Source organism: Pithys albifrons, chromosome 1, assembly GCF_047495875.1.
Source record: "Pithys albifrons albifrons isolate INPA30051 chromosome 1, PitAlb_v1, whole genome shotgun sequence".
Classification (NCBI taxonomy): Eukaryota; Metazoa; Chordata; class Aves; order Passeriformes; family Thamnophilidae; genus Pithys; species Pithys albifrons.
In genome coordinates, this window is record NC_092458.1 from 122,401,051 (window position 1) to 122,678,402 (window position 277,352).

General features: G+C 50.6%; 15 protein-coding genes across 15 annotated transcripts; 14 read left to right on the forward strand and 1 right to left on the reverse strand.

Moving 5' to 3' along the window:
* Positions 1 to 1,870: 1,870 nt before the first annotated feature.
* Positions 1,871 to 9,174, forward strand: LOC139678226 (trichohyalin-like). The gene is made up of 4 exons (XM_071568908.1): positions 1,871 to 3,964; positions 4,058 to 4,124; positions 6,799 to 7,517; positions 7,789 to 9,174. Exons 1-4 carry the CDS (start codon positions 1,871 to 1,873, stop codon positions 9,172 to 9,174), a joined length of 4,266 nt encoding a protein of 1,421 aa, XP_071425009.1.
* A 5,242-nt stretch (positions 9,175 to 14,416) lies between these two features.
* On the forward strand, positions 14,417 to 23,320 carry LOC139678232 (trichohyalin-like). The gene is made up of 5 exons (XM_071568923.1): positions 14,417 to 16,510; positions 16,604 to 16,948; positions 17,219 to 18,265; positions 22,401 to 22,517; positions 23,180 to 23,320. Exons 1-5 carry the CDS (start codon positions 14,417 to 14,419, stop codon positions 23,318 to 23,320), a joined length of 3,744 nt encoding a protein of 1,247 aa, XP_071425024.1.
* Positions 23,321 to 23,891: 571 nt separating this feature from the next.
* LOC139678239 (trichohyalin-like) lies at positions 23,892 to 32,795 on the forward strand. The gene is made up of 5 exons (XM_071568936.1): positions 23,892 to 25,985; positions 26,079 to 26,423; positions 26,694 to 27,740; positions 31,876 to 31,992; positions 32,655 to 32,795. The coding sequence occupies exons 1-5, from the start codon at positions 23,892 to 23,894 to the stop codon at positions 32,793 to 32,795; spliced, it is 3,744 nt and encodes a 1,247-aa protein (XP_071425037.1).
* A 571-nt stretch (positions 32,796 to 33,366) lies between these two features.
* On the forward strand, positions 33,367 to 42,309 carry LOC139678245 (trichohyalin-like). The gene is made up of 5 exons (XM_071568948.1): positions 33,367 to 35,502; positions 35,596 to 35,940; positions 36,211 to 37,257; positions 41,390 to 41,506; positions 42,169 to 42,309. Exons 1-5 carry the CDS (start codon positions 33,367 to 33,369, stop codon positions 42,307 to 42,309), a joined length of 3,786 nt encoding a protein of 1,261 aa, XP_071425049.1.
* Positions 42,310 to 42,880: 571 nt separating this feature from the next.
* Positions 42,881 to 51,781, forward strand: LOC139678252 (trichohyalin-like). Its single transcript, XM_071568961.1, has 5 exons — positions 42,881 to 44,974; positions 45,068 to 45,412; positions 45,683 to 46,729; positions 50,862 to 50,978; positions 51,641 to 51,781. The coding sequence occupies exons 1-5, from the start codon at positions 42,881 to 42,883 to the stop codon at positions 51,779 to 51,781; spliced, it is 3,744 nt and encodes a 1,247-aa protein (XP_071425062.1).
* Positions 51,782 to 52,352: 571 nt separating this feature from the next.
* On the forward strand, positions 52,353 to 61,253 carry LOC139678257 (trichohyalin-like). Its single transcript, XM_071568974.1, has 5 exons — positions 52,353 to 54,446; positions 54,540 to 54,884; positions 55,155 to 56,201; positions 60,334 to 60,450; positions 61,113 to 61,253. Exons 1-5 carry the CDS (start codon positions 52,353 to 52,355, stop codon positions 61,251 to 61,253), a joined length of 3,744 nt encoding a protein of 1,247 aa, XP_071425075.1.
* A 571-nt stretch (positions 61,254 to 61,824) lies between these two features.
* Positions 61,825 to 70,767, forward strand: LOC139678263 (trichohyalin-like). The gene is made up of 5 exons (XM_071568986.1): positions 61,825 to 63,960; positions 64,054 to 64,398; positions 64,669 to 65,715; positions 69,848 to 69,964; positions 70,627 to 70,767. Exons 1-5 carry the CDS (start codon positions 61,825 to 61,827, stop codon positions 70,765 to 70,767), a joined length of 3,786 nt encoding a protein of 1,261 aa, XP_071425087.1.
* A 14,187-nt stretch (positions 70,768 to 84,954) lies between these two features.
* Positions 84,955 to 99,128, forward strand: LOC139678267 (trichohyalin-like). The gene is made up of 8 exons (XM_071568998.1): positions 84,955 to 87,048; positions 89,948 to 90,205; positions 91,018 to 91,275; positions 92,088 to 92,345; positions 92,439 to 92,783; positions 93,054 to 94,100; positions 98,209 to 98,325; positions 98,988 to 99,128. Exons 1-8 carry the CDS (start codon positions 84,955 to 84,957, stop codon positions 99,126 to 99,128), a joined length of 4,518 nt encoding a protein of 1,505 aa, XP_071425099.1.
* Positions 99,129 to 109,131: 10,003 nt separating this feature from the next.
* On the forward strand, positions 109,132 to 118,042 carry LOC139678276 (trichohyalin-like). Its single transcript, XM_071569005.1, has 5 exons — positions 109,132 to 111,225; positions 111,319 to 111,663; positions 111,934 to 112,977; positions 117,123 to 117,239; positions 117,902 to 118,042. The coding sequence occupies exons 1-5, from the start codon at positions 109,132 to 109,134 to the stop codon at positions 118,040 to 118,042; spliced, it is 3,741 nt and encodes a 1,246-aa protein (XP_071425106.1).
* Positions 118,043 to 118,613: 571 nt separating this feature from the next.
* LOC139678292 (trichohyalin-like) lies at positions 118,614 to 127,528 on the forward strand. Its single transcript, XM_071569006.1, has 5 exons — positions 118,614 to 120,707; positions 120,801 to 121,145; positions 121,416 to 122,459; positions 126,609 to 126,725; positions 127,388 to 127,528. The coding sequence occupies exons 1-5, from the start codon at positions 118,614 to 118,616 to the stop codon at positions 127,526 to 127,528; spliced, it is 3,741 nt and encodes a 1,246-aa protein (XP_071425107.1).
* A 571-nt stretch (positions 127,529 to 128,099) lies between these two features.
* LOC139678308 (trichohyalin-like) lies at positions 128,100 to 135,477 on the forward strand. Its single transcript, XM_071569010.1, has 6 exons — positions 128,100 to 130,193; positions 131,006 to 131,263; positions 132,076 to 132,333; positions 133,146 to 133,403; positions 133,497 to 133,841; positions 134,113 to 135,477. Exons 1-6 carry the CDS (start codon positions 128,100 to 128,102, stop codon positions 135,475 to 135,477), a joined length of 4,578 nt encoding a protein of 1,525 aa, XP_071425111.1.
* A 5,239-nt stretch (positions 135,478 to 140,716) lies between these two features.
* On the forward strand, positions 140,717 to 153,442 carry LOC139678315 (trichohyalin-like). The gene is made up of 6 exons (XM_071569024.1): positions 140,717 to 142,810; positions 145,710 to 145,967; positions 146,891 to 147,037; positions 147,308 to 148,354; positions 152,523 to 152,639; positions 153,302 to 153,442. Exons 1-6 carry the CDS (start codon positions 140,717 to 140,719, stop codon positions 153,440 to 153,442), a joined length of 3,804 nt encoding a protein of 1,267 aa, XP_071425125.1.
* A 571-nt stretch (positions 153,443 to 154,013) lies between these two features.
* On the forward strand, positions 154,014 to 166,114 carry LOC139678318 (trichohyalin-like). Its single transcript, XM_071569037.1, has 6 exons — positions 154,014 to 156,107; positions 156,201 to 156,267; positions 158,942 to 159,660; positions 159,932 to 160,978; positions 165,195 to 165,311; positions 165,974 to 166,114. The coding sequence occupies exons 1-6, from the start codon at positions 154,014 to 154,016 to the stop codon at positions 166,112 to 166,114; spliced, it is 4,185 nt and encodes a 1,394-aa protein (XP_071425138.1).
* Positions 166,115 to 166,685: 571 nt separating this feature from the next.
* On the forward strand, positions 166,686 to 174,052 carry LOC139678322 (trichohyalin-like). The gene is made up of 5 exons (XM_071569052.1): positions 166,686 to 168,779; positions 171,679 to 171,936; positions 172,030 to 172,374; positions 172,646 to 173,670; positions 173,905 to 174,052. Exons 1-5 carry the CDS (start codon positions 166,686 to 166,688, stop codon positions 174,050 to 174,052), a joined length of 3,870 nt encoding a protein of 1,289 aa, XP_071425153.1.
* A 9,279-nt stretch (positions 174,053 to 183,331) lies between these two features.
* BACE2 (beta-secretase 2) lies at positions 183,332 to 235,635 on the reverse strand. Its single transcript, XM_071566612.1, has 9 exons — positions 235,231 to 235,635; positions 211,459 to 211,547; positions 205,144 to 205,360; positions 203,459 to 203,587; positions 202,134 to 202,268; positions 198,935 to 199,036; positions 195,745 to 195,894; positions 194,469 to 194,637; positions 183,332 to 188,724 (listed from the first exon to the last, which is right to left on the reverse strand). The coding sequence occupies exons 1-9, from the start codon at positions 235,540 to 235,542 to the stop codon at positions 188,471 to 188,473; spliced, it is 1,557 nt and encodes a 518-aa protein (XP_071422713.1). The 5' UTR covers positions 235,543 to 235,635; the 3' UTR covers positions 183,332 to 188,470.
* Between the last annotated feature and the right edge of the window lie 41,717 nt (positions 235,636 to 277,352).

Here is a 277,352-nt window from a genome sequence, read left to right on the forward strand (position 1 = left end):
GTTTCTGGGCAGCTGCACAGCAGGACCCTCTGCCTTCTCTTTCTCCCGGACAGCCTTCCCCTGTCGCAGGACACGGAGCTCTTCTCCCGCGGGATGGGAGGGAGGAGCTCAGCTTTGGGACCCCACGGGGGAGCTGCTGGCTCCTTTTCTACACCTGAATATCATCGACAGGGCCGGGGAGGGGCTCTTTGTGCCTGAAGGAAGGGAAAGGGAGCCAGAGGAGGATGATCCACCTTGCTGAGGCTGGGGGAGGACCCCAAGGCTGGGAGGCACCCAGGCCATCCTGCTGGGCATCCTCCTGCCAGCTGGGAGGATCCAGGGGCGCAGGAGGCAGCTCTGGCTGCTTCCTTCGCTCTCTCCCCCTCTTTCTTTGCTTTAGGAGCTCGGAGATCCCTTGGATCTGAGGCAGGAACTGAAGGAAATTCGTGGATATGTCAACAAGGTCCAAGATCCAGAAACTCAGCAAGATCATGAGAGATACTGTCTAGCACAGCCTGTTGGTGATTCCCAGGGAAGCCTGGCTGATGGAAGCAATAAAATTCTTCCTTCTGGAGTAGACAGTGTCAGGTGTTTTGATTTGGGCAACAGCTGTGAGGGAGGAAGATGCTGAAGCTGCAGCTGAGTTTGATGTAGCTCTCAGTGAACACTCCATGACACAGCCTGAAAACGTGTTTCACCCTGAGGGCACGTGAGCTTTGCTGGGAAGGCCATGGAGAGAACAGTGTGGGAGCTGAGACACGGGGTCAGTGCTGCCAGGCAGTGGCTCTGCCAGGCTCCAGGACAGACCCTGAGGGGAGGGGTGTTCTGCCGTGGCCCGAGGGAAAGGATGGGAGGAAATGGCCTGTACCAGGGCAGGTTGACCTCAGAGATTAGAAACAATTTTTTCCCTGCAGGAGTGGTCAGGCATTGGAATGAGTGTCCCAGGGAGGTGGGGCAGTCACTGTCTCTGGAAGTGTCCCAGAGGGGTCTGGAAGTGGCCCTTGGGGACATGGATTGGGGGTGATTGTGGTGGTGCTGGTGAGGCCGGGACTGGATGGTCCTGCAGGTCTCTGCCAGCCTTGATGTTTCCAGGACTCTGGGATTGTCCTGACCCAGGGGCAGGTTCTGCCACCTGGCCTTGTGGCACCTCCTGATGTTCTCGTGGTGCCACTTCTCCAGCTTGTCCAGGTGCCTCAGGATGGCCCCGTCCTTCCGTGGTGTCACCTGCCCCGCTCAGCTCCGGTCCCTGCCGACGTGCAGCGGGAGCGCTGGCCCTGCTGTGTGCCATCGACGCAGACCCTGCGGAGCCCGCGGGGCTGAGGCACAGCCCTGAGGGACCCCCCTCATCCCTCATCCATGAAGCCCCTGCCCACACCTCCCCGGCACGGCCATCCGGCCAAACCCTCTGGGCTCTGCCCTGCGCAGGTCGGGGTGTCGTGTGGAATATTTAAATATTATAAGTAGTTGTCATATATGGTATAGATTTCTATCAATATTATATATTGGAGTACATACTATCATTATTATAATATTTAGTTTCTTGTATTTTAGTTTTAAATAATTTTTTATTTTATAATGATTTATTATTTTTTGATGTAACTTTTATTTGTTTTGGAGTAATTGTGTGTGCCACAGTCCTGCAGGGAGGTGCTGGGAGCAAGATCTCCCGAAGGGAGATAGACAGAGAGAATGGAGGCTTAAATGGTGGCCCTTTGTGACATCCCAGGTGCCTTCCAGGGCCCTTTGTGACACGGGCCACGGTGATGCCCAGAGCCCCGCCCTGCCCAGGGCTATTTAAGGAGCGCAGAGCCCGGGGGTGCCCCAGCCAGGAGAGCAGCTCGGCCAGCGTGAAGCAGCTCCCTGGATCCTGCTAGAGCAGAGGACAACGCAGATGGAGAAGCAGAAGAGGAACCCCAAATCCAAGTCCCCCAGCCCCTTGCCCAGCTGGATGGAAGACCAGGCACTCAGCGGGCAGTGGGAGGGGGCAGTGGGCGAGTCAGACCTGCCACTGTCCCTGACTGAGGAGGGGACCTTTCTTGACATGGACAAAGACTGGAATGACGACAAGGATCAAGAGCTCTCCCGGTCTGGCGATGTCACCAGAAGCCAAGATGTGACACTCCAAGAGCTCTACCAATGGGAAGAAGAAGTGACAGTCCGAGAACGTTCCCAGCAGAGAGCCAGGAGACAGCGAGAGCTCTACCAGAGGGAAGAAAAGGTGACAGTCCGGGAACTCTCCCAGTGGCATGACAGGAGACAACCAGAGCTGCACCAACGGGAAGAAAAGGTGACAGTCCAGGAGCTGCACCAATGGGAAGAAGGTGGTGTGAGGTACACAGAGGTGACCCAATGGGAAGAAAGTGTGACAGTCCAAGAGCTGTCCCATTTGGAAGAAAAAAAGCCACCTCAATGGCTGTCCGAATGGGGAGAAGAACTGAGAGGCCAAGACCAGATCCTGAGGAGAGTTCAGAGACCCAGGGATCTTTCCTCATTGGAGGAAGATGTGAGAGGGACAGAGCTGACCTTGAGGAGAGTTCAGAGACCCAGGGAACTCCCCTCATGGGAAGAAGATGTAAGAGGAAAGGAGCTGTCCCAGAGCAGAGATGTAAGAGACCAAGACCCAATCCAAAACTACAGTGCCCAGAAGCTGCCCCAAAGGGAGAGAGATGTGAGGGAGAAAAAGCTGTCCCGATGGGGAGCTGATGTTGGTTGTACCACCTGGGACAAAGCTTTACACCCTGGGAATGCTGGGGACTCCCAGACTTGTCCCCAGGAGGGGCCCAGCTCTCCCAGCAGTGTGGGCACAGAGGTGGCAGGAGAGGCAGCCCCTGAGCTGCCCAGCTCAGCTCCTGCCCCGCTGAGTCCCACGGACACTGAACCAGCAGCTGCTGCCCCAGCCAGAGCTGCTGAGGAGGAGAAGGAGCCCCAGGGGCCTCTCAGTGCTGAGGAGGAAAAGGCAGAAGGTTCTCCAGCCTTTGGAGAGCAGGAGCCATCAGCAGGGACAGAGAGCGATGTCCCTGCCCCACAGAGCAATGCTCTGCTTGAGGTGCAGAGACTGAGCCAGGAGCTGGAGGAACAGAGAGAGCTGGAGCAGAGCAGGGCTGCAGAGATGGTGGGAACAGTTCCATCAGAAAGGGAAGAGAGCCCAGTTCCTGCCCCACAGAGCCCCTGCTCCCCCTCCAGCCCCTCGACTCCTGAGGTGCAAGGCCAAGCCCTCAGTGGGCAGCAGGAGGAGACAGAGGGGGAGTCACTGCTGGCAGTGCAAGAGACTGAGGAGGGGGCCTTGGCTGGGGAGGGGAAAGACTGGAAGTCTTGCATGGAGGAAGAGCTGTCCCGAGGGGAAGGCGAGACAAACCCAGAGCCGTGCCAAGGGACAGACTACAGTGTCCAGGAGCTGTCCCAAGGGGAAGGTGAGATGGGCCCAGAGCTGTCCCAGAGGAAAGAGGATGTCACCTGCAATGTCTGTGACAATGCCTTGGGCCCAGTGAACGAGGAGGACGCCCACACTGTTCCCCAGGAGGGGTCCAGCTCTCCCAGCAGTGTGGGCACAGAGGTGGCAGGAGAGGCAGCCCCTGAGCTGCCCAGCTCAGCTCCTGCACCGCTGAGTCCCACGGACACTACACCGGTCCCTGTCCCACAGAGCCCCTCAGAGGGCAGCCAGGCCCTGCTGGACGCAAACCAGGACATGTCCAGTGAGATCCTGAGCCAGGCTGAGCTTGAGCTCCAGGGATCCAGCCAGCAGGAGGAGGAAGAGAGAGAGCTGGAAGAAAGCCTGACTGCAGAGTCAGTGAGAACAGTTAGCCCAGAATTGCCACAGACCCCAGTCAATACTCTGGAGAGTATCTCAGATGGCATCCCGGCCCTGATGGAGGCAGAGCGTCAGATCTTCAGTGAGATGCTGGGCAATGCTCTGTTTGAGGTGCAGAGAGTGAGCCAGGAGCTGGAGGAAGAGAGAGATGTGGAGCAGAGCAGGGTTGCAGAGATGGTGAGAACAGTTCCATCAGAAAGGGAAGAGAGCCCAGTCCTTGCCCCACACAGCCCAGTCCCTGCCCCACAGGGCCCAGTTCCTGTCCCACAGGGCCGCTCAGAGGGCAGCCAGGCCCTGCTGGACGCAAACCAGGACATGTTGTTATGGGTTCACCCAGGTGGGCCTAGATTTGGGCTCTGAAGTGTGGACTAGGCCGGAGCTGTCAGCTGACTTGAGCTGGGCTGAGCTAACAGCTGACCTCTTCTAGCCAGTAAGTTTGTATTCCATACCACATTATGACATCATCTCCAGGGAAGCAGGAACCAGTGTGGGAGTGGTTAAGGCAGTCGCTTCTCAGCCCTCCTCTGGAGAGGACGCACGATGCTGTCCCAGGGGGGATGGAGAGGACCAGGCCCACCACTGGCTCACAGGGTACCTCAGGAAAGTAAAATGTGTTGTTCTGGGTCTCTCCTTTCTGCTTGGGTTTGTCTCCCTGGAGAATAAGCTTCTTCTTAAGTAATGTGTAGTTAAGACAGTAGAATTTGTGTGTTTGTTAAGAAGTTGACGTGGGGAACTTGTTGTTGTAGACTTGTGTGAGTGTATATTTGTACTCTCTTCTAATTGTCTCTTTCTTTCTGTGAAAAATATATGTAGATTTAGTATAAATGCAGTTTGAAGTGTTTTTTTTTCTTTCCCCTCTCTTTTCCTCCCTTTCCCTGGTGTTAGGAGGGAGGCTTTTCTCTCTGTGCTTGGGGGGGTTGGCAGTTGCTTATCTCAAACCAAGACAGTTACTGGTGCGTTGGCCGGGAAACTCGGGAGCGACGGAGGACCTTGGCGGGTGTCCCAGGATCTTGGCAGGCTTCCCGGGAGGATTGTTGTAGAAACATAGATTGATAAGTGCCTTATTTAAGTACATCCAGAACAGAAAATGTAAACAACTCTCCCTTGCTGTTGAATGCTCGTTTTCACTGTTTCACTGTCTTTGTGAGTTCAAACAGCTCGACTGGTGCCTGCTGTGAATGCAGCCACTGCAGAAAAGAGAGAGGGGCCCATGTAGCTGTTCGTGTGTGGCAAGACACAGCTGTTTGAGTTGAATCCCTGAGGACTCATCATGTGAATGCTGATGTGCCCAGGAGCTGATGAGGAGCATCTCACCTGGACTGGCATGGGGAGGAGGTGTTCCTGGCTCGATGGGCCCATCGTGCCTCAGGCCACCTGTAGGTGGATAAAGTCGAGGGGTGGATTTAACCGTGAACACTATTCTTAAGGTTATCCACAGTTGTGAAGCGTGCTTGCCATTGTGAGACCCCAGTGAACGAGGAAAAGAGGAGCTGCGGAACCCCCTGCAGAGAACCCAACAGATGCGGCGCCCGGAACCAGCGCCCGCAGTGCTGAGCGACCCGCAGGAGCCAGAGCTGTCGCTGGCGGGGCTGCCGCCAGGGCTGCGAGCGAGCCGGGGGAGGCTGCGAGCCGTGAGAGGCTGTGAGCTGTGAGAGGCCACGAGCCATGAGAGGCCACGAGCCGTGAGAGGCTGTGAGCCCTGAGCGGCTGCGAGCCGTGAGAGGCCGCGAGCCGTGAGAGGCTGCGAGCTGAGCCAGGGCTGCAAGCGAGTCAGGGCTGGCGAGCCGCCGGGGCTGCTTCTGCCTCTGCTGCTTGCTTGTGCTGCTGTCGGGGCTGCTTCCAAGGCTGCCAAAGCTGTTAGGACTGCTGCTAAGGGGGATGGGTCACATGGTGAACTGTAGTACTTCTGTGTGACCGAGGAGAAAGACATGAAGAGAAGCCTGCATAAGCTGTTGATGTGTAGTGGGACACTGCCGTTTGAGTTGAATCATTGAAAACCCATCGTGTGAGTGTTGATGTGCCCAAGAGCCGAGCCAATGAAGAACATCACACCCTGGACTGGCTGGGGGAGGGTTGTTCCTGGCTCAGTGGGCCTATGATGCCTCAGGCCACCTGTAGGTGGATGAGGCCAAGGGGTGGATCTGACTGTGAACACTAGTTTAACCCCAGTGGGAAACTAGAGACTCCTGAAGAGAGGATGGTAACCCTACTGAAAGACATGAACCATCAGATAAGATGACCTGAGTTGGCCTGCTTTTTTCCCATCTGAAATATCTACCCCATCCTAATGGACTCTTAGCCACATTATGGAGGGGTGGAAAACAGCCCTGGAAAAGCAAAGAGTGTTTAAGCATGAGAACCTAAGATATGAGTGACATAATATGGTATGGAATAAGGGGTGGAGAATGTTATGGGTTCACCCAGGTGGGCCTAGATTTGGGCTCTGAAGTGTGGACTAGGCCGGAGCTGTCAGCTGACTTGAGCTGGGCTGAGCTAACAGCTGACCTCTTCTAGCCAGTAAGTTTGTATTCCATACCACATTATGACATCATCTCCAGGGAAGCAGGAACCAGTGTGGGAGTGGTTAAGGCAGTCGCTTCTCAGCCCTCCTCTGGAGAGGACGCACGATGCTGTCCCAGGGGGGATGGAGAGGACCAGGCCCACCACTGGCTCACAGGGTACCTCAGGAAAGTAAAATGTGTTGTTCTGGGTCTCTCCTTTCTGCTTGGGTTTGTCTCCCTGGAGAATAAGCTTCTTCTTAAGTAATGTGTAGTTAAGACAGTAGAATTTGTGTGTTTGTTAAGAAGTTGACGTGGGGAACTTGTTGTTGTAGACTTGTGTGAGTGTATATTTGTACTCTCTTCTAATTGTCTCTTTCTTTCTGTGAAAAATATATGTAGATTTAGTATAAATGCAGTTTGAAGTGTTTTTTTTTCTTTCCCCTCTCTTTTCCTCCCTTTCCCTGGTGTTAGGAGGGAGGCTTTTCTCTCTGTGCTTGGGGGGGTTGGCAGTTGCTTATCTCAAACCAAGACACATGTCCAGTGAGATCCTGAGCCAGGCTGAGCTTGAGCTCCGGAGATCCGTCCAGCAGCTGCAGGCACAGGGACACCTGGAGCAAACCATGGCTGCAGAGGTGGTAACAACAGTTCCAGTAGAAAGGGAAGAGAGCCCAGTTCCTGCCCCACAGGGCCCCTCAGAGAGGAGCCATGCCCTGCTGGACTTTGCTGATCGCATCAGGACTGAGATCCTGAGCCAGGCTGAGCGTGAGCTCAGGAGATCCATCCAGCAGCTTCCGGCACAGAGAGAGCTGGAGCAGAGCAGGGCTGCAGAGATGGTAACAACAGTTCTAGTAGTTGGGGAGGAGAGCCCAGTCCCTGCCCCACAGGAACCCTCAGTGGGAAACCAAGCCCTGCTGGACTTTGCTGGGCTCATCAGCACTGAGATCCTGAGCCAGGCTGAGCTTGAGCTCCGGAGATCCGTCCAGCAGCTGCAGGCACAGGGACACCTGGAGCAAACCATGGCTGCAGAGGTGGTAACAACAGTTCCAGTAGAAAGGGAAGAGAGCCCAGTTCCTGCCCCACAGGGCCCCTCAGAGAGGAGCCACGCCCTGCTGGACTTTGCTGATCGCATCAGGACTGAGATCCTGAGCCAGGCTGAGCGTGAGCTCAGGAGATCCATCCAGCAGCTTCCGGCACAGAGAGAGCTGGAGCAGAGCAGGGCTGCAGAGATGGTAACAACAGTTCTAGTAGTTGGGGAGAATAGCCCAGTCTCTGCCCCACAGGGACCCTCAGAGGGCAGTCCAGGCCCTGCTGGACTTTGCTGGGCTCATCAGCACTGAGATCCTGAGCCAGGCTGAGCTTGAGCTCAGGAGATCCATCCAGCAGCTGCAGGCACAGGGACACCTGGAGCAGAGCAGGGCTGCAGAGGTGGTAACAACAGTTTCAGAAGAAAGGGAAGAGAGCCCAGTTCCTGCCCCAGAGAGCCCAGTCCCTGCCCCACAGAGCCTCTGCTCCCCCTCCAGCCCCTCGGCTCCTGAGCTGCGAACCCAGATCCTCAGTGAGCAGGAAGAAGACAAGGAGGCAGAGGGGGAATCAGTCCAGGCACTGCAAGAGACCCAGGAGGGGGCCCCGGCTGGGGAAGGGATACACTGGACATACCACGTTGACCAAGAGGCTTCCCAGTGGGAAGATGAGGAAGACCAGGAGCTGTCCCAAGAAAATAACACATGCCAACAAGTGTCCCAAGGGGAAGACCTCCCTGAGCAGGAGCTGTTCCCTGGGCAAGGCAAGGCCGACCAAAAACTGTCTGACTGGGAAGAATACACTGAGGAAGAGGAGCCCCAAGGAGAAGGGAAGAGCTACCAGGAAGTGTCTGACTGGGAGGAAAACATCAAGCAAGAGCTGTCCCAAGGAGAAGGAAGTAGCTCCAGCTGGGAAGAACATGGAGGCTCAGTGCTATGCCGGTGGGAAGATGAGAGGGACAGAGAGCTGGCACTGCAGTACTGGCAACAACACGTGACCGTCCACACCATTGAGGTCAAGCCCTTTCGGCGGCAGGATGAGTGTGAAGGAAACATCAAGGAAGAGCTGACCCAGAGAGAAGTGAGTGGCTCCCAAGGACTGAGCGACAAGGAGCACTCCAAACAGGAAGAGCAGTCAGAAGGAAAAGGAGGTCGCAGCCCACAGGTACGGTCCAGCTCTGAATCCTTCAGCCAGGAGGAGGAGGAGTCCCCTGGACATTTCAGTAGCTACCAGGACCTGCTGTCCAGCTGGGAGGACTCCCCTGGCAAAGAGTTTTCCCATGAGGACAGCTCCATGGGACAAGAGTTTTCCGACTGGGAAGAACACAGAGGCTCAGTGCCATCCCGGTGGGAAGATGACAGCGACAGAGAGCTGGAACTGCAGGACTGGCAACAACATGTGACTGTCCACACCATTGAGGTCAAGCCCTTTCGGCAGGAGGACGACGAGTGGGAAGAACTGAGTGTCCTGGAGCTGCCCCAAGCAGAAGAGAGAGAGGAAAGGCTGTCAGTGCCCGCCCCTCGCCAGGCATGGGCTGAGCTCCGTGTGAACCAACCATGCAGACGAGTGCCAGGCTGGGCCTCCCCTCCCCAGCTGCAGCCCCAGGCCCCCAGAGGGGATATGGCTGTCCCCAGAAGGGATGTGGCTGCCCCCAGAGGGGATGTGGCTGTCCCCAGAGGGGATATGGCTGCCCCCAGAGGGGATGTGGCTGCCCCCAGAGGGTATGTGGCTGTCCCCAGAGGGGATATGGCTGCCCCCAGAGGGGATGTGGCTGCCCCCAAGAAACGTCCCTCCCGCCTCAGGCGGGCACTGCGGGCTCTGGGCAGGCTCTTCCGCTCCTGCCTGGAGGGACAACCCGAGGATTAGGCCCTCCCCCAGGGCCAGGCCCGCCCCAGACATGGCAGGGCGGGCAGCATTTGCCAGGACAAACATCCCTGGTGCACTTCCCAGAGATCAGCACAAGACGGCACAGCACAAGGGCAGGAACGGGGCCAAGAAGTGGCCGTGGACTGGAGGGGCTCAAGAGCACCAGAGACCCCCAAACCTCAGACCTGTTTCAGGAATGACTGAAAGAAGAGAACTAATTGGGACAGAAGGGCAAAACCACCTTCAGGGGGGAACCCTGTCCATGGAAAGGGACCCCCAGCAAGCCCAGCACCCTGGACATGACTCAGCCGGACTGACACTCAACAAGGACTGACATCCCATCAGCTGGATTGACACTGGATTTGGACTGACATGACATGAACTGCATTGACACTGCAACTTCCTAAACCCGACTCAGTACTCACAGGATTTTGACACCACAAATGAATACAGGTATTTGAATTTATATTTCCTATCTAATGGTGTTGCCCACTCTGAAATACTTGATAAACCCTTCTGCTCTAAATAGGAAGAATGAAAGCTCATGGTTACTGCCCAGCCCTGATTTACATGCAACCAGCTCCTTCCATACCTTTACCTTGTGTACCCCCTGCTTGTTCCTCCCTGTTCCTCCTGCCCCCTGCACGTGTTGCCAGAGTTCCACTGACCCTTTCCTAACATCCCAGACCCTCCCCTTTGCATCCTTAGCAGTTACTGAATCCTGCTTTTCCAGCACTTTCTTGATAATGACTCAATGAGTGGGACTGACCTTGAGGTGGAGCTTGAGTGGCTCCAGTCAGACACACCTTTGGTACTAATTGTGGAACATCTTCTTGCTTTGCTCTCCAAGATACAGGCAATAAAGTCTGGAGTCTGTTCTGTCCTCTGTTCTGTGAGGAATCCTCCTGGAATAGATTCCGTGCATACCAACCACATTCCACCCAGGAAGAGGTAACTGAGAGATTGGAGTGGGTCATACACTTATTCTGTCACTGGAGTTTATAAAGGTTCTTGTTGTGCTAGAATTGGATTATTTCAGGTGGCCTTTTCAAATCATTTCCTTGTAGACTCACCAGGGGAGCCCTGGAAGAGAAGCTCAGTGATTCCTGGAATGACAGGAAAAGGAAGAAGGAGGAGGAAGATCCCTTGGCTCTGCCAGTTGAGGAGATGCAGTGAGTGCCAACCACCTCCTGTTGTTGTTGTTGTTTTTCACTCAGTCGTGGGAATGAGCCTTTCCTGTGCCAGGCCTGATGTTGTTTCCCCCCCAGGACACCCCAGCCCAGACGTGGCTCACGCCTGTCTGAGTGGCAGAAGCTCCCGGAGGGCATCGAGCACTTGCCCGAGAAGTGGTCCTGCTGCCTGAGCCCTGAGCCCAGTTCAGGTAATGCCACATTCCAGGGAATCCCCACCCCTGCTCCTGGGCCCCTGGTCACCCCTGGTGATGTCAAGCTCTTTCTGCTGGGGGGGTTTCTCTCCCTTCCCTCACTCAGGAATTGCAATTCCAGCTTTCCCTCAGGATTGTGCCACCAGCATCAGGCCTGGTGAAGAGGATCCAAAGTCCAGGTAAAAATGATGTCAATCTCCTTTAGATGAGCATTGCCCATTAACCCCCAAACTGACAACGATTCCAGCCAAAGCTACAGACAAGGCAGTGAGTTAAATGCTGGAGTAACAATGTCAGCATCGTGTGTTTGCCACATGAAAAAGCAGAATTTCCATCCTGCTTTGAGAAGGTGTCTTGTGCTTCTCCCAGCCTTGGAGTTGGCTGAGTCCTGAGCCATCTCCTACCCAGGAGAAAGAAGATTGTGCTCCACCTTGGACACACAAGCAGCTGCATCAAATATCCCTGGGTAAGAGGGTTGAATTTGGTTGCTAAATGCACAGAGTTGTTAGAAAAGCACTTATTTATAATAACACAAGTTGTAAGGGCTCCCCCTCAATAGAAAACAGTGGAATTTGGTGGCAGTCCCATCTCTGCAATAGTGTTTAACTACAGCTTTGGACTCAGACAATACTGAGCTGTGATCAGGTCTGAAGATGTAAAACAAGAGCTCCCTGATTGCTCCTGGCACAACCTGCAGAGAAATCAGCCCAGCACGGTCTGAGGGTGCTCACCCCCTTCTGCCTTCTTTGAGAACAATGGGAGAAGGTGGAACTCAGAGTGTGCCCTCAGGCCCTTGTTCCTCCAGGAAAGGCATTTCCTGGGGCTGCACATCCTCCAGTGCCCTGCAGGGGCACGTCCCTCCCTAGGGATGGAGTGGGAGTTTGATTGGGCCTTCAGAACCCCAAAGGGAACAGCTGAGCCAGACAGACACACGAGTCAGGGCTGTTCTTCCAACACTGACATCCTTCCAACCAACAAGTCAATCACTTCTCACTTTTGCTGCCTGTCTCAGGGCAGTTCTCACTCACAAGGCTGGGTGGCTTTTAGAACTTTTCCTTTGTCTTTCTTGCCAGATTGAACTGCTGCAACTGGGACATTGGAAGAAGAACATGGCATCTCTTTTTCCTCTCCCTTTCCCTCTCTCTCCCTCCTAAAGTCATCTCTTCCTTTCTCTCTTCCCTTTCACCCTTCCCTTTATCCCAAATCCACTAAGTCATTTAGACACTTCATGTGTATTAATTAATTGAGATTAGGAAAATAGGTTACTCTGTTTATAATACTATGAAATAGGCATAGAGAGGAACTAAGGAATACACATGTTAGGAACATTTCAGTATAATAGTAGTATAGTATATAGAATATATTATATCATATTATATTACATCACATTACATTACATTATAAAATATTGCATAGTAAGGGTGCACTCCATAGAGCTTTCCATAATGGATGCACTCACACTCACCCCCACACCTCCCCTACCCTCCAATCCCCCCCTCTCCCCTCTCCCCCTTCCCCTCTCATCTCCTCCCCTTCCCTCTCACCCGCTTACCCTCTCCCTCTCCTCTCCCCCCTCCCCTCCTCTCCATTTCCCTCTCAATCCTCCTTCCCTCCCCTCCTCTCCCCTGCCCTCTCTGCCCCTGCCCTCTCCTCTCTCAAGCTCTCTCAACCTCTCTAAACCTCTCCTCTCACCCACAGAAGCAGAGCCTGCCAATGGCGCCGCTTGCCAGGCATTGGCCACAGCAACTGCCATTCCCTCCTCAACGGATCTGCCTGGCCCAGAGCATGGAGTGGGAACCACTGGACAAGAAAGTCACACTTGGCCTGCCCATTCTCCTTCTGGCACTGCTTGCCTTGCACTCAGAAAGGCTTGGAACTAAGGGGGGCACAGTGCCAGCCTCTGCTGGGGGGGACAAGAACCTTTCCTGCCCAGCCCTGCCCGTGCTCCTGACACAGAGCAGGGCTGTGTGTGCAGCTTTAACTGGAATGTTTCTGGGCAGCTGCACAGCAGGACCCTCTGCCTTCTCTTTCTCCCGGACAGCCTTCCCCTGTCGCAGGACACGGAGCTCTTCTCCCGCGGGATGGGAGGGAGGAGCTCAGCTTTGGGACCCCACGGGGGAGCTGCTGGCTCCTTTTCTACACCTGAATATCATCGACAGGGCCGGGGAGGGGCTCTTTGTGCCTGAAGGAAGGGAAAGGGAGCCAGAGGAGGATGATCCACCTTGCTGAGGCTGGGGGAGGACCCCAAGGCTGGGAGGCACCCAGGCCATCCTGCTGGGCATCCTCCTGCCAGCTGGGAGGATCCAGGGGCGCAGGAGGCAGCTCTGGCTGCTTCCTTCGCTCTCTCCCCCTCTTTCTTTGCTTTAGGAGCTCGGAGATCCCTTGGATCTGAGGCAGGAACTGAAGGAAATTCGTGGATATGTCAACAAGGTCCAAGATCCAGAAACTCAGCAAGATCATGAGAGATACTGTCTAGCACAGCCTGTTGGTGATTCCCAGGGAAGCCTGGCTGATGGAAGCAATAAAATTCTTCCTTCTGGAGTAGACAGTGTCAGGTGTTTTGATTTGGGCAACAGCTGTGAGGGAGGAAGATGCTGAAGCTGCAGCTGAGTTTGATGTAGCTCTCAGTGAACACTCCATGACACAGCCTGAAAACGTGTTTCACCCTGAGGGCACGTGAGCTTTGCTGGGAAGGCCATGGAGAGAACAGTGTGGGAGCTGAGACACGGGGTCAGTGCTGCCAGGCAGTGGCTCTGCCAGGCTCCAGGACAGACCCTGAGGGGAGGGGTGTTCTGCCGTGGCCCGAGGGAAAGGATGGGAGGAAATGGCCTGTACCAGGGCAGGTTGACCTCAGAGATTAGAAACAATTTTTTCCCTGCAGGAGTGGTCAGGCATTGGAATGAGTGTCCCAGGGAGGTGGGGCAGTCACTGTCTCTGGAAGTGTCCCAGAGGGGTCTGGAAGTGGCCCTTGGGGACATGGATTGGGGGTGATTGTGGTGGTGCTGGTGAGGCCGGGACTGGATGGTCCTGCAGGTCTCTGCCAGCCTTGATGTTTCCAGGACTCTGGGATTGTCCTGACCCAGGGGCAGGTTCTGCCACCTGGCCTTGTGGCACCTCCTGATGTTCTCGTGGTGCCACTTCTCCAGCTTGTCCAGGTGCCTCAGGATGGCCCCGTCCTTCCGTGGTGTCACCTGCCCCGCTCAGCTCCGGTCCCTGCCGACGTGCAGCGGGAGCGCTGGCCCCGCTGTGTGCCATCGACGCAGACCCTGCGGAGCCCGCGGGGCTGAGGCACAGCCCTGAGGGACCCCCCTCATCCCTCATCCATGAAGCCCCTGCCCACACCTCCCCGGCACGGCCATCCGGCCAAACCCTCTGGGCTCTGCCCTGCGCAGGTCGGGGTGTCGTGTGGAATATTTAAATATTATAAGTAGTTGTCATATATGGTATAGATTTCTATCAATATTATATATTGGAGTACATACTATCATTATTATAATATTTAGTTTCTTGTATTTTAGTTTTAAATAATTTTTTATTTTATAATGATTTATTATTTTTTGATGTAACTTTTATTTGTTTTGGAGTAATTGTGTGTGCCACAGTCCTGCAGGGAGGTGCTGGGAGCAAGATCTCCCGAAGGGAGATAGACAGAGAGAATGGAGGCTTAAATGGTGGCCCTTTGTGACATCCCAGGTGCCTTCCAGGGCCCTTTGTGACACGGGCCACGGTGATGCCCAGAGCCCCGCCCTGCCCAGGGCTATTTAAGGAGCGCAGAGCCCGGGGGTGCCCCAGCCAGGAGAGCAGCTCGGCCAGCGTGAAGCAGCTCCCTGGATCCTGCTAGAGCAGAGGACAACGCAGATGGAGAAGCAGAAGAGGAACCCCAAATCCAAGTCCCCCAGCCCCTTGCCCAGCTGGATGGAAGACCAGGCACTCAGCGGGCAGTGGGAGGGGGCAGTGGGCGAGTCAGACCTGCCACTGTCCCTGACTGAGGAGGGGACCTTTCTTGACATGGACAAAGACTGGAATGACGACAAGGATCAAGAGCTCTCCCGGTCTGGCGATGTCACCAGAAGCCAAGATGTGACACTCCAAGAGCTCTACCAATGGGAAGAAGAAGTGACAGTCCGAGAACGTTCCCAGCGGAGAGCCAGGAGACAGCGAGAGCTCTACCAGAGGGAAGAAAAGGTGACAGTCCGGGAACTCTCCCAGTGGCATGACAGGAGACAACCAGAGCTGCACCAACGGGAAGAAAAGGTGACAGTCCAGGAGCTGCACCAATGGGAAGAAGGTGGTGTGAGGTACACAGAGGTGACCCAATGGGAAGCAAGTGTGACAGTCCAAGAGCTGTCCCATTTGGAAGAAAAAAAGCCACCTCAATGGCTGTCCGAATGGGGAGAAGAACTGAGAGGCCAAGACCAGATCCTGAGGAGAGTTCAGAGACCCAGGGATCTTTCCTCATTGGAGGAAGATGTGAGAGGGACAGAGCTGACCTTGAGGAGAGTTCAGAGACCCAGGGAACTCCCCTCATGGGAAGAAGATGTAAGAGGAAAGGAGGTGTCCCAGAGCAGAGATGTAAGAGACCAAGACCCAATCCAAAACTACAGTGCCCAGAAGCTGCCCCAAAGGGAGAGAGATGTGAGGGAGAAAAAGCTGTCCCAATGGGGAGCTGATGTTGGTTGCACCACCTGGGACAAAGCTTTACACCCTGGGAATGCTGGGGACTCCCAGACTTGTCCCCAGGAGGGGCCCAGCTCTCCCAGCAGTGTGGGCACAGAGGTGGCAGGAGAGGCAGCCCCTGAGCTGCCCAGCTCAGCTCCTGCCCCGCTGAGTCCCACGGACACTGAGCCAGCAGCTGCTGCCCCAGCCAGAGCTGCTGAGGAGGAGAAGGAGCCCCAGGGGCCTCTCAGTGCTGAGGAGGAAAAGGCAGAAGGTTCTCCAGCCTTTGGAGAGCAGGAGCCATCAGCAGGGACAGAGAGCGATGTCCCTGCCCCACAGAGCAATGCTCTGCTTGAGGTGCAGAGACTGAGCCAGGAGCTGGAGGAACAGAGAGAGCTGGAGCAGAGCAGGGCTGCAGAGATGGTGGGAACAGTTCCATCAGAAAGGGAAGAGAGCCCAGTTCCTGCCCCACAGAGCCCCTGCTCCCCCTCCAGCCCCTCGACTCCTGAGGTGCAAGGCCAAGCCCTCAGTGGGCAGCAGGAGGAGACAGAGGGGGAGTCACTGCTGGCAGTGCAAGAGACTGAGGAGGGGGCCTTGGCTGGGGAGGGGAAAGACTGGAAGTCTTGCATGGAGGAAGAGCTGTCCCGAGGGGAAGGCGAGACAAACCCAGAGCCGTGCCAAGGGACAGACTACAGTGTCCAGGAGCTGTCCCAAGGGGAAGGTGAGATGGGCCCAGAGCTGTCCCAGAGGAAAGAGGATGTCACCTGCAATGTCTGTGACAATGCCTTGGGCCCAGTGAACGAGGAGGACGCCCACACTGTTCCCCAGGAGGGGTCCAGCTCTCCCAGCAGTGTGGGCACAGAGGTGGCAGGGGAGGCAGCCCCTGAGCTGCCCAGCTCAGCTCCTGCACCGCTGAGTCCCACGGACACTACACCGGTCCCTGTCCCACAGAGCCCCTCAGAGGGCAGCCAGGCCCTGCTGGACGCAAACCAGGACATGTCCAGTGAGATCCTGAGCCAGGCTGAGCTTGAGCTCCAGGGATCCAGCCAGCAGGAGGAGGAAGAGAGAGAGCTGGAAGAAAGCCTGACTGCAGAGTCAGTGAGAACAGTTAGCCCAGAATTGCCACAGACCCCAGTCAATACTCTGGAGAGTATCTCAGATGGCATCCCGGCCCTGATGGAGGCAGAGCGTCAGATCTTCAGTGAGATGCTGGGCAATGCTCTGCTTGAGGTGCAGAGAGTGAGCCAGGAGCTGGAGGAAGAGAGAGATGTGGAGCAGAGCAGGGTTGCAGAGATGGTGAGAACAGTTCCATCAGAAAGGGAAGAGAGCCCAGTCCTTGCCCCACAGAGCCCAGTCCCTGCCCCACAGGGCCCAGTTCCTGCCCCACAGGGCCCCTCAGAGGGCAGCCAGGCCCTGCTGGACTTCGCTGAGCTCATCAGCACTGAGATCCTGAGCCAGGCTGAGCTTGAGCTCCGGAGATCCGTCCAGCAGCTGCAGGCACAGGGACACCTGGAGCAAACCATGGCTGCAGAGGTGGTAACAACAGTTCCAGTAGAAAGGGAAGAGAGCCCAGTTCCTGCCCCACAGGGCCCCTCAGAGAGGAGCCAGGCCCTGCTGGACTTTGCTGATCGCATCAGGACTGAGATCCTGAGCCAGGCTGAGCGTGAGCTCAGGAGATCCATCCAGCAGCTTCCGGCACAGAGAGAGCTGGAGCAGAGCAGGGCTGCAGAGATGGTAACAACAGTTCCAGTAGTTGGGGAGAATAGCCCAGTCTCTGCCCCACAGCGACCCTCAGAGGGCAGCCAGGCCCTGCTGGACTTTGCTGGGCTCATCAGCACTGAGATCCTGAGCCAGGCTGAGCTTGAGCTCAGGAGATCCATCCAGCAGCTGCAGGCACAGGGACACCTGGAGCAGAGCAGGGCTGCAGAGGTGGTAACAACAGTTTCAGAAGAAAGGGAAGAGAGCCCAGTTCCTGCCCCAGAGAGCCCAGTCCCTGCCCCACAGAGCCTCTGCTCCCCCTCCAGCCCCTCGGCTCCTGAGCTGCGAACCCAGATCCTCAGTGAGCAGGAAGAAGACAAGGAGGCAGAGGGGGAATCAGTCCAGGCACTGCAAGAGACCCAGGAGGGGGCCCCGGCTGGGGAAGGGATACACTGGACATACCACGTTGACCAAGAGGCTTCCCAGTGGGAAGATGAGGAAGACCAGGAGCTGTCCCAAGAAAATAACACATGCCAACAAGTGTCCCAAGGGGAAGACCTCCCTGAGCAGGAGCTGTTCCCTGGGCAAGGCAAGGCCGACCAAAAACTGTCTGACTGGGAAGAATACACTGAGGAAGAGGAGCCCCAAGGAGAAGGGAAGAGCTACCAGGAAGTGTCTGACTGGGAGGAAAACATCAAGCAAGAGCTGTCCCAAGGAGAAGGAAGTAGCTCCAGCTGGGAAGAACACGGAGGCTCAGTGCTATGCCGGTGGGAAGATGAGAGGGACAGAGAGCTGGCACTGCAGTACTGGCAACAACACGTGACCGTCCACACCATTGAGGTCAAGCCCTTTCGGCGGCAGGATGAGTGTGAAGGAAACATCAAGGAAGAGCTGACCCAGAGAGAAGTGAGTGGCTCCCAAGGACTGAGCGACAAGGAGCACTCCAAACAGGAAGAGCAGTCAGAAGGAAAAGGAGGTCGCAGCCCACAGGTACGGTCCAGCTCTGAATCCTTCAGCCAGGAGGAGGAGGAGTCCCCTGGACATTTCAGTAGCTACCAGGACCTGCTGTCCAGCTGGGAGGACTCCCCTGGCAAAGAGTTTTCCCATGAGGACAGCTCCATGGGACAAGAGTTTTCCGACTGGGAAGAACACAGAGGCTCAGTGCCATCCCGGTGGGAAGATGACAGCGACAGAGAGCTGGAACTGCAGGACTGGCAACAACATGTGACTGTCCACACCATTGAGGTCAAGCCCTTTCGGCAGGAGGACGACGAGTGGGAAGAACTGAGTGTCCTGGAGCTGCCCCAAGCAGAAGAGAGAGACGAAAGGCTGTCAGTGCCCGCCCCTCGCCAGGCATGGGCTGAGCTCCGTGTGAACCAACCATGCAGACGAGTGCCAGGCTGGGCCTCTCCTCCCCAGCTGCAGCCCCAGGCCGCCAGAGGGGATGTGGCTGCCCCCAGAGGGGATATGGCTGTCCCCAGAAGGGATGTGGCTGCCCCCAGAGGGGATGTGGCTGTCCCCAGAGGGGATATGGCTGCCCCCAGAGGGGATGTGGCTGCCCCCAGAGGGTATGTGGCTGTCCCCAGAGGGGATGTGGCTGCCCCCAGAGGGGATGTGGCTGCCCCCAGAGGGGATGTGGCTGCCCCCAAGAAACGTCCCTCCCGCCTCAGACGGGCACTGCGGGCTCTGGGCAGGCTCTTCCGCTCCTGCCTGGAGGGACAACCCGAGGATTAGGCCCTGCCCCAGGGCCAGGCCCTCCCCAGACATGGCAGGGCGGGCAGCATTTGCCAGGACAAACATCCCTGGTGCACTTCCCAGAGATCAGCACAAGACGGCACAGCACAAGGGCAGGAACGGGGCCAAGAAGTGGCCGTGGACTGGAGGGGCTCAAGAGCACCAGAGACCCCCAAACCTCAGACCTGTTTCAGGAATGACTGAAAGAAGAGAACTAATTGGGACAGAAGGGCAAAACCACCTTCAGGGGGGAACCCTGTCCATGGAAAGGGACCCCCAGCAAGCCCAGCACCCTGGACATGACTCAGCCGGACTGACACTCAACAAGGACTGACATCCCATCACCTGGACTGACACTGGATTTGGACTGACACGCCATGAACTGCATTGACACTGCAACTTCCTAAAGCCAACTCACTACTCACAAGATTATTGACTACAGAGATGAATACAGGTATTTTTTAATTTAGATTTCCTATCTAATGGTGTTGCCCACTCTGAAATACTTGATAAACCCTTCTGCTCTAAATAGGAAGAATGAAAGCTCATGGTTACTGCCCAGCCCTGATTTACATGCAACCAGCTCCTTCCATACCTTTACCTTGTGTACCCCCTGCTTGTTCCTCCCTGTTCCTCCTGCCCCCTGCACGTGTTGCCAGAGTTCCACTGACCCTTTCCTAATATCCCAGACCCTCCCCTTTGCATCCTTAGCAGTTACTGAATCCTGCTTTTCCAGCACTTTCTTGATAATGACTCAATGAGTGGGACTGACCTTGAGGTGGAGCTTGAGTGGCTCCAGTCAGACACACCTTTGGTACTAATTGTGGAACATCTTCTTGCTTTGCTCTCCAAGATACAGGCAATAAAGTCTGGAGTCTGTTCTGTCCTCTGTTCTGTGAGGAATCCTCCTGGAATAGATTCCGTGCATACCAACCACATTCCACCCAGGAAGAGGTAACTGAGAGATTGGAGTGGGTCATACACTTATTCTGTCACTGGAGTTTATAAAGGTTCTTGTTGTGCTAGAATTGGATTATTTCAGGTGGCCTTTTCAAATCATTTCCTTGTAGACTCACCAGGGGAGCCCTGGAAGAGAAGCTCAGTGATTCCTGGAATGACAGGAAAAGGAAGAAGGAGGAGGAAGATCCCTTGGCTCTGCCAGTTGAGGAGATGCAGTGAGTGCCAACCACCTCCTGTTGTTGTTGTTGTTTTTCACTCAGTCGTGGGAATGAGCCTTTCCTGTGCCAGGCCTGATGTTGTTTCCCCCCCAGGACACCCCAGCCCAGACGTGGCTCACGCCTGTCTGAGTGGCAGAAGCTCCCGGAGGGCATCGAGCACTTGCCCGAGAAGTGGTCCTGCTGCCTGAGCCCTGAGCCCAGTTCAGGTAATGCCACATTCCAGGGAATCCCCACCCCTGCTCCTGGGCCCCTGGTCACCCCTGGTGATGTCAAGCTCTTTCTGCTGGGGGGGTTTCTCTCCCTTCCCTCACTCAGGAATTGCAATTCCAGCTTTCTCTCAGGATTGTGCCACCAGCATCAGGCCTGGTGAAGAGGATCCAAAGTCCAGGTAAAAATGATGTCAATCTCCTTTAGATGAGCATTGCCCATTAACCCCCAAACTGACAACGATTCCAGCCAAAGCTACAGACAAGGCAGTGAGTTAAATGCTGGAGTAACAATGTCAGCATCGTGTGTTTGCCACATGAAAAAGCAGAATTTCCATCCTGCTTTGAGAAGGTGTCTTGTGCTTCTCCCAGCCTTGGAGTTGGCTGAGTCCTGAGCCATCTCCTACCCAGGAGAAAGAAGATTGTGCTCCACCTTGGACACACAAGCAGCTGCATCAAATATCCCTGGGTAAGAGGGTTGAATTTGGTTGCTAAATGCACAGAGTTGTTAGAAAAGCACTTATTTATAATAACACAAGTTGTAAGGGCTCCCCCTCAATAGAAAACAGTGGAATTTGGTGGCAGTCCCATCTCTGCAATAGTGTTTAACTACAGCTTTGGACTCAGACAATACTGAGCTGTGATCAGGTCTGAAGATGTAAAACAAGAGCTCCCTGATTGCTCCTGGCACAACCTGCAGAGAAATCAGCCCAGCACGGTCTGAGGGTGCTCACCCCCTTCTGCCTTCTTTGAGAACAATGGGAGAAGGTGGAACTCAGAGTGTGCCCTCAGGCCCTTGTTCCTCCAGGAAAGGCATTTCCTGGGGCTGCACATCCTCCAGTGCCCTGCAGGGGCACGTCCCTCCCTAGGGATGGAGTGGGAGTTTGATTGGGCCTTCAGAACCCCAAAGGGAACAGCTGAGCCAGACAGACACACGAGTCAGGGCTGTTCTTCCAACACTGACATCCTTCCAACCAACAAGTCAATCACTTCTCACTTTTGCTGCCTGTCTCAGGGCAGTTCTCACTCACAAGGCTGGGTGGCTTTTAGAACTTTTCCTTTGTCTTTCTTGCCAGATTGAACTGCTGCAACTGGGACATTGGAAGAAGAACTTGGCATCTCTTTTTCCTCTCCCTTTCCCTCTCTCTCCCTCGTAAAGTCATCTCTTCCTTTCTCTCTTCCCTTTCACCCTTCCCTTTATCCCAAATCCACTAAGTCATTTAGACACTTCATGTGTATTAATTAATTGAGATTAGGAAAATAGGTTACTCTGTTTATAATACTATGAAATAGGCATAGAGAGGAACTAAGGAATACACATATTAGGAACATTTCAGTATAATAGTAGTATAGTATATAGAATATATTATATCATATTATATTACATCACATTACATTACATTATAAAATATTGCATAGTAAGGGTGCACTCCATAGAGCTTTCCATAATGGATGCACTCACACTCACCCCCACACCTCCCCTACCCTCCAATCCCCCCCTTTCCCCTCTCCCCCTTCCCCTCTCATCTCCTCCCCTTCCCTCTCACCCGCTTACCCTCTCCCTCTCCTCTCCCCCCTCCCCTCCTCTCCATTTCCCTCTCAATCCTCCTTCCCTCCCCTCCTCTCCCCTGCCCTCTCTGCCCCTGCCCTCTCCTCTCTCAAGCTCTCTCAACCTCTCTAAACCTCTCCTCTCACCCACAGAAGCAGAGCCTGCCAATGGCGCCGCTTGCCAGGCATTGGCTACAGCAACTGCCATTCCCTCCTCAACGGATCTGCCTGGCCCAGAGCATGGAGTGGGAACCACTGGACAAGAAAGTCACACTTGGCCTGCCCATTCTCTTTCTGGCACTGCTTGCCTTGCACTCAGAAAGGCTTGGAACTAAGGGGGGCACAGTGCCAGCCTCTGCTGGGGGGGACAAGAACCTTTCCTGCCCAGCCCCGCCCGTGCTCCTGACACAGAGCAGGGCTGTGTGTGCAGCTTTAACTGGAGTGTTTCTGGGCAGCTGCACAGCAGGACCCTCTGCCTTCTCTTTCTCCCGGACAGCCTTCCCCTGTCGCAGGACACGGAGCTCTTCTCCCGCGGGATGGGAGGGAGGAGCTCAGCTTTGGGACCCCACGGGGGAGCTGCTGGCTCCTTTTCTACACCTGAATATCATCGACAGGGCCGGGGAGGGGCTCTTTGTGCCTGAAGGAAGGGAAAGGGAGCCAGAGGAGGATGATCCACCTTGCTGAGGCTGGGGGAGGACCCCAAGGCTGGGAGGCACCCAGGCCATCCTGCTGGGCATCCTCCTGCCAGCTGGGAGGATCCAGGGGCGCAGGAGGCAGCTCTGGCTGCTTCCTTCGCTCTCTCCCCCTCTTTCTTTGCTTTAGGAGCTCGGAGATCCCTTGGATCTGAGGCAGGAACTGAAGGAAATTCGTGGATATGTCAACAAGGTCCAAGATCCAGAAACTCAGCAAGATCATGAGAGATACTGTCTAGCACAGCCTGTTGGTGATTCCCAGGGAAGCCTGGCTGATGGAAGCAATAAAATTCTTCCTTCTGGAGTAGACAGTGTCAGGTGTTTTGATTTGGGCAACAGCTGTGAGGGAGGAAGATGCTGAAGCTGCAGCTGAGTTTGATGTAGCTCTCAGTGAACACTCCATGACACAGCCTGAAAACGTGTTTCACCCTGAGGGCACGTGAGCTTTGCTGGGAAGGCCATGGAGAGAACAGTGTGGGAGCTGAGACACGGGGTCAGTGCTGCCAGGCAGTGGCTCTGCCAGGCTCCAGGACAGACCCTGAGGGGAGGGGTGTTCTGCCGTGGCCCGAGGGAAAGGATGGGAGGAAATGGCCTGTACCAGGGCAGGTTGACCTCAGAGATTAGAAACAATTTTTTCCCTGCAGGAGTGGTCAGGCATTGGAATGAGTGTCCCAGGGAGGTGGGGCAGTCACTGTCTCTGGAAGTGTCCCAGAGGGGTCTGGAAGTGGCCCTTGGGGACATGGATTGGGGGTGATTGTGGTGGTGCTGGTGAGGCCAGGACTGGATGGTCCTGCAGGTCTCTGCCAGCCTTGATGTTTCCAGGACTCTGGGATTGTCCTGACCCAGGGGCAGGTTCTGCCACCTGGCCTTGTGGCACCTCCTGATGTTCTCGTGGTGCCACTTCTCCAGCTTGTCCAGGTGCCTCAGGATGGCCCCGTCCTTCCGTGGTGTCACCTGCCCCGCTCAGCTCCGGTCCCTGCCGACGTGCAGCGGGAGCGCTGGCCCCGCTGTGTGCCATCGACGCAGACCCTGCGGAGCCCGCGGGGCTGAGGCACAGCCCTGAGGGACCCCCCTCATCCCTCATCCATGAAGCCCCTGCCCACACCTCCCCGGCACGGCCATCCGGCCAAACCCTCTGGGCTCTGCCCTGCGCAGGTCGGGGTGTCGTGTGGAATATTTAAATATTATAAGTAGTTGTCATATATGGTATAGATTTCTATCAATATTATATATTGGAGTACATACTATCATTATTATAATATTTAGTTTCTTGTATTTTAGTTTTAAATAATTTTTTATTTTATAATGATTTATTATTTTTTGATGTAACTTTTATTTGTTTTGGAGTAATTGTGTGTGCCACAGTCCTGCAGGGAGGTGCTGGGAGCAAGATCTCCCGAAGGGAGATAGACAGAGAGAATGGAGGCTTAAATGGTGGCCCTTTGTGACATCCCAGGTGCCTTCCAGGGCCCTTTGTGACACGGGCCACGGTGATGCCCAGAGCCCCGCCCTGCCCAGGGCTATTTAAGGAGCGCAGAGCCCGGGGGTGCCCCAGCCAGGAGAGCAGCTCGGCCAGCGTGAAGCAGCTCCCTGGATCCTGCTAGAGCAGAGGACAACGCAGATGGAGAAGCAGAAGAGGAACCCCAAATCCAAGTCCCCCAGCCCCTTGCCCAGCTGGATGGAAGACCAGGCACTCAGCGGGCAGTGGGAGGGGGCAGTGGGCGAGTCAGACCTGCCACTGTCCCTGACTGAGGAGGGGACCTTTCTTGACATGGACAAAGACTGGAATGACGACAAGGATCAAGAGCTCTCCCGGTCTGGCGATGTCACCAGAAGCCAAGATGTGACACTCCAAGAGCTCTACCAATGGGAAGAAGAAGTGACAGTCCGAGAACGTTCCCAGCGGAGAGCCAGGAGACAGCGAGAGCTCTACCAGAGGGAAGAAAAGGTGACAGTCCGGGAACTCTCCCAGTGGCATGACAGGAGACAACCAGAGCTGCACCAACGGGAAGAAAAGGTGACAGTCCAGGAGCTGCACCAATGGGAAGAAGGTGGTGTGAGGTACACAGAGGTGACCCAATGGGAAGCAAGTGTGACAGTCCAAGAGCTGTCCCATTTGGAAGAAAAAAAGCCACCTCAATGGCTGTCCGAATGGGGAGAAGAACTGAGAGGCCAAGACCAGATCCTGAGGAGAGTTCAGAGACCCAGGGATCTTTCCTCATTGGAGGAAGATGTGAGAGGGACAGAGCTGACCTTGAGGAGAGTTCAGAGACCCAGGGAACTCCCCTCATGGGAAGAAGATGTAAGAGGAAAGGAGCTGTCCCAGAGCAGAGATGTAAGAGACCAAGACCCAATCCAAAACTACAGTGCCCAGAAGCTGCCCCAAAGGGAGAGAGATGTGAGGGAGAAAAAGCTGTCCCGATGGGGAGCTGATGTTGGTTGTACCACCTGGGACAAAGCTTTACACCCTGGGAATGCTGGGGACTCCCAGACTTGTCCCCAGGAGGGGCCCAGCTCTCCCAGCAGTGTGGGCACAGAGGTGGCAGGAGAGGCAGCCCCTGAGCTGCCCAGCTCAGCTCCTGCCCCGCTGAGTCCCACGGACACTGAGCCAGCAGCTGCTGCCCCAGCCAGAGCTGCTGAGGAGGAGAAGGAGCCCCAGGGGCCTCTCAGTGCTGAGGAGGAAAAGGCAGAAGGTTCTCCAGCCTTTGGAGAGCAGGAGCCATCAGCAGGGACAGAGAGCGATGTCCCTGCCCCACAGAGCAATGCTCTGCTTGAGGTGCAGAGACTGAGCCAGGAGCTGGAGGAACAGAGAGAGCTGGAGCAGAGCAGGGCTGCAGAGATGGTGGGAACAGTTCCATCAGAAAGGGAAGAGAGCCCAGTTCCTGCCCCACAGAGCCCCTGCTCCCCCTCCAGCCCCTCGACTCCTGAGGTGCAAGGCCAAGCCCTCAGTGGGCAGCAGGAGGAGACAGAGGGGGAGTCACTGCTGGCAGTGCAAGAGACTGAGGAGGGGGCCTTGGCTGGGGAGGGGAAAGACTGGAAGTCTTGCATGGAGGAAGAGCTGTCCCGAGGGGAAGGCGAGACAAACCCAGAGCCGTGCCAAGGGACAGACTACAGTGTCCAGGAGCTGTCCCAAGGGGAAGGTGAGATGGGCCCAGAGCTGTCCCAGAGGAAAGAGGATGTCACCTGCAATGTCTGTGACAATGCCTTGGGCCCAGTGAACGAGGAGGACGCCCACACTGTTCCCCAGGAGGGGTCCAGCTCTCCCAGCAGTGTGGGCACAGAGGTGGCAGGAGAGGCAGCCCCTGAGCTGCCCAGCTCAGCTCCTGCACCGCTGAGTCCCACGGACACTACACCGGTCCCTGTCCCACAGAGCCCCTCAGAGGGCAGCCAGGCCCTGCTGGACGCAAACCAGGACATGTCCAGTGAGATCCTGAGCCAGGCTGAGCTTGAGCTCCAGGGATCCAGCCAGCAGGAGGAGGAAGAGAGAGAGCTGGAAGAAAGCCTGACTGCAGAGTCAGTGAGAACAGTTAGCCCAGAATTGCCACAGACCCCAGTCAATACTCTGGAGAGTATCTCAGATGGCATCCCGGCCCTGATGGAGGCAGAGCGTCAGATCTTCAGTGAGATGCTGGGCAATGCTCTGTTTGAGGTGCAGAGACTGAGCCAGGAGCTGGAGGAAGAGAGAGATGTGGAGCAGAGCAGGGTTGCAGAGATGGTGAGAACAGTTCCATCAGAAAGGGAAGAGAGCCCAGTCCTTGCCCCACAGAGCCCAGTCCCTGCCCCACAGGGCCCAGTTCCTGCCCCACAGGGCCGCTCAGAGGGCAGCCAGGCCCTGCTGGACTTCGCTGAGCTCATCAGCACTGAGATCCTGAGCCAGGCTGAGCTTGAGCTCCGGAGATCCGTCCAGCAGCTGCAGGCACAGGGACACCTGGAGCAAACCATGGCTGCAGAGGTGGTAACAACAGTTCCAGTAGAAAGGGAAGAGAGCCCAGTTCCTGCCCCACAGGGCCCCTCAGAGAGGAGCCACGCCCTGCTGGACTTTGCTGATCGCATCAGGACTGAGATCCTGAGCCAGGCTGAGCGTGAGCTCAGGAGATCCATCCAGCAGCTTCCGGCACAGAGAGAGCTGGAGCAGAGCAGGGCTGCAGAGATGGTAACAACAGTTCTAGTAGTTGGGGAGAATAGCCCAGTCTCTGCCCCACAGCGACCCTCAGAGGGCAGCCAGGCCCTGCTGGACTTTGCTGGGCTCATCAGCACTGAGATCCTGAGCCAGGCTGAGCTTGAGCTCAGGAGATCCATCCAGCAGCTGCAGGCACAGGGACACCTGGAGCAGAGCAGGGCTGCAGAGGTGGTAACAACAGTTTCAGAAGAAAGGGAAGAGAGCCCAGTTCCTGCCCCAGAGAGCCCAGTCCCTGCCCCACAGAGCCTCTGCTCCCCCTCCAGCCCCTCGGCTCCTGAGCTGCGAACCCAGATCCTCAGTGAGCAGGAAGAAGACAAGGAGGCAGAGGGGGAATCAGTCCAGGCACTGCAAGAGACCCAGGAGGGGGCCCCGGCTGGGGAAGGGATACACTGGACATACCACGTTGACCAAGAGGCTTCCCAGTGGGAAGATGAGGAAGACCAGGAGCTGTCCCAAGAAAATAACACATGCCAACAAGTGTCCCAAGGGGAAGACCTCCCTGAGCAGGAGCTGTTCCCTGGGCAAGGCAAGGCCGACCAAAAACTGTCTGACTGGGAAGAATACACTGAGGAAGAGGAGCCCCAAGGAGAAGGGAAGAGCTACCAGGAAGTGTCTGACTGGGAGGAAAACATCAAGCAAGAGCTGTCCCAAGGAGAAGGAAGTAGCTCCAGCTGGGAAGAACACGGAGGCTCAGTGCTATGCCGGTGGGAAGATGAGAGGGACAGAGAGCTGGCACTGCAGTACTGGCAACAACACGTGACCGTCCACACCATTGAGGTCAAGCCCTTTCGGCGGCAGGATGAGTGTGAAGGAAACATCAAGGAAGAGCTGACCCAGAGAGAAGTGAGTGGCTCCCAAGGACTGAGCGACAAGGAGCACTCCAAACAGGAAGAGCAGTCAGAAGGAAAAGGAGGTCGCAGCCCACAGGTACGGTCCAGCTCTGAATCCTTCAGCCAGGAGGAGGAGGAGTCCCCTGGACATTTCAGTAGCTACCAGGACCTGCTGTCCAGCTGGGAGGACTCCCCTGGCAAAGAGTTTTCCCATGAGGACAGCTCCATGGGACAAGAGTTTTCCGACTGGGAAGAACACAGAGGCTCAGTGCCATCCCGGTGGGAAGATGACAGCGACAGAGAGCTGGAACTGCAGGACTGGCAACAACATGTGACTGTCCACACCATTGAGGTCAAGCCCTTTCGGCAGGAGGACGACGAGTGGGAAGAACTGAGTGTCCTGGAGCTGCCCCAAGCAGAAGAGAGAGACGAAAGGCTGTCAGTGCCCGCCCCTCGCCAGGCATGGGCTGAGCTCCATGTGAACCAACCATGCAGACGAGTGCCAGGCTGGGCCTCTCCTCCCCAGCTGCAGCCCCAGGCCGCCAGAGGGGATGTGGCTGCCCCCAGAGGGGATATGGCTGTCCCCAGAAGGGATGTGGCTGCCCCCAGAGGGGATGTGGCTGTCCCCAGAGGGGATATGGCTGCCCCCAGAGGGGATGTGGCTGCCCCCAGAGGGTATGTGGCTGTCCCCAGAGGGGATATGGCTGCCCCCAGAGGGGATGTGGCTGCCCCCAGAGGGGATGTGGCTGCCCCCAAGAAACGTCCCTCCCGCCTCAGACGGGCACTGCGGGCTCTGGGCAGGCTCTTCCGCTCCTGCCTGGAGGGACAACCCGAGGATTAGGCCCTGCCCCAGGGCCAGGCCCTCCCCAGACATGGCAGGGCGGGCAGCATTTGCCAGGACAAACATCCCTGGTGCACTTCCCAGAGATCAGCACAAGACGGCACAGCACAAGGGCAGGAACGGGGCCAAGAAGTGGCCGTGGACTGGAGGGGCTCAAGAGCACCAGAGACCCCCAAACCTCAGACCTGTTTCAGGAATGACTGAAAGAAGAGAACTAATTGGGACAGAAGGGCAAAACCACCTTCAGGGGGGAACCCTGTCCATGGAAAGGGACCCCCAGCAAGCCCAGCACCCTGGACATGACTCAGCCGGACTGACACTCAACAAGGACTGACATCCCATCACCTGGACTGACACTGGATTTGGACTGACACGCCATGAACTGCATTGACACTGCAACTTCCTAAAGCCAACTCACTACTCACAAGATTATTGACTACAGAGATGAATACAGGTATTTTTTAATTTAGATTTCCTATCTAATGGTGTTGCCCACTCTGAAATACTTGATAAACCCTTCTGCTCTAAATAGGAAGAATGAAAGCTCATGGTTACTGCCCAGCCCTGATTTACATGCAACCAGCTCCTTCCATACCTTTACCTTGTGTACCCCCTGCTTGTTCCTCCCTGTTCCTCCTGCCCCCTGCACGTGTTGCCAGAGTTCCACTGACCCTTTCCTAATATCCCAGACCCTCCCCTTTGCATCCTTAGCAGTTACTGAATCCTGCTTTTCCAGCACTTTCTTGATAATGACTCAATGAGTGGGACTGACCTTGAGGTGGAGCTTGAGTGGCTCCAGTCAGACACACCTTTGGTACTAATTGTGGAACATCTTCTTGCTTTGCTCTCCAAGATACAGGCAATAAAGTCTGGAGTCTGTTCTGTCCTCTGTTCTGTGAGGAATCCTCCTGGAATAGATTCCGTGCATACCAACCACATTCCACCCAGGAAGAGGTAACTGAGAGATTGGAGTGGGTCATACACTTATTCTGTCACTGGAGTTTATAAAGGTTCTTGTTGTGCTAGAATTGGATTATTTCAGGTGGCCTTTTCAAATCATTTCCTTGTAGACTCACCAGGGGAGCCCTGGAAGAGAAGCTCAGTGATTCCTGGAATGACAGGAAAAGGAAGAAGGAGGAGGAAGATCCCTTGGCTCTGCCAGTTGAGGAGATGCAGTGAGTGCCAACCACCTCCTGTTGTTGTTGTTGTTTTTCACTCAGTCGTGGGAATGAGCCTTTCCTGTGCCAGGCCTGATGTTGTTTCCCCCCCAGGACACCCCAGCCCAGACGTGGCTCACGCCTGTCTGAGTGGCAGAAGCTCCCGGAGGGCATCGAGCACTTGCCCGAGAAGTGGTCCTGCTGCCTGAGCCCTGAGCCCAGTTCAGGTAATGCCACATTCCAGGGAATCCCCACCCCTGCTCCTGGGCCCCTGGTCACCCCTGGTGATGTCAAGCTCTTTCTGCTGGGGGGGTTTCTCTCCCTTCCCTCACTCAGGAATTGCAATTCCAGCTTTCTCTCAGGATTGTGCCACCAGCATCAGGCCTGGTGAAGAGGATCCAAAGTCCAGGTAAAAATGATGTCAATCTCCTTTAGATGAGCATTGCCCATTAACCCCCAAACTGACAACGATTCCAGCCAAAGCTACAGACAAGGCAGTGAGTTAAATGCTGGAGTAACAATGTCAGCATCGTGTGTTTGCCACATGAAAAAGCAGAATTTCCATCCTGCTTTGAGAAGGTGTCTTGTGCTTCTCCCAGCCTTGGAGTTGGCTGAGTCCTGAGCCATCTCCTACCCAGGAGAAAGAAGATTGTGCTCCACCTTGGACACACAAGCAGCTGCATCAAATATCCCTGGGTAAGAGGGTTGAATTTGGTTGCTAAATGCACAGAGTTGTTAGAAAAGCACTTATTTATAATAACACAAGTTGTAAGGGCTCCCCCTCAATAGAAAACAGTGGAATTTGGTGGCAGTCCCATCTCTGCAATAGTGTTTAACTACAGCTTTGGACTCAGACAATACTGAGCTGTGATCAGGTCTGAAGATGTAAAACAAGAGCTCCCTGATTGCTCCTGGCACAACCTGCAGAGAAATCAGCCCAGCACGGTCTGAGGGTGCTCACCCCCTTCTGCCTTCTTTGAGAACAATGGGAGAAGGTGGAACTCAGAGTGTGCCCTCAGGCCCTTGTTCCTCCAGGAAAGGCATTTCCTGGGGCTGCACATCCTCCAGTGCCCTGCAGGGGCACGTCCCTCCCTAGGGATGGAGTGGGAGTTTGATTGGGCCTTCAGAACCCCAAAGGGAACAGCTGAGCCAGACAGACACACGAGTCAGGGCTGTTCTTCCAACACTGACATCCTTCCAACCAACAAGTCAATCACTTCTCACTTTTGCTGCCTGTCTCAGGGCAGTTCTCACTCACAAGGCTGGGTGGCTTTTAGAACTTTTCCTTTGTCTTTCTTGCCAGATTGAACTGCTGCAACTGGGACATTGGAAGAAGAACTTGGCATCTCTTTTTCCTCTCCCTTTCCCTCTCTCTCCCTCGTAAAGTCATCTCTTCCTTTCTCTCTTCCCTTTCACCCTTCCCTTTATCCCAAATCCACTAAGTCATTTAGACACTTCATGTGTATTAATTAATTGAGATTAGGAAAATAGGTTACTCTGTTTATAATACTATGAAATAGGCATAGAGAGGAACTAAGGAATACACATATTAGGAACATTTCAGTATAATAGTAGTATAGTATATAGAATATATTATATCATATTATATTACATCACATTACATTACATTATAAAATATTGCATAGTAAGGGTGCACTCCATAGAGCTTTCCATAATGGATGCACTCACACTCACCCCCACACCTCCCCTACCCTCCAATCCCCCCCTCTCCCCTCTCCCCCTTCCCCTCTCATCTCCTCCCCTTCCCTCTCACCCGCTTACCCTCTCCCTCTCCTCTCCCCCCTCCCCTCCTCTCCATTTCCCTCTCAATCCTCCTTCCCTCCCCTCCTCTCCCCTGCCCTCTCTGCCCCTGCCCTCTCCTCTCTCAAGCTCTCTCAACCTCTCTAAACCTCTCCTCTCACCCACAGAAGCAGAGCCTGCCAATGGCGCCGCTTGCCAGGCATTGGCCACAGCAACTGCCATTCCCTCCTCAACGGATCTGCCTGGCCCAGAGCATGGAGTGGGAACCACTGGACAAGAAAGTCACACTTGGCCTGCCCATTCTCCTTCTGGCACTGCTTGCCTTGCACTCAGAAAGGCTTGGAACTAAGGGGGGCACAGTGCCAGCCTCTGCTGGGGGGGACAAGAACCTTTCCTGCCCAGCCCCGCCCGTGCTCCTGACACAGAGCAGGGCTGTGTGTGCAGCTTTAACTGGAGTGTTTCTGGGCAGCTGCACAGCAGGACCCTCTGCCTTCTCTTTCTCCCGGACAGCCTTCCCCTGTCGCAGGACACGGAGCTCTTCTCCCGCGGGATGGGAGGGAGGAGCTCAGCTTTGGGACCCCACGGGGGAGCTGCTGGCTCCTTTTCTACACCTGAATATCATCGACAGGGCCGGGGAGGGGCTCTTTGTGCCTGAAGGAAGGGAAAGGGAGCCAGAGGAGGATGATCCACCTTGCTGAGGCTGGGGGAGGACCCCAAGGCTGGGAGGCACCCAGGCCATCCTGCTGGGCATCCTCCTGCCAGCTGGGAGGATCCAGGGGCGCAGGAGGCAGCTCTGGCTGCTTCCTTCGCTCTCTCCCCCTCTTTCTTTGCTTTAGGAGCTCGGAGATCCCTTGGATCTGAGGCAGGAACTGAAGGAAATTCGTGGATATGTCAACAAGGTCCAAGATCCAGAAACTCAGCAAGATCATGAGAGATACTGTCTAGCACAGCCTGTTGGTGATTCCCAGGGAAGCCTGGCTGATGGAAGCAATAAAATTCTTCCTTCTGGAGTAGACAGTGTCAGGTGTTTTGATTTGGGCAACAGCTGTGAGGGAGGAAGATGCTGAAGCTGCAGCTGAGTTTGATGTAGCTCTCAGTGAACACTCCATGACACAGCCTGAAAACGTGTTTCACCCTGAGGGCACGTGAGCTTTGCTGGGAAGGCCATGGAGAGAACAGTGTGGGAGCTGAGACACGGGGTCAGTGCTGCCAGGCAGTGGCTCTGCCAGGCTCCAGGACAGACCCTGAGGGGAGGGGTGTTCTGCCGTGGCCCGAGGGAAAGGATGGGAGGAAATGGCCTGTACCAGGGCAGGTTGACCTCAGAGATTAGAAACAATTTTTTCCCTGCAGGAGTGGTCAGGCATTGGAATGAGTGTCCCAGGGAGGTGGGGCAGTCACTGTCTCTGGAAGTGTCCCAGAGGGGTCTGGAAGTGGCCCTTGGGGACATGGATTGGGGGTGATTGTGGTGGTGCTGGTGAGGCCGGGACTGGATGGTCCTGCAGGTCTCTGCCAGCCTTGATGTTTCCAGGACTCTGGGATTGTCCTGACCCAGGGGCAGGTTCTGCCACCTGGCCTTGTGGCACCTCCTGATGTTCTCGTGGTGCCACTTCTCCAGCTTGTCCAGGTGCCTCAGGATGGCCCCGTCCTTCCGTGGTGTCACCTGCCCCGCTCAGCTCCGGTCCCTGCCGACGTGCAGCGGGAGCGCTGGCCCCGCTGTGTGCCATCGACGCAGACCCTGCGGAGCCCGCGGGGCTGAGGCACAGCCCTGAGGGACCCCCCTCATCCCTCATCCATGAAGCCCCTGCCCACACCTCCCCGGCACGGCCATCCGGCCAAACCCTCTGGGCTCTGCCCTGCGCAGGTCGGGGTGTCGTGTGGAATATTTAAATATTATAAGTAGTTGTCATATATGGTATAGATTTCTATCAATATTATATATTGGAGTACATACTATCATTATTATAATATTTAGTTTCTTGTATTTTAGTTTTAAATAATTTTTTATTTTATAATGATTTATTATTTTTTGATGTAACTTTTATTTGTTTTGGAGTAATTGTGTGTGCCACAGTCCTGCAGGGAGGTGCTGGGAGCAAGATCTCCCGAAGGGAGATAGACAGAGAGAATGGAGGCTTAAATGGTGGCCCTTTGTGACATCCCAGGTGCCTTCCAGGGCCCTTTGTGACACGGGCCACGGTGATGCCCAGAGCCCCGCCCTGCCCAGGGCTATTTAAGGAGCGCAGAGCCCGGGGGTGCCCCAGCCAGGAGAGCAGCTCGGCCAGCGTGAAGCAGCTCCCTGGATCCTGCTAGAGCAGAGGACAACGCAGATGGAGAAGCAGAAGAGGAACCCCAAATCCAAGTCCCCCAGCCCCTTGCCCAGCTGGATGGAAGACCAGGCACTCAGCGGGCAGTGGGAGGGGGCAGTGGGCGAGTCAGACCTGCCACTGTCCCTGACTGAGGAGGGGACCTTTCTTGACATGGACAAAGACTGGAATGACGACAAGGATCAAGAGCTCTCCCGGTCTGGCGATGTCACCAGAAGCCAAGATGTGACACTCCAAGAGCTCTACCAATGGGAAGAAGAAGTGACAGTCCGAGAACGTTCCCAGCGGAGAGCCAGGAGACAGCGAGAGCTCTACCAGAGGGAAGAAAAGGTGACAGTCCGGGAACTCTCCCAGTGGCATGACAGGAGACAACCAGAGCTGCACCAACGGGAAGAAAAGGTGACAGTCCAGGAGCTGCACCAATGGGAAGAAGGTGGTGTGAGGTACACAGAGGTGACCCAATGGGAAGAAAGTGTGACAGTCCAAGAGCTGTCCCATTTGGAAGAAAAAAAGCCACCTCAATGGCTGTCCGAATGGGGAGAAGAACTGAGAGGCCAAGACCAGATCCTGAGGAGAGTTCAGAGACCCAGGGATCTTTCCTCATTGGAGGAAGATGTGAGAGGGACAGAGCTGACCTTGAGGAGAGTTCAGAGACCCAGGGAACTCCCCTCATGGGAAGAAGATGTAAGAGGAAAGGAGCTGTCCCAGAGCAGAGATGTAAGAGACCAAGACCCAATCCAAAACTACAGTGCCCAGAAGCTGCCCCAAAGGGAGAGAGATGTGAGGGAGAAAAAGCTGTCCCGATGGGGAGCTGATGTTGGTTGTACCACCTGGGACAAAGCTTTACACCCTGGGAATGCTGGGGACTCCCAGACTTGTCCCCAGGAGGGGCCCAGCTCTCCCAGCAGTGTGGGCACAGAGGTGGCAGGAGAGGCAGCCCCTGAGCTGCCCAGCTCAGCTCCTGCCCCGCTGAGTCCCACGGACACTGAGCCAGCAGCTGCTGCCCCAGCCAGAGCTGCTGAGGAGGAGAAGGAGCCCCAGGGGCCTCTCAGTGCTGAGGAGGAAAAGGCAGAAGGTTCTCCAGCCTTTGGAGAGCAGGAGCCATCAGCAGGGACAGAGAGCGATGTCCCTGCCCCACAGAGCAATGCTCTGCTTGAGGTGCAGAGACTGAGCCAGGAGCTGGAGGAACAGAGAGAGCTGGAGCAGAGCAGGGCTGCAGAGATGGTGGGAACAGTTTCATCAGAAAGGGAAGAGAGCCCAGTCCCTGCCCCACAGAGCCCAGTTCCTGCCCCACAGAGCCCAGTTCCTGCCCCACAGAGCCCCTGCTCCCCCTCCAGCCCCTCGACTCCTGAGGTGCAAGGCCAAGCCCTCAGTGGGCAGCAGGAGGAGACAGAGGGGGAGTCACTGCTGGCAGTGCAAGAGACTGAGGAGGGGGCCTTGGCTGGGGAGGGGAAAGACTGGAAGTCTTGCATGGAGGAAGAGCTGTCCCGAGGGGAAGGCGAGACAAACCCAGAGCCGTGCCAAGGGACAGACTACAGTGTCCAGGAGCTGTCCCAAGGGGAAGGTGAGATGGGCCCAGAGCTGTCCCAGAGGAAAGAGGATGTCACCTGCAATGTCTGTGACAATGCCTTGGGCCCAGTGAACGAGGAGGACGCCCACACTGTTCCCCAGGAGGGGTCCAGCTCTCCCAGCAGTGTGGGCACAGAGGTGGCAGGAGAGGCAGCCCCTGAGCTGCCCAGCTCAGCTCCTGCACCGCTGAGTCCCACGGACACTACACCGGTCCCTGTCCCACAGAGCCCCTCAGAGGGCAGCCAGGCCCTGCTGGACGCAAACCAGGACATGTCCAGTGAGATCCTGAGCCAGGCTGAGCTTGAGCTCCAGGGATCCAGCCAGCAGGAGGAGGAAGAGAGAGAGCTGGAAGAAAGCCTGACTGCAGAGTCAGTGAGAACAGTTAGCCCAGAATTGCCACAGACCCCAGTCAATACTCTGGAGAGTATCTCAGATGGCATCCCGGCCCTGATGGAGGCAGAGCGTCAGATCTTCAGTGAGATGCTGGGCAATGCTCTGCTTGAGGTGCAGAGAGTGAGCCAGGAGCTGGAGGAAGAGAGAGATGTGGAGCAGAGCAGGGTTGCAGAGATGGTGAGAACAGTTCCATCAGAAAGGGAAGAGAGCCCAGTCCTTGCCCCACAGAGCCCAGTCCCTGCCCCACAGGGCCCAGTTCCTGCCCCACAGGGCCGCTCAGAGGGCAGCCAGGCCCTGCTGGACTTCGCTGAGCTCATCAGCACTGAGATCCTGAGCCAGGCTGAGCTTGAGCTCCGGAGATCCGTCCAGCAGCTGCAGGCACAGGGACACCTGGAGCAAACCATGGCTGCAGAGGTGGTAACAACAGTTCCAGTAGAAAGGGAAGAGAGCCCAGTTCCTGCCCCACAGGGCCCCTCAGAGAGGAGCCACGCCCTGCTGGACTTTGCTGATCGCATCAGGACTGAGATCCTGAGCCAGGCTGAGCGTGAGCTCAGGAGATCCATCCAGCAGCTTCCGGCACAGAGAGAGCTGGAGCAGAGCAGGGCTGCAGAGATGGTAACAACAGTTCTAGTAGTTGGGGAGAATAGCCCAGTCTCTGCCCCACAGCGACCCTCAGAGGGCAGCCAGGCCCTGCTGGACTTTGCTGGGCTCATCAGCACTGAGATCCTGAGCCAGGCTGAGCTTGAGCTCAGGAGATCCATCCAGCAGCTGCAGGCACAGGGACACCTGGAGCAGAGCAGGGCTGCAGAGGTGGTAACAACAGTTTCAGAAGAAAGGGAAGAGAGCCCAGTTCCTGCCCCAGAGAGCCCAGTCCCTGCCCCACAGAGCCTCTGCTCCCCCTCCAGCCCCTCGGCTCCTGAGCTGCGAACCCAGATCCTCAGTGAGCAGGAAGAAGACAAGGAGGCAGAGGGGGAATCAGTCCAGGCACTGCAAGAGACCCAGGAGGGGGCCCCGGCTGGGGAAGGGATACACTGGACATACCACGTTGACCAAGAGGCTTCCCAGTGGGAAGATGAGGAAGACCAGGAGCTGTCCCAAGAAAATAACACATGCCAACAAGTGTCCCAAGGGGAAGACCTCCCTGAGCAGGAGCTGTTCCCTGGGCAAGGCAAGGCCGACCAAAAACTGTCTGACTGGGAAGAATACACTGAGGAAGAGGAGCCCCAAGGAGAAGGGAAGAGCTACCAGGAAGTGTCTGACTGGGAGGAAAACATCAAGCAAGAGCTGTCCCAAGGAGAAGGAAGTAGCTCCAGCTGGGAAGAACACGGAGGCTCAGTGCTATGCCGGTGGGAAGATGAGAGGGACAGAGAGCTGGCACTGCAGTACTGGCAACAACACGTGACCGTCCACACCATTGAGGTCAAGCCCTTTCGGCGGCAGGATGAGTGTGAAGGAAACATCAAGGAAGAGCTGACCCAGAGAGAAGTGAGTGGCTCCCAAGGACTGAGCGACAAGGAGCACTCCAAACAGGAAGAGCAGTCAGAAGGAAAAGGAGGTCGCAGCCCACAGGTACGGTCCAGCTCTGAATCCTTCAGCCAGGAGGAGGAGGAGTCCCCTGGACATTTCAGTAGCTACCAGGACCTGCTGTCCAGCTGGGAGGACTCCCCTGGCAAAGAGTTTTCCCATGAGGACAGCTCCATGGGACAAGAGTTTTCCGACTGGGAAGAACACAGAGGCTCAGTGCCATCCCGGTGGGAAGATGACAGCGACAGAGAGCTGGAACTGCAGGACTGGCAACAACATGTGACTGTCCACACCATTGAGGTCAAGCCCTTTCGGCAGGAGGACGACGAGTGGGAAGAACTGAGTGTCCTGGAGCTGCCCCAAGCAGAAGAGAGAGAGGAAAGGCTGTCAGTGCCCGCCCCTCGCCAGGCATGGGCTGAGCTCCATGTGAACCAACCATGCAGACGAGTGCCAGGCTGGGCCTCTCCTCCCCAGCTGCAGCCCCAGGCCCCCAGAGGGGATGTGGCTGCCCCCAGAGGGGATATGGCTGTCCCCAGAAGGGATGTGGCTGCCCCCAGAGGGGATGTGGCTGTCCCCAGAGGGGATATGGCTGCCCCCAGAGGGGATGTGGCTGCCCCCAGAGGGTATGTGGCTGTCCCCAGAGGGGATATGGCTGCCCCCAGAGGGGATGTGGCTGCCCCCAGAGGGGATGTGGCTGCCCCCAAGAAACGTCCCTCCCGCCTCAGACGGGCACTGCGGGCTCTGGGCAGGCTCTTCCGCTCCTGCCTGGAGGGACAACCCGAGGATTAGGCCCTGCCCCAGGGCCAGGCCCTCCCCAGACATGGCAGGGCGGGCAGCATTTGCCAGGACAAACATCCCTGGTGCACTTCCCAGAGATCAGCACAAGACGGCACAGCACAAGGGCAGGAACGGGGCCAAGAAGTGGCCGTGGACTGGAGGGGCTCAAGAGCACCAGAGACCCCCAAACCTCAGACCTGTTTCAGGAATGACTGAAAGAAGAGAACTAATTGGGACAGAAGGGCAAAACCACCTTCAGGGGGGAACCCTGTCCATGGAAAGGGACCCCCAGCAAGCCCAGCACCCTGGACATGACTCAGCCGGACTGACACTCAACAAGGACTGACATCCCATCACCTGGACTGACACTGGATTTGGACTGACACGCCATGAACTGCATTGACACTGCAACTTCCTAAACCCGACTCAGTACTCACAGGATTTTGACACCACAAATGAATACAGGTATTTGAATTTATATTTCCTATCTAATGGTGTTGCCCACTCTGAAATACTTGATAAACCCTTCTGCTCTAAATAGGAAGAATGAAAGCTCATGGTTACTGCCCAGCCCTGATTTACATGCAACCAGCTCCTTCCATACCTTTACCTTGTGTACCCCCTGCTTGTTCCTCCCTGTTCCTCCTGCCCCCTGCACGTGTTGCCAGAGTTCCACTGACCCTTTCCTAACATCCCAGACCCTCCCCTTTGCATCCTTAGCAGTTACTGAATCCTGCTTTTCCAGCACTTTCTTGATAATGACTCAATGAGTGGGACTGACCTTGAGGTGGAGCTTGAGTGGCTCCAGTCAGACACACCTTTGGTACTAATTGTGGAACATCTTCTTGCTTTGCTCTCCAAGATACAGGCAATAAAGTCTGGAGTCTGTTCTGTCCTCTGTTCTGTGAGGAATCCTCCTGGAATAGATTCCGTGCATACCAACCACATTCCACCCAGGAAGAGGTAACTGAGAGATTGGAGTGGGTCATACACTTATTCTGTCACTGGAGTTTATAAAGGTTCTTGTTGTGCTAGAATTGGATTATTTCAGGTGGCCTTTTCAAATCATTTCCTTGTAGACTCACCAGGGGAGCCCTGGAAGAGAAGCTCAGTGATTCCTGGAATGACAGGAAAAGGAAGAAGGAGGAGGAAGATCCCTTGGCTCTGCCAGTTGAGGAGATGCAGTGAGTGCCAACCACCTCCTGTTGTTGTTGTTGTTTTTCACTCAGTCGTGGGAATGAGCCTTTCCTGTGCCAGGCCTGATGTTGTTTCCCCCCCAGGACACCCCAGCCCAGACGTGGCTCACGCCTGTCTGAGTGGCAGAAGCTCCCGGAGGGCATCGAGCACTTGCCCGAGAAGTGGTCCTGCTGCCTGAGCCCTGAGCCCAGTTCAGGTAATGCCACATTCCAGGGAATCCCCACCCCTGCTCCTGGGCCCCTGGTCACCCCTGGTGATGTCAAGCTCTTTCTGCTGGGGGGGTTTCTCTCCCTTCCCTCACTCAGGAATTGCAATTCCAGCTTTCCCTCAGGATTGTGCCACCAGCATCAGGCCTGGTGAAGAGGATCCAAAGTCCAGGTAAAAATGATGTCAATCTCCTTTAGATGAGCATTGCCCATTAACCCCCAAACTGACAACGATTCCAGCCAAAGCTACAGACAAGGCAGTGAGTTAAATGCTGGAGTAACAATGTCAGCATCGTGTGTTTGCCACATGAAAAAGCAGAATTTCCATCCTGCTTTGAGAAGGTGTCTTGTGCTTCTCCCAGCCTTGGAGTTGGCTGAGTCCTGAGCCATCTCCTACCCAGGAGAAAGAAGATTGTGCTCCACCTTGGACACACAAGCAGCTGCATCAAATATCCCTGGGTAAGATGGTTGAATTTGGTTGCTAAATGCACAGAGTTGTTAGAAAAGCACTTATTTATAATAACACAAGTTGTAAGGGCTCCCCCTCAATAGAAAACAGTGGAATTTGGTGGCAGTCCCATCTCTGCAATAGTGTTTAACTACAGCTTTGGACTCAGACAATACTGAGCTGTGATCAGGTCTGAAGATGTAAAACAAGAGCTCCCTGATTGCTCCTGGCACAACCTGCAGAGAAATCAGCCCAGCACGGTCTGAGGGTGCTCACCCCCTTCTGCCTTCTTTGAGAACAATGGGAGAAGGTGGAACTCAGAGTGTGCCCTCAGGCCCTTGTTCCTCCAGGAAAGGCATTTCCTGGGGCTGCACATCCTCCAGTGCCCTGCAGGGGCACGTCCCTCCCTAGGGATGGAGTGGGAGTTTGATTGGGCCTTCAGAACCCCAAAGGGAACAGCTGAGCCAGACAGACACACGAGTCAGGGCTGTTCTTCCAACACTGACATCCTTCCAACCAACAAGTCAATCACTTCTCACTTTTGCTGCCTGTCTCAGGGCAGTTCTCACTCACAAGGCTGGGTGGCTTTTAGAACTTTTCCTTTGTCTTTCTTGCCAGATTGAACTGCTGCAACTGGGACATTGGAAGAAGAACTTGGCATCTCTTTTTCCTCTCCCTTTCCCTCTCTCTCCCTCGTAAAGTCATCTCTTCCTTTCTCTCTTCCCTTTCACCCTTCCCTTTATCCCAAATCCACTAAGTCATTTAGACACTTCATGTGTATTAATTAATTGAGATTAGGAAAATAGGTTACTCTGTTTATAATACTATGAAATAGGCATAGAGAGGAACTAAGGAATACACATATTAGGAACATTTCAGTATAATAGTAGTATAGTATATAGAATATATTATATCATATTATATTACATCACATTACATTACATTATAAAATATTGCATAGTAAGGGTGCACTCCATAGAGCTTTCCATAATGGATGCACTCACACTCACCCCCACACCTCCCCTACCCTCCAATCCCCCCCTCTCCCCTCTCCCCCTTCCCCTCTCATCTCCTCCCCTTCCCTCTCACCCGCTTACCCTCTCCCTCTCCTCTCCCCCCTCCCCTCCTCTCCATTTCCCTCTCAATCCTCCTTCCCTCCCCTCCTCTCCCCTGCCCTCTCTGCCCCTGCCCTCTCCTCTCTCAAGCTCTCTCAACCTCTCTAAACCTCTCCTCTCACCCACAGAAGCAGAGCCTGCCAATGGCGCCGCTTGCCAGGCATTGGCCACAGCAACTGCCATTCCCTCCTCAACGGATCTGCCTGGCCCAGAGCATGGAGTGGGAACCACTGGACAAGAAAGTCACACTTGGCCTGCCCATTCTCCTTCTGGCACTGCTTGCCTTGCACTCAGAAAGGCTTGGAACTAAGGGGGGCACAGTGCCAGCCTCTGCTGGGGGGGACAAGAACCTTTCCTGCCCAGCCCTGCCCGTGCTCCTGACACAGAGCAGGGCTGTGTGTGCAGCTTTAACTGGAGTGTTTCTGGGCAGCTGCACAGCAGGACCCTCTGCCTTCTCTTTCTCCCGGACAGCCTTCCCCTGTCGCAGGACACGGAGCTCTTCTCCCGCGGGATGGGAGGGAGGAGCTCAGCTTTGGGACCCCACGGGGGAGCTGCTGGCTCCTTTTCTACACCTGAATATCATCGACAGGGCCGGGGAGGGGCTCTTTGTGCCTGAAGGAAGGGAAAGGGAGCCAGAGGAGGATGATCCACCTTGCTGAGGCTGGGGGAGGACCCCAAGGCTGGGAGGCACCCAGGCCATCCTGCTGGGCATCCTCCTGCCAGCTGGGAGGATCCAGGGGCGCAGGAGGCAGCTCTGGCTGCTTCCTTCGCTCTCTCCCCCTCTTTCTTTGCTTTAGGAGCTCGGAGATCCCTTGGATCTGAGGCAGGAACTGAAGGAAATTCGTGGATATGTCAACAAGGTCCAAGATCCAGAAACTCAGCAAGATCATGAGAGATACTGTCTAGCACAGCCTGTTGGTGATTCCCAGGGAAGCCTGGCTGATGGAAGCAATAAAATTCTTCCTTCTGGAGTAGACAGTGTCAGGTGTTTTGATTTGGGCAACAGCTGTGAGGGAGGAAGATGCTGAAGCTGCAGCTGAGTTTGATGTAGCTCTCAGTGAACACTCCATGACACAGCCTGAAAACGTGTTTCACCCTGAGGGCACGTGAGCTTTGCTGGGAAGGCCATGGAGAGAACAGTGTGGGAGCTGAGACACGGGGTCAGTGCTGCCAGGCAGTGGCTCTGCCAGGCTCCAGGACAGACCCTGAGGGGAGGGGTGTTCTGCCGTGGCCCGAGGGAAAGGATGGGAGGAAATGGCCTGTACCAGGGCAGGTTGACCTCAGAGATTAGAAACAATTTTTTCCCTGCAGGAGTGGTCAGGCATTGGAATGAGTGTCCCAGGGAGGTGGGGCAGTCACTGTCTCTGGAAGTGTCCCAGAGGGGTCTGGAAGTGGCCCTTGGGGACATGGATTGGGGGTGATTGTGGTGGTGCTGGTGAGGCCGGGACTGGATGGTCCTGCAGGTCTCTGCCAGCCTTGATGTTTCCAGGACTCTGGGATTGTCCTGACCCAGGGGCAGGTTCTGCCACCTGGCCTTGTGGCACCTCCTGATGTTCTCGTGGTGCCACTTCTCCAGCTTGTCCAGGTGCCTCAGGATGGCCCCGTCCTTCCGTGGTGTCACCTGCCCCGCTCAGCTCCGGTCCCTGCCGACGTGCAGCGGGAGCGCTGGCCCCGCTGTGTGCCATCGACGCAGACCCTGCGGAGCCCGCGGGGCTGAGGCACAGCCCTGAGGGACCCCCCTCATCCCTCATCCATGAAGCCCCTGCCCACACCTCCCCGGCACGGCCATCCGGCCAAACCCTCTGGGCTCTGCCCTGCGCAGGTCGGGGTGTCGTGTGGAATATTTAAATATTATAAGTAGTTGTCATATATGGTATAGATTTCTATCAATATTATATATTGGAGCACATACTATCATTATTATAATATTTAGTTTCTTGTATTTTAGTTTTAAATAATTTTTTATTTTATAATGATTTATTATTTTTTGATGTAACTTTTATTTGTTTTGGAGTAATTGTGTGTGCCACAGTCCTGCAGGGAGGTGCTGGGAGCAAGATCTCCCGAAGGGAGATAGACAGAGAGAATGGAGGCTTAAATGGTGGCCCTTTGTGACATCCCAGGTGCCTTCCAGGGCCCTTTGTGACACGGGCCACGGTGATGCCCAGAGCCCCGCCCTGCCCAGGGCTATTTAAGGAGCGCAGAGCCCGGGGGTGCCCCAGCCAGGAGAGCAGCTCGGCCAGCGTGAAGCAGCTCCCTGGATCCTGCTAGAGCAGAGGACAACGCAGATGGAGAAGCAGAAGAGGAACCCCAAATCCAAGTCCCCCAGCCCCTTGCCCAGCTGGATGGAAGACCAGGCACTCAGCGGGCAGTGGGAGGGGGCAGTGGGCGAGTCAGACCTGCCACTGTCCCTGACTGAGGAGGGGACCTTTCTTGACATGGACAAAGACTGGAATGACGACAAGGATCAAGAGCTCTCCCGGTCTGGCGATGTCACCAGAAGCCAAGATGTGACACTCCAAGAGCTCTACCAATGGGAAGAAGAAGTGACAGTCCGAGAACGTTCCCAGCGGAGAGCCAGGAGACAGCGAGAGCTCTACCAGAGGGAAGAAAAGGTGACAGTCCGGGAACTCTCCCAGTGGCATGACAGGAGACAACCAGAGCTGCACCAACGGGAAGAAAAGGTGACAGTCCAGGAGCTGCACCAATGGGAAGAAGGTGGTGTGAGGTACACAGAGGTGACCCAATGGGAAGCAAGTGTGACAGTCCAAGAGCTGTCCCATTTGGAAGAAAAAAAGCCACCTCAATGGCTGTCCGAATGGGGAGAAGAACTGAGAGGCCAAGACCAGATCCTGAGGAGAGTTCAGAGACCCAGGGATCTTTCCTCATTGGAGAAAGATGTGAGAGGGACAGAGCTGACCTTGAGGAGAGTTCAGAGACCCAGGGAACTCCCCTCATGGGAAGAAGATGTAAGAGGAAAGGAGCTGTCCCAGAGCAGAGATGTAAGAGACCAAGACCCAATCCAAAACTACAGTGCCCAGAAGCTGCCCCAAAGGGAGAGAGATGTGAGGGAGAAAAAGCTGTCCCGATGGGGAGCTGATGTTGGTTGTACCACCTGGGACAAAGCTTTACACCCTGGGAATGCTGGGGACTCCCAGACTTGTCCCCAGGAGGGGCCCAGCTCTCCCAGCAGTGTGGGCACAGAGGTGGCAGGAGAGGCAGCCCCTGAGCTGCCCAGCTCAGCTCCTGCCCCGCTGAGTCCCACGGACACTGAGCCAGCAGCTGCTGCCCCAGCCAGAGCTGCTGAGGAGGAGAAGGAGCCCCAGGGGCCTCTCAGTGCTGAGGAGGAAAAGGCAGAAGGTTCTCCAGCCTTTGGAGAGCAGGAGCCATCAGCAGGGACAGAGAGCGATGTCCCTGCCCCACAGAGCAATGCTCTGCTTGAGGTGCAGAGACTGAGCCAGGAGCTGGAGGAACAGAGAGAGCTGGAGCAGAGCAGGGCTGCAGAGATGGTGGGAACAGTTCCATCAGAAAGGGAAGAGAGCCCAGTTCCTGCCCCACAGAGCCCCTGCTCCCCCTCCAGCCCCTCGACTCCTGAGGTGCAAGGCCAAGCCCTCAGTGGGCAGCAGGAGGAGACAGAGGGGGAGTCACTGCTGGCAGTGCAAGAGACTGAGGAGGGGGCCTTGGCTGGGGAGGGGAAAGACTGGAAGTCTTGCATGGAGGAAGAGCTGTCCCGAGGGGAAGGCGAGACAAACCCAGAGCCGTGCCAAGGGACAGACTACAGTGTCCAGGAGCTGTCCCAAGGGGAAGGTGAGATGGGCCCAGAGCTGTCCCAGAGGAAAGAGGATGTCACCTGCAATGTCTGTGACAATGCCTTGGGCCCAGTGAACGAGGAGGACGCCCACACTGTTCCCCAGGAGGGGTCCAGCTCTCCCAGCAGTGTGGGCACAGAGGTGGCAGGAGAGGCAGCCCCTGAGCTGCCCAGCTCAGCTCCTGCACTGCTGAGTCCCACGGACACTACACCGGTCCCTGTCCCACAGAGCCCCTCAGAGGGCAGCCAGGCCCTGCTGGACGCAAACCAGGACATGTCCAGTGAGATCCTGAGCCAGGCTGAGCTTGAGCTCCAGGGATCCAGCCAGCAGGAGGAGGAAGAGAGAGAGCTGGAAGAAAGCCTGACTGCAGAGTCAGTGAGAACAGTTAGCCCAGAATTGCCACAGACCCCAGTCAATACTCTGGAGAGTATCTCAGATGGCATCCCGGCCCTGATGGAGGCAGAGCGTCAGATCTTCAGTGAGATGCTGGGCAATGCTCTGCTTGAGGTGAAGAGACTGAGCCAGGAGCTGGAGGAAGAGAGAGATGTGGAGCAGAGCAGGGTTGCAGAGATGGTAAGAACAGTTCCATCAGAAAGGGAAGAGAGCCCAGTCCTTGCCCCACAGAGCCCAGTCCCTGCCCCACAGGGCCCAGTTCCTGCCCCACAGGGCCCCTCAGAGGGCAGCCAGGCCCTGCTGGACTTCGCTGAGCTCATCAGCACTGAGATCCTGAGCCAGGCTGAGCTTGAGCTCCGGAGATCCGTCCAGCAGCTGCAGGCACAGGGACACCTGGAGCAAACCATGGCTGCAGAGGTGGTAACAACAGTTCCAGTAGAAAGGGAAGAGAGCCCAGTTCCTGCCCCACAGGGCCCCTCAGAGAGGAGCCACGCCCTGCTGGACTTTGCTGATCGCATCAGGACTGAGATCCTGAGCCAGGCTGAGCGTGAGCTCAGGAGATCCATCCAGCAGCTTCCGGCACAGAGAGAGCTGGAGCAGAGCAGGGCTGCAGAGATGGTAACAACAGTTCTAGTAGTTGGGGAGAATAGCCCAGTCTCTGCCCCACAGCGACCCTCAGAGGGCAGCCAGGCCCTGCTGGACTTTGCTGGGCTCATCAGCACTGAGATCCTGAGCCAGGCTGAGCTTGAGCTCAGGAGATCCATCCAGCAGCTGCAGGCACAGGGACACCTGGAGCAGAGCAGGGCTGCAGAGGTGGTAACAACAGTTTCAGAAGAAAGGGAAGAGAGCCCAGTTCCTGCCCCAGAGAGCCCAGTCCCTGCCCCACAGAGCCTCTGCTCCCCCTCCAGCCCCTCGGCTCCTGAGCTGCGAACCCAGATCCTCAGTGAGCAGGAAGAAGACAAGGAGGCAGAGGGGGAATCAGTCCAGGCACTGCAAGAGACCCAGGAGGGGGCCCCGGCTGGGGAAGGGATACACTGGACATACCACGTTGACCAAGAGGCTTCCCAGTGGGAAGATGAGGAAGACCAGGAGCTGTCCCAAGAAAATAACACATGCCAACAAGTGTCCCAAGGGGAAGACCTCCCTGAGCAGGAGCTGTTCCCTGGGCAAGGCAAGGCCGACCAAAAACTGTCTGACTGGGAAGAATACACTGAGGAAGAGGAGCCCCAAGGAGAAGGGAAGAGCTACCAGGAAGTGTCTGACTGGGAGGAAAACATCAAGCAAGAGCTGTCCCAAGGAGAAGGAAGTAGCTCCAGCTGGGAAGAACACGGAGGCTCAGTGCTATGCCGGTGGGAAGATGAGAGGGACAGAGAGCTGGCACTGCAGTACTGGCAACAACACGTGACCGTCCACACCATTGAGGTCAAGCCCTTTCGGCGGCAGGATGAGTGTGAAGGAAACATCAAGGAAGAGCTGACCCAGAGAGAAGTGAGTGGCTCCCAAGGACTGAGCGACAAGGAGCACTCCAAACAGGAAGAGCAGTCAGAAGGAAAAGGAGGTCGCAGCCCACAGGTACGGTCCAGCTCTGAATCCTTCAGCCAGGAGGAGGAGGAGTCCCCTGGACATTTCAGTAGCTACCAGGACCTGCTGTCCAGCTGGGAGGACTCCCCTGGCAAAGAGTTTTCCCATGAGGACAGCTCCATGGGACAAGAGTTTTCCGACTGGGAAGAACACAGAGGCTCAGTGCCATCCCGGTGGGAAGATGACAGCGACAGAGAGCTGGAACTGCAGGACTGGCAACAACATGTGACTGTCCACACCATTGAGGTCAAGCCCTTTCGGCAGGAGGACGACGAGTGGGAAGAACTGAGTGTCCTGGAGCTGCCCCAAGCAGAAGAGAGAGACGAAAGGCTGTCAGTGCCCGCCCCTCGCCAGGCATGGGCTGAGCTCCATGTGAACCAACCATGCAGACGAGTGCCAGGCTGGGCCTCTCCTCCCCAGCTGCAGCCCCAGGCCGCCAGAGGGGATGTGGCTGCCCCCAGAGGGGATATGGCTGTCCCCAGAAGGGATGTGGCTGCCCCCAGAGGGGATGTGGCTGTCCCCAGAGGGGATATGGCTGCCCCCAGAGGGGATGTGGCTGCCCCCAGAGGGTATGTGGCTGTCCCCAGAGGGGATATGGCTGCCCCCAGAGGGGATGTGGCTGCCCCCAGAGGGGATGTGGCTGCCCCCAAGAAACGTCCCTCCCGCCTCAGACGGGCACTGCGGGCTCTGGGCAGGCTCTTCCGCTCCTGCCTGGAGGGACAACCCGAGGATTAGGCCCTGCCCCAGGGCCAGGCCCTCCCCAGACATGGCAGGGCGGGCAGCATTTGCCAGGACAAACATCCCTGGTGCACTTCCCAGAGATCAGCACAAGACGGCACAGCACAAGGGCAGGAACGGGGCCAAGAAGTGGCCGTGGACTGGAGGGGCTCAAGAGCACCAGAGACCCCCAAACCTCAGACCTGTTTCAGGAATGACTGAAAGAAGAGAACTAATTGGGACAGAAGGGCAAAACCACCTTCAGGGGGGAACCCTGTCCATGGAAAGGGACCCCCAGCAAGCCCAGCACCCTGGACATGACTCAGCCGGACTGACACTCAACAAGGACTGACATCCCATCACCTGGACTGACACTGGATTTGGACTGACACGCCATGAACTGCATTGACACTGCAACTTCCTAAACCCGACTCAGTACTCACAGGATTTTGACACCACAAATGAATACAGGTATTTGAATTTATATTTCCTATCTAATGGTGTTGCCCACTCTGAAATACTTGATAAACCCTTCTGCTCTAAATAGGAAGAATGAAAGCTCATGGTTACTGCCCAGCCCTGATTTACATGCAACCAGCTCCTTCCATACCTTTACCTTGTGTACCCCCTGCTTGTTCCTCCCTGTTCCTCCTGCCCCCTGCACGTGTTGCCAGAGTTCCACTGACCCTTTCCTAACATCCCAGACCCTCCCCTTTGCATCCTTAGCAGTTACTGAATCCTGCTTTTCCAGCACTTTCTTGATAATGACTCAATGAGTGGGACTGACCTTGAGGTGGAGCTTGAGCGGCTCCAGTCAGACACACCTTTGGTACTAATTGTGGAACATCTTCTTGCTTTGCTCTCCAAGATACAGGCAATAAAGTCTGGAGTCTGTTCTGTCCTCTGTTCTGTGAGGAATCCTCCTGGAATAGATTCCGTGCATACCAACCACATTCCACCCAGGAAGAGGTAACTGAGAGATTGGAGTGGGTCATACACTTATTCTGTCACTGGAGTTTATAAAGGTTCTTGTTGTGCTAGAATTGGATTATTTCAGGTGGCCTTTTCAAATCATTTCCTTGTAGACTCACCAGGGGAGCCCTGGAAGAGAAGCTCAGTGATTCCTGGAATGACAGGAAAAGGAAGAAGGAGGAGGAAGATCCCTTGGCTCTGCCAGTTGAGGAGATGCAGTGAGTGCCAACCACCTCCTGTTGTTGTTGTTGTTTTTCACTCAGTCGTGGGAATGAGCCTTTCCTGTGCCAGGCCTGATGTTGTTTCCCCCCCAGGACACCCCAGCCCAGACGTGGCTCACGCCTGTCTGAGTGGCAGAAGCTCCCGGAGGGCATCGAGCACTTGCCCGAGAAGTGGTCCTGCTGCCTGAGCCCTGAGCCCAGTTCAGGTAATGCCACATTCCAGGGAATCCCCACCCCTGCTCCTGGGCCCCTGGTCACCCCTGGTGATGTCAAGCTCTTTCTGCTGGGGGGGTTTCTCTCCCTTCCCTCACTCAGGAATTGCAATTCCAGCTTTCTCTCAGGATTGTGCCACCAGCATCAGGCCTGGTGAAGAGGATCCAAAGTCCAGGTAAAAATGATGTCAATCTCCTTTAGATGAGCATTGCCCATTAACCCCCAAACTGACAACGATTCCAGCCAAAGCTACAGACAAGGCAGTGAGTTAAATGCTGGAGTAACAATGTCAGCATCGTGTGTTTGCCACATGAAAAAGCAGAATTTCCATCCTGCTTTGAGAAGGTGTCTTGTGCTTCTCCCAGCCTTGGAGTTGGCTGAGTCCTGAGCCATCTCCTACCCAGGAGAAAGAAGATTGTGCTCCACCTTGGACACACAAGCAGCTGCATCAAATATCCCTGGGTAAGATGGTTGAATTTGGTTGCTAAATGCACAGAGTTGTTAGAAAAGCACTTATTTATAATAACACAAGTTGTAAGGGCTCCCCCTCAATAGAAAACAGTGGAATTTGGTGGCAGTCCCATCTCTGCAATAGTGTTTAACTACAGCTTTGGACTCAGACAATACTGAGCTGTGATCAGGTCTGAAGATGTAAAACAAGAGCTCCCTGATTGCTCCTGGCACAACCTGCAGAGAAATCAGCCCAGCACGGTCTGAGGGTGCTCACCCCCTTCTGCCTTCTTTGAGAACAATGGGAGAAGGTGGAACTCAGAGTGTGCCCTCAGGCCCTTGTTCCTCCAGGAAAGGCATTTCCTGGGGCTGCACATCCTCCAGTGCCCTGCAGGGGCACGTCCCTCCCTAGGGATGGAGTGGGAGTTTGATTGGGCCTTCAGAACCCCAAAGGGAACAGCTGAGCCAGACAGACACACGAGTCAGGGCTGTTCTTCCAACACTGACATCCTTCCAACCAACAAGTCAATCACTTCTCACTTTTGCTGCCTGTCTCAGGGCAGTTCTCACTCACAAGGCTGGGTGGCTTTTAGAACTTTTCCTTTGTCTTTCTTGCCAGATTGAACTGCTGCAACTGGGACATTGGAAGAAGAACTTGGCATCTCTTTTTCCTCTCCCTTTCCCTCTCTCTCCCTCGTAAAGTCATCTCTTCCTTTCTCTCTTCCCTTTCACCCTTCCCTTTATCCCAAATCCACTAAGTCATTTAGACACTTCATGTGTATTAATTAATTGAGATTAGGAAAATAGGTTACTCTGTTTATAATACTATGAAATAGGCATAGAGAGGAACTAAGGAATACACATATTAGGAACATTTCAGTATAATAGTAGTATAGTATATAGAATATATTATATCATATTATATTACATCACATTACATTACATTATAAAATATTGCATAGTAAGGGTGCACTCCATAGAGCTTTCCATAATGGATGCACTCACACTCACCCCCACACCTCCCCTACCCTCCAATCCCCCCCTCTCCCCTCTCCCCCTTCCCCTCTCATCTCCTCCCCTTCCCTCTCACCCGCTTACCCTCTCCCTCTCCTCTCCCCCCTCCCCTCCTCTCCATTTCCCTCTCAATCCTCCTTCCCTCCCCTCCTCTCCCCTGCCCTCTCTGCCCCTGCCCTCTCCTCTCTCAAGCTCTCTCAACCTCTCTAAACCTCTCCTCTCACCCACAGAAGCAGAGCCTGCCAATGGCGCCGCTTGCCAGGCATTGGCCACAGCAACTGCCATTCCCTCCTCAACGGATCTGCCTGGCCCAGAGCATGGAGTGGGAACCACTGGACAAGAAAGTCACACTTGGCCTGCCCATTCTCCTTCTGGCACTGCTTGCCTTGCACTCAGAAAGGCTTGGAACTAAGGGGGGCACAGTGCCAGCCTCTGCTGGGGGGGACAAGAACCTTTCCTGCCCAGCCCCGTCCGTGCTCCTGACACAGAGCAGGGCTGTGTGTGCAGCTTTAACTGGAGTGTTTCTGGGCAGCTGCACAGCAGGACCCTCTGCCTTCTCTTTCTCCCGGACAGCCTTCCCCTGTCGCAGGACACGGAGCTCTTCTCCCGCGGGATGGGAGGGAGGAGCTCAGCTTTGGGACCCCACGGGGGAGCTGCTGGCTCCTTTTCTACACCTGAATATCATCGACAGGGCCGGGGAGGGGCTCTTTGTGCCTGAAGGAAGGGAAAGGGAGCCAGAGGAGGATGATCCACCTTGCTGAGGCTGGGGGAGGACCCCAAGGCTGGGAGGCACCCAGGCCATCCTGCTGGGCATCCTCCTGCCAGCTGGGAGGATCCAGGGGCGCAGGAGGCAGCTCTGGCTGCTTCCTTCGCTCTCTCCCCCTCTTTCTTTGCTTTAGGAGCTCGGAGATCCCTTGGATCTGAGGCAGGAACTGAAGGAAATTCGTGGATATGTCAACAAGGTCCAAGATCCAGAAACTCAGCAAGATCATGAGAGATACTGTCTAGCACAGCCTGTTGGTGATTCCCAGGGAAGCCTGGCTGATGGAAGCAATAAAATTCTTCCTTCTGGAGTAGACAGTGTCAGGTGTTTTGATTTGGGCAACAGCTGTGAGGGAGGAAGATGCTGAAGCTGCAGCTGAGTTTGATGTAGCTCTCAGTGAACACTCCATGACACAGCCTGAAAACGTGTTTCACCCTGAGGGCACGTGAGCTTTGCTGGGAAGGCCATGGAGAGAACAGTGTGGGAGCTGAGACACGGGGTCAGTGCTGCCAGGCAGTGGCTCTGCCAGGCTCCAGGACAGACCCTGAGGGGAGGGGTGTTCTGCCGTGGCCCGAGGGAAAGGATGGGAGGAAATGGCCTGTACCAGGGCAGGTTGACCTCAGAGATTAGAAACAATTTTTTCCCTGCAGGAGTGGTCAGGCATTGGAATGAGTGTCCCAGGGAGGTGGGGCAGTCACTGTCTCTGGAAGTGTCCCAGAGGGGTCTGGAAGTGGCCCTTGGGGACATGGATTGGGGGTGATTGTGGTGGTGCTGGTGAGGCCGGGACTGGATGGTCCTGCAGGTCTCTGCCAGCCTTGATGTTTCCAGGACTCTGGGATTGTCCTGACCCAGGGGCAGGTTCTGCCACCTGGCCTTGTGGCACCTCCTGATGTTCTCGTGGTGCCACTTCTCCAGCTTGTCCAGGTGCCTCAGGATGGCCCCGTCCTTCCGTGGTGTCACCTGCCCCGCTCAGCTCCGGTCCCTGCCGACGTGCAGCGGGAGCGCTGGCCCCGCTGTGTGCCATCGACGCAGACCCTGCGGAGCCCGCGGGGCTGAGGCACAGCCCTGAGGGACCCCCCTCATCCCTCATCCATGAAGCCCCTGCCCACACCTCCCCGGCACGGCCATCCGGCCAAACCCTCTGGGCTCTGCCCTGCGCAGGTCGGGGTGTCGTGTGGAATATTTAAATATTATAAGTAGTTGTCATATATGGTATAGATTTCTATCAATATTATATATTGGAGTACATACTATCATTATTATAATATTTAGTTTCTTGTATTTTAGTTTTAAATAATTTTTTATTTTATAATGATTTATTATTTTTTGATGTAACTTTTATTTGTTTTGGAGTAATTGTGTGTGCCACAGTCCTGCAGGGAGGTGCTGGGAGCAAGATCTCCCGAAGGGAGATAGACAGAGAGAATGGAGGCTTAAATGGTGGCCCTTTGTGACATCCCAGGTGCCTTCCAGGGCCCTTTGTGACACGGGCCACGGTGATGCCCAGAGCCCCGCCCTGCCCAGGGCTATTTAAGGAGCGCAGAGCCCGGGGGTGCCCCAGCCAGGAGAGCAGCTCGGCCAGCGTGAAGCAGCTCCCTGGATCCTGCTAGAGCAGAGGACAACGCAGATGGAGAAGCAGAAGAGGAACCCCAAATCCAAGTCCCCCAGCCCCTTGCCCAGCTGGATGGAAGACCAGGCACTCAGCAGGCAGTGGGAGGGGGCAGTGGGCGAGTCAGACCTGCCACTGTCCCTGACTGAGGAGGGGACCTTTCTTGACATGGACAAAGACTGGAATGACGACAAGGATCAAGAGCTCTCCCGGTCTGGCGATGTCACCAGAAGCCAAGATGTGACACTCCAAGAGCTCTACCAATGGGAAGAAGAAGTGACAGTCCGAGAACGTTCCCAGCGGAGAGCCAGGAGACAGCGAGAGCTCTACCAGAGGGAAGAAAAGGTGACAGTCCGGGAACTCTCCCAGTGGCATGACAGGAGACAACCAGAGCTGCACCAACGGGAAGAAAAGGTGACAGTCCAGGAGCTGCACCAATGGGAAGAAGGCGGTGTGAGGTACACAGAGGTGACCCAACGGGAAGAAAGTGTGACAGTCCAAGAGCTGTCCCATTTGGAAGAAAAAAAGCCACCTCAATGGCTGTCCGAATGGGGAGAAGAACTGAGAGGCCAAGACCAGATCCTGAGGAGAGTTCAGAGACCCAGGGATCTTTCCTCATTGGAGGAAGATGTGAGAGGGACAGAGCTGACCTTGAGGAGAGTTCAGAGACCCAGGGAACTCCCCTCATGGGAAGAAGATGTAAGAGGAAAGGAGCTGTCCCAGAGCAGAGATGTAAGAGACCAAGACCCAATCCAAAACTACAGTGCCCAGAAGCTGCCCCAAAGGGAGAGAGATGTGAGGGAGAAAAAGCTGTCCCGATGGGGAGCTGATGTTGGTTGTACCACCTGGGACAAAGCTTTACACCCTGGGAATGCTGGGGACTCCCAGACTTGTCCCCAGGAGGGGCCCAGCTCTCCCAGCAGTGTGGGCACAGAGGTGGCAGGAGAGGCAGCCCCTGAGCTGCCCAGCTCAGCTCCTGCCCCGCTGAGTCCCACGGACACTGAGCCAGCAGCTGCTGCCCCAGCCAGAGCTGCTGAGGAGGAGAAGGAGCCCCAGGGGCCTCTCAGTGCTGAGGAGGAAAAGGCAGAAGGTTCTCCAGCCTTTGGAGAGCAGGAGCCATCAGCAGGGACAGAGAGCGATGTCCCTGCCCCACAGAGCAATGCTCTGCTTGAGGTGCAGAGACTGAGCCAGGAGCTGGAGGAACAGAGAGAGCTGGAGCAGAGCAGGGCTGCAGAGATGGTGGGAACAGTTCCATCAGAAAGGGAAGAGAGCCCAGTTCCTGCCCCACAGAGCCCCTGCTCCCCCTCCAGCCCCTCAACTCCTGAGGTGCAAGGCCAAGCCCTCAGTGGGCAGCAGGAGGAGACAGAGGGGGAGTCACTGCTGGCAGTGCAAGAGACTGAGGAGGGGGCCTTGGCTGGGGAGGGGAAAGACTGGAAGTCTTGCATGGAGGAAGAGCTGTCCCGAGGGGAAGGCGAGACAAACCCAGAGCCGTGCCAAGGGACAGACTACAGTGTCCAGGAGCTGTCCCAAGGGGAAGGTGAGATGGGCCCAGAGCTGTCCCAGAGGAAAGAGGATGTCACCTGCAATGTCTGTGACAATGCCTTGGGCCCAGTGAACGAGGAGGACGCCCACACTGTTCCCCAGGAGGGGTCCAGCTCTCCCAGCAGTGTGGGCACAGAGGTGGCAGGAGAGGCAGCCCCTGAGCTGCCCAGCTCAGCTCCTGCACCGCTGAGTCCCACGGACACTACACCGGTCCCTGTCCCACAGAGCCCCTCAGAGGGCAGCCAGGCCCTGCTGGACGCAAACCAGGACATGTCCAGTGAGATCCTGAGCCAGGCTGAGCTTGAGCTCCAGGGATCCAGCCAGCAGGAGGAGGAAGAGAGAGAGCTGGAAGAAAGCCTGACTGCAGAGTCAGTGAGAACAGTTAGCCCAGAATTGCCACAGACCCCAGTCAATACTCTGGAGAGTATCTCAGATGGCATCCCGGCCCTGATGGAGGCAGAGCGTCAGATCTTCAGTGAGATGCTGGGCAATGCTCTGCTTGAGGTGCAGAGACTGAGCCAGGAGCTGGAGGAAGAGAGAGATGTGGAGCAGAGCAGGGTTGCAGAGATGGTGAGAACAGTTCCATCAGAAAGGGAAGAGAGCCCAGTCCTTGCCCCACACAGCCCAGTCCCTGCCCCACAGGGCCCAGTTCCTGCCCCACAGGGCCCCTCAGAGGGCAGCCAGGCCCTGCTGGACTTCGCTGAGCTCATCAGCACTGAGATCCTGAGCCAGGCTGAGCTTGAGCTCCGGAGATCCGTCCAGCAGCTGCAGGCACAGGGACACCTGGAGCAAACCATGGCTGCAGAGGTGGTAACAACAGTTCCAGTAGAAAGGGAAGACAGCCCAGTTCCTGCCCCACAGGGCCCCTCAGAGAGGAGCCACGCCCTGCTGGACTTTGCTGATCGCATCAGGACTGAGATCCTGAGCCAGGCTGAGCGTGAGCTCAGGAGATCCATCCAGCAGCTTCCGGCACAGAGAGAGCTGGAGCAGAGCAGGGCTGCAGAGATGGTAACAACAGTTCTAGTAGTTGGGGAGAATAGCCCAGTCTCTGCCCCACAGCGACCCTCAGAGGGCAGCCAGGCCCTGCTGGACTTTGCTGGGCTCATCAGCACTGAGATCCTGAGCCAGGCTGAGCTTGAGCTCAGGAGATCCATCCAGCAGCTGCAGGCACAGGGACACCTGGAGCAGAGCAGGGCTGCAGAGGTGGTAACAACAGTTTCAGAAGAAAGGGAAGAGAGCCCAGTTCCTGCCCCAGAGAGCCCAGTCCCTGCCCCACAGAGCCTCTGCTCCCCCTCCAGCCCCTCGGCTCCTGAGCTGCGAACCCAGATCCTCAGTGAGCAGGAAGAAGACAAGGAGGCAGAGGGGGAATCAGTCCAGGCACTGCAAGAGACCCAGGAGGGGGCCCCGGCTGGGGAAGGGATACACTGGACATACCACGTTGACCAAGAGGCTTCCCAGTGGGAAGATGAGGAAGACCAGGAGCTGTCCCAAGAAAATAACACATGCCAACAAGTGTCCCAAGGGGAAGACCTCCCTGAGCAGGAGCTGTTCCCTGGGCAAGGCAAGGCCGACCAAAAACTGTCTGACTGGGAAGAATACACTGAGGAAGAGGAGCCCCAAGGAGAAGGGAAGAGCTACCAGGAAGTGTCTGACTGGGAGGAAAACATCAAGCAAGAGCTGTCCCAAGGAGAAGGAAGTAGCTCCAGCTGGGAAGAACACGGAGGCTCAGTGCTATGCCGGTGGGAAGATGAGAGGGACAGAGAGCTGGCACTGCAGTACTGGCAACAACACGTGACCGTCCACACCATTGAGGTCAAGCCCTTTCGGCGGCAGGATGAGTGTGAAGGAAACATCAAGGAAGAGCTGACCCAGAGAGAAGTGAGTGGCTCCCAAGGACTGAGCGACAAGGAGCACTCCAAACAGGAAGAGCAGTCAGAAGGAAAAGGAGGTCGCAGCCCACAGGTACGGTCCAGCTCTGAATCCTTCAGCCAGGAGGAGGAGGAGTCCCCTGGACATTTCAGTAGCTACCAGGACCTGCTGTCCAGCTGGGAGGACTCCCCTGGCAAAGAGTTTTCCCATGAGGACAGCTCCATGGGACAAGAGTTTTCCGACTGGGAAGAACACAGAGGCTCAGTGCCATCCCGGTGGGAAGATGACAGCGACAGAGAGCTGGAACTGCAGGACTGGCAACAACATGTGACTGTCCACACCATTGAGGTCAAGCCCTTTCGGCAGGAGGACGACGAGTGGGAAGAACTGAGTGTCCTGGAGCTGCCCCAAGCAGAAGAGAGAGAGGAAAGGCTGTCAGTGCCCGCCCCTCGCCAGGCATGGGCTGAGCTCCATGTGAACCAACCATGCAGACGAGTGCCAGGCTGGGCCTCTCCTCCCCAGCTGCAGCCCCAGGCCGCCAGAGGGGATGTGGCTGCCCCCAGAGGGGATATGGCTGTCCCCAGAAGGGATGTGGCTGCCCCCAGAGGGGATGTGGCTGTCCCCAGAGGGGATATGGCTGCCCCCAGAGGGGATGTGGCTGCCCCCAGAGGGTATGTGGCTGTCCCCAGAGGGGATATGGCTGCCCCCAGAGGGGATGTGGCTGCCCCCAGAGGGGATGTGGCTGCCCCCAAGAAACGTCCCTCCCGCCTCAGACGGGCACTGCGGGCTCTGGGCAGGCTCTTCCGCTCCTGCCTGGAGGGACAACCCGAGGATTAGGCCCTGCCCCAGGGCCAGGCCCTCCCCAGACATGGCAGGGCGGGCAGCATTTGCCAGGACAAACATCCCTGGTGCACTTCCCAGAGATCAGCACAAGACGGCACAGCACAAGGGCAGGAACGGGGCCAAGAAGTGGCCGTGGACTGGAGGGGCTCAAGAGCACCAGAGACCCCCAAACCTCAGACCTGTTTCAGGAATGACTGAAAGAAGAGAACTAATTGGGACAGAAGGGCAAAACCACCTTCAGGGGGGAACCCTGTCCATGGAAAGGGACCCCCAGCAAGCCCAGCACCCTGGACATGACTCAGCCGGACTGACACTCAACAAGGACTGACATCCCATCACCTGGACTGACACTGGATTTGGACTGACACGCCATGAACTGCATTGACACTGCAACTTCCTAAACCCGACTCAGTACTCACAGGATTTTGACACCACAAATGAATACAGGTATTTGAATTTATATTTCCTATCTAATGGTGTTGCCCACTCTGAAATACTTGATAAACCCTTCTGCTCTAAATAGGAAGAATGAAAGCTCATGGTTACTGCCCAGCCCTGATTTACATGCAACCAGCTCCTTCCATACCTTTACCTTGTGTACCCCCTGCTTGTTCCTCCCTGTTCCTCCTGCCCCCTGCACGTGTTGCCAGAGTTCCACTGACCCTTTCCTAACATCCCAGACCCTCCCCTTTGCATCCTTAGCAGTTACTGAATCCTGCTTTTCCAGCACTTTCTTGATAATGACTCAATGAGTGGGACTGACCTTGAGGTGGAGCTTGAGCGGCTCCAGTCAGACACACCTTTGGTACTAATTGTGGAACATCTTCTTGCTTTGCTCTCCAAGATACAGGCAATAAAGTCTGGAGTCTGTTCTGTCCTCTGTTCTGTGAGGAATCCTCCTGGAATAGATTCCGTGCATACCAACCACATTCCACCCAGGAAGAGGTAACTGAGAGATTGGAGTGGGTCATACACTTATTCTGTCACTGGAGTTTATAAAGGTTCTTGTTGTGCTAGAATTGGATTATTTCAGGTGGCCTTTTCAAATCATTTCCTTGTAGACTCACCAGGGGAGCCCTGGAAGAGAAGCTCAGTGATTCCTGGAATGACAGGAAAAGGAAGAAGGAGGAGGAAGATCCCTTGGCTCTGCCAGTTGAGGAGATGCAGTGAGTGCCAACCACCTCCTGTTGTTGTTGTTGTTTTTCACTCAGTCGTGGGAATGAGCCTTTCCTGTGCCAGGCCTGATGTTGTTTCCCCCCCAGGACACCCCAGCCCAGACGTGGCTCACGCCTGTCTGAGTGGCAGAAGCTCCCGGAGGGCATCGAGCACTTGCCCGAGAAGTGGTCCTGCTGCCTGAGCCCTGAGCCCAGTTCAGGTAATGCCACATTCCAGGGAATCCCCACCCCTGCTCCTGGGCCCCTGGTCACCCCTGGTGATGTCAAGCTCTTTCTGCTGGGGGGGTTTCTCTCCCTTCCCTCACTCAGGAATTGCAATTCCAGCTTTCCCTCAGGATTGTGCCACCAGCATCAGGCCTGGTGAAGAGGATCCAAAGTCCAGGTAAAAATGATGTCAATCTCCTTTAGATGAGCATTGCCCATTAACCCCCAAACTGACAACGATTCCAGCCAAAGCTACAGACAAGGCAGTGAGTTAAATGCTGGAGTAACAATGTCAGCATCGTGTGTTTGCCACATGAAAAAGCAGAATTTCCATCCTGCTTTGAGAAGGTGTCTTGTGCTTCTCCCAGCCTTGGAGTTGGCTGAGTCCTGAGCCATCTCCTACCCAGGAGAAAGAAGATTGTGCTCCACCTTGGACACACAAGCAGCTGCATCAAATATCCCTGGGTAAGAGGGTTGAATTTGGTTGCTAAATGCACAGAGTTGTTAGAAAAGCACTTATTTATAATAACACAAGTTGTAAGGGCTCCCCCTCAATAGAAAACAGTGGAATGTGGTGGCAGTCCCATCTCTGCAATAGTGTTTAACTACAGCTTTGGACTCAGACAATACTGAGCTGTGATCAGGTCTGAAGATGTAAAACAAGAGCTCCCTGATTGCTCCTGGCACAACCTGCAGAGAAATCAGCCCAGCACGGTCTGAGGGTGCTCACCCCCTTCTGCCTTCTTTGAGAACAATGGGAGAAGGTGGAACTCAGAGTGTGCCCTCAGGCCCTTGTTCCTCCAGGAAAGGCATTTCCTGGGGCTGCACATCCTCCAGTGCCCTGCAGGGGCACGTCCCTCCCTAGGGATGGAGTGGGAGTTTGATTGGGCCTTCAGAACCCCAAAGGGAACAGCTGAGCCAGACAGACACACGAGTCAGGGCTGTTCTTCCAACACTGACATCCTTCCAACCAACAAGTCAATCACTTCTCACTTTTGCTGCCTGTCTCAGGGCAGTTCTCACTCACAAGGCTGGGTGGCTTTTAGAACTTTTCCTTTGTCTTTCTTGCCAGATTGAACTGCTGCAACTGGGACATTGGAAGAAGAACTTGGCATCTCTTTTTCCTCTCCCTTTCCCTCTCTCTCCCTCGTAAAGTCATCTCTTCCTTTCTCTCTTCCCTTTCACCCTTCCCTTTATCCCAAATCCACTAAGTCATTTAGACACTTCATGTGTATTAATTAATTGAGATTAGGAAAATAGGTTACTCTGTTTATAATACTATGAAATAGGCATAGAGAGGAACTAAGGAATACACATATTAGGAACATTTCAGTATAATAGTAGTATAGTATATAGAATATATTATATCATATTATATTACATCACATTACATTACATTATAAAATATTGCATAGTAAGGGTGCACTCCATAGAGCTTTCCATAATGGATGCACTCACACTCACCCCCACACCTCCCCTACCCTCCAATCCCCCCCTCTCCCCTCTCCCCCTTCCCCTCTCATCTCCTCCCCTTCCCTCTCACCCGCTTACCCTCTCCCTCTCCTCTCCCCCCTCCCCTCCTCTCCATTTCCCTCTCAATCCTCCTTCCCTCCCCTCCTCTCCCCTGCCCTCTCTGCCCCTGCCCTCTCCTCTCTCAAGCTCTCTCAACCTCTCTAAACCTCTCCTCTCACCCACAGAAGCAGAGCCTGCCAATGGCGCCGCTTGCCAGGCATTGGCCACAGCAACTGCCATTCCCTCCTCAACGGATCTGCCTGGCCCAGAGCATGGAGTGGGAACCACTGGACAAGAAAGTCACACTTGGCCTGCCCATTCTCCTTCTGGCACTGCTTGCCTTGCACTCAGAAAGGCTTGGAACTAAGGGGGGCACAGTGCCAGCCTCTGCTGGGGGGGACAAGAACCTTTCCTGCCCAGCCCTGCCCGTGCTCCTGACACAGAGCAGGGCTGTGTGTGCAGCTTTAACTGGAGTGTTTCTGGGCAGCTGCACAGCAGGACCCTCTGCCTTCTCTTTCTCCCGGACAGCCTTCCCCTGTCGCAGGACACGGAGCTCTTCTCCCGCGGGATGGGAGGGAGGAGCTCAGCTTTGGGACCCCACGGGGGAGCTGCTGGCTCCTTTTCTACACCTGAATATCATCGACAGGGCCGGGGAGGGGCTCTTTGTGCCTGAAGGAAGGGAAAGGGAGCCAGAGGAGGATGATCCACCTTGCTGAGGCTGGGGGAGGACCCCAAGGCTGGGAGGCACCCAGGCCATCCTGCTGGGCATCCTCCTGCCAGCTGGGAGGATCCAGGGGCGCAGGAGGCAGCTCTGGCTGCTTCCTTCGCTCTCTCCCCCTCTTTCTTTGCTTTAGGAGCTCGGAGATCCCTTGGATCTGAGGCAGGAACTGAAGGAAATTCGTGGATATGTCAACAAGGTCCAAGATCCAGAAACTCAGCAAGATCATGAGAGATACTGTCTAGCACAGCCTGTTGGTGATTCCCAGGGAAGCCTGGCTGATGGAAGCAATAAAATTCTTCCTTCTGGAGTAGACAGTGTCAGGTGTTTTGATTTGGGCAACAGCTGTGAGGGAGGAAGATGCTGAAGCTGCAGCTGAGTTTGATGTAGCTCTCAGTGAACACTCCATGACACAGCCTGAAAACGTGTTTCACCCTGAGGGCACGTGAGCTTTGCTGGGAAGGCCATGGAGAGAACAGTGTGGGAGCTGAGACACGAGGTCAGTGCTGCCAGGCAGTGGCTCTGCCAGGCTCCAGGACAGACCCTGAGGGGAGGGGTGTTCTGCCGTGGCCCGAGGGAAAGGATGGGAGGAAATGGCCTGTACCAGGGCAGGTTGACCTCAGAGATTAGAAACAATTTTTTCCCTGCAGGAGTGGTCAGGCATTGGAATGAGTGTCCCAGGGAGGTGGGGCAGTCACTGTCTCTGGAAGTGTCCCAGAGGGGTCTGGAAGTGGCCCTTGGGGACATGGATTGGGGGTGATTGTGGTGGTGCTGGTGAGGCCGGGACTGGATGGTCCTGCAGGTCTCTGCCAGCCTTGATGTTTCCAGGACTCTGGGATTGTCCTGACCCAGGGGCAGGTTCTGCCACCTGGCCTTGTGGCACCTCCTGATGTTCTCGTGGTGCCACTTCTCCAGCTTGTCCAGGTGCCTCAGGATGGCCCCGTCCTTCCGTGGTGTCACCTGCCCCGCTCAGCTCCGGTCCCTGCCGACGTGCAGCGGGAGCGCTGGCCCCGCTGTGTGCCATCGACGCAGACCCTGCGGAGCCCGCGGGGCTGAGGCACAGCCCTGAGGGACCCCCCTCATCCCTCATCCATGAAGCCCCTGCCCACACCTCCCTGGCACGGCCATCCGGCCAAACCCTCTGGGCTCTGCCCTGCGCAGGTCGGGGTGTCGTGTGGAATATTTAAATATTATAAGTAGTTGTCATATATGGTATAGATTTCTATCAATATTATATATTGGAGTACATACTATCATTATTATAATATTTAGTTTCTTGTATTTTAGTTTTAAATAATTTTTTATTTTATAATGATTTATTATTTTTTGATGTAACTTTTATTTGTTTTGGAGTAATTGTGTGTGCCACAGTCCTGCAGGGAGGTGCTGGGAGCAAGATCTCCCGAAGGGAGATAGACAGAGAGAATGGAGGCTTAAATGGTGGCCCTTTGTGACATCCCAGGTGCCTTCCAGGGCCCTTTGTGACACGGGCCACGGTGATGCCCAGAGCCCCGCCCTGCCCAGGGCTATTTAAGGAGCGCAGAGCCCGGGGGTGCCCCAGCCAGGAGAGCAGCTCGGCCAGCGTGAAGCAGCTCCCTGGATCCTGCTAGAGCAGAGGACAACGCAGATGGAGAAGCAGAAGAGGAACCCCAAATCCAAGTCCCCCAGCCCCTTGCCCAGCTGGATGGAAGACCAGGCACTCAGCAGGCAGTGGGAGGGGGCAGTGGGCGAGTCAGACCTGCCACTGTCCCTGACTGAGGAGGGGACCTTTCTTGACATGGACAAAGACTGGAATGACGACAAGGATCAAGAGCTCTCCCGGTCTGGCGATGTCACCAGAAGCCAAGATGTGACACTCCAAGAGCTCTACCAATGGGAAGAAGAAGTGACAGTCCGAGAACGTTCCCAGCGGAGAGCCAGGAGACAGCGAGAGCTCTACCAGAGGGAAGAAAAGGTGACAGTCCGGGAACTCTCCCAGTGGCATGACAGGAGACAACCAGAGCTGCACCAACGGGAAGAAAAGGTGACAGTCCAGGAGCTGCACCAATGGGAAGAAGGTGGTGTGAGGTACACAGAGGTGACCCAATGGGAAGAAAGTGTGACAGTCCAAGAGCTGTCCCATTTGGAAGAAAAAAAGCCACCTCAATGGCTGTCCGAATGGGGAGAAGAACTGAGAGGCCAAGACCAGATCCTGAGGAGAGTTCAGAGACCCAGGGATCTTTCCTCATTGGAGGAAGATGTGAGAGGGACAGAGCTGACCTTGAGGAGAGTTCAGAGACCCAGGGAACTCCCCTCATGGGAAGAAGATGTAAGAGGAAAGGAGCTGTCCCAGAGCAGAGATGTAAGAGACCAAGACCCAATCCAAAACTACAGTGCCCAGAAGCTGCCCCAAAGGGAGAGAGATGTGAGGGAGAAAAAGCTGTCCCGATGGGGAGCTGATGTTGGTTGTACCACCTGGGACAAAGCTTTACACCCTGGGAATGCTGGGGACTCCCAGACTTGTCCCCAGGAGGGGCCCAGCTCTCCCAGCAGTGTGGGCACAGAGGTGGCAGGAGAGGCAGCCCCTGAGCTGCCCAGCTCAGCTCCTGCCCCGCTGAGTCCCACGGACACTGAGCCAGCAGCTGCTGCCCCAGCCAGAGCTGCTGAGGAGGAGAAGGAGCCCCAGGGGCCTCTCAGTGCTGAGGAGGAAAAGGCAGAAGGTTCTCCAGCCTTTGGAGAGCAGGAGCCATCAGCAGGGACAGAGAGCGATGTCCCTGCCCCACAGAGCAATGCTCTGCTTGAGGTGCAGAGACTGAGCCAGGAGCTGGAGGAACAGAGAGAGCTGGAGCAGAGCAGGGCTGCAGAGATGGTGGGAACAGTTTCATCAGAAAGGGAAGAGAGCCCAGTCCCTGCCCCACAGAGCCCAGTTCCTGCCCCACAGAGCCCAGTTCCTGCCCCACAGAGCCCCTGCTCCCCCTCCAGCCCCTCGACTCCTGAGGTGCAAGGCCAAGCCCTCAGTGGGCAGCAGGAGGAGACAGAGGGGGAGTCACTGCTGGCAGTGCAAGAGACTGAGGAGGGGGCCTTGGCTGGGGAGGGGAAAGACTGGAAGTCTTGCATGGAGGAAGAGCTGTCCCGAGGGGAAGGCGAGACAAACCCAGAGCCGTGCCAAGGGACAGACTACAGTGTCCAGGAGCTGTCCCAAGGGGAAGGTGAGATGGGCCCAGAGCTGTCCCAGAGGAAAGAGGATGTCACCTGCAATGTCTGTGACAATGCCTTGGGCCCAGTGAACGAGGAGGACGCCCACACTGTTCCCCAGGAGGGGTCCAGCTCTCCCAGCAGTGTGGGCACAGAGGTGGCAGGAGAGGCAGCCCCTGAGCTGCCCAGCTCAGCTCCTGCACCGCTGAGTCCCACGGACACTACACCGGTCCCTGTCCCACAGAGCCCCTCAGAGGGCAGCCAGGCCCTGCTGGACGCAAACCAGGACATGTCCAGTGAGATCCTGAGCCAGGCTGAGCTTGAGCTCCAGGGATCCAGCCAGCAGGAGGAGGAAGAGAGAGAGCTGGAAGAAAGCCTGACTGCAGAGTCAGTGAGAACAGTTAGCCCAGAATTGCCACAGACCCCAGTCAATACTCTGGAGAGTATCTCAGATGGCATCCCGGCCCTGATGGAGGCAGAGCGTCAGATCTTCAGTGAGATGCTGGGCAATGCTCTGCTTGAGGTGCAGAGACTGAGCCAGGAGCTGGAGGAAGAGAGAGATGTGGAGCAGAGCAGGGTTGCAGAGATGGTGAGAACAGTTCCATCAGAAAGGGAAGAGAGCCCAGTCCTTGCCCCACAGAGCCCAGTCCCTGCCCCACAGGGCCCAGTTCCTGCCCCACAGGGCCCCTCAGAGGGCAGCCAGGCCCTGCTGGACTTCGCTGAGCTCATCAGCACTGAGATCCTGAGCCAGGCTGAGCTTGAGCTCCGGAGATCCGTCCAGCAGCTGCAGGCACAGGGACACCTGGAGCAAACCATGGCTGCAGAGGTGGTAACAACAGTTCCAGTAGAAAGGGAAGACAGCCCAGTTCCTGCCCCACAGGGCCCCTCAGAGAGGAGCCAGGCCCTGCTGGACTTTGCTGATCGCATCAGGACTGAGATCCTGAGCCAGGCTGAGCGTGAGCTCAGGAGATCCATCCAGCAGCTTCCGGCACAGAGAGAGCTGGAGCAGAGCAGGGCTGCAGAGATGGTAACAACAGTTCTAGTAGTTGGGGAGAATAGCCCAGTCTCTGCCCCACAGCGACCCTCAGAGGGCAGCCAGGCCCTGCTGGACTTTGCTGGGCTCATCAGCACTGAGATCCTGAGCCAGGCTGAGCTTGAGCTCAGGAGATCCATCCAGCAGCTGCAGGCACAGGGACACCTGGAGCAGAGCAGGGCTGCAGAGGTGGTAACAACAGTTTCAGAAGAAAGGGAAGAGAGCCCAGTTCCTGCCCCAGAGAGCCCAGTCCCTGCCCCACAGAGCCTCTGCTCCCCCTCCAGCCCCTCGGCTCCTGAGCTGCGAACCCAGATCCTCAGTGAGCAGGAAGAAGACAAGGAGGCAGAGGGGGAATCAGTCCAGGCACTGCAAGAGACCCAGGAGGGGGCCCCGGCTGGGGAAGGGATACACTGGACATACCACGTTGACCAAGAGGCTTCCCAGTGGGAAGATGAGGAAGACCAGGAGCTGTCCCAAGAAAATAACACATGCCAACAAGTGTCCCAAGGGGAAGACCTCCCTGAGCAGGAGCTGTTCCCTGGGCAAGGCAAGGCCGACCAAAAACTGTCTGACTGGGAAGAATACACTGAGGAAGAGGAGCCCCAAGGAGAAGGGAAGAGCTACCAGGAAGTGTCTGACTGGGAGGAAAACATCAAGCAAGAGCTGTCCCAAGGAGAAGGAAGTAGCTCCAGCTGGGAAGAACACGGAGGCTCAGTGCTATGCCGGTGGGAAGATGAGAGGGACAGAGAGCTGGCACTGCAGTACTGGCAACAACACGTGACCGTCCACACCATTGAGGTCAAGCCCTTTCGGCGGCAGGATGAGTGTGAAGGAAACATCAAGGAAGAGCTGACCCAGAGAGAAGTGAGTGGCTCCCAAGGACTGAGCGACAAGGAGCACTCCAAACAGGAAGAGCAGTCAGAAGGAAAAGGAGGTCGCAGCCCACAGGTACGGTCCAGCTCTGAATCCTTCAGCCAGGAGGAGGAGGAGTCCCCTGGACATTTCAGTAGCTACCAGGACCTGCTGTCCAGCTGGGAGGACTCCCCTGGCAAAGAGTTTTCCCATGAGGACAGCTCCATGGGACAAGAGTTTTCCGACTGGGAAGAACACAGAGGCTCAGTGCCATCCCGGTGGGAAGATGACAGCGACAGAGAGCTGGAACTGCAGGACTGGCAACAACATGTGACTGTCCACACCATTGAGGTCAAGCCCTTTCGGCAGGAGGACGACGAGTGGGAAGAACTGAGTGTCCTGGAGCTGCCCCAAGCAGAAGAGAGAGAGGAAAGGCTGTCAGTGCCCGCCCCTCGCCAGGCATGGGCTGAGCTCCATGTGAACCAACCATGCAGACGAGTGCCAGGCTGGGCCTCTCCTCCCCAGCTGCAGCCCCAGGCCGCCAGAGGGGATGTGGCTGCCCCCAGAGGGGATATGGCTGTCCCCAGAAGGGATGTGGCTGCCCCCAGAGGGGATGTGGCTGTCCCCAGAGGGGATATGGCTGCCCCCAGAGGGGATGTGGCTGCCCCCAGAGGGTATGTGGCTGTCCCCAGAGGGGATATGGCTGCCCCCAGAGGGGATGTGGCTGCCCCCAGAGGGGATGTGGCTGCCCCCAAGAAACGTCCCTCCCGCCTCAGACGGGCACTGCGGGCTCTGGGCAGGCTCTTCCGCTCCTGCCTGGAGGGACAACCCGAGGATTAGGCCCTGCCCCAGGGCCAGGCCCTCCCCAGACATGGCAGGGCGGGCAGCATTTGCCAGGACAAACATCCCTGGTGCACTTCCCAGAGATCAGCACAAGACGGCACAGCACAAGGGCAGGAACGGGGCCAAGAAGTGGCCGTGGACTGGAGGGGCTCAAGAGCACCAGAGACCCCCAAACCTCAGACCTGTTTCAGGAATGACTGAAAGAAGAGAACTAATTGGGACAGAAGGGCAAAACCACCTTCAGGGGGGAACCCTGTCCATGGAAAGGGACCCCCAGCAAGCCCAGCACCCTGGACATGACTCAGCCGGACTGACACTCAACAAGGACTGACATCCCATCACCTGGACTGACACTGGATTTGGACTGACACGCCATGAACTGCATTGACACTGCAACTTCCTAAACCCGACTCAGTACTCACAGGATTTTGACACCACAAATGAATACAGGTATTTGAATTTATATTTCCTATCTAATGGTGTTGCCCACTCTGAAATACTTGATAAACCCTTCTGCTCTAAATAGGAAGAATGAAAGCTCATGGTTACTGCCCAGCCCTGATTTACATGCAACCAGCTCCTTCCATACCTTTACCTTGTGTACCCCCTGCTTGTTCCTCCCTGTTCCTCCTGCCCCCTGCACGTGTTGCCAGAGTTCCACTGACCCTTTCCTAACATCCCAGACCCTCCCCTTTGCATCCTTAGCAGTTACTGAATCCTGCTTTTCCAGCACTTTCTTGATAATGACTCAATGAGTGGGACTGACCTTGAGGTGGAGCTTGAGCGGCTCCAGTCAGACACACCTTTGGTACTAATTGTGGAACATCTTCTTGCTTTGCTCTCCAAGATACAGGCAATAAAGTCTGGAGTCTGTTCTGTCCTCTGTTCTGTGAGGAATCCTCCTGGAATAGATTCCGTGCATACCAACCACATTCCACCCAGGAAGAGGTAACTGAGAGATTGGAGTGGGTCATACACTTATTCTGTCACTGGAGTTTATAAAGGTTCTTGTTGTGCTAGAATTGGATTATTTCAGGTGGCCTTTTCAAATCATTTCCTTGTAGACTCACCAGGGGAGCCCTGGAAGAGAAGCTCAGTGATTCCTGGAATGACAGGAAAAGGAAGAAGGAGGAGGAAGATCCCTTGGCTCTGCCAGTTGAGGAGATGCAGTGAGTGCCAACCACCTCCTGTTGTTGTTGTTGTTTTTCACTCAGTCGTGGGAATGAGCCTTTCCTGTGCCAGGCCTGATGTTGTTTCCCCCCCAGGACACCCCAGCCCAGACGTGGCTCACGCCTGTCTGAGTGGCAGAAGCTCCCGGAGGGCATCGAGCACTTGCCCGAGAAGTGGTCCTGCTGCCTGAGCCCTGAGCCCAGTTCAGGTAATGCCACATTCCAGGGAATCCCCACCCCTGCTCCTGGGCCCCTGGTCACCCCTGGTGATGTCAAGCTCTTTCTGCTGGGGGGGTTTCTCTCCCTTCCCTCACTCAGGAATTGCAATTCCAGCTTTCCCTCAGGATTGTGCCACCAGCATCAGGCCTGGTGAAGAGGATCCAAAGTCCAGGTAAAAATGATGTCAATCTCCTTTAGATGAGCATTGCCCATTAACCCCCAAACTGACAACGATTCCAGCCAAAGCTACAGACAAGGCAGTGAGTTAAATGCTGGAGTAACAATGTCAGCATCGTGTGTTTGCCACATGAAAAAGCAGAATTTCCATCCTGCTTTGAGAAGGTGTCTTGTGCTTCTCCCAGCCTTGGAGTTGGCTGAGTCCTGAGCCATCTCCTACCCAGGAGAAAGAAGATTGTGCTCCACCTTGGACACACAAGCAGCTGCATCAAATATCCCTGGGTAAGATGGTTGAATTTGGTTGCTAAATGCACAGAGTTGTTAGAAAAGCACTTATTTATAATAACACAAGTTGTAAGGGCTCCCCCTCAATAGAAAACAGTGGAATTTGGTGGCAGTCCCATCTCTGCAATAGTGTTTAACTACAGCTTTGGACTCAGACAATACTGAGCTGTGATCAGGTCTGAAGATGTAAAACAAGAGCTCCCTGATTGCTCCTGGCACAACCTGCAGAGAAATCAGCCCAGCACGGTCTGAGGGTGCTCACCCCCTTCTGCCTTCTTTGAGAACAATGGGAGAAGGTGGAACTCAGAGTGTGCCCTCAGGCCCTTGTTCCTCCAGGAAAGGCATTTCCTGGGGCTGCACATCCTCCAGTGCCCTGCAGGGGCACGTCCCTCCCTAGGGATGGAGTGGGAGTTTGATTGGGCCTTCAGAACCCCAAAGGGAACAGCTGAGCCAGACAGACACACGAGTCAGGGCTGTTCTTCCAACACTGACATCCTTCCAACCAACAAGTCAATCACTTCTCACTTTTGCTGCCTGTCTCAGGGCAGTTCTCACTCACAAGGCTGGGTGGCTTTTAGAACTTTTCCTTTGTCTTTCTTGCCAGATTGAACTGCTGCAACTGGGACATTGGAAGAAGAACTTGGCATCTCTTTTTCCTCTCCCTTTCCCTCTCTCTCCCTCGTAAAGTCATCTCTTCCTTTCTCTCTTCCCTTTCACCCTTCCCTTTATCCCAAATCCACTAAGTCATTTAGACACTTCATGTGTATTAATTAATTGAGATTAGGAAAATAGGTTACTCTGTTTATAATACTATGAAATAGGCATAGAGAGGAACTAAGGAATACACATATTAGGAACATTTCAGTATAATAGTAGTATAGTATATAGAATATATTATATCATATTATATTACATCACATTACATTACATTATAAAATATTGCATAGTAAGGGTGCACTCCATAGAGCTTTCCATAATGGATGCACTCACACTCACCCCCACACCTCCCCTACCCTCCAATCCCCCCCTCTCCCCTCTCCCCCTTCCCCTCTCATCTCCTCCCCTTCCCTCTCACCCGCTTACCCTCTCCCTCTCCTCTCCCCCCTCCCCTCCTCTCCATTTCCCTCTCAATCCTCCTTCCCTCCCCTCCTCTCCCCTGCCCTCTCTGCCCCTGCCCTCTCCTCTCTCAAGCTCTCTCAACCTCTCTAAACCTCTCCTCTCACCCACAGAAGCAGAGCCTGCCAATGGCGCCGCTTGCCAGGCATTGGCCACAGCAACTGCCATTCCCTCCTCAACGGATCTGCCTGGCCCAGAGCATGGAGTGGGAACCACTGGACAAGAAAGTCACACTTGGCCTGCCCATTCTCCTTCTGGCACTGCTTGCCTTGCACTCAGAAAGGCTTGGAACTAAGGGGGGCACAGTGCCAGCCTCTGCTGGGGGGGACAAGAACCTTTCCTGCCCAGCCCTGCCCGTGCTCCTGACACAGAGCAGGGCTGTGTGTGCAGCTTTAACTGGAGTGTTTCTGGGCAGCTGCACAGCAGGACCCTCTGCCTTCTCTTTCTCCCGGACAGCCTTCCCCTGTCGCAGGACACGGAGCTCTTCTCCCGCGGGATGGGAGGGAGGAGCTCAGCTTTGGGACCCCACGGGGGAGCTGCTGGCTCCTTTTCTACACCTGAATATCATCGACAGGGCCGGGGAGGGGCTCTTTGTGCCTGAAGGAAGGGAAAGGGAGCCAGAGGAGGATGATCCACCTTGCTGAGGCTGGGGGAGGACCCCAAGGCTGGGAGGCACCCAGGCCATCCTGCTGGGCATCCTCCTGCCAGCTGGGAGGATCCAGGGGCGCAGGAGGCAGCTCTGGCTGCTTCCTTCGCTCTCTCCCCCTCTTTCTTTGCTTTAGGAGCTCGGAGATCCCTTGGATCTGAGGCAGGAACTGAAGGAAATTCGTGGATATGTCAACAAGGTCCAAGATCCAGAAACTCAGCAAGATCATGAGAGATACTGTCTAGCACAGCCTGTTGGTGATTCCCAGGGAAGCCTGGCTGATGGAAGCAATAAAATTCTTCCTTCTGGAGTAGACAGTGTCAGGTGTTTTGATTTGGGCAACAGCTGTGAGGGAGGAAGATGCTGAAGCTGCAGCTGAGTTTGATGTAGCTCTCAGTGAACACTCCATGACACAGCCTGAAAACGTGTTTCACCCTGAGGGCACGTGAGCTTTGCTGGGAAGGCCATGGAGAGAACAGTGTGGGAGCTGAGACACGGGGTCAGTGCTGCCAGGCAGTGGCTCTGCCAGGCTCCAGGACAGACCCTGAGGGGAGGGGTGTTCTGCCGTGGCCCGAGGGAAAGGATGGGAGGAAATGGCCTGTACCAGGGCAGGTTGACCTCAGAGATTAGAAACAATTTTTTCCCTGCAGGAGTGGTCAGGCATTGGAATGAGTGTCCCAGGGAGGTGGGGCAGTCACTGTCTCTGGAAGTGTCCCAGAGGGGTCTGGAAGTGGCCCTTGGGGACATGGATTGGGGGTGATTGTGGTGGTGCTGGTGAGGCCGGGACTGGATGGTCCTGCAGGTCTCTGCCAGCCTTGATGTTTCCAGGACTCTGGGATTGTCCTGACCCAGGGGCAGGTTCTGCCACCTGGCCTTGTGGCACCTCCTGATGTTCTCGTGGTGCCACTTCTCCAGCTTGTCCAGGTGCCTCAGGATGGCCCCGTCCTTCCGTGGTGTCACCTGCCCCGCTCAGCTCCGGTCCCTGCCGACGTGCAGCGGGAGCGCTGGCCCCGCTGTGTGCCATCGACGCAGACCCTGCGGAGCCCGCGGGGCTGAGGCACAGCCCTGAGGGACCCCCCTCATCCCTCATCCATGAAGCCCCTGCCCACACCTCCCCGGCACGGCCATCCGGCCAAACCCTCTGGGCTCTGCCCTGCGCAGGTCGGGGTGTCGTGTGGAATATTTAAATATTATAAGTAGTTGTCATATATGGTATAGATTTCTATCAATATTATATATTGGAGTACATACTATCATTATTATAATATTTAGTTTCTTGTATTTTAGTTTTAAATAATTTTTTATTTTATAATGATTTATTATTTTTTGATGTAACTTTTATTTGTTTTGGAGTAATTGTGTGTGCCACAGTCCTGCAGGGAGGTGCTGGGAGCAAGATCTCCCGAAGGGAGATAGACAGAGAGAATGGAGGCTTAAATGGTGGCCCTTTGTGACATCCCAGGTGCCTTCCAGGGCCCTTTGTGACACGGGCCACGGTGATGCCCAGAGCCCCGCCCTGCCCAGGGCTATTTAAGGAGCGCAGAGCCCGGGGGTGCCCCAGCCAGGAGAGCAGCTCGGCCAGCGTGAAGCAGCTCCCTGGATCCTGCTAGAGCAGAGGACAACGCAGATGGAGAAGCAGAAGAGGAACCCCAAATCCAAGTCCCCCAGCCCCTTGCCCAGCTGGATGGAAGACCAGGCACTCAGCGGGCAGTGGGAGGGGGCAGTGGGCGAGTCAGACCTGCCACTGTCCCTGACTGAGGAGGGGACCTTTCTTGACATGGACAAAGACTGGAATGACGACAAGGATCAAGAGCTCTCCCGGTCTGGCGATGTCACCAGAAGCCAAGATGTGACACTCCAAGAGCTCTACCAATGGGAAGAAGAAGTGACAGTCCGAGAACGTTCCCAGCGGAGAGCCAGGAGACAGCGAGAGCTCTACCAGAGGGAAGAAAAGGTGACAGTCCGGGAACTCTCCCAGTGGCATGACAGGAGACAACCAGAGCTGCACCAACGGGAAGAAAAGGTGACAGTCCAGGAGCTGCACCAATGGGAAGAAGGCGGTGTGAGGTACACAGAGGTGACCCAATGGGAAGAAAGTGTGACAGTCCAAGAGCTGTCCCATTTGGAAGAAAAAAAGCCACCTCAATGGCTGTCCGAATGGGGAGAAGAACTGAGAGGCCAAGACCAGATCCTGAGGAGAGTTCAGAGACCCAGGGATCTTTCCTCATTGGAGGAAGATGTGAGAGGGACAGAGCTGACCTTGAGGAGAGTTCAGAGACCCAGGGAACTCCCCTCATGGGAAGAAGATGTAAGAGGAAAGGAGCTGTCCCAGAGCAGAGATGTAAGAGACCAAGACCCAATCCAAAACTACAGTGCCCAGAAGCTGCCCCAAAGGGAGAGAGATGTGAGGGAGAAAAAGCTGTCCCGATGGGGAGCTGATGTTGGTTGTACCACCTGGGACAAAGCTTTACACCCTGGGAATGCTGGGGACTCCCAGACTTGTCCCCAGGAGGGGCCCAGCTCTCCCAGCAGTGTGGGCACAGAGGTGGCAGGAGAGGCAGCCCCTGAGCTGCCCAGCTCAGCTCCTGCCCCGCTGAGTCCCACGGACACTGAACCAGCAGCTGCTGCCCCAGCCAGAGCTGCTGAGGAGGAGAAGGAGCCCCAGGGGCCTCTCAGTGCTGAGGAGGAAAAGGCAGAAGGTTCTCCAGCCTTTGGAGAGCAGGAGCCATCAGCAGGGACAGAGAGCGATGTCCCTGCCCCACAGAGCAATGCTCTGCTTGAGGTGCAGAGACTGAGCCAGGAGCTGGAGGAACAGAGAGAGCTGGAGCAGAGCAGGGCTGCAGAGATGGTGGGAACAGTTCCATCAGAAAGGGAAGAGAGCCCAGTTCCTGCCCCACAGAGCCCCTGCTCCCCCTCCAGCCCCTCGACTCCTGAGGTGCAAGGCCAAGCCCTCAGTGGGCAGCAGGAGGAGACAGAGGGGGAGTCACTGCTGGCAGTGCAAGAGACTGAGGAGGGGGCCTTGGCTGGGGAGGGGAAAGACTGGAAGTCTTGCATGGAGGAAGAGCTGTCCCGAGGGGAAGGCGAGACAAACCCAGAGCCGTGCCAAGGGACAGACTACAGTGTCCAGGAGCTGTCCCAAGGGGAAGGTGAGATGGGCCCAGAGCTGTCCCAGAGGAAAGAGGATGTCACCTGCAATGTCTGTGACAATGCCTTGGGCCCAGTGAACGAGGAGGACGCCCACACTGTTCCCCAGGAGGGGTCCAGCTCTCCCAGCAGTGTGGGCACAGAGGTGGCAGGGGAGGCAGCCCCTGAGCTGCCCAGCTCAGCTCCTGCACCGCTGAGTCCCACGGACACTACACCGGTCCCTGTCCCACAGAGCCCCTCAGAGGGCAGCCAGGCCCTGCTGGACGCAAACCAGGACATGTCCAGTGAGATCCTGAGCCAGGCTGAGCTTGAGCTCCAGGGATCCAGCCAGCAGGAGGAGGAAGAGAGAGAGCTGGAAGAAAGCCTGACTGCAGAGTCAGTGAGAACAGTTAGCCCAGAATTGCCACAGACCCCAGTCAATACTCTGGAGAGTATCTCAGATGGCATCCCGGCCCTGATGGAGGCAGAGCGTCAGATCTTCAGTGAGATGCTGGGCAATGCTCTGTTTGAGGTGCAGAGACTGAGCCAGGAGCTGGAGGAAGAGAGAGATGTGGAGCAGAGCAGGGTTGCAGAGATGGTGAGAACAGTTCCATCAGAAAGGGAAGAGAGCCCAGTCCTTGCCCCACACAGCCCAGTCCCTGCCCCACAGGGCCCAGTTCCTGTCCCACAGGGCCGCTCAGAGGGCAGCCAGGCCCTGCTGGACGCAAACCAGGACATGTTGTTATGGGTTCACCCAGGTGGGCCTAGATTTGGGCTCTGAAGTGTGGACTAGGCCGGAGCTGTCAGCTGACTTGAGCTGGGCTGAGCTAACAGCTGACCTCTTCTAGCCAGTAAGTTTGTATTCCATACCACATTATGACATCATCTCCAGGGAAGCAGGAACCAGTGTGGGAGTGGTTAAGGCAGTCGCTTCTCAGCCCTCCTCTGGAGAGGACGCACGATGCTGTCCCAGGGGGGATGGAGAGGACCAGGCCCACCACTGGCTCACAGGGTACCTCAGGAAAGTAAAATGTGTTGTTCTGGGTCTCTCCTTTCTGCTTGGGTTTGTCTCCCTGGAGAATAAGCTTCTTCTTAAGTAATGTGTAGTTAAGACAGTAGAATTTGTGTGTTTGTTAAGAAGTTGACGTGGGGAACTTGTTGTTGTAGACTTGTGTGAGTGTATATTTGTACTCTCTTCTAATTGTCTCTTTCTTTCTGTGAAAAATATATGTAGATTTAGTATAAATGCAGTTTGAAGTGTTTTTTTTTCTTTCCCCTCTCTTTTCCTCCCTTTCCCTGGTGTTAGGAGGGAGGCTTTTCTCTCTGTGCTTGGGGGGGTTGGCAGTTGCTTATCTCAAACCAAGACAGTTACTGGTGCGTTGGCCGGGAAACTCGGGAGCGACGGAGGACCTTGGCGGGTGTCCCAGGATCTTGGCAGGCTTCCCGGGAGGATTGTTGTAGAAACATAGATTGATAAGTGCCTTATTTAAGTACATCCAGAACAGAAAATGTAAACAACTCTCCCTTGCTGTTGAATGCTCGTTTTCACTGTTTCACTGTCTTTGTGAGTTCAAACAGCTCGACTGGTGCCTGCTGTGAATGCAGCCACTGCAGAAAAGAGAGAGGGGCCCATGTAGCTGTTCGTGTGTGGCAAGACACAGCTGTTTGAGTTGAATCCCTGAGGACTCATCATGTGAATGCTGATGTGCCCAGGAGCTGATGAGGAGCATCTCACCTGGACTGGCATGGGGAGGAGGTGTTCCTGGCTCGATGGGCCCATCGTGCCTCAGGCCACCTGTAGGTGGATAAAGTCGAGGGGTGGATTTAACCGTGAACACTATTCTTAAGGTTATCCACAGTTGTGAAGCGTGCTTGCCATTGTGAGACCCCAGTGAACGAGGAAAAGAGGAGCTGCGGAACCCCCTGCAGAGAACCCAACAGATGCGGCGCCCGGAACCAGCGCCCGCAGTGCTGAGCGACCCGCAGGAGCCAGAGCTGTCGCTGGCGGGGCTGCCGCCAGGGCTGCGAGCGAGCCGGGGGAGGCTGCGAGCCGTGAGAGGCTGTGAGCTGCGAGAGGCCACGAGCCCTGAGAGGCCACGAGCCGTGAGAGGCTGTGAGCCCTGAGCGGCTGCGAGCCGTGAGAGGCCGCGAGCCGTGAGAGGCTGCGAGCTGAGCCAGGGCTGCAAGCGAGTCAGGGCTGGCGAGCCGCCGGGGCTGCTTCTGCCTCTGCTGCTTGCTTGTGCTGCTGTCGGGGCTGCTTCCAAGGCTGCCAAAGCTGTTAGGACTGCTGCTAAGGGGGATGGGTCACATGGTGAACTGTAGTACTTCTGTGTGACCGAGGAGAAAGACATGAAGAGAAGCCTGCATAAGCTGTTGATGTGTAGTGGGACACTGCCGTTTGAGTTGAATCATTGAAAACCCATCGTGTGAGTGTTGATGTGCCCAAGAGCCGAGCCAATGAAGAACATCACACCCTGGACTGGCTGGGGGAGGGTTGTTCCTGGCTCAGTGGGCCTATGATGCCTCAGGCCACCTGTAGGTGGATGAGGCCAAGGGGTGGATCTGACTGTGAACACTAGTTTAACCCCAGTGGGAAACTAGAGACTCCTGAAGAGAGGATGGTAACCCTACTGAAAGACATGAACCATCAGATAAGATGACCTGAGTTGGCCTGCTTTTTTCCCATCTGAAATATCTACCCCATCCTAATGGACTCTTAGCCACATTATGGAGGGGTGGAAAACAGCCCTGGAAAAGCAAAGAGTGTTTAAGCATGAGAACCTAAGATATGAGTGACATAATATGGTATGGAATAAGGGGTGGAGAATGTTATGGGTTCACCCAGGTGGGCCTAGATTTGGGCTCTGAAGTGTGGACTAGGCCGGAGCTGTCAGCTGACTTGAGCTGGGCTGAGCTAACAGCTGACCTCTTCTAGCCAGTAAGTTTGTATTCCATACCACATTATGACATCATCTCCAGGGAAGCAGGAACCAGTGTGGGAGTGGTTAAGGCAGTCGCTTCTCAGCCCTCCTCTGGAGAGGACGCACGATGCTGTCCCAGGGGGGATGGAGAGGACCAGGCCCACCACTGGCTCACAGGGTACCTCAGGAAAGTAAAATGTGTTGTTCTGGGTCTCTCCTTTCTGCTTGGGTTTGTCTCCCTGGAGAATAAGCTTCTTCTTAAGTAATGTGTAGTTAAGACAGTAGAATTTGTGTGTTTGTTAAGAAGTTGACGTGGGGAACTTGTTGTTGTAGACTTGTGTGAGTGTATATTTGTACTCTCTTCTAATTGTCTCTTTCTTTCTGTGAAAAATATATGTAGATTTAGTATAAATGCAGTTTGAAGTGTTTTTTTTTCTTTCCCCTCTCTTTTCCTCCCTTTCCCTGGTGTTAGGAGGGAGGCTTTTCTCTCTGTGCTTGGGGGGGTTGGCAGTTGCTTATCTCAAACCAAGACACATGTCCAGTGAGATCCTGAGCCAGGCTGAGCTTGAGCTCCAGGGATCCAGCCAGCAGGAGGAGGAAGAGAGAGAGCTGGAAGAAAGCCTGACTGCAGAGTCAGTGAGAACAGTTAGCCCAGAATTGCCACAGACCCCAGTCAATACTCTGGAGAGTATCTCAGATGGCATCCCGGCCCTGATGGAGGCAGAGCGTCAGATCTTCAGTGAGATGCTGGGCAATGCTCTGCTTGAGGTGCAGAGACTGAGCCAGGAGCTGGAGGAAGAGAGAGATGTGGAGCAGAGCAGGGTTGCAGAGATGGTGAGAACAGTTCCATCAGAAAGGGAAGAGAGCCCAGTCCTTGCCCCACACAGCCCAGTCCCTGCCCCACAGGGCCCAGTTCCTGTCCCACAGGGCCGCTCAGAGGGCAGCCAGGCCCTGCTGGACGCAAACCAGGACATGTTGTTATGGGTTCACCCAGGTGGGCCTAGATTTGGGCTCTGAAGTGTGGACTAGGCCGGAGCTGTCAGCTGACTTGAGCTGGGCTGAGCTAACAGCTGACCTCTTCTAGCCAGTAAGTTTGTATTCCATACCACATTATGACATCATCTCCAGGGAAGCAGGAACCAGTGTGGGAGTGGTTAAGGCAGTCGCTTCTCAGCCCTCCTCTGGAGAGGACGCACGATGCTGTCCCAGGGGGGATGGAGAGGACCAGGCCCACCACTGGCTCACAGGGTACCTCAGGAAAGTAAAATGTGTTGTTCTGGGTCTCTCCTTTCTGCTTGGGTTTGTCTCCCTGGAGAATAAGCTTCTTCTTAAGTAATGTGTAGTTAAGACAGTAGAATTTGTGTGTTTGTTAAGAAGTTGACGTGGGGAACTTGTTGTTGTAGACTTGTGTGAGTGTATATTTGTACTCTCTTCTAATTGTCTCTTTCTTTCTGTGAAAAATATATGTAGATTTAGTATAAATGCAGTTTGAAGTGTTTTTTTTTCTTTCCCCTCTCTTTTCCTCCCTTTCCCTGGTGTTAGGAGGGAGGCTTTTCTCTCTGTGCTTGGGGGGGTTGGCAGTTGCTTATCTCAAACCAAGACACATGTCCAGTGAGATCCTGAGCCAGGCTGAGCTTGAGCTCCGGAGATCCGTCCAGCAGCTGCAGGCACAGGGACACCTGGAGCAAACCATGGCTGCAGAGGTGGTAACAACAGTTCCAGTAGAAAGGGAAGAGAGCCCAGTTCCTGCCCCACAGGGCCCCTCAGAGAGGAGCCACGCCCTGCTGGACTTTGCTGATCGCATCAGGACTGAGATCCTGAGCCAGGCTGAGCGTGAGCTCAGGAGATCCATCCAGCAGCTTCCGGCACAGAGAGAGCTGGAGCAGAGCAGGGCTGCAGAGATGGTAACAACAGTTCTAGTAGTTGGGGAGGAGAGCCCAGTCCCTGCCCCACAGGAACCCTCAGTGGGAAACCAAGCCCTGCTGGACTTTGCTGGGCTCATCAGCACTGAGATCCTGAGCCAGGCTGAGCTTGAGCTCCGGAGATCCGTCCAGCAGCTGCAGGCACAGGGACACCTGGAGCAAACCATGGCTGCAGAGGTGGTAACAACAGTTCCAGTAGAAAGGGAAGAGAGCCCAGTTCCTGCCCCACAGGGCCCCTCAGAGAGGAGCCACGCCCTGCTGGACTTTGCTGATCGCATCAGGACTGAGATCCTGAGCCAGGCTGAGCGTGAGCTCAGGAGATCCATCCAGCAGCTTCCGGCACAGAGAGAGCTGGAGCAGAGCAGGGCTGCAGAGATGGTAACAACAGTTCTAGTAGTTGGGGAGAATAGCCCAGTCTCTGCCCCACAGGGACCCTCAGAGGGCAGTCCAGGCCCTGCTGGACTTTGCTGGGCTCATCAGCACTGAGATCCTGAGCCAGGCTGAGCTTGAGCTCAGGAGATCCATCCAGCAGCTGCAGGCACAGGGACACCTGGAGCAGAGCAGGGCTGCAGAGGTGGTAACAACAGTTTCAGAAGAAAGGGAAGAGAGCCCAGTTCCTGCCCCAGAGAGCCCAGTCCCTGCCCCACAGAGCCTCTGCTCCCCCTCCAGCCCCTCGGCTCCTGAGCTGCGAACCCAGATCCTCAGTGAGCAGGAAGAAGACAAGGAGGCAGAGGGGGAATCAGTCCAGGCACTGCAAGAGACCCAGGAGGGGGCCCCGGCTGGGGAAGGGATACACTGGACATACCACGTTGACCAAGAGGCTTCCCAGTGGGAAGATGAGGAAGACCAGGAGCTGTCCCAAGAAAATAACACATGCCAACAAGTGTCCCAAGGGGAAGACCTCCCTGAGCAGGAGCTGTTCCCTGGGCAAGGCAAGGCCGACCAAAAACTGTCTGACTGGGAAGAATACACTGAGGAAGAGGAGCCCCAAGGAGAAGGGAAGAGCTACCAGGAAGTGTCTGACTGGGAGGAAAACATCAAGCAAGAGCTGTCCCAAGGAGAAGGAAGTAGCTCCAGCTGGGAAGAACATGGAGGCTCAGTGCTATGCCGGTGGGAAGATGAGAGGGACAGAGAGCTGGCACTGCAGTACTGGCAACAACACGTGACCGTCCACACCATTGAGGTCAAGCCCTTTCGGCGGCAGGATGAGTGTGAAGGAAACATCAAGGAAGAGCTGACCCAGAGAGAAGTGAGTGGCTCCCAAGGACTGAGCGACAAGGAGCACTCCAAACAGGAAGAGCAGTCAGAAGGAAAAGGAGGTCGCAGCCCACAGGTACGGTCCAGCTCTGAATCCTTCAGCCAGGAGGAGGAGGAGTCCCCTGGACATTTCAGTAGCTACCAGGACCTGCTGTCCAGCTGGGAGGACTCCCCTGGCAAAGAGTTTTCCCATGAGGACAGCTCCATGGGACAAGAGTTTTCCGACTGGGAAGAACACAGAGGCTCAGTGCCATCCCGGTGGGAAGATGACAGCGACAGAGAGCTGGAACTGCAGGACTGGCAACAACATGTGACTGTCCACACCATTGAGGTCAAGCCCTTTCGGCAGGAGGACGACGAGTGGGAAGAACTGAGTGTCCTGGAGCTGCCCCAAGCAGAAGAGAGAGAGGAAAGGCTGTCAGTGCCCGCCCCTCGCCAGGCATGGGCTGAGCTCCGTGTGAACCAACCATGCAGACGAGTGCCAGGCTGGGCCTCCCCTCCCCAGCTGCAGCCCCAGGCCCCCAGAGGGGATATGGCTGTCCCCAGAAGGGATGTGGCTGCCCCCAGAGGGGATGTGGCTGTCCCCAGAGGGGATATGGCTGCCCCCAGAGGGGATGTGGCTGCCCCCAGAGGGTATGTGGCTGTCCCCAGAGGGGATATGGCTGCCCCCAGAGGGGATGTGGCTGCCCCCAAGAAACGTCCCTCCCGCCTCAGACGGGCACTGCGGGCTCTGGGCAGGCTCTTCCGCTCCTGCCTGGAGGGACAACCCGAGGATTAGGCCCTCCCCCAGGGCCAGGCCCGCCCCAGACATGGCAGGGCGGGCAGCATTTGCCAGGACAAACATCCCTGGTGCACTTCCCAGAGATCAGCACAAGACGGCACAGCACAAGGGCAGGAACGGGGCCAAGAAGTGGCCGTGGACTGGAGGGGCTCAAGAGCACCAGAGACCCCCAAACCTCAGACCTGTTTCAGGAATGACTGAAAGAAGAGAACTAATTGGGACAGAAGGGCAAAACCACCTTCAGGGGGGAACCCTGTCCATGGAAAGGGACCCCCAGCAAGCCCAGCACCCTGGACATGACTCAGCCGGACTGACACTCAACAAGGACTGACATCCCATCAGCTGGATTGACACTGGATTTGGACTGACATGACATGAACTGCATTGACACTGCAACTTCCTAAACCCGACTCAGTACTCACAGGATTTTGACACCACAAATGAATACAGGTATTTGAATTTATATTTCCTATCTAATGGTGTTGCCCACTCTGAAATACTTGATAAACCCTTCTGCTCTAAATAGGAAGAATGAAAGCTCATGGTTACTGCCCAGCCCTGATTTACATGCAACCAGCTCCTTCCATACCTTTACCTTGTGTACCCCCTGCTTGTTCCTCCCTGTTCCTCCTGCCCCCTGCACGTGTTGCCAGAGTTCCACTGACCCTTTCCTAACATCCCAGACCCTCCCCTTTGCATCCTTAGCAGTTACTGAATCCTGCTTTTCCAGCACTTTCTTGATAATGACTCAATGAGTGGGACTGACCTTGAGGTGGAGCTTGAGCGGCTCCAGTCAGACACACCTTTGGTACTAATTGTGGAACATCTTCTTGCTTTGCTCTCCAAGATACAGGCAATAAAGTCTGGAGTCTGTTCTGTCCTCTGTTCTGTGAGGAATCCTCCTGGAATAGATTCCGTGCATACCAACCACATTCCACCCAGGAAGAGGTAACTGAGAGATTGGAGTGGGTCATACACTTATTCTGTCACTGGAGTTTATAAAGGTTCTTGTTGTGCTAGAATTGGATTATTTCAGGTGGCCTTTTCAAATCATTTCCTTGTAGACTCACCAGGGGAGCCCTGGAAGAGAAGCTCAGTGATTCCTGGAATGACAGGAAAAGGAAGAAGGAGGAGGAAGATCCCTTGGCTCTGCCAGTTGAGGAGATGCAGTGAGTGCCAACCACCTCCTGTTGTTGTTGTTGTTTTTCACTCAGTCGTGGGAATGAGCCTTTCCTGTGCCAGGCCTGATGTTGTTTCCCCCCCAGGACACCCCAGCCCAGACGTGGCTCACGCCTGTCTGAGTGGCAGAAGCTCCCGGAGGGCATCGAGCACTTGCCCGAGAAGTGGTCCTGCTGCCTGAGCCCTGAGCCCAGTTCAGGTAATGCCACATTCCAGGGAATCCCCACCCCTGCTCCTGGGCCCCTGGTCACCCCTGGTGATGTCAAGCTCTTTCTGCTGGGGGGGTTTCTCTCCCTTCCCTCACTCAGGAATTGCAATTCCAGCTTTCTCTCAGGATTGTGCCACCAGCATCAGGCCTGGTGAAGAGGATCCAAAGTCCAGGTAAAAATGATGTCAATCTCCTTTAGATGAGCATTGCCCATTAACCCCCAAACTGACAACGATTCCAGCCAAAGCTACAGACAAGGCAGTGAGTTAAATGCTGGAGTAACAATGTCAGCATCGTGTGTTTGCCACATGAAAAAGCAGAATTTCCATCCTGCTTTGAGAAGGTGTCTTGTGCTTCTCCCAGCCTTGGAGTTGGCTGAGTCCTGAGCCATCTCCTACCCAGGAGAAAGAAGATTGTGCTCCACCTTGGACACACAAGCAGCTGCATCAAATATCCCTGGGTAAGATGGTTGAATTTGGTTGCTAAATGCACAGAGTTGTTAGAAAAGCACTTATTTGTAATAACACAAGTTGTAAGGGCTCCCCCTCAATAGAAAACGGTGGAATGTGGTGGCAGTCCCATCTCTGCAATAGTGTTTAACTACAGCTTTGGACTCAGACAATACTGAGCTGTGATCAGGTCTGAAGATGTAAAACAAGAGCTCCCTGATTGCTCCTGGCACAACCTGCAGAGAAATCAGCCCAGCACGGTCTGAGGGTGCTCACCCCCTTCTGCCTTCTTTGAGAACAATGGGAGAAGGTGGAACTCAGAGTGTGCCCTCAGGCCCTTGTTCCTCCAGGAAAGGCATTTCCTGGGGCTGCACATCCTCCAGTGCCCTGCAGGGGCACGTCCCTCCCTAGGGATGGAGTGGGAGTTTGATTGGGCCTTCAGAACCCCAAAGGGAACAGCTGAGCCAGACAGACACACGAGTCAGGGCTGTTCTTCCAACACTGACATCCTTCCAACCAACAAGTCAATCACTTCTCACTTTTGCTGCCTGTCTCAGGGCAGTTCTCACTCACAAGGCTGGGTGGCTTTTAGAACTTTTCCTTTGTCTTTCTTGCCAGATTGAACTGCTGCAACTGGGACATTGGAAGAAGAACTTGGCATCTCTTTTTCCTCTCCCTTTCCCTCTCTCTCCCTCGTAAAGTCATCTCTTCCTTTCTCTCTTCCCTTTCACCCTTCCCTTTATCCCAAATCCACTAAGTCATTTAGACACTTCATGTGTATTAATTAATTGAGATTAGGAAAATAGGTTACTCTGTTTATAATACTATGAAATAGGCATAGAGAGGAACTAAGGAATACACATATTAGGAACATTTCAGTATAATAGTAGTATAGTATATAGAATATATTATATCATATTATATTACATCACATTACATTACATTATAAAATATTGCATAGTAAGGGTGCACTCCATAGAGCTTTCCATAATGGATGCACTCACACTCACCCCCACACCTCCCCTACCCTCCAATCCCCCCCTCTCCCCTCTCCCCCTTCCCCTCTCATCTCCTCCCCTTCCCTCTCACCCGCTCACCCTCTCCCTCTCCTCTCCCCCCTCCCCTCCTCTCCATTTCCCTCTCAATCCTCCTTCCCTCCCCTCCTCTCCCCTGCCCTCTCTGCCCCTGCCCTCTCCTCTCTCAAGCTCTCTCAACCTCTCTAAACCTCTCCTCTCACCCACAGAAGCAGAGCCTGCCAATGGCGCCGCTTGCCAGGCATTGGCCACAGCAACTGCCATTCCCTCCTCAACGGATCTGCCTGGCCCAGAGCATGGAGTGGGAACCACTGGACAAGAAAGTCACACTTGGCCTGCCCATTCTCCTTCTGGCACTGCTTGCCTTGCACTCAGAAAGGCTTGGAACTAAGGGGGGCACAGTGCCAGCCTCTGCTGGGGGGGACAAGAACCTTTCCTGCCCAGCCCCGCCCGTGCTCCTGACACAGAGCAGGGCTGTGTGTGCAGCTTTAACTGGAGTGTTTCTGGGCAGCTGCACAGCAGGACCCTCTGCCTTCTCTTTCTCCCGGACAGCCTTCCCCTGTCGCAGGACACGGAGCTCTTCTCCCGCGGGATGGGAGGGAGGAGCTCAGCTTTGGGACCCCACGGGGGAGCTGCTGGCTCCTTTTCTACACCTGAATATCATCGACAGGGCCGGGGAGGGGCTCTTTGTGCCTGAAGGAAGGGAAAGGGAGCCAGAGGAGGATGATCCACCTTGCTGAGGCTGGGGGAGGACCCCAAGGCTGGGAGGCACCCAGGCCATCCTGCTGGGCATCCTCCTGCCAGCTGGGAGGATCCAGGGGCGCAGGAGGCAGCTCTGGCTGCTTCCTTCGCTCTCTCCCCCTCTTTCTTTGCTTTAGGAGCTCGGAGATCCCTTGGATCTGAGGCAGGAACTGAAGGAAATTCGTGGATATGTCAACAAGGTCCAAGATCCAGAAACTCAGCAAGATCATGAGAGATACTGTCTAGCACAGCCTGTTGGTGATTCCCAGGGAAGCCTGGCTGATGGAAGCAATAAAATTCTTCCTTCTGGAGTAGACAGTGTCAGGTGTTTTGATTTGGGCAACAGCTGTGAGGGAGGAAGATGCTGAAGCTGCAGCTGAGTTTGATGTAGCTCTCAGTGAACACTCCATGACACAGCCTGAAAACGTGTTTCACCCTGAGGGCACGTGAGCTTTGCTGGGAAGGCCATGGAGAGAACAGTGTGGGAGCTGAGACACGGGGTCAGTGCTGCCAGGCAGTGGCTCTGCCAGGCTCCAGGACAGACCCTGAGGGGAGGGGTGTTCTGCCGTGGCCCGAGGGAAAGGATGGGAGGAAATGGCCTGTACCAGGGCAGGTTGACCTCAGAGATTAGAAACAATTTTTTCCCTGCAGGAGTGGTCAGGCATTGGAATGAGTGTCCCAGGGAGGTGGGGCAGTCACTGTCTCTGGAAGTGTCCCAGAGGGGTCTGGAAGTGGCCCTTGGGGACATGGATTGGGGGTGATTGTGGTGGTGCTGGTGAGGCCGGGACTGGATGGTCCTGCAGGTCTCTGCCAGCCTTGATGTTTCCAGGACTCTGGGATTGTCCTGACCCAGGGGCAGGTTCTGCCACCTGGCCTTGTGGCACCTCCTGATGTTCTCGTGGTGCCACTTCTCCAGCTTGTCCAGGTGCCTCAGGATGGCCCCGTCCTTCCGTGGTGTCACCTGCCCCGCTCAGCTCCGGTCCCTGCCGACGTGCAGCGGGAGCGCTGGCCCCGCTGTGTGCCATCGACGCAGACCCTGCGGAGCCCGCGGGGCTGAGGCACAGCCCTGAGGGACCCCCCTCATCCCTCATCCATGAAGCCCCTGCCCACACCTCCCCGGCACGGCCATCCGGCCAAACCCTCTGGGCTCTGCCCTGCGCAGGTCGGGGTGTCGTGTGGAATATTTAAATATTATAAGTAGTTGTCATATATGGTATAGATTTCTATCAATATTATATATTGGAGTACATACTATCATTATTATAATATTTAGTTTCTTGTATTTTAGTTTTAAATAATTTTTTATTTTATAATGATTTATTATTTTTTGATGTAACTTTTATTTGTTTTGGAGTAATTGTGTGTGCCACAGTCCTGCAGGGAGGTGCTGGGAGCAAGATCTCCCGAAGGGAGATAGACAGAGAGAATGGAGGCTTAAATGGTGGCCCTTTGTGACATCCCAGGTGCCTTCCAGGGCCCTTTGTGACACGGGCCACGGTGATGCCCAGAGCCCCGCCCTGCCCAGGGCTATTTAAGGAGCGCAGAGCCCGGGGGTGCCCCAGCCAGGAGAGCAGCTCGGCCAGCGTGAAGCAGCTCCCTGGATCCTGCTAGAGCAGAGGACAACGCAGATGGAGAAGCAGAAGAGGAACCCCAAATCCAAGTCCCCCAGCCCCTTGCCCAGCTGGATGGAAGACCAGGCACTCAGCGGGCAGTGGGAGGGGGCAGTGGGCGAGTCAGACCTGCCACTGTCCCTGACTGAGGAGGGGACCTTTCTTGACATGGACAAAGACTGGAATGACGACAAGGATCAAGAGCTCTCCCGGTCTGGCGATGTCACCAGAAGCCAAGATGTGACACTCCAAGAGCTCTACCAATGGGAAGAAGAAGTGACAGTCCGAGAACGTTCCCAGCGGAGAGCCAGGAGACAGCGAGAGCTCTACCAGAGGGAAGAAAAGGTGACAGTCCGGGAACTCTCCCAGTGGCATGACAGGAGACAACCAGAGCTGCACCAACGGGAAGAAAAGGTGACAGTCCAGGAGCTGCACCAATGGGAAGAAGGCGGTGTGAGGTACACAGAGGTGACCCAATGGGAAGAAAGTGTGACAGTCCAAGAGCTGTCCCATTTGGAAGAAAAAAAGCCACCTCAATGGCTGTCCGAATGGGGAGAAGAACTGAGAGGCCAAGACCAGATCCTGAGGAGAGTTCAGAGACCCAGGGATCTTTCCTCATTGGAGGAAGATGTGAGAGGGACAGAGCTGACCTTGAGGAGAGTTCAGAGACCCAGGGAACTCCCCTCATGGGAAGAAGATGTAAGAGGAAAGGAGCTGTCCCAGAGCAGAGATGTAAGAGACCAAGACCCAATCCAAAACTACAGTGCCCAGAAGCTGCCCCAAAGGGAGAGAGATGTGAGGGAGAAAAAGCTGTCCCGATGGGGAGCTGATGTTGGTTGTACCACCTGGGACAAAGCTTTACACCCTGGGAATGCTGGGGACTCCCAGACTTGTCCCCAGGAGGGGCCCAGCTCTCCCAGCAGTGTGGGCACAGAGGTGGCAGGAGAGGCAGCCCCTGAGCTGCCCAGCTCAGCTCCTGCCCCGCTGAGTCCCACGGACACTGAGCCAGCAGCTGCTGCCCCAGCCAGAGCTGCTGAGGAGGAGAAGGAGCCCCAGGGGCCTCTCAGTGCTGAGGAGGAAAAGGCAGAAGGTTCTCCAGCCTTTGGAGAGCAGGAGCCATCAGCAGGGACAGAGAGCGATGTCCCTGCCCCACAGAGCAATGCTCTGCTTGAGGTGCAGAGACTGAGCCAGGAGCTGGAGGAACAGAGAGAGCTGGAGCAGAGCAGGGCTGCAGAGATGGTGGGAACAGTTCCATCAGAAAGGGAAGAGAGCCCAGTTCCTGCCCCACAGAGCCCCTGCTCCCCCTCCAGCCCCTCGACTCCTGAGGTGCAAGGCCAAGCCCTCAGTGGGCAGCAGGAGGAGACAGAGGGGGAGTCACTGCTGGCAGTGCAAGAGACTGAGGAGGGGGCCTTGGCTGGGGAGGGGAAAGACTGGAAGTCTTGCATGGAGGAAGAGCTGTCCCGAGGGGAAGGTGAGACAAACCCAGAGCCGTGCCAAGGGACAGACTACAGTGTCCAGGAGCTGTCCCAAGGGGAAGGTGAGATGGGCCCAGAGCTGTCCCAGAGGAAAGAGGATGTCACCTGCAATGTCTGTGACAATGCCTTGGGCCCAGTGAACGAGGAGGACGCCCACACTGTTCCCCAGGAGGGGTCCAGCTCTCCCAGCAGTGTGGGCACAGAGGTGGCAGGAGAGGCAGCCCCTGAGCTGCCCAGCTCAGCTCCTGCACCGCTGAGTCCCACGGACACTACACCGGTCCCTGTCCCACAGAGCCCCTCAGAGGGCAGCCAGGCCCTGCTGGACGCAAACCAGGACATGTCCAGTGAGATCCTGAGCCAGGCTGAGCTTGAGCTCCAGGGATCCAGCCAGCAGGAGGAGGAAGAGAGAGAGCTGGAAGAAAGCCTGACTGCAGAGTCAGTGAGAACAGTTAGCCCAGAATTGCCACAGACCCCAGTCAATACTCTGGAGAGTATCTCAGATGGCATCCCGGCCCTGATGGAGGCAGAGCGTCAGATCTTCAGTGAGATGCTGGGCAATGCTCTGCTTGAGGTGCAGAGAGTGAGCCAGGAGCTGGAGGAAGAGAGAGATGTGGAGCAGAGCAGGGTTGCAGAGATGGTGAGAACAGTTCCATCAGAAAGGGAAGAGAGCCCAGTCCTTGCCCCACACAGCCCAGTCCCTGCCCCACAGGGCCCAGTTCCTGTCCCACAGGGCCGCTCAGAGGGCAGCCAGGCCCTGCTGGACGCAAACCAGGACATGTTGTTATGGGTTCACCCAGGTGGGCCTAGATTTGGGCTCTGAAGTGTGGACTAGGCCGGAGCTGTCAGCTGACTTGAGCTGGGCTGAGCTAACAGCTGACCTCTTCTAGCCAGTAAGTTTGTATTCCATACCACATTATGACATCATCTCCAGGGAAGCAGGAACCAGTGTGGGAGTGGTTAAGGCAGTCGCTTCTCAGCCCTCCTCTGGAGAGGACGCACGATGCTGTCCCAGGGGGGATGGAGAGGACCAGGCCCACCACTGGCTCACAGGGTACCTCAGGAAAGTAAAATGTGTTGTTCTGGGTCTCTCCTTTCTGCTTGGGTTTGTCTCCCTGGAGAATAAGCTTCTTCTTAAGTAATGTGTAGTTAAGACAGTAGAATTTGTGTGTTTGTTAAGAAGTTGACGTGGGGAACTTGTTGTTGTAGACTTGTGTGAGTGTATATTTGTACTCTCTTCTAATTGTCTCTTTCTTTCTGTGAAAAATATATGTAGATTTAGTATAAATGCAGTTTGAAGTGTTTTTTTTTCTTTCCCCTCTCTTTTCCTCCCTTTCCCTGGTGTTAGGAGGGAGGCTTTTCTCTCTGTGCTTGGGGGGGTTGGCAGTTGCTTATCTCAAACCAAGACAGTTACTGGTGCGTTGGCCGGGAAACTCGGGAGCGACGGAGGACCTTGGCGGGTGTCCCAGGATCTTGGCAGGCTTCCCGGGAGGATTGTTGTAGAAACATAGATTGATAAGTGCCTTGTTTAAGTACATCCAGAACAGAAAATGTAAACAACTCTCCCTTGCTGTTGAATGCTCGTTTTCACTGTTTCACTGTCTTTGTGAGTTCAAACAGCTCGACTGGTGCCTGCTGTGAATGCAGCCACTGCAGAAAAGAGAGAGGGGCCCATGTAGCTGTTCGTGTGTGGCAAGACACGGCTGTTTGAGTTGAATCCCTGAGGACTCATCATGTGAATGCTGATGTGCCCAGGAGCTGATGAGGAGCATCTCACCTGGACTGGCATGGGGAGGAGGTGTTCCTGGCTCGATGGGCCCATCGTGCCTCAGGCCACCTGTAGGTGGATAAAGTCGAGGGGTGGATTTAACCGTGAACACTATTCTTAAGGTTATCCACAGTTGTGAAGCGTGCTTGCCATTGTGAGACCCCAGTGAACGAGGAAAAGAGGAGCTGCGGAACCCCCTGCAGAGAACCCAACAGATGCGGCGCCCGGAACCAGCGCCCGCAGTGCTGAGCGACCCGCAGGAGCCAGAGCTGTCGCTGGCGGGGCTGCCGCCAGGGCTGCGAGCGAGCCGGGGGAGGCTGCGAGCCGTGAGAGGCTGTGAGCTGTGAGAGGCCACGAGCCCTGAGAGGCCACGAGCCGTGAGAGGCTGTGAGCCCTGAGAGGCTGCGAGCCATGAGAGGCCGCGAGCCGTGAGAGGCTGCGAGCTGAGCCAGGGCTGCAAGCGAGTCAGGGCTGGCGAGCCGCCGGGGCTGCTTCTGCCTCTGCTGCTTGCTTGTGCTGCTGTCGGGGCTGCTTCCAAGGCTGCCAAAGCTGTTAGGACTGCTGCTAAGGGGGATGGGTCACATGGTGAACTGTAGTACTTCTGTGTGACCGAGGAGAAAGACATGAAGAGAAGCCTGCATAAGCTGTTGATGTGTAGTGGGACACTGCCGTTTGAGTTGAATCATTGAAAACCCATCGTGTGAGTGTTGATGTGCCCAAGAGCCGAGCCAATGAAGAACATCACACCCTGGACTGGCTGGGGGAGGGTTGTTCCTGGCTCAGTGGGCCTATGATGCCTCAGGCCACCTGTAGGTGGATGAGGCCAAGGGGTGGATCTGACTGTGAACACTAGTTTAACCCCAGTGGGAAACTAGAGACTCCTGAAGAGAGGATGGTAACCCTACTGAAAGACATGAACCATCAGATAAGATGACCTGAGTTGGCCTGCTTTTTTCCCATCTGAAATATCTACCCCATCCTAATGGACTCTTAGCCACATTATGGAGGGGTGGAAAACAGCCCTGGAAAAGCAAAGAGTGTTTAAGCATGAGAACCTAAGATATGAGTGACATAATATGGTATGGAATAAGGGGTGGAGAATGTTATGGGTTCACCCAGGTGGGCCTAGATTTGGGCTCTGAAGTGTGGACTAGGCCGGAGCTGTCAGCTGACTTGAGCTGGGCTGAGCTAACAGCTGACCTCTTCTAGCCAGTAAGTTTGTATTCCATACCACATTATGACATCATCTCCAGGGAAGCAGGAACCAGTGTGGGAGTGGTTAAGGCAGTCGCTTCTCAGCCCTCCTCTGGAGAGGACGCACGATGCTGTCCCAGGGGGGATGGAGAGGACCAGGCCCACCACTGGCTCACAGGGTACCTCAGGAAAGTAAAATGTGTTGTTCTGGGTCTCTCCTTTCTGCTTGGGTTTGTCTCCCTGGAGAATAAGCTTCTTCTTAAGTAATGTGTAGTTAAGACAGTAGAATTTGTGTGTTTGTTAAGAAGTTGACGTGGGGAACTTGTTGTTGTAGACTTGTGTGAGTGTATATTTGTACTCTCTTCTAATTGTCTCTTTCTTTCTGTGAAAAATATATGTAGATTTAGTATAAATGCAGTTTGAAGTGTTTTTTTTTCTTTCCCCTCTCTTTTCCTCCCTTTCCCTGGTGTTAGGAGGGAGGCTTTTCTCTCTGTGCTTGGGGGGGTTGGCAGTTGCTTATCTCAAACCAAGACACATGTCCAGTGAGATCCTGAGCCAGGCTGAGCTTGAGCTCCAGGGATCCAGCCAGCAGGAGGAGGAAGAGAGAGAGCTGGAAGAAAGCCTGACTGCAGAGTCAGTGAGAACAGTTAGCCCAGAATTGCCACAGACCCCAGTCAATACTCTGGAGAGTATCTCAGATGGCATCCCGGCCCTGATGGAGGCAGAGCGTCAGATCTTCAGTGAGATGCTGGGCAATGCTCTGCTTGAGGTGCAGAGAGTGAGGCAGGAGCTGGAGGAAGAGAGAGATGTGGAGCAGAGCAGGGTTGCAGAGATGGTGAGAACAGTTCCATCAGAAAGGGAAGAGAGCCCAGTCCTTGCCCCACACAGCCCAGTCCCTGCCCCACAGGGCCCAGTTCCTGTCCCACAGGGCCGCTCAGAGGGCAGCCAGGCCCTGCTGGACGCAAACCAGGACATGTTGTTATGGGTTCACCCAGGTGGGCCTAGATTTGGGCTCTGAAGTGTGGACTAGGCCGGAGCTGTCAGCTGACTTGAGCTGGGCTGAGCTAACAGCTGACCTCTTCTAGCCAGTAAGTTTGTATTCCATACCACATTATGACATCATCTCCAGGGAAGCAGGAACCAGTGTGGGAGTGGTTAAGGCAGTCGCTTCTCAGCCCTCCTCTGGAGAGGACGCACGATGCTGTCCCAGGGGGGATGGAGAGGACCAGGCCCACCACTGGCTCACAGGGTACCTCAGGAAAGTAAAATGTGTTGTTCTGGGTCTCTCCTTTCTGCTTGGGTTTGTCTCCCTGGAGAATAAGCTTCTTCTTAAGTAATGTGTAGTTAAGACAGTAGAATTTGTGTGTTTGTTAAGAAGTTGACGTGGGGAACTTGTTGTTGTAGACTTGTGTGAGTGTATATTTGTACTCTCTTCTAATTGTCTCTTTCTTTCTGTGAAAAATATATGTAGATTTAGTATAAATGCAGTTTGAAGTGTTTTTTTTTCTTTCCCCTCTCTTTTCCTCCCTTTCCCTGGTGTTAGGAGGGAGGCTTTTCTCTCTGTGCTTGGGGGGGTTGGCAGTTGCTTATCTCAAACCAAGACACATGTCCAGTGAGATCCTGAGCCAGGCTGAGCTTGAGCTCCAGGGATCCAGCCAGCAGGAGGAGGAAGAGAGAGAGCTGGAAGAAAGCCTGACTGCAGAGTCAGTGAGAACAGTTAGCCCAGAATTGCCACAGACCCCAGTCAATACTCTGGAGAGTATCTCAGATGGCATCCCGGCCCTGATGGAGGCAGAGCGTCAGATCTTCAGTGAGATGCTGGGCAATGCTCTGCTTGAGGTGCAGAGAGTGAGGCAGGAGCTGGAGGAAGAGAGAGATGTGGAGCAGAGCAGGGTTGCAGAGATGGTGAGAACAGTTCCATCAGAAAGGGAAGAGAGCCCAGTCCTTGCCCCACACAGCCCAGTCCCTGCCCCACAGGGCCCAGTTCCTGTCCCACAGGGCCGCTCAGAGGGCAGCCAGGCCCTGCTGGACGCAAACCAGGACATGTTGTTATGGGTTCACCCAGGTGGGCCTAGATTTGGGCTCTGAAGTGTGGACTAGGCCGGAGCTGTCAGCTGACTTGAGCTGGGCTGAGCTAACAGCTGACCTCTTCTAGCCAGTAAGTTTGTATTCCATACCACATTATGACATCATCTCCAGGGAAGCAGGAACCAGTGTGGGAGTGGTTAAGGCAGTCGCTTCTCAGCCCTCCTCTGGAGAGGACGCACGATGCTGTCCCAGGGGGGATGGAGAGGACCAGGCCCACCACTGGCTCACAGGGTACCTCAGGAAAGTAAAATGTGTTGTTCTGGGTCTCTCCTTTCTGCTTGGGTTTGTCTCCCTGGAGAATAAGCTTCTTCTTAAGTAATGTGTAGTTAAGACAGTAGAATTTGTGTGTTTGTTAAGAAGTTGACGTGGGGAACTTGTTGTTGTAGACTTGTGTGAGTGTATATTTGTACTCTCTTCTAATTGTCTCTTTCTTTCTGTGAAAAATATATGTAGATTTAGTATAAATGCAGTTTGAAGTGTTTTTTTTTCTTTCCCCTCTCTTTTCCTCCCTTTCCCTGGTGTTAGGAGGGAGGCTTTTCTCTCTGTGCTTGGGGGGGTTGGCAGTTGCTTATCTCAAACCAAGACACATGTCCAGTGAGATCCTGAGCCAGGCTGAGCTTGAGCTCCAGGGATCCAGCCAGCAGGAGGAGGAAGAGAGAGAGCTGGAAGAAAGCCTGACTGCAGAGTCAGTGAGAACAGTTAGCCCAGAATTGCCACAGACCCCAGTCAATACTCTGGAGAGTATCTCAGATGGCATCCCGGCCCTGATGGAGGCAGAGCGTCAGATCTTCAGTGAGATGCTGGGCAATGCTCTGCTTGAGGTGCAGAGAGTGAGGCAGGAGCTGGAGGAAGAGAGAGATGTGGAGCAGAGCAGGGTTGCAGAGATGGTGAGAACAGTTCCATCAGAAAGGGAAGAGAGCCCAGTCCTTGCCCCACAGAGCCCAGTCCCTGCCCCACAGGGCCCAGTTCCTGCCCCACAGGGCCCCTCAGAGGGCAGCCAGGCCCTGCTGGACTTCGCTGAGCTCATCAGCACTGAGATCCTGAGCCAGGCTGAGCTTGAGCTCCGGAGATCCGTCCAGCAGCTGCAGGCACAGGGACACCTGGAGCAAACCATGGCTGCAGAGGTGGTAACAACAGTTCCAGTAGAAAGGGAAGACAGCCCAGTTCCTGCCCCACAGGGCCCCTCAGAGAGGAGCCACGCCCTGCTGGACTTTGCTGATCGCATCAGGACTGAGATCCTGAGCCAGGCTGAGCGTGAGCTCAGGAGATCCATCCAGCAGCTTCCGGCACAGAGAGAGCTGGAGCAGAGCAGGGCTGCAGAGATGGTAACAACAGTTCTAGTAGTTGGGGAGAATAGCCCAGTCTCTGCCCCACAGCGACCCTCAGAGGGCAGCCAGGCCCTGCTGGACTTTGCTGGGCTCATCAGCACTGAGATCCTGAGCCAGGCTGAGCTTGAGCTCAGGAGATCCATCCAGCAGCTGCAGGCACAGGGACACCTGGAGCAGAGCAGGGCTGCAGAGGTGGTAACAACAGTTTCAGAAGAAAGGGAAGAGAGCCCAGTTCCTGCCCCAGAGAGCCCAGTCCCTGCCCCACAGAGCCTCTGCTCCCCCTCCAGCCCCTCGGCTCCTGAGGTGCGAACCCAGATCCTCAGTGAGCAGGAAGAAGACAAGGAGGCAGAGGGGGAATCAGTCCAGGCACTGCAAGAGACCCAGGAGGGGGCCCCGGCTGGGGAAGGGATACACTGGACATACCACGTTGACCAAGAGGCTTCCCAGTGGGAAGATGAGGAAGACCAGGAGCTGTCCCAAGAAAATAACACATGCCAACAAGTGTCCCAAGGGGAAGACCTCCCTGAGCAGGAGCTGTTCCCTGGGCAAGGCAAGGCCGACCAAAAACTGTCTGACTGGGAAGAATACACTGAGGAAGAGGAGCCCCAAGGAGAAGGGAAGAGCTACCAGGAAGTGTCTGACTGGGAGGAAAACATCAAGCAAGAGCTGTCCCAAGGAGAAGGAAGTAGCTCCAGCTGGGAAGAACATGGAGGCTCAGTGCTATGCCGGTGGGAAGATGAGAGGGACAGAGAGCTGGCACTGCAGTACTGGCAACAACACGTGACCGTCCACACCATTGAGGTCAAGCCCTTTCGGCGGCAGGATGAGTGTGAAGGAAACATCAAGGAAGAGCTGACCCAGAGAGAAGTGAGTGGCTCCCAAGGACTGAGCGACAAGGAGCACTCCAAACAGGAAGAGCAGTCAGAAGGAAAAGGAGGTCGCAGCCCACAGGTACGGTCCAGCTCTGAATCCTTCAGCCAGGAGGAGGAGGAGTCCCCTGGACATTTCAGTAGCTACCAGGACCTGCTGTCCAGCTGGGAGGACTCCCCTGGCAAAGAGTTTTCCCATGAGGACAGCTCCATGGGACAAGAGTTTTCCGACTGGGAAGAACACAGAGGCTCAGTGCCATCCCGGTGGGAAGATGACAGCGACAGAGAGCTGGAACTGCAGGACTGGCAACAACATGTGACTGTCCACACCATTGAGGTCAAGCCCTTTCGGCAGGAGGACGACGAGTGGGAAGAACTGAGTGTCCTGGAGCTGCCCCAAGCAGAAGAGAGAGAGGAAAGGCTGTCAGTGCCCGCCCCTCGCCAGGCATGGGCTGAGCTCCGTGTGAACCAACCATGCAGACGAGTGCCAGGCTGGGCCTCCCCTCCCCAGCTGCAGCCCCAGGCCCCCAGAGGGGATATGGCTGTCCCCAGAAGGGATGTGGCTGTCCCCAGAGGGGATGTGGCTGTCCCCAGAGGGGATATGGCTGCCCCCAGAGGGGATGTGGCTGCCCCCAGAGGGTATGTGGCTGTCCCCAGAGGGGATATGGCTGCCCCCAGAGGGGATGTGGCTGCCCCCAGAGGGGATGTGGCTGCCCCCAAGAAACGTCCCTCCCGCCTCAGACGGGCACTGCGGGCTCTGGGCAGGCTCTTCCGCTCCTGCCTGGAGGGACAACCCGAGGATTAGGCCCTCCCCCAGGGCCAGGCCCGCCCCAGACATGGCAGGGCGGGCAGCATTTGCCAGGACAAACATCCCTGGTGCACTTCCCAGAGATCAGCACAAGACGGCACAGCACAAGGGCAGGAACGGGGCCAAGAAGTGGCCGTGGACTGGAGGGGCTCAAGAGCACCAGAGACCCCCAAACCTCAGACCTGTTTCAGGAATGACTGAAAGAAGAGAACTAATTGGGACAGAAGGGCAAAACCACCTTCAGGGGGGAACCCTGTCCATGGAAAGGGACCCCCAGCAAGCCCAGCACCCTGGACATGACTCAGCCGGACTGACACTCAACAAGGACTGACATCCCATCAGCTGGATTGACACTGGATTTGGACTGACATGACATGAAGTGCATTGACACTGCAACTTCCTAAACCCGACTCAGTACTCACAGGATTTTGACACCACAAATGAACACAGGTATTTGAATTTATATTTCCTATCTAATGGTGTTGCCCACTCTGAAATACTTGATAAACCCTTCTGCTCTAAATAGGAAGAATGAAAGCTCATGGTTACTGCCCAGCCCTGATTTACATGCAACCAGCTCCTTCCATACCTTTACCTTGTGTACCCCCTGCTTGTTCCTCCCTGTTCCTCCTGCCCCCTGCACGTGTTGCCAGAGTTCCACTGACCCTTTCCTAACATCCCAGACCCTCCCCTTTGCATCCTTAGCAGTTACTGAATCCTGCTTTTCCAGCACTTTCTTGATAATGACTCAATGAGTGGGACTGACCTTGAGGTGGAGCTTGAGCGGCTCCAGTCAGACACACCTTTGGTACTAATTGTGGAACATCTTCTTGCTTTGCTCTCCAAGATACAGGCAATAAAGTCTGGAGTCTGTTCTGTCCTCTGTTCTGTGAGGAATCCTCCTGGAATAGATTCCGTGCATACCAACCACATTCCACCCAGGAAGAGGTAACTGAGAGATTGAAGTGGGTCATACACTTATTCTGTCACTGGAGTTTATAAAGGTTCTTGTTGTGCTAGAATTGGATTATTTCAGGTGGCCTTTTCAAATCATTTCCTTGTAGACTCACCAGGGGAGCCCTGGAAGAGAAGCTCAGTGATTCCTGGAATGACAGGAAAAGGAAGAAGGAGGAGGAAGATCCCTTGGCTCTGCCAGTTGAGGAGATGCAGTGAGTGCCAACCACCTCCTGTTGTTGTTGTTTTTCACTCAGTCGTGGGAATGAGCCTTTCCTGTGCCAGGCCTGATGTTGTTTCCCCCCCAGGACACCCCAGCCCAGACGTGGCTCACGCCTGTCTGAGTGGCAGAAGCTCCCGGAGGGCATCGAGCACTTGCCCGAGAAGTGGTCCTGCTGCCTGAGCCCTGAGCCCAGTTCAGGTAATGCCACATTCCAGGGAATCCCCACCCCTGCTCCTGGGCCCCTGGTCACCCCTGGTGATGTCAAGCTCTTTCTGCTGGGGGGGTTTCTCTCCCTTCCCTCACTCAGGAATTGCAATTCCAGCTTTCCCTCAGGATTGTGCCACCAGCATCAGGCCTGGTGAAGAGGATCCAAAGTCCAGGTAAAAATGATGTCAATCTCCTTTAGATGAGCATTGCCCATTAACCCCCAAACTGACAACGATTCCAGCCAAAGCTACAGACAAGGCAGTGAGTTAAATGCTGGAGTAACAATGTCAGCATCGTGTGTTTGCCACATGAAAAAGCAGAATTTCCATCCTGCTTTGAGAAGGTGTCTTGTGCTTCTCCCAGCCTTGGAGTTGGCTGAGTCCTGAGCCATCTCCTACCCAGGAGAAAGAAGATTGTGCTCCACCTTGGACACACAAGCAGCTGCATCAAATATCCCTGGGTAAGAGGGTTGAATTTGGTTGCTAAATGCACAGAGTTGTTAGAAAAGCACTTATTTATAATAACACAAGTTGTAAGGGCTCCCCCTCAATAGAAAACAGTGGAATGTGGTGGCAGTCCCATCTCTGCAATAGTGTTTAACTACAGCTTTGGACTCAGACAATACTGAGCTGTGATCAGGTCTGAAGATGTAAAACAAGAGCTCCCTGATTGCTCCTGGCACAACCTGCAGAGAAATCAGCCCAGCACGGTCTGAGGGTGCTCACCCCCTTCTGCCTTCTTTGAGAACAATGGGAGAAGGTGGAACTCAGAGTGTGCCCTCAGGCCCTTGTTCCTCCAGGAAAGGCATTTCCTGGGGCTGCACATCCTCCAGTGCCCTGCAGGGGCACGTCCCTCCCTAGGGATGGAGTGGGAGTTTGATTGGGCCTTCAGAACCCCAAAGGGAACAGCTGAGCCAGACAGACACACGAGTCAGGGCTGTTCTTCCAACACTGACATCCTTCCAACCAACAAGTCAATCACTTCTCACTTTTGCTGCCTGTCTCAGGGCAGTTCTCACTCACAAGGCTGGGTGGCTTTTAGAACTTTTCCTTTGTCTTTCTTGCCAGATTGAACTGCTGCAACTGGGACATTGGAAGAAGAACTTGGCATCTCTTTTTCCTCTCCCTTTCCCTCTCTCTCCCTCGTAAAGTCATCTCTTCCTTTCTCTCTTCCCTTTCACCCTTCCCTTTATCCCAAATCCACTAAGTCATTTAGACACTTCATGTGTATTAATTAATTGAGATTAGGAAAATAGGTTACTCTGTTTATAATACTATGAAATAGGCATAGAGAGGAACTAAGGAATACACATATTAGGAACATTTCAGTATAATAGTAGTATAGTATATAGAATATATTATATCATATTATATTACATCACATTACATTACATTATAAAATATTGCATAGTAAGGGTGCACTCCATAGAGCTTTCCATAATGGATGCACTCACACTCACCCCCACACCTCCCCTACCCTCCAATCCCCCCCTCTCCCCTCTCCCCCTTCCCCTCTCATCTCCTCCCCTTCCCTCTCACCCGCTTACCCTCTCCCTCTCCTCTCCCCCCTCCCCTCCTCTCCATTTCCCTCTCAATCCTCCTTCCCTCCCCTCCTCTCCCCTGCCCTCTCTGCCCCTGCCCTCTCCTCTCTCAAGCTCTCTCAACCTCTCTAAACCTCTCCTCTCACCCACAGAAGCAGAGCCTGCCAATGGCGCCGCTTGCCAGGCATTGGCCACAGCAACTGCCATTCCCTCCTCAACGGATCTGCCTGGCCCAGAGCATGGAGTGGGAACCACTGGACAAGAAAGTCACACTTGGCCTGCCCATTCTCCTTCTGGCACTGCTTGCCTTGCACTCAGAAAGGCTTGGAACTAAGGGGGGCACAGTGCCAGCCTCTGCTGGGGGGGACAAGAACCTTTCCTGCCCAGCCCCGCCCGTGCTCCTGACACAGAGCAGGGCTGTGTGTGCAGCTTTAACTGGAGTGTTTCTGGGCAGCTGCACAGCAGGACCCTCTGCCTTCTCTTTCTCCCGGACAGCCTTCCCCTGTCGCAGGACACGGAGCTCTTCTCCCGCGGGATGGGAGGGAGGAGCTCAGCTTTGGGACCCCACGGGGGAGCTGCTGGCTCCTTTTCTACACCTGAATATCATCGACAGGGCCGGGGAGGGGCTCTTTGTGCCTGAAGGAAGGGAAAGGGAGCCAGAGGAGGATGATCCACCTTGCTGAGGCTGGGGGAGGACCCCAAGGCTGGGAGGCACCCAGGCCATCCTGCTGGGCATCCTCCTGCCAGCTGGGAGGATCCAGGGGCGCAGGAGGCAGCTCTGGCTGCTTCCTTCGCTCTCTCCCCCTCTTTCTTTGCTTTAGGAGCTCGGAGATCCCTTGGATCTGAGGCAGGAACTGAAGGAAATTCGTGGATATGTCAACAAGGTCCAAGATCCAGAAACTCAGCAAGATCATGAGAGATACTGTCTAGCACAGCCTGTTGGTGATTCCCAGGGAAGCCTGGCTGATGGAAGCAATAAAATTCTTCCTTCTGGAGTAGACAGTGTCAGGTGTTTTGATTTGGGCAACAGCTGTGAGGGAGGAAGATGCTGAAGCTGCAGCTGAGTTTGATGTAGCTCTCAGTGAACACTCCATGACACAGCCTGAAAACGTGTTTCACCCTGAGGGCACGTGAGCTTTGCTGGGAAGGCCATGGAGAGAACAGTGTGGGAGCTGAGACACGGGGTCAGTGCTGCCAGGCAGTGGCTCTGCCAGGCTCCAGGACAGACCCTGAGGGGAGGGGTGTTCTGCCGTGGCCCGAGGGAAAGGATGGGAGGAAATGGCCTGTACCAGGGCAGGTTGACCTCAGAGATTAGAAACAATTTTTTCCCTGCAGGAGTGGTCAGGCATTGGAATGAGTGTCCCAGGGAGGTGGGGCAGTCACTGTCTCTGGAAGTGTCCCAGAGGGGTCTGGAAGTGGCCCTTGGGGACATGGATTGGGGGTGATTGTGGTGGTGCTGGTGAGGCCGGGACTGGATGGTCCTGCAGGTCTCTGCCAGCCTTGATGTTTCCAGGACTCTGGGATTGTCCTGACCCAGGGGCAGGTTCTGCCACCTGGCCTTGTGGCACCTCCTGATGTTCTCGTGGTGCCACTTCTCCAGCTTGTCCAGGTGCCTCAGGATGGCCCCGTCCTTCCGTGGTGTCACCTGCCCCGCTCAGCTCCGGTCCCTGCCGACGTGCAGCGGGAGCGCTGGCCCCGCTGTGTGCCATCGACGCAGACCCTGCGGAGCCCGCGGGGCTGAGGCACAGCCCTGAGGGACCCCCCTCATCCCTCATCCATGAAGCCCCTGCCCACACCTCCCCGGCACGGCCATCCGGCCAAACCCTCTGGGCTCTGCCCTGCGCAGGTCGGGGTGTCGTGTGGAATATTTAAATATTATAAGTAGTTGTCATATATGGTATAGATTTCTATCAATATTATATATTGGAGTACATACTATCATTATTATAATATTTAGTTTCTTGTATTTTAGTTTTAAATAATTTTTTATTTTATAATGATTTATTATTTTTTGATGTAACTTTTATTTGTTTTGGAGTAATTGTGTGTGCCACAGTCCTGCAGGGAGGTGCTGGGAGCAAGATCTCCCGAAGGGAGATAGACAGAGAGAATGGAGGCTTAAATGGTGGCCCTTTGTGACATCCCAGGTGCCTTCCAGGGCCCTTTGTGACACGGGCCACGGTGATGCCCAGAGCCCCGCCCTGCCCAGGGCTATTTAAGGAGCGCAGAGCCCGGGGGTGCCCCAGCCAGGAGAGCAGCTCGGCCAGCGTGAAGCAGCTCCCTGGATCCTGCTAGAGCAGAGGACAACGCAGATGGAGAAGCAGAAGAGGAACCCCAAATCCAAGTCCCCCAGCCCCTTGCCCAGCTGGATGGAAGACCAGGCACTCAGCGGGCAGTGGGAGGGGGCAGTGGGCGAGTCAGACCTGCCACTGTCCCTGACTGAGGAGGGGACCTTTCTTGACATGGACAAAGACTGGAATGACGACAAGGATCAAGAGCTCTCCCGGTCTGGCGATGTCACCAGAAGCCAAGATGTGACACTCCAAGAGCTCTACCAATGGGAAGAAGAAGTGACAGTCCGAGAACGTTCCCAGCGGAGAGCCAGGAGACAGCGAGAGCTCTACCAGAGGGAAGAAAAGGTGACAGTCCGGGAACTCTCCCAGTGGCATGACAGGAGACAACCAGAGCTGCACCAACGGGAAGAAAAGGTGACAGTCCAGGAGCTGCACCAATGGGAAGAAGGCGGTGTGAGGTACACAGAGGTGATCCAATGGGAAGCAAGTGTGACAGTCCAAGAGCTGTCCCATTTGGAAGAAAAAAAGCCACCTCAATGGCTGTCCGAATGGGGAGAAGAACTGAGAGGCCAAGACCAGATCCTGAGGAGAGTTCAGAGACCCAGGGATCTTTCCTCATTGGAGGAAGATGTGAGAGGGACAGAGCTGACCTTGAGGAGAGTTCAGAGACCCAGGGAACTCCCCTCATGGGAAGAAGATGTAAGAGGAAAGGAGGTGTCCCAGAGCAGAGATGTAAGAGACCAAGACCCAATCCAAAACTACAGTGCCCAGAAGCTGCCCCAAAGGGAGAGAGATGTGAGGGAGAAAAAGCTGTCCCAATGGGGAGCTGATGTTGGTTGCACCACCTGGGACAAAGCTTTACACCCTGGGAATGCTGGGGACTCCCAGACTTGTCCCCAGGAGGGGCCCAGCTCTCCCAGCAGTGTGGGCACAGAGGTGGCAGGAGAGGCAGCCCCTGAGCTGCCCAGCTCAGCTCCTGCCCCGCTGAGTCCCACGGACACTGAGCCAGCAGCTGCTGCCCCAGCCAGAGCTGCTGAGGAGGAGAAGGAGCCCCAGGGGCCTCTCAGTGCTGAGGAGGAAAAGGCAGAAGGTTCTCCAGCCTTTGGAGAGCAGGAGCCATCAGCAGGGACAGAGAGCGATGTCCCTGCCCCACAGAGCAATGCTCTGCTTGAGGTGCAGAGACTGAGCCAGGAGCTGGAGGAACAGAGAGAGCTGGAGCAGAGCAGGGCTGCAGAGATGGTGGGAACAGTTCCATCAGAAAGGGAAGAGAGCCCAGTTCCTGCCCCACAGAGCCCCTGCTCCCCCTCCAGCCCCTCGACTCCTGAGGTGCAAGGCCAAGCCCTCAGTGGGCAGCAGGAGGAGACAGAGGGGGAGTCACTGCTGGCAGTGCAAGAGACTGAGGAGGGGGCCTTGGCTGGGGAGGGGAAAGACTGGAAGTCTTGCATGGAGGAAGAGCTGTCCCGAGGGGAAGGCGAGACAAACCCAGAGCCGTGCCAAGGGACAGACTACAGTGTCCAGGAGCTGTCCCAAGGGGAAGGTGAGATGGGCCCAGAGCTGTCCCAGAGGAAAGAGGATGTCACCTGCAATGTCTGTGACAATGCCTTGGGCCCAGTGAACGAGGAGGACGCCCACACTGTTCCCCAGGAGGGGTCCAGCTCTCCCAGCAGTGTGGGCACAGAGGTGGCAGGAGAGGCAGCCCCTGAGCTGCCCAGCTCAGCTCCTGCACCGCTGAGTCCCACGGACACTACACCGGTCCCTGTCCCACAGAGCCCCTCAGAGGGCAGCCAGGCCCTGCTGGACGCAAACCAGGACATGTCCAGTGAGATCCTGAGCCAGGCTGAGCTTGAGCTCCAGGGATCCAGCCAGCAGGAGGAGGAAGAGAGAGAGCTGGAAGAAAGCCTGACTGCAGAGTCAGTGAGAACAGTTAGCCCAGAATTGCCACAGACCCCAGTCAATACTCTGGAGAGTATCTCAGATGGCATCCCGGCCCTGATGGAGGCAGAGCGTCAGATCTTCAGTGAGATGCTGGGCAATGCTCTGCTTGAGGTGCAGAGACTGAGCCAGGAGCTGGAGGAAGAGAGAGATGTGGAGCAGAGCAGGGTTGCAGAGATGGTGAGAACAGTTCCATCAGAAAGGGAAGAGAGCCCAGTCCTTGCCCCACAGAGCCCAGTCTCTGCCCCACAGGGCCCAGTTCCTGCCCCACAGGGCCCCTCAGAGGGCAGCCAGGCCCTGCTGGACTTCGCTGAGCTCATCAGCACTGAGATCCTGAGCCAGGCTGAGCTTGAGCTCCGGAGATCCGTCCAGCAGCTGCAGGCACAAGGACACCTGGAGCAAACCATGGCTGCAGAGGTGGTAACAACAGTTCCAGTAGAAAGGGAAGACAGCCCAGTTCCTGCCCCACAGGGCCCCTCAGAGAGGAGCCACGCCCTGCTGGACTTTGCTGATCGCATCAGGACTGAGATCCTGAGCCAGGCTGAGCGTGAGCTCAGGAGATCCATCCAGCAGCTTCCGGCACAGAGAGAGCTGGAGCAGAGCAGGGCTGCAGAGATGGTAACAACAGTTCTAGTAGTTGGGGAGGAGAGCCCAGTCCCTGCCCCACAGGGACCCTCAGTGGGAAACCAAGCCCTGCTGGACTTTGCTGGGCTCATCAGCACTGAGATCCTGAGCCAGGCTGAGCTTGAGCTCAGGAGATCCATCCAGCAGCTGCAGGCACAGAGAGAGCTGGAGCAGAGCAGGGCTGCAGAGGTGGTAACAACAGTTTCAGAAGAAAGGGAAGAGAGCCCAGTTCCTGCCCCAGAGAGCCCAGTCCCTGCCCCACAGAGCCTCTGCTCCCCCTCCAGCCCCTCGGCTCCTGAGGTGCGAACCCAGATCCTCAGTGAGCAGGAAGAAGACAAGGAGGCAGAGGGGGAATCAGTCCAGGCACTGCAAGATACCCAGGAGGGGGCCCTGGCTGGGGAAGGGATACACTGGACATACCACGTTGACCAAGAGGCTTCCCAGTGGGAAGATGAGGAAGACCAGGAGCTGTCCCAAGAAAATAACACATGCCAACAAGTGTCCCAAGGGGAAGACCTCCCTGAGCAGGAGCTGTTCCCTGGGCAAGGCAAGGCCGACCAAAAACTGTCTGACTGGGAAGAATACACTGAGGAAGAGGAGCCCCAAGGAGAAGGGAAGAGCTACCAGGAAGTGTCTGACTGGGAGGAAAACATCAAGCAAGAGCTGTCCCAAGGAGAAGGAAGTAGCTCCAGCTGGGAAGAACACGGAGGCTCAGTGCTATGCCGGTGGGAAGATGAGAGGGACAGAGAGCTGGCACTGCAGTACTGGCAACAACACGTGACCGTCCACACCATTGAGGTCAAGCCCTTTCAGCAGCAGGATGAGTGTGAAGGAAACATCAAGGAAGAGCTGACCCAGAGAGAAGTGAGTGGCTCCCAAGGACTGAGCGACAAGGAGCACTCCAAACAGGAAGAGCAGTCAGAAGGAAAAGGAGGTCGCAGCCCACAGGTACGGTCCAGCTCTGAATCCTTCAGCCAGGAGGAGGAGGAGTCCCCTGGACATTTCAGTAGCTACCAGGACCTGCTGTCCAGCTGGGAGGACTCCCCTGGCAAAGAGTTTTCCCATGAGGACAGCTCCATGGGACAAGAGTTTTCCGACTGGGAAGAACACAGAGGCTCAGTGCCATCCCGGTGGGAAGATGACAGCGACAGAGAGCTGGAACTGCAGGACTGGCAACAACATGTGACTGTCCACACCATTGAGGTCAAGCCCTTTCGGCAGGAGGACGACGAGTGGGAAGAACTGAGTGTCCTGGAGCTGCCCCAAGCAGAAGAGAGAGAGGAAAGGCTGTCAGTGCCCGCCCCTCGCCAGGCATGGGCTGAGCTCCGTGTGAACCAACCATGCAGACGAGTGCCAGGCTGGGCCTCTCCTCCCCAGCTGCAGCCCCAGGCCCCCAGAGGGGATGTGGCTGCCCCCAGAGGGGATATGACTGTCCCCAGAGGGGATATGGCTGCCCCCAGAGGGGATGTGGCTGCCCCCAGAGGGTATGTGGCTGTCCCCAGAGGGGATATGGCTGCCCCCAGAGGGGATGTGGCTGCCCCCAGAGGGGATGTGGCTGCCCCCAAGAAACGTCCCTCCCGCCTCAGACGGGCACTGCGGGCTCTGGGCAGGCTCTTCCGCTCCTGCCTGGAGGGACAACCCGAGGATTAGGCCCTGCCCCAGGGCCAGGCCCTCCCCAGACATGGCAGGGCGGGCAGCATTTGCCAGGACAAACATCCCTGGTGCACTTCCCAGAGATCAGCACAAGACGGCACAGCACAAGGGCAGGAACGGGGCCAAGAAGTGGCCGTGGACTGGAGGGGCTCAAGAGCACCAGAGACCCCCAAACCTCAGACCTGTTTCAGGAATGACTGAAAGAAGAGAACTAATTGGGACAGAAGGGCAAACCACCTTCAGGGGGGAACCCTGTCCATGGAAAGGGACCCCCAGCAAGCCCAGCACCCTGGACATGACTCAGCCGGACTGACACTCAACAAGGACTGACATCCCATCACCTGGACTGACACTGGATTTGGACTGACACGCCATGAACTGCATTGACACTGCAACTTCCTAAAGCCAACTCACTACTCACAAGATTATTGACTACAGAGATGAATACAGGTATTTTTTAATTTAGATTTCCTATCTAATGGTGTTGCCCACTCTGAAATACTTGATAAACCCTTCTGCTCTAAATAGGAAGAATGAAAGCTCATGGTTACTGCCCAGCCCTGATTTACATGCAACCAGCTCCTTCCATACCTTTACCTTGTGTACCCCCTGCTTGTTCCTCCCTGTTCCTCCTGCCCCCTGCACGTGTTGCCAGAGTTCCACTGACCCTTTCCTAACATCCCAGACCCTCCCCTTTGCATCCTTAGCAGTTACTGAATCCTGCTTTTCCAGCACTTTCTTGATAATGACTCAATGAGTGGGACTGACTTTGAGGTGGAGCTTGAGTGGCTCCAGTCAGACACACCTTTGGTACTAATTGTGGAACATCTTCTTGCTTTGCTCTCCAAGATACAGGCAATAAAGTCTGGAGTCTGTTCTGTCCTCTGTTCTGTGAGGAATCCTCCTGGAATAGATTCCGTGCATACCAACCACATTCCACCCAGGAAGAGGTAACTGAGAGATTGGAGTGGGTCATACACTTATTCTGTCACTGGAGTTTATAAAGGTTCTTGTTGTGCTAGAATTGGATTATTTCAGGTGGCCTTTTCAAATCATTTCCTTGTAGACTCACCAGGGGAGCCCTGGAAGAGAAGCTCAGTGATTCCTGGAATGACAGGAAAAGGAAGAAGGAGGAGGAAGATCCCTTGGCTCTGCCAGTTGAGGAGATGCAGTGAGTGCCAACCACCTCCTGTTGTTGTTGTTGTTTTTCACTCAGTCGTGGGAATGAGCCTTTCCTGTGCCAGGCCTGATGTTGTTTCCCCCCCAGGACACCCCAGCCCAGACGTGGCTCACGCCTGTCTGAGTGGCAGAAGCTCCCGGAGGGCATCGAGCACTTGCCCGAGAAGTGGTCCTGCTGCCTGAGCCCTGAGCCCAGTTCAGGTAATGCCACATTCCAGGGAATCCCCACCCCTGCTCCTGGGCCCCTGGTCACCCCTGGTGATGTCAAGCTCTTTCTGCTGGGGGGGTTTCTCTCCCTTCCCTCACTCAGGAATTGCAATTCCAGCTTTCTCTCAGGATTGTGCCACCAGCATCAGGCCTGGTGAAGAGGATCCAAAGTCCAGGTAAAAATGATGTCAATCTCCTTTAGATGAGCATTGCCCATTAACCCCCAAACTGACAACGATTCCAGCCAAAGCTACAGACAAGGCAGTGAGTTAAATGCTGGAGTAACAATGTCAGCATCGTGTGTTTGCCACATGAAAAAGCAGAATTTCCATCCTGCTTTGAGAAGGTGTCTTGTGCTTCTCCCAGCCTTGGAGTTGGCTGAGTCCTGAGCCATCTCCTACCCAGGAGAAAGAAGATTGTGCTCCACCTTGGACACACAAGCAGCTGCATCAAATATCCCTGGGTAAGATGGTTGAATTTGGTTGCTAAATGCACAGAGTTGTTAGAAAAGCACTTATTTATAATAACACAAGTTGTAAGGGCTCCCCCTCAATAGAAAACGGTGGAATTTGGTGGCAGTCCCATCTCTGCAATAGTGTTTAACTACAGCTTTGGACTCAGACAATACTGAGCTGTGATCAGGTCTGAAGATGTAAAACAAGAGCTCCCTGATTGCTCCTGGCACAACCTGCAGAGAAATCAGCCCAGCACGGTCTGAGGGTGCTCACCCCCTTCTGCCTTCTTTGAGAACAATGGGAGAAGGTGGAACTCAGAGTGTGCCCTCAGGCCCTTGTTCCTCCAGGAAAGGCATTTCCTGGGGCTGCACATCCTCCAGTGCCCTGCAGGGGCACGTCCCTCCCTAGGGATGGAGTGGGAGTTTGATTGGGCCTTCAGAACCCCAAAGGGAACAGCTGAGCCAGACAGACACACGAGTCAGGGCTGTTCTTCCAACACTGACATCCTTCCAACCAACAAGTCAATCACTTCTCACTTTTGCTGCCTGTCTCAGGGCAGTTCTCACTCACAAGGCTGGGTGGCTTTTAGAACTTTTCCTTTGTCTTTCTTGCCAGATTGAACTGCTGCAACTGGGACATTGGAAGAAGAACTTGGCATCTCTTTTTCCTCTCCCTTTCCCTCTCTCTCCCTCCTAAAGTCATCTCTTCCTTTCTCTCTTCCCTTTCACCCTTCCCTTTATCCCAAATCCACTAAGTCATTTAGACACTTCATGTGTATTAATTAATTGAGATTAGGAAAATAGGTTACTCTGTTTATAATACTATGAAATAGGCATAGAGAGGAACTAAGGAATACACATATTAGGAACATTTCAGTATAATAGTAGTATAGTATATAGAATATATTATATCATATTATATTACATCACATTACATTACATTATAAAATATTGCATAGTAAGGGTGCACTCCATAGAGCTTTCCATAATGGATGCACTCACACTCACCCCCACACCTCCCCTACCCTCCAATCCCCCCCTCTCCCCTCTCCCCCTTCCCCTCTCATCTCCTCCCCTTCCCTCTCACCCGCTTACCCTCTCCCTCTCCTCTCCCCCCTCCCCTCCTCTCCATTTCCCTCTCAATCCTCCTTCCCTCCCCTCCTCTCCCCTGCCCTCTCTGCCCCTGCCCTCTCCTCTCTCAAGCTCTCTCAACCTCTCTAAACCTCTCCTCTCACCCACAGAAGCAGAGCCTGCCAATGGCGCCGCTTGCCAGGCATTGGCCACAGCAACTGCCATTCCCTCCTCAACGGATCTGCCTGGCCCAGAGCATGGAGTGGGAACCACTGGACAAGAAAGTCACACTTGGCCTGCCCATTCTCCTTCTGGCACTGCTTGCCTTGCACTCAGAAAGGCTTGGAACTAAGGGGGGCACAGTGCCAGCCTCTGCTGGGGGGGACAAGAACCTTTCCTGCCCAGCCCTGCCCGTGCTCCTGACACAGAGCAGGGCTGTGTGTGCAGCTTTAACTGGAGTGTTTCTGGGCAGCTGCACAGCAGGACCCTCTGCCTTCTCTTTCTCCCGGACAGCCTTCCCCTGTCGCAGGACACGGAGCTCTTCTCCCGCGGGATGGGAGGGAGGAGCTCAGCTTTGGGACCCCACGGGGGAGCTGCTGGCTCCTTTTCTACACCTGAATATCATCGACAGGGCCGGGGAGGGGCTCTTTGTGCCTGAAGGAAGGGAAAGGGAGCCAGAGGAGGATGATCCACCTTGCTGAGGCTGGGGGAGGACCCCAAGGCTGGGAGGCACCCAGGCCATCCTGCTGGGCATCCTCCTGCCAGCTGGGAGGATCCAGGGGCGCAGGAGGCAGCTCTGGCTGCTTCCTTCGCTCTCTCCCCCTCTTTCTTTGCTTTAGGAGCTCGGAGATCCCTTGGATCTGAGGCAGGAACTGAAGGAAATTCGTGGATATGTCAACAAGGTCCAAGATCCAGAAACTCAGCAAGATCATGAGAGATACTGTCTAGCACAGCCTGTTGGTGATTCCCAGGGAAGCCTGGCTGATGGAAGCAATAAAATTCTTCCTTCTGGAGTAGACAGTGTCAGGTGTTTTGATTTGGGCAACAGCTGTGAGGGAGGAAGATGCTGAAGCTGCAGCTGAGTTTGATGTAGCTCTCAGTGAACACTCCATGACACAGCCTGAAAACGTGTTTCACCCTGAGGGCACGTGAGCTTTGCTGGGAAGGCCATGGAGAGAACAGTGTGGGAGCTGAGACACGGGGTCAGTGCTGCCAGGCAGTGGCTCTGCCAGGCTCCAGGACAGACCCTGAGGGGAGGGGTGTTCTGCCGTGGCCCGAGGGAAAGGATGGGAGGAAATGGCCTGTACCAGGGCAGGTTGACCTCAGAGATTAGAAACAATTTTTTCCCTGCAGGAGTGGTCAGGCATTGGAATGAGTGTCCCAGGGAGGTGGGGCAGTCACTGTCTCTGGAAGTGTCCCAGAGGGGTCTGGAAGTGGCCCTTGGGGACATGGATTGGGGGTGATTGTGGTGGTGCTGGTGAGGCCGGGACTGGATGGTCCTGCAGGTCTCTGCCAGCCTTGATGTTTCCAGGACTCTGGGATTGTCCTGACCCAGGGGCAGGTTCTGCCACCTGGCCTTGTGGCACCTCCTGATGTTCTCGTGGTGCCACTTCTCCAGCTTGTCCAGGTGCCTCAGGATGGCCCCGTCCTTCCGTGGTGTCACCTGCCCCGCTCAGCTCCGGTCCCTGCCGACGTGCAGCGGGAGCGCTGGCCCCGCTGTGTGCCATCGACGCAGACCCTGCGGAGCCCGCGGGGCTGAGGCACAGCCCTGAGGGACCCCCCTCATCCCTCATCCATGAAGCCCCTGCCCACACCTCCCCGGCACGGCCATCCGGCCAAACCCTCTGGGCTCTGCCCTGCGCAGGTCGGGGTGTCGTGTGGAATATTTAAATATTATAAGTAGTTGTCATATATGGTATAGATTTCTATCAATATTATATATTGGAGTACATACTATCATTATTATAATATTTAGTTTCTTGTATTTTAGTTTTAAATAATTTTTTATTTTATAATGATTTATTATTTTTTGATGTAACTTTTATTTGTTTTGGAGTAATTGTGTGTGCCACAGTCCTGCAGGGAGGTGCTGGGAGCAAGATCTCCCGAAGGGAGATAGACAGAGAGAATGGAGGCTTAAATGGTGGCCCTTTGTGACATCCCAGGTGCCTTCCAGGGCCCTTTGTGACACGGGCCACGGTGATGCCCAGAGCCCCGCCCTGCCCAGGGCTATTTAAGGAGCGCAGAGCCCGGGGGTGCCCCAGCCAGGAGAGCAGCTCGGCCAGCGTGAAGCAGCTCCCTGGATCCTGCTAGAGCAGAGGACAACGCAGATGGAGAAGCAGAAGAGGAACCCCAAATCCAAGTCCCCCAGCCCCTTGCCCAGCTGGATGGAAGACCAGGCACTCAGCGGGCAGTGGGAGGGGGCAGTGGGCGAGTCAGACCTGCCACTGTCCCTGACTGAGGAGGGGACCTTTCTTGACATGGACAAAGACTGGAATGACGACAAGGATCAAGAGCTCTCCCGGTCTGGCGATGTCACCAGAAGCCAAGATGTGACACTCCAAGAGCTCTACCAATGGGAAGAAGAAGTGACAGTCCGAGAACGTTCCCAGCGGAGAGCCAGGAGACAGCGAGAGCTCTACCAGAGGGAAGAAAAGGTGACAGTCCGGGAACTCTCCCAGTGGCATGACAGGAGACAACCAGAGCTGCACCAACGGGAAGAAAAGGTGACAGTCCAGGAGCTGCACCAATGGGAAGAAGGCGGTGTGAGGTACACAGAGGTGACCCAATGGGAAGCAAGTGTGACAGTCCAAGAGCTGTCCCATTTGGAAGAAAAAAAGCCACCTCAATGGCTGTCCGAATGGGGAGAAGAACTGAGAGGCCAAGACCAGATCCTGAGGAGAGTTCAGAGACCCAGGGATCTTTCCTCATTGGAGGAAGATGTGAGAGGGACAGAGCTGACCTTGAGGAGAGTTCAGAGACCCAGGGAACTCCCCTCATGGGAAGAAGATGTAAGAGGAAAGGAGCTGTCCCAGAGCAGAGATGTAAGAGACCAAGACCCAATCCAAAACTACAGTGCCCAGAAGCTGCCCCAAAGGGAGAGAGATGTGAGGGAGAAAAAGCTGTCCCAATGGGGAGCTGATGTTGGTTGCACCACCTGGGACAAAGCTTTACACCCTGGGAATGCTGGGGGCTCCCAGACTTGTCCCCAGGAGGGGCCCAGCTCTCCCAGCAGTGTGGGCACAGAGGTGGCAGGAGAGGCAGCCCCTGAGCTGCCCAGCTCAGCTCCTGCCCCGCTGAGTCCCACGGACACTGAGCCAGCAGCTGCTGCCCCAGCCAGAGCTGCTGAGGAGGAGAAGGAGCCCCAGGGGCCTCTCAGTGCTGAGGAGGAAAAGGCAGAAGGTTCTCCAGCCTTTGGAGAGCAGGAGCCATCAGCAGGGACAGAGAGCGATGTCCCTGCCCCACAGAGCAATGCTCTGCTTGAGGTGCAGAGACTGAGCCAGGAGCTGGAGGAACAGAGAGAGCTGGAGCAGAGCAGGGCTGCAGAGATGGTGGGAACAGTTCCATCAGAAAGGGAAGAGAGCCCAGTTCCTGCCCCACAGAGCCCCTGCTCCCCCTCCAGCCCCTCGACTCCTGAGGTGCAAGGCCAAGCCCTCAGTGGGCAGCAGGAGGAGACAGAGGGGGAGTCACTGCTGGCAGTGCAAGAGACTGAGGAGGGGGCCTTGGCTGGGGAGGGGAAAGACTGGAAGTCTTGCATGGAGGAAGAGCTGTCCCGAGGGGAAGGCGAGACAAACCCAGAGCCGTGCCAAGGGACAGACTACAGTGTCCAGGAGCTGTCCCAAGGGGAAGGTGAGATGGGCCCAGAGCTGTCCCAGAGGAAAGAGGATGTCACCTGCAATGTCTGTGACAATGCCTTGGGCCCAGTGAACGAGGAGGACGCCCACACTGTTCCCCAGGAGGGGTCCAGCTCTCCCAGCAGTGTGGGCACAGAGGTGGCAGGAGAGGCAGCCCCTGAGCTGCCCAGCTCAGCTCCTGCACCGCTGAGTCCCACGGACACTACACCGGTCCCTGTCCCACAGAGCCCCTCAGAGGGCAGCCAGGCCCTGCTGGACGCAAACCAGGACATGTCCAGTGAGATCCTGAGCCAGGCTGAGCTTGAGCTCCAGGGATCCAGCCAGCAGGAGGAGGAAGAGAGAGAGCTGGAAGAAAGCCTGACTGCAGAGTCAGTGAGAACAGTTAGCCCAGAATTGCCACAGACCCCAGTCAATACTCTGGAGAGTATCTCAGATGGCATCCCGGCCCTGATGGAGGCAGAGCGTCAGATCTTCAGTGAGATGCTGGGCAATGCTCTGCTTGAGGTGCAGAGAGTGAGCCAGGAGCTGGAGGAAGAGAGAGATGTGGAGCAGAGCAGGGTTGCAGAGATGGTGAGAACAGTTCCATCAGAAAGGGAAGAGAGCCCAGTCCTTGCCCCACAGAGCCCAGTCCCTGCCCCACAGGGCCCAGTTCCTGCCCCACAGGGCCCCTCAGAGGGCAGCCAGGCCCTGCTGGACTTCGCTGAGCTCATCAGCACTGAGATCCTGAGCCAGGCTGAGCTTGAGCTCCGGAGATCCGTCCAGCAGCTGCAGGCACAGGGACACCTGGAGCAAACCATGGCTGCAGAGGTGGTAACAACAGTTCCAGTAGAAAGGGAAGACAGCCCAGTTCCTGCCCCACAGGGCCCCTCAGAGAGGAGCCAGGCCCTGCTGGACTTTGCTGATCGCATCAGGACTGAGATCCTGAGCCAGGCTGAGCGTGAGCTCAGGAGATCCATCCAGCAGCTTCCGGCACAGAGAGAGCTGGAGCAGAGCAGGGCTGCAGAGATGGTAACAACAGTTCTAGTAGTTGGGGAGGAGAGCCCAGTCCCTGCCCCACAGGAACCCTCAGTGGGAAACCAAGCCCTGCTGGACTTTGCTGGGCTCATCAGCACTGAGATCCTGAGCCAGGCTGAGCTTGAGCTCAGGAGATCCATCCAGCAGCTGCAGGCACAGAGAGAGCTGGAGCAGAGCAGGGCTGCAGAGGTGGTAACAACAGTTTCAGAAGAAAGGGAAGAGAGCCCAGTTCCTGCCCCAGAGAGCCCAGTCCCTGCCCCACAGAGCCTCTGCTCCCCCTCCAGCCCCTCGGCTCCTGAGCTGCGAACCCAGATCCTCAGTGAGCAGGAAGAAGACAAGGAGGCAGAGGGGGAATCAGTCCAGGCACTGCAAGAGACCCAGGAGGGGGCCCTGGCTGGGGAAGGGATACACTGGACATACCACGTTGACCAAGAGGCTTCCCAGTGGGAAGATGAGGAAGACCAGGAGCTGTCCCAAGAAAATAACACATGCCAACAAGTGTCCCAAGGGGAAGACCTCCCTGAGCAGGAGCTGTTCCCTGGGCAAGGCAAGGCCGACCAAAAACTGTCTGACTGGGAAGAATACACTGAGGAAGAGGAGCCCCAAGGAGAAGGGAAGAGCTACCAGGAAGTGTCTGACTGGGAGGAAAACATCAAGCAAGAGCTGTCCCAAGGAGAAGGAAGTAGCTCCAGCTGGGAAGAACACGGAGGCTCAGTGCTATGCCGGTGGGAAGATGAGAGGGACAGAGAGCTGGCACTGCAGTACTGGCAACAACACGTGACCGTCCACACCATTGAGGTCAAGCCCTTTCGGCGGCAGGATGAGTGTGAAGGAAACATCAAGGAAGAGCTGACCCAGAGAGAAGTGAGTGGCTCCCAAGGACTGAGCGACAAGGAGCACTCCAAACAGGAAGAGCAGTCAGAAGGAAAAGGAGGTCGCAGCCCACGGGTACGGTCCAGCTCTGAATCCTTCAGCCAGGAGGAGGAGTCCCCTGGACATTTCAGTAGCTACCAGGACCTGCTGTCCAGCTGGGAGGACTCCCCTGGCAAAGAGTTTTCCCATGAGGACAGCTCCATGGGACAAGAGTTTTCCGACTGGGAAGAACACAGAGGCTCAGTGCCATCCCGGTGGGAAGATGACAGCGACAGAGAGCTGGAACTGCAGGACTGGCAACAACATGTGACTGTCCACACCATTGAGGTCAAGCCCTTTCGGCAGGAGGACGACGAGTGGGAAGAACTGAGTGTCCTGGAGCTGCCCCAAGCAGAAGAGAGAGAGGAAAGGCTGTCAGTGCCCGCCCCTCGCCAGGCATGGGCTGAGCTCCATGTGAACCAACCATGCAGACGAGTGCCAGGCTGGGCCTCTCCTCCCCAGCTGCAGCCCCAGGCCCCCAGAGGGGATGTGGCTGCCCCCAGAGGGGATATGGCTGTCCCCAGAAGGGATGTGGCTGCCCCCAGAGGGGATGTGGCTGTCCCCAGAGGGGATGTGGCTGCCCCCAGAGGGGATGTGGCTGCCCCCAGAGGGTATGTGGCTGCCCCCAGAGGGGATATGGCTGCCCCCAGAGGGGATGTGGCTGCCCCCAGAGGGGATGTGGCTGCCCCCAAGAAACGTCCCTCCCGCCTCAGACGGGCACTGCGGGCTCTGGGCAGGCTCTTCCGCTCCTGCCTGGAGGGACAACCCGAGGATTAGGCCCTGCCCCAGGGCCAGGCCCTCCCCAGACATGGCAGGGCGGGCAGCATTTGCCAGGACAAACATCCCTGGTGCACTTCCCAGAGATCAGCACAAGACGGCACAGCACAAGGGCAGGAACGGGGCCAAGAAGTGGCCGTGGACTGGAGGGGCTCAAGAGCACCAGAGACCCCCAAACCTCAGACCTGTTTCAGGAATGACTGAAAGAAGAGAACTAATTGGGACAGAAGGGCAAAACCACCTTCAGGGGGGAACCCTGTCCATGGAAAGGGACCCCCAGCAAGCCCAGCACCCTGGACATGACTCAGCCGGACTGACACTCAACAAGGACTGACATCCCATCACCTGGACTGACACTGGATTTGGACTGACACGCCATGAACTGCATTGACACTGCAACTTCCTAAAGCCAACTCACTACTCACAAGATTATTGACTACAGAGATGAATACAGGTATTTTTTAATTTAGATTTCCTATCTAATGGTGTTGCCCACTCTGAAATACTTGATAAACCCTTCTGCTCTAAATAGGAAGAATGAAAGCTCATGGTTACTGCCCAGCCCTGATTTACATGCAACCAGCTCCTTCCATACCTTTACCTTGTGTACCCCCTGCTTGTTCCTCCCTGTTCCTCCTGCCCCCTGCACGTGTTGCCAGAGTTCCACTGACCCTTTCCTAACATCCCAGACCCTCCCCTTTGCATCCTTAGCAGTTACTGAATCCTGCTTTTCCAGCACTTTCTTGATAATGACTCAATGAGTGGGACTGACTTTGAGGTGGAGCTTGAGTGGCTCCAGTCAGACACACCTTTGGTACTAATTGTGGAACATCTTCTTGCTTTGCTCTCCAAGATACAGGCAATAAAGTCTGGAGTCTGTTCTGTCCTCTGTTCTGTGAGGAATCCTCCTGGAATAGATTCCGTGCATACCAACCACATTCCACCCAGGAAGAGGTAACTGAGAGATTGGAGTGGGTCATACACTTATTCTGTCACTGGAGTTTATAAAGGTTCTTGTTGTGCTAGAATTGGATTATTTCAGGTGGCCTTTTCAAATCATTTCCTTGTAGACTCACCAGGGGAGCCCTGGAAGAGAAGCTCAGTGATTCCTGGAATGACAGGAAAAGGAAGAAGGAGGAGGAAGATCCCTTGGCTCTGCCAGTTGAGGAGATGCAGTGAGTGCCAACCACCTCCTGTTGTTGTTGTTGTTTTTCACTCAGTCGTGGGAATGAGCCTTTCCTGTGCCAGGCCTGATGTTGTTTCCCCCCCAGGACACCCCAGCCCAGACGTGGCTCACGCCTGTCTGAGTGGCAGAAGCTCCCGGAGGGCATCGAGCACTTGCCCGAGAAGTGGTCCTGCTGCCTGAGCCCTGAGCCCAGTTCAGGTAATGCCACATTCCAGGGAATCCCCACCCCTGCTCCTGGGCCCCTGGTCACCCCTGGTGATGTCAAGCTCTTTCTGCTGGGGGGGTTTCTCTCCCTTCCCTCACTCAGGAATTGCAATTCCAGCTTTCTCTCAGGATTGTGCCACCAGCATCAGGCCTGGTGAAGAGGATCCAAAGTCCAGGTAAAAATGATGTCAATCTCCTTTAGATGAGCATTGCCCATTAACCCCCAAACTGACAACGATTCCAGCCAAAGCTACAGACAAGGCAGTGAGTTAAATGCTGGAGTAACAATGTCAGCATCGTGTGTTTGCCACATGAAAAAGCAGAATTTCCATCCTGCTTTGAGAAGGTGTCTTGTGCTTCTCCCAGCCTTGGAGTTGGCTGAGTCCTGAGCCATCTCCTACCCAGGAGAAAGAAGATTGTGCTCCACCTTGGACACACAAGCAGCTGCATCAAATATCCCTGGGTAAGATGGTTGAATTTGGTTGCTAAATGCACAGAGTTGTTAGAAAAGCACTTATTTGTAATAACACAAGTTGTAAGGGCTCCCCCTCAATAGAAAACAGTGGAATTTGGTGGCAGTCCCATCTCTGCAATAGTGTTTAACTACAGCTTTGGACTCAGACAATACTGAGCTGTGATCAGGTCTGAAGATGTAAAACAAGAGCTCCCTGATTGCTCCTGGCACAACCTGCAGAGAAATCAGCCCAGCACGGTCTGAGGGTGCTCACCCCCTTCTGCCTTCTTTGAGAACAATGGGAGAAGGTGGAACTCAGAGTGTGCCCTCAGGCCCTTGTTCCTCCAGGAAAGGCATTTCCTGGGGCTGCACATCCTCCAGTGCCCTGCAGGGGCACGTCCCTCCCTAGGGATGGAGTGGGAGTTTGATTGGGCCTTCAGAACCCCAAAGGGAACAGCTGAGCCAGACAGACACACGAGTCAGGGCTGTTCTTCCAACACTGACATCCTTCCAACCAACAAGTCAATCACTTCTCACTTTTGCTGCCTGTCTCAGGGCAGTTCTCACTCACAAGGCTGGGTGGCTTTTAGAACTTTTCCTTTTAGAACTTTTCCTTTGTCTTTCTTGCCAGATTGAACTGCTGCAACTGGGACATTGGAAGAAGAACTTGGCATCTCTTTTTCCTCTCCCTTTCCCTCTCTCTCCCTCGTAAAGTCATCTCTTCCTTTCTCTCTTCCCTTTCACCCTTCCCTTTATCCCAAATCCACTAAGTCATTTAGACACTTCATGTGTATTAATTAATTGAGATTAGGAAAATAGGTTACTCTGTTTATAATACTATGAAATAGGCATAGAGAGGAACTAAGGAATACACATATTAGGAACATTTCAGTATAATAGTAGTATAGTATATAGAATATATTATATCATATTATATTACATCACATTACATTACATTATAAAATATTGCATAGTAAGGGTGCACTCCATAGAGCTTTCCATAATGGATGCACTCACACTCACCCCCACACCTCCCCTACCCTCCAATCCCCCCCTCTCCCCTCTCCCCCTTCCCCTCTCATCTCCTCCCCTTCCCTCTCACCCGCTTACCCTCTCCCTCTCCTCTCCCCCCTCCCCTCCTCTCCATTTCCCTCTCAATCCTCCTTCCCTCCTCTCCCCTGCCCTCTCTGCCCCTGCCCTCTCCTCTCTCAAGCTCTCTCAACCTCTCTAAACCTCTCCTCTCACCCACAGAAGCAGAGCCTGCCAATGGCGCCGCTTGCCAGGCATTGGCCACAGCAACTGCCATTCCCTCCTCAACGGATCTGCCTGGCCCAGAGCATGGAGTGGGAACCACTGGACAAGAAAGTCACACTTGGCCTGCCCATTCTCCTTCTGGCACTGCTTGCCTTGCACTCAGAAAGGCTTGGAACTAAGGGGGGCACAGTGCCAGCCTCTGCTGGGGGGGACAAGAACCTTTCCTGCCCAGCCCTGCCCGTGCTCCTGACACAGAGCAGGGCTGTGTGTGCAGCTTTAACTGGAGTGTTTCTGGGCAGCTGCACAGCAGGACCCTCTGCCTTCTCTTTCTCCCGGACAGCCTTCCCCTGTCGCAGGACACGGAGCTCTTCTCCCGCGGGATGGGAGGGAGGAGCTCAGCTTTGGGACCCCACGGGGGAGCTGCTGGCTCCTTTTCTACACCTGAATATCATCGACAGGGCCGGGGAGGGGCTCTTTGTGCCTGAAGGAAGGGAAAGGGAGCCAGAGGAGGATGATCCACCTTGCTGAGGCTGGGGGAGGACCCCAAGGCTGGGAGGCACCCAGGCCATCCTGCTGGGCATCCTCCTGCCAGCTGGGAGGATCCAGGGGCGCAGGAGGCAGCTCTGGCTGCTTCCTTCGCTCTCTCCCCCTCTTTCTTTGCTTTAGGAGCTCGGAGATCCCTTGGATCTGAGGCAGGAACTGAAGGAAATTCGTGGATATGTCAACAAGGTCCAAGATCCAGAAACTCAGCAAGATCATGAGAGATACTGTCTAGCACAGCCTGTTGGTGATTCCCAGGGAAGCCTGGCTGATGGAAGCAATAAAATTCTTCCTTCTGGAGTAGACAGTGTCAGGTGTTTTGATTTGGGCAACAGCTGTGAGGGAGGAAGATGCTGAAGCTGCAGCTGAGTTTGATGTAGCTCTCAGTGAACACTCCATGACACAGCCTGAAAACGTGTTTCACCCTGAGGGCACGTGAGCTTTGCTGGGAAGGCCATGGAGAGAACAGTGTGGGAGCTGAGACACGGGGTCAGTGCTGCCAGGCAGTGGCTCTGCCAGGCTCCAGGACAGACCCTGAGGGGAGGGGTGTTCTGCCGTGGCCCGAGGGAAAGGATGGGAGGAAATGGCCTGTACCAGGGCAGGTTGACCTCAGAGATTAGAAACAATTTTTTCCCTGCAGGAGTGGTCAGGCATTGGAATGAGTGTCCCAGGGAGGTGGGGCAGTCACTGTCTCTGGAAGTGTCCCAGAGGGGTCTGGAAGTGGCCCTTGGGGACATGGATTGGGGGTGATTGTGGTGGTGCTGGTGAGGCCGGGACTGGATGGTCCTGCAGGTCTCTGCCAGCCTTGATGTTTCCAGGACTCTGGGATTGTCCTGACCCAGGGGCAGGTTCTGCCACCTGGCCTTGTGGCACCTCCTGATGTTCTCGTGGTGCCACTTCTCCAGCTTGTCCAGGTGCCTCAGGATGGCCCCGTCCTTCCGTGGTGTCACCTGCCCCGCTCAGCTCCGGTCCCTGCCGACGTGCAGCGGGAGCGCTGGCCCCGCTGTGTGCCATCGACGCAGACCCTGCGGAGCCCGCGGGGCTGAGGCACAGCCCTGAGGGACCCCCCTCATCCCTCATCCATGAAGCCCCTGCCCACACCTCCCCGGCACGGCCATCCGGCCAAACCCTCTGGGCTCTGCCCTGCGCAGGTCGGGGTGTCGTGTGGAATATTTAAATATTATAAGTAGTTGTCATATATGGTATAGATTTCTATCAATATTATATATTGGAGTACATACTATCATTATTATAATATTTAGTTTCTTGTATTTTAGTTTTAAATAATTTTTTATTTTATAATGATTTATTATTTTTTGATGTAACTTTTATTTGTTTTGGAGTAATTGTGTGTGCCACAGTCCTGCAGGGAGGTGCTGGGAGCAAGATCTCCCGAAGGGAGATAGACAGAGAGAATGGAGGCTTAAATGGTGGCCCTTTGTGACATCCCAGGTGCCTTCCAGGGCCCTTTGTGACACGGGCCACGGTGATGCCCAGAGCCCCGCCCTGCCCAGGGCTATTTAAGGAGCGCAGAGCCCGGGGGTGCCCCAGCCAGGAGAGCAGCTCGGCCAGCGTGAAGCAGCTCCCTGGATCCTGCTAGAGCAGAGGACAACGCAGATGGAGAAGCAGAAGAGGAACCCCAAATCCAAGTCCCCCAGCCCCTTGCCCAGCTGGATGGAAGACCAGGCACTCAGCGGGCAGTGGGAGGGGGCAGTGGGCGAGTCAGACCTGCCACTGTCCCTGACTGAGGAGGGGACCTTTCTTGACATGGACAAAGACTGGAATGACGACAAGGATCAAGAGCTCTCCCGGTCTGGCGATGTCACCAGAAGCCAAGATGTGACACTCCAAGAGCTCTACCAATGGGAAGAAGAAGTGACAGTCCGAGAACGTTCCCAGCGGAGAGCCAGGAGACAGCGAGAGCTCTACCAGAGGGAAGAAAAGGTGACAGTCCGGGAACTCTCCCAGTGGCATGACAGGAGACAACCAGAGCTGCACCAACGGGAAGAAAAGGTGACAGTCCAGGAGCTGCACCAATGGGAAGAAGGCGGTGTGAGGTACACAGAGGTGACCCAATGGGAAGCAAGTGTGACAGTCCAAGAGCTGTCCCATTTGGAAGAAAAAAAGCCACCTCAATGGCTGTCCGAATGGGGAGAAGAACTGAGAGGCCAAGACCAGATCCTGAGGAGAGTTCAGAGACCCAGGGATCTTTCCTCATTGGAGGAAGATGTGAGAGGGACAGAGCTGACCTTGAGGAGAGTTCAGAGACCCAGGGAACTCCCCTCATGGGAAGAAGATGTAAGAGGAAAGGAGCTGTCCCAGAGCAGAGATGTAAGAGACCAAGACCCAATCCAAAACTACAGTGCCCAGAAGCTGCCCCAAAGGGAGAGAGATGTGAGGGAGAAAAAGCTGTCCCAATGGGGAGCTGATGTTGGTTGCACCACCTGGGACAAAGCTTTACACCCTGGGAATGCTGGGGGCTCCCAGACTTGTCCCCAGGAGGGGCCCAGCTCTCCCAGCAGTGTGGGCACAGAGGTGGCAGGAGAGGCAGCCCCTGAGCTGCCCAGCTCAGCTCCTGCCCCGCTGAGTCCCACGGACACTGAGCCAGCAGCTGCTGCCCCAGCCAGAGCTGCTGAGGAGGAGAAGGAGCCCCAGGGGCCTCTCAGTGCTGAGGAGGAAAAGGCAGAAGGTTCTCCAGCCTTTGGAGAGCAGGAGCCATCAGCAGGGACAGAGAGCGATGTCCCTGCCCCACAGAGCAATGCTCTGCTTGAGGTGCAGAGACTGAGCCAGGAGCTGGAGGAACAGAGAGAGCTGGAGCAGAGCAGGGCTGCAGAGATGGTGGGAACAGTTCCATCAGAAAGGGAAGAGAGCCCAGTTCCTGCCCCACAGAGCCCCTGCTCCCCCTCCAGCCCCTCGACTCCTGAGGTGCAAGGCCAAGCCCTCAGTGGGCAGCAGGAGGAGACAGAGGGGGAGTCACTGCTGGCAGTGCAAGAGACTGAGGAGGGGGCCTTGGCTGGGGAGGGGAAAGACTGGAAGTCTTGCATGGAGGAAGAGCTGTCCCGAGGGGAAGGCGAGACAAACCCAGAGCCGTGCCAAGGGACAGACTACAGTGTCCAGGAGCTGTCCCAAGGGGAAGGTGAGATGGGCCCAGAGCTGTCCCAGAGGAAAGAGGATGTCACCTGCAATGTCTGTGACAATGCCTTGGGCCCAGTGAACGAGGAGGACGCCCACACTGTTCCCCAGGAGGGGTCCAGCTCTCCCAGCAGTGTGGGCACAGAGGTGGCAGGAGAGGCAGCCCCTGAGCTGCCCAGCTCAGCTCCTGCACCGCTGAGTCCCACGGACACTACACCGGTCCCTGTCCCACAGAGCCCCTCAGAGGGCAGCCAGGCCCTGCTGGACGCAAACCAGGACATGTCCAGTGAGATCCTGAGCCAGGCTGAGCTTGAGCTCCAGGGATCCAGCCAGCAGGAGGAGGAAGAGAGAGAGCTGGAAGAAAGCCTGACTGCAGAGTCAGTGAGAACAGTTAGCCCAGAATTGCCACAGACCCCAGTCAATACTCTGGAGAGTATCTCAGATGGCATCCCGGCCCTGATGGAGGCAGAGCGTCAGATCTTCAGTGAGATGCTGGGCAATGCTCTGCTTGAGGTGCAGAGAGTGAGCCAGGAGCTGGAGGAAGAGAGAGATGTGGAGCAGAGCAGGGTTGCAGAGATGGTGAGAACAGTTCCATCAGAAAGGGAAGAGAGCCCAGTCCTTGCCCCACAGAGCCCAGTCTCTGCCCCACAGGGCCCAGTTCCTGCCCCACAGGGCCCCTCAGAGGGCAGCCAGGCCCTGCTGGACTTCGCTGAGCTCATCAGCACTGAGATCCTGAGCCAGGCTGAGCTTGAGCTCCGGAGATCCGTCCAGCAGCTGCAGGCACAGGGACACCTGGAGCAAACCATGGCTGCAGAGGTGGTAACAACAGTTCCAGTAGAAAGGGAAGACAGCCCAGTTCCTGCCCCACAGGGCCCCTCAGAGAGGAGCCAGGCCCTGCTGGACTTTGCTGATCGCATCAGGACTGAGATCCTGAGCCAGGCTGAGCGTGAGCTCAGGAGATCCATCCAGCAGCTTCCGGCACAGAGAGAGCTGGAGCAGAGCAGGGCTGCAGAGATGGTAACAACAGTTCTAGTAGTTGGGGAGGAGAGCCCAGTCCCTGCCCCACAGGAACCCTCAGTGGGAAACCAAGCCCTGCTGGACTTTGCTGGGCTCATCAGCACTGAGATCCTGAGCCAGGCTGAGCTTGAGCTCAGGAGATCCATCCAGCAGCTGCAGGCACAGAGAGAGCTGGAGCAGAGCAGGGCTGCAGAGGTGGTAACAACAGTTTCAGAAGAAAGGGAAGAGAGCCCAGTTCCTGCCCCAGAGAGCCCAGTCCCTGCCCCACAGAGCCTCTGCTCCCCCTCCAGCCCCTCGGCTCCTGAGGTGCGAACCCAGATCCTCAGTGAGCAGGAAGAAGACAAGGAGGCAGAGGGGGAATCAGTCCAGGCACTGCAAGAGACCCAGGAGGGGGCCCTGGCTGGGGAAGGGATACACTGGACATACCACGTTGACCAAGAGGCTTCCCAGTGGGAAGATGAGGAAGACCAGGAGCTGTCCCAAGAAAATAACACATGCCAACAAGTGTCCCAAGGGGAAGACCTCCCTGAGCAGGAGCTGTTCCCTGGGCAAGGCAAGGCCGACCAAAAACTGTCTGACTGGGAAGAATACACTGAGGAAGAGGAGCCCCAAGGAGAAGGGAAGAGCTACCAGGAAGTGTCTGACTGGGAGGAAAACATCAAGCAAGAGCTGTCCCAAGGAGAAGGAAGTAGCTCCAGCTGGGAAGAACACGGAGGCTCAGTGCTATGCTGGTGGGAAGATGAGAGGGACAGAGAGCTGGCACTGCAGTACTGGCAACAACACGTGACCGTCCACACCATTGAGGTCAAGCCCTTTCGGCGGCAGGATGAGTGTGAAGGAAACATCAAGGAAGAGCTGACCCAGAGAGAAGTGAGTGGCTCCCAAGGACTGAGCGACAAGGAGCACTCCAAACAGGAAGAGCAGTCAGAAGGAAAAGGAGGTCGCAGCCCACGGGTACGGTCCAGCTCTGAATCCTTCAGCCAGGAGGAGGAGTCCCCTGGACATTTCAGTAGCTACCAGGACCTGCTGTCCAGCTGGGAGGACTCCCCTGGCAAAGAGTTTTCCCATGAGGACAGCTCCATGGGACAAGAGTTTTCCGACTGGGAAGAACACAGAGGCTCAGTGCCATCCCGGTGGGAAGATGACAGCGACAGAGAGCTGGAACTGCAGGACTGGCAACAACATGTGACTGTCCACACCATTGAGGTCAAGCCCTTTCGGCAGGAGGACGACGAGTGGGAAGAACTGAGTGTCCTGGAGCTGCCCCAAGCAGAAGAGAGAGAGGAAAGGCTGTCAGTGCCCGCCCCTCGCCAGGCATGGGCTGAGCTCCATGTGAACCAACCATGCAGACGAGTGCCAGGCTGGGCCTCTCCTCCCCAGCTGCAGCCCCAGGCCCCCAGAGGGGATGTGGCTGCCCCCAGAGGGGATATGGCTGTCCCCAGAAGGGATGTGGCTGCCCCCAGAGGGGATGTGGCTGTCCCCAGAGGGGATGTGGCTGCCCCCAGAGGGGATGTGGCTGCCCCCAGAGGGTATGTGGCTGCCCCCAGAGGGGATATGGCTGCCCCCAGAGGGGATGTGGCTGCCCCCAGAGGGGATGTGGCTGCCCCCAAGAAACGTCCCCCCGCCTCAGACGGGCACTGCGGGCTCTGGGCAGGCTCTTCCGCTCCTGCCTGGAGGGACAACCCGAGGATTAGGCCCTGCCCCAGGGCCAGGCCCTCCCCAGACATGGCAGGGCGGGCAGCATTTGCCAGGACAAACATCCCTGGTGCACTTCCCAGAGATCAGCACAAGACGGCACAGCACAAGGGCAGGAACGGGGCCAAGAAGTGGCCGTGGACTGGAGGGGCTCAAGAGCACCAGAGACCCCCAAACCTCAGACCTGTTTCAGGAATGACTGAAAGAAGAGAACTAATTGGGACAGAAGGGCAAAACCACCTTCAGGGGGGAACCCTGTCCATGGAAAGGGACCCCCAGCAAGCCCAGCACCCTGGACATGACTCAGCCGGACTGACACTCAACAAGGACTGACATCCCATCACCTGGACTGACACTGGATTTGGACTGACACGCCATGAACTGCATTGACACTGCAACTTCCTAAAGCCAACTCACTACTCACAAGATTATTGACTACAGAGATGAATACAGGTATTTTTTAATTTAGATTTCCTATCTAATGGTGTTGCCCACTCTGAAATACTTGATAAACCCTTCTGCTCTAAATAGGAAGAATGAAAGCTCATGGTTACTGCCCAGCCCTGATTTACATGCAACCAGCTCCTTCCATACCTTTACCTTGTGTACCCCCTGCTTGTTCCTCCCTGTTCCTCCTGCCCCCTGCACGTGTTGCCAGAGTTCCACTGACCCTTTCCTAATATCCCAGACCCTCCCCTTTGCATCCTTAGCAGTTACTGAATCCTGCTTTTCCAGCACTTTCTTGATAATGACTCAATGAGTGGGACTGACCTTGAGGTGGAGCTTGAGCGGCTCCAGTCAGACACACCTTTGGTACTAATTGTGGAACATCTTCTTGCTTTGCTCTCCAAGATACAGGCAATAAAGTCTGGAGTCTGTTCTGTCCTCTGTTCTGTGAGGAATCCTCCTGGAATAGATTCCGTGCATACCAACCACATTCCACCCAGGAAGAGGTAACTGAGAGATTGGAGTGGGTCATACACTTATTCTGTCACTGGAGTTTATAAAGGTTCTTGTTGTGCTAGAATTGGATTATTTCAGGTGGCCTTTTCAAATCATTTCCTTGTAGACTCACCAGGGGAGCCCTGGAAGAGAAGCTCAGTGATTCCTGGAATGACAGGAAAAGGAAGAAGGAGGAGGAAGATCCCTTGGCTCTGCCAGTTGAGGAGATGCAGTGAGTGCCAACCACCTCCTGTTGTTGTTGTTGTTTTTCACTCAGTCGTGGGAATGAGCCTTTCCTGTGCCAGGCCTGATGTTGTTTCCCCCCCAGGACACCCCAGCCCAGACGTGGCTCACGCCTGTCTGAGTGGCAGAAGCTCCCGGAGGGCATCGAGCACTTGCCCGAGAAGTGGTCCTGCTGCCTGAGCCCTGAGCCCAGTTCAGGTAATGCCACATTCCAGGGAATCCCCACCCCTGCTCCTGGGCCCCTGGTCACCCCTGGTGATGTCAAGCTCTTTCTGCTGGGGGGGTTTCTCTCCCTTCCCTAACTCAGGAATTGCAATTCCAGCTTTCCCTCAGGATTGTGCCACCAGCATCAGGCCTGGTGAAGAGGATCCAAAGTCCAGGTAAAAATGATGTCAATCTCCTTTAGATGAGCATTGCCCATTAACCCCCAAACTGACAACGATTCCAGCCAAAGCTACAGACAAGGCAGTGAGTTAAATGCTGGAGTAACAATGTCAGCATCGTGTGTTTGCCACATGAAAAAGCAGAATTTCCATCCTGCTTTGAGAAGGTGTCTTGTGCTTCTCCCAGCCTTGGAGTTGGCTGAGTCCTGAGCCATCTCCTACCCAGGAGAAAGAAGATTGTGCTCCACCTTGGACACACAAGCAGCTGCATCAAATATCCCTGGGTAAGATGGTTGAATTTGGTTGCTAAATGCACAGAGTTGTTAGAAAAGCACTTATTTATAATAACACAAGTTGTAAGGGCTCCCCCTCAATAGAAAACAGTGGAATTTGGTGGCAGTCCCATCTCTGCAATAGTGTTTAACTACAGCTTTGGACTCAGACAATACTGAGCTGTGATCAGGTCTGAAGATGTAAAACAAGAGCTCCCTGATTGCTCCTGGCACAACCTGCAGAGAAATCAGCCCAGCACGGTCTGAGGGTGCTCACCCCCTTCTGCCTTCTTTGAGAACAATGGGAGAAGGTGGAACTCAGAGTGTGCCCTCAGGCCCTTGTTCCTCCAGGAAAGGCATTTCCTGGGGCTGCACATCCTCCAGTGCCCTGCAGGGGCACGTCCCTCCCTAGGGATGGAGTGGGAGTTTGATTGGGCCTTCAGAACCCCAAAGGGAACAGCTGAGCCAGACAGACACACGAGTCAGGGCTGTTCTTCCAACACTGACATCCTTCCAACCAACAAGTCAATCACTTCTCACTTTTGCTGCCTGTCTCAGGGCAGTTCTCACTCACAAGGCTGGGTGGCTTTTAGAACTTTTCCTTTTAGAACTTTTCCTTTGTCTTTCTTGCCAGATTGAACTGCTGCAACTGGGACATTGGAAGAAGAACTTGGCATCTCTTTTTCCTCTCCCTTTCCCTCTCTCTCCCTCGTAAAGTCATCTCTTCCTTTCTCTCTTCCCTTTCACCCTTCCCTTTATCCCAAATCCACTAAGTCATTTAGACACTTCATGTGTATTAATTAATTGAGATTAGGAAAATAGGTTACTCTGTTTATAATACTATGAAATAGGCATAGAGAGGAACTAAGGAATACACATATTAGGAACATTTCAGTATAATAGTAGTATAGTATATAGAATATATTATATCATATTATATTACATCACATTACATTACATTATAAAATATTGCATAGTAAGGGTGCACTCCATAGAGCTTTCCATAATGGATGCACTCACACTCACCCCCACACCTCCCCTACCCTCCAATCCCCCCCTCTCCCCTCTCCCCCTTCCCCTCTCATCTCCTCCCCTTCCCTCTCACCCGCTTACCCTCTCCCTCTCCTCTCCCCCCTCCCCTCCTCTCCATTTCCCTCTCAATCCTCCTTCCCTCCCCTCCTCTCCCCTGCCCTCTCTGCCCCTGCCCTCTCCTCTCTCAAGCTCTCTCAACCTCTCTAAACCTCTCCTCTCACCCACAGAAGCAGAGCCTGCCAATGGCGCCGCTTGCCAGGCATTGGCCACAGCAACTGCCATTCCCTCCTCAACGGATCTGCCTGGCCCAGAGCATGGAGTGGGAACCACTGGACAAGAAAGTCACACTTGGCCTGCCCATTCTCCTTCTGGCACTGCTTGCCTTGCACTCAGAAAGGCTTGGAACTAAGGGGGGCACAGTGCCAGCCTCTGCTGGGGGGGACAAGAACCTTTCCTGCCCAGCCCCGCCCGTGCTCCTGACACAGAGCAGGGCTGTGTGTGCAGCTTTAACTGGAGTGTTTCTGGGCAGCTGCACAGCAGGACCCTCTGCCTTCTCTTTCTCCCGGACAGCCTTCCCCTGTCGCAGGACACGGAGCTCTTCTCCCGCGGGATGGGAGGGAGGAGCTCAGCTTTGGGACCCCACGGGGGAGCTGCTGGCTCCTTTTCTACACCTGAATATCATCGACAGGGCCGGGGAGGGGCTCTTTGTGCCTGAAGGAAGGGAAAGGGAGCCAGAGGAGGATGATCCACCTTGCTGAGGCTGGGGGAGGACCCCAAGGCTGGGAGGCACCCAGGCCATCCTGCTGGGCATCCTCCTGCCAGCTGGGAGGATCCAGGGGCGCAGGAGGCAGCTCTGGCTGCTTCCTTCGCTCTCTCCCCCTCTTTCTTTGCTTTAGGAGCTCGGAGATCCCTTGGATCTGAGGCAGGAACTGAAGGAAATTCGTGGATATGTCAACAAGGTCCAAGATCCAGAAACTCAGCAAGATCATGAGAGATACTGTCTAGCACAGCCTGTTGGTGATTCCCAGGGAAGCCTGGCTGATGGAAGCAATAAAATTCTTCCTTCTGGAGTAGACAGTGTCAGGTGTTTTGATTTGGGCAACAGCTGTGAGGGAGGAAGATGCTGAAGCTGCAGCTGAGTTTGATGTAGCTCTCAGTGAACACTCCATGACACAGCCTGAAAACGTGTTTCACCCTGAGGGCACGTGAGCTTTGCTGGGAAGGCCATGGAGAGAACAGTGTGGGAGCTGAGACACGGGGTCAGTGCTGCCAGGCAGTGGCTCTGCCAGGCTCCAGGACAGACCCTGAGGGGAGGGGTGTTCTGCCGTGGCCCGAGGGAAAGGATGGGAGGAAATGGCCTGTACCAGGGCAGGTTGACCTCAGAGATTAGAAACAATTTTTTCCCTGCAGGAGTGGTCAGGCATTGGAATGAGTGTCCCAGGGAGGTGGGGCAGTCACTGTCTCTGGAAGTGTCCCAGAGGGGTCTGGAAGTGGCCCTTGGGGACATGGATTGGGGGTGATTGTGGTGGTGCTGGTGAGGCCGGGACTGGATGGTCCTGCAGGTCTCTGCCAGCCTTGATGTTTCCAGGACTCTGGGATTGTCCTGACCCAGGGGCAGGTTCTGCCACCTGGCCTTGTGGCACCTCCTGATGTTCTCGTGGTGCCACTTCTCCAGCTTGTCCAGGTGCCTCAGGATGGCCCCGTCCTTCCGTGGTGTCACCTGCCCCGCTCAGCTCCGGTCCCTGCCGACGTGCGGCGGGAGCGCTGGCCCCGCTGTGTGCCATCGACGCAGACCCTGCGGAGCCCGCGGGGCTGAGGCACAGCCCTGAGGGACCCCCCTCATCCCTCATCCATGAAGCCCCTGCCCACACCTCCCCGGCACGGCCATCCGGCCAAACCCTCTGGGCTCTGCCCTGCGCAGGTCGGGGTGTCGTGTGGAATATTTAAATATTATAAGTAGTTGTCATATATGGTATAGATTTCTATCAATATTATATATTGGAGTACATACTATCATTATTATAATATTTAGTTTCTTGTATTTTAGTTTTAAATAATTTTTTATTTTATAATGATTTATTATTTTTTGATGTAACTTTTATTTGTTTTGGAGTAATTGTGTGTGCCACAGTCCTGCAGGGAGGTGCTGGGAGCAAGATCTCCCGAAGGGAGATAGACAGAGAGAATGGAGGCTTAAATGGTGGCCCTTTGTGACATCCCAGGTGCCTTCCAGGGCCCTTTGTGACACGGGCCACGGTGATGCCCAGAGCCCCGCCCTGCCCAGGGCTATTTAAGGAGCGCAGAGCCCGGGGGTGCCCCAGCCAGGAGAGCAGCTCGGCCAGCGTGAAGCAGCTCCCTGGATCCTGCTAGAGCAGAGGACAACGCAGATGGAGAAGCAGAAGAGGAACCCCAAATCCAAGTCCCCCAGCCCCTTGCCCAGCTGGATGGAAGACCAGGCACTCAGCGGGCAGTGGGAGGGGGCAGTGGGCGAGTCAGACCTGCCACTGTCCCTGACTGAGGAGGGGACCTTTCTTGACATGGACAAAGACTGGAATGACGACAAGGATCAAGAGCTCTCCCGGTCTGGCGATGTCACCAGAAGCCAAGATGTGACACTCCAAGAGCTCTACCAATGGGAAGAAGAAGTGACAGTCCGAGAACGTTCCCAGCGGAGAGCCAGGAGACAGCGAGAGCTCTACCAGAGGGAAGAAAAGGTGACAGTCCGGGAACTCTCCCAGTGGCATGACAGGAGACAACCAGAGCTGCACCAACGGGAAGAAAAGGTGACAGTCCAGGAGCTGCACCAATGGGAAGAAGGTGGTGTGAGGTACACAGAGGTGACCCAATGGGAAGAAAGTGTGACAGTCCAAGAGCTGTCCCATTTGGAAGAAAAAAAGCCACCTCAATGGCTGTCCGAATGGGGAGAAGAACTGAGAGGCCAAGACCAGATCGTGAGGAGAGTTCAGAGACCCAGGGATCTTTCCTCATTGGAGGAAGATGTGAGAGGGACAGAGCTGACCTTGAGGAGAGTTCAGAGACCCAGGGAACTCCCCTCATGGGAAGAAGATGTAAGAGGAAAGGAGCTGTCCCAGAGCAGAGATGTAAGAGACCAAGACCCAATCCAAAACTACAGTGCCCAGAAGCTGCCCCAAAGGGAGAGAGATGTGAGGGAGAAAAAGCTGTCCCGATGGGGAGCTGATGTTGGTTGTACCACCTGGGACAAAGCTTTACACCCTGGGAATGCTGGGGACTCCCAGACTTGTCCCCAGGAGGGGCCCAGCTCTCCCAGCAGTGTGGGCACAGAGGTGGCAGGAGAGGCAGCCCCTGAGCTGCCCAGCTCAGCTCCTGCCCCGCTGAGTCCCACGGACACTGAGCCAGCAGCTGCTGCCCCAGCCAGAGCTGCTGAGGAGGAGAAGGAGCCCCAGGGGCCTCTCAGTGCTGAGGAGGAAAAGGCAGAAGGTTCTCCAGCCTTTGGAGAGCAGGAGCCATCAGCAGGGACAGAGAGCGATGTCCCTGCCCCACAGAGCAATGCTCTGCTTGAGGTGCAGAGACTGAGCCAGGAGCTGGAGGAACAGAGAGAGCTGGAGCAGAGCAGGGCTGCAGAGATGGTGGGAACAGTTCCATCAGAAAGGGAAGAGAGCCCAGTTCCTGCCCCACAGAGCCCCTGCTCCCCCTCCAGCCCCTCGACTCCTGAGGTGCAAGGCCAAGCCCTCAGTGGGCAGCAGGAGGAGACAGAGGGGGAGTCACTGCTGGCAGTGCAAGAGACTGAGGAGGGGGCCTTGGCTGGGGAGGGGAAAGACTGGAAGTCTTGCATGGAGGAAGAGCTGTCCCGAGGGGAAGGCGAGACAAACCCAGAGCCGTGCCAAGGGACAGACTACAGTGTCCAGGAGCTGTCCCAAGGGGAAGGTGAGATGGGCCCAGAGCTGTCCCAGAGGAAAGAGGATGTCACCTGCAATGTCTGTGACAATGCCTTGGGCCCAGTGAACGAGGAGGACGCCCACACTGTTCCCCAGGAGGGGTCCAGCTCTCCCAGCAGTGTGGGCACAGAGGTGGCAGGAGAGGCAGCCCCTGAGCTGCCCAGCTCAGCTCCTGCACCGCTGAGTCCCACGGACACTACACCGGTCCCTGTCCCACAGAGCCCCTCAGAGGGCAGCCAGGCCCTGCTGGACGCAAACCAGGACATGTCCAGTGAGATCCTGAGCCAGGCTGAGCTTGAGCTCCAGGGATCCAGCCAGCAGGAGGAGGAAGAGAGAGAGCTGGAAGAAAGCCTGACTGCAGAGTCAGTGAGAACAGTTAGCCCAGAATTGCCACAGACCCCAGTCAATACTCTGGAGAGTATCTCAGATGGCATCCCGGCCCTGATGGAGGCAGAGCGTCAGATCTTCAGTGAGATGCTGGGCAATGCTCTGCTTGAGGTGCAGAGAGTGAGGCAGGAGCTGGAGGAAGAGAGAGATGTGGAGCAGAGCAGGGTTGCAGAGATGGTGAGAACAGTTCCATCAGAAAGGGAAGAGAGCCCAGTCCTTGCCCCACACAGCCCAGTCCCTGCCCCACAGGGCCCAGTTCCTGTCCCACAGGGCCGCTCAGAGGGCAGCCAGGCCCTGCTGGACGCAAACCAGGACATGTTGTTATGGGTTCACCCAGGTGGGCCTAGATTTGGGCTCTGAAGTGTGGACTAGGCCGGAGCTGTCAGCTGACTTGAGCTGGGCTGAGCTAACAGCTGACCTCTTCTAGCCAGTAAGTTTGTATTCCATACCACATTATGACATCATCTCCAGGGAAGCAGGAACCAGTGTGGGAGTGGTTAAGGCAGTCGCTTCTCAGCCCTCCTCTGGAGAGGACGCACGATGCTGTCCCAGGGGGGATGGAGAGGACCAGGCCCACCACTGGCTCACAGGGTACCTCAGGAAAGTAAAATGTGTTGTTCTGGGTCTCTCCTTTCTGCTTGGGTTTGTCTCCCTGGAGAATAAGCTTCTTCTTAAGTAATGTGTAGTTAAGACAGTAGAATTTGTGTGTTTGTTAAGAAGTTGACGTGGGGAACTTGTTGTTGTAGACTTGTGTGAGTGTATATTTGTACTCTCTTCTAATTGTCTCTTTCTTTCTGTGAAAAATATATGTAGATTTAGTATAAATGCAGTTTGAAGTGTTTTTTTTTCTTTCCCCTCTCTTTTCCTCCCTTTCCCTGGTGTTAGGAGGGAGGCTTTTCTCTCTGTGCTTGGGGGGGTTGGCAGTTGCTTATCTCAAACCAAGACACATGTCCAGTGAGATCCTGAGCCAGGCTGAGCTTGAGCTCCAGGGATCCAGCCAGCAGGAGGAGGAAGAGAGAGAGCTGGAAGAAAGCCTGACTGCAGAGTCAGTGAGAACAGTTAGCCCAGAATTGCCACAGACCCCAGTCAATACTCTGGAGAGTATCTCAGATGGCATCCCGGCCCTGATGGAGGCAGAGCGTCAGATCTTCAGTGAGATGCTGGGCAATGCTCTGCTTGAGGTGCAGAGAGTGAGGCAGGAGCTGGAGGAAGAGAGAGATGTGGAGCAGAGCAGGGTTGCAGAGATGGTGAGAACAGTTCCATCAGAAAGGGAAGAGAGCCCAGTCCTTGCCCCACACAGCCCAGTCCCTGCCCCACAGGGCCCAGTTCCTGTCCCACAGGGCCGCTCAGAGGGCAGCCAGGCCCTGCTGGACGCAAACCAGGACATGTTGTTATGGGTTCACCCAGGTGGGCCTAGATTTGGGCTCTGAAGTGTGGACTAGGCCGGAGCTGTCAGCTGACTTGAGCTGGGCTGAGCTAACAGCTGACCTCTTCTAGCCAGTAAGTTTGTATTCCATACCACATTATGACATCATCTCCAGGGAAGCAGGAACCAGTGTGGGAGTGGTTAAGGCAGTCGCTTCTCAGCCCTCCTCTGGAGAGGACGCACGATGCTGTCCCAGGGGGGATGGAGAGGACCAGGCCCACCACTGGCTCACAGGGTACCTCAGGAAAGTAAAATGTGTTGTTCTGGGTCTCTCCTTTCTGCTTGGGTTTGTCTCCCTGGAGAATAAGCTTCTTCTTAAGTAATGTGTAGTTAAGACAGTAGAATTTGTGTGTTTGTTAAGAAGTTGACGTGGGGAACTTGTTGTTGTAGACTTGTGTGAGTGTATATTTGTACTCTCTTCTAATTGTCTCTTTCTTTCTGTGAAAAATATATGTAGATTTAGTATAAATGCAGTTTGAAGTGTTTTTTTTTCTTTCCCCTCTCTTTTCCTCCCTTTCCCTGGTGTTAGGAGGGAGGCTTTTCTCTCTGTGCTTGGGGGGGTTGGCAGTTGCTTATCTCAAACCAAGACACATGTCCAGTGAGATCCTGAGCCAGGCTGAGCTTGAGCTCCAGGGATCCAGCCAGCAGGAGGAGGAAGAGAGAGAGCTGGAAGAAAGCCTGACTGCAGAGTCAGTGAGAACAGTTAGCCCAGAATTGCCACAGACCCCAGTCAATACTCTGGAGAGTATCTCAGATGGCATCCCGGCCCTGATGGAGGCAGAGCGTCAGATCTTCAGTGAGATGCTGGGCAATGCTCTGCTTGAGGTGCAGAGACTGAGCCAGGAGCTGGAGGAAGAGAGAGATGTGGAGCAGAGCAGGGTTGCAGAGATGGTGAGAACAGTTCCATCAGAAAGGGAAGAGAGCCCAGTCCTTGCCCCACACAGCCCAGTCCCTGCCCCACAGGGCCCAGTTCCTGTCCCACAGGGCCGCTCAGAGGGCAGCCAGGCCCTGCTGGACGCAAACCAGGACATGTTGTTATGGGTTCACCCAGGTGGGCCTAGATTTGGGCTCTGAAGTGTGGACTAGGCCGGAGCTGTCAGCTGACTTGAGCTGGGCTGAGCTAACAGCTGACCTCTTCTAGCCAGTAAGTTTGTATTCCATACCACATTATGACATCATCTCCAGGGAAGCAGGAACCAGTGTGGGAGTGGTTAAGGCAGTCGCTTCTCAGCCCTCCTCTGGAGAGGACGCACGATGCTGTCCCAGGGGGGATGGAGAGGACCAGGCCCACCACTGGCTCACAGGGTACCTCAGGAAAGTAAAATGTGTTGTTCTGGGTCTCTCCTTTCTGCTTGGGTTTGTCTCCCTGGAGAATAAGCTTCTTCTTAAGTAATGTGTAGTTAAGACAGTAGAATTTGTGTGTTTGTTAAGAAGTTGACGTGGGGAACTTGTTGTTGTAGACTTGTGTGAGTGTATATTTGTACTCTCTTCTAATTGTCTCTTTCTTTCTGTGAAAAATATATGTAGATTTAGTATAAATGCAGTTTGAAGTGTTTTTTTTTCTTTCCCCTCTCTTTTCCTCCCTTTCCCTGGTGTTAGGAGGGAGGCTTTTCTCTCTGTGCTTGGGGGGGTTGGCAGTTGCTTATCTCAAACTAAGACACATGTCCAGTGAGATCCTGAGCCAGGCTGAGCTTGAGCTCCAGGGATCCAGCCAGCAGGAGGAGGAAGAGAGAGAGCTGGAAGAAAGCCTGACTGCAGAGTCAGTGAGAACAGTTAGCCCAGAATTGCCACAGACCCCAGTCAATACTCTGGAGAGTATCTCAGATGGCATCCCGGCCCTGATGGAGGCAGAGCGTCAGATCTTCAGTGAGATGCTGGGCAATGCTCTGCTTGAGGTGCAGAGACTGAGCCAGGAGCTGGAGGAAGAGAGAGATGTGGAGCAGAGCAGGGTTGCAGAGATGGTGAGAACAGTTCCATCAGAAAGGGAAGAGAGCCCAGTCCTTGCCCCACAGAGCCCAGTCCCTGCCCCACAGGGCCCAGTTCCTGCCCCACAGGGCCCCTCAGAGGGCAGCCAGGCCCTGCTGGACTTCGCTGAGCTCATCAGCACTGAGATCCTGAGCCAGGCTGAGCTTGAGCTCCGGAGATCCGTCCAGCAGCTGCAGGCACAGGGACACCTGGAGCAAACCATGGCTGCAGAGGTGGTAACAACAGTTCCAGTAGAAAGGGAAGAGAGCCCAGTTCCTGCCCCACAGGGCCCCTCAGAGAGGAGCCACGCCCTGCTGGACTTTGCTGATCGCATCAGGACTGAGATCCTGAGCCAGGCTGAGCGTGAGCTCAGGAGATCCATCCAGCAGCTTCCGGCACAGAGAGAGCTGGAGCAGAGCAGGGCTGCAGAGATGGTAACAACAGTTCTAGTAGTTGGGGAGAATAGCCCAGTCTCTGCCCCACAGGGACCCTCAGAGGGCAGTCCAGGCCCTGCTGGACTTTGCTGGGCTCATCAGCACTGAGATCCTGAGCCAGGCTGAGCTTGAGCTCAGGAGATCCATCCAGCAGCTGCAGGCACAGGGACACCTGGAGCAGAGCAGGGCTGCAGAGGTGGTAACAACAGTTTCAGAAGAAAGGGAAGAGAGCCCAGTTCCTGCCCCAGAGAGCCCAGTCCCTGCCCCACAGAGCCTCTGCTCCCCCTCCAGCCCCTCGGCTCCTGAGGTGCGAACCCAGATCCTCAGTGAGCAGGAAGAAGACAAGGAGGCAGAGGGGGAATCAGTCCAGGCACTGCAAGAGACCCAGGAGGGGGCCCCGGCTGGGGAAGGGATACACTGGACATACCACGTTGACCAAGAGGCTTCCCAGTGGGAAGATGAGGAAGACCAGGAGCTGTCCCAAGAAAATAACACATGCCAACAAGTGTCCCAAGGGGAAGACCTCCCTGAGCAGGAGCTGTTCCCTGGGCAAGGCAAGGCCGACCAAAAACTGTCTGACTGGGAAGAATACACTGAGGAAGAGGAGCCCCAAGGAGAAGGGAAGAGCTACCAGGAAGTGTCTGACTGGGAGGAAAACATCAAGCAAGAGCTGTCCCAAGGAGAAGGAAGTAGCTCCAGCTGGGAAGAACATGGAGGCTCAGTGCTATGCCGGTGGGAAGATGAGAGGGACAGAGAGCTGGCACTGCAGTACTGGCAACAACACGTGACCGTCCACACCATTGAGGTCAAGCCCTTTCGGCGGCAGGATGAGTGTGAAGGAAACATCAAGGAAGAGCTGACCCAGAGAGAAGTGAGTGGCTCCCAAGGACTGAGCGACAAGGAGCACTCCAAACAGGAAGAGCAGTCAGAAGGAAAAGGAGGTCGCAGCCCACAGGTACGGTCCAGCTCTGAATCCTTCAGCCAGGAGGAGGAGGAGTCCCCTGGACATTTCAGTAGCTACCAGGACCTGCTGTCCAGCTGGGAGGACTCCCCTGGCAAAGAGTTTTCCCATGAGGACAGCTCCATGGGACAAGAGTTTTCCGACTGGGAAGAACACAGAGGCTCAGTGCCATCCCGGTGGGAAGATGACAGCGACAGAGAGCTGGAACTGCAGGACTGGCAACAACATGTGACTGTCCACACCATTGAGGTCAAGCCCTTTCGGCAGGAGGACGACGAGTGGGAAGAACTGAGTGTCCTGGAGCTGCCCCAAGCAGAAGAGAGAGAGGAAAGGCTGTCAGTGCCCGCCCCTCGCCAGGCATGGGCTGAGCTCCGTGTGAACCAACCATGCAGACGAGTGCCAGGCTGGGCCTCCCCTCCCCAGCTGCAGCCCCAGGCCCCCAGAGGGGATATGGCTGTCCCCAGAAGGGATGTGGCTGCCCCCAGAGGGGATGTGGCTGTCCCCAGAGGGGATATGGCTGCCCCCAGAGGGGATATGGCTGCCCCCAGAGGGTATGTGGCTGTCCCCAGAGGGGATATGGCTGCCCCCAAGAAACGTCCCTCCCGCCTCAGACGGGCACTGCGGGCTCTGGGCAGGCTCTTCCGCTCCTGCCTGGAGGGACAACCCGAGGATTAGGCCCTCCCCCAGGGCCAGGCCCGCCCCAGACATGGCAGGGCGGGCAGCATTTGCCAGGACAAACATCCCTGGTGCACTTCCCAGAGATCAGCACAAGACGGCACAGCACAAGGGCAGGAACGGGGCCAAGAAGTGGCCGTGGACTGGAGGGGCTCAAGAGCACCAGAGACCCCCAAACCTCAGACCTGTTTCAGGAATGACTGAAAGAAGAGAACTAATTGGGACAGAAGGGCAAAACCACCTTCAGGGGGGAACCCTGTCCATGGAAAGGGACCCCCAGCAAGCCCAGCACCCTGGACATGACTCAGCCGGACTGACACTCAACAAGGACTGACATCCCATCAGCTGGATTGACACTGGATTTGGACTGACATGACATGAACTGCATTGACACTGCAACTTCCTAAACCCGACTCAGTACTCACAGGATTTTGACACCACAAATGAATACAGGTATTTTTTAATTTATATTTCCTATCTAATGGTGTTGCCCACTCTGAAATACTTGATAAACCCTTCTGCTCTAAATAGGAAGAATGAAAGCTCATGGTTACTGCCCAGCCCTGATTTACATGCAACCAGCTCCTTCCATACCTTTACCTTGTGTACCCCCTGCTTGTTCCTCCCTGTTCCTCCTGCCCCCTGCACGTGTTGCCAGAGTTCCACTGACCCTTTCCTAATATCCCAGACCCTCCCCTTTGCATCCTTAGCAGTTACTGAATCCTGCTTTTCCAGCACTTTCTTGATAATGACTCAATGAGTGGGACTGACCTTGAGGTGGAGCTTGAGCGGCTCCAGTCAGACACACCTTTGGTACTAATTGTGGAACATCTTCTTGCTTTGCTCTCCAAGATACAGGCAATAAAGTCTGGAGTCTGTTCTGTCCTCTGTTCTGTGAGGAATCCTCCTGGAATAGATTCCGTGCATACCAACCACATTCCACCCAGGAAGAGGTAACTGAGAGATTGGAGTGGGTCATACACTTATTCTGTCACTGGAGTTTATAAAGGTTCTTGTTGTGCTAGAATTGGATTATTTCAGGTGGCCTTTTCAAATCATTTCCTTGTAGACTCACCAGGGGAGCCCTGGAAGAGAAGCTCAGTGATTCCTGGAATGACAGGAAAAGGAAGAAGGAGGAGGAAGATCCCTTGGCTCTGCCAGTTGAGGAGATGCAGTGAGTGCCAACCACCTCCTGTTGTTGTTGTTGTTTTTCACTCAGTCGTGGGAATGAGCCTTTCCTGTGCCAGGCCTGATGTTGTTTCCCCCCCAGGACACCCCAGCCCAGACGTGGCTCACGCCTGTCTGAGTGGCAGAAGCTCCCGGAGGGCATCGAGCACTTGCCCGAGAAGTGGTCCTGCTGCCTGAGCCCTGAGCCCAGTTCAGGTAATGCCACATTCCAGGGAATCCCCACCCCTGCTCCTGGGCCCCTGGTCACCCCTGGTGATGTCAAGCTCTTTCTGCTGGGGGGATTTCTCTCCCTTCCCTCACTCAGGAATTGCAATTCCAGCTTTCCCTCAGGATTGTGCCACCAGCATCAGGCCTGGTGAAGAGGATCCAAAGTCCAGGTAAAAATGATGTCAATCTCCTTTAGATGAGCATTGCCCATTAACCCCCAAACTGACAACGATTCCAGCCAAAGCTACAGACAAGGCAGTGAGTTAAATGCTGGAGTAACAATGTCAGCATCGTGTGTTTGCCACATGAAAAAGCAGAATTTCCATCCTGCTTTGAGAAGGTGTCTTGTGCTTCTCCCAGCCTTGGAGTTGGCTGAGTCCTGAGCCATCTCCTACCCAGGAGAAAGAAGATTGTGCTCCACCTTGGACACACAAGCAGCTGCATCAAATATCCCTGGGTAAGATGGTTGAATTTGGTTGCTAAATGCACAGAGTTGTTAGAAAAGCACTTATTTATAATAACACAAGTTGTAAGGGCTCCCCCTCAATAGAAAACAGTGGAATTTGGTGGCAGTCCCATCTCTGCAATAGTGTTTAACTACAGCTTTGGACTCAGACAATACTGAGCTATGATCAGGTCTGAAGATGTAAAACAAGAGCTCCCTGATTGCTCCTGGCACAACCTGCAGAGAAATCAGCCCAGCACGGTCTGAGGGTGCTCACCCCCTTCTGCCTTCTTTGAGAACAATGGGAGAAGGTGGAACTCAGAGTGTGCCCTCAGGCCCTTGTTCCTCCAGGAAAGGCATTTCCTGGGGCTGCACATCCTCCAGTGCCCTGCAGGGGCACGTCCCTCCCTAGGGATGGAGTGGGAGTTTGACTGGGGCTTCAGAACCCCAAAGGGAACAGCTGAGCCAGACAGACACACGAGTCAGGGCTGTTCTTCCAACACTGACATCCTTCCAACCAACAAGTCAATCCTTTCTCACTTTTGCTGCCTGTCTCAGGGCAGTTCTCACTCACAAGGCTGTGTGGCTTTTAGAACTTTTCCTTTGTCTTTCTTGCCAGATTGAACTGCTGCAACTGGGACATTGGAAGAAGAACTTGGCATCTCTTTTTCCTCTCCCTTTCCCTCTCTCTCCCTCCTAAAGTCATCTCTTCCTTTCTCTCTTCCCTTTCACCCTTCCCTTTATCCCAAATCCACTAAGTCATTTAGACACTTCATGTGTATTAATTAATTGAGATTAGGAAAATAGGTTACTCTGTTTATAATACTATGAAATAGGCATAGAGAGGAACTAAGGAATACACATATTAGGAACATTTCAGTATAATAGTAGTATAGTATATAGAATATATTATATCATATTATATTACATCACATTACATTACATTATAAAATATTGCATAGTAAGGGTGCACTCCATAGAGCTTTCCATAATGGATGCACTCACACTCACCCCCACACCTCCCCTACCCTCCAATCCCCCCCTCTCCCCTCTCCCCCTTCCCCTCTCATCTCCTCCCCTTCTCTCTCACCCGCTTACCCTCTCCCTCTCCTCTCCCCCCTCCCCTCCTCTCCATTTCCCTCTCAATCCTCCTTCCCTCCTCTCCCCTGCCCTCTCTGCCCCTGCCCTCTCCTCTCTCAAGCTCTCTCAACCTCTCTAAACCTCTCCTCTCACCCACAGAAGCAGAGCCTGCCAATGGCGCCGCTTGCCAGGCATTGGCCACAGCAACTGCCATTCCCTCCTCAACGGATCTGCCTGGCCCAGAGCATGGAGTGGGAACCACTGGACAAGAAAGTCACACTTGGCCTGCCCATTCTCCTTCTGGCACTGCTTGCCTTGCACTCAGAAAGGCTTGGAACTAAGGGGGGCACAGTGCCAGCCTCTGCTGGGGGGGACAAGAACCTTTCCTGCCCAGCCCTGCCCGTGCTCCTGACACAGAGCAGGGCTGTGTGTGCAGCTTTAACTGGAGTGTTTCTGGGCAGCTGCACAGCAGGACCCTCTGCCTTCTCTTTCTCCCGGACAGCCTTCCCCTGTCGCAGGACACGGAGCTCTTCTCCCGCGGGATGGGAGGGAGGAGCTCAGCTTTGGGACCCCACGGGGGAGCTGCTGGCTCCTTTTCTACACCTGAATATCATCGACAGGGCCGGGGAGGGGCTCTTTGTGCCTGAAGGAAGGGAAAGGGAGCCAGAGGAGGATGATCCACCTTGCTGAGGCTGGGGGAGGACCCCAAGGCTGGGAGGCACCCAGGCCATCCTGCTGGGCATCCTCCTGCCAGCTGGGAGGATCCAGGGGCGCAGGAGGCAGCTCTGGCTGCTTCCTTCGCTCTCTCCCCCTCTTTCTTTGCTTTAGGAGCTCGGAGATCCCTTGGATCTGAGGCAGGAACTGAAGGAAATTCGTGGATATGTCAACAAGGTCCAAGATCCAGAAACTCAGCAAGATCATGAGAGATACTGTCTAGCACAGCCTGTTGGTGATTCCCAGGGAAGCCTGGCTGATGGAAGCAATAAAATTCTTCCTTCTGGAGTAGACAGTGTCAGGTGTTTTGATTTGGGCAACAGCTGTGAGGGAGGAAGATGCTGAAGCTGCAGCTGAGTTTGATGTAGCTCTCAGTGAACACTCCATGACACAGCCTGAAAACGTGTTTCACCCTGAGGGCACGTGAGCTTTGCTGGGAAGGCCATGGAGAGAACAGTGTGGGAGCTGAGACACGGGGTCAGTGCTGCCAGGCAGTGGCTCTGCCAGGCTCCAGGACAGACCCTGAGGGGAGGGGTGTTCTGCCGTGGCCCGAGGGAAAGGATGGGAGGAAATGGCCTGTACCAGGGCAGGTTGACCTCAGAGATTAGAAACAATTTTTTCCCTGCAGGAGTGGTCAGGCATTGGAATGAGTGTCCCAGGGAGGTGGGGCAGTCACTGTCTCTGGAAGTGTCCCAGAGGGGTCTGGAAGTGGCCCTTGGGGACATGGATTGGGGGTGATTGTGGTGGTGCTGGTGAGGCCGGGACTGGATGGTCCTGCAGGTCTCTGCCAGCCTTGATGTTTCCAGGACTCTGGGATTGTCCTGACCCAGGGGCAGGTTCTGCCACCTGGCCTTGTGGCACCTCCTGATGTTCTCGTGGTGCCACTTCTCCAGCTTGTCCAGGTGCCTCAGGATGGCCCCGTCCTTCCGTGGTGTCACCTGCCCCGCTCAGCTCCGGTCCCTGCCGACGTGCAGCGGGAGCGCTGGCCCCGCTGTGTGCCATCGACGCAGACCCTGCGGAGCCCGCGGGGCTGAGGCACAGCCCTGAGGGACCCCCCTCATCCCTCATCCATGAAGCCCCTGCCCACACCTCCCCGGCACGGCCATCCGGCCAAACCCTCTGGGCTCTGCCCTGCGCAGGTCGGGGTGTCGTGTGGAATATTTAAATATTATAAGTAGTTGTCATATATGGTATAGATTTCTATCAATATTATATATTGGAGTACATACTATCATTATTATAATATTTAGTTTCTTGTATTTTAGTTTTAAATAATTTTTTATTTTATAATGATTTATTATTTTTTGATGTAACTTTTATTTGTTTTGGAGTAATTGTGTGTGCCACAGTCCTGCAGGGAGGTGCTGGGAGCAAGATCTCCCGAAGGGAGATAGACAGAGAGAATGGAGGCTTAAATGGTGGCCCTTTGTGACATCCCAGGTGCCTTCCAGGGCCCTTTGTGACACGGGCCACGGTGATGCCCAGAGCCCCGCCCTGCCCAGGGCTATTTAAGGAGCGCAGAGCCCGGGGGTGCCCCAGCCAGGAGAGCAGCTCGGCCAGCGTGAAGCAGCTCCCTGGATCCTGCTAGAGCAGAGGACAACGCAGATGGAGAAGCAGAAGAGGAACCCCAAATCCAAGTCCCCCAGCCCCTTGCCCAGCTGGATGGAAGACCAGGCACTCAGCGGGCAGTGGGAGGGGGCAGTGGGCGAGTCAGACCTGCCACTGTCCCTGACTGAGGAGGGGACCTTTCTTGACATGGACAAAGACTGGAATGACGACAAGGATCAAGAGCTCTCCCGGTCTGGCGATGTCACCAGAAGCCAAGATGTGACACTCCAAGAGCTCTACCAATGGGAAGAAGAAGTGACAGTCCGAGAACGTTCCCAGCGGAGAGCCAGGAGACAGCGAGAGCTCTACCAGAGGGAAGAAAAGGTGACAGTCCGGGAACTCTCCCAGTGGCATGACAGGAGACAACCAGAGCTGCACCAACGGGAAGAAAAGGTGACAGTCCAGGAGCTGCACCAATGGGAAGAAGGTGGTGTGAGGTACACAGAGGTGACCCAATGGGAAGAAAGTGTGACAGTCCAAGAGCTGTCCCATTTGGAAGAAAAAAAGCCACCTCAATGGCTGTCCGAATGGGGAGAAGAACTGAGAGGCCAAGACCAGATCGTGAGGAGAGTTCAGAGACCCAGGGATCTTTCCTCATTGGAGGAAGATGTGAGAGGGACAGAGCTGACCTTGAGGAGAGTTCAGAGACCCAGGGAACTCCCCTCATGGGAAGAAGATGTAAGAGGAAAGGAGCTGTCCCAGAGCAGAGATGTAAGAGACCAAGACCCAATCCAAAACTACAGTGCCCAGAAGCTGCCCCAAAGGGAGAGAGATGTGAGGGAGAAAAAGCTGTCCCGATGGGGAGCTGATGTTGGTTGTACCACCTGGGACAAAGCTTTACACCCTGGGAATGCTGGGGACTCCCAGACTTGTCCCCAGGAGGGGCCCAGCTCTCCCAGCAGTGTGGGCACAGAGGTGGCAGGAGAGGCAGCCCCTGAGCTGCCCAGCTCAGCTCCTGCTCCGCTGAGTCCCACGGACACTGAGCCAGCAGCTGCTGCCCCAGCCAGAGCTGCTGAGGAGGAGAAGGAGCCCCAGGGGCCTCTCAGTGCTGAGGAGGAAAAGGCAGAAGGTTCTCCAGCCTTTGGAGAGCAGGAGCCATCAGCAGGGACAGAGAGCGATGTCCCTGCCCCACAGAGCAATGCTCTGCTTGAGGTGCAGAGACTGAGCCAGGAGCTGGAGGAACAGAGAGAGCTGGAGCAGAGCAGGGCTGCAGAGATGGTGGGAACAGTTCCATCAGAAAGGGAAGAGAGCCCAGTTCCTGCCCCACAGAGCCCCTGCTCCCCCTCCAGCCCCTCGACTCCTGAGGTGCAAGGCCAAGCCCTCAGTGGGCAGCAGGAGGAGACAGAGGGGGAGTCACTGCTGGCAGTGCAAGAGACTGAGGAGGGGGCCTTGGCTGGGGAGGGGAAAGACTGGAAGTCTTGCATGGAGGAAGAGCTGTCCCGAGGGGAAGGCGAGACAAACCCAGAGCCGTGCCAAGGGACAGACTACAGTGTCCAGGAGCTGTCCCAAGGGGAAGGTGAGATGGGCCCAGAGCTGTCCCAGAGGAAAGAGGATGTCACCTGCAATGTCTGTGACAATGCCTTGGGCCCAGTGAACGAGGAGGACGCCCACACTGTTCCCCAGGAGGGGTCCAGCTCTCCCAGCAGTGTGGGCACAGAGGTGGCAGGAGAGGCAGCCCCTGAGCTGCCCAGCTCAGCTCCTGCACCGCTGAGTCCCACGGACACTACACCGGTCCCTGTCCCACAGAGCCCCTCAGAGGGCAGCCAGGCCCTGCTGGACGCAAACCAGGACATGTCCAGTGAGATCCTGAGCCAGGCTGAGCTTGAGCTCCAGGGATCCAGCCAGCAGGAGGAGGAAGAGAGAGAGCTGGAAGAAAGCCTGACTGCAGAGTCAGTGAGAACAGTTAGCCCAGAATTGCCACAGACCCCAGTCAATACTCTGGAGAGTATCTCAGATGGCATCCCGGCCCTGATGGAGGCAGAGCGTCAGATCTTCAGTGAGATGCTGGGCAATGCTCTGCTTGAGGTGCAGAGAGTGAGCCAGGAGCTGGAGGAAGAGAGAGATGTGGAGCAGAGCAGGGTTGCAGAGATGGTGAGAACAGTTCCATCAGAAAGGGAAGAGAGCCCAGTCCTTGCCCCACACAGCCCAGTCCCTGCCCCACAGGGCCCAGTTCCTGTCCCACAGGGCCGCTCAGAGGGCAGCCAGGCCCTGCTGGACGCAAACCAGGACATGTTGTTATGGGTTCACCCAGGTGGGCCTAGATTTGGGCTCTGAAGTGTGGACTAGGCCGGAGCTGTCAGCTGACTTGAGCTGGGCTGAGCTAACAGCTGACCTCTTCTAGCCAGTAAGTTTGTATTCCATACCACATTATGACATCATCTCCAGGGAAGCAGGAACCAGTGTGGGAGTGGTTAAGGCAGTCGCTTCTCAGCCCTCCTCTGGAGAGGACGCACGATGCTGTCCCAGGGGGGATGGAGAGGACCAGGCCCACCACTGGCTCACAGGGTACCTCAGGAAAGTAAAATGTGTTGTTCTGGGTCTCTCCTTTCTGCTTGGGTTTGTCTCCCTGGAGAATAAGCTTCTTCTTAAGTAATGTGTAGTTAAGACAGTAGAATTTGTGTGTTTGTTAAGAAGTTGACGTGGGGAACTTGTTGTTGTAGACTTGTGTGAGTGTATATTTGTACTCTCTTCTAATTGTCTCTTTCTTTCTGTGAAAAATATATGTAGATTTAGTATAAATGCAGTTTGAAGTGTTTTTTTTTCTTTCCCCTCTCTTTTCCTCCCTTTCCCTGGTGTTAGGAGGGAGGCTTTTCTCTCTGTGCTTGGGGGGGTTGGCAGTTGCTTATCTCAAACCAAGACAGTTACTGGTGCGTTGGCCGGGAAACTCGGGAGCGACGGAGGACCTTGGCGGGTGTCCCAGGATCTTGGCAGGCTTCCCGGGAGGATTGTTGTAGAAACATAGATTGATAAGTGCCTTGTTTAAGTACATCCAGAACAGAAAATGTAAACAACTCTCCCTTGCTGTTGAATGCTCGTTTTCACTGTTTCACTGTCTTTGTGAGTTCAAACAGCTCGACTGGTGCCTGCTGTGAATGCAGCCACTGCAGAAAAGAGAGAGGGGCCCATGTAGCTGTTCGTGTGTGGCAAGACACGGCTGTTTGAGTTGAATCCCTGAGGACTCATCATGTGAATGCTGATGTGCCCAGGAGCTGATGAGGAGCATCTCACCTGGACTGGCATGGGGAGGAGGTGTTCCTGGCTCGATGGGCCCATCGTGCCTCAGGCCACCTGTAGGTGGATAAAGTCGAGGGGTGGATTTAACCGTGAACACTATTCTTAAGGTTATCCACAGTTGTGAAGCGTGCTTGCCATTGTGAGACCCCAGTGAACGAGGAAAAGAGGAGCTGCGGAACCCCCTGCAGAGAACCCAACAGATGCGGCGCCCGGAACCAGCGCCCGCAGTGCTGAGCGACCCGCAGGAGCCAGAGCTGTCGCTGGCGGGGCTGCCGCCAGGGCTGCGAGCGAGCCGGGGGAGGCTGCGAGCCATGAGAGGCTGTGAGCTGTGAGAGGCCACGAGCCATGAGAGGCCACGAGCCGTGAGAGGCTGTGAGCCCTGAGAGGCTGCGAGCCATGAGAGGCCGCGAGCCGTGAGAGGCTGCGAGCTGAGCCAGGGCTGCAAGCGAGTCAGGGCTGGCGAGCCGCCGGGGCTGCTTCTGCCTCTGCTGCTTGCTTGTGCTGCTGTTGGGGCTGCTTCCAAGGCTGCCAAAGCTGTTAGGACTGCTGCTAAGGGGGATGGGTCACATGGTGAACTGTAGTACTTCTGTGTGACCGAGGAGAAAGACATGAAGAGAAGCCTGCATAAGCTGTTGATGTGTAGTGGGACACTGCCGTTTGAGTTGAATCATTGAAAACCCATCGTGTGAGTGTTGATGTGCCCAAGAGCCGAGCCAATGAAGAACATCACACCCTGGACTGGCTGGGGGAGGGTTGTTCCTGGCTCAGTGGGCCTATGATGCCTCAGGCCACCTGTAGGGGGATGAGGCCAAGGGGTGGATCTGACTGTGAACACTAGTTTAACCCCAGTGGGAAACTAGAGACTCCTGAAGAGAGGATGGTAACCCTACTGAAAGACATGAACCATCAGATAAGATGACCTGAGTTGGCCTGCTTTTTTCCCATCTGAAATATCTACCCCATCCTAATGGACTCTTAGCCACATTATGGAGGGGTGGAAAACAGCCCTGGAAAAGCAAAGAGTGTTTAAGCATGAGAACCTAAGATATGAGTGACATAATATGGTATGGAATAAGGGGTGGAGAATGTTATGGGTTCACCCAGGTGGGCCTAGATTTGGGCTCTGAAGTGTGGACTAGGCCGGAGCTGTCAGCTGACTTGAGCTGGGCTGAGCTAACAGCTGACCTCTTCTAGCCAGTAAGTTTGTATTCCATACCACATTATGACATCATCTCCAGGGAAGCAGGAACCAGTGTGGGAGTGGTTAAGGCAGTCGCTTCTCAGCCCTCCTCTGGAGAGGACGCACGATGCTGTCCCAGGGGGGATGGAGAGGACCAGGCCCACCACTGGCTCACAGGGTACCTCAGGAAAGTAAAATGTGTTGTTCTGGGTCTCTCCTTTCTGCTTGGGTTTGTCTCCCTGGAGAATAAGCTTCTTCTTAAGTAATGTGTAGTTAAGACAGTAGAATTTGTGTGTTTGTTAAGAAGTTGACGTGGGGAACTTGTTGTTGTAGACTTGTGTGAGTGTATATTTGTACTCTCTTCTAATTGTCTCTTTCTTTCTGTGAAAAATATATGTAGATTTAGTATAAATGCAGTTTGAAGTGTTTTTTTTTCTTTCCCCTCTCTTTTCCTCCCTTTCCCTGGTGTTAGGAGGGAGGCTTTTCTCTCTGTGCTTGGGGGGGTTGGCAGTTGCTTATCTCAAACCAAGACACATGTCCAGTGAGATCCTGAGCCAGGCTGAGCTTGAGCTCCAGGGATCCAGCCAGCAGGAGGAGGAAGAGAGAGAGCTGGAAGAAAGCCTGACTGCAGAGTCAGTGAGAACAGTTAGCCCAGAATTGCCACAGACCCCAGTCAATACTCTGGAGAGTATCTCAGATGGCATCCCGGCCCTGATGGAGGCAGAGCGTCAGATCTTCAGTGAGATGCTGGGCAATGCTCTGCTTGAGGTGCAGAGAGTGAGCCAGGAGCTGGAGGAAGAGAGAGATGTGGAGCAGAGCAGGGTTGCAGAGATGGTGAGAACAGTTCCATCAGAAAGGGAAGAGAGCCCAGTCCTTGCCCCACACAGCCCAGTCCCTGCCCCACAGGGCCCAGTTCCTGTCCCACAGGGCCGCTCAGAGGGCAGCCAGGCCCTGCTGGACGCAAACCAGGACATGTTGTTATGGGTTCACCCAGGTGGGCCTAGATTTGGGCTCTGAAGTGTGGACTAGGCCGGAGCTGTCAGCTGACTTGAGCTGGGCTGAGCTAACAGCTGACCTCTTCTAGCCAGTAAGTTTGTATTCCATACCACATTATGACATCATCTCCAGGGAAGCAGGAACCAGTGTGGGAGTGGTTAAGGCAGTCGCTTCTCAGCCCTCCTCTGGAGAGGACGCACGATGCTGTCCCAGGGGGGATGGAGAGGACCAGGCCCACCACTGGCTCACAGGGTACCTCAGGAAAGTAAAATGTGTTGTTCTGGGTCTCTCCTTTCTGCTTGGGTTTGTCTCCCTGGGGAATAAGCTTCTTCTTAAGTAATGTGTAGTTAAGACAGTAGAATTTGTGTGTTTGTTAAGAAGTTGACGTGGGGAACTTGTTGTTGTAGACTTGTGTGAGTGTATATTTGTACTCTCTTCTAATTGTCTCTTTCTTTCTGTGAAAAATATATGTAGATTTAGTATAAATGCAGTTTGAAGTGTTTTTTTTTCTTTCCCCTCTCTTTTCCTCCCTTTCCCTGATGTTAGGAGGGAGGCTTTTCTCTCTGTGCTTGGGGGGGTTGGCAGTTGCTTATCTCAAACCAAGACACATGTCCAGTGAGATCCTGAGCCAGGCTGAGCTTGAGCTCCGGAGATCCGTCCAGCAGCTGCAGGCACAGGGACACCTGGAGCAAACCATGGCTGCAGAGGTGGTAACAACAGTTCCAGTAGAAAGGGAAGAGAGCCCAGTTCCTGCCCCACAGGGCCCCTCAGAGAGGAGCCACGCCCTGCTGGACTTTGCTGATCGCATCAGGACTGAGATCCTGAGCCAGGCTGAGCGTGAGCTCAGGAGATCCATCCAGCAGCTTCCGGCACAGAGAGAGCTGGAGCAGAGCAGGGCTGCAGAGATGGTAACAACAGTTCTAGTAGTTGGGGAGAATAGCCCAGTCTCTGCCCCACAGCGACCCTCAGAGGGCAGCCAGGCCCTGCTGGACTTTGCTGGGCTCATCAGCACTGAGATCCTGAGCCAGGCTGAGCTTGAGCTCAGGAGATCCATCCAGCAGCTGCAGGCACAGGGACACCTGGAGCAGAGCAGGGCTGCAGAGGTGGTAACAACAGTTTCAGAAGAAAGGGAAGAGAGCCCAGTTCCTGCCCCAGAGAGCCCAGTCCCTGCCCCACAGAGCCTCTGCTCCCCCTCCAGCCCCTCGGCTCCTGAGCTGCGAACCCAGATCCTCAGTGAGCAGGAAGAAGACAAGGAGGCAGAGGGGGAATCAGTCCAGGCACTGCAAGAGACCCAGGAGGGGGCCCCGGCTGGGGAAGGGATACACTGGACATACCACGTTGACCAAGAGGCTTCCCAGTGGGAAGATGAGGAAGACCAGGAGCTGTCCCAAGAAAATAACACATGCCAACAAGTGTCCCAAGGGGAAGACCTCCCTGAGCAGGAGCTGTTCCCTGGGCAAGGCAAGGCCGACCAAAAACTGTCTGACTGGGAAGAATACACTGAGGAAGAGGAGCCCCAAGGAGAAGGGAAGAGCTACCAGGAAGTGTCTGACTGGGAGGAAAACATCAAGCAAGAGCTGTCCCAAGGAGAAGGAAGTAGCTCCAGCTGGGAGGAACACGGAGGCTCAGTGCTATGCCGGTGGGAAGATGAGAGGGACAGAGAGCTGGCACTGCAGTACTGGCAACAACACGTGACCGTCCACACCATTGAGGTCAAGCCCTTTCGGCGGCAGGATGAGTGTGAAGGAAACATCAAGGAAGAGCTGACCCAGAGAGAAGTGAGTGGCTCCCAAGGACTGAGCGACAAGGAGCACTCCAAACAGGAAGAGCAGTCAGAAGGAAAAGGAGGTCGCAGCCCACAGGTACGGTCCAGCTCTGAATCCTTCAGCCAGGAGGAGGAGGAGTCCCCTGGACATTTCAGTAGCTACCAGGACCTGCTGTCCAGCTGGGAGGACTCCCCTGGCAAAGAGTTTTCCCATGAGGACAGCTCCATGGGACAAGAGTTTTCCGACTGGGAAGAACACAGAGGCTCAGTGCCATCCCGGTGGGAAGATGACAGCGACAGAGAGCTGGAACTGCAGGACTGGCAACAACATGTGACTGTCCACACCATTGAGGTCAAGCCCTTTCGGCAGGAGGACGACGAGTGGGAAGAACTGAGTGTCCTGGAGCTGCCCCAAGCAGAAGAGAGAGAGGAAAGGCTGTCAGTGCCCGCCCCTCGCCAGGCATGGGCTGAGCTCCGTGTGAACCAACCATGCAGACGAGTGCCAGGCTGGGCCTCTCCTCCCCAGCTGCAGCCCCAGGCCCCCAGAGGGGATATGGCTGTCCCCAGAAGGGATGTGGCTGCCCCCAGAGGGGATGTGGCTGTCCCCAGAGGGGATATGGCTGCCCCCAGAGGGGATGTGGCTGCCCCCAGAGGGTATGTGGCTGCCCCCAGAGGGGATATGGCTGCCCCCAGAGGGTATGTGGCTGTCCCCAGAGGGGATATGGCTGCCCCCAGAGGGGATGTGGCTGCCCCCAGAGGGGATGTGGCTGCCCCCAAGAAACGTCCCTCCCGCCTCAGGCGGGCACTGCGGGCTCTGGGCAGGCTCTTCCGCTCCTGCCTGGAGGGACAACCCGAGGATTAGGCCCTCCCCCAGGGCCAGGCCCGCCCCAGACATGGCAGGGTGGGCAGCATTTGCCAGGACAAACATCCCTGGTGCACTTCCCAGAGATCAGCACAAGACGGCACAGCACAAGGGCAGGAACGGGGCCAAGAAGTGGCCGTGGACTGGAGGGGCTCAAGAGCACCAGAGACCCCCAAACCTCAGACCTGTTTCAGGAATGACTGAAAGAAGAGAACTAATTGGGACAGAAGGGCAAAACCACCTTCAGGGGGGAACCCTGTCCATGGAAAGGGACCCCCAGCAAGCCCAGCACCCTGGACATGACTCAGCCGGACTGACACTCAACAAGGACTGACATCCCATCAGCTGGATTGACACTGGATTTGGACTGACATGACATGAACTGCATTGACACTGCAACTTCCTAAACCCGACTCAGTACTCACAGGATTTTGACACCACAACTGAATACAGGTATTTGAATTTATATTTCCTATCTAATGGTGTTGCCCACTCTGAAATACTTGATAAACCCTTCTGCTCTAAATAGGAAGAATGAAAGCTCATGGTTACTGCCCAGCCCTGATTTACATGCAACCAGCTCCTTCCATACCTTTACCTTGTGTACCCCCTGCTTGTTCCTCCCTGTTCCTCCTGCCCCCTGCACGTGTTGCCAGAGTTCCACTGACCCTTTCCTAACATCCCAGACCCTCCCCTTTGCATCCTTAGCAGTTACTGAATCCTGCTTTTCCAGCACTTTCTTGATAATGACTCAATGAGTGGGACTGACCTTGAGGTGGAGCTTGAGTGGCTCCAGTCAGACACACCTTTGGTACTAATTGTGGAACATCTTCTTGCTTTGCTCTCCAAGATACAGGCAATAAAGTCTGGAGTCTGTTCTGTCCTCTGTTCTGTGAGGAATCCTCCTGGAATAGATTCCGTGCATACCAACCACATTCCACCCAGGAAGAGGTAACTGAGAGATTGGAGTGGGTCATACACTTATTCTGTCACTGGAGTTTATAAAGGTTCTTGTTGTGCTAGAATTGGATTATTTCAGGTGGCCTTTTCAAATCATTTCCTTGTAGACTCACCAGGGGAGCCCTGGAAGAGAAGCTCAGTGATTCCTGGAATGACAGGAAAAGGAAGAAGGAGGAGGAAGATCCCTTGGCTCTGCCAGTTGAGGAGATGCAGTGAGTGCCAACCACCTCCTGTTGTTGTTGTTGTTTTTCACTCAGTCGTGGGAATGAGCCTTTCCTGTGCCAGGCCTGATGTTGTTTCCCCCCCAGGACACCCCAGCCCAGACGTGGCTCACGCCTGTCTGAGTGGCAGAAGCTCCCGGAGGGCATCGAGCACTTGCCCGAGAAGTGGTCCTGCTGCCTGAGCCCTGAGCCCAGTTCAGGTAATGCCACATTCCAGGGAATCCCCACCCCTGCTCCTGGGCCCCTGGTCACCCCTGGTGATGTCAAGCTCTTTCTGCTGGGGGGGTTTCTCTCCCTTCCCTCACTCAGGAATTGCAATTCCAGCTTTCTCTCAGGATTGTGCCACCAGCATCAGGCCTGGTGAAGAGGATCCAAAGTCCAGGTAAAAATGATGTCAATCTCCTTTAGATGAGCATTGCCCATTAACCCCCAAACTGACAACGATTCCAGCCAAAGCTACAGACAAGGCAGTGAGTTAAATGCTGGAGTAACAATGTCAGCATCGTGTGTTTGCCACATGAAAAAGCAGAATTTCCATCCTGCTTTGAGAAGGTGTCTTGTGCTTCTCCCAGCCTTGGAGTTGGCTGAGTCCTGAGCCATCTCCTACCCAGGAGAAAGAAGATTGTGCTCCACCTTGGACACACAAGCAGCTGCATCAAATATCCCTGGGTAAGATGGTTGAATTTGGTTGCTAAATGCACAGAGTTGTTAGAAAAGCACTTATTTATAATAACACAAGTTGTAAGGGCTCCCCCTCAATAGAAAACAGTGGAATTTGGTGGCAGTCCCATCTCTGCAATAGTGTTTAACTACAGCTTTGGACTCAGACAATACTGAGCTGTGATCAGGTCTGAAGATGTAAAACAAGAGCTCCCTGATTGCTCCTGGCACAACCTGCAGAGAAATCAGCCCAGCACGGTCTGAGGGTGCTCACCCCCTTCTGCCTTCTTTGAGAACAATGGGAGAAGGTGGAACTCAGAGTGTGCCCTCAGGCCCTTGTTCCTCCAGGAAAGGCATTTCCTGGGGCTGCACATCCTCCAGTGCCCTGCAGGGGCACGTCCCTCCCTAGGGATGGAGTGGGAGTTTGATTGGGCCTTCAGAACCCCAAAGGGAACAGCTGAGCCAGACAGACACACGAGTCAGGGCTGTTCTTCCAACACTGACATCCTTCCAACCAACAAGTCAATCACTTCTCACTTTTGCTGCCTGTCTCAGGGCAGTTCTCACTCACAAGGCTGGGTGGCTTTTAGAACTTTTCCTTTTAGAACTTTTCCTTTGTCTTTCTTGCCAGATTGAACTGCTGCAACTGGGACATTGGAAGAAGAACTTGGCATCTCTTTTTCCTCTCCCTTTCCCTCTCTCTCCCTCGTAAAGTCATCTCTTCCTTTCTCTCTTCCCTTTCACCCTTCCCTTTATCCCAAATCCACTAAGTCATTTAGACACTTCATGTGTATTAATTAATTGAGATTAGGAAAATAGGTTACTCTGTTTATAATACTATGAAATAGGCATAGAGAGGAACTAAGGAATACACATATTAGGAACATTTCAGTATAATAGTAGTATAGTATATAGAATATATTATATCATATTATATTACATCACATTACATTACATTATAAAATATTGCATAGTAAGGGTGCACTCCATAGAGCTTTCCATAATGGATGCACTCACACTCACCCCCACACCTCCCCTACCCTCCAATCCCCCCCTCTCCCCTCTCCCCCTTCCCCTCTCATCTCCTCCCCTTCCCTCTCACCCGCTTACCCTCTCCCTCTCCTCTCCCCCCTCCCCTCCTCTCCATTTCCCTCTCAATCCTCCTTCCCTCCCCTCCTCTCCCCTGCCCTCTCTGCCCCTGCCCTCTCCTCTCTCAAGCTCTCTCAACCTCTCTAAACCTCTCCTCTCACCCACAGAAGCAGAGCCTGCCAATGGCGCCGCTTGCCAGGCATTGGCCACAGCAACTGCCATTCCCTCCTCAACGGATCTGCCTGGCCCAGAGCATGGAGTGGGAACCACTGGACAAGAAAGTCACACTTGGCCTGCCCATTCTCCTTCTGGCACTGCTTGCCTTGCACTCAGAAAGGCTTGGAACTAAGGGGGGCACAGTGCCAGCCTCTGCTGGGGGGGACAAGAACCTTTCCTGCCCAGCCCCGCCCGTGCTCCTGACACAGAGCAGGGCTGTGTGTGCAGCTTTAACTGGAGTGTTTCTGGGCAGCTGCACAGCAGGACCCTCTGCCTTCTCTTTCTCCCGGACAGCCTTCCCCTGTCGCAGGACACGGAGCTCTTCTCCCGCGGGATGGGAGGGAGGAGCTCAGCTTTGGGACCCCACGGGGGAGCTGCTGGCTCCTTTTCTACACCTGAATATCATCGACAGGGCCGGGGAGGGGCTCTTTGTGCCTGAAGGAAGGGAAAGGGAGCCAGAGGAGGATGATCCACCTTGCTGAGGCTGGGGGAGGACCCCAAGGCTGGGAGGCACCCAGGCCATCCTGCTGGGCATCCTCCTGCCAGCTGGGAGGATCCAGGGGCGCAGGAGGCAGCTCTGGCTGCTTCCTTCGCTCTCTCCCCCTCTTTCTTTGCTTTAGGAGCTCGGAGATCCCTTGGATCTGAGGCAGGAACTGAAGGAAATTCGTGGATATGTCAACAAGGTCCAAGATCCAGAAACTCAGCAAGATCATGAGAGATACTGTCTAGCACAGCCTGTTGGTGATTCCCAGGGAAGCCTGGCTGATGGAAGCAATAAAATTCTTCCTTCTGGAGTAGACAGTGTCAGGTGTTTTGATTTGGGCAACAGCTGTGAGGGAGGAAGATGCTGAAGCTGCAGCTGAGTTTGATGTAGCTCTCAGTGAACACTCCATGACACAGCCTGAAAACGTGTTTCACCCTGAGGGCACGTGAGCTTTGCTGGGAAGGCCATGGAGAGAACAGTGTGGGAGCTGAGACACGGGGTCAGTGCTGCCAGGCAGTGGCTCTGCCAGGCTCCAGGACAGACCCTGAGGGGAGGGGTGTTCTGCCGTGGCCCGAGGGAAAGGATGGGAGGAAATGGCCTGTACCAGGGCAGGTTGACCTCAGAGATTAGAAACAATTTTTTCCCTGCAGGAGTGGTCAGGCATTGGAATGAGTGTCCCAGGGAGGTGGGGCAGTCACTGTCTCTGGAAGTGTCCCAGAGGGGTCTGGAAGTGGCCCTTGGGGACATGGATTGGGGGTGATTGTGGTGGTGCTGGTGAGGCCGGGACTGGATGGTCCTGCAGGTCTCTGCCAGCCTTGATGTTTCCAGGACTCTGGGATTGTCCTGACCCAGGGGCAGGTTCTGCCACCTGGCCTTGTGGCACCTCCTGATGTTCTCGTGGTGCCACTTCTCCAGCTTGTCCAGGTGCCTCAGGATGGCCCCGTCCTTCCGTGGTGTCACCTGCCCCGCTCAGCTCCGGTCCCTGCCGACGTGCAGCGGGAGCGCTGGCCCCGCTGTGTGCCATCGACGCAGACCCTGCGGAGCCCGCGGGGCTGAGGCACAGCCCTGAGGGACCCCCCTCATCCCTCATCCATGAAGCCCCTGCCCACACCTCCCCGGCACGGCCATCCGGCCAAACCCTCTGGGCTCTGCCCTGCGCAGGTCGGGGTGTCGTGTGGAATATTTAAATATTATAAGTAGTTGTCATATATGGTATAGATTTCTATCAATATTATATATTGGAGTACATACTATCATTATTATAATATTTAGTTTCTTGTATTTTAGTTTTAAATAATTTTTTATTTTATAATGATTTATTATTTTTTGATGTAACTTTTATTTGTTTTGGAGTAATTGTGTGTGCCACAGTCCTGCAGGGAGGTGCTGGGAGCAAGATCTCCCGAAGGGAGATAGACAGAGAGAATGGAGGCTTAAATGGTGGCCCTTTGTGACATCCCAGGTGCCTTCCAGGGCCCTTTGTGACACGGGCCACGGTGATGCCCAGAGCCCCGCCCTGCCCAGGGCTATTTAAGGAGCGCAGAGCCCGGGGGTGCCCCAGCCAGGAGAGCAGCTCGGCCAGCGTGAAGCAGCTCCCTGGATCCTGCTAGAGCAGAGGACAACGCAGATGGAGAAGCAGAAGAGGAACCCCAAATCCAAGTCCCCCAGCCCCTTGCCCAGCTGGATGGAAGACCAGGCACTCAGCGGGCAGTGGGAGGGGGCAGTGGGCGAGTCAGACCTGCCACTGTCCCTGACTGAGGAGGGGACCTTTCTTGACATGGACAAAGACTGGAATGACGACAAGGATCAAGAGCTCTCCCGGTCTGGCGATGTCACCAGAAGCCAAGATGTGACACTCCAAGAGCTCTACCAATGGGAAGAAGAAGTGACAGTCCGAGAACGTTCCCAGCGGAGAGCCAGGAGACAGCGAGAGCTCTACCAGAGGGAAGAAAAGGTGACAGTCCGGGAACTCTCCCAGTGGCATGACAGGAGACAACCAGAGCTGCACCAACGGGAAGAAAAGGTGACAGTCCAGGAGCTGCACCAATGGGAAGAAGGTGGTGTGAGGTACACAGAGGTGACCCAATGGGAAGAAAGTGTGACAGTCCAAGAGCTGTCCCATTTGGAAGAAAAAAAGCCACCTCAATGGCTGTCCGAATGGGGAGAAGAACTGAGAGGCCAAGACCAGATCGTGAGGAGAGTTCAGAGACCCAGGGATCTTTCCTCATTGGAGGAAGATGTGAGAGGGACAGAGCTGACCTTGAGGAGAGTTCAGAGACCCAGGGAACTCCCCTCATGGGAAGAAGATGTAAGAGGAAAGGAGCTGTCCCAGAGCAGAGATGTAAGAGACCAAGACCCAATCCAAAACTACAGTGCCCAGAAGCTGCCCCAAAGGGAGAGAGATGTGAGGGAGAAAAAGCTGTCCCGATGGGGAGCTGATGTTGGTTGTACCACCTGGGACAAAGCTTTACACCCTGGGAATGCTGGGGACTCCCAGACTTGTCCCCAGGAGGGGCCCAGCTCTCCCAGCAGTGTGGGCACAGAGGTGGCAGGAGAGGCAGCCCCTGAGCTGCCCAGCTCAGCTCCTGCTCCGCTGAGTCCCACGGACACTGAGCCAGCAGCTGCTGCCCCAGCCAGAGCTGCTGAGGAGGAGAAGGAGCCCCAGGGGCCTCTCAGTGCTGAGGAGGAAAAGGCAGAAGGTTCTCCAGCCTTTGGAGAGCAGGAGCCATCAGCAGGGACAGAGAGCGATGTCCCTGCCCCACAGAGCAATGCTCTGCTTGAGGTGCAGAGACTGAGCCAGGAGCTGGAGGAACAGAGAGAGCTGGAGCAGAGCAGGGCTGCAGAGATGGTGGGAACAGTTCCATCAGAAAGGGAAGAGAGCCCAGTTCCTGCCCCACAGAGCCCCTGCTCCCCCTCCAGCCCCTCGACTCCTGAGGTGCAAGGCCAAGCCCTCAGTGGGCAGCAGGAGGAGACAGAGGGGGAGTCACTGCTGGCAGTGCAAGAGACTGAGGAGGGGGCCTTGGCTGGGGAGGGGAAAGACTGGAAGTCTTGCATGGAGGAAGAGCTGTCCCGAGGGGAAGGCGAGACAAACCCAGAGCCGTGCCAAGGGACAGACTACAGTGTCCAGGAGCTGTCCCAAGGGGAAGGTGAGATGGGCCCAGAGCTGTCCCAGAGGAAAGAGGATGTCACCTGCAATGTCTGTGACAATGCCTTGGGCCCAGTGAACGAGGAGGACGCCCACACTGTTCCCCAGGAGGGGTCCAGCTCTCCCAGCAGTGTGGGCACAGAGGTGGCAGGAGAGGCAGCCCCTGAGCTGCCCAGCTCAGCTCCTGCACCGCTGAGTCCCACGGACACTACACCGGTCCCTGTCCCACAGAGCCCCTCAGAGGGCAGCCAGGCCCTGCTGGACGCAAACCAGGACATGTCCAGTGAGATCCTGAGCCAGGCTGAGCTTGAGCTCCAGGGATCCAGCCAGCAGGAGGAGGAAGAGAGAGAGCTGGAAGAAAGCCTGACTGCAGAGTCAGTGAGAACAGTTAGCCCAGAATTGCCACAGACCCCAGTCAATACTCTGGAGAGTATCTCAGATGGCATCCCGGCCCTGATGGAGGCAGAGCGTCAGATCTTCAGTGAGATGCTGGGCAATGCTCTGCTTGAGGTGCAGAGAGTGAGCCAGGAGCTGGAGGAAGAGAGAGATGTGGAGCAGAGCAGGGTTGCAGAGATGGTGAGAACAGTTCCATCAGAAAGGGAAGAGAGCCCAGTCCTTGCCCCACACAGCCCAGTCCCTGCCCCACAGGGCCCAGTTCCTGTCCCACAGGGCCGCTCAGAGGGCAGCCAGGCCCTGCTGGACGCAAACCAGGACATGTTGTTATGGGTTCACCCAGGTGGGCCTAGATTTGGGCTCTGAAGTGTGGACTAGGCCGGAGCTGTCAGCTGACTTGAGCTGGGCTGAGCTAACAGCTGACCTCTTCTAGCCAGTAAGTTTGTATTCCATACCACATTATGACATCATCTCCAGGGAAGCAGGAACCAGTGTGGGAGTGGTTAAGGCAGTCGCTTCTCAGCCCTCCTCTGGAGAGGACGCACGATGCTGTCCCAGGGGGGATGGAGAGGACCAGGCCCACCACTGGCTCACAGGGTACCTCAGGAAAGTAAAATGTGTTGTTCTGGGTCTCTCCTTTCTGCTTGGGTTTGTCTCCCTGGAGAATAAGCTTCTTCTTAAGTAATGTGTAGTTAAGACAGTAGAATTTGTGTGTTTGTTAAGAAGTTGACGTGGGGAACTTGTTGTTGTAGACTTGTGTGAGTGTATATTTGTACTCTCTTCTAATTGTCTCTTTCTTTCTGTGAAAAATATATGTAGATTTAGTATAAATGCAGTTTGAAGTGTTTTTTTTTCTTTCCCCTCTCTTTTCCTCCCTTTCCCTGGTGTTAGGAGGGAGGCTTTTCTCTCTGTGCTTGGGGGGGTTGGCAGTTGCTTATCTCAAACCAAGACAGTTACTGGTGCGTTGGCCGGGAAACTCGGGAGCGACGGAGGACCTTGGCGGGTGTCCCAGGATCTTGGCAGGCTTCCCGGGAGGATTGTTGTAGAAACATAGATTGATAAGTGCCTTGTTTAAGTACATCCAGAACAGAAAATGTAAACAACTCTCCCTTGCTGTTGAATGCTCGTTTTCACTGTTTCACTGTCTTTGTGAGTTCAAACAGCTCGACTGGTGCCTGCTGTGAATGCAGCCACTGCAGAAAAGAGAGAGGGGCCCATGTAGCTGTTCGTGTGTGGCAAGACACGGCTGTTTGAGTTGAATCCCTGAGGACTCATCATGTGAATGCTGATGTGCCCAGGAGCTGATGAGGAGCATCTCACCTGGACTGGCATGGGGAGGAGGTGTTCCTGGCTCGATGGGCCCATCGTGCCTCAGGCCACCTGTAGGTGGATAAAGTCGAGGGGTGGATTTAACCGTGAACACTATTCTTAAGGTTATCCACAGTTGTGAAGCGTGCTTGCCATTGTGAGACCCCAGTGAACGAGGAAAAGAGGAGCTGCGGAACCCCCTGCAGAGAACCCAACAGATGCGGCGCCCGGAACCAGCGCCCGCAGTGCTGAGCGACCCGCAGGAGCCAGAGCTGTCGCTGGCGGGGCTGCCGCCAGGGCTGCGAGCGAGCCGGGGGAGGCTGCGAGCCATGAGAGGCTGTGAGCTGTGAGAGGCCACGAGCCATGAGAGGCCACGAGCCGTGAGAGGCTGTGAGCCCTGAGAGGCTGCGAGCCATGAGAGGCCGCGAGCCGTGAGAGGCTGCGAGCTGAGCCAGGGCTGCAAGCGAGTCAGGGCTGGCGAGCCGCCGGGGCTGCTTCTGCCTCTGCTGCTTGCTTGTGCTGCTGTTGGGGCTGCTTCCAAGGCTGCCAAAGCTGTTAGGACTGCTGCTAAGGGGGATGGGTCACATGGTGAACTGTAGTACTTCTGTGTGACCGAGGAGAAAGACATGAAGAGAAGCCTGCATAAGCTGTTGATGTGTAGTGGGACACTGCCGTTTGAGTTGAATCATTGAAAACCCATCGTGTGAGTGTTGATGTGCCCAAGAGCCGAGCCAATGAAGAACATCACACCCTGGACTGGCTGGGGGAGGGTTGTTCCTGGCTCAGTGGGCCTATGATGCCTCAGGCCACCTGTAGGGGGATGAGGCCAAGGGGTGGATCTGACTGTGAACACTAGTTTAACCCCAGTGGGAAACTAGAGACTCCTGAAGAGAGGATGGTAACCCTACTGAAAGACATGAACCATCAGATAAGATGACCTGAGTTGGCCTGCTTTTTTCCCATCTGAAATATCTACCCCATCCTAATGGACTCTTAGCCACATTATGGAGGGGTGGAAAACAGCCCTGGAAAAGCAAAGAGTGTTTAAGCATGAGAACCTAAGATATGAGTGACATAATATGGTATGGAATAAGGGGTGGAGAATGTTATGGGTTCACCCAGGTGGGCCTAGATTTGGGCTCTGAAGTGTGGACTAGGCCGGAGCTGTCAGCTGACTTGAGCTGGGCTGAGCTAACAGCTGACCTCTTCTAGCCAGTAAGTTTGTATTCCATACCACATTATGACATCATCTCCAGGGAAGCAGGAACCAGTGTGGGAGTGGTTAAGGCAGTCGCTTCTCAGCCCTCCTCTGGAGAGGACGCACGATGCTGTCCCAGGGGGGATGGAGAGGACCAGGCCCACCACTGGCTCACAGGGTACCTCAGGAAAGTAAAATGTGTTGTTCTGGGTCTCTCCTTTCTGCTTGGGTTTGTCTCCCTGGAGAATAAGCTTCTTCTTAAGTAATGTGTAGTTAAGACAGTAGAATTTGTGTGTTTGTTAAGAAGTTGACGTGGGGAACTTGTTGTTGTAGACTTGTGTGAGTGTATATTTGTACTCTCTTCTAATTGTCTCTTTCTTTCTGTGAAAAATATATGTAGATTTAGTATAAATGCAGTTTGAAGTGTTTTTTTTTCTTTCCCCTCTCTTTTCCTCCCTTTCCCTGGTGTTAGGAGGGAGGCTTTTCTCTCTGTGCTTGGGGGGGTTGGCAGTTGCTTATCTCAAACCAAGACACATGTCCAGTGAGATCCTGAGCCAGGCTGAGCTTGAGCTCCGGAGATCCGTCCAGCAGCTGCAGGCACAGGGACACCTGGAGCAAACCATGGCTGCAGAGGTGGTAACAACAGTTCCAGTAGAAAGGGAAGAGAGCCCAGTTCCTGCCCCACAGGGCCCCTCAGAGAGGAGCCACGCCCTGCTGGACTTTGCTGATCGCATCAGGACTGAGATCCTGAGCCAGGCTGAGCGTGAGCTCAGGAGATCCATCCAGCAGCTTCCGGCACAGAGAGAGCTGGAGCAGAGCAGGGCTGCAGAGATGGTAACAACAGTTCTAGTAGTTGGGGAGGAGAGCCCAGTCCCTGCCCCACAGGAACCCTCAGTGGGAAACCAAGCCCTGCTGGACTTTGCTGGGCTCATCAGCACTGAGATCCTGAGCCAGGCTGAGCTTGAGCTCCGGAGATCCGTCCAGCAGCTGCAGGCACAGGGACACCTGGAGCAAACCATGGCTGCAGAGGTGGTAACAACAGTTCCAGTAGAAAGGGAAGAGAGCCCAGTTCCTGCCCCACAGGGCCCCTCAGAGAGGAGCCACGCCCTGCTGGACTTTGCTGATCGCATCAGGACTGAGATCCTGAGCCAGGCTGAGCGTGAGCTCAGGAGATCCATCCAGCAGCTTCCGGCACAGAGAGAGCTGGAGCAGAGCAGGGCTGCAGAGATGGTAACAACAGTTCTAGTAGTTGGGGAGAATAGCCCAGTCTCTGCCCCACAGGGACCCTCAGAGGGCAGTCCAGGCCCTGCTGGACTTTGCTGGGCTCATCAGCACTGAGATCCTGAGCCAGGCTGAGCTTGAGCTCAGGAGATCCATCCAGCAGCTGCAGGCACAGGGACACCTGGAGCAGAGCAGGGCTGCAGAGGTGGTAACAACAGTTTCAGAAGAAAGGGAAGAGAGCCCAGTTCCTGCCCCAGAGAGCCCAGTCCCTGCCCCACAGAGCCTCTGCTCCCCCTCCAGCCCCTCGGCTCCTGAGGTGCGAACCCAGATCCTCAGTGAGCAGGAAGAAGACAAGGAGGCAGAGGGGGAATCAGTCCAGGCACTGCAAGAGACCCAGGAGGGGGCCCCGGCTGGGGAAGGGATACACTGGACATACCACGTTGACCAAGAGGCTTCCCAGTGGGAAGATGAGGAAGACCAGGAGCTGTCCCAAGAAAATAACACATGCCAACAAGTGTCCCAAGGGGAAGACCTCCCTGAGCAGGAGCTGTTCCCTGGGCAAGGCAAGGCCGACCAAAAACTGTCTGACTGGGAAGAATACACTGAGGAAGAGGAGCCCCAAGGAGAAGGGAAGAGCTACCAGGAAGTGTCTGACTGGGAGGAAAACATCAAGCAAGAGCTGTCCCAAGGAGAAGGAAGTAGCTCCAGCTGGGAAGAACACGGAGGCTCAGTGCTATGCTGGTGGGAAGATGAGAGGGACAGAGAGCTGGCACTGCAGTACTGGCAACAACACGTGACCGTCCACACCATTGAGGTCAAGCCCTTTCGGCGGCAGGATGAGTGTGAAGGAAACATCAAGGAAGAGCTGACCCAGAGAGAAGTGAGTGGCTCCCAAGGACTGAGCGACAAGGAGCACTCCAAACAGGAAGAGCAGTCAGAAGGAAAAGGAGGTCGCAGCCCACAGGTACGGTCCAGCTCTGAATCCTTCAGCCAGGAGGAGGAGGAGTCCCCTGGACATTTCAGTAGCTACCAGGACCTGCTGTCCAGCTGGGAGGACTCCCCTGGCAAAGAGTTTTCCCATGAGGACAGCTCCATGGGACAAGAGTTTTCCGACTGGGAAGAACACAGAGGCTCAGTGCCATCCCGGTGGGAAGATGACAGCGACAGAGAGCTGGAACTGCAGGACTGGCAACAACATGTGACTGTCCACACCATTGAGGTCAAGCCCTTTCGGCAGGAGGACGACGAGTGGGAAGAACTGAGTGTCCTGGAGCTGCCCCAAGCAGAAGAGAGAGAGGAAAGGCTGTCAGTGCCCGCCCCTCGCCAGGCATGGGCTGAGCTCCGTGTGAACCAACCATGCAGACGAGTGCCAGGCTGGGCCTCCCCTCCCCAGCTGCAGCCCCAGGCCCCCAGAGGGGATATGGCTGTCCCCAGAAGGGATGTGGCTGCCCCCAGAGGGGATGTGGCTGTCCCCAGAGGGGATATGGCTGCCCCCAGAGGGGATGTGGCTGCCCCCAGAGGGTATGTGGCTGTCCCCAGAGGGGATATGGCTGCCCCCAGAGGGGATGTGGCTGCCCCCAGAGGGGATGTGGCTGTCCCCAGAGGGGATATGGCTGTCCCCAGAGGGGATATGGCTGCCCCCAGAGGGGATGTGGCTGTCCCCAGAGGGGATATGGCTGCCCCCAGAGGGGATGTGGCTGCCCCCAAGAAACGTCCCTCCCGCCTCAGGCGGGCACTGCGGGCTCTGGGCAGGCTCTTCCGCTCCTGCCTGGAGGGACAACCCGAGGATTAGGCCCTCCCCCAGGGCCAGGCCCGCCCCAGACATGGCAGGGCGGGCAGCATTTGCCAGGACAAACATCCCTGGTGCACTTCCCAGAGATCAGCACAAGACGGCACAGCACAAGGGCAGGAACAGGGCCAAGAAGTGGCCGTGGACTGGAGGGGCTCAAGAGCACCAGAGACCCCCAAACCTCAGACCTGTTTCAGGAATGACTGAAAGAAGAGAACTAATTGGGACAGAAGGGCAAAACCACCTTCAGGGGGGAACCCTGTCCATGGAAAGGGACCCCCAGCAAGCCCAGCACCCTGGACATGACTCAGCCGGACTGACACTCAACAAGGACTGACATCCCATCAGCTGGATTGACACTGGATTTGGACTGACATGACATGAACTGCATTGACACTGCAACTTCCTAAACCCGACTCAGTACTCACAGGATTTTGACACCACAAATGAATACAGGTATTTGAATTTATATTTCCTATCTAATGGTGTTGCCCACTCTGAAATACTTGATAAACCCTTCTGCTCTAAATAGGAAGAATGAAAGCTCATGGTTACTGCCCAGCCCTGATTTACATGCAACCAGCTCCTTCCATACCTTTACCTTGTGTACCCCCTGCTTGTTCCTCCCTGTTCCTCCTGCCCCCTGCACGTGTTGCCAGAGTTCCACTGACCCTTTCCTAACATCCCAGACCCTCCCCTTTGCATCCTTAGCAGTTACTGAATCCTGCTTTTCCAGCACTTTCTTGATAATGACTCAATGAGTGGGACTGACCTTGAGGTGGAGCTTGAGTGGCTCCAGTCAGACACACCTTTGGTACTAATTGTGGAACATCTTCTTGCTTTGCTCTCCAAGATACAGGCAATAAAGTCTGGAGTCTGTTCTGTCCTCTGTTCTGTGAGGAATCCTCCTGGAATAGATTCCGTGCATACCAACCACATTCCACCCAGGAAGAGGTAACTGAGAGATTGGAGTGGGTCATACACTTATTCTGTCACTGGAGTTTATAAAGGTTCTTGTTGTGCTAGAATTGGATTATTTCAGGTGGCCTTTTCAAATCATTTCCTTGTAGACTCACCAGGGGAGCCCTGGAAGAGAAGCTCAGTGATTCCTGGAATGACAGGAAAAGGAAGAAGGAGGAGGAAGATCCCTTGGCTCTGCCAGTTGAGGAGATGCAGTGAGTGCCAACCACCTCCTGTTGTTGTTGTTGTTTTTCACTCAGTCGTGGGAATGAGCCTTTCCTGTGCCAGGCCTGATGTTGTTTCCCCCCCAGGACACCCCAGCCCAGACGTGGCTCACGCCTGTCTGAGTGGCAGAAGCTCCCGGAGGGCATCGAGCACTTGCCCGAGAAGTGGTCCTGCTGCCTGAGCCCTGAGCCCAGTTCAGGTAATGCCACATTCCAGGGAATCCCCACCCCTGCTCCTGGGCCCCTGGTCACCCCTGGTGATGTCAAGCTCTTTCTGCTGGGGGGGTTTCTCTCCCTTCCCTCACTCAGGAATTGCAATTCCAGCTTTCCCTCAGGATTGTGCCACCAGCATCAGGCCTGGTGAAGAGGATCCAAAGTCCAGGTAAAAATGATGTCAATCTCCTTTAGATGAGCATTGCCCATTAACCCCCAAACTGACAACGATTCCAGCCAAAGCTACAGACAAGGCAGTGAGTTAAATGCTGGAGTAACAATGTCAGCATCGTGTGTTTGCCACATGAAAAAGCAGAATTTCCATCCTGCTTTGAGAAGGTGTCTTGTGCTTCTCCCAGCCTTGGAGTTGGCTGAGTCCTGAGCCATCTCCTACCCAGGAGAAAGAAGATTGTGCTCCACCTTGGACACACAAGCAGCTGCATCAAATATCCCTGGGTAAGAGGGTTGAATTTGGTTGCTAAATGCACAGAGTTGTTAGAAAAGCACTTATTTATAATAACACAAGTTGTAAGGGCTCCCCCTCAATAGAAAACAGTGGAATTTGGTGGCAGTCCCATCTCTGCAATAGTGTTTAACTACAGCTTTGGACTCAGACAATACTGAGCTGTGATCAGGTCTGAAGATGTAAAACAAGAGCTCCCTGATTGCTCCTGGCACAACCTGCAGAGAAATCAGCCCAGCACGGTCTGAGGGTGCTCACCCCCTTCTGCCTTCTTTGAGAACAATGGGAGAAGGTGGAACTCAGAGTGTGCCCTCAGGCCCTTGTTCCTCCAGGAAAGGCATTTCCTGGGGCTGCACATCCTCCAGTGCCCTGCAGGGGCACGTCCCTCCCTAGGGATGGAGTGGGAGTTTGATTGGGCCTTCAGAACCCCAAAGGGAACAGCTGAGCCAGACAGACACACGAGTCAGGGCTGTTCTTCCAACACTGACATCCTTCCAACCAACAAGTCAATCACTTCTCACTTTTGCTGCCTGTCTCAGGGCAGTTCTCACTCACAATGCTGGGTGGCTTTTAGAACTTTTCCTTTGTCTTTCTTGCCAGATTGAACTGCTGCAACTGGGACATTGGAAGAAGAACTTGGCATCTCTTTTTCCTCTCCCTTTCCCTCTCTCTCCCTCGTAAAGTCATCTCTTCCTTTCTCTCTTCCCTTTCACCCTTCCCTTTATCCCAAATCCACTAAGTCATTTAGACACTTCATGTGTATTAATTAATTGAGATTAGGAAAATAGGTTACTCTGTTTATAATACTATGAAATAGGCATAGAGAGGAACTAAGGAATACACATATTAGGAACATTTCAGTATAATAGTAGTATAGTATATAGAATATATTATATCATATTATATTACATCACATTACATTACATTATAAAATATTGCATAGTAAGGGTGCACTCCATAGAGCTTTCCATAATGGATGCACTCACACTCACCCCCACACCTCCCCTACCCTCCAATCCCCCCCTCTCCCCTCTCCCCCTTCCCCTCTCATCTCCTCCCCTTCCCTCTCACCCGCTTACCCTCTCCCTCTCCTCTCCCCCCTCCCCTCCTCTCCATTTCCCTCTCAATCCTCCTTCCCTCCCCTCCTCTCCCCTGCCCTCTCTGCCCCTGCCCTCTCCTCTCTCAAGCTCTCTCAACCTCTCTAAACCTCTCCTCTCACCCACAGAAGCAGAGCCTGCCAATGGCGCCGCTTGCCAGGCATTGGCCACAGCAACTGCCATTCCCTCCTCAACGGATCTGCCTGGCCCAGAGCATGGAGTGGGAACCACTGGACAAGAAAGTCACACTTGGCCTGCCCATTCTCCTTCTGGCACTGCTTGCCTTGCACTCAGAAAGGCTTGGAACTAAGGGGGGCACAGTGCCAGCCTCTGCTGGGGGGGACAAGAACCTTTCCTGCCCAGCCCCGCCCGTGCTCCTGACACAGAGCAGGGCTGTGTGTGCAGCTTTAACTGGAGTGTTTCTGGGCAGCTGCACAGCAGGACCCTCTGCCTTCTCTTTCTCCCGGACAGCCTTCCCCTGTCGCAGGACACGGAGCTCTTCTCCCGCGGGATGGGAGGGAGGAGCTCAGCTTTGGGACCCCGCGGGGGAGCTGCTGGCTCCTTTTCTACACCTGAATATCATCGACAGGGCCGGGGAGGGGCTCTTTGTGCCTGAAGGAAGGGAAAGGGAGCCAGAGGAGGATGATCCACCTTGCTGAGGCTGGGGGAGGACCCCAAGGCTGGGAGGCACCCAGGCCATCCTGCTGGGCATCCTCCTGCCAGCTGGGAGGATCCAGGGGCGCAGGAGGCAGCTCTGGCTGCTTCCTTCGCTCTCTCCCCCTCTTTCTTTGCTTTAGGAGCTCGGAGATCCCTTGGATCTGAGGCAGGAACTGAAGGAAATTCGTGGATATGTCAACAAGGTCCAAGATCCAGAAACTCAGCAAGATCATGAGAGATACTGTCTAGCACAGCCTGTTGGTGATTCCCAGGGAAGCCTGGCTGATGGAAGCAATAAAATTCTTCCTTCTGGAGTAGACAGTGTCAGGTGTTTTGATTTGGGCAACAGCTGTGAGGGAGGAAGATGCTGAAGCTGCAGCTGAGTTTGATGTAGCTCTCAGTGAACACTCCATGACACAGCCTGAAAACGTGTTTCACCCTGAGGGCACGTGAGCTTTGCTGGGAAGGCCATGGAGAGAACAGTGTGGGAGCTGAGACACGGGGTCAGTGCTGCCAGGCAGTGGCTCTGCCAGGCTCCAGGACAGACCCTGAGGGGAGGGGTGTTCTGCCGTGGCCCGAGGGAAAGGATGGGAGGAAATGGCCTGTACCAGGGCAGGTTGACCTCAGAGATTAGAAACAATTTTTTCCCTGCAGGAGTGGTCAGGCATTGGAATGAGTGTCCCAGGGAGGTGGGGCAGTCACTGTCTCTGGAAGTGTCCCAGAGGGGTCTGGAAGTGGCCCTTGGGGACATGGATTGGGGGTGATTGTGGTGGTGCTGGTGAGGCCGGGACTGGATGGTCCTGCAGGTCTCTGCCAGCCTTGATGTTTCCAGGACTCTGGGATTGTCCTGACCCAGGGGCAGGTTCTGCCACCTGGCCTTGTGGCACCTCCTGATGTTCTCGTGGTGCCACTTCTCCAGCTTGTCCAGGTGCCTCAGGATGGCCCCGTCCTTCCGTGGTGTCACCTGCCCCGCTCAGCTCCGGTCCCTGCCGACGTGCAGCGGGAGCGCTGGCCCCGCTGTGTGCCATCGACGCAGACCCTGCGGAGCCCGCGGGGCTGAGGCACAGCCCTGAGGGACCCCCCTCATCCCTCATCCATGAAGCCCCTGCCCACACCTCCCCGGCACGGCCATCCGGCCAAACCCTCTGGGCTCTGCCCTGCGCAGGTCGGGGTGTCGTGTGGAATATTTAAATATTATAAGTAGTTGTCATATATGGTATAGATTTCTATCAATATTATATATTGGAGTACATACTATCATTATTATAATATTTAGTTTCTTGTATTTTAGTTTTAAATAATTTTTTATTTTATAATGATTTATTATTTTTTGATGTAACTTTTATTTGTTTTGGAGTAATTGTGTGTGCCACAGTCCTGCAGGGAGGTGCTGGGAGCAAGATCTCCCGAAGGGAGATAGACAGAGAGAATGGAGGCTTAAATGGTGGCCCTTTGTGACATCCCAGGTGCCTTCCAGGGCCCTTTGTGACACGGGCCACGGTGATGCCCAGAGCCCCGCCCTGCCCAGGGCTATTTAAGGAGCGCAGAGCCCGGGGGTGCCCCAGCCAGGAGAGCAGCTCGGCCAGCGTGAAGCAGCTCCCTGGATCCTGCTAGAGCAGAGGACAACGCAGATGGAGAAGCAGAAGAGGAACCCCAAATCCAAGTCCCCCAGCCCCTTGCCCAGCTGGATGGAAGACCAGGCACTCAGCGGGCAGTGGGAGGGGGCAGTGGGCGAGTCAGACCTGCCACTGTCCCTGACTGAGGAGGGGACCTTTCTTGACATGGACAAAGACTGGAATGACGACAAGGATCAAGAGCTCTCCCGGTCTGGCGATGTCACCAGAAGCCAAGATGTGACACTCCAAGAGCTCTACCAATGGGAAGAAGAAGTGACAGTCCGAGAACGTTCCCAGCGGAGAGCCAGGAGACAGCGAGAGCTCTACCAGAGGGAAGAAAAGGTGACAGTCCGGGAACTCTCCCAGTGGCATGACAGGAGACAACCAGAGCTGCACCAACGGGAAGAAAAGGTGACAGTCCAGGAGCTGCACCAATGGGAAGAAGGTGGTGTGAGGAACACAGAGGTGACCCAATGGGAAGAAAGTGTGACAGTCCAAGAGCTGTCCCATTTGGAAGAAAAAAAGCCACCTCAATGGCTGTCCGAATGGGGAGAAGAACTGAGAGGCCAAGACCAGATCGTGAGGAGAGTTCAGAGACCCAGGGATCTTTCCTCATTGGAGGAAGATGTGAGAGGGACAGAGCTGACCTTGAGGAGAGTTCAGAGACCCAGGGAACTCCCCTCATGGGAAGAAGATGTAAGAGGAAAGGAGCTGTCCCAGAGCAGAGATGTAAGAGACCAAGACCCAATCCAAAACTACAGTGCCCAGAAGCTGCCCCAAAGGGAGAGAGATGTGAGGGAGAAAAAGCTGTCCCGATGGGGAGCTGATGTTGGTTGTACCACCTGGGACAAAGCTTTACACCCTGGGAATGCTGGGGACTCCCAGACTTGTCCCCAGGAGGGGCCCAGCTCTCCCAGCAGTGTGGGCACAGAGGTGGCAGGAGAGGCAGCCCCTGAGCTGCCCAGCTCAGCTCCTGCCCCGCTGAGTCCCACGGACACTGAGCCAGCAGCTGCTGCCCCAGCCAGAGCTGCTGAGGAGGAGAAGGAGCCCCAGGGGCCTCTCAGTGCTGAGGAGGAAAAGGCAGAAGGTTCTCCAGCCTTTGGAGAGCAGGAGCCATCAGCAGGGACAGAGAGCGATGTCCCTGCCCCACAGAGCAATGCTCTGCTTGAGGTGCAGAGACTGAGCCAGGAGCTGGAGGAACAGAGAGAGCTGGAGCAGAGCAGGGCTGCAGAGATGGTGGGAACAGTTCCATCAGAAAGGGAAGAGAGCCCAGTTCCTGCCCCACAGAGCCCCTGCTCCCCCTCCAGCCCCTCGACTCCTGAGGTGCAAGGCCAAGCCCTCAGTGGGCAGCAGGAGGAGACAGAGGGGGAGTCACTGCTGGCAGTGCAAGAGACTGAGGAGGGGGCCTTGGCTGGGGAGGGGAAAGACTGGAAGTCTTGCATGGAGGAAGAGCTGTCCCGAGGGGAAGGCGAGACAAACCCAGAGCCGTGCCAAGGGACAGACTACAGTGTCCAGGAGCTGTCCCAAGGGGAAGGTGAGATGGGCCCAGAGCTGTCCCAGAGGAAAGAGGATGTCACCTGCAATGTCTGTGACAATGCCTTGGGCCCAGTGAACGAGGAGGACGCCCACACTGTTCCCCAGGAGGGGTCCAGCTCTCCCAGCAGTGTGGGCACAGAGGTGGCAGGAGAGGCAGCCCCTGAGCTGCCCAGCTCAGCTCCTGCACCGCTGAGTCCCACGGACACTACACCGGTCCCTGTCCCACAGAGCCCCTCAGAGGGCAGCCAGGCCCTGCTGGACGCAAACCAGGACATGTCCAGTGAGATCCTGAGCCAGGCTGAGCTTGAGCTCCAGGGATCCAGCCAGCAGGAGGAGGAAGAGAGAGAGCTGGAAGAAAGCCTGACTGCAGAGTCAGTGAGAACAGTTAGCCCAGAATTGCCACAGACCCCAGTCAATACTCTGGAGAGTATCTCAGATGGCATCCCGGCCCTGATGGAGGCAGAGCGTCAGATCTTCAGTGAGATGCTGGGCAATGCTCTGCTTGAGGTGCAGAGACTGAGCCAGGAGCTGGAGGAAGAGAGAGATGTGGAGCAGAGCAGGGCTGCAGAGATGGTGAGAACAGTTCCATCAGAAAGGGAAGAGAGCCCAGTCCTTGCCCCACACAGCCCAGTCCCTGCCCCACAGGGCCCAGTTCCTGTCCCACAGGGCCGCTCAGAGGGCAGCCAGGCCCTGCTGGACGCAAACCAGGACATGTTGTTATGGGTTCACCCAGGTGGGCCTAGATTTGGGCTCTGAAGTGTGGACTAGGCCGGAGCTGTCAGCTGACTTGAGCTGGGCTGAGCTAACAGCTGACCTCTTCTAGCCAGTAAGTTTGTATTCCATACCACATTATGACATCATCTCCAGGGAAGCAGGAACCAGTGTGGGAGTTGTTAAGGCAGTCGCTTCTCAGCCCTCCTCTGGAGAGGACGCACGATGCTGTCCCAGGGGGGATGGAGAGGACCAGGCCCACCACTGGCTCACAGGGTACCTCAGGAAAGTAAAATGTGTTGTTCTGGGTCTCTCCTTTCTGCTTGGGTTTGTCTCCCTGGAGAATAAGCTTCTTCTTAAGTAATGTGTAGTTAAGACAGTAGAATTTGTGTGTTTGTTAAGAAGTTGACGTGGGGAACTTGTTGTTGTAGACTTGTGTGAGTGTATATTTGTACTCTCTTCTAATTGTCTCTTTCTTTCTGTGAAAAATATATGTAGATTTAGTATAAATGCAGTTTGAAGTGTTTTTTTTTCTTTCCCCTCTCTTTTCCTCCCTTTCCCTGGTGTTAGGAGGGAGGCTTTTCTCTCTGTGCTTGGGGGGGTTGGCAGTTGCTTATCTCAAACCAAGACAGTTACTGGTGCGTTGGCCGGGAAACTCGGGAGCGACGGAGGACCTTGGCGGGTGTCTCAGGATCTTGGCAGGCTTCCCGGGAGGATTGTTGTAGAAACATAGATTGATAAGTGCCTTGTTTAAGTACATCCAGAACAGAAAATGTAAACAACTCTCCCTTGCTGTTGAATGCTCGTTTTCACTGTTTCACTGTCTTTGTGAGTTCAAACAGCTCGACTGGTGCCTGCTGTGAATGCAGCCACTGCAGAAAAGAGAGAGGGGCCCATGTAGCTGTTCGTGTGTGGCAAGACACGGCTGTTTGAGTTGAATCCCTGAGGACTCATCATGTGAATGCTGATGTGCCCAGGAGCTGATGAGGAGCATCTCACCTGGACTGGCATGGGGAGGAGGTGTTCCTGGCTCGATGGGCCCATCGTGCCTCAGGCCACCTGTAGGTGGATAAAGTCGAGGGGTGGATTTAACCGTGAACACTATTCTTAAGGTTATCCACAGTTGTGAAGCGTGCTTGCCATTGTGAGACCCCAGTGAACGAGGAAAAGAGGAGCTGCGGAACCCCCTGCAGAGAACCCAACAGATGCGGCGCCCGGAACCAGCGCCCGCAGTGCTGAGCGACCCGCAGGAGCCAGAGCTGTCGCTGGCGGGGCTGCCGCCAGGGCTGCGAGCGAGCCGGGGGAGGCTGCGAGCCGTGAGAGGCTGTGAGCTGTGAGAGGCCACGAGCCCTGAGAGGCCACGAGCCGTGAGAGGCTGTGAGCCCTGAGAGGCTGCGAGCCGTGAGAGGCCGCGAGCCGTGAGAGGCTGCGAGCTGAGCCAGGGCTGCAAGCGAGTCAGGGCTGGCGAGCCGCTGGGGCTGCTTCTGCCTCTGCTGCTTGCTTGTGCTGCTGTCGGGGCTGCTTCCAAGGCTGCCAAAGCTGTTAGGACTGCTGCTAAGGGGGATGGGTCACATGGTGAACTGTAGTACTTCTGTGTGACCGAGGAGAAAGACATGAAGAGAAGCCTGCATAAGCTGTTGATGTGTAGTGGGACACTGCCGTTTGAGTTGAATCATTGAAAACCCATCGTGTGAGTGTTGATGTGCCCAAGAGCCGAGCCAATGAAGAACATCACACCCTGGACTGGCTGGGGGAGGGTTGTTCCTGGCTCAGTGGGCCTATGATGCCTCAGGCCACCTGTAGGTGGATGAGGCCAAGGGGTGGATCTGACTGTGAACACTAGTTTAACCCCAGTGGGAAACTAGAGACTCCTGAAGAGAGGATGGTAACCCTACTGAAAGACATGAACCATCAGATAAGATGACCTGAGTTGGCCTGCTTTTTTCCCATCTGAAATATCTACCCCATCCTAATGGACTCTTAGCCACATTATGGAGGGGTGGAAAACAGCCCTGGAAAAGCAAAGAGTGTTTAAGCATGAGAACCTAAGATATGAGTGACATAATATGGTATGGAATAAGGGGTGGAGAATGTTATGGGTTCACCCAGGTGGGCCTAGATTTGGGCTCTGAAGTGTGGACTAGGCCGGAGCTGTCAGCTGACTTGAGCTGGGCTGAGCTAACAGCTGACCTCTTCTAGCCAGTAAGTTTGTATTCCATACCACATTATGACATCATCTCCAGGGAAGCAGGAACCAGTGTGGGAGTGGTTAAGGCAGTCGCTTCTCAGCCCTCCTCTGGAGAGGACGCACGATGCTGTCCCAGGGGGGATGGAGAGGACCAGGCCCACCACTGGCTCACAGGGTACCTCAGGAAAGTAAAATGTGTTGTTCTGGGTCTCTCCTTTCTGCTTGGGTTTGTCTCCCTGGAGAATAAGCTTCTTCTTAAGTAATGTGTAGTTAAGACAGTAGAATTTGTGTGTTTGTTAAGAAGTTGACGTGGGGAACTTGTTGTTGTAGACTTGTGTGAGTGTATATTTGTACTCTCTTCTAATTGTCTCTTTCTTTCTGTGAAAAATATATGTAGATTTAGTATAAATGCAGTTTGAAGTGTTTTTTTTTCTTTCCCCTCTCTTTTCCTCCCTTTCCCTGGTGTTAGGAGGGAGGCTTTTCTCTCTGTGCTTGGGGGGGTTGGCAGTTGCTTATCTCAAACCAAGACACATGTCCAGTGAGATCCTGAGCCAGGCTGAGCTTGAGCTCCAGGGATCCAGCCAGCAGGAGGAGGAAGAGAGAGAGCTGGAAGAAAGCCTGACTGCAGAGTCAGTGAGAACAGTTAGCCCAGAATTGCCACAGACCCCAGTCAATACTCTGGAGAGTATCTCAGATGGCATCCCGGCCCTGATGGAGGCAGAGCGTCAGATCTTCAGTGAGATGCTGGGCAATGCTCTGCTTGAGGTGCAGAGAGTGAGGCAGGAGCTGGAGGAAGAGAGAGATGTGGAGCAGAGCAGGGTTGCAGAGATGGTGAGAACAGTACCATCAGAAAGGGAAGAGAGCCCAGTCCTTGCCCCACAGAGCCCAGTCCCTGCCCCACAGGGCCCAGTTCCTGCCCCACAGGGCCCCTCAGAGGGCAGCCAGGCCCTGCTGGACTTCGCTGAGCTCATCAGCACTGAGATCCTGAGCCAGGCTGAGCTTGAGCTCCGGAGATCCGTCCAGCAGCTGCAGGCACAGGGACACCTGGAGCAAACCATGGCTGCAGAGGTGGTAACAACAGTTCCAGTAGAAAGGGAAGACAGCCCAGTTCCTGCCCCACAGGGCCCCTCAGAGAGGAGCCACGCCCTGCTGGACTTTGCTGATCGCATCAGGACTGAGATCCTGAGCCAGGCTGAGCGTGAGCTCAGGAGATCCATCCAGCAGCTTCCGGCACAGAGAGAGCTGGAGCAGAGCAGGGCTGCAGAGATGGTAACAACAGTTCTAGTAGTTGGGGAGAATAGCCCAGTCTCTGCCCCACAGGGACCCTCAGAGGGCAGTCCAGGCCCTGCTGGACTTTGCTGGGCTCATCAGCACTGAGATCCTGAGCCAGGCTGAGCTTGAGCTCAGGAGATCCATCCAGCAGCTGCAGGCACAGGGACACCTGGAGCAGAGCAGGGCTGCAGAGGTGGTAACAACAGTTTCAGAAGAAAGGGAAGAGAGCCCAGTTCCTGCCCCAGAGAGCCCAGTCCCTGCCCCACAGAGCCTCTGCTCCCCCTCCAGCCCCTCGGCTCCTGAGCTGCGAACCCAGATCCTCAGTGAGCAGGAAGAAGACAAGGAGGCAGAGGGGGAATCAGTCCAGGCACTGCAAGAGACCCAGGAGGGGGCCCCGGCTGGGGAAGGGATACACTGGACATACCACGTTGACCAAGAGGCTTCCCAGTGGGAAGATGAGGAAGACCAGGAGCTGTCCCAAGAAAATAACACATGCCAACAAGTGTCCCAAGGGGAAGACCTCCCTGAGCAGGAGCTGTTCCCTGGGCAAGGCAAGGCCGACCAAAAACTGTCTGACTGGGAAGAATACACTGAGGAAGAGGAGCCCCAAGGAGAAGGGAAGAGCTACCAGGAAGTGTCTGACTGGGAGGAAAACATCAAGCAAGAGCTGTCCCAAGGAGAAGGAAGTAGCTCCAGCTGGGAAGAACACGGAGGCTCAGTGCTATGCCGGTGGGAAGATGAGAGGGACAGAGAGCTGGCACTGCAGTACTGGCAACAACACGTGACCGTCCACACCATTGAGGTCAAGCCCTTTCGGCGGCAGGATGAGTGTGAAGGAAACATCAAGGAAGAGCTGACCCAGAGAGAAGTGAGTGGCTCCCAAGGACTGAGCGACAAGGAGCACTCCAAACAGGAAGAGCAGTCAGAAGGAAAAGGAGGTCGCAGCCCACAGGTACGGTCCAGCTCTGAATCCTTCAGCCAGGAGGAGGAGGAGTCCCCTGGACATTTCAGTAGCTACCAGGACCTGCTGTCCAGCTGGGAGGACTCCCCTGGCAAAGAGTTTTCCCATGAGGACAGCTCCATGGGACAAGAGTTTTCCGACTGGGAAGAACACAGAGGCTCAGTGCCATCCCGGTGGGAAGATGACAGCGACAGAGAGCTGGAACTGCAGGACTGGCAACAACATGTGACTGTCCACACCATTGAGGTCAAGCCCTTTCGGCAGGAGGACGACGAGTGGGAAGAACTGAGTGTCCTGGAGCTGCCCCAAGCAGAAGAGAGAGAGGAAAGGCTGTCAGTGCCCGCCCCTCGCCAGGCATGGGCTGAGCTCCGTGTGAACCAACCATGCAGACGAGTGCCAGGCTGGGCCTCCCCTCCCCAGCTGCAGCCCCAGGCCCCCAGAGGGGATATGGCTGTCCCCAGAAGGGATGTGGCTGCCCCCAGAGGGGATGTGGCTGTCCCCAGAGGGGATATGGCTGCCCCCAGAGGGGATGTGGCTGCCCCCAGAGGGTATGTGGCTGTCCCCAGAGGGGATATGGCTGCCCCCAGAGGGGATGTGGCTGCCCCCAGAGGGGATGTGGCTGCCCCCAAGAAACGTCCCTCCCGCCTCAGACGGGCACTGCGGGCTCTGGGCAGGCTCTTCCGCTCCTGCCTGGAGGGACAACCCGAGGATTAGGCCCTCCCCCAGGGCCAGGCCCGCCCCAGACATGGCAGGGCGGGCAGCATTTGCCAGGACAAACATCCCTGGTGCACTTCCCAGAGATCAGCACAAGACGGCACAGCACAAGGGCAGGAACGGGGCCAAGAAGTGGCCGTGGACTGGAGGGGCTCAAGAGCACCAGAGACCCCCAAACCTCAGACCTGTTTCAGGAATGACTGAAAGAAGAGAACTAATTGGGACAGAAGGGCAAAACCACCTTCAGGGGGGAACCCTGTCCATGGAAAGGGACCCCCAGCAAGCCCAGCACCCTGGACATGACTCAGCCGGACTGACACTCAACAAGGACTGACATCCCATCAGCTGGATTGACACTGGATTTGGACTGACATGACATGAACTGCATTGACACTGCAACTTCCTAAACCCGACTCAGTACTCACAGGATTTTGACACCACAAATGAATACAGGTATTTGAATTTATATTTCCTATCTAATGGTGTTGCCCACTCTGAAATACTTGATAAACCCTTCTGCTCTAAATAGGAAGAATGAAAGCTCATGGTTACTGCCCAGCCCTGATTTACATGCAACCAGCTCCTTCCATACCTTTACCTTGTGTACCCCCTGCTTGTTCCTCCCTGTTCCTCCTGCCCCCTGCACGTGTTGCCAGAGTTCCACTGACCCTTTCCTAACATCCCAGACCCTCCCCTTTGCATCCTTAGCAGTTACTGAATCCTGCTTTTCCAGCACTTTCTTGATAATGACTCAATGAGTGGGACTGACCTTGAGGTGGAGCTTGAGTGGCTCCAGTCAGACACACCTTTGGTACTAATTGTGGAACATCTTCTTGCTTTGCTCTCCAAGATACAGGCAATAAAGTCTGGAGTCTGTTCTGTCCTCTGTTCTGTGAGGAATCCTCCTGGAATAGATTCCGTGCATACCAACCACATTCCACCCAGGAAGAGGTAACTGAGAGACTGGAGTGGGTCATACACTTATTCTGTCACTGGAGTTTATAAAGGTTCTTGTTGTGCTAGAATTGGATTATTTCAGGTGGCCTTTTCAAATCATTTCCTTGTAGACTCACCAGGGGAGCCCTGGAAGAGAAGCTCAGTGATTCCTGGAATGACAGGAAAAGGAAGAAGGAGGAGGAAGATCCCTTGGCTCTGCCAGTTGAGGAGATGCAGTGAGTGCCAACCACCTCCTGTTGTTGTTGTTGTTTTTCACTCAGTCGTGGGAATGAGCCTTTCCTGTGCCAGGCCTGATGTTGTTTCCCCCCCAGGACACCCCAGCCCAGACGTGGCTCACGCCTGTCTGAGTGGCAGAAGCTCCCGGAGGGCATCGAGCACTTGCCCGAGAAGTGGTCCTGCTGCCTGAGCCCTGAGCCCAGTTCAGGTAATGCCACATTCCAGGGAATCCCCACCCCTGCTCCTGGGCCCCTGGTCACCCCTGGTGATGTCAAGCTCTTTCTGCTGGGGGGGTTTCTCTCCCTTCCCTCACTCAGGAATTGCAATTCCAGCTTTCTCTCAGGATTGTGCCACCAGCATCAGGCCTGGTGAAGAGGATCCAAAGTCCAGGTAAAAATGATGTCAATCTCCTTTAGATGAGCATTGCCCATTAACCCCCAAACTGACAACGATTCCAGCCAAAGCTACAGACAAGGCAGTGAGTTAAATGCTGGAGTAACAATGTCAGCATCGTGTGTTTGCCACATGAAAAAGCAGAATTTCCATCCTGCTTTGAGAAGGTGTCTTGTGCTTCTCCCAGCCTTGGAGTTGGCTGAGTCCTGAGCCATCTCCTACCCAGGAGAAAGAAGATTGTGCTCCACCTTGGACACACAAGCAGCTGCATCAAATATCCCTGGGTAAGAGGGTTGAATTTGGTTGCTAAATGCACAGAGTTGTTAGAAAAGCACTTATTTATAATAACACAAGTTGTAAGGGCTCCCCCTCAATAGAAAACAGTGGAATTTGGTGGCAGTCCCATCTCTGCAATAGTGTTTAACTACAGCTTTGGACTCAGACAATACTGAGCTGTGATCAGGTCTGAAGATGTAAAACAAGAGCTCCCTGATTGCTCCTGGCACAACCTGCAGAGAAATCAGCCCAGCACGGTCTGAGGGTGCTCACCCCCTTCTGCCTTCTTTGAGAACAATGGGAGAAGGTGGAACTCAGAGTGTGCCCTCAGGCCCTTGTTCCTCCAGGAAAGGCATTTCCTGGGGCTGCACATCCTCCAGTGCCCTGCAGGGGCACGTCCCTCCCTAGGGATGGAGTGGGAGTTTGATTGGGCCTTCAGAACCCCAAAGGGAACAGCTGAGCCAGACAGACACACGAGTCAGGGCTGTTCTTCCAACACTGACATCCTTCCAACCAACAAGTCAATCACTTCTCACTTTTGCTGCCTGTCTCAGGGCAGTTCTCACTCACAAGGCTGGGTGGCTTTTAGAACTTTTCCTTTGTCTTTCTTGCCAGATTGAACTGCTGCAACTGGGACATTGGAAGAAGAACTTGGCATCTCTTTTTCCTCTCCCTTTCTGTCTCTCTCCCTCTTTAAGTCATCTCTTCCTTTCTCTCTTCCCTTTCACTCTTCCCTTTATCCCAAACGCACTGCCCTGTCCTTTCAGAGCAGGCCCAGAACTGAGTCATTTCCAGACTTCATGTGTGAATTAAGATTGGGGAAATAGGTTACTCTGTCAATAATATTAATTCAGAAATAGCCATACAGAGGAACTAAGGAATACACATATCAAGGACATAATTTAAATAAAAATAATTTTATATTGCATTACACTTTAGGATAGTAATAGTATAGTATAGAATATAGTATATATTCTATTCTAATATATTGCATTATAGTATAGTGTAGTATAGTATACTACATAATGTTATTAATACTATATTATAGTATGTTAGAGCATAGAAAATTTAATCTCCTCTCCTCCCCTCTCCTTCCCTCTCCCTCTCCTCCATTCTCCTTCTCCATTCTCCTCCCTCTCCCTCTCCCTCTCCTTCTCCCTCTCCCTCTCCCTCTCCCTCTCCCTCTTCCTCTCCTCTCCCTCTCCTTCTCCCTCTCCTTCTCGCTCTCCTTCTCCCTCTCCTTCTCCCTCTCCTTCTCCCTCTCCCTCTTCCTCTCCTCTTCCTCTCCTCTCCTCTTCCTCTTCCTCTCCTCTCCTCTCCTCTCCTCTCCTCTCCTCTCCTCTCCTCTCCTCTCCTCTCCTCTCCTCTCCTCTCCTCTCCTCTCCTCTCCTCTCCTCTCCTCTCCTCTCCTCTCCTCTCCTCTCCTCTCCTCTCCTCTCCTCTCCTCTCCTCTCCTCTCCTCTCCTCTCCTCTCCTCCTTTACCCTCTCCCTTCACCCCCCTCCCTTTTAAAACTAAAAAAAATTTAATAAAAACTCTCAGTGTCTGTGACTTTACCCAATTTCCTGAGCTGGAAGGGACCCCCAGGCACCAGCCAGTGCCACCCAGGCCCTGCCCAGCACTCCCCAGCAGTCCCCCCTGGCCCTGTCCCATTGCCCAAAGGCTCCTGCAGCTCTGGCAGCCTCGGGGCCATGCCCACTGCCCTGGGGAGCCTGGGTAGAGTCCACCACCCTCTGGGGGAAGAGCCTTTGGCTGAGATCCCACCTGCCCCTGCCCTGGCACAGCTCCAGCCGTGCCCTGAGCCTGGCCCTGCTCACCCACAGAAGCAGAGCCTGCCAATGGCGCCGCTTGCCAGGCATTGGCCACAGCAACTCCCATTCCCTCCTGAATGCATCTGCCTGGCCCAGAGCATGGAGTGGGAACCACTGGACAAGAAAGTCACACTTGGCCTGCCCATTCTTCTTCTGGCACTGCTTGCCTTGCACTCAGAAAGGCTTGGAACTAAGGGGGGCACAGTGCCAGCCTCTGCTGGGGGGGACAAGAACCTTTCCTGCCCAGCCCCGCCCGTGCTCCTGACACAGAGCAGGGCTGTGTGTGCAGCTTTAATTGGAGTGTTTCTGGGCAGCTGCACAGCAGGACCCTCTGCCTTCTCTTTCTCCCGGACAGCCTTCCCCTGTCGCAGGACATGGAGCTCTTCTCCCGCGGGATGGGAGGGAGGAGCTCAGCTTTGGGACCCCACGGGGGAGCTGCTGGCTCCTTTTCTACACCTGAATATCATCGACAGGGCCAGGGAGGGGCTCTTTGTGCCTGAAGGAAGGGAAAGGGAGCCAGAGGAGGATGATCCACCTTGCTGAGGCTGGGGGAGGACCCCAAGGCTGGGAGGCACCCAGGCCATCCTGCTGGGCATCCTCCTGCCAGCTGGGAGGATCCAGGGGCACAGGAGGCAGCTCTGGCTGCTTCCTTCACTCTCTCCCCCTCATTCTTTGCTTCAGGAGCTCGGAGATCCCTTGGATCTGAAGCAGGAACTGAAGGAAGAACCTGGATCTTTCTGGAGGACTCCTCAGCCTTTTGTGTGGGCAAACAGTAGGGTCTGACATGGTAAGGAAAAAGAAGTCCAGGGATTCATCCCTCTCCACAGCCTTCCCTCTGCACCAGCTGTCTGTCCAGCAGTCTTTCCTTCCAGTCCCCTCTGTCCCTCTCTCCAGCCCTTCCCTTTCCACCAACTCTCTTTCCAGCTTTATTTCCTTCCACCTTTTGCTTTGCTTTGCAGGAAACATCCTCAGTGTGCTCACTGTGCTGTAGGATGGAAAAGGGGACTTTTCCCAAGGGCTGGAGGCACTGCCTCTGCTTTCCCTTTCTGCCCAGGGAGGGACCTGAATCCATTCTGTTTTAGAAACCTCCAGGGAATTGTGGAAATGGGGGAGGCAATTGCTTTTTAAAACACTTTGTTTTTTATGAATAGCCATTGTACCCCACTGGAGCTTTGCAGAGAAATGTGGGTGCCTCTGGGAGAGACACAGCACTTGGAACCCTTTCCTTCTAAATTCCCAGTGACTTCCAGCAGTTCTTTGTCAAACAGCGACAAAGGGAAGGACAAAGCCTGAAATATTGGATAGTTGCATGATGGAACATGTGCCTTTGCCCATAATTCAGGTAGAATTCCAGCATCCTGGTGGTGGTAGCATAAAGAGGAATGTGGAAAAATAGGGATGTAATTGTTTCTTGTGATACAATTACTGGTTTTTTGGTTTTGGTTTGGTTCTTTTTTCTGGTATACCCTGGATGTTTTTATGAAACCCAGGAGCAAACATTTACAACAAGGTGACAGCTTTTAGATACTTCTGTGGATATACTGAAATCACCTTCCTCAAGGTATACAAAAATGGATCATTTAACAAAGGGCAAAAAGGAAGCATTGATTACTTTCAGCTGATAAGCTACAAAATCTGTGAAGTTTGTAAGTCTAAGATCTCTGGCCTGTTAAACAACACAAAGGTGGGACTTATTTGTGGGGTTTTCTTATGCTTTGTTAATCCAGAGGAACAAGTAGAAAATATATTTAATTGCACTTCATTCAGTTAGAAGATACTGACCGAGAAAGTCTTCACACTATTAGCAGCAACAGCTGACAGATTATGGGCCCAGATCTCATCCCCCTTAATGCACAGCAACCCAAACTTCTCAGAGGAGGAAGGCAAGGGAGGGGAAAGGGCAAAATGAGAGGGAAGGGGAAATCCTTTTGTTAACTGCTGGGTATTTTTACATAGCTTTGCACAATCCTACAGGGTATTTGCTGTCTGCTCCCTTGAAATGCAGCTGTCAGCAAACTCATTAGGCCCACAGGTCCCTATTGGCACAAACCCTGGGCAGTCCTACAGGCAATTCTACAAGCCCACTCAGTCAAATGGAGATTTACCAGAGGGACCTGGAATAGTGAGGGCTCTTTTAACAATAATCCCAAAGCACTCAGAGCTTGATGACATCCTGTGATATGTCCTGGAGTCCTTCTCTGATCCATTCTGCCAACACCAGGTGTCTCAACAGGGACCAGGCTGATGCCAAGTCACTGGAAGGTGATGCTGCAGATCTAAAAAGACAAAACCTCACAATAAATCCACTTTTGAAGCCCAAACTGCACAGAGAGACAGATTTCTTCCTGTCCTCCAGAGTGGGAGAAGAGAGAAAAAGGTATCACTTTACCTGTGGACCAGGATGGCAACACACATGAGCAGCCACAGTGGGTTGATATTTCAGAACATTGTGGGAAAAGGGTGGGTATTAGTTCATTAATGGAAACAAAAAATATATCAGCACTTAAAAATCAGTATAAACCACCAGCCTAGAGTTTGTTCAAGATGCACAACAATTAAAAAAGCCCCAAACCCTCATACAGTAAGAAAACAGAAAGCTGAAGTTAGTGTTATACTATTAAAGAAACAAAGTAAATACTGTGTATAGTACTCTAGAACAATTCTGGGAGTATGAAAAGAATGAATTTGAAAAACCACGAGAGCTTGTTTAGTCATAAAGAGCAGTTTTATCTGGCTAACAACTATAAAAATCCAATGTGCAAATATTTTGTAGGTACTGGCAGCATAGATCCTTGTAGTCTTTACAACAATCTGTATTGCTTGGGAAATGCTATTCAGTTTCCTAGACAAACAAATGATGAGTCAGGGTACAGGCAGATGGTACTTGTAAGCCTCTAGAAGAAAAAACAAACAAACAAAAAAGAAACAATGAACCATTTCTTTTCAAAGACTTTGTTTTGGGGCAGAAAGGGAAGAACAGTTAATGTTCACTGTTTAAGTGGCCATCAGAATTACACATTGTCCTGAAAAGTTACATTGAGCACTTGAATTGTAAACTTTCACCTAGTTGTCTACACTGCACTGTCATTACCAAAAAAGCCACATTCTTGCAATAACTTCTTTTGTGTTTCACACACAAACTTACAAGTTGTTTTGTCTAAACAGGTCAGTTTAATGGGGAAAGATGAGCAAGAGGAGTAGGAATGAGCAGTTTTACAGTTTTTGAATTCAATGAGCCTGAAGCAGTGAGGGTGCTCTGAAAATGACAGCAATTTCCAGAGCAGTTTAAGCACAAGAGAAAGAATGAAAAATTACACAGTGGCCCTGTGAGCACAACTGTGTAATAATAGAATCAGAATGGAAGGGACCTTAAAAATAATTCAGTTCCATGTCCCTGACCTTCCACTAGCCCAGGATGCTCAGAGTCTCGTCCAGCCTGGCCTTGGACACTGCCAGGGATGGGGCAGCCACAGCTCCTCTGGACAACCTGTGCCAGTAATAGAGGGGCTTCACTGAAGAGCAGGACAGCAATAAGCAAACCCAGCCAGATTTCTGAAGGAAAAGTATGAAACAGTTGGGGCTACTCTGTTTTATTGGCCAATCCCCTAAATTTACCAACATGCATAATAGCTCGTTGCTACCTTAGAAAAGCTCACGGCTTAAAGATAATAGACTATTTTTAAAGAGGCTTTTTAGGTGGAGGGAAGAGGGAAATGATCAGAAGACCCTAAGCTAAGGACTTCTTAGGTAGGACATTTCAGAAAGAAAATGAAAGTGCTTTTAATGGAATTCAAACAAGAAACAGAAAATGCTGGGAAAGGGCTCAAAACTCGATTTGGAAAACACACCGTGGGCTCCACCTGGCGGGATCAGGGGCGCAGAGCAGGGTGGCTCCCGCCTTGGGGACAGGGACATCCACTTGTGTCCCCTCCTCAGCCACAGTGAAGCACACAGCGATGGTCCAAACCACCACTTGAATCCCTTCCAGATGATCAGAAGCTTCATCTTCTCATGTTTTCCGTGCCCGATTCTGTCCAACAGTGGAACGAACTGATGGAAAGTTGAAGCAGGAACATATTATTTGGGAATAGGCAGGAAAAAATCACTCTGGAATTAAACTTGCCTGCCTCCTCCTTGCAAGGCTCAGATGGGATCTAAAGCACTTCTGCTCTCCCTTCAGAGCTAAAGCCAGAAATTCCAATTGAAAGTCACAGGAAGAATTTGGACGGATGTAATTTATCAGCTTTGAAGTTCATCTTGACAGGCTTTAAAAAGACACACAGAATAGGTTGAAAGAATTAATCATTTATTTTAAGCAGCATAAAATTTGATTCTTTACATAGTGTTTATCTGAAAATGGCAAGACCTGAAAGTACAAAGTATCAGTTTTTTGAAAATTGAGTAATGAGGCTTGAGAGTAAGTGGGATAGACATCCTAACATCACCTGACAACTGAAGTAGAGAGACTATACCACTTTTTTGAAGTTTTGATCCCATCTTCCTTTCAGACAGTGTTAAAAACATTGTATAATAAAAAACAAAAAAATCAAACAAACAAAAAAACTAGGTGAAGAAATGCCTCAACAAGATGAAATAATTTCCTTAATGGTGAAATCCTTTCCACGTTTCTGAAATAATTATGAAATACCAGCTGATGTAGTATGAAAGTTTTAAAAGATCTCTGCATCTCCATATAAAATTTTCAATAAAAAATGTGAACTGCCTGTTTCAGACTAAGTCTTATTTAATCACTCAACTTTGTATACTTTATGAACACATTGGCTATCAAAGCAATTCTGTCCAGGACATACTGCAGTAACTTATGCCTTCGTGCTATCAAGAAATTGTCAGTTGTCTTTTTGGTACCACTTCAACATTCTCAAGCGTGTTTTTCTCCCCCCTAGAATTTTCCAAAGGACAGCTATGTTGCAAATGCAGCCATTTAAACATTCAGCTCCATAATCCCTCTCTGAAAGCACAGGAATAAACGTGCCCTTTGCAGGTTTCACTTGGCTCTCTGAAGATTTCCCCTGTCAAGGGAATGGTGATGAGAGGATTGTTGCAAACAATGTTTTGAGTGTTTTGCCTAAGAACACATTGCTGGAAAATCAGAGCAGGTTGAGATGCTCAGCTGGAAGGAGCAGAAGTATCTCTGCCACCAGAAAGAGCCAACAGACCATAAAGGTCCAGTGTTGGTACAAAAAACATCAAGGCCTTGAAGAAAGGAATTGTCACCTGCTTGAGGAGGGGCATCCACAGCTCCTTGTGGTCCTTTTCTCCGCCCCTGCATTTTCTAAGGAGAATTTACAAACAGGACCAGTGAGGAAGACCAAGTGGTTGAGTATTTCCAAGTGGGAAACAAAAGGTTTAGGAAACACAGATGAAATGCACAAAGGAGTTCTTTGCACACAGAAAAATTCAGGGACCATTGGAATAGATGAAGTTTTGGCTCTAATTTTTCTCTTAACACTACTGCAAGTATTTTCAACTCAAGAGTTACTTTCTAAAGCCTTAGAAACGACTTTAAAACAGGTCTATGAATGGCAACAAAACACCTTTTGTTAGAATGCTGATTTTTGGATAAGGAAACATTCAGCTTTTGTGAAGGATTTTTTTTTTTGGGGGGGGGGGGGGGAGGGATATGCAAGGAGTGAGTGGGGCAGAAACCAATCAGAAAAATCAGATTTACAACCAGAGAATTAGCAGGACAGCAATTACACTAACATTCATTTATTTTAGTTGATTATCATGAATTAAAGAGAGAACACTACTGAGGGTTACTTCCATTTAAATGCTGAAAATTACCTTTTGTGCTTTACTTTTTGGCCAGCTTAAAAGAAAACTCTGTGTGTGCCTTTGCAGTCTAATCTAAAATTCCCAGTATTTCAAAGACTACCCGACCACAAATATTCAACCAAAGCAAACAGAAAACATTACTACTGCTGTGCAGTCATCGATGTCAGTATGTTTTATAACCCATCTTGTTGCTTACGGACACCGATGGGGGTGAGACACAGCATTGTGTGCTTTGTTATACAGACAGGGGAATGTTCAGCAACTGGGCAATGATTCTGCTTAAAGATGATTGTGCCCCTTATTCAGCTGTGAGTGGTAATTCCCAGTAGCACCAACAGGCACCTTGGAATGCTGGTTTTCAAAGTATTCACACAAGTGAAGCCTTGCCAAAGAAGCTGGGAACTGACTGGTGTTACTCCTACAGCAGCTCAGCAGCCACTGATGCTGCTCTCCCATTTGGCTCTTCCAAGGAGCTTCAGCCTTTACCTGGAAGCCTGGTAGAAGACTCAGTTATTTAACCTCTCCACATGCCACACTTTTCCCACCACCAGCCACCTTCAGCTCAGCACAGCCCCTTGCTCAAGTGCAAGTCATAGCAGTGGCTTTTGTGGTACGGCTCCATCTCATCCAGGCATTCCACTGAAACCAACAACTTGATTTCTGTTAACATTCCCGAGGAGCTATTACCAGGATGCTGGACTACTCACAAACCTGGATTAACACCTAATTAGGCCTCAGAAGCCAGAAAAAATAACTGGCTCAGAAGATTGCTCATATCCCATTACCAATCTGTCTTTGCTTCTCTGAACAGCAGCAAGAACTACAGCAGCCAGAAATGAACAATTTATCAATCAGAGAGTCAAGTTTGACAGGAACTAATGTCTTGGTAAATTGTGCAGCCCTTTCTTAAAAGGATCAATCTGTTATGCTCTTACAATTTTCAATGAAGTTAAAGGTGGCTTACTTAGGTTTCTTTCCATGATTTCCTTTACTTGCACCTCCATAGGTCACTGTACCAGCACCTTTCATTACACAGCTCACATTGCTACTTATATATAGGATATCACACCCAACCAACCAACCTAGTTATTGGAATGCCCTACAGAAATTAAAGAAGTTTCCAGCAGTACAATCATTCTGGTTTGTTAGAAACTTTCAGGAGCTCTCTCTCTGAAAATGTGCTGTGTTAAGCAACTCTTGCAATATTTAATATTTTAAATGCTTAAAAGGAAAAGGTTAGAAGACAAATGGCTCATCCTTCAGTGAAACCAGCCAAAACACAAAAAGGAACAGGGTAGGATGCTCAGAGGTTGCTTTTAGCTGTTAAATGTAGCTGTTGTTGAGCACGTGGAATGTTAAATCAGAGACACCAAACCCCACAGTTCTGTGATCACAAGTTGACCTGCACAGCCTCAGAGCTGGGAACTGGAATGCTACACTGCCCTGACATATTGCCTTGCAAAGCCTAAATACAAGCCCTTTCACCTTAACAATGGAACAATCCCCTCTACCTAACAACTTCTTTTACAGAATCTGAACAAAAGGCTTATTAAAATGCTTCACCTGTTTTCTTCAGCATTTAAATTGAGCCAAAAAGGCCACAGTAACATTTCTAAAACTTGTGAAGGCGGGGGGATAGAACAAACATATTCCCCTGGCTGAACTCAGGTTTAACCAGTCAGACTCAAATCACACTCCTTCAAATCCCTCGTGATTCCACTGATTGTATCAATCACCTAAGGCTGCATCCAATGAAACAGCATTCTGGCCTCCCATGGCACATGATATTACATCCACATCAGAGGAATGCTGGTTCAGCAAGAAATATTGATACCTGCACAAGGAATGATTTGCAGTGCTGTGGTTTGGAGCATCCTGCCTTCCACAATAAATACAGGATATTTTCCAGTACCATCTTTACTCAACGCTCTGGGATTTTTGTTCCCTCACCCCCCTTATTTTTAAGGGGTGGTTTAATCTTATATCAGAAGTTAGGAACAGGAACATAAAATACCCCACAGCAGTTTCTTTGTTTTTAAATATATCAGGGAAAAGATCACCAGTGACACACACTTGGTAATACTGCAGTCTGCCTCTGTATTTCATCTTCCATACAAAAATGCTCAAGAGCATTATTTTTCTTAATGTGCTGTAGGTTAAAAATGAACCCTCAAGGGTTTCTGTTGCTCTTCTTGTTGCCAGAGCAACAAAGCAATACTCACCTGAATATCTGCCAGTGTAAGTATCAATTTACAAGCCAAGATGAAGTTTGTGCTGCTAGCAGATGTCAGTAACAGCATTTTTACTATAAGCCAAATGTTAGTGGCAGGGAATGCCATGAAAACTCAAGAATATATTAGTAATTCCTTTGTGCTACTTGATTATTGCTCCTATAATTCAAATGTTTCTATTAAAGTATCTTGACCAATGACATTCCAAGTGAAAGGGTAAAACTGAAAGGCTTTTATATGTAACCCAGTGCACTAAAAAAGACTTTTGTTAACCAACTCAGAAGAAATCTCAGTTGGCACTAAAAATCATCCTTGGAACCTTTCCCAATAAATTCCTTCCTAAAACTCTTTGTGGTAAGGAGACAGGAGGGGCTCGGGTGAGGGAAGTGAGGAAACTTCTTAAGAGCACACAAATGTTATTACTTTCTGAATTGGAAGGGGGTTTATGGTTTAACACTGTATCAATCCAAAATTCAAACTGTGTTTCTGTTTGAAACAACTGACAGAAGTATTACTTCTATTGCCATACTGTAGAAAAAGAAGGAATACAACTTTGAAATTATTTATGTGTAAAGTCAAACCCAGGACGATGATAAGGAACTCAAAGTTTCAGTTATGAGATATTCTGAGATACGGAAAATGGAACACTCCCAAACAGATGAGCTCTATGGTTTCTGAAACTTCTTGTAGTCCACAATTTTTCTCCTCTTAAAAACTAAGAGGCAGAGGAAGAAGGAGACAAACTCAAAAATTCCTGTTTGTTTCCAACTCCAAATTCCAAGAGAAATAATTATCAGACCTTGGATCGCAACATGAATTATTTCACTCTGGTGAGCCAAGCAATCTGAAAGTGCAAGAATTAAAAGGGAAAGAAAACCACAGGCACTTCCAGTTATGATGTGAATTACACAAATTAGTTAAAAAAAAAAGGGTTTTATTTTCATACACATGACGTGCACTCCAGAAATGCATCATTACTAAAAAAAAGCAAAAAACAAAACAAGAGAAAGAAGAAATCTTCCCTCATTCCTTGTAGAGTCAGATGCAGAGGCAGTGTGAATCAGAGAGCTCTGTGAAGAAATTATAGGTAGAAAATTGTCTAGGCAAGGCATGTGGAAAGTCAGAGCTATGCTGCCTTTTTTTGTTTTCTTCTCCCCTTGTTTTTCCACATGGAAACTGCTCTGGTACCAAAATGCGAAGCAGTATCTTTTTTTTTTTTTTAACACTCCAAGTTAACTAATCAGTGAAATCCTCACTCTTGCCTTGTTTATCTTTCAAATCCAAACACTAGGCCAGTGTTACAGGGAGGCCATTGGAGGTCCTGCAATGCTCTGACTAGAGACAAGAAAAACTGTCCTATCTGCAAAGGAAATACCACATTCTGACCTGAGCATTAAGATCTGCACTTGCAGAAGGGAAGCCTGGCCAAAGGTACTCCTCCCTGCTCTCTCCCACTATTGTTTTCAGTCTCACCATATGTTTGTTTTCAGCCAGTCAATCCACACACACTTTTCTTTTGATTGACACAGCAGTGAAGCTGAACTGAACACCTTGAGCTGCTGGAAAACAAACCAGCATTAACACTTTCACTTCACAGCCTGTCCATAAAGAGAGTCACTTCTCTTTTGAACTTACAGTTGCTGAGCTCAGCAAAAAAAAACAACAAAAAAAAGGTTGTCTTTCTTATTTTGTTGTTTCCTTTCTGTAAGATGCTCACTAGAAATACCAAAAGACATCACAGAACACAGACCTTTGCTTTATTGCCTGCCATACATATGCAGATCAGCCTTTTCTAAATATCAGTCACCCTCAACTCAAGAAAGACCAACAAACTCTCACACGAGGGGGAAAACTGAAAGGCTTTTTTTTTTTGTTTGTGCACCAAAGTGGAAAATCATGAAGTGTTAATTTTTATAAAATCCCAAAAATTCAAAGCCAAGCAGTTCCATTTGGTTGTATGTAGCATCTTGTGCTTCAAGACCAGTTCTAAGCCACATGCTCACCAGTGGTAGCATCCTTGTATATTAAGAGGTAGTCTTGTTTTATGCTAAGGCTGAACAAGTTTGTTTTCCAGTTTTCACCACCTCGAGCTATTTTGTAACGACACTCAGGGAGGGTGACCCTCTCAAGTGGCAGCAGTGATCTTGAGGAAAAGAAACCACAAACCAACATTTCTTCTTGACCTCACTTGCTTTTCTCTGCTGCTTAAATCTGACTTTTCTCCCTCCCCCGCACCATAAGCACAGTTTCAAAATAAATTGGTGTAAACAGAAAGCAAGATTCATTTAATGCAATTAATAAGAAAGATTATGAAAGTTTTTTCTCTTTTTCTACAGTCAGAGCTTGATTAGTTAGAAAATACTGACAGGTCCTTTTCTGTGAAAAGAGATGGGCAATTTTGTTCAGACAGTGGAGGAACATGATGGAGTGGTTTTTTATCTTTTTTATCATCTTTTTAAATTTTTTTTTAAAAGAAGTTATTATTGTTGAGACCATAAAGGCTCATTGTACTGCAGTAGCAAATCCAGTACCGTAGCACTTCAGAGGTGGTTAACAGTGCTTTGGTTCAGAATCAGTGTTAGAAAATAAAGCTCTAAAAGTTACGATGCAGGATATTTGGTGGGATTTCAACAGCAATTTGTAATGAACACAGAAAGGACTGAGGCATTGGCTTCTTCCTCGTGGCAAAGTTCTTTGCTCTTGGTTCTATTCAAGTCCCAGGTTTCAGGATGGAGTTTCTCACTTCCACCGATGCCGCACTAAGGAGGACTCGTCGTTGACCACATCATTGTCCGTGTAGCTGTGCTGGCAGCGGGGTGGGATGAGCAGCAGGATGATGAGCACCAGCAGGATAACTCCACACAGGCTCATGAGAGCATAGGAGGCAATCCACAGCATGGGTTCATGGAAGGAAACGCTGGAAACACAGTTGCTCGCGACATCTGCTGTCGTGAAAGGGCCTTCAATCTCAGAGACTGGAGAGCCATCAGCTTCTGAGAAATTGCAAAAAGAATACAATTAAGTCTACAGACACCATTTAAAAGCAAATAACAAGAGATCTGGCCTAAATACCTGCAGATCCCTTTCCCTCTCTCATCACAAATCTTACATGTTTTATTGTATTTCTCATTGCAACAAAAATGCTGCGATCCATGTTCAGAAAAAGGGAATCTGAAGCATAAGGAGACCGTGACACTCCCACATCTACACAGGCTGTCTGTGAGAAAACTGACATTTAAAAATCAGGTCTCCCACAGCCAAAGTCGAAGCCCAAACCACTGGATCCCTTTATTCTCTCCGGACTAACCTTTCAGAAATGTCTATCTGAATATCCTACAATACCTGCACTGGTGGAGATCAGAGCCAGGGCAGTTTTTGTTTGTTTCTGCCATTTCCAACAACTAGAATAGTGCCAAAGTTGACTCTTGTGTCTTCTGTCTTGGCTGTTTCCCAAGGTCTTAGGGAGCAGCATGCAGGTTCATAGGCCTCACAGACACCTTAAAGGACTGTATCATAAACACAAGGTGCAGGGTGGAAAGTAGCACAGACGCTTTTGTGGGTGGAGGTGAAAATTTAGAAGGAAAGGGAGGCAAGGCAAGAGAGCTGGGTGACAGCTGTCCCAAAAAGGGGAATAGTGCAGAGGAAGGTGTGAGGAGTGAGGAGCTGGAACATCGAGTGGCAGTGCTGTTGGGCAGGCAGGGAGAACTAACCAAGCACCCCAAAAAATGACAACAAAATTAAGGCCAGAAGAATGATGGGGTGCCTTGGCAGCTCCATTTTTGAACAGCCATCCACCTCAGCAACATCACAGTCCGTGTGACTTGTTCCACCACCATCACAACCCCCTAGCTGTTAAACCAGGATGTGCTAAAAAACCTTATGCTGCCCATGGTTGTCACAGTAACTGTGGCAGGTGCAGCAAAGTTCCCCTGAGCTGTGGACAGGGCTGAGGGTGCTGCAGTGGCAGAGCAAGTGAGTTGCCTGGGGCAACAAAATATTTCGAGCATTTTGTACCTGCAGGTGTGGCTGGGGAGGGATGGACACCTTTTAGACTGCCTGGGGCAAGGAGGAGTCTGCATTAGTACTGTCTGCACATTTTAACAAGTCTTCCAAACAGCTGTAATTCAATTCTCTAGGCAGATACGTCAAGACACATTTGAGTATTATTTTATAAAAGCCTTGATTCTAACTGTCCTGCTTGACTTCCTTTTTATTTTATATACAGACACACTCTTGCCCAATTGTAAGTGATCCCACCTACTGAAAACAGTATTTCTTACTTACACATAGCTCAGTCATGACTGCTGAAATCATGCTTAAAGAGATTAGGATAAAATACCCTTTGGGAGGAAGGGTTTTGCAAAGGGAGGAAGGTGGCTTTAAGGTACTTTGTGGACAAAAAAATGCAGAATAGGTTGGCTGCTTTATCTGCATAAATTTCAGATGGTAGTCAGTTCCTGGCCTCACAACACCTTGTATTATTTTAAGATTTAGGTCTTGTTAGACTTAATTGTTAGCCCTGCTCGCCCTCACTCCTTCCCCTCCCAGCCCCTTTTGTGTTGGTGCTAGGAAATGGCAGGCTGCAACTCACGGATCAGATGGAAAACCAACCTATTGTAACAAAAAAGTGCCCAAACAAGGAATTTTCTGTAGGCTCACCCAACAGAACCAACCCCTTCTCCAGCTGTAAGTGTGGGAAGATTCCTTCAGCAGCAATAAATACACTGTTAGAGTGACTGTGGCTGCACCCACAGCACCCTGGACCCTGGTGAATACCAAACATGTACTGTCTAAACTCATGAGATGGTAAAAGGCTGCCTGGAAGGTCTGTGGCAGAAATCCTTTTTGTTCAGAGTCCCAGGATTGTGCTTTGTCTGCTGTGCAATTGTTTCTTCTGGACATCTCACGCTCTCACACCCTTTCACTTGTCTCTGTGAAGTTCTGCAGCAATACCAAACTAAACATTTAATACTAATGTGAAATACAAGGCTAGTTGCAAGGTATTACTATTCAGTAGTATTTTGAAGAACTGGGGGGAAAAAAGCAGTACTATTTTCCACCTTGGAGATAGCTTTGAAAATAAACAGTCTCTAATTACTCATTATTTGGCTTGAGTGCCATAATTACCCCTATTAAAAAAGACAATACAAAATTGTTGCCACAGTGGCTTTAAATTACATTTTGAGAACGTCTGATAGCAGCACAGCTTCTGCTTTCTTCCCTCCAAAAATAAAAAGTTTTCCCTCACACCCTTCCACCCCCAGAGAAATAGAGAGGAAATTTGCCTAAATTCTTCAAACAAGACCTGAAAATAAACTAACAATCACACACACTTAGCATATTACCCATTACCTGAAGTAGGATATTTTGGTGTATTTTCTTCTGGTGGCAGCTACCTACAATTTTATCACCTTAAATAAATGAGATTTTCTTAATTATTGATGATTATAGGACAAAAAAGGCACATCTGGGAAAACATTATTTTCTAACATTCCTGTAAGACTTTCACACACTCACAACCCACTCGGCAACTCATGTGGTTTGCAAAGAAGTAAATCTGGAATTAGATCAAATTTATCATAAAATTATAAAGTGCATCTTGGAAGGGGCCCCTGGAAATCACTGAAAGTAACTCCTTGATCTGAACATCCTGTCTGAAGAAGGGACCTGATTCAAAAACCTTTCCTAGTGTAGTAGTTTTGGCTTTAGTCAGCATAGGTCCCCATGTAGGCCTCAGTTTTTAGCAGGCCTCAAAGGTTGTGACACAGATTAGAGGGGACAGGTATCATCTGACTTAAGCAGCCATAGAGGTATTTCATATCATCTGACATCATCAGGAAGTGTCGGGGAGTATAACAAGCAAGGTGGGAGGAGTCTCGGCTCTCTTTGGTCCCTGCTTCTGACCAGGACGGTTCCCGCTCCCTGACTGCTGATATCAGGCCCTCCTGCCGGTCGGCACGTCTGTTTAGCCAGGGACGTGAGCATATTCCTGTTAATTCCTCTTTCCCTCTTGCTGGGAGGTTTCCTCTGGGGAGGGGGTTTGGTTGGTTCGGAGTTTCACCTGTTAGCTGGGGCGACCTCGGTGAGCCTGTTGTTGTTTCCTGTCACCATGTGCTATTTCATATTCTGTGTTAAGCTCTCCTCTTCTCTGTATAAATATAAAAACCTCACTGTGTTTAAAGCCTTGTTTCTGCTGTTTTCCCTCACTCTCCTGCTCTGGGAGTGGACTTTTTGACTGGGTACCAGGCAGTTGGCATTTTGCCAGCCCAAACTATAACACCTAGTCATCCTATAAACAGTAGGTTATCAACAGTCAACTTGAAATTATTTCCCTGAATAAGCCTTAAAGGGTTTCACATACTGAGGAAAAAGCAAATTTTTTTTCTGCTACAATGGAATAGCTTTGTGCAGCCACCTATCCAAACTTCCTCACTCCTGGCACATCCTGGAGAATGAAAATGGCCCAAGGAGTGTTGTGGGATAAGCCAGTTCTCATTTCTAGCCAAGCCTCAACAGTACCTCGAGAGTTCAATGAAAGTAAGGTTTTTAATCCTGTTCCCATAATTTTTGTATTAGGCACATACCAGTTTAACACCTTATACAAACAATGATTTAATTGAATGTTAACACTAAGAAAGCACAGGTCATTGCAAAGCCACACCAAAAGGCGTTTTGTATTTCTCTGTTTCTGAACATTTATGCCCCCAGCAATTCCAGTCTAATTTATGCCCATGAACAGCCTAAAAAGCTCCAAATAAATGACATTAATATAGTTGCTATGGAAGACAAGGCTGGGATCCACAGGAAGCCAGTCAGGCAGCTTAATCCCCTGCACTGACGCTCAGCACTCACAGTTGTGGTTTTCTGATGAAAGTGGTGTTAAATACGGAAACCACAAGCTGTGAAGAAGCGAATTCAGAATAACTGGCACATCCAGCAAAAATGTCATCTGCCCCATGTGAGTGGAATGTGACAAATCAGAATATCTTGCCTCAGTCAGTCAGCTGATTCCTCAAGAAGCTCAGTTCCTGTGATGCTTGGTTAGACATATGCGTGAAACGTGGACAGAGAGACAAGGAGGAAATGTCTCCGAGCACCAGCTGGGTATATAATCATGTGCCCAAGCTCATGTAAATTCCAACTGCACTTCTATACAGCAGTTCTTCCTCTCTAGAACTATGTGAAGTGGCCAAACTATGCTTCTAGGTAGCAATATTACCACCAAGGTGCTACTATGGTGCCCTGATTATGTCTCAACAAAGGAGTGCTGTCAAAGCATTCTCATGCCCACCAGCTGGCTCCTGTCCCTGCTGACCATCACACCTTGGTCAATGTGTTCTGTCAAAATGCTCCACTAATGGCTGCAAAGTGACAGGGACAGAAAGAAGCACCACAACTTGCTAAAAGTGCAACAAGGAGGCACAAGGAGGAGTGAAAGGCAGGCAAACCTGGCCTGCAGTATTTGCCTCATCACAATCTTCTGCCAGATGCATTCAAAATGTGTCTTTCATCACTGCATGGTCCCTCCATTGAGTAACCCACATCAATGTTCAGGTTTTCTTTCATAGCAAGGCTCAACACCGACAATTCTGAACTCATTAACAATGGAGAGATTAAAAAAAAATAAAGAAAGAGAAAAAGCTTTAAAAATACCCTAGAGCTACAACTACTATCTGTCTTTTCCCCTTCTATTCCCTGGCTGTACAAAGCACTCAAATCCTGACTGCCCTTACCCTCTCCAACACAAATACTGGAGATTAAAGCAGCACTGTCAGTCCTAGTCCTTCTCTCATCAAAGCTCAGGTGACACAAGGTTTTCAGGGCATTGACCACTCCTGTTTGGGACTGAGACTTGCACACGGGTGAAAATCCTTTCCCTCCTCTCCCACTTGTATGTTCTTGTGATGCCAAAGCAATGTCTGAACAACAAGGGGAGGAAACCCCAAAACCTTTGTTTTCAGCTACCTTTGGGAGATAAGATAAATCATGAAAGAGCAACCAAATTAACTAGCACAGTAAAATCAGCCAAAATTTATCACAGAACCACAGAGTATGCTGAGTCAGAAGGGACCCACGAGGATCGCTGAGTCCACCTCTCAGCCCTGCATGGGACCATCCCCAAGAGTCACAAGCTCTTTCACATCTCAGCAACTAATTAAAGAATTTATGGTTTTCTACTTACACTGAGAGAACTATTTGTTTAGAACCAACACAAACACAAAAGTCTTAACGGGAGCCCCATTTTCATCTCACCTCTTTCTTTTGTGCATTTCCAGAGGTTGAAGAGGCTTAGTTTACATTAAGAGTAGATAGAGCATGAGGAAGGTCCTTCCCTGCACACTGCAGAAATTAGTTGAAGAATCCATTTACCCAAAATTTAGAACATGAACTTCACAAAAATGAAGCTGCCTTAGAAACAGGGACTTGTCTGATGTAACTGTTGGGAAAACTGCACATACAGACAGATGTCTTGGGAAGATCATCTCTGTGAGAAAGAACACAGTGAAGATACCCAGAGCTGAGACTGATTCACTTCATGCCAGAAGACTGCTGCAACATAGATTTTTATTTTTTTCCTTCTTTTGAAGTGTGAATAGCTTGGAATTGCTCAAAAATATACCCTTCACACTTCATGAGTAACCACACTTTCTTCCCCTATCAGATAAGTGGCAAAGGTGTTTCTCTGACACAGCAGGGCTTTCCATGCTCACCATGTCCTCAGTAATATTTCTCTTACCTGCACAGGGACTCACTGCAAAGCCCACTCTCCTCTGGGCTCTGTCAAATATCACATAGAAGCCTTCCATGACTGTAGCACCAATAACCAGAGCATTTGTGGAGGAAGAGATGCCAAATCGGTAGCACTGCAAATTCTCTCCTATTCCAAGGATGGGCTGAATGTAAAGCTATTAAAACAAATAAACAAAAGATCCAGAGTGTAAGAAGCCACACCATACAGTAGTTAGAAGTTCAGTCCTCTTAAGTTTTATAGTCACGCACTCAAACTCCACTGGAAATACAGAATGAATGGGGCAAACAGATTTCTGAACATGATTTGAAACTGGTCAAAGCTCTCATGCAGGTGAGAGGTAAAGCTCTTGGATTCTAAGCTTAAATTTGAACCCAGTGAGTCACTATGTGAAGGTCAACAGCAAATTCATGAGAGTCTCTTTTTCCTGTATTTTCCATATGGGAAGGATGGCTGAGAAAGAACTTGGGGTATGAACTCAAATTAGAGAATCGTTTTATTAATAAAAAAATTATCAGGATGGAGTCGATTCAGAGAGCATTCAGTGTCAGCTTCAAGGCTCTAGATTTATAAATTCAAATCACATTTTACCCCTTGTCTCCTCAGGGAAGATGAATGACTGCCAAGCTACATGATCAATACAAAAAAAGCTTATCATAAAGCTTTACTATATTTTAAGTTAAAATGTACTTAATAGGTTCATTCTCTCCTTTGCTCCTGCCTGTCCCCCGAGGTAAAAGATTGTATTAGTAATGTTAGAGGATACCAGTCTGCATTGCAAACCATACTGGGAGGGGAAGCCAGGGAGGAAAAACAGAAGTAGCACATGATATTCTAAAAGCCTGGGTGGACTATTAATAAAAAAAAAAAAAAAGAAAACAACAAAGTTACAGAAATCGCTGAGGAGCTCACAAAGGGTCATTGCCAAGATTTTCATATTCAGAAGAAGGGCTCCAATTCAAAATGCCATGAAAAACAGATCAATTTTTTTCCCAAAATGAGAAGATCAAAATAAGCAGAGACATTCTGTATTGACATCTGATGTGGCTAAAGCTCATGCAAACAAAACAAAGACTTGCCTGTTTTTCCTGAAAAATTGAAAAAATCATTCCCAACCACATGGACTACACTGAGAGGGAAATTGGGGTTTTCTTTTTTGGTTTCAGGTATGACAAGTTTGTTATTTTCCCTATTTAAAATTTTGAGCATGTGCTTTATAATAGTAAGAATTAATGCATAGTGAACGAACAAAAAAGATAGAGACCTGTGGTAGGATAGAGATCCGAAACGACCTACTGGAGTTTTCATCCCTCAGGTAAATGGAGAGTTTGGGAAATAAGGCCCAGGGTCTTTCAGCTTTATCCCAGCATGCAAGCTGGGAACCAGTCCAGAAACCGGAAGAGAATTCTTGTATCTATTAGAAAAAAAAAAAGATACATACAGATTACACTTCATAAAAAACACAAACCAAAACACAAGCCACATGAGTATGTAACCATGTCCCTTTGTCATGTACCTCCAGCTTCTTACTCAGCTTTTGGTGTTTTGAAGCCAAGGGCTAAGCCAAAAGTCTCCTGGCATTTAAGGGAATCAAGGTTTGCTAGAGTCACCGAGAAGAAACATGTTCCTCTGTCTCTTTTGCTGCCCTGTCCCTCACTATCAGTACAACCTGACATGCTTTCAAAATAAGGTTGATTAACAGTACCTTGTAATAAATCCATGGAACTAACAAAGCAAAAAGCAAACCCCTACAGAGCTTGTTTGGCTAAGACAAACACCTTGCCTAATGCTTCCTGTGGCTCCCTGAAGCTGACCTGCTGCCAGATCAGATCAAAATCCTTCCTTGTTTCACTGCACTACTTTGTGCTGGTTTTTATTTCCCCATGAAGCAGCATTCAAGGTAGTATCTTGTTCTGAGGTTGCACAGCCAATGCTTTACATTTGGGTGAAAAAGAAAGATGGAATCCAAGCTCTCCACTCTCCTCATTTGTAATTATCTGTAATACTGATTATTTTGTAAACACCAGCTCATGAATTAGTTACATGGCATTGTACAGGTGACAAGTATTCACCCCTCCCCACACACCTCTCAATGAAATGTATGTTAGGACTGCATAGAGACTTCATACTTTGAAGAGCTCATCTTTGTTCTTGGGTCATCAAGCACAGACTCATATAAACAAGGGGATTTACAGTCACAAACAGGCTGCTTTTACCCTTAACTCTCAATACAAGCTTAAATACATCCCTTTGCACAGGACAGAACACTCTGCCCCTCACAACTCAGTCCCAGGCCAGACCTGCTGTGCAATACAGTTCTCCCCTCTTCCATTTCATCTTGGAAAGCAGAGCTTGTGATCTGAGAAAAATAGCAAGACGACACTTAGATTGGACAGACCAAGTGTATAAAGTGCTCTGTTTTAAGTGCCTGCTTTAATTTCCCAGAAAGATTGCTTATTGCATTGCATTTCTTTGCCTTACTTTTGTATGCTGAAGCAAAGCACGGGGGAGATTTGAGTGTGTGATACCTGAAGGGCTATTAAAATAAAGTTTTTAGGTTTATCGGAACCCTCTTTTCTTCAGCTTAATAACTTAGTATTGTATTAATGCTGTGAGTAGACACACTGTTCTGACTTCAGCTCAGTGAGTGTAGCAGGGGCCACCCCTCTGTGAAAACCACCACCCTTCAAACCTACAAAGATCAAACTGCAGCTACAGCTGCTCCCTAAAAGACTTCAATCCAAATAAGCAAGGTTTAAAAAACCACCTGCACCACTAAGCAGCACAAAGCTCACAGCCTTGTTTTTTAATGGAGCTGAATAAAGGAATGTGTCACACACAGCTATCCCAGCATACCTGAGGGGAAAATAACATCTGGCTGGGAAGACCATAACAAAATAGTAGAAGCAAGGACTTGTTTACGTGGTTCACCTGTGGTCAGAGAGGTATATCTGACTACAGCAGATGATTTTATATTTCAGTGATACATATCCTGCCAGAGGCACAGAGTGCTAAGAGTACTCTGTGATGCTGCAGTACAATTGCTGAAAATACCTGTTTTTCTGACACTGTTACTACACAGATGGAATCTGATCCTTACATCCTACAACTGTTTTCTAATTTAGTAGACAATTTCCTTTGCTTAGAGCTGTGAAAGTAAATTTTGGGGTGTGTTGAGGGAAAGGGGTACAGCAGTGAGGTCCTTTGGATTAAAAAGAAACCCTGAAAATGAAGAGTTAGTTTAGGCATTTTTAACAGGAAGAGCAAAAACCACTGAGTAGAGTGAGTGAGTGGTTCCCCTCTAATACCTTATTGATCAGTCCACAATTTACTTGTCATGTGGAAGGCCCTAATTCAAATGTCCTGACCAGCATCAGAGAGGAGTGTGGACTGCTGTGACCCACTTCACAGGAGGATGCCCCATCCACAAGGTGCCATTACAAGAGCTCTTGGGGTGCCTTTTTTCAATTCCCCCACTGACTGAATTTGTTCCAGTCAATACTTAAGTGCTTTGCAAAGAGAAGAACTTGTAACTGGTACATTTATTTTAGATACTGGACATCTGCAGGCAGTGAAGAACACTTCATGCCAAATCTCTGCTTTCCATCAGGTAGGAAAAGGATCTCAATCTTGAATTATCAGCATAAAGGAAAATATTCTGTCTTTTGGGAAGCTGGTTACTGTATTTCCTGTGGCTTGCTACTGTCTCATTGTGAATCCATGACAAAAATATCTAAATTGTTCACACTGAAATACCTGAGATTTATTCTTCCTCTTTAACCTTGTTGTTCTCTTCCTTGTATTGAACGAAAATTTATGAACAGTTTTTATTAACCAGAAGATGCTGCTTCAGCTACTCTACACGCAGAGAACTCCACCATCCCCATGCCCTACTTATAAAGCCCACTCTATTTCTAAAGAAAGACGTTTTTGAACATAAATAATTCAATAATGAAGGTCAAAAGCAGCTTTATTGATAGGAATAATCCTAATGAATGGCATTTATTCTAGACAGCAATAAGCATTATACTTGGAAAGGAACTGCTTGCAGCAGCAGGTTCCTCTACTTTATAAACACTGTTTTGAATGAAAGGACTGATTTTTGCACTCTTAATACTTTGAATCAGAGCAACAGGGATTATGCCTATGTTTCCGAAATGCTTAGAAAAAAATACTCTGTCTCTGCCCTATTTCTGATACATTTCCATACACAAGCTTTTGTCTGTGCTTGGACCCCCCTTTTACCTCCTCCCTTTCCCTTTTCTCTTTCCATCAAAGACTACCAGTCATTTCTCACTTATTAAGAGGAGAAGACCAGGTAAGACTCTGCTCCCCTCAGGTTAAAAAGCTATGACTTACAAGGCAGGCAGCAAAGATGACACTTTTTTTCAAAGACCATGCAATAATTAAATAGGAGTTTCACATTTGGGGCAGATTCAATGCCACTGGCTTACCAGGGATGTGCGAGCTATTGCCTGCACCACGGCACCGAAGACTTTCTCTGGCAGACGAAGGAGGGTGGTTCCACTGTCTACTATTGCCTTATCAGCATTGTACTGGGGAGGGGAGAGAAAAGGGAGACAGGTTGCACACTGTAGTAACTGTAATGCAGATTCCACTGTTTCATAACCATAACAAAGCTGTTCCTTTCCTTTTTGGCAGCTGGCTTCCCAGACCTGCATGTCATCCCTGTCAGCAGCTCTCTCCAGCTGATAGCTGGAATTCAAATGAAGTCTGAGAGCAAAAGCAAGATACCATCAGCTCAGACACAAGAGTGAGTTTATCTGCACCACTCAGGAAATTGCTGGGTGCCACCACAGCTGGTGCAAATGGCCAAACTGCTGGAAAAAGAGGTAAAAAGCCCAGCCCTTCTCCTAGGGGGCAAAAGCACTTTCATGTTCAGTACAGACAGGTGCCAAGCACACATGTCAAAGCTCTCAATCAAGGTCTCTGCCACCATGGAGACAACTCACTCCAGCCTAACACAGTACAGCAGCCTGTTTTAGTGGCTGGCATATTTAATTTAAGCATAGCCAGAGAATATTAGGCCTTATTATGTGTCAGTACTGGCTCAAGAGCCCAAATGCCAAATGCCACACCTCTCTCTCTTGATTGCTGAAAACTATTGAAACACAGAAAACAGCAAGTACAAAGAAACTTGAAATTTCAGTCTTGGTATCTCAAAATCTGCATGAAAAAAATCCTCAAGTGAACATTTCTCTTACTACTAAAACCCTAACCCTCATATTAAGAGATTACAGCAAACATCAGATACAGTAAATGAAGTATAAACTTTTTAAAAAGTACAACTTCCTTCATGCACCCCTTAAAAACTGTGTGTGGGGGGAAAAATGGACAAGTAGCAGTGACAGCTGTTTGCATTAATTACTTTTGTTGTCAGCTTAGGCAGCAGGATTAATATAACTGAACAGTGACATGTTTATGGCATAGTCATAAGACACAAGATAATATACAGCATAAGCTACTTAAGAAGAGGTCAAACAGCAAGTGAATTCAAAATACAGTGGATTAGATGTTATCAAGTCACAGAGAGTCCCTTTAGCACAGAGTGACAAAAATAAAACCCACCAAAAAGTAAAGAGGTAGCTCTGAGCGTTATTTCTGTATTATTTCTTTTTTTGAAAGAGCTGCTACAGGCTGCCATACAGAGCTGATAGAAAAGCAAACAGAAACCCATTTATTATACACTCAGAAACACTTCTAGAGAGTGGAAAGAAATTTCAAGGCATTGTGGAGTCCATTTTAACAGATTTGTACCACAAATCCACAATCTCTGGCATCCTGGAAAGCCACCCTTGGAAAAAAGTAGTTAGGAAGGTTGACCACTGACATAAGCCATGGAAAATGCTGGGAGCAAGGGGATGGCTCAGCTAGGGACTAAGCACCTGGATTTTCATGCTGTGCACAGCAATTTGCCTTCTTGGCCTTCCTGGTTAATATTTACCAGGGCAGCAGAGGGCACTGCCAGCAGCTCAGGACTTCTCCCAGCCCCAGCCTGGCAGGCTCAGGGACACAGCTGTGGTGTAACATTGGACAGACTCCCAGCATTGAAGCAAGGGGACAACTTTTCCCTGGCAAGGAAAGGAGTAGTCTCTGGTGAGGGTTACAAATAATGCTCCATTTCCTAGAAAACAACTAAGAGGAGAGAGGGCACATGGTTCATCAGCCCATACAGTGATTCATGCATCCTCTGCAAGCTCCTAACCAGCCAAACTTTAATCATACCAGCTCTATTTTACTGTTCTTCCTCTAAATTTTTGTGGGAAGATTGCCTGGGATTAAGGAAGGATCCTCGTGTATTAGTGACCAACATGCAACATACACAATGTGAAAGCAAACCCTGGCTTAGAAAAGAGCAGCAATAACAGGAAGCTTTTGTAACACACCGCTGGATCTTTAAGTGAGTTGTTTTCTGGAAACAGCGTGAATTAAACCATTAGCACAAGGACTCCCCTTCAAAAACGTGTCGACTGTTTTCAAAAGCAAGGAACAAAAGCAAACATTTCTGTGAGAGGACCAGTGGTTTTGCTTTCCTATAGTATAACAGAGAGGCATTTAAATAGACCTTGTTTTGCTTATTAAGTTGAAAGATGCTGAGACTAATTTTAAATAATTTATATGGCAACATGATTTCCATATTTTGTATGAGAATATAATATTTACACACATGTAATATTTCAATAATTAATTTCACTTAATTTATATGAACTATAAAAAATTTGGAATTATCACACCTGTCATGGTTTAACCCCAGCCAGCACAATATCCCAATGATTTCCAACTAAGAGCAAACTCTAAGACAAAATTAGAATGTCTAATGAAATTGGGGCATGAAAATTAGAGAACTAAAATCAAAACATGAATAGCAACAGTAAGAAACAGATAAACACATGCATACACACATATCCTCCAAAAAAATAAAAAAAATAAAAAAGAGAGTTAAACTGCTGTGGAATAAAAATTGCAACAACACAGAAACATTATTTCTAATAAAACCAGAAAATATATCTGTCAGGAATAATAACTGGCAAGGCATAAGAGATCAAAATTAGATTACAAAAACATAAAATAAAAAGCAGGCATAGGATGAGAACTTTATGAAGCATCCCAGGATGACACCTGCCCATTGCCATCATGAATTATGTGCTCATATTGCTCTGCTGGTGTCATTCCAAAATCTCCCCTTTTCTTTGTTTGACTAGTACTACTTTAAACCCCTTGGGTTTTATTTTACCATATGAAAACCATATGCTGTAGGTTTTTATTGTCTCCTTGAATCACTTCAACATCTTCAGTGTTTAGACACCTTTGTTGTGACTGAAACAACTCAGGAGCCTGAGTCCTCTGGACCAAAGCAGCCTGGTTTCCAGTGGACCATTGCCTTAACAATTATACCTTAGGTCCTAATTTATTGGAAAACTATCAATAAGTGTTGAAGTCCTCTGTGAAGCAATTTCAGCATGTCTGATGTACACCCTGCATTTCACATGGCTCGCTCATTTCTTTTCAAAGTTACCACTTCTCAGAGGAGATTGTGATGCCCATCTGCTTGCAAAGACCCAAAATGATCAATTAGGTGATTTTTCTCAACCAAACTTACATTTTATATAACAGAAACACAATGGCAAATACCTCTCTGCAGTCCAATTGGAGGTTCTGACCCCCGACCTCCAGTTTGAGAATTTCAACCTGGTAATACCACTCCTCTTTGATGGGTGTGTACCAAATATCCCCTGTGTACAGACTTGGTTCAATTCCTCCCAGGACCTAAAGGACAGAAGAGAACAATTCATATGCTTTAAAATCCCAGATGTTCAGTTTTGGGACAACTACGTGCAAAAAATGGGGAATATTTAATTGTGATTCTCAGGACATCAAAATTTTAATTTAGCATCATTTGTAAGGATTTTACTGACAAGTTTGCTGTCAGTAACAAAGCAGTATGAAACATCTAGACATTAACTAGACTGTGCTTCAATCATACAGAATTCCCATATTGGGCCAAATTACCAGTATCTTTATCTAAAGGCTCACACTGGTATTATTATGGAAGCTCCACTGTTTAAAATCAAAACAGAATCTTCAAGGCAATGTATAAAACAGGCAATGTATAAAAATGGGACAGAATATTAAACTTACTCATGATAAATTTCCTTTATCAGATCAGAAAAGCTTTAACAATGTTCAAGAACATTTCATTTTTCTAACACACATCCAAAATGGAATATGAGTGCCTTGTCACTGATATCACTACTGGCTTCCAGGAACACTTGGGCTGAAGATGACTGGGAGCAGAGTGGACCCTCAGATTTCCAACTGAACTAATGTAAGTGAATTCTCTCTTGGTCTTCATCTACATGAGCACTATTTGCAGTAAGTGAATTCACTGTAAAATAAGTATTTGGGATCAACTCTGGTGCTGATATGCTTCTTTAGGAATAAACATTCCAACTTCCACTTCTAGATACATAATGGCCAGTTCTTGATTCCACTAAAACTGATGGAAAGACTTTGCAGAGTAACAACAAGCAGCAGATCTGATCTTCAGATTTTTTCCTTTAGTATGTTGTCAACAAGAAAAAGACCTTTGATTCCTCTCCCCCTTTTCACATCATGTAAAAAAAAAATGCAATAGCATTTTGATGAGATTGAACAAGTTTATCAGCTGAGTAAGGTACTACTCAGTTGGAGAAAGGGAGCAGAATCTGCCCTGAGGAAACACCATAACATTTATGTTTTTCTCTGTTAAAAGAAGAAAAGTTTAGGAAAAAAGAAAAATTGAGAATGAAAATAAATAAGACACTTGAGTTTTGCCTAAAAGCTTAACTTTTCCTTAAAAAAATAGAAAACACGTCATATATTTAAACATTAAATTTGGCAGAAGTAGGATAGGCACAGAAAAGAGGGAGAGAGATTAACAAAGATACATCTTCCCTCTCCGACTGACAGATACCCACAAGACTACCTCCGTTGGTACCACTTCCAGAAACAGGGAGTCCAGCACCACACATCTGCAAGGAGAAAATGTTGGGGATCTTGGCCTGCCTCACAAGAGAATCAAAGAACGTCTCCACAGAACTTGAAGGCTTGAAGGTGTTGAAAAACAAACAAACAAACAAAAAAACGAACAAAAGAATTGCAGGATTCATTAAAAAGTTTCTTTGCAGAAATAAGCAAATCATTCAAACAAGACTACTTTTCATGACTAAATTGAATTTCTGACAACTAGGTGATGAAAGTTCTAGACATACTATGTCATTAAAAACTCAACATATGTCATTTTTCTGTTTCTGTTGTTTTTAAAAATATTTTTACTCTTGACCATTGCCACTGTTGCTGCCACCAAATCCCTAAAGCACAAGAGTAATTTTCAATTTCAGTTTTCAAACTCAAATAGTGGTTTCAGGCTCTCACTGATGCTTTCTGTTTGGAAGAGGCTTTGGGTTATTAGAACAGACAAATGTAACTTGCCTTTCACACTTTTCTAGAGGCAAAATTTTAAACTCAAGATTTTCAGTTTTTCAACATAATTCTAATGAACTTTTGAATTCAATGGTCCTTGATTCCTCTTCTTTCTTTTGAAGAACTTCATATCCCAGCACACTCACTTCAACTGATTGCTGGCCAACAGGCTCTTCCCCACACTTTTCTTTGAAGTCACTAAAGTATTGCAACTTCACTATAATTCAGATTTCCGTGCAAGTAGGTCTCATGACAGGCAGAGACCCTGGGGAGTGTGAGGAGCCAAGGGCTCTTACTACACAAAGACAGAGCAGCCTCAGGAAGTCAACAACTCTTAAGTCTTTGGAAGAAGGGAAAAAATCAACACCCTGAGTACACTATTTGCCCAAACCAGAGTTTGAGAAGCAGCTCTTCTCTTCCTGTTGACAGTACATGTCAAGTCAACAGCAGAAGTCAATACAAGGCTCACATAACTCTTGAATAAAGCAGAGTTGTCAGGCAGTATTGAATCATTTGTTCTAACTGGAGAGATCTTGCTTTGTGATGTGTAAATTGAAAACTGTGACTGTGTAGCATTCCAGTCACGTTTGCAGTTTTAGATTATAAGCTTATAAACTTTAGACTCTAAATTTTGGGGTTTAATTTAAACTTTGACCTGAATTTTCAACCTCCAGAAGATCATGATGTTGGTTCTATGTTCATGGCAACACTGCAGTTAATATTTGTTGTGAAATTACCTGTCTGTGCCCTTCATCTCAACTTTTACTTGATGGATGGAGAATGTATTAGGATGAACTAACAAGGGCTTTGCCAACTAAGTTCATCAGTCCATGGACAAGTCTTGAGGATTGTCATCAGAGCCATAATATGACCCTCCACACATACCAGAAGACTTTAGTCCCATACTCTGGTACTGCAAGCTCTGTAAAAGCTTATTTGTTCCAGAGGAGCTAAAATCAGAGATCAGAGTTTTCATCACCAGAAAAGCCAAAATTCCCACATGAGAATGTGATACCAGCACAAACTGATTAATTCTTTCTGCAACAAGCATGAAAGATCCAGGAAAGAGTGGCTGGAAGGGAGGAGTCTAATGCTGACAGATCATGTCACTTTATTTGAATAGTTAGATTTCTGTTTATTGTAATTGTGAAAGACAATCACTCAGGAAAGGATAATTTACCTTGGCTAAGGCATCGTAGGCAAGGCCAAGAATCCCATGCCATTTAACCCCTGGTAAGAAGAAGTTCTCTGATTCCAGAATGGTAGCAATGTTGATGGTGTAGCTGCCATAGATTCCTTTTGGCATGGTAATAACATCTGTACCCAGCACTCCAGTCCAGCTTCCTTGGCTGTACTTAACTGTGACATCAATCCCTTGAGATCTGTACGTGCTTGACCTTTAAAAGGAAAAGATGCATTTATGCACAAGCTGTTCATCTGCAATGCAAGACAGAATATATTCCATCTCAATTTTGCCCAGAGTGGGGGGAGAAAAAAAGAACCCTGCAAAATACATATTCATACTGCTTGTAAAAGCAGTAAAAGGCAGAAATAAAAAAAGAAAATCTCAAGGCCCTGTTTTCATCCAGAAGCCATCAATAACTCAAACCTTCACAATGTGTGCCCTTTATTTTAAATCTAAGGTATTATGTCACCTGGTGCAATGTGTCCCTGACTCAGACTGGTCCATCACAATAGGAGCAACACTCTGACTGGAAAAGGAATATATTAAGTGGTGCTAGAAAATGAAAAGATGCTGAATTCAAATCAAAAGATTGAAATGCCAAGCTAACTGAATAGCTGTAGACTAATACCTCATTAATATTTTTAAAAGATCCATTTTGGGTAAATTGAAATATTATTGTGAGTATACGGAGTAAGACAGAGGCTTTTTAAAACTGCAGTTTGGTCTATCAAGAAGTAAGTAGACTTGGGTATTATTAACAAATGATTCACTGACTTGGAGGAGAAAAGGAATAAATTCTTTCTAGCCAAGGTAGCAAAGGCAAAGGAGCAGTTAAGTATGGCAAGCAAAGAGAGGAACAGAATCCTGTTTGGAAGACTTACTGCAAACACTAGAAGAAATCTCAATAGATTTTTCCCTTTAAAATCCTGTAATCCCTAATTATTGCAATCATATTCCACCCACATCAATACCAAAGAGCTACAAAAATTTTAGATCCCTCACAATTTATTTTGGACCCACTCCTTGGCATACATCTTCCCCTTTTGAAGAGACAGATGATCACACCCAGTTCATCTGAATAGGTTTTCTTTTGACAGCTTTTTAAAAAGTAAATTAAGGGGGAAAAAAAAAGTGTAAAATAATTTCACAACACCAACTTTACACATATGTAGAACAACAGGAAGTGCAAGTGGCTTATCAAGTGCAGATACTTTTATTAATCCAGATTTCACAGCCACATGAAGTGGCTTCACAGCCCCTTGTGTCTGAGTTCACCAGCACAAAGTCAGTGTGGTTTTGCCTGTTATGGGGAACAACCTTTAGATGACAACATGGAAAAGTCCAATCCATTAAAAGGGATGCTTTATCTTGAGGAACAATTTGACCATAGGGACCATCCAACTGACCTCCTTCCTAGCTAAGGTCAGGCTCTACCACTACACAGTTCTTCATATTCCTAAGACCTAACCTTCAAGAATTAACATATAAAACAGCAGAAATAGATAATATTTCAAAATGCATAAATTCCAGAGATACTGTCACTACCTGTGTCTGGTTACTGCTACTGCTGTTTCACTTGCTGTGTAATTCTGCATTTGTATGACACACAAAGTGTAAGTAAGGCCTTCGAACAAAATCAAAATAGAGTCTGAATAATTAGTGATGTAAGGGAAGCTGGGGGCTTAGGAAATGAAAGGGAAAATATAGGGTTCTTCATGTAGAAAAGTATCTGTCTGGGCAAGAGGAGACACTTGAAATCAAGAGAGAAAATTGAGTGCTGGGAGAATAAAGTGAAGCAAATCTGAAAATGCAGATGGTGTGTGACTGGCAACAGCAGCAACACACAGCTCTTCTTCCAAAAGCAGTAACAGCCTGATGGATTGAACTGTGGACCAGGACACAGAAAAGTGGATTCATTTTCCAGCACAGCTGGTGAACTTCCCTGTGGAAAGGCAGGACAAGTCACCTCCTCACCCTTTGTGCCTCAGCTTTCCACCTGTTGAAATGGGTATGAGGACACTTGTCTCCTCATTTGTAAAGCTCACAAATGTCCTGTTGAAGAGAAGACCTTATTATTTCCTTCAATGAGCAGAATTCCTAACATGGGAAGGGATCTCACATGATCCTTGTGGCAGTAGATTATAATCTGTTCTGCAAAACCACTTCCTGCTCCATCTTCTTGCCTGTAATCAGCCACTGTGATTTTTTTCATCATTCCATCTCACTAATCTAAAGAAAGAAAACTTCTTTAGAGGTCAAAACTAGAGACTTGTTGTAATTCATGGGCTGAGTGTTTTAAACAAACACACAGCACAACAACAACAATGAAAAATTACAAACAAGCTGCTTTGGCTGTGATGAGAAAAGAAGAAATTCAACTCTTCCAGCAGGACAGAGTGCAACTTAGCCAGGGGCAAGGAAAATGGTTTTATAATGACCCTACTCCCTTCTCTCCCCCCTTCCCAGTTTCTCTCTTCTCTCCAGAGCACCCAACAGAAACACAGCCCTCAAACCTCAAGTGGATCTAAAGCCACAGCAGAGCAACTAGAGATGGGTTCATTTTCTTCTGTGAAGTTACTCCTCATTACTAGCATATAGCATTGAACCAAATACATAATGATATAAATTAAATAACCAAAATGTTATTTCCCATGTCATGATTCCTTTGAAGGAAGCTCAACATGGCAACAGAAAATCCACTACATGCAGAAAACCCTTCTTAAAACCAAGCTCACCAAACGACTTTGAGACAAAGCAAACGTGAAAATATAACATAAATTATTGATTTTTAACCAATTGCAGGGCTTCTGGAAGAAGTTTATAATTCACCCCAAACCACAAGCTGTAGTGTATACAACCAAACTCACAGCACCGTACTGCAAGGCAGCAGTTTATTTTGCTTGCTGGTATGCAGCTTACTGTATTACCTCAATTTATTGCCTATATTTTTCTTACCTCCCTATCTCTTGGAAAGATCCAACTCTTGAGCAGCTTGTTCTTGAACCTTCACATGGTGAGACAGTAGTACTCACACAGAAATAAAACTGAATACTGTTGCTGAATACTGAAAGCCCTGAGCATGTCATGTTGACATATTGCTGCAGAGCTATCACAGATCAGTTGGGTTCAAGTGTAAGAACCCCTTTATATGTCTGTTTAAGTAGCTCTTTTATCATAAGCAGTGTATTCAACAAAACTACTTGTTATTTTGAACAGCATGAGAAACAAGCACTGTGATTTCTTTTCAGTTCAGGTCAAATTAGGCCATTTTGCAAACCTTACACATTGTAGTGACTTATAGAGCACGATTATCACAGCAAACTCAGAACTTTTCATAGCAAAGTTTTGTCAGAGCCACTCGAAAGCACAAGTTGTAAAAGAGTTCACGATAACAACTTTACTCATTTTGTACAGAAGGAGCCAGATAATTGAACTGCAGAATTATACGACACGGATTATACGATACACAACATCATTTAACGAGCTAGTTCTGAAATTGCTCCAGAAGGGCTCTTCCTGAAAAACACACCCTCTGGGTCCTTTGAAACAAAGATAATGCTCTTCCTATGCACCCTCCTCAATTTCACTCAAAAACACTCATGCCTTCCATTTCAGATTATGATCATCTGAATACAATTAAACTAAGAGCGTGGCATCAGGAAATCCAGACCCATCATTCTCTTTCTCCAACACAACATTAATATTCTAATGAGCACACATCTATAACTCATTCTCATTAACTTAACAAATTACTAATCTTTCTTTCCTCTTTTCTTCAACTTGCAGTTTATGACTTTGGAAGCCACTCCTTGACAACATAGGGAAAAACTGGAGGAATGATTACCAGACAAGAGGAAACCTCTTTACCTAATTTTGAAGTGTCCCATTTAGTGTGGAAGTGCCCAGAGGTCACTCTCCTCATTTGCACATGGGTAAAGGTCACTCTTAGATAATTTTACAGATCCAGATGATGTGATATCAAGGCCTCTGTCTACATCCGTGCAAAATCATGACAACCAGGTGTGCTGGCTTGGGCTGGGGTAGAGTTAATTTTCTTCACAGGGGTTTGTGTTTTGGATTTGTGCTCAAAACAGTGTTGAATATAGAGATGTTTTTGTTAGTGCTGAGCAACTCCTGCAGAGTTGAAGCCTTTCCTGGCCCTTGGCCCGTCTTACCATCGAGCAGGCTGGGTGTGCATGAGAACCTGGGAGGGGACACAGTCAGGAGAACTGACCAAAGGGATACTCCACACCATGATGTCATCATCAGTATATAAAGAGGGAGGAAGAAGGAGGAAGAGGAGGGACATTCAGAGTTATGGTGTTTGCCTTGCCAAGCTACTCTTATGTGTGTTGGTGCCCTGGGGATGGCTGAACACCTGCCTGCCCATGGGAAGAGGTGAATGGATTGGGTGTTTTGCTTTGCTTGCCTATGCGGCTTTTGCTTTACTTGTTGAAGTGTCTTTATCTCAACCCATGAGTTTTCTCACTTTTGCCTTTCCCATTCTCTCCCCGATCCCACTGATGGGGATTGAGTGAGCAGCTGTTGGGGCAACACTCAGGAATTACAGTTTGTGAAGTTCTGGTTGGACAACAGGAAATAATTCCTCCCCAGGAGAGTGTGGCACAGCACTGGAACACACTGGCCAAGGAGAGCATGGATTGTCCACCCTGAGATTTACAGGACTTGGGGGCACTCAGCCATTGCTTGATATCTGGTGATAGCCCCACTTCATTTGGGATATGTGCAATGTTTCTTGCAAACAACATTTCTGAAAGATCTGATTTCACTGGGGCCAGGAACCCTGCCAGATGACATTTATTTAAATGTATTTAAACTATATACCATGGGAGAAGCATGGTGGAACCAGGTTAAGGCATGCTGACAGCTGGACTTTATTCTGAGCACATTGCAGTGCTCCATCAACCCAACCCAAACCAAAAACTTACTGCAATTGCTCTGGACTGTACTGTCTTGAGTTGGAATAATTTTGCAAGACCTCCTTAAGTCTTTGGGGCCTGAATTTCAAGCTTTCAGTACTAACTTTATATCAAAGTCCTCAAAACACTGTGTACACTGAGAACATCAGAGACTGTAACCTGCAAGTGATTCCATAGCCTTTCTGAACACACAACCTTTGCTGTTGCTCTTTCTAATGGGCTATGGTTCTTATGAGAGAAGCCTTGTTCATTAACATTAATTATGAGAAAAGGGAGAAGGAATGCTTGTGCTTTTAATTGCTAACAATTAAGTTTTCTCTAGCCACTACCTATGGAAGGGGATAGCTGGCATGGAAAACTCTGCAGAAGTGCAGAAATAGCTTTGAAGAGTAAATTCCAGACTCCAGACCTGTCTCATATCAGGGTGAGATGTGAAGTATCTCCATTAACAGCTCAATATATGACAGGAGGTAAGGCTATTCTAGTTAGTAGCATGGAAATAATGGATTTCCTTCCATTACCAGTGCATCTTTTTGGAAAAAAGTTCAAAACCCCATGTTAAAGTACATAACAAGGTAATGAGAATGGTGATACTCTCCAGCATCCCAGACCTCTAAGTACTTTTATCCATATGCTTCAGCTAAAGGTAGACACTGCATTTTGGAGAAGTTTACCTGAAATAATTGAAACTAGAGAAGGGCAGAAAGGAAGGAAGAAAAGATGGAGAGTGATTCAGACAGACAAAGCTGTGCTTGGCTGTGACTAATGTCAGCTGATGGTAAACACAGTAAATTTAGCATAACAAGCACCAAAACCACAAAGCTGTATTTTATAAATAACAAGATTCATCAGGGTCTGTCTAGATTGAGGCTCTAACTGATTGAAGCTCTAACTGATTGAAGCTCTAACTGATTGAGGCCCTTGAGCCACACTAAACAACAAATTAGGTTTTGACTAACTAATTTTGCTTTTGGATGAGATGTCAAGCAATAGATACAATTACTGGGTTTTAATTTTTGTTTTGAAACAAAGGCAAAGTATATTTAAACTTTTATTCCTTCTAAGACTATTCAGAGAAGAAATTGGCTGGAATTGGTGTGATTTTGCAGACCATTTTTACCCGGTAATCTTCCCTTTTCACCAGCTCTCATCAGTGCTGTGCTCAGAGCTCAGCTGGGCTGAAATCACTGGACAATTCATGGTGACAGGCAGGGCTTTGCATCAGGCAAGGCCAAAATTCTCACTAAGGCAACTAACAGGCCACTCTCATGGGATGTCACAGGAGCCCCAGGAACTGCTTTATCATCCTCTCTTGGGTGGAGGACCCAGAATTTCAGACACCCTAACCCAGCACAGAACAGGTACTTACAGCTCAGGATTGAAGTAGGAGGTGACATCAGGATCAGGCACACCTGCTACAGCAAAATTACTGCTCCCAGTGTCAACAAGAATATTCAGCTGCCAAAACAAAAGGAGAGGTGATTTGCATATCCAACTAAACAAACAAACAAACAAATCAGAATTTTGCCTAAACCACCCTCAGTTTTAAAATCATGATGAACACTGCCCTGAAAAATAAATTTAGTGCCACTTTTGTGGAGAAAAATTTGTTGCTGCAGGCCCTTCAAACAGCTGATCATGCTGAAGTGCTTTAAAATAGTCATGGTGTTCCTGGAAGGGGGGAAACTTGCCAAGCCCATATTCGAACAGCAGATGAATTCCTGATCATCTCAGATTTCTTTTTGGCCCAAGCCATGTGTCTCAGAAACTTGGCTCATCCAGGACACAACTGAATTATGTACTGTTCAAAGCACTGTTTGCCTTAGAGCTTAGGAGACCTCAGGGCAAGGGCTGAGTGTAGGCCTGGACAGAAATAAGAAGCAAAAAGCTGCCTCATAGCTTGAAAAACATGGGAATGATGCCCAGTTTGTCATAAGCAGCAGCAGCCTACCACAGCCTTCACCTTTAAACAGGAGGATGGGGGATTTATAAACATCGTGAAAAACATTGACTGAAAGCTGGTCTAAGAGTGGGTCACTTGTTTGCTTAGTTGTGAGGGTGATTTAGGCCTAAAATTTCCTCCCAAAACCACAGGGACAAAATAAGATGCCTCCTTTCCCCATTTGGCTCAGGTAACCAGGCTGGTTCACCACAGCTGTGTGATGGCTTGTGCTAACACCAAGCTGAGGGAAACAGCAGCTGGATGCAGGACCAGTGACACCAAGGAACTACATGAGATATAATGTCATTAAATGATAGTTTAAGTCAGTCAGAGACAGTTTTCTCTGCTCTTCACTGAGTGCTTCCCAGGGCTTCCTGGCATATCCATTAGACTGTGATGCAAATCAGAGCAGGTTCCTCACCTACAGTTACCAAAAAAATCCCCAAAACCACAAACAAAAAAGCAATCTGCCATATGAGGCAGCTACTCAAAAGAGATGGCAGGAGCAGATACTAGCAAAGGGTGATTGCCTGCTTTGGTTGCAGTGTGGTCTCAGATTGGCTTAAAACAATTGTGAAAGGACACCCTAGGTAGGAGGGAACACCTGCTCCACAGAAAAACATTAAGGAATTAAGAATTTTTCTATAGAACGGAGTGAGACATGAAGACTTGGTTGCCCATGGGTTAAAGCCAGCTCTAATCAGCCCATCATCACTCCTTAAAAAGTGAGGTAGCTTGGGATCTAGCACGGAAAGGGAATGTGGGAAGGGTGAGAGAGGATGGCCAAGGACAAAAGAAGTGGAGAAAAAGGGCTGAGCTCAGAAATGAGAGTAAAGACAAAGGAGGATAAAGCATTTGGAGAAGCTATCCTGAATCCTTCCTTATTAAGTCTAGGAGCAAGCACAGACAAAAAAGTGTGAGTCAACGTTCAAAAACATCGTTGGTTCGGTTGTAGAGTAGGAGGGAGGAGATGATTTCCCTTGTTTTACCTACTTAATATAGTATGGGCTGAGGAGCTCTGAAATTATAACATGAACACAAAACCAACCAGTAAGTTGTGGGAAGCCCTTCTGAACTGCACTCACACTACTCTGTCATTGGTATTCCCAGTCCTAATCACACAGGAATTTTAAGACTAAAAAGAAATAAACCTCCAACCTAAGTCAAGTGCCTCACTGCATTCCAGATTTCAGTTAAGCAAAGACAATACATTAAAATTTATTTTGCAACCACACAACCTAGACAGAGACATTTCAAAACAAAAGGACATCTACAAGTTCACCTGGCTGAAGAAGCTGAGGCTTTAAAAGAAAGTAAGAACCTCTGAGGCATGACTTGCAATAAAATCCAAAGTTTGCTGCATACTTTGGTTTGATGACATCAAAAGCCCAACTTTTTTTTCAACTACCTAACAATGTACAAACTATTAATTTCCCCTCTCCCCTCCTCGAGATAGAAATCATATTAAAAATAAATAACAAAGAGCAGCTACAATGTGTGCATCCATCAGGACCAACAAAATTTGCCTCCAAGGGGTGCTGCAGGGCTTAAATTAATTAGCCCTTCCAAGGCTGTGTGTGATGCTTGAGTAATGGGCACTCTATACATCAGCTGCATAAATACATGGAGGTGTTGCCCAGCCTCGGTAATATGCGTGGCACCATCCACAGAGGCGAATTCAGGGGGGAAAAAAAATCCCCAAACAAAATATGACACATATGAAAGATATTTTACCCCCACACCTTAAATACAATGTTATCATCACGGAATTCACAAAACACTGAAGAAAAGGGCGGATTTACTACCCACAGTACGAAGCGAATCAACGTTTCCAAAAGAAAATAGACATAAAAGGGAAAGCACAAAGCTGTCTAACCATGCAAGCACCAGCCCACTCGGACACAGCAGCGCTCACATGACAGATCCCTATTGAGCCTGACATTCCCTATCCGCATGTTTGCGCTTAATGAGATGCAGGCGGCCAGGGCAGACACTGATTTATTGTAGTCCTCACAATAGTGCCAGTGATTAGCAGCTCATTCTGGGGTGGGTATAACTTACTGAGTTCTCTTTCTCCCCTGGCTACCCTTTGGGTCTGAATTTTCTTTAGTGCCTTCACGTCTCAGTAAAAGCCACTTTCATGTGGTCGCCACTGGAGCCTTCTTTATTCCATGCTCCCTGCTGCTGGTTTGGTGGAGCTGCTGGGGGAGTTTCAAGTGGGCTTTGGGGAGTCACAGCTGCAGGAGCCACGGTCCAGGGCTGCCCATTCTGCCCCATCTCGATTAACCAGAGAAAGCAGCCCTGCTGAGAAGAACTTGGGTGTGCTGGTGGATGAGAGGCTGGACATGACCCAACCATGGGCTCTGGCAACCTAAAACCCAACAGTGTCCTGGGCTGCATCAAAAGCAGAGTGGGAAGCAGGGGAGGAAGAGATTCTGCCCCTTTGCCCCCTCAGGTGAGACCCCACCTGCAGAGCTGCTCCAGCCCTGGGGTCCTCAGCATGGAAAGGACATGGAGCTGATGGAGCAAGTCCAGAGGAGGCACCAAGATGATCAGAGGGATGCAGCTGCTCTGCTGGGAGGAAAGGCTGGGAAGAGCTGGGATTGTTCAGCCTGGAGAAAACAAGACTTAAGGGTGACCTATGGCGTGGCCTTCCAGTACCTGAAAGGATGGAGAGAGACTATTTACAAGGTCCTGTAGTGACAGGACCAAGAGGAATGGCTTCAAACTGGAAGAGGGTGGGTTTAGAACAGATATTAGAAAAAAATTTTCCCTTGTAAGGGTTGTGAGATACTGGCACAGGTTGCCCAGAGAAGCTGTGGCTGCCCCATCCCTGGAAGTGTTCAAAGCCAAATTGGATGGGGCTTTGAACAACCTGGTTTAGTGGAAGGTGTCCCTGCCCATGGCAGAGGGTGGTGGAACGAGATGATCCTTTCCAATCCCAACCATTCTATGACTCTGATCTGTAGAGGGCAGCCCTGCCCTCTCCCAGCAGCTGAGGCCAAACACAGTGTGGTCACACCCCAGCCACTGCACTTTGCTGCCCAGCTTACTATCAAAACCAGAAATCCATGACATCTCTACCTGAGCGATCTGCTGTGACAGCTGGAGAGTGGCCAAACCCCTCTGTGCCTTTACATTTCTCCCACAGGGACAAAAGACCCTGATGCCAAGGCAGAACCAACAGTGGAGGTGCATCCTCTCCAGCTGTAAATCAGAGCTCTCACAGGCAGGTGGAGCAGCCTCTTTGGGTTTATTACAGCCATTGTGTGAATCACTTCCTGTCACTCAAAACTGATTATTTGGTGATCACCTTGTTTTGACAAAGATTATCAGATGAGGTCACGTTTTGCAAAGGCCAAGGCCAGAAAGACACAGCTCAACAAGGCTATGACAGAAAAATGCACACAGACAGCTGACCGATCACATGCTGAGCCTTAAACCCAATGGAAACCAGCACTTTTGCTTTTGGATGCACAAAAGCAAAGTCTTGTTGGTATTTTTGTTGTTGTTTGTGGTTTTGGTTTTTTGGTTGGGTTTTTTTTTGTGCGTGTGTTTGGAGGTTTCGTTTGTTTGTTTGGGGTTTTTTGTTTGTTTGTTTTTTGTGGTTTCCAAGTTCCATTTCAGACCTACCTAGTAGATGTTGAAAGCAAATGCAACAGACTGTTTTTTCCCCCTGAAAGTCACCTTTACCACAGCCATGTGACATAAAACCAGCAGCCAGTAAAACACCTGGAGATTATTTTACTGGATGCATTTCCTATATGGAAATATTGTTGCTATTATTAATAGCAGGTTCATAAAGATCCTTGTTAGAGTAAGCTAGACAGGAACATCCACCTCTGCCATGACAAACTTACAGAGGGAATCTGACACTATCTATATGCCATTAAGTTGTGGTTATAAAAAGAAACTAATCCAAACCTGTTTTCTGAAAGTCACAAACATTTAAAGTAGAAGCCTTTTAGGTCATACATTTTATATTTTTTTCCTACTCTGAAGGGGTACACACAGTAAAAAAACCACCCCAGTTGCAATGATTTTTTCAGCTGGTATTCAAACACATTGTCAATACTTCAAAGATCTCTCAAACTTTCCAGTGCTTGATTTAGCTCCAACATCAAATAGCACTTTCTGTAAGCTATCCCACTTCAATAATTTACCACTATGTCTTTAATACTTTTAAGTCTTCCATTGCTGAATGTTGTATTTTGATATAAGAAAAAATATTGTCTATTCATGTGTAATCTTTATTTCATTCAGCAACTCTTCGGCAGTCTGTGTTTCAGGCACCTGTCCTATCTGATACAGCAGGTGATGTCAATGTGACGACATCAACACCAGCCTAGGCACTATGCATGCATCATTTAACTGCCTGGTGAACAGCAATTTGCAGTTACCCACCATGCCTTCAGAAAGTGATTTTCTTCACATTTCAAGGAAAAGTGATAAAATGTAGCAATCATTCAATTTTTGTTGCATAGAGATTTATAGCACCCCTTACCAGAGACAGTCCTCGCCTCTGTTCTGATGCACACCCTACTCAACTTCATAGAAGTTTCTCATCTGTGTTTCAGTTTGAGGATGGGAGTTTTTGGCAACTTTCAGAAAAATATACAAAACAAATCCCACAGGCTACAAGTGCAAAATGCATTTCTTTAAAGCAGCTCTCTGGATGATTTAGCATAGACAGCCTTTTCCAGGTGTGGAATCCCAAGGCTTGCATGCAACCCTATCCCAGTGGCTTCTGATGTGATTCCTTGGGTAATCCACACTGAGCTAGGGACAGTCTTCGCCCCCATTAAAAGACTGGCCCATGGAAAAATCCACTGCAGTTCTTTTTCCAAGTTAATGGGTCTGATCCTTATAGGTCAAGCAATAAACTTTTGCCACTGCACAGACTACAGTTTGTACAATGACTTGAAAGGAGGTTGTAGTGAGGTGGGTGCCAGTCTCCCCTCCCACATAATAAGTGACCAGGATGAGAGCAAACGGCCTCAAGTTGCACCAGGGGAGGTTTAGATTGGGTATTAGGAAAAAATGTCTTGGAAAGTATTGTAAAGCATTGGAGCAGACTGCCGAGGGAAATGGTAGAGCCACCATCCCTGGGAAGTGTTCAAAACACATGTGGGATATGGCCCTTGAGGACATGATTTAGTGATGAACATGGTGGTGGTGCTGGGTTGAGGGCGGGACTTGATCTGAGAAGTCTTTTCCAAAATTAACATTTCCGTAATTCTATGAAGAAACCAGACTGCAAAAATGTATTTGGCTCTTCATTCCTGCTTCAGCTGAAGCATAGAGGGGTGGGGGGAAAAAAGGAATAAGATTTGCACAGAGAGGGCCATAAATACCATAATCAATCTTATCCAGCCTTACATTTACTCTGGGGGTCAGTCAAACCTTAATGATAGACAATTGATAGTTTACACTGCACATGTCAGCACAGCAAGGAAGCTGGCTCTGTAAGAGTTCAGAGAGTCACTGAATGGTTGGGGTTTGAAAGGACCTCAAAATCTGGTTTCTACCCCCTGTCATGGGCAGGGACAACTTCCACTAGACCATGTTGCTCCAAGCCCTGCCCAATCCTGGCCTTGGACACTTCTAGGGATGGGGCAGCCACAGCTTCTCTGGGCAACCTGTGCCAGGGCCTCCTCACCCTCACAGGGAAGAATTTTTTCCTCATAACTAATCTAAACCTACTCTTTTAGTGATGACAACTCTTTTCATGATGAAAACTCTAAGCCATCATGCCTTCCCTGGGATTTTAACTTGACCCAAGGGCACTCCTTTCTCTTCCCTTCTCTCCCATCCCCAGTGAAAAAAGCGACCGTTCCACACCAGTAACATTCATCTGCCATTCAAAATCCTATCCTGCTGTGCTTTCATGACTTCTGCCAAAGTACACACTTAAAATAGGGTTTATAATCCTACTCTGCTTCATGGAGCATGCCACACAGTGAACTATCACAAAGGAAACAAGTTTTTATCCCCATGTAGAGACCGGCAGTAGGAAGCATCCCATTACCTGCTCATGAGCTGTTAACACACATCACAATGTACTGGATTGGAAGTCCACCCCATCTAACCCCTGAGCTTGTGTCGTCTCTTAACTCACTCTTTCTGATTTTGTCCCACACACAATAAACCCTCCAGAAAATAAGCTGCTAGACAGGGCTTAAAAAAAGGTGCAAAGAGGCACTGTGTTTCTTGTTAGGGATTAGCAGCTAGAAATCATTTGGGTAACAGCTCTTCATTTTCAAGCTGGTTAATAGATAGGAAAATTAGTTGCCAATTTAAATTCTGCCTCATTTAACGCAACGATTCCTAATTACATTATCAGCCCATCTGGCAAGAATTGCTTACAACCATCACATGGAAAAGAAAACACACTTGCAACTATATGCTGTTTGCCCACAGTTACTACGAATTATTATTGGCACTGGCTGTCAGTCAGGTTATTTCAGCAATTTGTTTCTACAAATTAGTAGTGTTACAACAGACAGCGGCTTTTTAGGCACAGAAATACTGTACAACTTTTTTTCCTTACTTGTGTTACTTGGAATTAGCTTTTACAGCCTAGTTTCTATTAAAAAATCAGCAGGCTAGGCTTTAATATAGATTCTTCATCTGTTCCTCTTAAGATGCAGAAATAAAACCACTTTAAAGGACGAGTTGGAGCAATCTTTGGAAGCTTTCCTAGATATAAAGGCCTGCACAGTCAGACATAGACTTAAAAAGCCTCCATAGTGACACATTTCTGCTTGCAGAATAGTGTGCATTTTGCTGAAAAGGTAAGACTGAAAACAAAAAAAGGGAAGGTTTGTTGGACCAGCACACTGCCCATGAACACTGGAGCAGGGATGGGACTCTCCCATTTTTCACTGCTCATAAGCAGCCCCTGGACCAGAGCAGCCCAGGAGCACTTCACAGAATGGATGAGGCTGAAGACACCTCTGGAAGTCATCTGGTCTAGCCCCAAATGCTCAGGCAGGCTCAGCTAAAGCAGGATGCCCAGGACCATATCCAGACAGCTATTCAGTATCTCCAAGGATGGAGAGTCCCCCACCTCTGTGTGGGCAACCTGTGCCAGTGCTTGGTCATTCTCACAGTAAAAAAGTGGGTTTCCATATATTTAGAGGGAAATTCTCATGTTTCACAGTTTGTGCCCTCTGCCTCTGGTCTTGTCACTGACACCTCTAGGAAGAGCCTGGCTCTGTCCTCTTTACACCCTCCCTTTATGTACCATGATGAGATCCCCTTGAGTCTTCTCTTCTCCAGGGTGAACAGTCCCAGATTTCCCAACCCCTCCATAAGACAGAGATGTTCCAGCCCCTTAAATGTCTTCCTGGCCCTTTCTTTGCTGGAATCTATCCAGTATGTCTATGCCTCCTTTCTACTGGGGAGCCCAGAGGTGGAGAAAACACTCCAGGTTTGGCCTCACCAGTGCTGAGTAGAGGAATCCAGAATACAACCCAGCTCTCCAGCTGGCAACTGCACAGCCACTGGTGGTGGTGGAGGACATCCCACCCAAAGGACTCTCTGCAGCTTGCATGGTATCAGACTACCTTTGAAGAGGAAGAGGAGGAGCAAGAAGGGCGCAGGTCCCCATGTTACACCGAGTCTGGGAGGAGAACTATTTCCAGTGTTGTCCTGAGTGAGGTCACCTCACCAGAGAAAACAGACCTATCTGCTCCTACCTCCAAAATAACCCTCAAACCCTCCCACAGTCATAAGAAGGGTTTAACCATGCAGCCAAGATAAGAGAGGCATTGTGAGAAAGAAAAATTAGTGGATACTGATTATTTTCTGAAGATGTTTGTTCAGCAGGTGGTGCCCATGTTTTGCTTCAATGTCACCCAGGAGATGCAAAGGAAGGTGACTTATTGCAGCATGAAAGCGTGGGCAAACCAGAAGGTCAAGTTTATCACCAGGGTAATTCCTGCTCTCAGGGCAGCAGCAGACCAAGTTCAGTCTGACCCTTCACTGTCATTTCCCTCACAACATTCCCAGCTGGTGCCAGGACATGGAATTTGACCCCATATCTGTATTACCTTCACATTCACTCTCTCCCTCAATCACCTAAAACACGCAGCTATTCCTGGACATTCTCACTGGGCCCAGCAAGACCAAGAGTCTTTCACCCTCAATCTCTTCATGATCTGCACTGCTAGAACTGGGAGGAATACTTTATTTTTTCTCTCTGAAAAGCAATAATCTCTTTCTTCACCAGAAGATTACAAAGTACTATCTGGATTAGTCAATCTATCTGTGCTTAAGAGCACTGCATGCTTCTGTAGTGGAGATTTGTATAAAAAACACAAATGCTAAAATGACAGATTGCTCTGAAGTATAAACTTGCTAAACTAAATTGTGAGTTGAAATATGAGCATCTGACTCTGGGACTGATGAATAGTCATTTTGAAGAGAAATATTACAGGAAGTGCTTTATATATATTATCATTTTGACAATAAGGGAAGGCTATTATGGTTTAAAGACAAAAAAAATAGTCAGCCAATCAATCCTGGTAACAAAACAAAATATCTATTCTTCATTTCTACGCTCTCCTTTCTGCCAATGCCTTCGCTTCCCTAAACATTAGCATTCTTTCTGCACATCCTGTCTCATGTGCTATCTTATTTTTCAGGCTGAAATTTATTTGCTGTGTCTAGATTTATCATACAACACATCCATCCTATTCATGCTATATGAACATGCTTTGCTGTTGAACATGAGCTATTACTTGCTTATCTTAGAGCTGTGTGAATCGTAGCAATTTTGTCTCATTACCTTTTCAGAAAAGATTAACCTTTTTCTCCTCTTTTTTTTTTCCCCCAGATACAAGTCCCTCTCCCATGTCACACCCTATAGCAGACAGAAAACTAGGTGTGTGAAGCAATCCCCTACTTCACATAAACCAAATACAGCTGGAGTCATGCCCTGCTCTAGGAATTGGGTTTTAAGGAAAATCAGGACTAGTAAAGTTCAGTAACAACAATAATCCAGAGCTCTAGAAAAAACTCACTAAATAATCAGTGATAGGCTTGAACTGGTTTGAGAAGACTGAGAAAAACTCTGATAGCCTTTTAAGAGACATAGAGACATACCACAGAGACCTCCTTGGGAGCCAAATCTTTCAGAAAGGAGAGGTTGCATGCCAGCCAACAGGTACCTTCATCAGTCCCTCCCAGGGCAGCCAGCAACACACATTAACCACGTGTAGACTCTTAGCTCTTACTATGAGCAATAATTACTCAAGGGCTCACAAATTTGAGCAAGGAAAATCTATATATTTGCTATGCTTTATACTACAGGCGTTCTTGAATGGAAAGATTAATGAGCACCCGGATAAAAGGAGGATTAAAAAACCCCCACAAACACGCTCTGAAATTCAAGAATGAATGCAGGAGACATCAGCTATTTGCACTTAAGTGCACACAAAGCTCTTGTTAAATCCAAAAGCCCATTTCCACCTGTTAGCAGGTGCAAAGGTATTAAATTCATCAATTTTCTGCTAATCACAGTACAGCACTGATGAGACAGGGAGACTGTAAGCCCAATGCCACTGGGAGCAACTCTCACTGCAAGACTCATGAGGAATCCCAGTGCCCACACAGTCTTAGTTTAGAGACAGGCTATGCCTAAACTCTGTGCCATGTCCTAAATTACTAAACACCTCATCCAGAGCTCAACCCTCTCTCCCTCTCTCGAGAACATGGTGGCCAAAGGTGTTGGAGACACAGCTATTAATTCAATAATTCAACAGCTAAAAAGAGCCTGACTTTTGGAGATACAGATGGGAATGGCATCACCAATTTCACTATCACCTCCTCAGCCCCAAACCTCTTTCTCACTTTGAAACCACAGAGTGTCACCACTGCAAAGCAGACCTGCTGGGCACTGTCTGGCAGGAGTTTGACCTCTTTGGGGCAATGGCCAGCCACATCAGATGGCTACTGTTTTATGGAGCTGTGAGTGCTCTAAGAGGACTCAAGGAGAGGGAGACCATCCAGCTCCACAGTAGACAGGACAGTGGCAGAGGTGAGGAAAGGGCTGCACACTTGTATTTCACAATAGAGGGGCAGAGACACCACCAGGAAGGAAGGAAGGGTTTCACTCTCTGCAGACAGCTCCCTCAGCAAACCTCCATGCACTTGTACCCTTGAGCTTCACCATGGCCTGTCTTGCTTCATTCCCGACAAAACCACTGTCAAATTATTTCAGTTGACCTGAAGCGAAACTTTCTCTGCAAGAAATTAAAAAAAAGACAATCACCTCACTGGAAAACAACAAACCATCCACCTCAAATGTTTGAGGTTAAATGTCTGCTATGGCTGTTCTGTTTACCAGCACTACTTAGGGCATTACCCTTCTAAAAAGCATAATCACGTCAAAGAATTTTACAGGTTGGGGGCTTTCTAGGGTAAGAAAAAAAGAGAAAGGGGTTCACCATGCTAATAAATTCCCTTTCAGAATACAGTATCAAGAAGGGCTTTCTGCTTTATTGTTTTGATTTTTTTTTCCCAAGGAAATGAAATCCGTAAGCCTGCATTAATATATTATACCCAGTGAATGATTACAGTTAGAAGCTGCATAAAGTTCAGAATTTCAATTTTCCAAGGCTTTTGCTCTGCAAAATTAGCTTCCAATTTATTTTGTCAGGTCATTCTTTTCTTTTCCTCTATCGTTCATTAGACTCAGAGAAACTGCTGTCTGAAAAAAAGGCATTTTTAGCTCTTCTCTACCTACCTTCAGAAGTCCTATGCTACAAAAAAAGTTTGTTTTGAAACTAAATCAACAACCCTCCAACTGCAGTAAGACCAAAACAATTTTATGCATTTGCAGAGAGCCAAGCCAGACTAAGTAAACTCAAGAAGGCTTGATCTGTCTGATATTTAAACCTTTCTCACACTGTACAAGCTTCTACACCTGAGTCACTGTTTATTCTGCCATTTGGAAATAACAAAACTAATCAAGGGACACATTTCAAACTTCAATACTGCTTATGATGCTCATTCCTAATGCTCCTGAGAGGGATCTCTAGCCCCATGAGCACTGTTGTTTTTGGTAATCTCCCTTTTGTCAGAGACACCATGTTACCCTTGTCCTCCAGCAGCATGAAGGAACCTTCCAGGAGAGGTTCAGTCTCACTCCTGTATTTCTATCTCCATTAAAAGGTCTCCCTCACTCCAAAAATTTGAACTTCAAACTCAAATTTAAATAAGACTCTGGCTATCAAATTGCACTGGAGATGTGAAACCAAGTGCCAAAGCTGCTGCTTCAGCATTTAAGCAGCTTTTCTTTAGATATACATATATGGGGTTTTTAGTGACAGGACAAGGGGCAATGGCTTCAAACTGAGAGTAGGTTTAGATTAGATATTAGGAAGACATTCTTCCCTGTGAGGGTGGTGAGGCCCTGGCACAGGTTGCCCAGAGAAGCTGTGGCTGCCCCATCCCTGCAAGTGTCCAAGGCCAGGCTGGATGGGGTTCTGAGCAGCCTGGGCTGGTGGAAGGTGTCCCTGCCCATGGCAGAGGGGTTGGAGCTGGATGATCTTTAATGTCCTTTCCAACCCTGACCATTCTAGGAGGATTCTGTGATTTGAAGGCAGCAAGTAATTTTGAAAAAGGCTACATTTCAGAGGCAAGGAGGAAGAGAATGAAGCTTGCAGGACAGCAGTGAGAAAAATCAGAGTTGCTCAATCTGATCTCTTACGTCTCCTTCCACTATCAACTCAACCTTGTAGTGACATGATTCTTTTCAGGTTTTTTTCCCCCTCCTCGGTCAAGATGTTAGTTTTGGAGACAGGTGTTTGATAGCAAAGGCTTTTCAAAGCCTGGAGAGCTGTGAGAAGGAGAGGTGAAGGCAGGACACTCCTGACTCATCAAGTCTATCTGTCCTCCCCAGAACTGAGCTCTTCCCTGCAGCACTGCCAAACCCACACAGTGGGGCCACCACTCATTATGACATCCTTCTAGCTTCAGGAAGTCCTCCTTATGTTTTTTTCAGTGCTTTTCTTCAAGAGGGACACTGAATGCTTACAGGTATTTTCCAGCCCTTCCTCAAAAACACTGTAACAAAACCAAAGTGGGTAAGTATAGTTTTTCCTGGGTTTTCTCTATTCATACCCTGCAACAGTGAGACAACCAACCTTCCCAAAACATGCAAGTCAATGGACATGATCACATGGGAACCCCTACCCTGCTGCTTCAATCAAAGTTCACATCTGTGAAAGCAGCCTCTCCCTCCTGGAGGCTGAGAAACTACCAACAATCCCACATTCCCACACTGAGATCCCTGGATTAGCCGAGATCACGGAGAGGCAAATAAATTAGCACACACCTTAGAAAGCCAACTATGAACTCCCTGTACTTCAAGGCATGACCTCTGCCATAAAAATGCCATAACTTGTTCTTCAGGACTGGATTTCCAGTCCTGTGAGATTTTCTTTCACATATAAGAGCTGGGATGTGTCAGCCTGGGGAACTGAAGTTCCCATCTTCTGATTCCCTTAACTACTTCTTCCTCCCCTGCCACAGCAGCTCCCACCTCTGTCCCTCCCCTTACGCCCAGGAAACAGCCACAATCCCACACTTTCATACACGTCCTGGACTGCAGCTGTTCAGATTGTAAAGGACCACAACTGGATCTGCTGGTGCAGGTGAAGGGAGCGTGAGAAGAGATCAGGATAAAAACCAAAAGAAGTTCAGCTACATCAAGTACAAGGACTGGAATTTGGTAATTCTGACTGCATTCCCTGCTAGAAAAGCTGTGCCACACCTCTGGGGAAAAGGAGAAGGGCCAGGCAGCTTCCCACTGCTCCTGGCACCTTCAGCAGCTGCAGGAATGTATGGGCAGCCCCAGGTCTCAGAGCACAAACAAGGTGATGCAACTCCAGTGGTTTTATTTCCCTGGTAATTAATAAAGGGAATACAAAAGTCAGAAGGCTTTTGCTCCCAATTGCACCTGACCTATTTAGGATATTACCAAGCAGAATTTGATTGTCATCATGGGTGTTCCCTGGAATTACACAAGAGAGTTCAAAGGCACAAACAGAATGCAGCATTACACTCCATAATAGCAGGAAGGACTATTTGATTGGGGAAAAAAAAGAGGAGAAAACAAGCTACTAAGCCACTGCCATAATGATGTGTTTGATTCATGAAAAATAAGAATCCCATTTTTTAATTCATATTTATTCTAACATTTTTACTTAAAAATTTGGCAGGATAATGTAAAAGGCAGTTTTTCTCAAGTGAAGTAAGATCAGATTTTTTAGTTCTTTTTTTTTAAAAGCAGCACTGTTCCTCCCCCTGCTATTGGACTCATTTATTTCTTTCTCTCTCCTCAAACATTTGTACTTTAGTCTTTACCTTGGCTAATACTGTAGAGGCAGCAGCTCTGGGAAATGAACCAGCTTTGCCCGTGGCTCATACATCATTACAATTGTTAACCAAGTTCCACTATAAAAATCTTGATTACACAGGAGAACACAGAGGCATGCAGGAACACAGCTTTGTTTCCAGATACCAGGCTGAGTTTGTAGGGCAGGAAGTTAAAAGACTTTGTTATGCTCTCAGGTCGATAAAGTCTGCCAGGGCAAATCACAACAACACATGGAAGACACATTCCTACTATCTATTCCTCTACATACCAACCTGCATGTAGGACAAAGCTAAATCTACTTTGGCCAGGGGTTATAACCCACCCACTGCTGGATGGCAAATGGGAGCTGGAACCAGATGATCTTTAAAATCCTTCCCAACCCAAACCATTCTATGATTCTGTGGTGCCTCAGGTTCATTTCACACACTACAGGGAAGGCAGCAAGTGCAGCCACATTGGGGCCGATGGTGCTCAGGGCACTGGAATTGTGGAATTTCACCCACTATCAACAGCAAATGTTGTGCACACTGGCCATGGTGAAAGCTTCCAAACCTGACCAAAAACTGGCACATAGTATCACTAGTATTTGGTCACTTGTCAATACACGGTTAACCTGAAGGCTCATCAGTGTGCAAATGAAAGTTAATTTTAGCTGGAATATGTAACACACACCAGCATTCATAACTACAGCTCCTGAGAAACTTTCTGAGCTTCCCACTCCCCACCTCCCCCCCCGCCCCATTATTTATCTCAGTGGTTCAAATGCAAAAATCTGGCACTCTGGATCATGTGAAATGTTTGTGTTATTCCCTGAAGGTCTTTGCATCCAAGAAGCAATGAGAAGATTATTCTGTGACAGTTAAACTGAAGCACTGTGACTGCATCAGATTTTATTTTGCTACTGCACTTCTTAGACTTCTGGGAAGTGTGACCACCTTTGAACTCCTCTGTCTTACTGGTAACATAAGAGTCACTGAGAAGAAAAATGAATGAATTAAATAAAAATCTCTTTAGTCACAGAAAAGTATCAGTAGGATTGATGAATCATTTTCTGACATGCCTCACATTTCACTCTTGCCAGTAGCAGACATTTAATAGGCAGCACAGTGAATAAAAGCACAGGTCTTTCCACACCACGCTTAAGCAGCAGGGTAATATTGTCCTGAAGACCTCCCAAACTGCTATAGTGTGCTCAGTCTTCAATCAGAGAATCACCAAATGATTTGGGTTTGAAGGGACCTTAAAGATCATCTCACTTCAACCCCCCTGCCATGGGCAAGGACTCCTTCCACTAGACCAGACTGCTAAAAGCCATCTGACCTGGCCTTGAGAAGACACTGCAACTGTTAATTTCTTATGCAGCAAACACTGACAGTCAAGGTTTCTGTATCAACAGGTATCACAGTGGAATTTCCAAACTAAAGTTTCCATTTAGGTAGGAAAAAAAATGAGAGCTAAAAAAAACCCCAAAACCTGCCTTGAGATTTCACAAAGCCACAATTTCAAAACTAGATCCAAAGCCTGCAGCTGAAAGGGACACCCCAGTATTTTATTTTCTACACCAAAACTATTGCGGCCAAAGGCAATCTTCAAAACTTTTTTTATTCCTGAACACCACAATAAAATTTTCAAGAGGGAACATCCAGGACTTGGTGTTCCCATATGATGACACAGCAGATAAGCCTTTTATTTCTGTAGAAGCCCCAAATGCCTGATCTCTGGTATGAAGCTTCCTATGGCAGCAAAGTAGGAAGCAGAAAGAGCCTGGGTGGGTGAAAAAATTGCCACATCTGGCCTTGACATGAGCCTGAGCACCAGCTGCAGTGTCACAGCAGGCTCTGAGGTGCTCTTCTACGGGCCACTCTCACAGGCAGACCCACTAACAAATATCAAGGAATTATCTGAGAGATGGTGACCAAAAACATCCAATTATTTTTTCCCTGTCAAATGGCAGCAGCTGGCCTTTAATCCTTTCCTCAAGTGGAAAGGTTACTCTCAGTTCTTGAGTTGTCATCTTTTTCTTTGAAACAAAAACACTGATTTTAGATCCCTAAGAATGGATTCCTTAGTGTATTTAGGGAGGAGAAGCTTATCAAGTGTTACTGCAGCATTAATACCTTTCCTCTTTGGAAATGAGACCAGACTATTGTGCAAGACATGCATTTTCCTAAACACATGCAATCTAGCTTAACAGCAGTTTTTGCTAGTAAATAGGTACAAAAATAAGCCAACCATAAAGCCAAATAAAATCAACTAATTTTAGTACTCACAAGCTGAGCAAATAAGACAAAGTCTACAAGTAATTTATTTTTCACAAAATCAAATTATTAGTAAGCAGCAGTGAGGGAGAAAAGGATTGCAGGTGCAATTACTGTCTTAACAGATTCCTTTCAAAAGGGCCTAATTATGACACATTAATTGTATTGAATGAATTGTAATTTTCAGTCGAATAAGACTTTTTTCCCCCTCCTCTAGCTTGTTTTCCTCCAGTTCCCTCCTCATCATACTCCACAGGTTTCATCTGAGGGGGACTCTTAGAAAAACAAAACAATGGTCTAGAACATCTGTCCCCTGCTGCCCTCCCTGTAAAATACCCTTAGAGAAAAAAGCCAGTGAGAGCAGTAGGAGAGACTGGCAAAACAATGAATGAGGGAAGAACTCTGAGGGAAAAGAGAGAAGAGGGGAAGAAAGGTATTATTTTATCAACCTTTGGCAAAAGATGAAGCAAACATTGCCTCTGGCCCAAAGCTTTCTGAAGGTTCAAGAGCTGACTTTGCTATGCAGCTGTTGTTGGATGAGTGTGGACAAAAGTCCACTGGAGAGCCAGACCTGGAGGAAGAGCCTGTTCAAAGGGCTGGGGGTGTGGGCACAGCAGGTTCGGTGGCCAAGCTTCCATCCCAAGGGGAGAAGTTTCCCAAGCTCCTTGGTGAGGCTCCTGGGCGGTTCTAGGCTGCTGCATCCTTTGGTGCACAGGGCACGCAGATGCTGCCGTAGCAAACCCAAAATGCAGGGCTGATGCAGGTGTGCAGAAGGTACTGCCAGTGGCAGAGGAGTTTGCTTTGTGTTACAAGTCACCAGGAAAAGCACAGTGGGTTGCTCATCCGGAGGTCTTTGTCTCAACTAGACTGTTACCAACCAAAGTGAGCTGGTTTCTACTCCCTTGATTCTCCAACAGGCCATCCAGTCGCACTGGTGGCTGTGATGGAGGCACGTGCAGAGGAGACAGGCAGGCAGCCAACTTGCTATTCAAAAACAAAATGGGGAGTTCACGTGCAAAAACATTGAAAATAAAATATGTTTTAGTTCTGGGCTACTTTAAATTGGAGGTCACTGTGTTAAGAAGAGACAAATTCAAATGTAAAACCTTTGATATGGTATCTGGTTTTGCTTCATGAGCTCGAACTTACAGAGCCAACCCAGACTGAAAAGCAGCAAGACCTATGACAGGCCCACCAATGGCAGGATAAAACATTTCCTTTTCTGAGGCAGCTGAGTGCTGCCTCCTTTACTTTGAAAATTTGATCTCAAGTCCTAATCTGGGCTGAAACAGAAGCAACAAGTTCCTCCACTTATTGACACAAGTGTATGTATGATTACACATTATATTTTACAGCCAGTAAGAAAGGGGAGAGAGGCCTGTCCCACTCACACTGAAGAGGCCCAAGTGCAAGAGTGTGCCATTGTATCATTTTCCTTTTCCAAATGAAGTTATACCTGACAATGATCAGATAACTTTCCAGGTCAGACTTGTTTCACCTACAGTAAGTGAGAAAATTTCAACAATAATAATATGTGGAGGCAATGTAATAGCTAACGTGTCCTCGCATACTTGAAGTCGTAAGTGCCCTTCAAGAAAATGAAGACCTCTACAAAGTGTAGGAGTTTTTAAATCTGTCTTGCCAGACACTATCCCTAGAGCTCATAGCCCTGTGGTGAGAGGGGAGGAAAAAGGAAAAAATAAAAACAAACAAGAAGAACAAGATTCCTTCCTTAATAATTCAAATCATCCAAACACATGGAAATTGCATATGGGCTTTCTTTTGTCCACTGGTTCATTTTCATCTAATTTCTAGTCCAAATCCCCAACTCATTTACTCTTTAATCAGGCAAAACAGTTGTTTGCTTACCCTCTGTTTTCCTGTTTCCAAATTTAACTGATGCCTTTGCCTTGATAGGGAATGAAATGCAAGGAGTGGTAAAAACTCCTGTGAGCCTGACATCTCTTGCCACCACCTCTGCTCCTCACAACAGCTCTTCTGCCCTGACCCACCAGGATCTGAATGCACGATTGCTACAGCCAGAGACTCTGGATAACAAAGCTTCCTTTATTTCTCTGAAGAGGAGAAACCACCTTTAAAGAAGCAGTTAGGGGTGTTCTAATCCAACTGACCCTGGGAAAGGAACACATCCTGAAGAACCACAGTGAGCTTCTTCCATTTAGTGTCACCCTGTGCACAGACATCACAGCCCACCTACACAAACAGCAGGACAAAGCCTTGCTACAAAACACTCCCAGTGCTATACCCTGCTCAGGACAGCTGTATTGGAATTAGTACTCATGTTTTGTGTTATTTCTATAGTACAAGCTCTAATACCCCCATGCAGTTCCTTTTGCCAGGGTTAATTTTGGATGGAAGGAGGTTCCAGAATGCAAATTTGTAAAGGCAGGGACTTTTCTCTCCAACCTAGAGAGAACACAGTGTGTTTATTTGCTTTCTTTGGTAAAAAATACATCACCCCCCACCAAGCCACAGACATTCATATATTAGTCCTGAATTATGACTGCCAAGTCCTTGTCCTTTGTATTTTGCAAGCATCCAATGACAACAACCCAAATCTACTCATCATTTAATAACAGGAATATTTTGCATTTCAATAGTACTTCCATTAGATGGATATGGAGGGATTTTGACACTCCCACCTCAAAATACTCCAATGCTTCTCAACCCTTCCTTTTTTCAGCTTTCATAAAGAATTCAAAAATACAGATAAAATATCCAGGTAATTATTAATAAAACCCCAACCAAACAAAAAGACAGAAAGAGGCTTGAGATGGATCTTGTCTTCTGATGTTTGAATGGAGAGAGACCATGTTTTGCAAACTTCTTGTATCTAGAAACACAGTAACCCCTTTTCAGCAAAATCAAGGAAGCAGAGCTCAGTTTCTTGGGGAATACCACAGATCCAGAAATCAGGCCCTTAACACCTAATATAGCACAACTAGTGAAGCAGTGAAATTACAAGGGCAGTTGAATCTTCCCTCACAATCTCCATTCCATCCAACACTCAGGAAATAAGAGCTATCACCAATTAAGGAGGAATGGCTGCAAGTTCAGACCTTGCTAATGTGTGTGTTCATCACCTTCAAAATACAAAGCCATAAATTCTGAGAGTCCATAACACACTTGAGGTACTTAATACACATCCTTCCTTATCCTTCATTTCTTTAATAGCTGGAAGAAAGTGAAGGAGAGATAACCTCCCACCAATTATATGGGAAGTGGAGTTTGTGTTTCCCAGCGAAGGCTATTAGACCCAACATCCACAATGACCTTAAAACTTCAGAGCAAGTTTACAGAACAGCTTTTTGCTCACCTCCTGCACAGAACAAACTGCCAATAGGAAAAACAGCAGATAAATTCTCTTCATGCATAGAATGAAAAACTGACACTAAAAAAAAAGGAGCTGTGGCATTCAGAGCACAACTCAGAGCCCACCATGGTTTCAATGCCTGCTAATCAGACCACAACTATGTGATCTCACCTCTCAGGGGGAACATGCCCGGCCTCTCTTCACAATGAAGCTGCAGGAATAACATCCACCTGGTCTCAACAAAAACACAATCTGGAAGTGCAGTGCGATCAGCAGGGCTACCACTACTTCATACCATGAGGACTAACACAAGAGGCAAGATGAGGCAATGGTACTTTCCTTGCAAACATTTAATGCAGTCCAGATGGACTTCAAGAAAGCTGTGAAGAACATGGGGTTTTTTTTAAGGGTTTGACTATTCTTTTGGTCAAAGGCTTGTAGGAGAAACAAAATTAATATGAAGAGAACTGCAATGAAGATAGCAAAAAAACCTAAAAGATCTTTGATTCCATTTCTCACAGTGCTTATAATCTCAGGGTAGGGAAAATAATAAAAGATAGAGCAAAGGAATTTCATCAGATTATTTAAAGAAATAACTAAGAACAGTGCACACAGTTCATATTGGGCTCCTGCCACCTCTTATTTAAATGTGGAATTGGAAGAAGTGCACCTATATAGGCAGGTATAAAGTACATAATCCATCAGAAGTAGGACACATAGTAACACATTCATGAAATAAGGGACAAATACATCACATCCTTCAATACAATACACCTTTTTCACCTTTCACATAATTCTTAAGTAGGTCTACATGTGAATAAATAGGAATTAGTGGGAGTAATGACATTTGACACCACCTGGCAGCTGGTCTGGAGGTTTGATACGATTAGGAAGGATACTGTATTGTAAAACTGTAAATGATCAGAAACACTTTGGCTGCAAACACTTTGCAAAACTGGATTGACTGCGCTGAAGTTTCCTGTCTTGGAAATAAAATAAATTTGACTTCACACAGCTGCTCTATTTTTGTACCGTCAGAACAAGTGTTTCAGAACTGCCATTGTGAATAGCAGTTCTGTGCTGTGTTTATCTGCTACATGACAAATCAGAATTGGAACAAAAGCCAAAAAGGATGCCTTAAATGACCTGAAAAACTAAATTCTGTCGTAGTAGCTTCCTTCCAAGAACAGAAATTAAAAAAGGAAAATTTCTAAAAAATGCAGCTGAGCAGTAAAGCAAGCTCAGTAGTGCCGAGGTCTGTCGCAAATGTTCATTCCCCATCCTGGCACAGCAGCTTCCAGCACTTGACACACACACTTGCAAAGTTACCAAGTGCCAACACCATTGTAACCACGGCATTAAGTCTGGTGCCTCTTCTCACAGCCTGCTATTTGGTCATGGTCCACTACTGCCTTGTGTGTATTTACCCATCCCCTCTCTGCAGGGCTGTCTGGAGCAGCTCTGCCATCCACCTTTGTGCTCCGACAGCGCAGAAGCAAAGCCGTGCTGCTCTGCTGCTCTTCACTGCCAGTATCCTTCTTCCTCCTTGGCAAAATGTCAGGGCAGCCTTATCTGCTGCATGGGTTTGGCAGTGCTGGGACAGGCCTGGGTGAGGAAGGGAGTTATCTTGGGAAGTCCCGTGCTGGACAGGTGCAAGAGCAAAGGAGTTATAGAATGCCCTGGGTTGAAAGGAATCTTAAAGATCTTCCAGTTCCAACCCCCCTGCTATGGGCAGGGACAACTTCCACTAACCACCACCACCAGGATGCTCCAAGCCCTGTCCAGCCTAGTCTTGAGTTCATTTCTAGGGATGGGGCATCTGCAACTTCTCTGGGCAACCTGTTCCAGTGCCCCATCACCCTCACAGCAAAGAACTTCTTCCCAGCATCTGATCTGTTTCAGTTTAAAGCATTCCACCATCCTGTCACTACACTGTGTTGTAAAAAGTCCCTCTCCATCTTTCCTGTAGGCTCCCTTCAGGCACTGGAAGGTGTCCAAGCAGCACTTTACACTGCAGCTTCTGACGTGAAGCAAAGCCAGGTTGGGAGGAGCATTTAAATCTGTAAGAGACATCTCTCCTTTTCTACATGATCGCGCACACCCCACTCCAACTCCAGAAACTACTTGCCCAAGGAGCTTAACACAATTCCAATGCTTGGCAGTATCCAGACACTCGCTTTTAGCATGTGAAGGATTCAAATATCACCAGTAGCAGCTTTGTAGCTTTATACTATTCATTGCAAAGCAAAAAACCCACAGTACATTTGTGATCTTTGTGAGTCTTCCAGTTTCAGGCAGGGAACAGGATAACAAATTCTTCCTCATCAAAAGTAAAGAATAAATTTTAACTGCACTCTACTGAGTCACTACACACCAAGATCTGATTTTGGAAACACAAGTGCATTTATAACCTTACTTACAACCTCAGTGGGCCTACTCGCGAATAAAAAACCCACATGTGCTAAACACCAGTAACTGCCTTTTAAATAATTAACTCTCCAAGAACTCAGAACCAGTTCAAAATAGTAAAAGCTTTGCAATCACATTCAAAGGTTTTTTTTTTTCCTTCAGGTGGAAAAAAAAAGTCAGAGGTAAATTTAGCTGAAGTCTTACATCACCTGTAACACAAGTAATAGGAGCTGTTAAGTGTAAGTGAAGCCTCTGGGTGTACTGAGGGCAGCACATTTCTCCCTCTAAACCTCCACTCATATTATTAAAAGCCTGTCACATTTTACCTTCTCCATTTCTTCCAATTTCAGAATCCCCCTAGACACATAAGGAGATGATACACTTGATAGTCACTTTTTCAACCTAAAATGATGTTTTTTCATTTAAGACATACTGAATTGGATGATTAGTCCAATCAAACCTGGTGTCTTGATTCTGGCAGAAACCGATACTGAATGTTTGAATGTTCCCTGAAGTAACAAAGCACTCACAATGCCACAGGAACAGAACTACTCAAATATGCAGCGCTCAACACAGAGCAAAAATTACTTCATGGCCTCTGTGGTTATCAGGACACACCTTGATAGGTCAGACCTAGTTAGCTTTTGTTTCTTTAACTCCACCTATTGATCACACCAGACTTTCTCAATACATGTATTGATCTCAGTGTGATACATTTTGATGAGAGTGAGGATGTGGCCAACCCTCTTATATTAGAGGTGCAAAAAGAGAAAGAGTTGACAGATGTCCAAAAATGTTATGACAGCTGAACACTTCCTGTTGGCTGGGCATTTTGGCATTCATTGGCTTTTTATTACGTAGAGGAGTTAAGCAGAAGGATTTTTTCTAATTTTTTTTTGTGTGTGTGTACACTGGGAACAGAGGGACCGAAACTCCTGAAGCAAACACCAAGTTCTGAAGGAAAGCCTCGAGGACTCTCAGGAAATTAATCCCCACTCAGCTGACTAGTCATCCCCACCAGCAGCCCAGCACCGCTCCCCCTGGGATCTCATGACACAGATGAAAGAGCAACTACACCGCAAAAAAACGGAAAACTTCAGCCACACTGGTGGATACTGACGGGGAAGATTCAAGGCAGCACGGTCTATTCGAAAACAATATTCAGAACACAAACGTTCTTTGCGCTGTTAATGAGTAACACATGGATTCCCGACAGAAGGGGCTGCTTTTGTCCAGCCAGCACTTAGTTTAGCAGGAAGATTTCGAGTGATTCTCCCGGGAGCACCAGGAATATCCACCAAAGCACCCAATCACGATGCAAAGCAGCTTAAAAAAAGCAAAGAATCAAAAAAACACCCCCTGTCTCCAAAACAGGGTCATTTCGGAGCAACTCGTTTCGGATCCAAACACCGTGACACAGCCTAAAATCGGGGACCACATGCGCAGGATTTCCCGAGCAGTCACCGGGCCGGGGCAGGATGGGGCAGCCGAGGCTGGGCAGCCAGGGCTCGGGAGGACGGGTGGGGATGCGCCTCCATCCCTCCCTCTTTCTTTCCCGGTCCTTGGAAACTCGCTGCTTCTGCTGCTGCTGCTGCCGCCGCTCCCCCGCGCCGAGCACCGGCACCGTCTCTCGGGAACGGGGGAGGGAAAGAGGGAAGGAGGGAGGCGCCAGCACTGAGCACCGGGAGAAAGTTGCGTTTGGGTTGGGAGGGGAGGCCGCAGATTCGCTCCCACCCAGAAGTTTGGCCCCGTCCTCTCCTCCCGTCCAACCCCACCCCAAGCCCGCATCCCCCAGCCCGCTCCTCTCCTACCGCCTGCGGCGGGGTCCCGATCAGCATCTCCAGGTAGTAGCCGCGGCCGGAGTCGCCCTGAAGGTTCTCCACCATGGCTAAAAAGTTGAGGGTACCGCCGGGATCCGAAGCCAGGGCCAAGCCGTCCGTGCCCTCCGCGGGGTCCTGCTGCCCGCTGCCGCCCCGCGGCCGCAGCACCACCGGGGCGGACGAGGACCCGGCGGGAGCAGCGGGACGGGACACGCGGAGCGGCAGCGAGAAGAAAGCCCGGCAGAGCCCCGTGGTGCCGGCCAGGAGCAGAAGGAATCCGGGAGCCGCCAGCGGCGTCCCCATCCCGGCGGCAGCGCGGGGGGCCGGGGGACGCTTCCCAACTGCAGCGGCTCCGGCCGGAGGCAGCGCCCGCCTCGCTGCCAGACTGGAGCAGCCGAGGGGGGAGGAGGAGGAGGAGGAGGAAGGAGAAGGGAGCGGCTTACCCACGCCCCGGCTTCATCTCCCCCTCCCCCGAAGCGAGCTCCTCCTCGCGTTCCTCCCGCACGGCCCCCGGGCAGCCGAAGCGCTCCGAGCTCCGGGGGTCGTGCGGTAAAGTTGCTCCGATCCAGCGCCCGCAGGAGAAACTTCGTGGCTCGGCTCGGGTCAGCCCAGCCCAGCTTAGCCCAGCTCAGCCCGGCCCGTAGCCCCGCTTAACCGAGCGTGATGGCACGGTGGGGAGAAAAGTTTCCGAAAGCGCTAAAGGGAGAGCGGCAGAGCGGGGATCCGCGCCAGGGGCGACCGGGTCTCCGGGCTGCGGCGGCATCCCAGGGCTCGCTTCAGGACCCCGCGGGAGCAGAGGCTGTGTTGGGAAAGGAGGATGTGGAGGTGGCAATGCGGGGTCACTCGGGGATGCGGGTGTGCCGAGTGTGAGGAGCGGGCGTGTGGAAATTCCTCCGCTGCCCTGGCAGGAGCAAAGTGTGCCAAGCCGGCTACTTGTGAGAAAGCCTGCGAGGCTGTGGATGGCTTCATCATGCATGGAGTTAATAACGGCAGTCGAGTGCGGCCTTTTGAAAGATGGGAACACTTAGGATGGAATTAGTCTCTGCGTCTCTGGAGTAATGACAGCGGCAGATAGATCGCTGGATGGAGCAGAGAGCCCAAAAGCCTTGAAATACAACACTGGATAAGCTCAGCAGTCACTTTGTGGTTGTTTCTGACCCTTCCCCCCATCCTCTGTAGCAGATAAAGTTGAAAATTACCCAACCTTAGTCATGTGTACTCTTGGTGTCCGCTGATTAATTTGCTGTCCTAGGCAAATTAACCACCTGGTCGCTCCTTGTGTGTAAATTTGTGCCAAGCTGCATGAACTAAGATCCCTCCCCTACCATAGTAAACAGAAGGAGCTCCCTCCCTTCCTTAAACTGAAATACTCCTCCCCAAGATTTCCAGGTGTTTCACAGGTGTTAAATGAGGTTTCACTAGGAGGTAGACAGTAGTGGTGTTCATTCCCAGGAAGGCTGAGCAGAGTATTTGCTGGAAGGATTCTCAGGTGAGGCTGTTAATCATGGCCATTGTCAGAGTTGCTTGCAGAGGATAATCCTTACAAAAAAAAAAGGGAGCCCACCTTCACTTGCTGAAGGAAAGAAAGGTGTTTTACTTTTTTTCGCTGATGCTTTCAGTATTCTGGCCCTGTCATTTAAAATCGGGAGCCCTTGCACTCACTTCATAGGTACTCCCTTAGATCAGTTCAGTGTGTCTGGTGCAACTGGATGCTTTTCCCCTAAATCCATGGCAGAAGAAGGATTGGCCCCTGTCCTGTCTGGTGGAATTCTCTACAGGGAGGAAAGTGATGCAGGGAGGTGGGAAGCCTGCAAGGACCTTGGCCTGGCTGGGGAATAGAGGAGAGGGCATAGATGAAGCCTGCTCTCAAGAGGTTATTGTACTTGTGGGAAACTACACATCTTAGTAAAAGGTGAAATTGTGTGGAGTTCCCCTGCTGCACAATGCCTTCTATTGGCTTGACAAGTAGGAATGAGAAATGTTGCAGTCCTGGTATGTCTAGTCTCACCTACTCCAGACAGAGGGGAGATGCTGCTGTGGGCTGATGGCAGCTGAACACCTGAGGGAGTGGCAGCTCGGCTCACACAGAGAGGTTATCTGCGGGGTGCTACAGTAATGGCTTTTCCTAATGTAGCTGGGATGGTGAGAGGTTACACTGTAGGGCCTGTGTGGTCAGAGCTGAAGCTGCAGGGGAATTAAAATGCTTGGGGCTCTTCATGGCTGAGTTGAAAACTGGAGAAATGCCCCCACCCCTTTGGAAAAGGAAATGTAAAAAGTAATCAGGAGTATAATGGAACACCCCCTCAGAGTGGTAGGGATGTATTTATAACAGTCAGCAGCTATATGCATTTTGTTTTAATTCTTTTACAGTACAGTAAGTCTTCCCCCTTGCTGCTGTTGCTAAGATACGCTACCACACTTCTGGCTAAAGCAATTCCAGTCAGAGAAGTGTATAGTTTTCGGAGCATAGAAGATACAGCATAGCCTTTAAGTGTTTCAGAGAAAACTTGTCTTTTTTCATACTGCTTGGTAAAAGTTCTTCTCGTCCTGTTTTGCACAGACCGAGGTAAGTCTTGTAGTAACTGTGCATCAGGCAGCTCCTGCGTATGAGATGGGGTGTGTGTGTGACCTTTCTGTCCTCCCATCTCACCATCATAGCAGGGCTCCCACTCCTCCGACAGACAGCGTATTGTGAGGTTTCTGCCTTGTCTCCTCTGCTGCTTTATTTACTTAAGTATCTGATAAGGCTTAGTACAGGTGAGAAGTTTCCGGTGCGTTTCTGAGTGATGGCGGGAATGGGTCTTAAAGGAGCAGTGTGAACATCTGCTTGGGAAAGAAGATATTAAAAAGTCCTCCCAGAGAGCCAAATGTAACTACAACCAAAGTGTTCCTCGGAGGGGAGTCATCTGTATGCAGTGAATGCCACAGTCAATGTGCACATTTGAGTTTTATGTACAACATGCAGAAAATAAATGAAATGCCAGAAATAGACACAAGTGTGTTTGTATGCCTTGTATTCTACAATATTTGGTGAATCTTGTTTTTCTCTATTTTTATGATTCCAAATATGTGTTCTTTGAGTAAATAATAAAAAAACCTTTAAACATCAGCCCCTGTGAATAGGTCTTTTCTTTAAGAAAAGTCAATTGCCCACATATAACTTTTCAGGTATATCGACTTTGATCCAACTCTGCATTAATTAAATAAATTAATGATGGTGACGTGGTGCTTTAAACATTGAGCCACTTGACAGTGAATTAATGTTTGTCTCTATAAACAAAACTTTCCACCAACATTTATGAATACAGAGCATTATAAAAATTCAAATGACAAGATATATGAACTCAGTCAGAAGGACAGTTGCTAAGTGGAGATGTTAAATCAGGACTGTTGAGAAAACAAGCAGGAATGGAGAAGGCGTCTGAAGATGCAGAGGAAGTGCTGGAGCTGCTCCGAGCATAGGAACTCTGTGTGGCTAAAAAGAGATCCTCTCCTTCCCAAAGAGGAAGCTATTAGGGGATTGCTCAGATCAAAGTGATTCTCTGCTGTGCTTCTGAAGGAGTCAGGCTGACCTTTGCTATTGTTATGCAATGATAAGGGCAGATGGACACAAAGACTTCTATTCCAAAATTGCTTTGTCTACTCTCTGTGTTCCTACTGTTAACCTAATCAATGCATCAGTTTTAAGCAGACTGATTGCTCTTTACTGCTAATTGCACACCGGTACTGAATGAAACCCAGCTGGACCTGCAGTGTACAAACTTACTTTGCAGAATTTGGTAGCCCTGGGAAAGGGGAGATTCTGTTCTTCTGGACCTAACTGGGAAAAGGTCTTCTCTGTCTCTGGTTGTTTTGCAATCAATTTTTTCATGTTTTGGGTATAATCCACTGAAATGTTGCTGGTAAATGACAGAAGAGTAAACAGTAAAGTGGCAGCAGAGGCCACAAGGTTTGGCTCTATGGTGTGTCTGCCAAGGCTGTTTTCCTTTGAAGGCCATGAACAAAACAGCTGCCCTGAGGAACAAGAAATGTCCCACCAAAGAGAGCTATTCCAGCGGTGCTACCAGGGCAATATGCTGTCTCCTGTGCCAAAGTGAGGGCATGGACAGTTCTGAGACTTGTGTAATGACCAAGCATATGCACCATGTATAGAGCTCATGCAGAATGAATCTTGTGGCTGAAGACTGTGTGGTTGGGGGAGTAAGTGGAAATGTTCATCAGCCTCCATCTCTGTATTTTGGGTGGAGAATCTGTGAGTAGGGGTGTCTTCTTTGTTCACTGTGCAATGAGTTTTCTGAATTATGATAAATCCCTCTGGCAGGTGTTGAGGAGCCAGCTGTCTTCTGTCAAAGCTCCATTAGAAACAAGCACATCATCATCCTTATTTGCCATTGAAGGCATGAGAGCATTGGTGGAGCCTGGCTGAGTTGATTTCAAAAGTCTTCTCAAGACAAGTGTTTTTTGGTGGAGGCTGTCACACCATCGGGTACTGAGGTCCCTATTTTGCAGCTTCTGTGTAGCCAAGTCCTTTGCCCCAGCAAGATTTCATGGCATGTAAGTTTATCTCCATTTGGAGCATGGGGCCCTTTCTTCTAAAGAAATCTCCACACCCCAGTATTTTCTTTCTCTCTTGGGTCTTCAAGTCCACATATACAACATCCTCTCCTTTATCTTACCTCATGCAAGTGCGAGATCCTGCACCTGAATCAGGACAACCTCTGTTATTAATCCAGGCTGAGGGATGAACAGGTTGAGAACAGCCCTGTCAAGATGGAGTTGGAGGTGCTGGTGGATGAGAGGCTGGACATTCCCTGGCCATGGGCTCTGGCAGCCCAACAACCAACCACGTCCTGGGCTGCATCACAAGCAGTGTGGGCAGCAGGGGAAATGGGGATTCTGTCTCTTCACTCTGGTGAGACCCCACCTGCAGAGCTGCCTCCAGCCCTGAGGTCCTAACAAGGAAGGACATGGAGCTCTTGGGCCACGTCCAGAGGAGGCAATAGGATAATCAGAGGGATGGTGCAGTTCTGCAGTGAGGAAAGGCTGAGGGAATTGGGATTGTTCAGCCTGGAGAAGAGAAGGCTTAGAGGTGATCTAATTGTGGCCTTCCAAGAAAGACTGAGAGATACTTTCTTCAAGGGTGTGTAGTGACAGGACAAGGGGGAATGGATTCCAACTGAAAGAGAGTAGATTTATATTAGATGTTAGGAAGAAATTCATGGCTATGAGGGTGGCAACAGGCCGTGAGGCACTGGACAGGTTGACCAAAGGAGCTGAGGCGGCCCCATCCCTGGGAATTTCAAGACCATGTTGGACAGGGCTTGGAGCAACTCAGTTTATGGAAGGTGACCCTGCCTGTGGCAGAGGAGTTGGAACTGTATGATCTTTAAGGTCCATTCTAACCCAAGCCATTCTATGATTCTGTGATCACTTTTTCTCTTGCAAAGTGACGTGTCACTAATCAAAGGAAAGGGATGCAAAAACCTGCTTATCCTGGAGGTAGAGCAGAGGGGCTGTGCAGAAGCCACCATTCCTCCTTTGTGGAAAAGAGTAGGAGCAAAGGGAGGAGAGGCAGAAACACAGCTGCAGGTCCAAGTGTCTCTAAGGGCTTGCTCAGGCCCCACAGACTCAAAGGGCAGCACAGAGCAGAGGTCAAGGGAAGGGTCATGGACATCCTGTTGCTACAGTGCCATCAATATATTTAGTATTGTGTTTGTTTTGACTGTTTACCACCTTCTGTTTGAATCTTGCTAGTGGAGGGTCAGGTGTGTAACTCATTGTTTAAGCTTCTGCCTCACATCTGAGGCAGCCTGCAGAGTTCTTGATAAGTGCATTGACCACTCTCAGAAAAGTGTTATTTCTCCTCAGAAAGTTCTGCAGGCTTCCCCAGCTCTATTCTCTAGCTGGCACCATGGCAAAAATAATTTGTGGGTTAGACCTTAAAATGATCCAATATCGACCTTCTGATTCCAGACCTTCCTACACCACAAACAGCCATGGTTATAAATTTATAAACTATGAAAAATTAAACAGGCAGTGAACTATAATAGGGATTTAAAAACAACACATTGAGAGCTGGCACATACTGCTGAGATTACTCAGATATAAACGTGTGGGGCTACAATCCACTTGCCCAGAACTGGTAGACCATTTATTGTTGATAGTAGGAATAGCTTGTTGCTGAATGTTCAGGAAACTAGTCAGCTTGGTTAAGACTTTCCAGAAGTGTTTAGATCTCCACAGTGTTTACTGGGAAGTGGAGGACATGGAATAGAGAGTCTTTGTGGAAGTCTGGGCACCAGTCATTTTGGGGACCTAAATGCCTTGAATGGGTTTTGTTCCAACCTACCTGTGATCCAGATGTTCAATAAGGAGATTACAGGTGTGCTTCTGGCTGCACCCCACTTAAACACTGCCATCAGGAATGTTTTTAAAATAAGTTTGTCATTTCATAGAGCTGTGAGTCTTTATTTCTGCCCGTTCTTGGAGAGACAGGAATTTTGTGATGGACCACGTTGTTTGGACAGCCAACCTTAAGCTGGGAAGTTGTCTGTCTTCATTTCCTTTGTGATAGACTGCATAACCACTCCAGCCTGGAAAGTTCAAGAAATAAAGGAGCTCACCCATGGCAAAACTAGTTCCTGCAACCTGTCTTTATAACTTGCTGGGGTTTTTGGTCCATGTTTCTTTATCACCCTGATGCTGCCCCTAACAGAGCCTCTGAAGACTGGATGCAGCAGGTAAACTTTGCCCTAATCTACAAACATCTGCAGTTTCCTGAACTTGGGCTCCTCAACCCACTGACTGCCAGATGGACATAGAGCTTCCTTCCTTGTCTCTCTCCTGGACCAATAAATTTCTGTATTCCAGTTTAGATATGCTGCTGTAGTAAATAAAATCTGAAATGCTGAAGGCTCAGCGTGAACCACAGACTTCAGACCAAGTGTCTGAGTGATACTCGGATGAAGGAGAATTTAGAGGGGCAACCTTGGTACATGTAATTACTAGCATTAATTAAAGATTTTTCTTAAAACCTGTCCTTTGTTTTGATAAAAGATTACTTGCAGTCTGACAGTGAGCTCTTCATGTTTTATTTTTGACTTTTTAGTCTTGAAATGGTACTTTGTTTATAAATTTTACCTTTTTTTTTTTTGTCCAAAATAGTAACAGAGAAACACTGGAAAAAAATTGTTACAATGGTTCCAGTGACCTTGATCTAAATAACCTACTTTGTATTGCATTTCTTTCTTATTAATAAAAAAAATCACAAAAAAAGCCTCTAAACTTGAGCTCCGTTTTTCCAAAATTCTTAGAAAGGTTGAAGTTTTTCTGTTCATGCATGTGAAGACAAACATGAGCATGAAAAATGAAGATGTTACCAGCAAAGCAGTCCACAAGCACTGAAATATTCTTGGCACCTAAGCCATGGGGAAAACCTGATGCATCTAAGAGAGGTTTACAAAGCATCTATCAGCTTTGTAAAATAAGGACTTTTTGTTATCCTTCTGGGCCTCTGGAGATCTCTGAAATGCTTTATTGGGCTGGAGAAAGGTGAAATGGAATTGTGCCTTACAGAATGAACTGCAATGGCAACTGTAATGCTGGTTCATGATGTACCAGGGTATATTTAGCCTTTTGAGTGTGCTAATGATAAGCTCAAAATGCTACATAAAGCTCACACATACTTTTAAAAAGTGTTAATGAACTGTTTTCAGCTGTGAATATTGAAATTTCTGCAGGATAGAGCTGAAAAATGGTTTAGGTTCTTTAAGGTTAAATAAGTCAATTAGTAAAAGGACTGTTATCCTACAGTCACCTGGTAATGACAGTAGATTAAATGGCCCAGAAAAAAAAGTGTCTAAGGCAAAAGACTCAGACCCCTTTCTAAACAAACTAACAAACAAAAAAGTAAAATCTGTGATCTTGGAAAGTTTATGTTATTAATGTGTAAAATTTTACATGCCTTTTCACTTCAATTTTTCTCTGTCTTCCCAGTTCATTATTCCTCATCAGATACAGACTTAGAGGTCTTCTCATAATTTATGTCTCCAGCCATTTGTTTCAAGAAACCCAACAATGAGAATAGCTGTGCTTGCCTTTTGGAATTCGTTGTTTGCAGGAAACAGTGCATCAGAGAGGCTGTTCCAGAGGTGCAGCCTCTCCCAGGCAGGCAGCCAAAAGAGTCAGAGTCTGAAAACAAAGCTTAAAAAACTTGAGGTGATTCTTCCCTCATTTGTAATAGAGCCCACTGAAGTAAGGTAGATTGATATGCTGCTTATAAGGGCAAGATCTAGGAATTTTCCTTCAATTTGTCTTTTCTTCTTAATAGTTTATACTATTTCTTATGTTGGACATCAGAAATACATTACTTGGGCCTGGTTTTGTGACTTCTGATGATAATGCCCAGAACCTCAAATTGCCTAACTTAGAGACTGGAGTCTTTTGGGCTGAAGATCTGCCAGAGGCTCATCCTGTTTTCTGCAAGTTTTTTTCCTGGCCTTTCTGAGAAATACACTGGAGAAAAGCATATTGTGCTGCAGTTTTTTTTAAAAAATCAGTTCATTTTGGGTATTTATGTTTGAGAAGAAGGTCTGGACTGTCCAGGTACTAAAAAATGAAGACTTAAAAGGAAACTTGTCTGTCTATGAGTATATGGGAGATATATATAATGAAGTATATATATACATATATGTATAAAAACTATATATATGAGATATAGGTAATAAACCAAAATGTGGGCATAGTCATTTTCCTATAAAAATCAGTTTACATGGAATCAACAGCAACTCATCTAGCAGCTAATTTCTTTCCAGGGGCCCTTTTTCTTCAAGCACATTCCATCTCCTTGCTGGTCTTCACCTGCAGGTTGGAGGGCACTGTTTGGTCCCGGTGTGGGGCTTGATAAGACTTTCCTTGGAGCTACTGCTCTTGTCTTAAATACAGAGAAGGAGATCTCAGAAGTGACAAGAGGCTCTCAGGAGAGTGCAGGCAGGAAGGCAGCTGAAGTGGAGCAGGACATGGCCTGGCATGCACAGGGGTGGATAGAAGAGCTGTGACAGCACAAAGAGAAATGGACCTGCACAGTGATGTGACTTGGAGGAGAAAAAAGGGTGTGTTGCAATGACAGGGACAGGCTGACAGAGCAGGGGAACGATGGTAGATTTAAAGCACTTCCCACCCAATGAGGATGTGAGTGCATGAATCCAATATGCCTCAGATGCAGTGCTTTGTTAACTATGACTTTCCATACAGGAATACGTTCTGTCTTGTTTTGAGAGAGAGTAAACCCTCTGGATTCTCAGGGGCCATTTCCTTCTTAGTCTCTGTTGGACAAGCTTATTGACTGCATTTTAATGCCTTCTGAGGAACCACACAAAAAAGCCCCCTCATGGATTCACCTTCTACTCTGGTCCCCATGGCAAAGGTTTAGGTGCTATTGCTTTTAAATATGAATTTCAGCTTACAGTACTGATAATCCTATTAGTTTATTTAGGAAATGAAAAAATAAGAAATAGACGTTGACTCAGTGTTGGAGATAATCTCCTTTATTAGGCTTGTATGAGAATACATGTTTTAAAGAGAAAAAGCATTCAAGAATGGCTGTTTCACCTTTCTAGGGTCTCATGTATGCTGAATTACCATATTTTGTCCCTGTAAAAGTACTAAATAAGTTTTTGGTTGCCTCATATTAGCAATACTCTTATGTATCCCTGTACTCTATTAACACTCAGGTAAATCTGATCCATTGATAACAAAAGAGAGCTCCAAGTTTGGGTTGGCTCCACTACGTATAAGCAGGCTCTGCTTTAAATAGTTCATACTAACCATTTGGATTTGAAGGAAAGTTGGCAGAAATGCCTTCTGCCAGGTGACCTTTGCAAATGTGTCTGCTGCTGCTACATGTAGTACCTAAGAAGATGGTGTTTACTGCACTGGTTCTCTCCTGGGACCTGGGAAAGAGGACACAGAAGCTCTTTGAGGCTTGGCAGAAGATAATCAGAGATGTCACTCTCCACTCCATTCCTGCCAAGTGCAATTAGAACTTTTGCTGGGGAGAAAATCATTTAAATCTTAGAAGGGAATTTGAGACACATGTGAAATGCTTCATTATCAGCAGCTGATTCTGTAAACAGAATGGAGATACAAGTAATAGAGTAGAATTTGTTTTTCTTGCAATGAATACAAGGTATAAAGTGTTTATTGACTTAAAAAGAAGAACTGAACAAACAGAATAAAGAAGAAAGCATTCATGGCTGCTTTGAAGGAAAGAATGTTTTTATTTCATACTTTGAAGAAATTGTTCAAGTAGTTCAGCCGTGTAAAAATGTGACCCCTCTAATGCTGCCAAGGGCAGTGAGATCAGGGATAATCTGCTGAGGAAATGCAGCTCACGCAAGCCAAAAGCAGAGTTTTAAACTTACAACACTCATTTTTCCAAGAGTGAAGCATGTGCAGAAGGGGTTCTTTGCTTGCTGAAGGATCCCATCACCTGTTTTGAAGAACATTCTTTCTGCTCATTCCTGTGGGTGTCTGGATGTGTGGGACAGTCTGACGTAGCTTCTCCCTCTGTGCTCCCTTGTCTTCCCAGTTAAAAGCTTCCTATAAGAGTAAAGGAAAACAATATAAAAATTACATTTAATCTTGTATTCTTCTTCTTCTAAAAGAATTGCAGGATAACTGGCCTAAAAAGTGTAGACCAAACTGCTGCATTGCAGCACCATTACATGGTGCAGGGATACCTTCCACTAGACCAAGTTGCTCAGAGCCCCATCCAACCTGGCCTTGAACAACTTCTGGCATGGGAAGCCCACAGCTACTCTGGGCAACCTCTTCCAGTGTCTCAGCATCCTCAAAGGAAAGAATTTCTACCTAATACCTAATATAAACCTACACCCTTTCAATCTGAAGCCATTTGTGGGGCTGTACAGAAAAGAATGCTCTTGTTATTATTGTGGTGATGGATGATGTGCACATGCCAGGCCCATCATGGTTCTGAGGGTGTGTAACTTGCTCCTCATATTCACGAGGTACCACAGTGCCCTTGTAAACTGCTGGATACACTCTCTGACTCCCAGTTTCTGCTGGAAAATCTTGCCAGTTTTTCCTCAGCGTGTTAGAATGGATGGAGGTCATTTCCTCCTTACCAGCCCCTTGCTGCTCAGTGTTACCAGGTCTGTGTGGGGCTGTGAGTGCTGAAGGGCAGTGCCCGAAGGAAGAATTCTGTTACACAGGTGGTTGTATGGTCCTCACCTCAACATGGGAGAGATGAAGTCTCATAGAGCTTGTCTTTATAATTAGAGCGAGAGATACCACCTCCAACACTCTGCTTCTCCTAAAATGTCATTGACTTCTTGTTCTTGGAATATTATAATATCTCTTTTTGGTATTCCTGTTGTGGAAAACTCTGGTGTAATTGCTCAGTAGTCCCTCGCAGTTCCAAATATAAAGTCCTATTTAAAACAATCTGCTTGAGAGGGTCTGAGTGGTTCTCTGCAATGAGGGGGTACCTCTGGCCATGCCTGGGTTTGGGCTTTCAGGTTTCCTGGGAAAGAGTGGGTGTACACCTTAAGTGCACCAGTGAGGCCACACCTCAAGTGCTTTGTCCAGTTCTGGGCCCATCACTGCAAGAAAGACACTGAGGAGCTGCAGCATGTCCAGGGAAGGCAATGGAGCTGGGGAAGGGTTTAGAGAGTCAGTCATATGAGGAGTGGCTGTGGGAGCTGGTGGGGCTCAGTCTGGAGCAAAGGAGGTTCAGAGGAGACCTTATTCTCTCTACAACTCCCTGAAAGAAGGTTGTATCCAGCCTCTCCTCCCAGGCAACCAGCAACAAGACAAGAGGAAATGGGCTCAAGCTGCACCAGGAGAGGTTCAGGCTGGACATCAGAAAGAAGTCCTTCACTGAAAGGGTTGTCAAGCATTGAGACACCTGCCCAGGGAGGTGGTGGAGTCCCTATCCCTGGACATGTTCAAGAAAAGACTGGATGTGGCAGTCAATGCTCTGGGCTGGGTGACAAGGTAGGGATCAGGCACAGGTTGGATTTGATGGGCTGGGAGGTCTTTTCCAACCTGAATGATTCTGTGATTCCTCCTTCTCCATATATTTCTTTGTAAGCTTAAAATGGTTTCCTACCATATGAGCTGGCATCCACATTTTTTAAGGTAATAAAATTGCTTTCTAAAGCATCTTTCTATACTGCAGGCAACACACTGGTGGAGTATTTACATCTTCTTCTCATCCTTGCCCTGTAACTTATTTTGGCTGTAGTCACTGAGCACTTCCATTCTCTTGTTTCCAAAGGCTCCCCTAGAGCTGCTTGTGCTGTAGCTGACATCTATAAGGTCGAAATATCAGTTTGCTTGAGTGGGCAGTGCTGCTGTAGCTGTTGGAGCAGAGAAGAATGGTGGTGCTCTACTTCTCTGCACGTCAGACTTTGTTCCTTCACCCTGCTATGCTACTGCTTTTCCCCTTCTGGAAAGAGAACCTCAGAAATAAGTTAGTGGAATTTAGCAAGTTAGAAGTGTACCAAATTAGAAAGAAATGCTGCAGGAAAGAAATGTACCCTCTAATGATAATCCTGAAGCATTAAGGGCTGAGCTGCTTTGTAGAAATTGCCCTTCAATGGCTTTGCTCTGTGTCATTCTGCTGCCAGACATCCTTGCTTTGCTCAGCAATCTTCTCACCAGTACTGTGTTTGACCCAACAGTTTGTTTCCTTCTTCTTTATCACAGTACTGGGGTTTCAGTTCACTTTCTTTCCAGCCTGACTGCTCATATTCTTAGCAGTTTGGAGGCACTTCTTTTAGCAACGTGCTCAGGGTATTGTTTTGGTCCCTGTGTTATCTTTATATTTACCCTATCAGCAGCAGTTTTGCTCCTGGCCAGTGATATTGGTATGCTCACAGCACCCAGGTATGTTCCTTCTTTCTTGTCTGTTCACATACTCATCAATAATTCTGTTTCTACCTCCCTTATCTCCCTCTTGGAGAGATACAACTTCTTTAAAGATAACAAAAAACAGAAATTCTTTTCTTCCCCTCTGATTCCCACCATTCATCTTTCTTCTCTCACTAGCAAAATTTGTGTCATTTTTGTTGTTATTGCCAAGAAAACACCTCTTTAAAAAACAGTGGTGCTCATCTCGCCCACACTATCAAAACAGGCTTGTTTATTTTTAAGCACAGTTCGTGGCAATTCTTAATTCTGGTTCAGTTTTTAAGCCCTTCCATGTGTCTTTATTTTGTGCCTCAACATCAGCCTTATTATCTATGCCAATGTCTTCATTTCCCTACACACCCTCTGCACTCTCCTAAAGCTGATGCAAATCAGACTAGTTTTTCACTTTTTTCTGTTCCTCATGATCCCCATTTTTTCTGAAGATGACCTACTGTAGCCTGATATTCTCACCTTATGCTTATTGTGGCTTTTCTGTTTATTTTTCTCAGCTCCCTCAGAACCTGCCAATTCACTTTTTTTTTTTTTGGTTTAGCATCCTTTGCTCATTCCTTGCTCTTTCTCCATCACGCTTTTCTCATTTTGTTCTTTGGAATTTTTTTATTAACTCCTTTCCCTTCTTGTTTGTTTCCATAGTTTAAAGCCCTTCGTAAAAGGACTTTCTGTGTTTTTCTACTTAATCCCAAGCATACTGTCTCTCATGGATCAGCATTGCTTGTTTTCTGTACCAGGCTATATTACCCTGGAAGATATTGAGCTTGCCTGATGTTTTTATGTTTTTGTTGTTGTTTTTTTTCCTTTTTATAATCCTCCTCCAAGTGTCATATTGGAAGCTGTTACAATGGGTATGTTTCTTTTATTTCCAGCTTCATTGCTATTCTGTTTCTGCTCAAAACTGGTGTAATTTTAAGACTCTCATTTTCCAGAAAGACAAAACCATAAGAAGCCTTCTTTTGAAAGGAATTGAAGGTATGGGAATTCACAGGCATCTTCTTCAGAGCCTAAAAAAAAAATACTGCATTGGGCAATCCAACTGTGGAAGGCAAAGGAAAACTTTGGAGAGGGTTCAAGGCCTAGCTCAGTGTAACACTTTGGGCTGCAGACAGTTTCTTGGCTTTTTTTTCATCCTATGCATTTTCGTCCCATGTGCCAAATCCACTTGGTTACAGGTTTCAGACGTGCTGAATGAGCCACAACGAGAAGGAAAAAGGCTACAAAATTGTGCTTTATGGGTGGCTGCGAGCCTGGAGGCAGAACCCAACTGTGAAAGCCAAAGGAAAATGCTTCTGGTTGAGTGATTCACTGTGTTGTTTAGGGGCCTGATTTCATCTCATGTCTCTCTGAATTTGATATAATACTCAGCTCCTGCAGACTGATACTTTTGGTGCAAGTCTCCTCTTTCACTGACACCCCCCCCCCCCCCATTATCTATTCTTATCTATTCTTTACATCTGTAGGGGAAAGAACATTTGATGTGACTATGTCTGAAAGATTCATAAACCAGAACGTGGTTGTCGTTTGAAGTCTTTTAAAATTTTTTAAAAAATCATACTGTGATTTTTAAATCCATCTTCTTGATTTGAGGGACAGGTGATTTGTCATTTGCCACCACAATCAGAATACAAATACCACTCATTCCTACCAGAGGTGGGGAAAATGTGGAAAGATCAATTCCTTCAGTAGGCCTCTGTAATAAGATGGGTAGTGAGGCAAAGGAGTATTTCTGTGGGAAAATCACTGAAGCAGCTGGATTTATGTGCTACAATTACTGGGGGAAAAGGCCCCATCACGTACAAACTGAGTCTGGAGTGGGTTTATGCCTCTGTTTCAGAGGTGTGAAGCTTGGAGGTGTGTAAAAAAGATCTCAGGCTCTTTAAAGACCTGGAAGGATGGCTGTGCAAGCCAGTGATGCACAACTGCAGGGATTTGGATCAGGCATTTGATTTCCTCTCTGGCTTATAGGAACTGGCATAGGAAGAGGGGGAGAAAGATAATGCTTAGAGAAAGGGAAAGGTTATGCTTTGGGCAAAGGAAGCCTGAGGAATCCCAGACATTGCACAGACCTGCCCTGGACTTTTTAAGAGGGGAGGTATGGACAGGTAAGGGAGTCAAATAAGGGCTGGACAGGAGGTTTCTCATTAGGGTGTCATGATGCTCCCTGTCCTGGAAGGTGAGACCAGCCTGTGGCCACTTTCAATACATTACTAAAGCAGTGGGTTCTGCTCAGGGGCTCTGATAGTGCATTTACTGCTGCTTCCTTGGCACCTCAGGGGTCTGCTTAGGTGCAGAAATGGCTCAGACAATGCAGGGGAATTCTTTAGCTTGAATGTCACACCACAGAGCTGTACTGATTCCTCAGCCAGCCTGTGTAGGTGCTGCTGTGCTGGGGAACTCTGTTCAGTGGTCCCCTGAAAGATACAGACAGATCTGAAACTATTATAGACAGATCTGAAACTATTATAGACAGATCTGAAACTATGAGATGGATTCAGATTGATGAAACTGGTCTGACTGCTGGAACTCAACATGTGGACCTTTTTGTGTCTCCTGCACTGCAGGGTGTTGTATTGTCTGCACTCCCAAAATAGCTCTGGAAGGAATTGTTCTCCAGAGAAAAAGGCTCTGAAGTGTAGTTTCTTCCAGGCCATGAAAAAGCATTCATGCCAGCTCACAGCTGGGCTATATTAGCAATAAATCATAGGAATTGGCAGGTAGTCCATCAGAATGGTCCAATTTGGGCTTAAGAGGTGGTAGAAAGAGATTTTCACATGCTTCCCACCTACCTGCAGGAGCAAGGGAATATTTGCTTTGAAGTACTTTCATGTGTCTCTGGGCAAAAGTCACAGTGTGACACTGTCATGTCAACAGTGGCTTCTTATTTTCCTCATTGTTTTTTTACACAGACATATTTAAAGGCCACAATTTTAGGCATCTCAGTCCAAACTGTGATCCTGAGGACCTTGTGCTTGTTACTGTCTAAACTTGGAGACAGTGAGGGTTTTTTGTTTTCTCTCCTCCTCTCCCCTGGCATTTTACTTCCCTGATAAACTTGAATGAATGTCTCTGCATACATAGAGACACCATCACTTCAGTATCATAGAACCATGGAAAAATCTGGTTGGAAAGGGCTTCTGGAGGTTACAGAGATCAGGTTTCTACTTGCAGTGATTGTATTCCTGACACTTGGTCCACTTTGGCTCTACCCAGCCAACACCTCCTGTAAACCTCTGAGGATGGAGAATCCATGCTCTCCCTGGACAGTGTGTTCCAGTGCTGTGCTACACCCTGCCATGGAGGAAATATTTCCTGTTGTCCAGCCTGAACCTCACCAAATGTAGCTTGTGGATTTTGCCTCTTGTGCAGAGAAAGGTTTGGCTCTGTCATCTTTCTGTGTTTGAAGCTGTCATGAGCTGCTGTGAGACCTGCCCTCAGCCTCCTGCCTGCAAAGCCAGAGCCCAACTCCTCTCAGCTCATCATGAGTCTTGTGTTTGTGGACTCTGACCTATCTGATAGCCCTCTGCCAGTCCCTCTTCTGCCAGAGCCCTGTTGAACTGGGTTCCCACAGCCATCCACAGTCTGTTCCAGGTGTGATACCACCTGTGCTCACCACACCAGGAGAGCATCTTCCTTGCATATGTTGTCCATGTTTCTCCAAATGTGGCCTGGTATGGAGTTTGCTGCATGCACAGGGCAAGTTTTGGTGTTGGCTTATTCAGCCTGGTGTCCACCATCACCCCAAACCCTTTTGAGCCCTTTTCAGTTGCTTCCCAGTCTGTCCTGATACGTGGAGTTGTTTCCTCTGAGCCAAAAAATTTTGGGCTTCTTGTTGAATGCCAAGAGGTTTCTGCTGGCCCAGTCCTCTGGATTCAGGCTCTACCATCCCGCATGTCAGCTGCTCCCCTTTTCCTGATAGTCAGATCACCTTTCCTGACTGTCACAATTTTGCACAGATGGTAGACAGGGACCTTGCTGTCATATCAGCCAGGACTTGCAGCACTCTTTGGGAAATTCTGCAGGTCTAGATAAGCTTTTCTGTATAATTTTCAACCACTTTCCCACAGCTGTCTTCTTCCACACTGTGTGGTAAACACAGAGGAACTAAAAAGACTTTAAATTTGAAGACTAAGGGAAAAAAAACCATTGAAAACATTGCCACTTTTTGCACTGCCCATCTGTGTGCCTGCACTGAGGTAGAATCATAGAATCAGAATCAGTTGGGTTGGAAAAGACCTCCGAGATCGTCCAGTCCAACCTTTGGTCCAACTCCAGTCCCTTTTACCAGATCATGGCACTCAGTGCCACGTCCAATCTCAGTTTAAAAACCTCCAGGGATGGTGAATCCACCACCTGTCTGTGCATGTACAGTGGGGTTGTTCACAGAGGGTTGTTACTGTAAACTACCAATAGTGATTTAAAGAAGAATACCTTTCATTGCACCAAATTGGCCCTGTTTGTAGCACTCAGAACTGTCTTAGCTGAGGTGCAGCGTGTTCTGTCTGAAAATGTCACTGAAAACATCTCAGACAGCCTTCACTGGGGTGAAACAATCATGCTCTACGGCTCCATCTAAGGCAAAAGAAGGTGCATCAGTGTTAAGTCCTTTCCTCAAGGATTTGTATGGTTTCAGAACACAGTAGTGCTGATGAAATGAGCATGGCTCAGCTGGTACATGGCATTTGTCAAAGTGCAATGTGATATAACTTTAGAGTACTTTGGAGGGGGCTGCACAAAAGTCATGTGGTGGGAGACAGACTCGTCATCATACTCAGGACATTTGTTTTGTTCAGGGTATTTGTATTCCCATGAAGGCAGGGACAGCAGAAACATGTGAGACTGCAATCCTTCCTTGTTTTACATCTACTGCCAGGTAATGAACCAAAGAAGAGCTGACCAGGCCAGTCTTAGAATCACAGAATCACAGAATGGTTTGAGTTGGAAGGGACCTTAAAGATCATCCAGTTCCAACTCCCCTGCCATGGTCAGGAAACCTTTCACTAGGTCAGGTTGCTCCAAGCCCCATCTAACTTGGTCTTGAACACTTCCAGGGTTGGGGCATCCACAACTTCACTAAACAATCAGTTCTAGTGCCCCACCACCCTCACAGTAAAGAATCCCTTCCTAATAACTAACCTAAATTTCCCCTCTTTAGGTTTGAACCCATTACTGCTTGTCCTATCACTACAGTTCCTGATAGAGTCCCTTGCTTCTATCATTTAAAGCAAGAGTTAATCAAATTGCTTGAGAGATCAGAAGAATTTGATGCAAGTGGACCAGAACCGCAGGACAAAATCATGCACCTGCATGAGAACCTTAAACATGGTGCTTGTATAACTTAGTAACGAGTTCAGATTAAAAGATTATGAAACAAACTTTTTTTTTTTCCCCCCTCAAGCTCTTTCTCACTTCAAAGAATGAGAAGTTTCTTTACAAGAATGAAAGGCAGTGAATTCACAACAAACAGTCAGACCACAAGTGCTTTGTGCAGTAGTGACCTGCTGCAGGCAACAGAGAAGAAGGGCTCATTTCCTCCTGGAGCAGGAACTGTGGAAGTGCACTGGACTGTGAGCCTTTTGAGCTCAGAGCCTGGCAAACATCCACCCAATGCCTGGCTTAAGCTGGAGCAGTTTTGGGGAAGATTTAGTTACCTGTTAGATCCCTTGGACCTTTGTAGCTGTGGAAAGGAGAAAGAGGGTGGATCTACAAGCCACGTACTCCCTATTGTGTCCCACGTGTCACCATCATCTCAATGGACTTTCCTTCAGCAGGGATTGGGAGAAATGCCAACAAAAGGCCATTGTGTTGGCTTTTCCTGGTGGAAAATGAGCCTTGTGCAAAGCCTCATGTTGCCTTGTGCTATTTCTTCCTTTCCACAACATCAAAAGGTTTATGTGCATGCTAAAAATACAGCTGGGAGTAGAGCTGATGGTTCAGCACACAAGTTTAACATGCAGAATTCAGCTCTCAAGAAGTGCTTTCAGTCACAGAACTATACTAGCAGTTGAATATGGTGTGGGTTTCACTTTTTCCTTGGAAATATCTGAGGCTTAGTATTGTCCTAAATGCTGGACTTTGAATCACAACTCTTCTATTTTTGTCCATGTGCAACTACTGTGTGAAGGTAACACTTCCATCTCTTTACTAATTAAAACTTCCCTGATTTAATAAATGCCCTGCAAGTCCTCTGTGGGGGTATTTGTTTCAAGGCAATGTTGTGATGATTTGCACTGCCAAGCTCTCTCACCTCTAGGTGACAAATGCAGCAGACCCTCATTATTCATTGTCATCCATGCACATGAAAAGAAGTTGTTTTGAAATATCTGGTAGTTTTCATGCCTTTACGCATAAAATAATAAGGAATAATGGTCCAGAAAGTAAAAATACTGATTGCTGTGAAAATACCTTTTGCTGTTCATGAACTGTTTATAAACTGTATGTGGATTCTGCAGATCTGTTCAGTGGATAATATAGATGAACAATTGTCAGTTTACATGTTCAAACTATCTAGTTGGACTATTTGCCCTCCCTGATTTATTGCTGGTTGTGTGGCTACATAGTTGTTCATGGGCTGAAGGACAGACTTCTAAGCAGTAGAATACTGAATAGCAAATATTTGTGCTGCTGCATTGAAAAACTCAATTATGTGCAGGCATTTTGCAGAGAATAGGTATTTTTCAAGCATTCACATGAATCAAAAAGCTATTCACTGGAATGTTTATGAACTTCAAAGCAGGGGTACATGAACAGAAAAGAGCATAAGAGTGCTGCAGAATTCAAAGAGACTTTCTTAAACATCACTTGGCTGTGCCAGCCTCTGGGCCAAGTGTCAATGCTGTTTCTCTGCTTACTATTTATTATTCTGGTGATACATGCACTGAACATTTGGGATGGCAAAGTGTTCTAAGTTTCTGTTTTTCTTAAAATATTTATGCAAGCTAGAGGAAAATCCTTGGGACTGCAAGCAGCTGGGAAGGGGAATCAGGGCCTTAAAAGCGACTGCCACTCTGCATAAGAGGCAAAACTTTTCTTCTCCTCTCTTCAGAAAAGCTGTCAGGAAATTATTTGGCTGGGTGAATGATCCTGGCATCAGGGACAGTTTGAATAGATTGCCACCTGTTGACTGTTGAGGAGCTCCAAAAGAAGGCTGGGGAGAAGTGTGGGATGATTTTTGGTTTATATGGAATTTCCCAAGTTGTACCAGATCATCTTGGAGACAAAGAAAAAGTAACTTGAAATTGGCCACTGATCAAACAGGGTATTTTGGACTATGAATGTCATACTTGGAGCATTGTGAAGCTGTTAGATTGATAAATTACATGCAGATGTATCACTGATCCCATGATTCTTTGTTGAAGAAGGAAATAGTGGAGTTGGGAAGGAGTATCCCCACACAGGAGAGCGGGTCAGCACTGGAACAGGTGCTCAGAGACCCTTGTGGTATCTGCATCCTTGGACTTTTTCAAAACCCTTTTGGATGGGGCCTGGAGCAACCTGATCTCACTGTGAAGTTGGCCATGGCCTGAGGAGTGGTGTGGACCAGAAATCCCATCTAATCTGAGTCTTTCTATGGTTCTAGGTGCTGAAAGAAATGTCCCCAGGGAAAAATCAGAGGGCATAAGGCGTGGGATTAATATCTATTTCCTGTCTGGGCTGCAGGGCAGAATTCCAAAGAGCACAATGGCTGGAGTCTCATTTTTGTGTCATGAGTCTTGCACAGATTCTTTATTCAACTTTGATTTTTCTCTTGTGGATTTTATCTCATCTCTAAAGTCATGGGAACTGAAATTCTATGTTATAGTTTTTCTCCTCTTATCAGAGAAACATTGCTTTTGTTGTTATCTGTCTTGTCTAAAACCACTTTTAGCATGTTTTGTTTAGTTTTGTATTGTTTTGTTTTGTTTTAAACAGCACAAATATCAGGCTGGGAAGAGAATTATTGTGCTAATTAGGTATACCAGTATTGAAGAGGAAGGTTAAGGACAGATGACAGGAAAGCCTTTCCCTGCAAAACTTCAAGGGATGTAGAAATATTAAGTAATTTAAAACAAGTCTGGGCAACTTCTTGAGACCAACACTATAGAGAAATATCCCAGATTCCTTGTCTGCAAACTACTGAGCTCTTGTAAGTTCAGTTGGAGAGGACAGAGTGCATATTCAACTCTCGTCTTTATACATCCCAACAACTCCACAGTAACACACCAAAATTACTTTATAAATAATATTTCATTTTGCACATCTGGCCTACCTTCTAAGCTTTCTTAGCAGAAAGGACTTTGGGATGTCTAAAAGCTCAGCAGAATGTTGGATCTGCAAACACAGGGGGAAAGTTTGGCAGTGTTAGTTTCTATTTGTGTGCAAATCAGGAAAATAAGTAAAAAACTTTGGATTTGGGGGTTAGACTGTGATAGTTAGATTGAAGCAAAAATATGTTTAGCATAATTAAAATAAATAGTTGGCCATGTTCTCATGTATGTAAAAGGAGTTATGAGATGGAAAGCCCAAGTGGGTTCCCTAAACCACGACTGGACAGCAGTAACTGTTCAAGAGAAAGAAATACGGGCTGGAGAGTTTTTGTGCTTCAGCTGCTGGAAATCTTTGGAAAAGTGAAGCTGGAAAAGTGGACTAAAAGAGAAGAGCTTTGGTGTAAGCTCCAAGCACCCTTCACCCAGGAAAGTATTAATTTGGGTGATGGGTCATGACTCTCCAGGTCATGTGTTTGCTCAGCCTCTAAATTCTCTGCTGTGACAGGCCAGATGTCACCAGGTCCCTCTAAAAACTGGAAGGGTGATATTTAGAGTCTTGGCTGAGGGCAGCACATAAAGACATAACAGTACCTTGTAGAGCCATTCTCATTAAAAAATAAAATGTGAGGTGGTGTTCTCTCTAGCTTCAGCCTTGAATAATTTTATCAATTTTTTTGAAAAAAGAATATCTTGGAACATTCAGAAACTTTGTTTTGCAAAATATGCAACAACATTCTTGATCATGGAAAGAAATTAAGAAATAATTAACCATTTGCATAAATCCCAGCACATTTAAAGCAAGAGGGTCTGCTTTGAGAGGACAGTCATAAATTGTAGAGCTAGGGCAGCTGAAAGCTGCTTAGAACTGGGCTTGAACTCAGCCAGGGGTAACTCTGATCTATGAGAGACAGTCCCTCAGTCTGGCAGTTTCTCCAGGCTTGTGCCAAGCATGCTGATGACATTTCAAGGGGTTACCAGCCATGCAAAGTTTACAGATATTTGCATTACCAAGTGAATCGGGTCTGAGAGTGAAGTGAAAGATAGCTGTTGTAGTCAGTGCAATGATTGATGATGAAGGTCATGAAGAATTTTGCATTTTAAACCATTCTCAGTGAAAAATGGTGCAGGAGCCACAGGCCCCTGGCATGCTGATGTATTGAGTTTCCCACCTCAGCCTCTCATTGAAATCGTTAAACTCCTTACAAGAGTAGTCTCCTTTGATGAAGATGTTATGTGTATGGGGCAGGATTTCATATCTGAACTAGATGGTTTTCCAGATATCATTTTGTTCCATGCTGTGATTTGTGAAGAAAGATTTTGTTTAAACACAATGAGGTGTCAATGTGTTGATACAGAAGCTCATGACAATGTGATTGTAGCAGAGGACAAGAAGGCTGCACCACTGATCTTCTCACTCATCAAACTTCCCAGACCAGCAGGAGTATGACCTGACATCAGGTCAAGGGAGGAATCTGATATACTTGTTATGGTTTGCAGTGGGCAATTCAGCTGAGATGGTGAAGTGTCTGCCATACTAAAAGTGGGAATCCTGCTGTCAAACACCTTGAACAGAAGAGCTTTCAGTGCACAATAGCGGCTGTGATCATGTTCTTTGAGAAGATTATATCTCTGATCTTGACTTCAATTACTTTCAGTTATATGTGAGTTTGCTCTGTAGTTGCAGACAGCTCCCTTCTCCTTGGAATGTTGACTTCTCCAAGTTCTGGTCTTTCTGACTGCTGATTATCTTTCTAATTGCACGACAATGTCCAAAGTCATGTAAATTAGATAACCAGCTCAGCTGATAGAGAGCTCAGACACTCATTGTATAATCTTGTCCTTGTAACTGGAATGCTTTGTCTTTCAGAAGAGAAATGAAACAGAATGCTTTGGGTTGGAAGGGACCTTAAAGATCATCTCATTCCACCCCCCTGCCATAGACAGGGAATCTTTCACTACACCAGGTTGCTCCAAGCCCTGTCCAGCCTGGCCTTGGACATTTTCAGGGATGGGGCATCCACAATGTCTGGGCAACAGTAAATAAAGTATTGTACATTTTTTTGTGGTTATATTTTGCATAATACACAAAAGAAGCAATTTAGTTCTGATTACACATTGGAGCAAACAGACAAGGTATGACTATTTGCTTCTGTTAAGCTTATTTCCAATCTTTGATTTTGCAAAGATGGGGTGTCTACCTCTGTGTACGTCTGTGCACTGATTCATCACAAAAATAAGTAGTAAACATCACAAAAAATTATATTTGAGTAATAACCACACATTCTGAGTGCATTTAATTTTTAGCTGTGCCTATTTTATCACACAAAAAAAATCTGTATAGATTTGTCTAAAGAAGACACATCTAAAATTCTTTAAATTGTTAAAAAGAAGTCCAGTTATAAATAATTTTCACTTTCTGCTCACATGTTCGCACTCCAGGATGCATTTTTGTCTGGCATCGCAGTAAAGCAGCAGCCCAAGCCCTCTCCTGTAGGTCCATTCGTACTCATGGCCACCGGGTGTCACTATGATACAGATAAAAAGAGGCTCCATCACAAGAAATAAAATCCAGCCCTGCCAGAATTTATTAGTCATGACAGTCTTGTAAAGCACATTCGTCTCTTCAGGTCCAGGATAATGGAGTCTACCAGGAACTACCTTTATTCTGATGGTGCTGGCACTCGTTCAGGATGCCAAAATCATGCCAAGGTCGTGGCTCTGATTTTGAACTCAGGGCAGTCTGGAGTGTTGGGGTGTTCACTAATTAGGGCAAGTGTCAGGAAAGAGATTGCATTTGTTTATGAGCATCAAGGGGTCTCTGGTTTTAGTGGGTTTTGTTACATATTCCTGTGGCCAAACTTGAGGAAACCCCCCAACAACCTGCTGTTTCCTATCAGCAGCACACTCTTGAATATGTATCTTTAGAGCTGTAATGACAGTTCATTGGAACATTTTGTCCTTGCAATGCTCACGTTTTCTACTTTTTCCTATATTATTCCAACACCTCTTTGCCCTGTCTCATCTCTGACACTGGCCTTAATCTGAAAATGAAGCTAGAGCTCTGTGGAAGACTTTCATTCCATATGGGAACTGTGCTGCTTTGAATGCTGGGAGAAGGAAATAGGAAGCCTTCTTGTGGAATCACTTGTTTCTTTGATTTCTATTTGTTTTTCAGCCTCCTTGTCTTGCTCTTGGCAAACTAAGTCCCTGAAGACTCCAGAATTCTGCCTGGATGGGTGACAGCAACACAATTAAAGGAAGGTGCTCATAAAAATAATAGGCTTTTTTTTTCTGCATGGGACAAGATTCCCATCCAGATGTGACAGTGCCTGGGAAGGGTGAGTGGGCATTTTCTGTGGGACACAAGGGAAGTCATGATTGCTCTCCTTGCCATTTGTTTCTCATGCTGTCTGGGAGTACGTGACTGCGGTGCCCCAGCCTCTGGCTTTTCCCACAGCTTCCTGCTTTTGGCTCTTCCCTGTGGCAGGTGCTGGGCCCTGGTTAGAGGTGGAGATTCCATTTGTCTCTTTTTTAGCAAGATGGGATTGGAAAGGACCAGACAGGATCTCAAGGCCACCATTTTAAACAACTGGTGAACAGCAAAAGATGCAAGACCATTGAAACTCCACAAAAAAGATCAAAGGAGACAAGGGGCTATCTCTTCATCTTAGAGAAGAGTTCAGGATACACTGGCCACATGGAGCCTACCTAACCTTAAAGGAAACACTTCCACCTACTCTGCTTCATGGGAAAGAGGAAAATCCAGAGGTGTGGACTTAGTCCCTTCAGATCAGCCTTGGAGTCTGGATCTTTCATAATCCTAACCAGAGCTTGATCTAACTTCCATAGACAGACTGGGTAAGGCAAGAACAGGATGATATCCCTTGTATTGTGCAAACTCTGACATTCATTTTTCACAATTACCAAGGAGTGTTGTGCAGCAGAGGTTTTTATGTGCCTCATTATATTTTTTTGGCTAGTGTGTTGCTGCCATACGGCTCAATATAAAAATCTTTATGGGTATCTGCTGTCTCTCATAATACATAAAGATATGTTAATTAACACTAATTAAATCACTCTAAAACATATATGAAACATAGCCCCACAAATTAGATAATTGAAGTAAGTTGGCCAAGTCCTTAGTTTTTGGCTAAATGCTGTTAATGTCTCATGAAATGACTGATAACACTTTCCTGCTGTGTGTGTGCTTTTGCTGTGCAGACATTCCTGGGGCTCCTGAGTTTTCTTAGTCGTTGAAGGTACAGGAACAGGGATGCAAGTGCATGTTGTCATTTTGAACACAGCTGGAAGAACTAGTTGCAACATAATGGCATGTCTTGCTGTTGCTCTGAATGGGGGAATTTTTTCTCAAGTGCCCTCCTGACATCAGTGGCCAATTCGGATTCACAGCCCCAAACCAGTCTATTCTATAGAAGGGCTGAGCTTAAAACCTGGGTTAGGAAGTAGGAAACAGAAAGCAGATTTGTTTACATGATTACAGCTGGAAAAATGGTTCAGAATACAGAGAAAATACAAAGTATCATAGGCAAAATGTCTCTACTCAGGGAATTTTACTTAATTTATTGTCAATTGATATAAGCCACTAATTACTGATTCAGACATTGAGAAAAGATGGAAAGACAAATAAAAAACCACGTAGGGGAAACACTTTTCCTCCCCTTCCCCAGGATGAAGTTCAGTGTAGCACTTCTCCCTTCTTCCCACTCTCCACCTGTCCCTGAGTGCTACAGAAAGTCCCCACTGACTGCTTTGGGCAGGTGACAGGAAGCACAGGAGGTTGGCTTAGTGTGCAGTGGTTTCTTTCTGCTAATACTTGCTTCTGGCTCTTTTCTTCTACTGCTCCTTCTTCTCCCTGCTCTGGCCTGGGTCCTCCATGAGCCACCATTCCTTTGGGGATGCCACTGCTCTGGACTGCCTGCAAGCTGATGTCCACTGGGGCTGTCCCTGCCAAAGTGTGTATTGCCCATGGACTGCAGTCCCTGAGGGCTGTCCCCACCCTGGTTTGGATCACCTACATCCTCAAACCCTCTTCTGTGTCCTCAGTGTGGTGTGAGTGGCCCACAGCTGGAGTCTCTTTGGGGTGGCACTGCTCCAGCACAGCTCATCCATAGCCACAGCCTCTCCAGGGTGTCCCTGCCTCCATGGGGGCCACCTGTGGGCTACAATCCCTCAGAGGAAAACTGCCAGGGATTGCCTCCTTCCAGGAATGTGTCTCCAGGCCTGTCCTCAGGAGCATCTTCCATGTGTCCCCTCCATTCCTCCAAATCTCTCCCTTTACTTTCTCTTCATGGATTTTCCTTGGCATCCAAAGAAGATCCCTTTGTCTTCTCTGTTTCCTGTGCCTCCTGCCCTCAGTGCTTGCCCCTGTCTCTTAAATATGGCTGAGCAGAGAAGCCAAGTGCTCCTCTGGCTGGTTGAAATGTTTGAGATATGGGCTGTTTTCATGTTTCAGAGCTGTCTGGACGTGGCTGTGATCAGCCCAGGGCAGTTCATGGCCTCCTCCCACACAGGTCACCTCTGCAGTCCTCTGCTTCCCAAATCCTGCCAGTGATGCCCAGTACAAGGATTCCCAGTGGGGTGTGAAGAATGTCCTCACTTACCCTCAAGGTTCCTATAAAGCACTGAAAACTTTACACAGCTCTGTTATCCAGAAAAGAATAATAAATGCAGCAGTTAAAGCACAAAGTGAGAAAAAGTATATAAAAGAAGAATAAAAAAAGTGAGGGTGGGGTTTGTTTGTTTGTTTGTTTCCTAAAAGATTTCTCCAGCTTATGTATTTTCTTTCAGATTCCTTATTTATTTTAAGGAACCAAAGTGTTTGCTGACAGAGGCATAAGACCTTTTATAGGCTAAAATAACAGCAATCTATCTCCTCCTGTAACTCTCTGACAGCTACTAAATCAATGACAATAAAGCATCAATGGTTAACGCTGTACAGTTTATTCTGGAACAAAAATAGCTATGAGGGTGCTTGTTGTGATTCCATAGTTAGGCATTAAAGGGAACTTGGGCTAAAACTGGGCATTTGGGGTCTGCATGATGTGGAAAAATACGGCAATTCAAACTGACAGTGTTAGAGCCAGACCCAGAAAAAGTGTAGGGGCTGAAGGGCAAAATGCCTGACTTGGGCACTGATTTCCTGTTTGACCTTGAGAAATAACTTTAATCTTTGATGAAGGCAGGGCTGGTATTTTCCCATTGGTTAAATGAGAATAGCATCAGGTTTTGATCAGTTATTTGAGGATCTCTGATGGAAGGCACTAAGAAAATATTGATTATAGCAGTTGTGTTATAGATGTTGGCTGAAGCTGAATTCAGTTCACAGTTTTCCCACAGGAACAGGAGAGTCAGCACTGTGAGAGAACCTGCACATGACATCAAGTAACTTGGTTTTCTCGTTGGGTTGGTATCAGCTGCTTACAAATAAATCCATGTTTGAGATGAAATGACACAGCATTTACTTGTTTGGGGTTTTGCTATTAAATTTACTTAGCAGTGAATTTTAAACTTAATGGTGTTCCTGAAAAGAACAGAAAGTACTAGTAAAATGTTGCATCTGCTTGGAGTGCATTTTAAAGAGAAGATTATTGTTTAAGAGAGGGGTATGTATACATTTCCTTGAAACAAGACTATATAAACACAAGACAGAATTTTGCTAACAATAGAAGTAGTAATTTAAAATAGTCTGAGAATTAAAAGTCCAAAATGTTGCTAATTTAGAGGAAGGAGCTGTAAAATGGACTTCAGAGTTTGTTTATGTCCAGAAAACATGTTGATGGTGAGGTGTGGAGTGATGGGCAATACGCAGTGTGGCTGCAGGAGCAAGTTCACTCAGTGAGATTAAGGTTTATTTTGCTTATAAATGGCACAGGTGTTCACTGTAGGATAGATTCAGAGGGACCTCCAAAGGTCTAGTCCACTCCCCTGGAAAGGATCAAGCAGACCTGTATGATTTCTGACACATTTCTCTAACATATTGCAGGACCTCTAGTGATGGAGACACAGCCTCAGCAGGAAAGCCACTGCACTCCTTCAGACTAGGCTTTCCAGTAAAATGTTTTTCCTAACATTTAATCTTTCTTGCTGTAAATTAAACCTTCTCTCCTAGTGTATATTTCCACAAAGGGCAGATTATTCCCTTCCTCTTTATGACAGCTTACTATTTGGAGGTGGCTCCCTGTATGTTTTCCTCTTGACTTTCAGCTGAATATCCCAGTTCTTTCAGTGTTTCCTCCCCTCTGGACTCTTTTCTTCTAGTCTACACTTTCCTAGAGTGCAGTGTCCTAGCCCAGCTGTGTTCTTACCAGTGCTGGACAGAACAGAAGGCTTGATTCATGTCTCAGAAACCTTATTTTTGTTTCTATATCTCACTATAACATTTGCCATTTTCACAACAGTGTGACGATGCTGACTCATGCTCAGTTTGTCATTGACTGTAACACCTACACCCTTCTTTGCAGAGCTCTTACCTAACCTGTTTCTCCACATCCAATATTTGCACATTCTGTTGACTGTAGAGTATTGCAATTGCATTTTTAAATATTTTTCCCCCTATTTTTCTAGTTCACAAATACAGTTTTACATTCTATTCCCATGTGCCTCTAGTTTCTTCTGGCTTTATTCCATGGTTGTAGCCATGAATGGAAACACTGAAGAGGACTGAACCTGGGGTATATGTATGTAGACAGTTCCTCCTAGACTGGGTTTTGCAACTTCCTTGTGTAAATGTTATGTTAGACGTATAAAAAGTCTTCTTAAAGTCAAACATAGGACACAGAATTACAGAATCACAGAATGGTTCAGGTTGGAAGGCATCTCAAAGATCATTTAGGTCCAGCTCCCATACCATGGGCAGGAACACCTTCCACCAGCCCAGCTTGCTCCAAGCCCCATCCAGCCTGGTCTTGAACACCTCCAGGGATGGGGCAGCCACAGCTTCTCTGGACAACCTGTGCCAGGGCTTCACCACCCTCTCATTAAAGAATTATTTCCTTGTATCTAAACCTTCTCTCTTTCAGTTTAAAGCCATTCTCCCTTGTCCTGTCACTTCGGGCTCTTTTAAAGTCTCTCTCCATCTTTCTTATCTGCCTCTCCTGTATTAAAGACCCCTTATCCTTTCAAAGTTAGAAATTAAACTGCCTTGAAGTAAAAACCTTTTGGAAGCTTGTGAGTATGTTCATTTGCTGCAGAATGTTCATAGGGGTGGCAGTTACAAAGACCACTCAGCAGTTCCTTGTTTATTCTGTTGTACCTGTTTTAATGATGTGCAGTGCTCTGCACCATTCCAGTCTTGTCCTGCTCCCTCACCCGCCCTCCTTCTGTCCAGAAAGGTGACTGCTGGTGCTTATGAGGCTGCTTGTGACAGTGCTGTAGAAATCCTTGGATGAAGTCCATCATGCCAAACCAATTACTCTCATCTCCCCTTCATAAGGGAAGGATCTTTGGTTCTTCCTTTTCCTGTGTCCTTTTGTTACTAATAGTCTTTTTGGCATCACCTGACAGGCACTTTCCCTACCTGTTAAACAACAGAGTAACACTTTCCTTGTTTACAGTCACCAAAGCTTTCCTCAGTCTCCATTAATGTATTTATGGAATGATTCTTGTTAACCTCTGTGTCTTCTGCTTATTGCTTTCTCCTTTATCCTTATGTGCTTATGTTTTTCTTTTATATTGTCCTTGGCAATCTGATTTTCTTTCCATCTCTTGTGCTCCTCTCTCTTAAATCTGACATCAATGAGCAGCTCATAATATATCTTAATTGGTCAATTATGCGTGGTAGCAAAGTGAAGGATAAACAGTTGCAGCTCTTGGTAATTTTTGGCTAAATTGCTGCTGTGCAATAAGGGTCACTCACTGAGAACCTTTATCATTCATCATTTTGGGAGATTTGACAAGGTGAATGTCCAGGGCTTGCTTTTCTCCCCTCACATTCCCTCTCACTGCAAAATCATGACAAATGCCTATCAAAAAGTTCCTTGGTATGATTAAAAGTAGGGTGACCTTTGGTTTAGTCTGCTATTCTGCAGAGACAGACGCCTGGTAGAGGTGCCAAATGTGCTATTTATTCCACACATCTTACTATCCAGTGGCTCTTCATTAACAGGCATTGATCTCTTCTGATGATCAGTGACAGGACCTGAGGAAATGGCATGAAGTTGTGTCAGGGGAGGTTTAGGGTGGATATCAGGAAAAGTTCTCCATCTAGAGGGTGGTTGGACACTGGGACAGGCTTCCCAGGGAAGTGGTCATGGCTCCAAGCCTGACAGAACTCAGGAGGTATTTGGACACATGGTGGCATTCTTAGGGCTGTCCTGCGCAGGGCCAGGAGTTGGACAGGATGATCCTGATGTGTCCCTTCCAACTCAGGATATTCTACGACTAATAACAACACTAAACCAATCCAAGAGCTGCCTTCAGTTCATGTTTTGGTTTTAGATACATGTTTGAACTGCCAAGGTTCAGTGTGATTGTGGTGGTTTTACACGAATGACGATCATCTGCAAGTCCCACTGGGGTGAGCAAAGTGGTTCGTATTAAGGGCTGTAACTCAGCATCTCATTGCATATGGAAATGAAAGAGATTAGTGCATTTGTACTGAACATATTTCCACATCCGTAAAGAGAAGATGCAGTGACAAGACAGCTCTCTAAACCCAATTAGCTAAAGCGAATCCAAAAGATCTGGTCCCATCTTGCTTGAGAAATGTCACCTAACACTGGAACAGGTGTTCCCAGGAAACACACCTTTTGAGCACATCAGGAGCCTTCAAGGAGCCAATGTTCAGATAACCTGCAGATTCTCTGTCAGGAGACATGTGAGGGGAAACACAAGGCAAGGTAAGAGAACTCATTTGCAGAGTTTTACATCAATTCAACTCATCAAAATCCTCTAACAAAAATTCCTTTAAAATTAAAATAAAAAGAATATGGCCTTAGATGAGTAATTTCATTAGTTTGGCTAATGTTCATTGGGGATATTTGAGACTCAAAGCACCATATGAAGCTGAGTATTCTTTTAGACTGCTGCAGGGTTGGATAAATGATCTCACATTTCTCACCTGCCTACACTCTGTGTTTCCACCCCCTCTGCTCACAATCTGGGTTTTGCTACTCTCTCTGGCCTAATGTCTCAGCATGTTCTGACTCCTCCTTAGTGCCAAGACGTACTGAGGAACGTGCTAGAAATAAAGGCAGAGGCAGATTCATGTTTACTTTGCACACGTACTCAGACATTATGTAATCTCTATAGGTCCTTATACATACACAAAAAGACACATTTGTGGGGAAATGGAAATATACACTGATTTTCGTGTTCAGTGTACATGGTATCGAGCTGGAACATGTGCTTAGATATTGTCTTGGAAGACAGTTGGTGCCCAAAGCAATGACCAAAACTCTACTTTGTACAGAAGGAGGGGTTTGTAGCAGTGATTTCCTTGTGTTCCTGCACTTTGTTGTTAAATGAGCAGGACTGTGCTGCTTGATACCTCTTGGTAAGCCCTCGTTTTGAAGGGAAAAAAGTCCTGCAAGACCCCATAATTTGGCTAACTCCTCAGGCCTAACATTGACTCCTTGGAGACATCATGAAGAGGCCTTCATTCTGCAGCAAACAGATTGGCACTGCAGTGATGATAATTGTAATTATCATGAGCATAATAAATAAATGGCAATGCATTTTGCTAGCTTGAGGAGCCTGAGTAATCTGGCAAACAGCTTGCTGCACTGTATCACACAATAATGATATTCACTGCCAGCCTGGGAAGTTTACCTAGGGGCTGTGACTCATGTTTGTTTTGAAAGGCACAGCATTAAAGGCCTGTGAATTATGTCTGTTGTGAAGAACACTGCATTTAAGTAATTACAAATGCAAAACTAAAACAAATCCACAAGGGAAAAAAGAACCAAAAAAAAAGCTAATTGATCACCCTGCTCCACATACTTTCAGTCCTTATTTTTCTTTATTAAATTTTTGCCACTGGGGTGGATTTCTTGCAGTTGTTTAATTTCTGTTGCATCAGTATTAAACATCTACTGGCACATGTGTGGGGTCTCCTGCCCTTATTAGAGCAGCTGGACATCTTCCCCTTCCCTGTCCTCTGTGGTGGAACATGGTGAAGGGCTCAGGAAACCCTGGGAAAGTGGGTCACTGGGTGTGAAAGTCCTGGTCCACACTGGGAGCAAATATTTCAGATCTCTTGCCTTGCCATCCATAAAAACCATTGTTTGACAGTTTAATAGGATTCATAGTGGTCATGCTCGAGGCTGATCTGCTGGAGAGAGACACCACCTTGTCAACCAGAGCAGAGCACTGAGTGCCACATCCAGTCATTCCTTGGACACCTCCAGGGGTGGGGACTCCACCACCATCCTGGGCAGCCCCTTCCAGTGCCTGACCACCCTCTTCAGGAAGAAATTCTCCCTGATGTCCAACCTGAATCTCCCCTGGCACAGCTTGAGGCCATTTTCTCTCCTCCTGTCCCTATTCTCGGGAGCTGAGCCTGACCCTTCCCAGCTCCTCCCTCTGTCAGGGAGTTGCAGAGAGTGAGAAGGTCCCCCCTGAACCTCCTTTTCTCCAGGATGAGCCCCTCCAGCTCCCTCAGCTGCTCCTTAGACCCTTCCCCAGCTCTGTTGCCCTTTTCTGGACATAGTCCAGCTCCTCAATGTCTTTCCTGAGCTGAGGGACCCAGAACTGGACAAAGTCCTTGAGATGTGGCCACACCAGTGCCCAGCACAGAGGGATGCAGAAGATGGAGCCAGGCTCTTCTCAGTGGAGCCCAGTGACAGGACAAGAGGTGCTGGACACAAAGGAAAACACTGGAAATTCTATCAGAACACAATAACCCATTTTTCCTGTGAGGGTAGTCAGACACTGGTGCAGGCAGCCCAGAGAAGCTGTGGAGTCTCCTTGGAGATATTAAAAATCTGACTGGACAGAGTCCTGGGCAATCTTTTCTAGCTGACCCTGCTTGAACAGGGAGGCTGGACTAGGTGATCTCCAGAGGTCATCTCAACCTAAACAATTCAGTGATTCTGTGAAAACAGAAATAATTGCCTAGAATCTTCTGGAATGACTCATCCTTCTGAGAGCCGTTTCTTGAGTGACTCAAGCCAACCTAAGTCCAGGCTGTTCACAGTCCTGTCTCACTCCAGGGTGCTGGGTACATGTTTCTGTCATTCTTTAAAGGCCAGGAGACTTAACACCAGTTCCAAGGCCTTTCAGACTCCTGGGATCACTGGTCACTGATATATTTTCACCAAAGCATCTCAGTTGCTCTGATTCTGGGAGTGTCCCTGAATTTGGGGAATGCTGAGGCTTTGCCCTGACCTGGTACTTGGGCAGATCAACTGTGCCATAGAAGGTAAGTTAATTTCTGGGGGTGCAGCAGGGAGATGTTAGGAAGATAATAAACATGCATTTGCCTTAGAAAATACAAATGTTTATTTTTATTTAAAGAGTTGTGTTGTTATATATATGGTTTTTCCTATTGTTAATCTTACCTATGGGTAACTTCACCAACTGCTGATATACAAAAGGTCACCTTTGTGCTCAGAGGACTTCCATTACCAGTGTTCAGCTATTTTTCCAGCTGTAACAAGTACATGAAGTGCCTTTAGAATAAGGTGCAAAAGCTGAAAGCACATTAATATCACAGATGACTATTTAGACAAATATTATGAACAAATATTCTTAAGCAAAATGCTTTAGGTTAGATTTTAACAACCAAGGGGAAAATATAATTCCAAGTCTTTTTTTTTTCCCTTAAAATTGCTCTCTGGAACATGTAGCATACAGACCACTGGAAAATTTAATTTCAGCTTTGCTTCTGATCCTGGACAGGCATTTAGCAGCTTTCCTAATCTGGGGCCAGAGCAAAGGAGAAATTCTAACTCCAATCATTTCCTGTGTGCTGAACTGTAGGTTTTCCTGGTGTGCTCCCTGCAGCTGTGGCAGGTGAGCTCAGTCCAGCAGCTTCTTCTCCCTGTTCTGTGCCCCTCCATGTCCTGCCACACCACCCAGCATGACTGGGGTTCAAGTGGTAAACCTACTTATGTACCTGACTTTGAGATAAACCAGGAGATTTATTTTTTATCAGCAAACCCTGTTACCTCTGCCAGCCTTCTAGTTTCTCACCCAAATGTTGTTTAGAGTTACTGTCAACCTTTGCTATTGCCAAGCTTTTAGTCAAGATGAGTCAGGCTAAAATAGGCATCAGAGTAATGCAGAAGACTGGGGAAAATAAGTTAGAAATCTTTCACATTTGCCTTCTAGCTTCTGAGTTATTCACAGCACATTTGTTTGGCACTTCTCTGCAAACTTTGAGGCTAGAAATCATTTTGAAAAAAACAAGTAAGTTAAGGTAGTGTTATAGAATCTTAGAATGGTTTGGTTTGCAGGGGATCTCAGAGATTATCTCATTACAACCCCCTGCCATGGGCAGGGACACCTCCCACTAGAACAGGTTTCTCCAGGTCCCATCTAACCTGGCCTTGAACACTATCAGGGTTGGGGCAGCCACAGCTTCTCTGGGCAACCTGTGCCAGGGCTTCACCACCCTCACAGTGAAGAATTTCTTCCCAGTATCCAATCTAAACCTACTTTATTTCAGTTTGAAGCCATTCCCCCTTGTCCTGTCACTGCAGGCACCTTTAAATAGCCTCTCTCCATCTTTCTTGAGGGCTCCCTTTGGGTCTTGGAAGGCCTCAATTAGGTCACCCTGAAGTTTTCTCTTCTCCAGGCTGAGCAATCCCAATTCTCTCAGTCTTTCTTCCTTGCCTCCAAGACTCGAGTCATGATGGAAAACACCCAGGCTAACCAGGGCAAGCTGAAAACTGCTGTTGATGTTGGGTGCCCCAATACCTCTGGCATTGCCAACAGCCTTCTGGCAAGGAGGGCAACCCTTGGCCATGGCACAGTGGCACCATTTCGGCTGCTGTTCTTTTCCGGGGTCTTTGTAATTTCTTGAGGTCTGAGGTGGTGTTTTCCCTTCCTTCATGAAAAAAATACTCAGAAATTCACTTGCATTTTATTTGTTCATTGACACAATATGGTATTTTTGTTTCTTCTGCTGCATTTAGAACAATTAACTTGGCGTCACCTCTTAGATCAGCATTAATGATGTTAGTGCTGTGTATGATCCATGTGTGATATTAAATCTTCAAATTGCATTATCTATATAATACATTCTATTAATTTTGTTTGTATGTGTTTAATATAACATATGAGAAAGTTTAAAGTTGCATAGTTTAAGTGTTGCAGTTACTACTGAAATTTCACACAGCAATAATGAATTACTCTTGTAACCAAGGTCTGCAGTGGGCTTGAGTACAGTGAACATGGAGCAATATGTACTAAAAGCAATAGTTCAAAAATACATTTTCAGTTTATAGGATGGTAGCTCAATAATAATCCCTTGCTGTGTGTTTTGATTCACAGTTCCATTATGGGAACTGCCTATTTCTCTGCCAAAGTCTTGGCTCAGAAGATTCACAGTTGATCCCCGTGAAAAACAGGTGATTGGATTTTACTCTCATTATCCTGCCTCTAGTTGTATTGCTTTAAAAATGGTATTCTGGAAAAGAAGAAAGGAGAAAGGATGAATTTTAAAACACCCTTAAAGCATCAGAAATCAGAAAGAGACTACCTGGGCAGCAGACTAGCCAATATCTGCCTCTGAAACAGTTGATTCTGGCCTGTGTCAGAATCCAGAGGCTGAAACAGGAGGGCTTTGGATCTCATCAACTATGGCAGTTTCCTCTTGCAAAAGAATTATCAGAGGGATAAAAACCCAAACCCAACTCTAAGGCATTTGGGTAAATAAAACTCAGAGTGGAAAGAGGGCAGATTGGAGGAAGAGCCAGAAAAGGGAAGAAAGATTTGTGTGGAGAAGGGATTTAAGGAGGACAGCTTTTCATAACCTGCTCATGTGGCAAAAGAAAAGGACAAACTCCTGAAAAGAGAAGGAAGGCAGCTGATAAATGTGATGCATGTGAGGGTTTTTTTTTTTTACTTTGTTGGCAGGACAAGAACTGGCTGAGACTTTTGATAACATTCACTGTAGACGTTTAGCAAGGAAGTTGCAAAGTAGTGGAAGAAGCTAAAGATATGCTAATTTTTAGAAACTTTAAAGCTATAATCTTCAAAACTTTAAACTGGCTCATTCGATATTGACTTCAGCAAGACGTCTGGAAAACCATATGCCTCACCTGGAGTAGGGCAAAAACTAAAATGTGGTTGTGTAATGCTGTCATCCAACACTTCCTCCAGGTAGAATAAGTATTCTCCAACTTCATGGTTTTCAATAAAGCAAGAGGTATCTGAATGGCTCCTGTGTGCCCCTTTGATAAAAGAAAAAACTATGACAGTAAAACCACAGCAATAATGTGGGTTAAAATCATCCTTGCTCATGGGTCATGGGAATGATGCAGGTAATGAAGGTGTTAACATAAGGTTCCTCCAGGAATCTCTTCTTGGTTTGGTGCTGTTTAACATGTTCAGAACTAATCACAATAAATCACAGGTGATGCCACTGACAGAAATAAAAAGGAGAGAGAACTGGTTGCTGATGGAGCCTCGCCTTGATCTCTTGAGGAGGTGGGTTCATTTGAACAACATGCATTTTACTAATGTGACATGCCAGGGCACACATCCAGGGACAAAGAAAGGAGTTCTCACTTGTAAGATGGGGCAGTGCATTCCCAAGGCAGCAGATCTGGAGAGGAGGCAGAGGCAGTAGCAGGTAATCAATCAAGCATGAGCTCCGGTGCAGAGGCAGAGCTAAATAGCAATGAAAGAAGGAGGTGGGGGGCAGGACTCCTGATTATTAGTGGGATCACCACGGGAATACCATCTGCTTGAGTGTCAACACCTCAGCTAAGGGATGTTGACAAGTTAGAGGTGATGAACCATGTGAGGTCTGTGCAATTTGCCTCATCAGAGAGGAAGTTGCAGCTCTGAAATATTAGCCAAGGTAATAAAAAATATGGCATTTGAGGTATTTAAGGCATGTCTGTCAAAAGCTAGATATGTAAAAGGGCTTGAAGTTTCAACGATGCAGAATTTCTGCACGAATCAGATTTGCAGGTGCTTCTCTCCTCTCGGAGCATTTCTGCTTAGGAACTTAGACATGAAGGCAGGAACATGAATTTTATTGAGTGGTTCTGAAATTCTTGCTTTGAGTCAGGGAATATCAACAGCCAGCTGGCTCTATCACAGACCTTGAAGCCATCTCAGAAGAACGTCCCTATTCTTCAGCTAAAGGGAAGGCATCCCTCTAGGCATGTGGGATCCTTAAAGCCATCCTTGCCTTAGGTTTGTGCACCTTTAGACTGAAGGAGTGATTTGTTTTCTCAAGAGCGAAGCATCAGTTCCAGCAGAGCAATGTGCTTCCCATGCCAGACTTCCAAGCTGATCTGACTGATGGCATTTCAGACCTTTCTCTCTGCTCTGCCCAAGTCTGGACTTTTCCTCACCTTGAGGAAATGATTGTTTGGCTAAGGATCCCAAGTTAGATATAATTTGTCAGGATATTAGCTTATTAATATGTCAGAATAACTGTATATGTTTCCTCCTCTTCAAGCACAAAGCAACCAGGCGAGGAAGAACGTCAAGTTTTTGGCCATATTTGACACAGGAGTTCAGCACAGCTTTAATGTTTTTCCTTCAGATGCATTTAGCAGTATCTATTCAGGGAGCTGTGCAGAAATGCTGTGGGTACATTGGCATGTTCTCTTGAAATGCTAACACTGCTCCTTGAGGGAAATGCATCACAGGAATATTTCAGGTGCCGTGCTGTCCATGAATCATGCAGAATGCTCTCACTCCAGGAATGGTTTCTTTTGGACAGTGGGTATTTTTCTGCAGTTTGGGACCCTGAGCATTTCTCCGAGTTCCTGGTAACAGAGTGTCTGTTCCTAAAATAACAGGATCTGGCAGCAGAAGCACACCCCGAGCTCTCCACGCAGCTGGTGCACAGGTGAGCAGTGGCACCTGCGCTGGTGCCATCTGGGCTCAGCGGCAGGACCGAGGACAGTGGCAGGGCTGGGATGATGCCCTGGGGAGAAACGTGTTTTCTCATTCCACAGAGCAGGGGTTAAAAGAATGACAAGCACCAAAGAAGGCAGAGAAGTCTTTTATTCACCTGATTTTTCACAAGAGTAGTGTCAGGGGTTATCATGCACAAGGGAATTAAGCCACATGATGCACAGGAGGGTGAGTCATCCCTTGGGGCCTCTGCCACTGCAGTGGCAAATCTGCTGCCTGAATGTCCCCCAGGTTGTGACACGTTGAGGAAAGCCAAAAAAATGTAGGGAGTCTGCTAGTGAGCCACTTGAAGAGAATTGCTAAAGAAGGAAAGAATGTCTGGTGGCAGATCTGTAAAAGTGGAATAGAAATCTTAACAGATCAAAAATAAGTGATCCCAGCTTAGAAAAATTTTGGAGGTTTTAATTTTTTTCTTCATAAGATGCTTTTTGTGAGAAAACAATTTTGTTTTAATTTCTTTCAAGAAGTTGCAGGGTTTTGTAGAACTCAACGGCAACTCTTCTCTGCAAATCTTTTAACACCAAAATTTCTCCTTGTTGAGTGAGTAGGGAGGAAAATATGGGATGAAAAAAAGTCCAACTCCCCTGAAAGTTTCCAGGTGCCAAATTAACTAAACAACCATTTATTCCAGGCAATTTAAAAAGAAAATGCTTTTCTCCTCCCTTACACTCTCAAAATTTCTAACAGCAAACCAGTACCACCATGGGATGGACCCTTTGGGAATCATGAACAAGACAAAGCTGTAGAGGAGAGAGACTGCAAGGACAGTCTCCAGGGAAAGGGGCAGGGAGAGCAGAGAGCAGAGGAAGGCTCATCATCATCATCCACCACTGCTGAGGAGTGGGAAGCAGCATTATTTAGGAAGGAAGGCATCCAGATAGGGGCTGTACTGTGGGAGGAGAGAGAAGTGGGGCTGGAACATGAAGAAGTCAGGAAGAAAATGGGGGTTATATCACAATGACAGTGGACATTTCAGATCTGGGTAGTTTGTTGTTTGGGGTTTTTTTAAGATGAAGTAATTGAATTCAAATGTTTTATTGGGTTAGCTGAGCTCCACAATGAGAGGTTTTCTAATTCTGTTTTTTTTTTCTGTTTGTTTTGAATAAATATACATTCAGAAATGATACTTTTAAATCTCCTTCACAAACAGTGGTGGCTTTCCAAGCCCTCCAGGAAATCCTGGATGCCTCCTTAGTGTCTGCCTGGCTGCTAACAGCCAAGTGACTGAGCCTGAACACATTTTTCAGGCGAGGAACTCTCACCAGGATATTACCAGGTAAAGGTGAGCAGTTCAGGCAATCCCTGGGAAGACAGACCTGTGAAACTACCGATTCAGCACTGTAATGTTTAGGTAAATGCTACAACAGCTCTTTAAAAGAGAAAAGCGAGACACTTCTTATGTATGACTCACTAATCACTGTCTGTGCTGTAGAGCCTGGAGTACAAATTCCTTTTGTCATGAAAATGCTTGCTCCTTTGATCCCCACAACATCATTAAACAGTTTCTAAAGAGTAAGTAAATCTTTTGGCACATTCTTTGCAAAATAAGCGTTTCAGGACTCAGACGCACGTGGGTGTGTTTGTGATGTTGAGGAGATTGATACCGATACAATTTTTAGCAGCGGGTGCAGACTGTGCGAGTTGCTTTGCTGGAGGAAAGAGGGAGAGAGGTTTTTCCGCCTCCTTTTCCAAAGCAAATATGTCGAAAATTGAAATGCATGTGGTAGCCATGCAGGATTGCTGCACAGAGGCTGCTCTTGGAAATTGAACCCATTTTGCCTGTCTGCGAGATGGCTGTGCATGTAAAACCTCCCTGCTGGCACATGGCATGTGCCCATCAGCACAATTTACAAAGGGTTTTGAAGAATTTTATTGGTTCTCATGGTTCAGGTAAAATACATAGATGGTCCTTCTGGAGAGCCTGGTGCTGTTGAGGACGTTATCAGCTCTTTCACATGACCAACCAAGGCTACAGACTGGTGGTTATGATCACTTTAGGTTGTGTCCTGTCTCCTTGAGCACCCAGCACATGTTGAAGGCACACGGAGGTTACTTTGTTCTTCCGAGTGAATCACTTTCTCAGCTGCTCTAATACCTGGCAATTGTGGGGGTTTTGTGGCCCTGTGCACATCAGCCCAGTGCCTGATCAGCTGCCCTGCTGACCCTTCAGAGGAAATTTTCGGGGCAGGGGGCAGAATAGTTATGCATAAAAATTTCTCTGAAGGTTTTCTGGTATTTATCCAGTAAGTTCACAAGGCTTTAGCTAAAATGGGAAGAGCTTATGAGCTTACTGAAAGAATACTGTAAATCTAAACCATTCAAAGGAGCACGACTATTTAGAAGTGTAAGAACAGCATTCTCATGCCACATAGCACTCTGTGTGAAATAAGTTTATACCCTTCCAACACGCCATCTGGCAGCAAACAGTATATTGGTTTGCATCCCAGCCTGTGATCTTGCAAGAAAAATTAAATCATATATAATAAAAAGGCATTTTTAAAAGGCAACATTTTCGGTAATGTTCACTGGAACTAATGGACTTAAAAGTGTTTCCAGTTATCTGTCAGGAAATGTTTTGGTAAACAAGTGTCTGCTCTCAATTGCGATGTGCAAATGAGTAAAGGGATTTATGTCACACGCAGACACATGTTGGGGTGCATCTGCACCTCTCAGTGTGCAGAACATTCAAATCTGCACTCCTGCCTGAGCCACTGCAGTGGGAGGAATTAGATTATGGGCTTTCAAATGGTACCCAAAATAGGAGTGGAAGTAGTTGTGTGTTTGGGAGAAAATGGAGCAAGGGTGGTAATTTAGAAAATTAGAGACTGATTGGAGAGAGATACAATACATGGAAGTTCATATGCCTGGACACTCCTAGAACTGCTTTCTCTATCTGATTTTGATATCTTTAAGTTTTAGGGAAGATGATTCATGTCAGTGTTGGATAAGGCTTCTCTCCAATTTAAAACATCTTCTTTCCTAGTATTATGATATTTCAAGGAGAAAAAAAATGTCTGGTGAAAGGAATTAACAAACATTTGTTTTAAATTCTCAGCAAATGAGGCAAATATCTTTCATATAGTTGGATTATGGGTAAGTGCATATCTCAAGGAAGATAAGATAAAACATACTCTGATAGATGTGTTCTTATTAGGTTTTATATGGCGAAATTAGGCTGCCCACTTGATGTATGATGAAATGATTAGGTAGAACCTTCTATCTAGCTATATACACAGAGTTGCAGAAGATTGGATTATGTGAAAAATAACAATTGGAAGCTCAGATTTATAGGGATGAGGATGGGTTAAAATAATTCATGAACAAATTGCTATAATTAAAACCACTCTGGCTAGTATTCAGTCTGTTTGTCTCCTTCCATTAAGGGTGCATCTTCAAGTTTGTATTAATATTCTCTATGCCTCACCAGTGTCTAGGAACTCTTTCATTTGTCACTTCATGTAAATTCAAATTCTACCCTCCCAATCAGTGTTTTGAATCACTAGGATATTGAGTAAGTATATAATTCTTAGCTTAGACGCTGAACATCTGTTGCCATTTGTGTCCAATATGTAATTACAGCAGGGGGAGCTGGACAATCTTAGATTAAAAAGATGCTGCTTAATCTTCCACCACATGTTCCTACTTAAAAAGAGTAACACACCAGAGAAATCTCATGGCCACTCATGGTATATCTTCTTCTCCCTCTATCCTTACCCAATGCTTCATTTAATTTCTGTCTGAAGTTGCCACAGTCCTCGTGTTTGGGTCTGGGAGTGTGTTAATTTAGACCTTGTGCAGCCCATGTGGTAGAGCATGTTCTGAAGGACTCCATTCCTGGTTTTCCCCTATGAAAATATTGCA

What these genes read in the sequence shown, in the direction of transcription:
- LOC139678226 (XM_071568908.1), top strand. Translation starts at nt 1,871, where the DNA reads ATGGAGAAGCAGAAGAGGAACCCCAAATCCAAGTCCCCCAGCCCCTTG. An exon ending in AGAGCAGGGTTGCAGAGATG is followed by an intron (nt 3,965 to 4,057) that starts GTGAGAACAGTT and finishes CCTGTCCCACAG; the next exon opens with GGCCGCTCAGAGGGCAGCCA. An exon ending in GTTGTTATGGGTTCACCCAG is followed by an intron (nt 4,125 to 6,798) that starts GTGGGCCTAGAT and finishes GGGGGTTGGCAG; the next exon opens with TTGCTTATCTCAAACCAAGA.
- LOC139678276 (XM_071569005.1), top strand. Translation starts at nt 109,132, where the DNA reads ATGGAGAAGCAGAAGAGGAACCCCAAATCCAAGTCCCCCAGCCCCTTG. An exon ending in AGAGCAGGGCTGCAGAGATG is followed by an intron (nt 111,664 to 111,933) that starts GTAACAACAGTT and finishes CCTGCCCCACAG; the next exon opens with AGCCTCTGCTCCCCCTCCAG. An exon ending in GATACTGTCTAGCACAGCCT is followed by an intron (nt 117,240 to 117,901) that starts GTTGGTGATTCC and finishes CCACTTCTCCAG; the next exon opens with CTTGTCCAGGTGCCTCAGGA.
- LOC139678252 (XM_071568961.1), top strand. Translation starts at nt 42,881, where the DNA reads ATGGAGAAGCAGAAGAGGAACCCCAAATCCAAGTCCCCCAGCCCCTTG. An exon ending in AGAGCAGGGCTGCAGAGATG is followed by an intron (nt 45,413 to 45,682) that starts GTAACAACAGTT and finishes CCTGCCCCACAG; the next exon opens with AGCCTCTGCTCCCCCTCCAG. An exon ending in CAGTGCCCGCCCCTCGCCAG is followed by an intron (nt 46,730 to 50,861) that starts GCATGGGCTGAG and finishes TCTTTGCTTTAG; the next exon opens with GAGCTCGGAGATCCCTTGGA.
- LOC139678257 (XM_071568974.1), top strand. Translation starts at nt 52,353, where the DNA reads ATGGAGAAGCAGAAGAGGAACCCCAAATCCAAGTCCCCCAGCCCCTTG. An exon ending in AGAGCAGGGCTGCAGAGATG is followed by an intron (nt 54,885 to 55,154) that starts GTAACAACAGTT and finishes CCTGCCCCACAG; the next exon opens with AGCCTCTGCTCCCCCTCCAG. An exon ending in GATACTGTCTAGCACAGCCT is followed by an intron (nt 60,451 to 61,112) that starts GTTGGTGATTCC and finishes CCACTTCTCCAG; the next exon opens with CTTGTCCAGGTGCCTCAGGA.
- LOC139678318 (XM_071569037.1), top strand. Translation starts at nt 154,014, where the DNA reads ATGGAGAAGCAGAAGAGGAACCCCAAATCCAAGTCCCCCAGCCCCTTG. An exon ending in GTTGTTATGGGTTCACCCAG is followed by an intron (nt 156,268 to 158,941) that starts GTGGGCCTAGAT and finishes GGGGGTTGGCAG; the next exon opens with TTGCTTATCTCAAACCAAGA. An exon ending in CAGTGCCCGCCCCTCGCCAG is followed by an intron (nt 160,979 to 165,194) that starts GCATGGGCTGAG and finishes TCTTTGCTTTAG; the next exon opens with GAGCTCGGAGATCCCTTGGA.
- LOC139678267 (XM_071568998.1), top strand. Translation starts at nt 84,955, where the DNA reads ATGGAGAAGCAGAAGAGGAACCCCAAATCCAAGTCCCCCAGCCCCTTG. An exon ending in AGAGCAGGGTTGCAGAGATG is followed by an intron (nt 87,049 to 89,947) that starts GTGAGAACAGTT and finishes CTTGAGCTCCAG; the next exon opens with GGATCCAGCCAGCAGGAGGA. An exon ending in AGAGCAGGGTTGCAGAGATG is followed by an intron (nt 92,346 to 92,438) that starts GTGAGAACAGTT and finishes CCTGCCCCACAG; the next exon opens with GGCCCCTCAGAGGGCAGCCA.
- LOC139678322 (XM_071569052.1), top strand. Translation starts at nt 166,686, where the DNA reads ATGGAGAAGCAGAAGAGGAACCCCAAATCCAAGTCCCCCAGCCCCTTG. An exon ending in AGAGCAGGGCTGCAGAGATG is followed by an intron (nt 168,780 to 171,678) that starts GTGAGAACAGTT and finishes CTTGAGCTCCAG; the next exon opens with GGATCCAGCCAGCAGGAGGA. An exon ending in AGAGCAGGGCTGCAGAGATG is followed by an intron (nt 172,375 to 172,645) that starts GTAACAACAGTT and finishes CCTGCCCCACAG; the next exon opens with AGCCTCTGCTCCCCCTCCAG.
- LOC139678292 (XM_071569006.1), top strand. Translation starts at nt 118,614, where the DNA reads ATGGAGAAGCAGAAGAGGAACCCCAAATCCAAGTCCCCCAGCCCCTTG. An exon ending in AGAGCAGGGTTGCAGAGATG is followed by an intron (nt 120,708 to 120,800) that starts GTGAGAACAGTT and finishes CCTGCCCCACAG; the next exon opens with GGCCCCTCAGAGGGCAGCCA. An exon ending in AGAGCAGGGCTGCAGAGATG is followed by an intron (nt 121,146 to 121,415) that starts GTAACAACAGTT and finishes CCTGCCCCACAG; the next exon opens with AGCCTCTGCTCCCCCTCCAG.
- LOC139678315 (XM_071569024.1), top strand. Translation starts at nt 140,717, where the DNA reads ATGGAGAAGCAGAAGAGGAACCCCAAATCCAAGTCCCCCAGCCCCTTG. An exon ending in AGAGCAGGGCTGCAGAGATG is followed by an intron (nt 147,038 to 147,307) that starts GTAACAACAGTT and finishes CCTGCCCCACAG; the next exon opens with AGCCTCTGCTCCCCCTCCAG. An exon ending in GATACTGTCTAGCACAGCCT is followed by an intron (nt 152,640 to 153,301) that starts GTTGGTGATTCC and finishes CCACTTCTCCAG; the next exon opens with CTTGTCCAGGTGCCTCAGGA.
- LOC139678232 (XM_071568923.1), top strand. Translation starts at nt 14,417, where the DNA reads ATGGAGAAGCAGAAGAGGAACCCCAAATCCAAGTCCCCCAGCCCCTTG. An exon ending in AGAGCAGGGCTGCAGAGATG is followed by an intron (nt 16,949 to 17,218) that starts GTAACAACAGTT and finishes CCTGCCCCACAG; the next exon opens with AGCCTCTGCTCCCCCTCCAG. An exon ending in GATACTGTCTAGCACAGCCT is followed by an intron (nt 22,518 to 23,179) that starts GTTGGTGATTCC and finishes CCACTTCTCCAG; the next exon opens with CTTGTCCAGGTGCCTCAGGA.
- LOC139678308 (XM_071569010.1), top strand. Translation starts at nt 128,100, where the DNA reads ATGGAGAAGCAGAAGAGGAACCCCAAATCCAAGTCCCCCAGCCCCTTG. An exon ending in AGAGCAGGGTTGCAGAGATG is followed by an intron (nt 131,264 to 132,075) that starts GTGAGAACAGTT and finishes CTTGAGCTCCAG; the next exon opens with GGATCCAGCCAGCAGGAGGA. An exon ending in AGAGCAGGGTTGCAGAGATG is followed by an intron (nt 133,404 to 133,496) that starts GTGAGAACAGTT and finishes CCTGCCCCACAG; the next exon opens with GGCCCCTCAGAGGGCAGCCA.
- LOC139678239 (XM_071568936.1), top strand. Translation starts at nt 23,892, where the DNA reads ATGGAGAAGCAGAAGAGGAACCCCAAATCCAAGTCCCCCAGCCCCTTG. An exon ending in CAGTGCCCGCCCCTCGCCAG is followed by an intron (nt 27,741 to 31,875) that starts GCATGGGCTGAG and finishes TCTTTGCTTTAG; the next exon opens with GAGCTCGGAGATCCCTTGGA. An exon ending in GATACTGTCTAGCACAGCCT is followed by an intron (nt 31,993 to 32,654) that starts GTTGGTGATTCC and finishes CCACTTCTCCAG; the next exon opens with CTTGTCCAGGTGCCTCAGGA.
- BACE2 (XM_071566612.1), bottom strand. Translation starts at nt 235,542, where the DNA reads ATGGGGACGCCGCTGGCGGCTCCCGGATTCCTTCTGCTCCTGGCCGGC. An exon ending in CCTACGATGCCTTAGCCAAG is followed by an intron (nt 203,588 to 205,143) that starts GTAAATTATCCT and finishes AACACCTTCAAG; the next exon opens with CCTTCAAGTTCTGTGGAGAC. An exon ending in GTACCAACGGAGGTAGTCTT is followed by an intron (nt 202,269 to 203,458) that starts GTGGGTATCTGT and finishes TCTGTCCTTTAG; the next exon opens with GTCCTGGGAGGAATTGAACC.
- LOC139678263 (XM_071568986.1), top strand. Translation starts at nt 61,825, where the DNA reads ATGGAGAAGCAGAAGAGGAACCCCAAATCCAAGTCCCCCAGCCCCTTG. An exon ending in AGAGCAGGGTTGCAGAGATG is followed by an intron (nt 63,961 to 64,053) that starts GTGAGAACAGTT and finishes CCTGCCCCACAG; the next exon opens with GGCCCCTCAGAGGGCAGCCA. An exon ending in CAGTGCCCGCCCCTCGCCAG is followed by an intron (nt 65,716 to 69,847) that starts GCATGGGCTGAG and finishes TCTTTGCTTTAG; the next exon opens with GAGCTCGGAGATCCCTTGGA.
- LOC139678245 (XM_071568948.1), top strand. Translation starts at nt 33,367, where the DNA reads ATGGAGAAGCAGAAGAGGAACCCCAAATCCAAGTCCCCCAGCCCCTTG. An exon ending in AGAGCAGGGCTGCAGAGATG is followed by an intron (nt 35,941 to 36,210) that starts GTAACAACAGTT and finishes CCTGCCCCACAG; the next exon opens with AGCCTCTGCTCCCCCTCCAG. An exon ending in GATACTGTCTAGCACAGCCT is followed by an intron (nt 41,507 to 42,168) that starts GTTGGTGATTCC and finishes CCACTTCTCCAG; the next exon opens with CTTGTCCAGGTGCCTCAGGA.